The 288358-nt window shown below is 34.4% G+C and overlaps 1 pseudogene; it reads left to right on the plus strand.

Annotated features, from left to right (window-relative positions):
* The first annotated feature begins 41174 nt into the window (after positions 1-41174).
* On the plus strand, positions 41175-176618 carry LOC149571162 (putative inactive flavonol synthase 2; annotated as a pseudogene).
* Positions 176619-288358: the final 111740 nt, after the last annotated feature.

Here is a 288358-nt window from a genome sequence, read left to right on the forward strand (position 1 = left end):
GATTTCTATCTAAGGAAATAAATCCATAATTTACAAGTTGCATCATCAATAAATATAACATAATAATGAGAGGCACCAAGGGAAGATACCTGAGCTAGTCCCCATACATCTATGTGCACAAGCTCTAATCTGTCATGTTTCTTTCCCTTTCCACTCTTTACAAAACTCACTCTCTTTTGTTTTCCATACACACAACTTTCACAAAAATTTATATTAACATATTTCAGACCAAGTAAACATTTCTTCAAATGAAATTATTTCATACCTCTTGTTGGTGTTTTGAAATATCACAATTTTAAATTACCCCAATGAGAACAAGATACATCTAGGGGTAGCTACTTCCCATTATTGACATACCCTTTTAGACACCAGGACAACTATAAGGCTAGACCCTTCTTCTACTTCAGGCTCTACAAAACCTAGGTGGGTGTACCTATTAGATTCTTCATATGGTACCAGTTGTCAAAGCATAGACTGAATCCAAATAAAGCATATCAAAATCCTTAATCTTCTAAAACTTATGTAGAGATCTCAAACATGGAATAGCTAATAAAATGGCCAAAGAAATTACTAAGCTAAGTGAGGGCATCCTTTTCAATTCTTCAACATTTAAAGGAGAAATATTGAAATATTTGATTAATGATGTTGATTTTAGCAAAACCCCAAATATATAGCAGTAAGAGCCTATTGATCTTGTAGTTGATTAGTGCCTTATTTATTGACCAATTCCACAAATTAAATGCATACATCTCTAATACCAATGACATATTCCATGCATCACGATATCAGATCTATCCTATCCCCTTGTGAATTAGACATTGGTTTTCATAAAGACCTCATTCTCATGAAGTATCCTTGTTGGTGTAAATAATTATTCACTATTTACACTTACATAAGTTTACTTAGGTTAATATATTATTTTAATATTTATTTATTACTCACCTAGGAGTTTGTGCACTCTTATGAGTTGTCATGTTGAGAACATAGGAGTTCATACCTCTTTTATGCACATGGTGTCTACAACATATCCACTTTAGATACACCTTGTCATTCTTATTCTCTCATCTAGAATGATGGATAAGACATGTGCTTAGTTTCCATACTTATCTTATCTCTTGGTTCTTTCTAGAGACATTCTAGGTGCTTCTTGAGAGGCCTTTATATACAGGCACTCCTAGTGTATACATCTATCACATACAATATAGAGAAATGTATGAGGACATACTCTAATATATTGATCATACTCCTTTTTGGTCTATAGTTGTGATTGTGTTTGAGTTCTATGATCTTGGATGAATATTGCCCTAAGGAAAATTCTTACATGGTATCAAACCTACACCAAATTCTTACATGGTATCAAGGCTCTTGGAGAATCTCTCTTCATATAGCCATTCAAGACCATTTTTTGCTTCAACACCTCAGCTTTAATTTGAAGTATCACAAAAATTAGGAGTGTCTTGAGCCAGATTTGATCTCGTCATTGCATCTGAAATGCTGATTTGGTAAAAATCAGCTATAAAGTTGCCTACCCTAGGCCAAAGTCAATCATGAGGCAATTTTTTTTTGCAAACTGGCACCTGAAGGACTGATTTGTAAAATTGGTATGATCATTTCAGATCTATACATTTAATTTTCAGGTCTACATTTTTTTCATCTACATCTCTACTTTTTTTTAGACTTGCATTATTTTCCAAGATTTTTTTGACCATCAGGCCATAGAAGAATTTTTTTACAAGTGAAGATTGAAGCTTGCTGGTGCAAATCATATATTTGCATCACATTCAAAAGGTCAAAAAAACACCAAATTAAATTTTGTTTCATCCAAATCGGACATCTGAAACAAAATCTAGAGCCATTCAATTTTTGGAGGTACAACATGATGATTCAGGAAAAATAATTATAGCAACAATTTTCAAACAATGATATCTCCCTCATACAAACTCTTTTTTGCGAACTTTTTTTTTTGTTTTGTGGTAGAATTTCATGATCTACACATTGGTGTAGGCGGTTTGAGATCTCTATTCCTGAATTTTTCTACAATTAGTAAATCCCAATTTTTGCCACTTAAAATGCTTAGTACAGGCTCATCTAGACTCCAAATTAGGTTCCATTTTTTTTTAAAGTGGTTTTTTTTGTCTACTTTTTAGATCTGTGTAATCATATTATAGGTTGTATGGAGATAAATACTACTTTCAAAAATAGGCCCTAAATTTGCAAGTGGATACCAAGTGCCTATATCATACATTAGGGGAGGTTTTTTGATTTCTTTTACATCTTGGGAGGCTCATTGATTAATCTCATGGAGTCTTGTTAGATATGTCAGTTTGTTATTAGACCATAGTTGACCACAAGGAACTATCACAAATGGAGTACTTTGATACTTGATCATCTAAGAGACCATCAAGAATTGCTTCCTCATCTCTATTCATTGCCACCACATTTTAATTGGACACATCTAGTGCACCTTCATCACTTTTTGTATAATAGTATGAGTAAGGAATCTTTTGCTCCTCTTAGAATGGAAAGTTTTCCTCATGATATTTGGATGTCTATTTAGGAAGCATATGGAAATACATGTGTTCCTCAATCTCTAGAGGATATTCTACATCCAGTCACTCCAACTTTAGTTTCTTCAACTCTAGATGTGATCACACCTCCAGATGCTCATGTTGCTCCTAGTAATCCTATTTTAGCCATAGATGCTTCGAATTCAGTGCAGTAGGACACTTCATGTCTTCCTACTTTACCTTCATGTGATGAATTCCTTCTTTCCATTACAATCCTATTCATGAAGTCTCACATTGAAAATGTGGGAGACACTATTAATGATATTCATCTTCTCTTTGAGGTGAATTCTTCATCCATTACCTCAGTGATAGATTCATGTACTTCAACACAACAAGGTACACTTTGTGTCTTAGGTGATGACTTCTTGATAGACATTTTAGGTTTGTTTGTGGAGTCACACAACAGATTTGGAGGACTTCTTTGATGATCTATCACTTCTTTTTGTTGAGGATGATCCTTCTACAATTGTTGCAAGGGAACACTCTGATCCTCATGTCCATTCTGTACATGATCAATCTTTACAGGCTGATGTGATTGTGGATCATTATGTATAGCAATTATCAGAGGTCTCTTTGTCATTTGAGGAAATAGATTATTCTTTGAAACAAGTTCTATAGAAATCCTTGCTAGATTTGCATTTCTTCTCAACAGTTTTGGAAGGAGCCACCATCAGTATCAACATAGGGATAGTTGAGCAGGTTTCAAAGACACCTTTCATCATAGAGATTCTTTTTAAAAACAAGAGAATCATCTCATAGGTACCCTTGCCATTATTTCTTCCAAAGGGGAGGAACATCATTCAGTGGTTATGGATCAACTTCTAGATTGGAGCATTTCTCACTAATTGACACACTACCTTTAGGAGTGGGGTAGACTACCTTGTCTCTTCTTCTCCTTTTTAGGGGGGACTTTTTCCTCTTAAGGATTTTTTTCCTTCTCCCATTTCTCTCTTGTATATACTTGATGTATGTCGTAATGGAGGGGTCTTGATTACTCCATCCATCCATGCATCTTGTCTTTTCATCTCTTTTTTGTGAGAGGGATTTTCCTTCTTTCTTCACTTTATGAGAGATTGCATTTTCATTATGTACATGGGTACCTAACATGGCCTAGTAGCTGAGACCCATTATGCATTTCATCCCAGTTCTTGTAAACTTAAGTGCATTCCCCTAAGTTGCACTTAGGGGGGGGGTGTTGGTGTAAATAATCATTCACTATTTACACTTACTTAAGTTTACTTAGGTTAATGCATTATTCTAATATTTATTTATTAGTCACATAAGAGTATGTGCACTCTTGTGAGTTGTCATGTTAACAACATAGGAGTTAAAACACTAATTAAGCACATGGTGTCTACAACAACTCCATTTGAGATACACCTTGTCATTCTTATCCTCTCATCTAGAATAATGGATAAGACATGTGCTTAGTTGTCATGCTTATCTTATCTCTTAGTTCTTTCTAGAGACATTCTAGGTGCTTCTTGAGAGGCCTTTATATACAGGTACTCCTAGTGTGTACATTCATCACATACAATATAGAGCAATGTATGAGGACATACTCTGATATATTGATCATACTCCTTTTTGGTCTACAGTTGTGCTTGTGTTCAAATTCTATGATCTTGGGTGAATATTGCCCTAAGAAAAAATATTACATGGTATCAGAGCTATACCAAATTCTTACAATCCTTCTCAAAACAATCACCAACCCTATCAAACACATCAAGCATTTAGTTGGCCCTTTGTTCCAACAACAAAACATAAAACCTTAAGGGGATGCAAATGTGTCTCGATTATTTTTCCCTAAACCACATAAGATTGCAAATTATAGAGATAGGAGACAAGAATTAGAATGAAACTAAGAGATTCCTACTCAGTTGTATTCATTTTACTGAAACTATACATTTAGATGCATGAAAAATAATTCATCAAACCACTAAATAGATCAGAACTAGCTATATTATCTTAACTACTATTTTTCATACAAGAGAGAATATATTGATGAATGTGGTGGAATCATAGTCCTAGATCCAACAATGTGGTCTCACAGACAAAACTAGTACAAACAATGTGGTATCACACTAAAAATTTCCAACCCTTACTGTTGCTATAAATAAGTATTCACTATTTACACTTACTTAAGTTTACCTAGGTTATTGCATTATTTTATTATTTTGCATTATTTTATTATTTGTATTTGTGAGACACTTAGGATTTTGCACACCTTTGTGAGTTGTCATGTTGACAAAATAGGAGAAGATAACTCTATTTTAGCACATGGTGTCTACAACACTGATTTGTGTGTCACACCCTTGTAGGCTTATCCTCTCATCACTGCACTTACTTTCGTGTTTAATGGAGGATAACCCATATCTGGCAGACATGTGCCTAGTTGTTGACATATCATGTAGCTAATTATGAGGCATTCTAGATGTATCTCAAAGGCCTTTATATATAGGCACTCCTATTGTACTCTCATCAAGGCATATTGAATATATCATCATTCTAATCATACTCTCTCTCTTGGTCTATAGTTGTGCGTGTTTGAGTTCGTAGTCCTTGGGTGAATTTTTCCCTTAGGAAAATTCTTACATGGTATCAGAGCTTGGAGATTTTCTCATCACATAGTCATTTGAGACCACACTTGCTTCAACACATCAACCTAAATCTAGAGTACTATAGAAATTGGGAGCATTTAGAGCCAGATCTAACCTCACCATTGTGTCCAGAATACTGAACTACTAAAAATTGACTATAAACTCAGCTACCTTGGCCCAAAGTTGACCATGAGGCAATTTTTTTTGCAAATTGGACCCCAGAGGCCCCAATTTGTAGTTTGGGTATGGTCATTATTTTAAGATCTATAATTTAATTTTAATTTGGATCTATATTTTCTCTGTATTTTCATCATATTTTTGTGCAAATCTTTGAAATTTATTTCTCAATAGAATTTTTTTTTTTTGTAGAACTGGGCTATTAGATCCTAGCTCTATAGTGTGGAGGTATTTATTTTTTTGCAAGAGGTTTATTAAATTTGTGGCCAAACCAGCGGCCATACCATCAAATATCCACAGTGGGCTTCTCTCATTTTTTGGATAGTCTAACATTTTTGGTGAGCAAGCAAACCAAATAGGCCATTTTCCAGCGGCCGAGCCCACCTCAAACCTTGGTAGGCTTCCTTTATTTTTACCTCGATGTTTTTTTTCTTTTATTCACCTTGCAACCCATCCCATAGTGCATGTGGGACAAACTTTTGCAAATAGCAGCACCTATATTGCAAAATTTCAATGCATCTTTAACTTTCATTGTTTCCATTTTATGACATGCCTTAGTTTCTGTCTTCGGTGAGTATTAACATATTCTGGTGTTGGTGATTAAACTTGATAAGGGTATCCTCTTTTCAAATGCTTTTTTTGAAAAAATCCAATAAAGAACAGACCTTTTTTAGCACGATTACAAGTCGCAAGAAATGCTTTAAATTCCTCCAATCCTATGCGCAGTTCTAAACTCTGGCGAATCTGCATTGTTCCTGGCAACTACATTAAGATTTTCAGCCTTGTTCCCAAAAAAATATTCACATATTTTGGGCATTGTAATTTCAACTCCCACCCATGTAGAGACACATGGACATGTTCAGATCTGCCACATGGCATTTTCACTCCACTTTTAGATAGTCAGCAAGATAGATATGCACACAAGCCATGTGGACCCTTCTACATAGGACACATGTCAATAGCAGATGCTGCCTGAGCACCCATCCACCACATCCACTCATACATGTCAGCTATCATCATCCTCATGTAGGTAGTTTCATGACTAGTTATGTCTTCCATGTCATCATTATGTATAGTACAGATGGCCAAGTCAGCTTGACATGTTAGCAAGGGGGATTTTTTTGCTGACATCACATTTTCATTGGGTTAAAATTGACATCTATATGACCATCAAAACCAGGAATTTTATAATTGCTGCAATGGCCATTTCACCATCAATTTTAGACTTGCAATTTTTGCTCTAGATCTCTCGCTAGATTGCTTTTTAGTTTGGTAGCCTGACTTTGTGAGCCCATAATTCTGACATTTAGTCTCCAATTTAGGTATAATTTTTTTTTAAGTTGGGTAAAATTTTCTATTTTCCAGTGGTGGTGGTGTTTTCTAGTTTTGGTGCATAGATTTTGTAGAAATTTCAATTTTTAGCAGCTATACCTACATAATCCTATGTTTTGCAACTTCAAATGCTCCGTACAAGCACATCTGGTCACTTTTTTAGGTTCTATTTTTTTTGAAAGTGCATTTTTTTGTCTACTTTCTAGATTTAAAGTTAGATTCTAGGGTTGTGTGGACCAAAATCTCACTTTCAAAATTAGGCCTTTTTTGGCATTATAAAGCTTTGATTCCTTTTTGGAATTGTTGTAAATCTAAGCTATAGTGCTTAAGTGACAGATTTGAGCCTCATAAGGTAGTTGTAAAAAAAAAATTAGAAAGTCCACCTTGTTCATTTTGACAAGTGGCCCATTGTATATGCACTACTTATAAAGTGCCAAAAGCATCTTTTTTGGGGGGGTATTTTGATTGGGTGAAAAGGGGGGTGTACTATGTTTTTGTGTCTCTCTATTGTGCTCTTTTCAATTTTTACATCATCAGTTTTAAATGTCCTCCTCTAACTTCACACAACTATTCTACATGGAAAGATATTACATGGAGTAGAATAATGGATAAAGGATATAGTCTTTATGTTGATGGTACAATTACAAAACCTACTAATGCTAAAGAACTCATTGATTGGAAAATTTAAGATTGCCAGGCTATATGAGTTATCAAGAGTTGTGTACATGGTGATCTTCTCTTTCACTTTAAAAATTGTTCAGAATTGAAAGAATCTTGGGATAAACTTGAATAGTTGTATGGTAAGGTGGATGAAGGAAAGGGATTTCAGATTGAGGATGATCTACTTCTCTTGGATCCAAAGAATTTTAACACAATTTAGGATTACATCATCAAAGCCTATGAGTATAGGTCACTTCTAAAATATTGTAGAAATCCCATGAAGGATGATAGGTTGATTCATCACATCTTGATGAGGCTACCTTCTGAGTACGCTAACTTTGTTTCAAGTTTTAATACTCACAGGTTGACCATGGGATCTGCTTACTAGAATCCTTCATTTGATACATTTGCAAAGATGTTGATTTTTGAACAATCTCACTTGATGGATTTAGGACTTCTCAAGGCCTTGGTGGCTAGTGATGAGCACAAATTAAGTCAAGAAGGGAAAAGCAACAAGAAGAAGAAGTAGTGGAAGTAATGATAAGAAGGAAAAACTATTTTGTGCATACTCTAAAAAGCCAAATCATGATGAGCATCATTGCAAGACAAAAATAATCAATGAGTTAGAAAAGATACTCAGGAAGAACAAGATTCAAGTGCTAGGTACTTCCAAGGATTCAACTCCAACCTCTTCAAAGGGTAAAGGGCAAGCCCTTATGAAAAACACAAGTTCTTCTTTGGAATGGATACTTGACTCAGGTGCCTCCTATCACATGGGTTCTTTAAAGGAAGACTTTTCTTCATTGAAGCAGTCAAAGGTACCACACATCTTCATGGGAGATGATACTAAAATGGAAGTTGAAGGGAAAGGACATGTGAAAATGGAAAATGTGGAATTCAAATATGTTCTCTACATTCCAAACCTTAGCTCCAATCTCCTATCAATTTTCCAAATCACTCACCTTGGAGATGGTCACAAAGTTGAGTTCCTTCCAAATTTAGTGATGGTACAAAGTCTTAGAGATGATTCATTGGTTGCATTGGGGAAATTCAATGATGACAAGAGGCTTTATTCCTTCTCCCACTTTGTGCCTAAGTATCCTTCTCAAGCCATGTTGACTCACTTTACTTCACACATCAACTTATGGCATGAGTAGTTTGGTCACCTTGACTTCTACCCTCTTTAGCAACTTTTCTCTAAACATATGGTCAAAGGTCTACCTAATATCAACTTTTCTAAGGGAGAGTTTTCATCTTGTTCAATGGATATGAATCTCAAGGAGAAGTATGATAAAGGGAAGTCTTCTTGAGCCATAGTTTTTCTTTAGTTAGTTCACATGGTTTTAGCAGGACCCTTTGTAGTGACGTTATTCAGCTAAGGCCACTACATCCTCACATTTGTTGATGACTTTTCAAGATTCACTTGGGTCTACTTCCTTCATCACAAGAATGAAGTGGTTCATAAGCTTCAAGACTTATACAAGTCAAGGAAAGCCATCAAGGTAGTAAGGGTGGACAATGAGAACAGATATATAGATAAAAGACTAAGAACTTTTGTAGAATTAAGGGGATTGATCTTTAGAAATCACTAGCATTTAGTCCACACAAGACAAATGTTGCAACTATGAGGATTAGGACTCTCACGACCATGTCAAGTTGCATGATAAAGACCAAGTCTCTTGATCCAACATTTGAAGTTGAAGCTATTAGTAGTGCTACTCACATACTTAATAGGTCTCCTCATTATGCCTTAGATGGGAAGACTCCTTTCAAGGCATGGTGTGGTAGAAAACCATTTGTGAGTCACCGTAGAGTCTTTAGTTGTCTAGCATAGGAAAACCTATCTTCCAGGGGTTACAAGACACCAACACCTAGGGCTTGTACCTTTATTGGTTATGAAGACAATGCAAAGGCTTACAAAATCATGGATCCAGATACAAATGAGATCTTTGTGGAGAAGGATGTTCACTTTGAGGAAAGTTCTCTTGGCTTATCCTCTACTCCTCTTCACACATCATACATAATGGGAACTAATAGTTACACATGCAATAGTGCTTCAAAATGCTTAGACACATGGGGTTCTATCGACAGTTGTAGTGAGAGGTCATATCAGTTTAGTCCACATGCTTGCATTGCCATAGTGAAAGGTTCATCATAGCATGGTACATCTCATCTTCCAACTCTAGCTTCAGTTGACTTGGGAGATAGACTTGAGGATTCACATCTTCTCATTGATGAAGGTGATCCTTCTATAGTTGTTGTGAGGGCTCACTTTGACCCTCATGTCCATTCTCTACATGATCAATCTTCATAGGTTGGCATGATGGTGGATCCTTATGAACATCAATTAGTGGAGGTCTCTTTGTCAGTAGAGGAGATAGATGGTTCAGTGGAACAAGTTCAACAAACATCCTTGATAGATCTACATTCATTATTTTAAGCATAGTTGGAAAGGTCAATCACAAGCATCAGTATAAGGATACTTTAGTAGGTTTTAGGGCCACCATACATCTTTAAGGGTGTACCTTTTCCATTTTTTCTTCCTAAGGGGAGGAACGCCATTCAGCATTCCTGGACCAACTTCTTCATCAGAGTAGCTTTCACTTGTCAGCATTCTTCTTTGGGGGGTGGGGGGGGCTATTCTATCTCTCTTCCTTCTCTCTTCATTCTCTTATGTATATACTAGATGCATGTCATAATGGGGGGGGGTGTCTTGATTACTCCATCCATCCGTGCATCCTTATTTTTCTCTCTTTTTGGGGGAGGGTTTTTCCCATGAGGTTTTCCCTCTTTCTTCGCTTTATGAGAGATTGCATCTTCATTATGCACATGGGTACCTAACATAGCCGAGTAGTCGGGACTCATTATGCATCTTCATCCTAGTTTCTGTAAGCTTAAGGGTATTCCCCTAAGTTGCACTTAAGGGGGGGTGTTGGTGTAAATAAGTATTCACTATTTACACTTACTTAAGTTTACTTAGGTTAATGCATTATTTTATTATTTTACATTATTTTATTAATTGTATTTATGAAAAACTTAGGAGTTTGCACACCTTTGTGAGTTGTCATGTTGACATCATAGGAGTATGCAAATCTATTTTAGCCCATGGTGTCTACAACACTGATTTGCATGTCACACCCTTGTAGGCTTATCCTCTCATCACCACACTTACTTCCATACTTAATGGAGGATAACCCATATCTGGTGGACATGTGCCTAGTTGTTGACATATCATGTATTTGATTACGAGGCATTCTAGATGTATCTTAGAGGCCTTTATATACAAGCAGTCCTAGTGTACTCTCATCATGGCATATTGAATATATCATCATTCTGATCATATTCTCTCTCTCTCTTGGTCTACAGTTGTGCTTGTGTTTGAGTTCTTAATTCTTGGGTGAATTTTTCCCTTAGGAAAATTCTTACACTTACAATAGATGAGAAAGAGAAAAATATAGAGGAAAAATAGAATCCTAGATTTGATCTAAAAATTACATGTGTCCACTTGAATCTCCATTCTTGTAGTTTTAAAACATCTCTCATCTTTCAACCCATGAGATTTGATTTGGTTTTCATCATTGTTTTTTAACAAATCTAAAATATCTCTTCCTCAATGATGAAAACCCTTATATTAACAAATATCTAAAATGTATCATGAAATGTATCATGAAATGTTGATGATACCTTGATTCAACTAATTTGGATGTGACAAAACTTGCCCATGACTATAGTCATGTTACCTTTTACATTCAGTCAATTCACCATTTCACTAGAAATCAAATATGGATAGCCCCAACTAAATGAAACTAAATACTAGGCACCTGAGATAAATCCTCGTATAACTTGAACCACTAACCTTTTGTGCAAAAATAAACTTGAGAAATGGAAAGTTTGTTCTCTCACAATTCTGACGATATATAATAGTAACATATGGACTTACCAAAAGTTCCTAAAATCTTAGTTTGAAAAACATATCTTTATTATGGCCTAAAGTTGCACTTCATTTTAAATTTTGAATACAAAATTTTAAAATTTCCCAAAGTTTGGACTATAGGTTTAAAATCAAATTTATTTAAACCTCTACTGGATGTGATTTTCTAGAGGATATAATAAAATAATGATTTTTGAATTTTGAAAAAGTTCACTAGAAATTTCATCTAGGTCAAATATGTTTGACTGGCCTTGACAAATGTAACACTCTGATTGGCTAAAAATTGCTTCATCATGTGACAATCACCACTTGGGTGCCACATATCATCATCTCATTGGTCTTCTACTCTGCCACATCACTACCTTGTCATTGGTCACTATCTCACTATCCTAGTCAACATTTTTCCACATCATCATGACATATTGGCCTTGTGACATGTGTTACTTTAGTCCATGTTAGAATCTTAGTAAGTGTTCCATGTATGAAGCCTCTACCATGTGTCAATTTTTGACTCATCCAACTTAGTCCATCTAGCACCAAATCACTACCATGTGTCATCCTTTGATTGGTCTAGGGGTGCCTCATCACTATTGATGTCATTGATCACCATGTTGCATGGTTATCCTCCTTGCATCTTTCCTAGGAAACATGGTGACAATTGTCCAATTTTCCATGTGTCACCATCCAATGCCTCTAATCTTAGACTATAACATCGTTGCTTGATTCATCATTATGTTGCCATGTTGTCACTAATGTCATCATTTTCACTATGATTTGTGCTTGCATTTTATTTCAAAATTTATTTTCTCTTCACACCTAGCTAGCCATCATCTATGGTGGGGCCTTCCACACAAAGCTATGGCTTCAAAAGTTGTGTGTCTCTCAAGACACCTACAAAGTGTGTCTTGTGGTATTTAAACAACAAAATACTATTTCAGCACATGAATGTGAAATTACAACTTTTCTTTATTTTTTAAATTTATCACTTTGCACAACTTGTGCCTTCTACCCTGTGACTTCAAAAGATTCAAAATCTTCCTATGTGGGTTTCAAGAAATCCCTTTACTTTATGTGTTTTCATGATCCATTTACTAGGCTACATATATGTTGAAAGAATAAACATGTTGGGACCATCAAATGTGAAGAAAATGCAATATTTGGTTCATAACTAGTTGAGAATGGACACAACAAGGCTCACAATGTGTGTTTTCATGGGTTTTCTTCTACCCAGGATGGCAATGGTGAGAAGGCTAAGGATATGGGCCAATGCAGTGGCTTTATTTTCGACTCTATCCTTCCTCATCACCACAAAAATCTACACATTGTACAATTTTAGTAATGAAGGAACTTGGTTGGTGATAGTGCAAATAGGAAAGGACCTTTGGATGTAATTATCTATTGATACTTCAATTTAGCACACTCTTCTTAATGAAGGGAGATCATGAGCATGGAAGGCATAGAAAATCCTAGTCAAAGCTGACCCTAAATGGCTTCTATCACAACATGGTTTCCACCCTGCCTCTGTTGTAATACATGATGGTGTCTCCTTTTTAGACCTATTTTTCTGAGCTTTGTGAAAAGCATAATCACCTTTCTAAAACAATCATGCTCTTCACTTGACTAGTTCTCCCTCCTTGCTACTATGGTTACAAACTTTTTCTTGTGCTATGCTCTTTTCCCTACAATTTTCTCTTTCCATAGGGCTCATTCTCCTTTCTATCATGCATGACCTACATCTTAACTTTAATTAGGAGACTTCTTTATTTTCTAGACATTTCCCCTTCCATATATAACTTCTTTGAAAAATCAATTTGCAAAGATAAGAACTTAATTTTAATTTAAGAATTGGAAAACTCACACCCCAAAACAGAATAGCCAAAACGGAGAAAGGAGAAAAGAGCTTAAATGAAAAGAAAAACTGAATTTTTTGTGTGAGAATACCTATTTCACAAAAGATGGCACACTCAAGTTTGTTTGACCAGCTCTGACCTCTCTAATATATTTGAAATGATCCTCCTATTGGTATCTCTTATAAGCAAACAATTTCATCTGTGTATGGTAATCCCTTTCCAAACTTGAAATAATATACTTATTTATTTGTGTGTTAGCAGGTAGACTATAAGAGAGGAGTACAAATGGGTTTCCTCTACAATCATTTGGTTCATATTCTATTTTTTTTGTGAAAACATGCAAGTGATCAAGTCTTTCATGCATATGTGTAACATTCACATAGCAAGAACCCTAGGGATGACAGAAAAATATGATTGCCAAGACATTTATGGAATTGAATTGAGGAAAATGTTTCAAATAATAAATCCTCCTTTATCATTTTGGCAATCCTACCCTCATCAATTTTCTTATACCCACACCCACTAAAGAAAACAATATATCATTCTTGGATTTAAAACATATTGTCCTCACATTTCTATTCTATCAGTCTAGTGTAATCAGTCAGGCCGCAAAGTGGGCCTAGCTAAAAAAATTTCATTTTCAAACAATTGATATATCAAATTGATCCACTAAACCTCTGACTCTTGATTGAAAACCATTCGATTAATATTGACTTAACTTTTAAAACTCAATTTACCTCTTTCTCCAACTTGTCAACTTTGTGCCAGGAGGTGCTTTAACTACCTTTAAAAAATGACAAATATACTTGACTAGACTTTGAAAATAGACACATTGATTCTCTGTTTTGCATCCTTGTACCCTGTCAAATCTAGCCTCATGATAAATTCTCAATCAAAAGATATTGACCGTCGAATTTGCTCATTTAGAATTGCCTATAAGAAAAAAAGTTTAAAAACCATAAAATGCATTATGTTTTGGCTTTGAAAACTGGGTAATGGATACTTGGGGGCATGAAAATTGGGACATTATTTCACTATCATGAGGAAAATATAAATTTGTGATTAAGGCTCATGAAGAATAATTGAACACATTTGGAAAGTGGTCAAAGTAGGCTACTCAGATTTGCAAGGTTAGAAACATTGGCAGAAAAGTGATTTTTGCAAACAGAATGGACCTGGGAAAGTGTGCAAATTGATTTGTCAAGATTTAAAAACTAACATACTTAAAGAATTTTTAGAGTAGAATGAAAATGATTTAATCCATTCAATCTCACCTATCATGGATTCAAAGTTATGACATCCCAAATAGGGGTATTGACAATTGCATTTTATGACACTAGTAAAAACTTTACAAATTGCTTTTGGAATCACATTCAAAAACTAATCAAATGGATATTTCATAAGCTCAAAATTGAAACATAGTATTTCTCTAGCCTCTATAATGCAACACAAAATAAATTTTCTCATTTTTATCAACTGGATCAAAGTTACAACAAGTCAAATAGGGCCTCCTATAATTTTGAACAATTTGCATCAGCATGACAACAATAAACAACTGAATTTGAGGGAGTCAAAGCATAGTCAAAACATATGAAAACAACTTGAAATAAGAAACATAGGTTCTTTGATATGGATATCAAAAATTTCCAAAGTGGAGAGTCATGAAAAATTATTGGGTGTGAGATATTCAAATGCAAACAATGCCTACTCTTGTCATTTGACACTTGGTAAAAATGCAGATTTGGACATTGGTCAAAACAGAACTTCACAGAATGACTCGCAATGATAATTTATCTTCATGGGACAAGTGGATATACTGAATGCAAGGTGTTATAAACATTAAACACCTCTTAGGCCTCAAATAGATAGCTAGGTACACATGTATCAAAAAGCACTTATAGGGCTTGATTTTTGGATGGTACTCAAAATTAGGGCTTCAATTTTGAGTCTCAATAGTGGCTCTGTCTGGAGTTGCATGTTCCTTGTGGGAATGGCAAGGATTTAGATCTCTAGAAGAAGTAGAACACACACTTGGAAACAAAAACTTCTCTCAAATAACTTTATTGAAAGAAAAAATAATTACTCCTAAACAGTACAAACGATGGCCCTAGGCCACTGAACTTATCAAAACTTCTTAGCTCTTTCATATATCTGATTTTCATCTACACTTTCATGAAGTAAGCTAGAAAAATTTATTCTATTAGTTTCACTAATCTGATTAGCATCTTGAAAAAAATACTTGACAAAACTAAATTCACACCTTCATTCTCATAGTGCATGTACAAATCAACATTAACTTCATCATGTTCACTATGAAAGTACAGATCAGCATACTCATGTAAACTAGGATCCATCTTAAAACCATTATATACATATTACTACTTCATTCTATTAGCTAGAAACACAAATGATTCATATTCTATTGTGTTCAAGAAGTTGCATGTGTCAAAATTTTGCAACTCACCTTGTGTAATTGAATTTGAAGAGTGTGTGAAATCTGATCACTGCCCACTTGCAATCATGTTACTCATCAAATAAGATCTATCTTTTTCTAAAACCTCTCCACATTCAAACAATTGATTAGTCACCAAGTATGAAAACTCATCTTGAAAGTGTTCATCTAATCTATGCTGATCACAATCATTTTCTTCATCTAACAAAATTTTAGAATGAATTTTGAACTTATCTCTACATAACTTATCAACACATAAAGAAAATCCACATTCAGATTGACAACTTTCACTATTTTCCCCTTCATTACATGAAACATCAAAACATATTGTAGCAAAACCAACATAAGAAGAATCTAAAAAAAAAACAAACTTCCCTTCACTAACATCCCCCACATCCAACAAGTTGTCATGTGCAAAGACATTTGAGGTACTTTCATATACACCTCCAAAATCTGACAAAGATTGTTTGAATTCTATATCTCTTTCCACATAAAACATTGGGGAAGTAATTTGACTAAATGAAAAAACATTATGAGGAAAAATATGAGCATCCTTGAAAACACTTACACATTTTTCAAACTCACAAGCCAACAAAGCTGAAATTTCATTAGGGCTCGAGAAGACTGCCTCACAAATATTCTCCTACCTGTGATTATCATCTGAATGACATGAAGAACTTACAATAGAAAAACTATTAGTATAACAATCTAGAAAATCAACATTATTACAACATTCATTCTCATCATGGCAAGAACTACCTCCATTGCTATTATATAATTCCTCAACTTCATATTCATTGTAACAAAGTTTTTTTTCACTTTCATGTCCATCTTTCTCATACTGATTGCAATTACCTAATTCATTTGCATTTGAATAATTCTCTTCACATTTAGAAGACAAATTATATTTCTCTACAAATTTGTTACATTCATTACTACCTTGACTTTCAAATGCCTATTATTATCATTAGGATATATAAAATGAAATTTATAATTATCACTTTCCATCTCCTTAATGAATCTTTTAACTTGCAGAAAATCTTGTAGTCTTATAAGTATTGGCCAATCAACTAAATTAGGCATTAGAACATCAAGGAAAACTTTGGGCAGGGAAGATTCCTCAGGCCTAGAATGAAAAGGTATCTTGCTAATTAATGATTTAAGCTTTAGATAACATTGTTTGACATTTAGACCTTGAGTACTTTCTACTTCAATTCTTATGGTACTGACAATCTTATTGTAGATCAGTTTATTCAACAAAGCAATGTTGTAAATTATAGTATCCAAACTTTCACAACTCTACAAACAAATCTCAGATCTGAGATTTGACTCCATCACAAAATAAAATTTCTACCTCTTTCTTCTAGTGTTGAAAATCATTGAATAGAGGCAACCATTTTTAACTCTTGACTTCCATGAAAGAGGAACATGAAAATCAAAAACACCTCAAGTGCCAATGTAAGACTTTGATCTACTAGTTTCACATGGGTGCATACTAAAAATCCTTCACACCATTGATAAAAATTTGTAGAGTTGCCACCTCCTTGTAAGTTGATAAATAAATCACTACTATGATTTACTTTTTAACACTTCACTTTCTTATAACAACATCAAACAACACTCTAAAACTTATAAAGAACTTATACTTCCTTTTCAAGAAACTATCAAAAGCTTCAAATCTACCCATACAACTGAAAGTCCTTCAAAATATTGTAATGAAATCAATTGGGAAACAACTAGTGCAGAGATTTAGAGTCTATGCTCACACATGTGAGGAATAAAACATAATTTTTCACTTGACTAATCTAAACCAGACCTTCAGATGTAGGAGAAATTAAAATCATCAAACCACTTTTGTTCATTCTTGACTCTAATTTTATAATAACACTTTGAATAAAAAATCCGACTGAATTGATTGAAGGTGAATTCTCTTAACAATACAATTTACACTCAATCTAAAAGCTATTGCTCCAAATGGATAAAATATTACTAGGAGACATAAATCTTTAGCAAAGAGATGGAAAACACTTCATGAACTTGCTACTGTAGCAAACTTTGCACATGCCTTTCTTTCAATTGTATTGAATCTCTCTTTCAGATTAAATACATTCCCAATAGAGTCACCATTTTGTTCATGTTTTGAAACATCATGGTTTCAAATTACCTTGATGAGAAGATAAATCTACGTGTTAGGAATAAGGTATCTCAACCTTGGATAATTGATATTCTTATTATTTATTTTGTAAATGTAATTTTTGCAAATAATGTAATTAAGTGTGATTATACATGTCTAGTTGGCATGTTTGATGTGTCACTCAACTTGCATATGTTGGCATCTTGAATTGTGTGTAAGGAGATCATGAATGAGATGGTTATGATAGATTCCTATGATGCATAAGAGCTATCATTGGAAGATATGATGATGGGTGAAAATATGAAGAAATGTGGAAATTGATCATTGAGTATTATACACTCAAGTTTCCATCTAGTGTGTAGGGTTTAGGGCATTGGCCTAAAAAAAAAAATTTGGGTTCCTACTTTTCTAGAGAATGGTAAAACCCTACTATAGTTCTTCTTTGGAAGTTTCCCTAAAATGGAAAGCACATGCTATAAGTGACTTTAGGGGTTGTAGATAGGAGAGAGTGAAAGTGTATTGTTGGTAGTGTTTTGTTGCGAGTGAATTTGTCTTTCATGTCCTAAAAGAACTTGCATTGCAAGTGTGTTGTAACCTTTGTGTTGAAGATAATAAATTGTGTAGGTTTTGGAGGGGTGGAGTTGTTTTACCAAAAGGCTTTTACCCATTATCATATCTTTTTGTTTGTGTTTTCTTTCTCTATCTATTTTATATATTCATGGTTGACTGCAATATTGTTGTTTACATAATATCAAATCTAAAATTGTAAGGATTTAAATAGAATTTGCAAAATAATTTCCTTAAGGAATTAGTGTAGGAAGTTATTTTTGCACTTGAGTTTCCTTACAAGTGGTATCAAAGCTTGATCAAATTTTGATCCTAGTTGTTGGGTAGGGTTTTTTGAGCTAATCTCAAGTCGAGTGGGAGTTTTGTGTAGAGCATTCTGAATATTATTTGTAGATTGAGATGGCTAGTTCATTATATAGAAAAATGGAGGTGGAGAAATTTAATGGAAGTAATTTTGAGTTGTGGAAACTCAATATGGAATACTTGCTTTAAGGTCATAATCTATGGGAGGTGACTTCACTTGATGTGAGATCTGCAACAATATTTCAAGCAGATTTGGATCTCAAGAATTGGAAAGCTAAGGGTCTCATTAGACTCTGTCTAGCTGATTTAGTTCTCCTGAATGTTCTTGATGAGAAGATCAAAAATATTTTGTGGACAAAGCTTGGATCTATGTATTAGGCAAAATCTCTGTTGAACAAGTTGTTCCTAAAGAAGTTGTATTCTCTAATAATGGAGGAAAGAGGATCTATTATAGATCATCTAAATTCTTTTAATTTACTAATTGCATAGTTGACATCATCTGGTGTCAAGATAGAGGAGGATATCAAAGTATGATCCTATTATGTTCCTTGCTAAATTCATGGGACCATCTTGTCATGGCTCTTGGAAGTACTTTAGTCACTTTTAGAATGGATGATGTGGTGTCTTCACTGTTATCTAAGGAGACATAGAGAAAGTCTTTATATTCAGCTAAGGAAGCTCTTGTTGTTTGTGGTAGATCCAATGATAGAGGGGAGCAAAATGACAAAAAGTCTAGAAGGGGTAGATCCAAATCCTAGGGAATATCAAAAAATCCTAGAAAGTCTAAGTAAAAATGCTAGAACTATGATAAGATTGGTTATTTTCATAAAGACTATAAAGAGAGAAAAAAGAACAATAAGGCCTTAGATTTAGGTTTAGAAAAATCTAAAGAAGATGGCGATGCTTTCATTGTAGCCTTGGTAGCATATCCATCTAATGATGTATGGTTGATAGATTCGGGTGCTTCTTTCCACATGATCTCTTATTGAAGCTAGTTCTTAAAGTATGAAGTTTTTGATGGTGGAAAGGTGTACTTGGATGATTATTCTCACCTAAAGATAGTTGGAAAAGGATGGGTCACTATCAGATTCCCCGATGGACAAGTAAAGGGGATCAACGGAGTAATGTACATCCTTGATTTGGCATGAAGCCTATTACACTGAATGATGTAGGTGTGCAAGTTTTTTTTTCTAAAGATGGATGTAAGATGATGAGAGGAGCTATGATGCTTGCTAAGGGTACTAGGAGAGGTAATCTATTTCAGCTTGATGCATGCAATTCTTAGTGCAATAGTTCTTTTGTTTCAAAGAAGAGAGAAGCTATCACTTCATCCCCACCATTTGAATGAGCAATAAAGAAGATTGTGGTTATTGGTTCTGATGGAAGTGCAACATGTGTACCTAAGGGTGCAAACACATTGGAAGGAAAGCTTCCTACAAAAAAGAAAATGTTGTGGCATATGATATTTGGCCACATTGGTGAGAAGGGTCTTAGAACCCTAAAAAAAAAGAACCTCATTGATGGGTTAAATTATTGTAATCTTGAGTTTGACTTTTGTGAACATTGTGTCTATGGTAAGAAAAACTATGTTTAATTTTACTCTAGTTATTTTAAATCTTTTGATGTTTTAGATCTTATTCATTCTGATGTATTTGGTCCTATAAAAGTTCCTTCAATCTCCAAGTCTATTATTTTGTATCTTTTACAGATGATTATAGTAGAAGGACATGGATTTATTTCCTAAAAAGAAAGACACAAGTCTTTAGTTAGTTTAAGGAATTAAAATCCCTTGTAGAGAATCAAACTAGTAAGAAGATTAAGTGTGCAAGAACTGACAATGGTGGTAATTTTTTCTAAGTAGAGTTCAAATAGTTTTGTAAAGAAGAAGGTATTGAGAGGCATAAGATAAATAGAAAGAATGAATAGGACACTGATGGAGAAGGCTAGGAGTATGCTTAGTGGAGCTAGCCTTCAACAAAGGTTTTGGATTAAAGCTATGGCCACTACTTGCTATTTGGTTAACAGATCTCCTACATCAACCCTTTTTGGTAAGACACCCATGGAGGTGTGGTCTATTAAGAATCCTTCAATTAGACATCTTCATGTTTTTGGTTGTGAAGCTTATGCACATGTTCCAAAGGAGAAAAGATCTAAGTTGGAAAACAAAGTTTTCAAATGTATTTTCATTAGATACAACATTGGTATGAAAGGATACAAGCTTTGGGACCATGTGACTAGTAAAGTGTTGTATAGAAGAAATGTTATTTTTAAAGAGCTAACATTTCCTATTGTGCTAAAACTAGATGAAAAAGAAAAGAAAGAAGATATGGTTTAGTTTCCTCCTCCCCATAAGTAGATTGAATAGAAAGACCATGTTGGGTCAAATGATGAGGAGAGCTCTAGTAGCTTTGATAGTTTAGAAGAAGAGGAAGAACAACCTCAACCTCAACCATTGATTAGATCCACAAGAGTAAGAAAAAAACTAGAAAGGTTTGGTTATTCTATGTTAGATTCCATTTGCGCCTTCACTTTGATTACTAACATTGATGATCTTAGACCTATGAAAGAGGCTTTGGATATGGAAGATGTAGGTTCCTAGATTGAGGCCATAGATGATGAGATGGCTTCATTGATAAAAACAAAACTTGGGATCTTGTACCTTTGCCTAAAGGATAGAAACTTGTTGGTAGCAAATTGGTGTTCAAGAAGAAATTCTATGTAGATGGAAGTGTTGAGAGGTACAAAGCTAAGCTGGTTGTGAAGGGGTACTCACAAGTACAGGGAATAGATTATGGAGAAATATTCTCTCCTATTGCAAAGTTGACATTCATTAGATTTTTGTTATTTCTTGTTGCATCATATGATTTAGAGATAGAATAGATGGATGTGAAGATGATTTTCCTTCATGGTGATTTGGAGGAAGAGATTTATATATCACATCCTAAGCACTACATTGTTAAAGGTAAAGAATCTTTGATTTGAAGATTAAAGAAGTCTCTGTATGGTTAGAAACAATCTCCTAGGATGTGGTACCTTAAGTTTGATGCCTTTGTGTTTTCAATTAGATTTGTAAGATCAAAATTAGATCATTGTGTTTATTTCACCTTCTTATTGTTGCATTATATGTTGATGATATGTTGTTGTTTGGGAAGGGTAAGGGTATGATTTCTAATTTTAAATCTCAGTTGTCAGCATAGTTTGAGATGAAATATCTTGGAGCAAAAAGGTACATCTTGGGTATGGAAATTAGTAGAGATAGGTGAAATAGAAATTTTTTGTTGAGTTAGAGCAAGTATGTGAAGTCTATGCGGATAGGTTCATCATGGAAAATTATAGACCATTGAGTGTTCTTGTTTGTATGGGAACAAAGTTATCTATATATGATTGTCCAAGATCTTGTAGTGAGGTGGAGGACATGAGTAGAGTACCTTATGCTAGTTTAGTTGGTAGTCTTACGTATGCTATGGTCTATACTAGACCATACATTGCCTAAGTAGTGGGAGTTCTAAACCAATTTATGGCTAATCCTAGATGGGTACATTGGGATGTAGTTAAGCAAGTATTAGATATTTGAGGGGTACATTAGATTACTCCATTTTTTTTATCATGGTAACTCTTCTAGAGCTCTACATTTAGTTTGTATTCATGGATTTGTGGATTCAAATTGGGCATGTGATATTAACAATAGGAGATCCACCAGTTCTTATGTGTTCACTATGTTTGGTGGTGCCATCAATTTTATGAGTAAGAAACAACTTTTGGTTTCTTTGTCCACTACAGAAGTTGAGTACATGGCTACTACTCATGATTGCAAGGAAGCCATTTAGCTTAGGAGATTGTGTTATGATATTGTGTTGATGCAAAATAGATTACTATTTATTGTGGTAGTTAGAGTGATATTTTTCTTGCAAAGAATCTAACTTTCCATGCTAGAACAAAGCACATTGATGTTAAGTTTCACTTTGTGAGAGATATGGTGGAAGATGGAAAGGTAAATTTGGAGAAGGTAAATACTATAAAAAAATTTGCAGATGCATTGATCAAACCAATGGGCATAGAGAAGTTCATATGGTATTTGGAGTCTCTAGGCCTTTCGGCTTATAGTAGTTAATTCTTGTTATGTTCCTGTTGCTCCTACAAGGTGTTCAACAAGTAGGAGAATGTTAGGAATAAGGTGTCTCAACCTTGGATAATTCCTATTCTTTTTTTTTTTTTTTTGTAAATGTATTTTTTGCAAATAATGTAATTAAGTGTGAGTGTACATATCTAGTTGGCATTTTGATGTGTCACTCCACTTGCATGTGTCAGCATCTTGACTTGTGTGTAAGGAGATCATGACCAAAATGGTTATAACGGATTCCTATGACATGTAAGAGCTATCTTTAGAAGATATGATGATGGGTGAAGATGTGAACACATGTGGCAATTGATCATCAAGTACTGTGCACTCAAGTCTCCATCTAGCATGAAAGGTTTGGGGCATTGGCCCAAATAAATTTTTGGGTTCCTACTTTTTTAGAGAATAGTAAAACCCTAATTCAGTTCTTCTTTGGAAGTTTCCATAAAATGGACAACACATGATATAAGAAACTTTAAGGGTTGCAAATAGGAGAGAGTGAAAGTGTATTCTTATTAGTATTTTGTTGCGACTCAATTTTTCTTCCATATCCTGAAAGAATTTGCATTGCAAATATGTTGTAACCTTTGTGTTGAAGATAATATATTGTGCTGGTTTTGGAGGGGTAGATTTGTTTTATCGAAAGGTATTTTCCCACTGACATATCTTTGTGCTTGTGTTTTCTTTCTCTATCTATTTTCTATATTCATGGTTGACTACAATATTGTTGTTTACATAAAATCAAATCTAAAATTGTAAGGATTTAAATAGAATTTGCACAATACTTTCCTTAAGGGATCAGTGTAGGAAGTTGTTTTTGCATGTCAGTTTCCTTACACTAGGGATAGCTACTTCCCATTTTCAACATACCCTTTTAGACATTGAGCTAACTATAAGGCTAGACCCTTCTTCTACTTTAGGCTCTACAAAACCTAGGTGGGTGTACCTATTAGATTCTTCATATGGTACCAAAATTGTCAAAGCATAGATTAAATATAAATAAAGTAGATTAAAACCCTTAATCTTCTAACACTTATGTAGGGATCTCAGACATGGAATATCTAATAGCATGGCCAAAGAAATTGCTAAGCTGAGTGAGGGTATCCTTTTCAGTTCTTCAACATTCAAAGGAGAAATATTTGATAAATGATGTTGATTTAAAAAAAAACTCAAATATACAATAGTAAGAGCAAGTTGATCTTGTAGCTAATCAATGCCTTATCTATTGGGAAATTCTACAAATTAAATACATACACCTGTAATACTAATGACATATTCCATACATTACAATATAATATCTATCCTATCACCTTGTGAATCAAACATTGGTACTCATAAAGACCTCATTCTCATAAAGTATCCTTCTCAAAATAACTAACAACCCTATCAAACACATCAAGCATTTACTTGGCCCTTTGTTCTAGTGGAAAATATACCAAACATACAACCTTAAGGGGATGCAAATGGGTCTCATTTCTTTGACGCTAAACCACATTAGATAGCAAATTATAGAGATAGGATATGAGAATCATAATGAAACGACGAGATTGCTACTCATTTGTACTCATTTCTTTGAAACTATACATTCAGATGCATGTAAATTTTTTTTATCAAACCACTAAACAGATCAAAACTAGCTATATTATCTAAACTACTATTGTTCATACAAGAAAGAATATGCTGATGAATGTGGTGGAATCATAGTCTTGCATCCAATAAAGTGCTCTCATAGACAAAAATAGAACCAACAATGTGGTACCACACTAAAAGTTACCAACCCTTACAATGGATGAGAAAGAGAAAGATATGGAGGAAAAATGGAATCCCATATCTGATCTAGAAATGACATGTGTCCACTTGAATCTCCATTCTTATAGTTGTAAAACATCTCCAATGTTTCTACCCATTAGATTTCATTTGGTTCTCATCATTGTTTTGTAACAAATCTAAAATATCTCTTCCTCAATGATGAAAACCCTTATGTTAACAAATATCTAAAATGCATCATTAAATGCTGATGATACTTTGATTCAACTAATTTGAATGTGACAAAACTCAGCCATAAGGCCATTCATGTTGTCTTTTACATTCAATGAATTCATCATTTCACTAGAAATTAAATCTAGATTGCCCCAATAGAATGAAACTGAAAACTAGGCACCTAAGAAAAATCCTCGTATAACTTAAACTATTGACCTCTTGTGTGAAAAAAAACTCCGTAAATAGAAAAGTTCATTCTCTCTCAATTCTAGTGATAAATAATAGTGTTATATCGACTTAACAGAAGTGCCCAGAATCTTAGTTTGAAAAACATACCTCTGTTATGGCCTTAGCTTGCACTTCATTTTAATTTTTTAATACAAAAATTTAAAATTTCCCAAAGTTTGGACTATAGGTTTATAATAAAATTTATTTAAACCTCTGTTGCACATGATTTTCTAAAGGATATAATCAAATAATGAATTTTTAATTTTGAAAAAGTTCCTTAGAAATTCCATCTAGGTCAAACATGTTTGACTAACCCTAACACACTCTAGTTGGCTAAAAAGTTCTTCATCATTTCACACTCACCACCTGGGCACCACATGTCATCATCTATTAGTCCTCTTCTCTACCATGTCATCAAACCATGTCAACATGCCACATCACTAACACATCACCAATTGTTATGTCGCTATCCTAGTCAGCATTTTGCCATGTCATTGTGACATAGTGACCTTGCAAGATGTGTCACTTTAGTCCATGTCAACACCTTGAGAAGCATGCCATGGCTAAAGCCTCCACCATGTGTCAATTTTTGACTCATCCAAATCAGTCCATCTAGTGCCAAATCATTACCACATGTCATCCTCTAGTTGGTCCATAGGTGCCTCATCATTGCTGATGTCATTGGTTGCCATGTTGCATGGTTATTCTCCTTTTATCTTTCCTTGGCGACATGGTGACAACCATCCAATCTGCAATATGTTTCCATGTGTTGGCTACTAATTGGTCGATTGATTTCATGTTGTCCTTGATGTCATCATTTTGGCTTTGATTTGTGCTTATATTTTATTTCAAAATTTATTTGGTCTCTATTCCTAGTTGGCCATCATCCATGGTGGGGCCTTCCACACAAAGTTGCAGCTTGAAAAGCCATGTGTCTCTTAAGACACCTACAAAGTGTGTCTTGTGGTATTTAAAGAATAAAATGTACTATTTCACCATATGAATGTGGGATTATAGCTTTTCTTCATTTTTTTAATTTAATACTTTACATAACCCGTGCCTTATGCCTTACACCTTCAAAAGATTCAAAATATTCCTATGTAGGTTTTGAGAAATCCCTTAACTTTAAGTGTTGCCATGATCCATTTATTGGGCTATGTATATGTCGAAAGAATAAATGTGTTGGGACCATTGAGTGTGAAGAACATGCAATAGTTGGTTCATAACTAGTTGAGAATGGATGCAACGAGGCTCATAATGTGTATTTTCATGGGTTGTCTTCTACCTAGGATGACAATGATGAACAAGCTAAGGATATGGTCCAACATGGTAGCTTTATTTCTCACTCTAGCCTTCCACATCGCCACAAAAATCTACACATTGTAGAATGTTAGTAATAAAGGAACCTAATGTGGTGATAGGGCAAGTAAGAGAGGACCCTCAAATGTAATTATCTATTGATGCTTCAATGTAGCTCACTCTTCTTGATGAAGGGAGATCATGACCATGAAAGATGTAGCAAATCCCAAATAAATCTGACCCTCAATGACTTCTATCATAGTATGGGTGTCGTCCTACCTCTATCATAACACATGATGGCATCTCCTTTTTAGACCTATTTTCTTGAGATTTGTGAAAAGCATCACCACCTTTGCAAAACAATCATGCTCCTCACTTGACTGGTGCTCCCTCCTTGCAACTATTGTTTCAAATTTTTTCCTATGCCATGCTCTCTTCCCTATGGTTTTCTCTTTCCATGGGGCTCATTCTCCTTATTTTCATGGATGACCTGCATCTTAAATTTAATTTGGAGACTTCTTCATTTTCCATACATTTCCCCTTCCATGTATAACTTCTTTGAAAACTTAATTTCTACATATAAGAACTTGATTTTAATTTAAGACTTGGAAATCTCACACCCCAAATCAGAACAACCTCAAGGGAGAAAGGAGAATAGAGTCTAAGTGAAAAGAAAAATTAGCAACTTCTGTGTGAGGATGCCTATTTCACAAAAGATGAAACACTCAAGTTTGTTTTACTAGCTTTGACCATGCTGATATATTCAAAATGAATCTCTTGTTGGTATCTCTTATAAGAAAATGGTTTCATCCACGTATGGCAATCCCTTTTCAAACTTGAAATAATATACTTATTTATTTGTGTGTTTGTGGGCATAGGTTCCCTCTACAATCATTAGGTTCATATTCTATTTTTTTGTGTGAAAATGTGTGAGTGATCAAGCCTTTCATGCACATGTGTAATATTCACATAGCAAGAACCTTGTGGATGATAGAAAAATATGAATACCAAGACATTTTGTGGAATTGAATTGAGGATAATATTTTAAATCATAAATTGTCCTTTATCATTTTGACAATCCTACCCTCATCAATTTTCTTCTACCCACACCCACTAAAGAAAACAATATATCATTCTTGGCTTTAAAATATATTGTCCTCACATTTCTATTCTATCAGTCTAGTGTAATTAATTGGGCCCCAAAGAGTGTCCGACTAAAAAAAAAATCATTTTCAAACAATTGATACATCAAATTGATCCATAGAAAACCTAAATCTTGACTGAAAACCATTCAATCACTATTGAATCAGCTTTTAAAACTCAATTCACCTCTTTCTGCAACTTGCCAAATTTGTGCCAGGAGGTCCTTTAACTAGCATTAAAATATGACAAAAACACATGATTGAGCTCTAAAAATAGACACATTGATTATTTGTTCCACATGTTTGCACCCTGTCAAATCTTCTGTCATGAAAAATTCTCAGTCAAATGATATTGAGCATTGAAGTTGCTCATTTAGAACTGCCTACAAGAAAACAAGTCATAAAACCATAAAATGCATTCTATTTTGACTTTGAAAATAGGGTAAACGGATACTTGGGGGCATAAAAATTAGGGAATTGGTTCATTTTCATGAGGAAAATATAAATCTATGATTAGGGCTCATGATAAATAACTAGACACATTTGGCAAGTGGTCAAAGTAGGCTACTCAGATTTGCAGGATTAGAAACACTAGCAGAAAAGTGATTTTTGCAAATAGAATCACTAGTAGAATTTTGGCAAATAAATGACTACGTGACTAATAAATTTAGTCACAGGACTAAAACTTTTAATCATGTGACTATAAGTGATCAACTTTTAATCATGTGACTATAAGTGATCAAATTCTAGAAATATATTGTAATTTATATGTATGAGTGACTAAATAAATGACTAATTTGGTCATTGGGTAAAATCACAAGGTTAAACTAAGATAAGTGAGTAAATAAATGACTAAGCAATTGGTCACTAATAATTAATCACCCAAACAAATGACTAAATGAATGAGCGATGATTTATTATATCATATTAATACATTCTTTAACTTTTTAATAAGTGAGTTAGGAGAAGGTTTTTGGTGACCTTAATTAATAAGGTCTTGGTGTGTTTCAAAGAACCATGTGAAATAGGATTTTATGGTGTTTTCATTTTTAGGAAAATTAGAAATCTAGACCTTGACTTGTCATCAATGATTGTTTAGATCCTTTAGAGGGCTTATCATTGAGGGGAAAATATTGCAAGAATGATTCAAGCGGGAACAACTAGAAAAACCTTTATGCCAAATCTAGAAAGAGGAAAGTTGAATTGGATTTTTTGTAATGACTTAAGAAACTTTCAATATAATGCAATGGAAAGGCATAAAAGCATATTCTACAACCTATGCAACATTCTCCTTGCCTATGCCACAATGGGAGCTTAGGAGGAGGGTATGGTTATTTACAAAATCTTATAGGATTCATAAATATTGTTAGACATAGTTGTAATTGCATTGACATACATATTTTAAAAATGTAGAAGCATAGACAATATGTGTGAATTTTTTGTCACAATGCCTTAAAGAAATATGTTATCATACTTTAAAATAAAGGTATAAATACTTAATAATAAACCCTTGCATCAAATTTCTTTCCACATAACACATAAATGATGCAATGTAATTAGAATAATAAATATAATGAGTGTAGATTTTAGAGTTCCAAATTTCTATACATAAAAAGAAAATGTAAATAAAAATATTAATATTTTAAAATAATAACCTATATTTTTAATAAATAATAAATTAATAATTTGATTAAAAGTAAAAGAATAATACTATACTATTAAATAATCATATATTTTAAATCTTACTGAAATATATATTTATGTGAAAGCATTATTATGCAAAATGTGAATGAGTTTATATATCGATCAATGATTTAGAGTATCTAAGAGAGACAAAAGACCATTAAAAACATCTTGATTGCTTGCTGATTCTGAAAAAGTCAAAAGCATTTTCCATGAAGTTTTTGATTTATGGAGGCGACCATAGAGGGTTCCATGTATTTGTAGATTGATAATGGTTTTTTTGCCTCCCTACAACCCAAAAGCTTTAGCAGGTTTGATAGGCCTCTCATCTCATTCAATACTTGTTCATTTTTTTATCCCCATATGTATTCTTCATTAAAACTACCTTTGTGAATTACTTGTTTGATAGAAAACCCAAAAGAAGTTTACTATTTTGGACTGTAATTATTTTAGGATAGACATAAAATTTGGTTGAAAAAATTTAGAAACATTAAAAAATAAGCAATTGACAAGCGTAATGTAGGACAAAAACTTTTGGCAATATCCTCCTCATTTCAAAATGGGAGATTTTGAATAGGGAACAAGAATTCATCAATGCATAAATAATATTGGAATTCATGTTGGTAGGTATGTATATGAAATGTAGAAGCATTGAGAAGGAACTTGAATTGTTTGACAAAATTCTTCAAAGATATCTTATCTAATGGAATCTAATGATTGTAGAATATGTACAAAAATTATTTGTTGACAGTTTTTAAAACCTTTAAAGAAAATGAATTGGTAGGCTCAAGGCCAAATTTTACAACCTATATTGGGATCTCTGTGCCTGTGCCAAAATGGGAGCTGCAAAGCTACTGGGTTACTACTTTTTTATTTCGAGAAGGGATTGTGCTTGTTAAGTAAGCATCATGGTAGTGTTACTAAATATATATTTCACATTGCAAGAAGGATATGATGTCAAGTTGGCATTCATTGGAATTCTGCTCATGCGAGATAGGGTCATCATGCCCTAGCTCTATGCATCCTCTTTGCTGCTGAGTGACATTTTTCCACGTTGTGGGGGGATTTAATCATTTTGACATTGGGGGATAGGTGCTTGATTGTGTTTCTATTTTCTTGGGGTATGATAGTGGTCAAGATCCATGGGGTTACATCCAATTATTTTGGCTTGATCATATCTCATGTCTTCTCACTTCTTTAATTCCAGAATGAGTTCAAAGTCAATATGGGGAATTGTTATACTATTTTCTCTATCTTTTAGGTAAGTCTAGTTGAAGATAGTTCAAGATAAACCTATTAGTAATATTTTTTATTACAACTAAGATGCTGTAAAATAAGAGATTTTCTCTGCGACTGTAGATTGAGATAGCAAATTTTCAAAATTAAATAATTAGCATTTTTTCATTCTCTTCTTATACTGAAGATTGTTAGCTTCTATGCATAGTACTAAAAACTAAAGCCAATAAAAAACAAAACACATTCTAAACCTTTCTTGCATTATCATTACATATCCACAGTCTCATCTCTACCTTACTATTAACTCTGAATAGTCAAATCTATGCACAAATCTTTGTTACAAAACTTCCCCCAATTTCACATTGCAAATTCTTATGTATATAACCCCAATAAAAACTTTGTAGACTTACCTTCTTAGAGTCCTATGTTTTTATGATTTCATTCCATTTAGTTCTTATCTATGCATTTGATCAAACAGATCCTCATTGAGCTCTTACCACATCATCATTGGTGTCATCCAATAAAAACCTTTGAATTCCAAATTGGATTAAATAACCATAACCAACTCATTTATCCTACACTTTGTCTCATTCTAACAAAATATTGTCAGCACAACGCTTACTTTTTAGTTCCTGCCATAGCAGAAATCTCTTGGCAAGGCATGAACATAAATCTTGATTAATCTTCTCTGCTACTACCAATAAAATTGTTTATTTTTCTCATATCATGTATATTTCAAAACTTTCACAATAAAAAGATGAACAATGTTATAGGTTTCTTACTCAATTCAAATGCTGTCACATTTGTTTTGGCTACATTGATAGCTTTTGCAAGTTTCTAGACAAGAGAAGGCGTGAAAATAAAAGTATCATTCTTAGATTTACCATTTTTTGTAGAATACTTTACCAAACTTTACCAACTGTTCTATTTTGGCATAAGGCGAGTGAAATAAGCTTTGGGGCTACTATTTTAGCAAAAGGATTTGAGGGCATTAGGATAGTTCGCATGTGTTTTTTCATGCAGGGGAGCAATGTGCTATGCCATCTGGCTTCCATTTTTTTTTTTTGAACACATTTTGCATACATATCTACAAGTACCTAACTCAAATATCTCCTTTTTTATTTCCTTGTCGATATCAATTCCCTCTTCTAAACCTACCAGTTTGCTGAGTTTGCTGCATGTAGAAAGAAAAGTGGCAAAGGTTTTCCAATCTAGCTTCACTCCTACAATTTGGATTTTCTCATAAATCTTTAGGGCCTTTACTCCCTACCTTCTATGTGCATATGTTACAATCTTTGAATTCCATGACATATCATTTGGTTTGGCAATCTTGTGAAAGAGTTCAAGGGCTTCGTCAAGATACCCATTCTATGCATATACTATGAACATGGAGTTCCATGATACCATGTCAGGTTGAGGCATTTTTGAAAGAGCTCACAAGTCTTATCAATATCCCCACTATTCACATATTCTACAACCATATTTTTCCTTGATGCGATGTCTCTTTGATTCATTTTGTCAAACACTTCCAGTGCCACCTCCTCAACTTGGGAAATCTTTCCATACCCACTAATCACACTATTCCACAACACTGGGTTTTTCTAAGGCATTCTATTGAATAAATCCATTTCCTTATGGACCAACCCATTCTGTGCATATCTTGTAATCATTCCATTCCACAACTTAATAGCCCTCTTTCCCATTTTTTGAAAAAAAATCAGAGCCTCTTCTAGATACCCATTCCTCACATATCCCACCACCATTGTAATCCAAGTTACAAAAATTGGTTTAGGTATTTTGTTGAACACTTTGTGTGCATTCTCTAAATCTCTAAATTTCCCATAGATGTTAACTAGAGAAATATCCATGAACACATTAGGTTAAAGCCCATTGATAACAATCTACTCATGAATTTCTTTAATAATGGCTAAATTAGGATAAGCTCTTATTACTCTTACAAAGGTAAATTGATTTGGTTTCATAGATTTCTTTTGCATTTTGTCAAAAAAACCTAGAGCTTCCTCAAAAACACTATTTTTGGCATAATCTGCTATCATCCCAGTCCATGTTGTTTCACCTATTATGTAGTAGTAGCTTGCAATTGTAGAAAAGGTGAACACTGCCTGAGATGGGAGGAGTACATCAAACTTGTAGAAAAAGTGAACACTACCAATGATGGGAGGACTACACCATCAAATATGAAAGTTTTGATATCAAGTTGATGTGATTTGTTAATTAGCTTATTGGATTTTTCAATGCTTGTTTTCTAGTAATGTTTATTCAACTTTAAGGTTTTTTATGTTTCTAGTTTTAGAGTTGAGAATAGGGGTGGACATATTTAGTAGGACAAGTGCTTTGCCTCTTTAGAGGGACTTGCTGATTGTTCTACTATTTAGTAAGATAATTTTTTTCTCACCACTTCTTACACTCTTAATATGTACTATCAAATGAAAGAATACTTTCCTTTTAATACATAGCATAGAACATGTAATTGTCATCTCTTTTAGACTATGAGATATCATTATAGTTCTTTTGTTTCATTCTTTTCAATGTGTATACTATCATATATGCACCAAAGAGTCATTGTATACATAGTCACACTCTTATCTGAATGACAATAATATGAGGATATGTAGGGTTTTTATTTATGCAAAATAATGAAAAGTATCTGAAATAAACTCCAGCTTCATCACTGCCTGTAAACTTGCATTATTAAAGTCTAGTTCTTAAATTATCATTTTCTTTGATCAATTTAGGGTGGTAAAGTTGGTGGGTAGCATCTCTTTGATTGGATTCACTTTACTTCTTCAATATGGCTGCCAATTCAAGTTCCTCTTTGTCTTTGTTGCAGGTTACCAGTTTTTTCAATTACTATATTAAGGGTAAGCTTTGAATATGTGATTTTTCAATTATATCATTTGTATTTACTATTAGTATGACAAATATAGACAGGCCATAAACTGTGTGCTTTGTTTCAATCTCTGACTGTTTATATTGGATTTCAAATTTTCCTTTGAATTTCTATGTTTTCAAATTTATCAAAGCCAACACTAGCATTACTTAAAATACTATTAATACCAATGTTGCACAGTTTAGCTTGATGCAGTTTCATTAAATGCAATAAAACCATTCATTTTAGTATTTATTTTGGAAAGGATAGGAGTTTCACAATTAAGCTTGTTAAGAAGATATTCTTGGTATCATTTCAATGGTTAGTTGTCAATGACTAATGCATTTCTTTATTACAATAAATTATACTAAGAAGGAAAAACTTTCAACCCTACATGTAAAATTCTCATGAAACTAATGCTTGTATGTGGAATCCTCTTTGTGCAGGGCAGTGAGAAGGATTAGTCATGGAAGGAAAATAAATGAGTTCTATGATTTCCTACTACATATATTTTGAGACATTCTCCATGATAATTACTTTTAAGAAGGATCTCAAAGGAAACCAAAAGAAATCCAACCTAAAATATTATATTGTGCTATTCATGTACACTATATTATGTTTGACTCTATATTTTTTTGGAAAAAATGGGCATGATTATTATTAGTCTTAATTTGTAATTAGGTTCTCTTATATATTTTTTTTGGGTAAAAAAAATTATAATTTCTTATATTCTACATCATTTTCTATCATTTATCAATAATTATAATAAAGAGCTAAAGAGACCTCAAAAAAGTTGTTGATTGCAAATCAATAAACTAAAAAGAAAGATGAGGGGACATGAGGTAAGGTTATAGGGAAAGGCCTTTTAATTCACTATCAATTTTAGAATGGTCATTTGTCTATCAAAGTAATGTGCATTGGACATTTGTTTGGTCCAGAATTACTAAAAATATCATCTATGATTGAGACAAGATTGCCACAATCATTTCTAGCATGCATAATATCTACACTTTGACTTAAGTCTAGATGCCATTATACGAATGTCTCCACCTCCCTCCTTCCTTTTCCTAGGTTAATGCTCCATGGAAAATTTGGTATCTTTTCCTTTATTAAAGAATCATTTTTAGATTCTTGCACTAATTATAATTATCTTTTATCCTTTATTTTAGAGAGTAGATGCAACCAAACTCTCAATACCCATTTGGCCTCAGAGTAAGAAATATTGATTATTCATACCATCAAAACCCATTCAAACACTCTTAAGTGTTAAGTTGGACATTTGGCTATGTTTGCAGATTTGGCCTCAATGGGTAATGGAACTTGTATTTTGAGATTATTTCTAGTTTCTAATATTTCTTTGAACACTAATTTAAGTGTTAAGTTGGACATTTGGCTAAGTTTGAAGCATTTCTAAATTAGAAAATCAGCAATATGTTTGAATTTTTTGAAATTGTCAGCTATGAATTTAACCTAAAAGGGGAAGCTTTATTTTTCTTTTGCTGATTTCATGCCAAAGCTTGAGCTTCCACATGTTTTCTTTAACCACGTGACTAGTTTTCCAAAGCTTGTTTCTAAAATTTTTGCACAGTTTTAGCCACATTTACTGCAAGTTTATGGTTTTCTTTTCAATGTGCATTAACAGCTTCCTATTTGGAAAAATCCTTTCACTTGCCTCTTGAGAGCATGACATGTATTTCTGCTATCTTTTCAAACTATATCTCCTTTCAAATGGTATTATTGTTGAGTTAACCTAGGGTTGTGTGGTTTATGTTAGTTCATGTTCCTAATCACCTTCTTCATCTTAAAAACTATTTCATCTCTAGTAGCACGAATGTTATCATCACTGGCTCATGATGGAAAACTCAACTTATCTTTGTCACGGTGAAGCCACAACTATATAATCACATTGTTTTCTATTGCAAGAAACACTCTTTGTTTTACACAATTCTCTATTGATAGATTAAAACAATAGAACAGAGGAAAGGATATCAGAGTTTGAAAGACTGATAAAGCATATAATTTTGACAAGGGAGTTGTGTGAAGCCTTGTAGTGAGAGAGAAAGATGGAGGCTATAGGAATTATAGATAGCTTTTGTAGCATAATAACATTTTTGTAAGCATGTTGTATTAAGCTGTAAGAAAATAATAGATTATTTGTGCTTATGGATGCATGGATAAGAGTTGTTGCAAGGTTTCATAGCCCTCATGTGGATTCCCAACCCTTCCTCACACCAATATTATAGATCATCTTGGAAGTTGTAAATTGAAGTCTCAAGCCTCATGCTACTCTAAGCACTTATAACAAAATTGTAAATTCTGACTGAGCAATAAGACCATCATTCCATTTGATTACTATCTCATTTTTCTTCTACTATTAATGTTTTTTGTATTGACTTCACCATAAAGATTAACAATATATTCATTCATCACCTTGATAAAATAAATGACCCACTAACCTAAAAGATTGCAAAGTACATCACTTAAAACCTTTCTTTAAATCCAAAGATGGCTAAGCTCCAAAGCATCAACTGGTGAAGCAATCATCTACTCTAAGTCTCATTCTGAAATTGATTTGATATAGTTGGTTATGTTGGTTAGATTACCATCAACATGGAAATCAAAGATTAGAATGTGTAGACCTAAAATTTTCTTTCTTAACTAAAATTGATTATGATCCTTTGGCATTTGCTAATGGCTATTATCATAGCCTAAGATTCTTGCACAATTGATTAGGCTGATTTTTCATTTTCTAATGGCTATTATCATAGCTTAATATTGACTATTATCATAACCTAAGATTCTTGAGCAGCAACTAAGCTGCCCTATATAAGCCCTTGTTAATTTTGTATAGACCCAAACATAATCATTTGTAACTCCTATTTTAGACAAGATATCCTCAATTTCTTTAGTCACATCTTATAAAATTAGGTTTCCAACAACATATCCAAAAAGAGGCCAAATACAACAATGGAATGTGGAGATGTGACCCTTATAGCAGAGACTATGTTAACTATCAAAATTCTTTATCACATGCCTTGCACCCAATAGAAAATCAGAATCAAGAACATTAAGTAAGGAAATTCAACTAGTTTCCCAAACTTAATTAAGGGAAGAAATAATCATATTCCCAAAGAATCTATTCAAGAAAAATAAGATATCATGAAAACATTAAAACTCAACTACATAATTGATTCATGCTTGGTGGTTTCTCAACTCCATGCCATCGATAAATACACAAAGTTAGATCTAGCATTGGGTCTTTAGAAGACTAATTCAATCACAAGGACACAATGATTAAAAATAGATTGAAAACAAGTATGAAAATATAAATAAATTTGTTTAATCTAGACACTCTTAGCCAAGAAAATTTGATACCCAAATGAAGGAAACTAATATTTGAAGCAAATTCTCAACAAATTTTCAATGGATTAATTTCAGAATTAACTAATTTAAAGAAAAAAGAAATAGACTTTCCTAATAGCAATATCAATACTCATGAAATTTTTGCATCAATTTTTTCATGCAAGCAATGGAAATTAAGACCAAACAATAAAAACTAGAAATTTGTCTTTTATAATCTTGACAAAATTGCCAACAAAGCTAGGTCACTTTAGACTGATAATAGGCTGAATAAAATAAAAATTAGTTTTTATGAATTTAAAGTTGCTTTCCTTCATAACCTAATGGAATCAGTGTCAGATGCAATACTCTACTTAGAGACCAAACACATTCTCATAAATTAATCCAAACAAGAACTAGTTATTGTTTACAAACCAAATTGGATTTACAAATCATGAAGGTAATGATTTTATAAAGCTCAATTAGACACATAAAATTATATGATTACAGCAGTTCACAAATCAAAAAAAATTCAAACTAGAGTTGCTCTTAAATATATTTAAAATGGAGTTGTACATATTATTATTAAATATTATCTCTTAATATTGAAATGGGGGGATGACAAAAAATTAAAAATATTTTGAAGAAGTATTTTAATTGATATTAGGCTATTTTGTCAAGCTATCTATTCTTGGAGGTAGCTTGGTGCAAATTTTACTGTCAACTAGGAATTTTACATTAGTATAGATTAAATAGAGTACAAAACAAATAGAATAGATGGAAAGTAGAAATCCAAAGATTGTACTTCCTATATTGTTCATGCACAAATTTTACAAGATGAAGTACCTAGATTTGCACATTTTATTGAAAATGATACCTCTCCTCAAAGGAAAATTGCTATGGCACTCTAAGCTCAAGTATCATGTCTTAAGTATTTGGCATCTCTAGAGTTCCTATTTGCAAAAAATATATTTCAAAAAAGCTATTGATTATAAGTATTAATTATTGTTGTTGTATCTGTTGAGTATTTTTCTCTAAAATTTTACAAATATTGCATTACAATTTTTTTTCTTTGGGTATAATTAGAAGGAAAAGACAGAGATTGTGTGATTGAGGAATGGCGCCTATGTGAAGCAGAGAGGTGCAAGCTTCTATGCTTGAAGAAATTAAATGTATCTACAAATAGGCTTTCATGAAAGGTTTTTTATCCCTATTTTAAAGGTCTATTTGTTTTGTATTGTGACACATTTGATTGAAAATGATTTACTATTATTTCACACACTGACACTCTTTTCTAGATAATATAGAAGCATCTAGCAATAGTTCAACATGCCCTCCCCATCCAGGATTTATGTGGGGAGTTTGCATCCAATGTCGTGTGATGAAACCAAATTTATATTTGGATGATCAAACTAGAGTTGCTCTTAAAATATATATTCATAAGGTATCCATTTTATGAAAGAAAATTGCATGATTTAATTATTTGTTTGATTTCCTTGAATTGTGACTCAATTATTAAAAAAAACCTTTTCTTAAATGTTTTTACAAATTGATTTTCTGTGACTCTATTTTTGTAATGCACACAAGCTAGTCTCAATTATTGCAAAGACTATGAAAAGAAAAAATAGCTGGTGGAGACCTACAATGTCTTGCATACTATTCACATAGTAATTTTGACAATAGTTATTTTCCCTCAATTGCAAGTCAATTGTATGTTTCTCTAAGCCTGTAATTTTTCTTCTATAACTACTCTTAAAGATCTTATAGCAAATGATTAAATGATGTAAAAAGTGCCTTTAGATAATCACATTTTCTTCAAAGTTTTCTAAAATTTCAAGACATGATTCTTCTTTTTAATTAAATTTATTTTTTATTTGGATAGTGCAATTTTTGATGATGAACCAAATTAGGGGTTTGAATCTCTTTATAAAAAAAAATTCATAGTGTATTATTATTTATTTGATAGTTAAAATGATTATTATGATTATGATTATATTTAATTAAATTTTTTGTTTAATTTTGTATTTAGGCTCTATTATCATTCAAATCTAGCTCTAAAAAGGGGACATTACATTATGGTCAAGGATATGAAGTTTATGGTTATGATCAACCATCTTAGGATCCATCAATGTATGGTTCTAGGGCTTATCCTATAATTGGGGTTATCAACAAGTGAATCATAGCCATTGCCTACCAGACTTTACTAGTCCATTATTTTCTTTTGTTATAGTTTTTTTAAAGCAATTTATCATAAACATATTATTTAGTTCTTTATTACATTTATGAATTGGCATCACTTTCCCTATTACTAGGAATAACTTTATTATATAGTTCATTGATAAAAACTTTCTTTTCATTTGCCTTATTTTTATCGAATCCCCATTTTTATATTTTTTGTAGACTAAGGTTCAATAAATGCCAACATTAGGTGTAATGAACACTTTTAGCACCCACCTGAGCATAAGGAAGAGGAAATATTTGATCCTTTGGCACCTCCATATGTTAAAGCAATTATTTCAATTAATTGTGTTTCATAGTTTTTAATAGATGTGATTTTTAATGGGGTTTTATGCTTTTATTTAATGCAAATGCCTATTTTCTTGACATAAATTGCATAATCATTTGTATCTTTTTCTGAGAATTTAGCATAAGAAACAATACTTGTGTGTCGCCAAAGTGCTCCAAATTATATTTTATAATCTAGTATATTACTACAATAATTTAGAGAAGTATAATTGACATGAAATATAATATTAAAATTCATGAACAAAGAATTTAAAATTGTTCAATTGTTATTGCTAAAGATTTAGATTATTATTTTTCATAATAACTAAAAATTTTGTTTTTTGAGAAGAGTATATCATGTTATAGTGACCATGATCATGGTAGATCCAATGTTGGGAAGACAAATTTGTCAATTTGTTTGCATTATTCTTTAAAGGGTACTAGCTCAATGGAAGAGCACCTGCTTTATAAGTAGGAGGATGGTGGTTCAATTCCATCGTGCCCTAATATGACTAAAGTAATGATTAAATAAACTACCAAATAATTTACCAAATATATTACCAAATATACTACCATATATACCACCAAATATAATACCAAATATACTACCATATATACTACCATATATACTACCCAAAAAATACCAAATATACTACCAAATCAACTACCAAATATAATACCAAATCAACTACTAAAAAAATACCAAATAACCTACCAAATAAACTACCAAATTACCAAATAAACTACCATATAAACTACCAAATAACAATAATAAATGACTAAATCAATGACCAAATCAATGATTAAAATAGTTTAGTCATAAATTTGGTTGGGAGATAAATGTTTGGCAATAAACTACCATTGGTCACGTGATCAAAATTAGTCACATATCTACAATTTTTAGTAGTTTATTTAGTAATATATTGTTATTTTTGTACTAGTGGAATGAACCTGGGAATGTGTGTAGATGGATTCATCAAGATTTGCAAACTGACATACTTAAATAATTTTTAGAGTAGAATGCAATAATAAAATTCATTTGATCTCATCTATCATGGATTCAAAATTATGATATCCCAAATAGGGGTACTGACAACTACATTTTATGACACCAATAAAAATTTTACAAATTTCTTTTGGGATCGTGTTTGAAAATTGATCAAACATATTTGTCATAAGCTAAAAATTGAAACATAGAAAGTCTTTGAATCTTGAATGCAATATAAAAGAAATTCTCTAATTTTGGTCAACTAGGTCAAAGTTACAAGAAGTCAAATAGGGCCCCCCAAAATTTTGAAAAATTTGCATCAACATGGCAACAATAAATGATTGACTTTAAGGGATTCAAGATATATCAAAACAACTCAAAATATGAAACATAGGTTCTCTAATATGGATATTAAACACTCCCAAAGTGGTGAGTCATGAAACATTACTATGTGCAAGATATTCAAATGCAAACAATGTCTCCTCTCACTATTTGACATAGGCACAAATGTAGATTTGGACATTGCTCAAAATGAAACTTCATAGAATGACTCAGAATGGAAATTTATCTTCATGGGATAAGTGGTTATACTAAATGCAAGGTGTTAGAAACATTAAACACCTCTTAGGCTGGGTACACATGCATCAAAAAGTGCTTATAGGGCTTGATTTTTGGATGACACTCAAAATCAGGGCTTCAATTTTGAGTCCCAACATCTCTTTCACTCATGTGCCCAAGTCTATGGTGCCATAGTGCTGTATCAAAATCAAAATCATTTATTTTTGCTCCTTGCTCAACTGTAACAATTATTCCTAAATATTCATTTTCTCTGAAATAATTAAAGTAGAAGGAACAATATGAAATGTGCAAGGATATAAAGTCACTAGTACATTTGACCCCATTTTTAGACCAAAATTTTTGACCATCTATTAAAATGTTTTAGATTGGTCAGAATATGCAAGGAAAATATGTTTTTTTCAAATCCATGCTCGCATTGGTCAAAATTTTGACCAACATGAGTTTAACATGTTAAAATTAAAAAGGGTTTCAATGTGCGTGCGGGAGCTGTAATTGTCGTCGAGAGAGTCAAGGGTTTTCCCAGTGGTAAGCAGTTGTGAGTTAAAGAAAGGCTTCATTGATTACTAAAGAATTTCTTTTGTGAAGTTGATTTTGGGCTAGAGGTTTTTCTAAGTGATGGAAGCTCTTCTAAAGCAATATGAGAGGCTACAAAGGCTAATAGACCTAGTCCAAACTTTCCATGACCATTAAATCAAAGAAATTCCTACTTGATATATTCTTCTGTCTGTTCAAAGGTCATCTCTTGCTTTTCAAGCTTCTCAATCTATTCATGTCATTGATTTAGTAGGTGAACACTCTGAGATAGTAACACAATTGACCCAAGTAGCCCAAGACTAGGGATTCTTCCAAGTTTGTACCCTAACACCATTAAAACATACATACCCAAATTAGGTATTTTAAAAATTTTCTATCTAGGTCAATGATTATAGGGGTTTGGCTTTTTCTTTTGAAGATAATAAATCATAGGATAGATCTTTCATTGTTAGAGAGGGTTAAAGGCATGTCAAAAGATTCTTTTGATCTTCCTTTGGAACAAAAAAGAAGACAATGCCTAGTAAGACCCGATACTCATGTGCTTGAAGGCTACGGTTGCTTCTTTGACATATTTGATGACATAGTCTTGGATTGGGTTGTTGCTCTTGTTCATTTTATCTCCCCACCCTCTGTAAAGGAAATTGAACATTGGCCAAAAACACCTCTCTCATATAGGTAAGTAAATTTAACTACAACATGCATAAGAAATTTGTAATCTGGAGTATAAATTGATGTTGATTAATTGGTGGACGACAATGAAGGGAAACCTATGAAAAATATGGAGAAGAGGTACTCAATCTTACAAATAAGTTTATTTGTATGATTTATGAGGGTTTGGGGTTGGATACTGATTATGTTCAAACCCTTATCAAGGAACCACTACTTCAACTCAAAATCAATTATTATCCTCCTTTCCCTCATCCAAATTTGGTGAATGGATTGAGATCCCATTCAGATGGGAGTGTGATCATTGCCCTGCTAGATGTTTAGGTTGAGGGTCTTCAAGTTAAGAAATATGGAGAATGGTTTAATGTATCCCCTATTCCTAGATCACTCATTGTCAACATTGGTGATCTCTTGCAGGTAAGTAAAATTTAGTGAATTTTATCATGTCTTAATCATCTTGTTTATATGCAATTGGAGTTTTATGTTAAGACAATCTTCATAAACCATTGTTTAATTCTCATGAGCTTAAATGGTACACACTTAAACACTTATTCCATTTAGTAGATTACCAATTTTTTTACCAATTCTATACTGCTCTAGAGTAGGTTGTGCATACTGATCATCATGTTAGTTCAAGTTCCTAGAAAAACAAGGCCTATCATGGTTGAATTAATTTCAAAAATAATAACTACAAATTTGACTCCTTTTCCATTTCTAGCCCCTAGCTCATTGGCTACCCTCACACTACATTCACAAGCATAAAAATTTATATAACAATCAATACACACCAAAATATAAGACATAATGCATAGAATATTAACTCATTTGTAGTAGAATTTGTGACTACTTAACATATGAATTGGATCATAAAGAGGACAAAGATGATAGTTACTTTATGATTCCATGGAGTAGAGGCAGCTAGAATCATATAATAAATTTTAAGTTTTAAAATGTTTAGATGGTTCATTTAAAAATACAGTAGTTTTTCAATAATATCCATCTATTAGCATGATTTCAGATCATCTTAATAAATTAGAGCTTGAATATGTTGTTTAAGCCAAACCAAACTGGAAGAAGTATATTCTAAGATTGAATGTAGTTATAACAAGAAGTCACCATTGGAAAAGTGGGCAATTTTAGAGTTTGGATATAATAAGAAGAAGGTGGAGAGGGTTTTTTGGTTATTGTTTTAGATAATCATCATATTTCATTTCCTTTTGTGGAACCAAAACTACCAAAGAAAACAAAAAACTAAGATAGGCATGCAAGTGATTCAAAGAGTCCAGCATAACAAGAAAGAGGGTAATGAAATGGTTGACTTGTTCATAATAATGTTGAAATGAGAATTTTATGAAAATCAATGTAGTTTCAAAATCATGGGAGACTTTGAATGATGATGAGATTTTATTATCTAAAAATGCATGGGATGAGAATAGGATGACGCTTTATGTCCTTGGAGCAACATGAGCATGCCTTCAAAATAGTAAAGTAGTTGTATTCAAATTCTGAAATATGTAGTAGAATTCAAGAATATGACATAAACTAGTTGTGTTAACATTTTTTTTGCATGCATAAACTACCATACCTAGAAATTTTGTTCTAGGGAAGTTGTCAATGATTGAATTGTGCTAACATTTATTTTGTGTCCATAAACATCTATACTTAGAAATATTGGTCTAGGTAAATTTTTGAAGTATGATGTTTTCTTGATTGGTCTAAATATCCCAAATTTTAGTGATTCCTTAAATCTATTTAGGTTTTTTGGTCCATATTTTTTTTTTAATGTGGGGGGAGTGCTGAGTTTTACATAGGTTCTTGTGTTTTTTTGATAAACTTATATGGATGGTTGATTTAACATCTGCATTCACCTTGCTTCTTGTTCATTAGTATTAGTTAGTGCTTTTGGTCTACATGTCCTAAATTAAATTTGGTTCTTAGAAATTTTCTTATTGTTAATATTAAGTAAATAGCCTTTTAATAAAATTAGCAATTTAAATCCTCAGATCACATAATCAGTTCAAGTTTTTTTCGCTTGCTGCTATCAGGGAAACAAGGAAGGCTACTAAATGTCTTGCATTGTGTGCTTGCATGTATCCATATAAGTAAAAACACTTGAAATATTTTTGTGGTTAAAATACTAGAGGAATTAGTTTACTAACCTTCTTTTAATGTTATTTGTTCTATTGCTATGATATCACTTTAAGGGCTTGTCCTATGAATATATCTACAATGTATTAACAAAACTAAAATATCTCCAGTTGTAGGTAAACAACTTGAATCCTAAAATTATAGGTTATTCTGGTAGAAAAACTAATATGTTGCACATCTGATTGCCCACTCAAACTAAAAAATCCACCTTATATTTTGGGTTTTAGTAGAATTCAACCAAGACCTTCAATCTTTCTTCAGATTTATACATTAACACTTATACCCATTGTACAAAAAAATTTGATTTTGCATTAATAATGAACATGCAGTTTAGGAACTAGGTCCAAAAGATTGCTAAATCATAGAGATTTTCTATATTATAAAATTATGAAAGTACTTCAACAAAATGTTGTAACAAAAATAGATGCAATGTTATCAATTGTTAATGAGGTTACATTGAACTTGCAATGCCAAACATGGTAAGGTTGGGTTCACAAAATGAATAAAACATTGGAATCATTTATTAAAAGAAGGGGGTCTATGTACAAATTAGATTACATTACTTCAATAGCTATTACAAATTGAAAGTCGAATGCTTACAATCATGGCTATTGTGATAGTACATTAATGCAAAATTGATACACATAAGATCTATGACCCCAAAGTTCAAACAAAAATTACAAATGAGATTTTCTTTTGGCCAAAGGGATTTTCTCTTCTATTTTACATGATTGAGGAGGGTTTTTACTCTATGATTCTTAATAGACAATTGCTCAAAACTGGGTTTTCTATATAGAAGATAGCATAATAATCCTTCTATTTTAATTTTGAATTTTTGATACTTCAAGAAGAAATTTCAAGTATTACATTAAATCTCGAAGCTAATAGTAAAGCTACAATATTCCAAGTGTTGAAGCATGAATGGCCAGGCAAATGGCAAAGTTTTATACCTGATCTTGTTTCTACTACAAAAAGTAGTGAAATAATATGTGAAAATTGTATCTCTATTTTGAAGGTAAGGAAATTCATTAGGTATTTTAGATTTCATATATCTCTATATCTGGTAAAGATGTTACTAACAATATTATATTTTTTTATCCTCAGTTGCTTAATGAAGAATTTTTTGACTTCTCTCAAGGTGAGATGATGATGGGGACACAACCCAAGAACAGAATGCACACAACAGAAAAGGGGAATTGTATTAACTAAAAAATAAGCTATTACATTTAGTACAGAGAAAATAAACTTCAAAACATTCCCTAAGGGCTTACAATAGCATAAATGTGGAGATAATTTCTCCTTTTAGTACCTCCTCTCAAACTCCACTCCGAACTGCCTTTTACAATGCCAGAAATCTCCTTAAATAGACCCCGAAAGGTTAAGGACTAGGAGTACATTCTAGAAAGTGCTAGTAGGTATCCACTAACCAAATAGAAGGTTCCAAAATCTGCATTAGAAGTCGACACAAATCTAGAAGAATCTAGAAATGGTAACCAAACTTCCAAGAGGAATAACTTTTGAACCGTAGCTCCGATTGATGAACCGTTTACATTTTTGAAAAGATCTCGAAGCGCTCTATAGCCCTATGGACCAGCTTCACTCATCCCCCATTTTTTGACCCTTTTTGAGGTCATTTAATGCCCCTAACCTAACTTTGAAGCATTCTTAGGAGGTCTCCACAACTCAAAAAACTGCAATAACCTTCAAACTGTGGGGTCTTTTGACCTGATTCTTTTTTTGGAATGCTCTAAATTACAATTACATTCATCTAGCCAATTTACACCTCCTAGTTCACCAAAATGATGGCTCAATTACATACTCCTATTCTTTTGGGATTTACACAAAAATTGATAGTGGAATTGTGAGAGTTGGAACCTTTATTTGACCCAAATGGGTATCCAAAAATGAAAACACATGAAATAAAAACTAAGTCTAAGTATATTTTTTTTTGGGTGACACAGGATTGCCCTTATACCTCTGGATGGTCCTGCATCAGATGACATAGTAGAAGATTAAGGAACTAAAGTAGTCATTGAACAAGTAGAGCAATATGTCAGTTTAAGCATTACATAGAAAGTGTCTTTTCAGTTTCAAAAGATTGAATTTTGACAAGATGGGAATTTTGTTTATAAAATATTGATGGATAATTCTATTTATAAAATTTGAATGGGTATATTGAATAATTTTTTTTCAATGCAATCTGAGTCAACTCTTTGATAATTATAGTAAACTCTAGCTTATACATGAACTATGTCTCTGTGTATTATCGACATCACAACGTCTTGAACTTAAAAGGGAAACTCTAGCCACTCTTCATGCATTTTTAACATGGATTCCTCTTGGTTATATATTTGAATCTCCCCTAGTTTGTTTCTCATCTAGCATATATCATCTCATCTAAATGCCTTTTTCTCGTTAATTATGTTATTATCACATTTTTTTTTAAATAAGAATGTTGAATACTTTAAATTACTAAAACATAGTGATGTCTATCTTTATGTGTGTCAAGAGTCCTCCTAGTTTGTAATGTTGCTAACCATTTGTTTTTCTTTAATACTTATAGCTCAATACTTTGCTAAATATTTTTCCTATGCCCACTTACAAAAATTTGGCTTTGCAAATGAGGTATCCATCCTTGCACTTATATAGTATATTCTCTCTACTCATTTGTTTAATTGTATTGTGAGTAACTTTACTATAGCAGTAAGGTTCTTTTTTATTTTTTCTCCTTGCATGCCTAATTAATAGTCTCTATTCAAGTTGTAGCCCTCAATTTTGGGGACTTCTACGATGTACAATTTGTGAAGCTTTATACAATCTTCATGGTGCAATTGTAGGTAGTGTGAATGAAATTTCTATAGTTTGTGATTTTTGGTGGGTTTTATTTATCTTCTTGTAAATACAATAAAATTACAACACATTTATGTCTAAAAGGAGTGATTAAAATCATAGTTGTGTCAGTTAAATAGTCTCAATAAAAATGAGCTCAAAAATAATCACGAGCTTGATTTGTACTCTTTATTAGATTCTAGGTCAACAACGCTTTGCTTCCATTGAGGCTATAAATACCATTGATGTTCGATTTCTAGGCACACCCAGAATTATATGTATCATTCTTAAAGGTAGGACCAAGAGCCACATGTTAGGTGGAAACAATTCACCAAGATTACATGCTTACCAATTGAGGGTGAAGCATAAGACAATGAAGTTACCTAATGATTTCAAATGACCCAACAATAGGGGCATATGTAGCAATGCTATATAGGCATACTATAACTATAGTTTCTTTATGCACCAAATTTCTATAGATATCTTCCTATTCTATAGGTTCTTTATGCACCTAAAATGTAAAGTTGAATCACTAGAATGGTGATTGAGCACTAAACACCCAAAATGTAAAATTAAAAGACTAGAATTTTGAGTGCACTCAATAGGAAGTAGTTTATTTGCTTCAACTTTTCTTTTCAAATATTTGTGTCTAGATGAGTTGTCTAGGCTACTTTTACATTAACTAAGCAATATTAGTATTGTGGAAACACTACAACATCTAAAGATTGTGCTATCTTCAATCGATTTATGAATTTCAGTACTTCCCAACTTAAGTTTATGCAACAAATCTCTCTTTAGTCATCATAAGAAAAAAAATAAAATAAAAATTTAGAGTAGCATCATCAAAATCATAAATAGAAAACAAATTAGAAATTAGAGTAGCATCATTAAAAAATTGAAGAAAAATAAAAGTTAGAGGAACATCGTTAGATACTTTTTTTAAAAAGTGCCACAGTATAACAAATTTGAGCTAGGATATCCACACATTGGGGTTGAAAATCTAGTTATCAGAAAAACTTGTCCTCTACTTGTAGACACCTAAATTTGATTACACCGCTTTGGTAATCCTATTTAGTTAACTCTAAAGGCATCATTAATTAAATTCCTATTTAATTAATCCTTTGTCATCCCCTAGCTAATTAATTTAATTAATCATCTATAGTCCTAATTGATAAATCAAATAACTTATCATTTATCAATTAAATCCTTTTCTCCTATCTAATTCCAAAATTCCCCATTTATTAAATAAATCTATTTGATAAATAAAATCCTCAAATCTAAAAACCCCTAATCCTCCATTTAGCCTAATCCACCCCATCCACCCATACTAACCAAGCTTAGCCACTAACTCACCCGCCCTCATTAATGCCATCCACTTGTACATCTCTAACATCCCTAATCTAATCCTAAACCCAAGCCTAATCCACTCCTTAATGTTGTCACATTCCCTAAACAAGTTTAAGACTTTCCTAAACCAAACCAAAGTCTCCCCTCAAAAATCCCAACCACCAAGTCATGAGTGCTCTTACAAACCATAAAAGACTCTTACAAGCCCACTCATGACTCTTACATCCATCTTCCACAGTCTTCCCTCTTCCACACTCATTCCTCTTACATCTCTCTTACATACTCAACCCCACTCATCATGCCTTTAACCAACCCTTTACCCTACCCTCTCACAATCATCCTCCTTGTGACAAGTGTCACCTTCCCATTAGTGCTAAACAAGCACAATCCATGTGCTCTCCTTTGAGTGCATCCTAGCCCTCCTTAAGCCTTCATCTCTCCTTGCATCTTAGTCCTCCATCCCTCAAGCCCTTAGCCTATAAATTGAATCCCCTCCCAAGCCATTCTAATCACAATCCTTGAGTAAAGTTATCATGCCCTTTTGAGAGCCAAAATCCATATTCATACCCTTATAATGCCAAATTGAGAGCTCACAAAGCTACCAATTTGCCATTTCCCATCTCCACCATTGAAGAAACTTTGAGCATCTTGAGCATACATCCACATCAAAGGATACATCTACAAAATCAAGAAAGCAATGAAGTGCTTCATCTTTTGAGGTTTGCATCTCTTGTTTGTTTTCTTTGTCTAAGCATATATGTAAACTTAGTTTTGGTTTGTGAATGCTTTCTTTAATGTTAATGTTCTTTGCATACTAAGATCTGGTTCCACACTACTTATTATTACTCATAACAAAGGAACACACAACTGTCATGTCTAGCTTTTCCTTATGAAATCTAACCTCACATTCAAGAAACAAAGAGACATGACCTTTACTTTTCTTATCCTTTGTATTCAAATGAATTCTTTGAAATCCTTAAAAGAAATCTTACAATCATTATGAACTTTGAACAATGTGGGCTCGCTTCATATCCCATATTAGAAACTTATTTAAATTATTTTTGGAATCCATTTAGATTAAAAAAATGATAGAAGTTGCTATACTATCTTATTAAAGAGCCCGGAGCACTTTATTGGGTATATGTGACCAAAAATATGTGCAAAAGTCTTTAACAATTTTATGAACAAATATACATAATCATAAGTATCACATAATTACTTCCTTTTTAAGCTTGTGGAAAATGATATGAAACATAATAAAGATTATTTACATAATTCCTTCCTTTTTCCTTCAACCCACTTGGAGGATATTTTCCATAGTCAATCCCGTCTTCGTGTGCATATCCTTTACAAACTAAATTTCCTTATTCCTTGTGACTTCACCATAAATATGGTGACTAAGGAACATGACCCTAGAAGGGACATGTCCTTTCCTAGGTCGGCCAAGACTGTCTCTTACAAATCATCACCTATTTAGGACTTACACAAGGTAACACTTAACTAATCTTTGTTAGTGTTTAGACAAACAAGAATTAACCTAAGATAGATGTCAGTTATCTAGAGGATAGTATAACATAGTTATAGGTCTTCAAAGCCATTATTTCTATAATCAAATTTGTATGACCTATTTTATCAGAATAGTAAGATTATGAAGTTAAAGAATTAAAATTAATTAAGTTTATTGTGTGTATTTATGTAAATGTATTATTTTCTACATTATTGTTGAGTGCCAAGTCCCTGTCAAATTTTTGTGCTACAAGTTTTAGCTAAGTTCAAGTTTTCATACTAAACTTGGTAGATTTGTTTTCCATTGAGTTATTCTTTTGTATATTTATACAGATGAAAATTTGTATTATCACATTTTATTTCATAGAATTGTCTCCCTCATTACATTGTACCTAGGCATTGTTGCAAGCAACATGATTATTTATTTGTAGACATGCTGAAACTGATTGTAACAGGTGCTTATGAAAGTCTAGACATAAATAGTAACATGAGCTCTGCGTTGGTTGAGATTGTTAGACAAATTTAGATTCGACCATGCTATCTTCTTGCCAAGGTAAAAGATCAATTTTTTTAGCCCAACATTGATTCACATAAGGTAATTGTTTTGGTTGAGCATTTATGAATGTGCAATATTGGCCTAATATTCTTTTTTATGTGTTCCATTATTTTTTTGGAATAATAATAAGAATCTTTATTTTTGGAAATCTATGACAGACATATCCTATGACACTAATTAGATGAAGATAACCTTATCTATTTGCAAAAGAAGAAAGATGATAAATAGAACTAGGTAGAATAGAAAATCAAAAGAAATGATGGGAGGTATGAAGTAGAGGAGAATCTATGTTGTGAAAGACAATGCATTTAAGATGTGTAGTTTTGTTTTGTTGTTAATTATTAATCTAACATAGGCAAAGGGATGAATAACTAGGTCCAAAGGCTCACCCAGCTATCCAAACCACCCTACAAGAGTTAACACAATGAGAGAAAACAAAAGGAACAACAACCAAAGGAGGAAGAGGAATTAAATACTTGTATTGATTCTTTAAATATTCAACATACATGCCCAGTTGTAAGGCCTTCTAGGCCAATTAAAAATACATTCACATTCAAAGGTCCAACTATAAATTTGTACTTTTAGTTCTGCTCTCCAATCTACTCCCCAAAAATTTTTCTAACTCTAAGCCTAAACACTTTGTTTATACTTGCCAAAATGGTTTACAGATTATTCTAGAACATTACATAAGAGGAAAGTTGACCCGACAATGGTCTAGACACATCCCAAGAAAATATCTTAACATAAATGTCATGCTCAAAATAAATTTTGCAAGTCAGCTCACAGAAATCACATCCAAATACTAACAATCGACATACCCTGGATAACTTAGCACATTAAGAGTCACTCACCATACACTGGGTAACTTGACACATGAAGGAATTTCTACAATAACTTGACACATGAAGTAATTTCTACGATAACTCAGCACATGAAGTAACTACTAGGCACATGAAGGAACTAAACTACTAGGCACATGAAGGAACCAAACTACTAGGCACATGAAGGAATTGCTAGGCACATGAAGGAACTAAATTGCTAGGCACATGAAGGAACTGCTAGGCACATGAAAGACTGCTAGGCACATGAAGGAACTTCTAGGCACATGAAGGACTGTTAGGCACATGAAGTACTGCTAGGTACATGAAGGAACTACTAGGAACATGAAGGATTGCTAGGCACATGAAGGAATTGCTAGGCACATGAAGGAACTACTGGGCATGTTGAAGGACTTGCTAAGCACCAACTTGAAAAATGAACAAAAATGAGCAAGATAACAAGGCAACCTAGGATGCTCCTACATTAGACAACTGGGGTTGAAAGAAATGATTCTCTTGAATCATTGAGATGTCACAACCTAAGCTAAATCATACTCAAATTGAGAAATCCATGAAGCATCTTCAATAAGCTTGTTCTTCCACTTCACCAAATATTCATAGTAATCTTTTCCTCTTGTGCTCTTGCCAACTCTCTGATCCAATATCTGTTCAACTTCTTCAATTTTCTTCTTAGGATAATCTTCTAATACAATAACTTCATCCTCTAACTCATGATAGTTATACAAATCAGAAATATTAAATATAGGAGATATATCCATCTCCTTAGGTAACTCAATTTCATAAGCATTACCACTATCAAACTTCTTCAAGATCTTACAAGGTCCAAATTTCTTCATTTTTAGCTTACTATATGTTCCAGCTGGGAACCTTCCTTTTTTCAAATGAACCGTCACCTCATCACCAAATTGAAAATCATGGTGTCTTCTAGACTGACCAGAATTCTTCTTATACTTCTGATTACTTTGTTCCAACCTCAACTTTACTTTCTTATGCAAAGACTCCATAAAATTAGAAAATTCTTCTCCTACAATGCTTTTCTTTTCTTCACCAAAAACATCTCTCAAATCTAATAGACCTCTAGGATGCATTCCAGTAACAATCTCAAAAGGTGTCTTCCCTATACTCCTATTCACAAAATTAATATATGCAATTTAGCTTGTGCCAATACCATCTCCTAGTTACTTGGCTTATTGCCAACTAAACATCTTAGAAAATTACCTAAGCTTCTATTCACAACCTTAGTCTATACATTTTTTTGAGGATGGAATGTGGAACTAAACTTCAATTTAGTACACATCTTCTTCCACAAAGCCTTCCAAAAGCAACCAACAAACTTACTATCTCTATCAGAAATAATACTACTTGGTAATCCATGCAATCTCACAATCTCTTTAAAGAAAAGTTCAACAACATGCTCAGCATTTGATGTCTTCTTACATGGTATGAAATGAGCCATCTTAGAAAATATATTCACTACAACAAATATGGAATCATACCCTTTCATTATCTTAGGTAATCGAAGAAAAAAATCCATACTAATGTCAGTCCAAGGTTTCTTGGGAACAGTAATAGGTGTATACAAACCAGTATTTTGACTCACCCCTTTTGAAACTTGACAAACTCCACAACTCTTTACAAATTTTTGAATATCCTTATACATTTTTGGCCAATAATACTTTTCTTTTAGAAAACTCAGTGTCTTATCAATTCCAAAATGTCCAACTAATCCACCACTATGCTTTTCCTTAATCAGATTCAACCTCATAGAACTTCTAAGAATAAAAAACTGAATACCTTTGAATAACATACCTTCTTGAATGAAGTACTCATCATACTTATTTCTATGATCTATTAGATTTGGTGCTCTACACTCTCTCCATGCATCAAAAAAATTAGGATCAACATCAGACAACTCTTCCATTTCATCAAAACCAAGAACTTCAACCTTCATTTCTGTCAGCAAGGAACATCTCCTACTCAATGCATTAGCAACTCTATTAGTAACTCCACTCTTATGCTAAATGAAAAATTTAAAACTCTACAAATACTCAACCCACTTCATATGTCTCTGATTCAATTTATGTTGACTTCCCAAGTATTGTAAAGCTTTATGATTAGTATACAAGACAAAATCCTTAGGAATCAACTAATGTCTCCACTTCTTCAATTCTTGAACAATGGCATAAAATTTTTGATCATACACAAAATACTTCCTTTTAGCATCATTCAACTTTTCACTAAAGAAGGCAACATGCTTACCTTCTTGGTTTAATACATCTCCTATTGCATTACCAATTGCATCACATTCAACTTGAAATACTTTGTTAAAATTAGGTAAAGATAATACATGTAATTTAGCTATTGGAGTTGATGCAATCCAACTCTAAAGATGCTCAAGATCACCTGCATGTGAAAACCTGTCAAAGAGAAGCCAAGGAAGGAAGAGTGTGGAGAAAGGAAAAAACCCTAAATGGACATGAGAGAGAAGAAGATATTGCAACACAAGAAAATATGTATTTATAATATGCTAGAAGTGATTATTGTGATACAAAGAGGGAGCCCAAATATAAAGAGCTCTAGGAGTCTTCCAGAACAAGCTAGAAGATGCTAGGAGATAAGTGTGACAACTAAGCATACATCCACATAAGGTGGAAAGTCCTCAAACAATGTGAGAGGATAAGTATGACTCAGGAGAGAAGAAACTTCCGTATTGTCAACACCTTATAACTAACTCCTAGACTACAACTTATTAATGAATGCATTTATCTAAGTAAGCTTAAGTAAATAGAATAAATAATTAGTAAATTAATTATTTACTCTAACACCCCTCCTTAAGTGCAACTTAGGGAAATATCTTAAGCTCACAAAACTAAGATGAAATGAAAAATGGGTCCTAGCAATGAGGCCATGTTAGGTACCCATGTATAATGCAAAAGAAGAAACCTCTAAAAATGAGAAAAGAGAGAAAACCACATGGGAAAAACCCTCCCCCAAAAAGAGGTAACATAGTGAAGAACTGAAGAAACCTCCAACTAGGGAATTGTCCCCTAAAATAGGAACAAGGAGTGATCATGAACAGCATCACTGAACCAAGAAAAAGATGCAAATCTACCATCAAGAAAAAAATTTCTGATTTGAAGAACCTCCATGGAAGAAGAAGGCACAAATTGAGCATGTCTATATGGTAGATGATCCATCTCACCGAAATGCATAGGTAGCCAGCCACTAAAATCATTGTATATAGGATCAACTACTGAATACATAGCTCACACTAATGAACCATCAAACCAAAAATGCATTAGAACAACATCATAACCCCCCCTTAATGCAAACAGGGTGTGATGATAGGCAACTAAGAAGGTGGGAAAAAGTCTCCTACAGACGAACCAAGAACGACGAGAGAGGAAGAGGTACAAACTCCTATGAAGACACGATCAAACTGACACTGCATGGGGCTAATGTCATGAAAGGGACACTCACTTGACAAAGGGAGAATGCATAAAATAGCAAACAACTATCCCCCCCATGGCGCTTTATGAAAATAGTGCAAGTACAACTAACTCAAAACAACATTCATGACCCTTAGAATGCAAGAGTGACATTTTATCTTAGTGTGATACATAACAGTGCTTCAAAATGATAGCTAGAATGATCAAAACCAAAAATAAGCTACAACAAAGCAAAGTACAACCTAAAACAAAGGAAACCATGCTAGGAATATGATCTTTGAGCCTAAAACACTCAAGATATCCACCATATACCAAAAATGCCAAAAATATGATAGAAAGTGTATATGAGCAATGTTAGTATGCTAATAGAAACCAAATTTAAATAAAGCTTCTACAAACTAAACAAAATTCATAAACTTCAAGATAGACTAAGATGAGCTCTCAATTGAGAATATGAGCCATTAATGGACTCTCTCAATAAGAAGCTCTCTTGTTGAGTAGCTTTGTCTAAATAGATAGGATGTATGCTCAAGCTTATGCTTCAAAAAGGGCTTCAAATGGAGTTGGAATTTGGGTGTGAGTGTATGGTTTTGATGTAAAATGGCTTCTCAAAATGGCATTATGACTTTACTTCATGGATTGTGTTATTTTGCAAAGGGAAAGGATCCAATTTATAGGCAAGAGGCTTGAGGAATTGAGGGCTAAGATGCAAGGATGGGGAAAAATTCATGGAGGGCTTAGATTGCATGAGAGGAGAGCACATGGATTGTGCTTCCTTACAGCCAATCAAGGAGTGACACATTTCACATGGTGAGAGGATGGAGGAAAGGGGAAGGATGAGTCAACAAAGGAGGATCAAGGGATAAAATCTTCATAAAGACCCTCATAATGACTTGTAAGAGCAATAAAAGGGCTTGTAAGAGTCATTTATGACCTAGTGGACTTCATAAAGTTTTATGGTTGAGATATTTTGAGGGTGATGAGAGAAATTTTGACTTGGACTTGATTAGGAAGGTTTTAAGCTTGTTTAGGCTTGTACAAATGATTAGAGGATGTATTAGGATGGTTTAGGATTAGCTTAGGGATAGGCAAGTGGATGGCATTTAATGAGGGTGGGTGAAGGAGGAGATATTTGTTAACTTTGGCTTTGGTTAGTAAGTCTTAACCCATGTTTAGGAAATGTGACAAGGTTAGGAGGGGATTAGGATTAGGTTTAAATACATCTTCTAGAAGAGTCTAGACTTTGGATGAGGATAAAGACTTTCTAGAATAGTCTAGAATTTCCTAGGATGAGGATGAAGACTTTCTAGAAGAGTCTAGAACTTCTTAGGATGAGGATAAATTAGATTTTTAGGAAATAAATAAAGTTTTATTTATTTCAAGGGTTTGGTTTGAGGAGATATTTATTAAAACTTTTTTAATAAACATGAGGATTAATATTTAATCTTAATTAAATATTTTGAGTTGGGATTAGGGGTAGGAAATGATGGCATTAGCCCTTAATCAAAATTAAAAAAGGATTAGAAGATTATGGAAGAGGTTAGTGGTCTTAAGGAAATTGGCCAAGTTTTGGGCAAAAAATAAATTTTTTATTTATTTTGAGTTTTTTGGTCAATTTATTAATTAAATAATTAATAAATAAGGAAATAATGTTTAAATAAGATTTAAACATTTTTGGGAGGGATTCCTTAATTAAATATTTTTAATTAAGATAAAGGGATTTAATGGCATAAAAATAAATTAATTAATTAAATAGTTAATTAATTAATAAATGATGATGTCATCAGGAATTTTTTCAAAAAATAAAAATACTTTATTTTCTAAAGGATTTTTAGGTGTCTACAGAAAGAGCATGGGCCAAAAAATGAGAAAAATGACCACATTTCTAAAAAGATGATAGAACCAACTTTCAAAAATATAACATTTTCAAAATACGGGCATGGGACGCAAAAGATATGCATGCCGAAGTCAAAAATAGAACTTTAGACTTTAACTAAAAATAGGATAATAAAAATGTATCAAAACCTAAAAAAAACTACACCAATGTGTCCGTTTTGGAACCAACTTTCTGATGCTTCTTTTGGATCAAAAAAATACCTTCGTATGCTCAAGTTATGGCCAAAAAATGAGGATTAGGTCAAAAAGGACCCTAGAGAGGTGCAAGAAGAAGGCCAATGTAGTTTTGATGTCATGCTGATGTCAGCATTTCACATGAATAAAATTGATGACTTTCTAGCTATCAATGCAAATAGGCCATGTGGTAGTGCCACATGGATGCCATGTGGCAGGGGCCACGTGGTAGACCTACCACGTGTTTGCCATAGACTGGACCCTGGTGTTGACATTGCTGCAACTATTAAGCTGTCAAAAGCTAATAGGGCAAGTAGAGAAGGAGTGGTGGGTGGTGCAAAAGACCAGGCCAAGTGGAGAATCTGGGAGCACTGCCTAGCCATGGTGGCAGGTAGGTGGCTGCTAGGTGGCACATTGGTGGAGCACCCACAAATGTTTTTTTTAAATTTATTTTGACAAAATCATCCATACAGTTTGTACGGAAGGCCTGAAACAAATTTTTTTTGCCTCCCAGAGCCCTGTCTCCAAAATTAAAAAGCTTTATATGAATCCTAATTGCAAATGTCCTTCTGGATCCAATGGCAGTGTCCATTTGGGCTGAAAGTGATCCAAAAATTTGTTGTTCCCCCAATTTGAGAAAAAAAATGCACAAACAAACTAGGGTTTGTGACTCCAAATTACAACTTCAAAAATTCTTCAACAAAGCAGCAGTAGGGAGGCTCTGATACCATGTTAGAGTTGATGAAATCCAACTTTGAAGATTCTCAAGATCACAAGCATGCAAAAACCTATCAAAGAGAAGCTAAGGAAGGAAGAGTGTGGAGGAAGGGAAAAACCGTAAATGGACAGAAGAGAGAAGATATTACAACACAAGAAATATGTATTTACAATATGCTAGAAGTGATTATTGTGATACAAAGAGGGAGCTCGAATATAAAGAGCTCCAGAAATCTTCTAGAACAAGCTAGAAGATGCTAGGAGATAAGTATGACAACTAAGCTTACATCCACATAAGGTGGAAATTCTTCGAACAATGTGAGAGGATAAGTATGACTTAGGAGAAAACAAACTCCTGTATTGTGAACAACTTATAACTAACTCCTAGACTACAACTAATTAATGAATGCATTTACCTAAGTAAGCTTAATTAAATAGAATAAATAATTAGTAAATTAATTATTTACTCTAATAAAACTTTTTTTTCAAAGTCTTATAACTCTTATCAACTCTGTGTGTCTACTTGAATTCTTTTTTATCTCCCCTCATTTTCTCAGTCATAGCATTACAAACAACACTGAAATTCTATATAAACTTTGTATAAAAACTAACCAAACCATGAAATGATCTTACCTCACCCACATTCTTAGGTGTAGGTCATTTCAAAATCGCAAATCTCAAATACATAATCTCCTCTTGCATAAAAGAACACTTTTTCAAATTAATCAACAACTTTTCCTCTTTCAACCTCTACAATACTTGTCTAATATGCTCAAGATTTTCTTCCTTATTCTTACTAAATATCAAAATATCATCCAAATAAACAATCAAAAACTTACTCAAAAATCTTTTTAGAACTTCATTCATCAACCTCATGAAAGTACTAGGTGCATTAGTCAAACCAAAAGGCATAACCAACCATTCATACAAATTATCTTTTGTGTTGAAAGCAGTATTCCATTCATCACCTTCTCTAATTTTGAGTTTATGATAGCCACTCTTCAAATCAATCATGGTAAAATACTTTGCTCCACTCAAACAATCCATTATGTCATCCATCCTTGGCATAGGAAACCTATATTTCACTATTATCTTGTTAATAGTTGTGGAATTAGTACACATTCTCCATTCTCCATTATTTTTAGGTGCTAATACATTGGGTATAGCACATGGACTCAAGCTTTCTCTGATCAAACCTTTCTGTAACAACTCATGCACTTATCTGTTAAGTTCTTTATTCTCAATAGGTGTCAATCTATATGGTACTTTATTTGGCAAAGTAGCTCCAGGAATCAGATCCATACAATGACTTATACTTCTTACTAGAGGTAAAGTGTCAAGAATATCATTAGCAATAATGTCTTTATACTCATTCAATAATTATATAATTTCTACCAGTACTTAGCTATTACTATATGTTGTCACTTGGTCATTATTAGCTTCTACTACTTGGTCATTACCACCAACACCCAATCCTCTAGGAACTATGGAAAAATAGACTTGATTCTTTTTCATTTCCTTTTCAAATTGTTTCCCATTAACCATGCAAATTTTTACAGCAGTATGATTAACCTCATTTGGAATTTCAACTAAAAGTGGCAATATTTTTTTCTTTCCATTTATACAAAGAGTATATTGATTCAATCTTCCATCATGTACAACAAATCTATCATATTGCCAAGGTCTACCCAACAAAATATGACAACAATCCATGGGCATAATATCACACAAAACTTCATCAAAGTAATGTCCAATTTTGAAATTCACAAGGCATTGCTCACTTACCAATATCTTCTGCATGAAATGTGATAAGATTTGGGATGCTTTAGCCTCTGAAACTTCAACTTGGTAACCAACTCTTCTGATGCCAAATTTTTAGAACTTTAACTATCAATGATCACTTTGCAACATTTTTTAGCCATCTTACATCTTGTCTTGAAAAGACTTCTCCTTAAAATAGGTTCCTCATCACTTCCCCTATTACATAAGGTTCTTCTCACCATCAAATTTTCTCCGACCTCAATTCCACTTGGTGAATGCTCATCATCTTCTTGAATCACAAAATTTATATTACCTTTGCAAATTTCAAAGGATCTACATTCAAAAGATCTATGTCCCTCTTTACCACATCTAAAACAATTACCATGAAATCCACCTCTAGAATAGGAATTACCTCTTCCTTGGTAAGAATTAGTGCCTCCTCGGTAAGAATTACCACTTTTCCATTTGGTCTTGCCTTTGTCATCATTCTTCCATTCAAATTTTCTTTTTATCCTACATAGAGCTGTCAGATCTGCCACTTTCTCCATAAGATCTACCTTTGCCTCTATGGAATCTACCACCTCTACCTCTTTGTCTTTGTTCATGCTTCTTTGTCAAGTTCTCCTTATCTTTCAAGGCATATTGATATGATTCTTCTACACTTTCCAACTTCACAAAACTTATTTCATCTTGAATTCCAGATCTCAATCCATTAATGTACCTTGGAATTTTCTCAACATCAGCATCCACATGTCCAAATCTGATGTCCAATCTATAGAATTCTTCAATATATTCTTTCACATTCATGTCCTTTTATTTCAAAATTTGCATCTTTCTCAATAGGCTAACTTGGTAATCAGTAGGGAGAAATTTTTTCTTTACCTTGTTCACCATCTTTGGCCAAATTTAGATCTTCTCTTTTCCTCTCCTTTGTCTATCAATTTGTAAGTGCTCCAACCATAATTATGCATGACCTTTCAACCTAGTGAAAACAATCTTCACCTTTCTATTATTAGGCATTTTTTCATACTCAAATAACTTCTCCATATCAGAGATCCAATCCAACACAATATTGATATCCAATTTTCCATCATAAGGAACAACTTCTACAGTAGGCTTTGAATTTTCCCTCAACAACACTCACAACAATATTTCCTTATCTTGATCTTTTTTAGGTTTTGGATTATGGTTTGGTACTGTTGCTTCATCATCACTTACATCATCAAGATGTGATCCTCTCCTCTGGGCTGTCTCCACAACATCTAATCTAGTTGCAATTTATCTCAACTGATTCAATATAGAATCATCAACATTTCTTCTACCACAAACCATCTTTACAAATTAGATTCTTGTAAGATCATAACCCTTTGCAAATTATAGGTGAAATCCAAAAATTTGCAACCCTACAACCAAATTTGAATCAATGTTTGACACGATCCAATCTCCACAAGGATGAACCTCAAGCTCTGATAGCAACTAGCATAGGAAAAGGGATGAATAACTAGGGCCAAAGGCTCACCTAGCTATCCAAACCACCCTACAATAGTAACACAATGGGAGCAAACACAAGGAATAACAACCAAAGGAGAAAGAAGAACGAAATGATTTTATTGATTCTTAAAATATTCAACATGCATGCATAGCTATAAGGCCTTCTGGGTTACAACCAATTACAAATACATTCACATTCAAAGATCTAACTACAAATTTTCACTTTCAATTCTGCTCTCCAATCTATTCCCCAAAAACTTGCATAACTCTAAGCCTAAACACTCTATATATACTTGCCAAAATGGATTATGGATTATTCTAGAACATTACATAAGAGGAGGGCTGATCAATAATGGCCTGGACACATCCCAAGAAAAGATCTTAACATAAATTTTGTGCTTGAAATAAATCTCGCCAGTTAGCTAGCAGAAATCACATCCAAATACTTACACTCGACATACACTAGATAAATCAGCACATGAAGAGTTTCTTGGCATACACTGGATAACTTGGCACATGAAGAGTCACTTGGCATACACTAGATAACTCAGCACATGAAGAGTCACTTGACATACACTAGGTAACTCGATACATGAAGGAATTGCTAAAGTAACTTGACACATGAAGGAACTGAATTGCTAGGCACATGAAGGAACTAAACTGCTAGGCACATGAAGGACTAAACTACTAGGCACATGAAGGACTCAACACATGAAGGAATTGCTAAAGTAACTTGACACATGAAGGAACTAAACTACTAGGCACATGAAGGAATTGAACTGCTAGACACATGAAGAACTGAATTGCTAGGCACATGAAGGACTGGTAGGCACATGAAGTACTACTAGGCACATGAAGGACTACTAGGAACATGAAGGATTTCTAGGCACATGAAGGACTACCGAGCACATGAAGGAACTGCTAGGCACATGAAGGACTTGCTAGGCACCAACTGGCAGAATGAACAAAAATGAGCAGGATAACAAGGCAACCCAGAATGCTCCTGCATCATAATCTCATGTCCATCTCATGTTCTCTTTAGTCCTCCACATTTCACAATTGACTAGTTTAAATAATTTTACTTATGATATAGAAAAATGATATTTTATATGTTAGACAAAACTTTTGAATACAAAATAGCAAAGAATTCTTGATAAGGAGTAAGCCATTTTAAATTATACTACCAATGCTACTAGCTTTTCTATTTTGTAATTATTAGTAAGCATTTTACTTTATCTTGTTTCTGAATAGTTGTTCTTAGATCTATGACTATTCTACATTCATATTTGATCCAAGATTTTCTTTTATATTCCATCTTTCAGAATAGCCTGTGTATTTGGTTTGTTTAAGCTAAAGTTGATGCATTCCCTTAGTAGGTTTAGCATATTTTTTCCCTTTTCCTTCAACATGGAATGAAGAGCGAACTTATAAAATCTTACTGGTTACTTAGTAAAAAGAATTAGGTCCCCTATTCACTAAAGCTTCCCATAGGTAGTTAACCAAAAATTATTTTTAGGTATTGGCATGAGTTTTTAGTAATAATATCCATGAAAACCTCTTCCTTTGGATTATTATACATAACCTCTATTGAAAAGTTCAAATTCTTTTATTTATTATGAATGCATGATAAAAAAAATCCAGTATTTCCCACATCAAGAAAATTTTCTCAATAGGTAAAATTAGTCGTGATAAAAATGAAGCCAAAATAATACATATTGGAGGTTGTTTGGGTGCATTTTTCTCTTAGTAATATGAAATATTATAAAAATCATTTTTGTATGGATTTTGATTGACTTCTATTTAGGGAGGTATCACATCATTAGATCTATCCACTAAACTAATGGGAGCACATCATGCAGAGGTGGTTGGACAAGCCTTGGCTGGGGTTCTCCTGTAGCAGCTAGGACATGAAAGTAGTCACCCTCATGTTCCTTACATTGTATTTCTAGGTATTTCAAAATATGCAAATAACATCCCCCAATCTATAAGTCTACTCCCATACAAGTACTGATAAGTTTTCCTATAGGTAATTTTTGGGGTAATGATGCATTGGCTTAGGTTGTTAAGAATTGGGTTGTTCCAGCAAGATCTTCAATGAAAGATCTTCTTTTGGTAAGAGTTGGTAATCACTGCATGGATTTCTTGTAAAAATTAAGACTATATTTGTTGGAAAATGCTAATTTATTTCTTCAAGAAGCTAAAAGACATCAATACATTGTTGGAGCATTCAATGTATACAATCTTGAGGTAGTTGCAGCTATTATAGTAGTTGAGTCTGAAAAAAACCTAGTTATTTTGCAGGTTAGGTTATTTATGATTCTATTTTTAAAATTTTATAGGATGGTTTAGCCAAAAAATTCCAAAAGACAATTAGAAGAGAATTTAACAAAAATAGTGATTGGGATTAAGGTTATCAGTATCCAGTGACCCCTATTACTCCTTTAGTACCAAGTAAATCTATAAAAATGCTTAGACTTCCATCTCTTCTATGACTACACTTCCATCGAACTCCTCACTACATGACTTGTTTTCTTCTTGAGCTTTTATATCATTCAATCCACAATAAAAGGACACCAAAGGTGATATCTATTTGTTAGTATAATAATCAAAACTAATGACAATTTTACTTTCTTAGTAACATAATTGTACTAGGTAGCCTTTCTGGAATGACGTGTTTCTTTTGGTCTTTTCTGATTTGATTTATTCTTCTTGTATTCACAAATCCATCCAAGTTCCCTAAAGCATGGGGGAGCACCTTTGGTTGCATGTTGTATCTCTACTACAGAGCATGCTAATGTATGTATCTAGAGAGCTTATCATGTTGTGTACATCAAAATATCATTGTAAAAATAATTAAGCTATTTTTGCATGTTGGAATTAATTATTTTATGGAGCAAATAGGTTCTTATGAATATTATAAGTGATCTTAGAAATGAAAATCATGCATGGAACAAAAGGCAGTGTCCTTGTAGAGTCACAAAAAATAAAATGGTAGTGTAATGTATGTATGTATAGGACTTACAATGAGAAACAAATTTTATCAAAATATTTTAAAGTGCAACAACAGAAATTTGTGTGGTAGGATGTAATCTTTTCTAGGTATTTCTTTGACCATATCACTAATATTAAATCATGACACATTAAACCTTATCTATTTTCAAGTTTGAATTTATTCTGTCATAGGGTCAGAGCACCCATGAGTATTCTAAATATTATGTAAAGGTAAATGGAAAACAATCCTGTAATGCATATCCACAAGGGGCTTCTTATATAGTATTTCAATATCAAGTACGGTAATGACTTAAAATACTACCACTACTTTCTTTTCTATTTCTACTCAATGATCTACTACTACTTTTTGAGCTAGCAAGTGTTGGTTCTTTGGAGCATGTGATTTGCATAAGTAGTTATGAAGATGCTTTACAATTTATTTAGCACTTAAGCTTGAAGTTCAAGAAAAATGAATGATATCATGTAGGATGGTATCCATAAACTAAAGTTGATTGTTCTCTATCCTATTTAAATGTGAAGTGAAGTCTTTTCAATAGAATTACATACTTAATTATCCCAATTTTATTCTTATAGTTAAATTTGGCTCATTTTTGAATAGTGCTTAACATAAAAGATTCTTTGATAGGTGCCTATCACAGTGCATATTGATCATGGAACTAAAAAGCATGACTTGATTGAGACTTTGGAGATGGTACATTATATGCAGTGGTATCACAAAACTTTTTTAGATTTAAAACATCTCTTAGTATTTGAATAAATGATTCGGTGGAACCTTATAGAAAGAAATGAATCATATAGTAGCATGCTTGTGCTATCACCTATTCCATGGTGAGATCATTATAGTTTTTGCATTTTTTTCTTACAATGTAATTATGTCCATCATAACTTATGAAGGATTTTGGAGGTATCAGAAATAAATCCTCATAGTACATTGAATGATTATCTCTGTATGTGCAAAAACATTCATAGACATGTTGTTGTGTATGTGATTGTTTATTAGGGTGTTGACTATGTAATGGTGGACAGTTCACATCTATCTTTCATTTCAATATTGGTTAGCTTCTTTTAGGCATTCTATAAAATAGTTCACATGCCTTGTGTATGATTTGACATTTTGCATGCATCCTGCACTCTCTCTCATCCAGCTAATGATGGATTATAGAGAGTGATATGAAACAATGATTCTTAAAAACACACACAATCAAATCCAAAATGAACTTGCACTACAAATGGATTGTGGAAATCAAATATTGTTAATTTTGCATGCATTTCTACCAAGACAATCACAACTTAAACATATATAAATCTTTGCATGCATTTCTACTAGGACAATCACAACTTAAACATAGATAAATTGAGATTTATATATGTTTAAGTTGTGATTGTCCTAGTAGAAATGCATGAAAAATTAACAATATCAGATTTCCGCAATCCATTTGTAGTGCAAGTTCATTTTGGATTTGATTGTGTGTGTTTTTTAGCATCATCATTTTAGATCACTCTTTGTAATCCATCATCAGTTGGATGAGAGAGTGCAAGATGCATGAAAAATGTTAAATCATATGCAAGGCATGTGAATTGTTTTATAGAATGTCTAAAAAAAATTACACCCAGGCATTGGTCAAAATTTTGACCAATGCCTGATAGTTTTCTACTAGCATTGGTTGAAATTTTTACCAATGCCAGAAAGTTTTCTACCAGCATTGGTCAAAATTTTGACCAATGCCAAAAAGTTTTCTACCTTACATTGGTCAAAATTTTGACCAACCCCTAACAAAAACAATATCCAAAGTTTTGTAAGTTTTGACCTATGTATTGGTTGAAATTTTGACCAATTCTTGGTAGAAACAGTAGCCAATATTCGAAAAGTTTTCAACCAACATATTGGTCAAAATTTTAACCAACCAGCAAGTTGGTGAAAATTTTGACAAGAAAAACTTCGACCAACTAGTTGGTCAAAATTTAGACTAACCTGGGTCAAAATTTTGACCAATATTGGTTAAAAATGGGGTCAAATGTACTAGTGAGTGCCTTCTTTCACACTTTTTTCTACTATAATTGAACCTTTTGAAACCTTCCAATTTTTATCATTAGAATTAACTACACAATCCTTATCATCAAGTTTCCCTATTGATGTTAAATTACCACTCAACCTTGGAACATGTCCTACATCATGTAGTAGCTAATGATTCTGATTTTGCAACTTAATCTTAACTTCTTCCTTTCCAACAATCTGATTGGGTTCATTATCCCCCAAATAAACAAGCTCAAAATCCCCATGGACATCATCAATAAAATAACCTCTATGAGGTGTAGCATGAAATGAAGCATCAAAATCTAAAACCCATGAATCATCAACACTTTCTAAATAAAGAAGCAAAGCATCCTCTTCCGATTTGTTACTTACCACATTTGCCTCATTGCTCCCTTCTAGTTTATCTCCTTCATTGTTCTTTTGAGTCTAGAAATATTTCTTCTTATGCTTCAGTTCACCATAATACTAGGAATCTCTTGGTCCTCTAGATTAAGACCTCCTTCCCTTTGACTTTCCTCTCGATTTCCCATGATTTCATGAATTGTTTCCTCTCTCAGTCATTCTGCCTTTTCTTTTTTCATTTAAAAAATTTCTAATGTAGATCCACCTAAGGTTTTTCTATGAGTTTCCTAACTCACAATAACACCAATGACATCATTATATTTTAGGGTATTATATCTAGAAACAAAATTACTCACAACCATTACCAAGCCATGGATTACAACTTGATTACAATCGGTCATCCCTTACAACTCAATATCGCCGCAAGAAAAAATTATTGCATCACACATTATGAAAATCCCTAATCCTAAGCACTTTTATAAAATTATTTTTTCCACTTTATGGTTATAATTAATTACAACACATCGGCCCAAAATTTCTAATAGAATAGGGCCCAAAAATATGTACAGTACTTCCACGATTACTCACCATAAACTAACACATAGTGTAACTACTATATGGATTTGTTTTCTCCAAAATGTTTTACGTACATCATTCTCAAAAAAAAATCTATTTTTATTCCCTACTACTAATCTATTTCTTCTTTATATAATCCTATTCTATTTAGGTGTCCTAGGTGAAGATAATTGTCTCTTGATTCAATTCTCTTCATAGAACATATTAAACTCTCTAAAGGTGAAGTCTCCTCCTTTATTTGATCTCAAAAATGTTATCTTAACACTAGATTCATTCTCAATTATATTCTTAAATATCCTAAACTTCTCTTTAAGAAATGCTACCCACATCATTCTAGTGAAATTATCAACAAAATTCATGAAATTCCTTTCACCAAAGAATCCTCTTGTTCTAGAGGAACAACTTAGATCTCTATGAACAATCTCTAATTTCTTTGTGGTTTTGAACTTCTTGTTGGGAAATGATACCTTCTTCTGCTTAACCAAAATATATTATTTTCAAACAACATTAGTGGGCTTTATTATCTTAGGCAAATCTCTGACTAGAAACATGCTTCTAACCTTTACAATATTATCAAAAAATTTATGATAAAATCTCCTATGCCATAACCAATTGTTATCCACTTTAGCATACCAAACATGTTAGTTTAGTGGGATTCAACTGAAATATATTACCTCTAGACCAAGTTCTAGTTGCAATCATGTTACCATCTGTATCATTGATAGTACAAGTCTTTTTTGTGAATTGCAATTGATACCCTTTGTCCACCAACTGTCCAACACTCAAAAAATTATGTTTTACTCCATCAACAAAATAAACATCATCAAATTTCGTTTTTACATCTAAAGTAATGGATCCAACCCTATAATATGGAATTCTACATTGTTTCAAACTCTAATAGTACCTCCATCATAGTTTCTAAATTAAAAAAATGTATTCATATCACCAATCATGTGATGTGAACTACCACTATCTATTATTCAATCAGATTTGTTTTCAACTTGGGAAAATATAGCCTTTTCTTCTCTAATTTCTTTATTAATATCATCTTCCTCAATAGCTACAAATCTTAGATCATCATCACTTTTACTTTGACCTTTTTCATTAGATTCCTCTTCTTCATTAGCATACAAGCAATTCCTAGGTCTCTAGGATTAAAATTCCCCTTATACTTTTTCTCTCTTTTAGGAAATTGAGATGCATAATGACCAAACTCACTACAAGTCCAAAATTTAAGGATATTCTTACCATATTTTTCCCTTCACACAAGAAGTGTTATACCTTCTTCAATCTTCTTGTTTACATTAGATCTAGTTCTGCTTCTACTAGAAAAATCTCTATGTGTACTCACACATCTAGATAGACTTGGTCAAATATTTAAGGCTCTAAAAGTTTTCTTCACTCTTGTTAGTTCTCTTGAGTATATTAGAACTAATTTTTCTAATTCCAATCTTCCAAGAAACATTTCCCTAAACTCCTTAGTATAGGGTATAAGTAGTTGAATCATTTGAGCTACTTGCCTATATGGTGGTGTCAAACTCTTCAAAGTCTACCACACCACTTCATCTTCTTCCCTGGTTCCACCATATGACTTAATTCTTGCAAAAATATATGATATCCTACCCATATAGATACTTATAGATTCATCTTCCATCATGTTAGCATTGTGAAATGCACATATCCAATTCTGCAATTTTACTCTTTTTGTGCATGTATCACCTTCAACAATAGATTCTAGTATTTTATAAATCTTTTGAGATGTTTCTACTGATTTTACCTAACTATATTCATTCTATAGAAGGACTAATAGTAGAGCTTCTCTAGCTCTCATGTTGTACATGAACATATTTCTCTCTTCTTTACTGAATTCTTCAAGTTTCCCTTCTTTGACAATTATCTTTTCACTCATTGTCAAGAGCCAATAACCTAGAACCATACATAGGAGATGATTTTTCATCTTCTCCTTCCAACTATCATAGTTGGCCCCATAAAATGTAGGAATATCCTTTTTTTGAAAATATTCATCATCGATCTCCTATAGATGCTAATCTTATCCTTCAAGGATCTAAGGTTCTGATACCAATTGTTAGAATATATAGTCCACCAATATAACTGAGAGCGGGTGGGGGGGTAAATTAGTTATACAATTAATATCACAATTATCAAACTTTTTAAACTTTAACCATATGATCAATATTAAAAACAAAAAAACCAAGATACTCATACACAATAACACTAGATATATTAACTAGGGAAACCCTTGATTAGAGGGAAAACCCCACTAGGGATGGTTCCCATAAGATGATGTACTAATATAAATATTCCTTGTTAGAGGATGGACCTATTAGGAGTAAATAATAACATTTAGTATATATCAATCCTAGTTAGGAGAATTTGAATCCCTATTAGGATATTCCAACCTATTAGGAGTTGTGCCAACCTTGTTATGAGTTGTAGAAGATAGCTGGACCCACTACCTAAACAACTTCAAGGGAAAGATCAATGAACCCACTATCCAAATGATCTTTGTATTATTCCTTGTAGAATAATAGAAATGAATTCTACTTCATTTTTCTTTCTCTATCATAACAACTAGACTTTTTCTCCTTTTGATCTTGTAACTAGATCAAAAATCTCACATCTAATAATCCCTTAGTCACTTACTCACATTTAGTAAACACTTTACTTCTTTTCCCACTTCATATAGAAAATACACACTCGATTCACTTTTACAAACAAGGAACACATCATTCCTTTATACTGTATCTTCAAAATAATTCCTTGAGTCAGCCTTAAGGCTTTCCCAATAAATTATAATAATACAATTAATTAATTCATAATTACAATAGTACTGTCAGCTCATTGTATGTAAAAAATTTACACTTATTAATTTAGGACCTACACACTTTCTATCATCACAATCTAACTATCCTCTATCATTGGCTAACCACATATCATGAGATTATATATCTACTAGAAGGTATAATATGATCATCAAAAGTTGCTTCTTAGGTACTCTATCACTCTACTACTCTCTTTAAATCAATTATGACTTCCATATGTCTTCAACTTAGACTCTGCGCATGCAACCTTGTCATCACAATAGTGTAGAGAATATGTCCATGAATGCGCATAACCAAAAAATCAAAAAATTGTCAATACAACTAATATCTCTATCTATTACTTTGCCAATCTTTATAGACTTACTATTATATTGACATTAATGGAAAACATAGTCATGAATGCAACATGCTAATACTCTCCAATGTTTAGAATACTCCCCCAATGTAGTATCATTAGCATTCATGCTAACATAGACCTCCCATAAGTAGCTAAGAAACCTAATGTCTATTTCAACTTATTCACCCCCTTCCCCCCCACTCTTTGTTATTCTAAAGTATTCCAACGTCTTTTGCATCTTCATATCTCTCATTCAAGTTGTCTCTTTCTATAGTGAGAATATCAATCTTGTGAAGAGCTTCTTCTAGGTTTATCTATAACTATTCCATATCCATATGGATCTTACTCAAGTTTTTAAGCATCTTCTAAATAAATAATCTATGATACCAATTGTTATAAATAGGGAATACTAAGAGAGTGGTGTGGGGGTGTCAATCAACATTCTAAAAACTTTAGCCCAAAACAAGATATTATTAATTTCCTTATAACTTGTATATAAAATAAAACTAATTATATTAAATGGTAAACATAACCACACAATAAAATAACTCATATAAACTATTATTTTAAAACTAGGGTAACCCTGGCAAGGGAAAACCCAAGTGGGGATGGTATGTATAAAATGATCCACTAACCAAAAGTATCTAGTTCGAGATATTGACCCTCTTAGGAGTCTATTACATGCATATAGTGTGTCGGTCCTTGTTAGAAGCCTCAACCTTGCTAGGAGTTTCTTCAAGCCTATTAGGAGTTCGTAAATACACATAAAGAATGTTGTACAAGTTGAGCCCATTGCCCAAACATATAACTTACAATGAACTTCTTCAATATAAGGGATAATTACAAAAACCTCTTTACAATACTACTATGTTCACTATCTGATATTTTCCTTTTCTTCTCATCACATAAATTGCAATCCTTTGATGATACATTATTATTTTCATCACATAAAGTTTTCATAGTCTTCCTTAGAAACACACTTATTTTCACATATTGTAATCTTCTATTATACTTGTATAAGTTACAAAACATTGTCCTGTTGGCCTTCAAGCTTTCACATGCTTGGACAAGTAGAAAATTAACACTTTCCTTCTTAGGGTTAACATCTAAGATGTCATTCATAATTAATCAAGTAATTATTTTGTAAATAAAATAATTCTTTAACTCATAATAACCATTTTGTATTATGCTCTATTCATTTCTGTATACTGTTGCAAGTAGTAAAACTGTCATATCTTCTTCTATATTAATTGTACTAACTTGCACACTTGAACATATCATTATAAAAAAATTTATTTTCCATACGTAATTGTGCATGTTCCCATAATGCCTTATTCAAGTATACATATATCTCCTCTTCCAAATAGCTTAGCTGATACTCAGACAATTTTTTAAGTCTAACTGGTGAATCTTTATCTTCAAGACCTACCTTCTTAATACTAGATATATATTTCCATAAATGAAAACTCCAACTTATCAACATAGAAAATTTTCTAAAACAAGCATGGGGCAAGTTTTTGAGAAATGAGTCAGGACCTGTAGGTAGATCTTTCTTGATGTATTCTTCAACGTGTTAGACCTGTGGGAATAATTTGAATATACAAATGATGGTATCATTTATAGGGCTATTATTTAAAAACTTCACATATGCTTGTATTAAAAATGTTGATTTGTCCTTTTTTCAATTGTTTGGAGATGTGTGTTTGTGACATCTACTTGTTTTCAAACATTACATTTTAGTACTACAAACTAGAAAACACTTTGTCTAACTATTTGTAGATGCTCAAAAATGGTTCGTGTCTATGGTTTCATCACTTCTTCATACTAACTCATCCCATTTTCTAATTTTAATAATTCTAATATTTTGGCCAACTTGATCATCATTTGATTATATCTCAATAATATTCTTCACCATTTGTATCCTCTTTCACATCATATCAAATCAACTCAGAATCATATCAAATCACCCCCAAATCTACCTAGAATCAGTCTTAATCAACCCAGAATGTGTCAAACATCTCAAATATATCATCATTTATCCAACCCTAAGCATTGTAATGGCTCTTAGTGCCTTGTAAATATCTCAATCCATCAAATCTATCAATTTGACCTTAGTACTATCATGGCTCTTAGTTCTAGGTCAAACTATCACTCACATCATCTTATCTTTGACATTGTCTAGTCTCTCAGTGTTATATCATGACATCATAAAGCTATTTTAGTAAAATTGATAGCATCTATCAATGTTATTATGATCAACCATATCAATCAATCTCGATCCTATAGCATTTATGATATCAATTAAATGTTATGTGTCCTTGGCATGCTATCAATTGTAATCAATCAATCAATTTGAACATGGATTTGGTCTACCCATCATCATACTAGTCAATTTACATGGTCATTATATTTTCATCAAAGGATATTGTTGCATTTATCTAATCAAATTAGCCAATCATCTACTAATTTTCTGTATAGAATTAAATGACCCATAATTTAATCCTATGTCATCCCAATCATTTTAATCTTGAATTGCTAATTATTCTTCCTAATTAACATCCTCAATTAATTAATTGATTCATCATTCACAAAATATGGAAACTCACAATTTCCCAAGTCATATTTTCCACCATTAATTCTATTTTTACTAATTTCTATTTGTGTGAAATAATGGATTTTTAATTCAAATATTCCAGATGATATTGACATCATCACAAAATTTATGGGCATGATACATCATGGATTCTCCATTTACACTTGGCTAAGATATGCCATTAACCATATATTGTTATTCCCTTACACATGTCTATATTTGGCTTCTATCGTGATAGATTCTTGGCTTTAAGTGGGTTTGAGGTGTCACATGACACGTCATAGATCCTCTTCTATTTATAGCCATGTTTGAATTCCAAGCATCATACAATTCTATCCAAATGTGTCATATGTATCATGGATTTTCCAAGGAAGCTCTTACCAAGTCACATATGCAAGTTGACAATTCCATTACTCTCATCTTGCATGTTGATTATAAATTGAGCATTCTTCCTCTCATTTTCAGTCCTTCAAGTCCCTTGGTCTCTTAAGCTTAAATCACTTATTCTAGTACTCTCGTACCATTATTAGATACTTTTTCTTATTAATTTTGTGCATTATAGGAAATTGGAGCTACATCATATGGAGAAGAAAGAAGGACATGGGAGCTACAAATGGAAGAAGGGGTCTTTTAACTTTATGTTGCTTCCTTTGTTTATTTGGCTTTTATGGTATACTAGAGAGTATCAATGTAGGTTTATTGAGGTTGTGATTTTCTCATAGTATGTTAGATATTATCCTATTTTATAGTCCTACAATTGGTTAACCTAACATGAACATGCCTAACTAACTTGGGTTTCTTGTTATTGTTCTTGTAGGTGTGAGGAAGGAGCTCACTTGGAAAGGTATAATGGCTATCTGCACTTCCTTATCACATCTAGATTAATTATGGGACCCAATAACATAATTATATGCTCTTATTCATGCATTCTATTAGCTTTTTTTCCTAAGGTGTACTCTACTCTATCAGAGCACACTTAGGACCGTTAGGAAGAAGTTTTAGGGGCCTAGAAGCCACCATAACCCCCATCTATTGTTCACATCTTACCAACTATGCTTAGAAACAACCATATACACCCTTCTAGGCCCCAAGTGCACCATGGGTGTCCTTTACATTTTCTAGGTGCACTTGATTGAGTAGTTTTCAAATTTTCAATTTTTGGGTATTGTTAAGGCCTCATTTCCCCATAGTCTACACTTGATCTCTCAACTGCTCACCAAACCTACCAACTATGCTCAAACTAGCCCAAAGTGCACCATGGGCATAGTTAGAACTATCTGAGTGCACTTGGAGACATCTTGGGTCATTCTAGTGTTCTAGAGTGCAGTCTACCCTATCAGAGCACAGTTGGTTCACAAAAAGGACATATTTCACTCAAAATCTACATCTAGGGTTTTTATTTCCTTCTAGGACCTAGATTAGATTTTTGTGTGTTATTGATGATCTATTTTTAGCATGTGGTGATTTTTCGATGAATATATGATCATTACAAACTACTAATGCTTGTTTGTACGACACTATCAAAGACCATATGTGCTTGTCTAAACTATGTGTGTGGATTTCCTAGATTAGATAACACTTCATTTGGTTCACTAAAATGAACTTTCTATTCTACTTGGTGTCCATGCATTTTTATAACCCTAGGAGTTATATGGATGTATCCTCTCCCCTCACCATTTGTGGATCTTGGGTGTAAGAGAAATCCATGTGACTTCTATAGAGAAGCCTAACTTAGACCAAGATACCTAATATATGGGATGCTAGGGGATGTCTTCAAAGTGGTAATGAGCCAAAGCCAGAACAATGTTCTCGTTAGTATATAAAATGCAATATAGTTAATGTGATCTTGGTGATATTGTTGTGTGATAGCTCTCCTCCAGTACCCTTGTGGTGTGTCAAACCCTAAATCTTAGGGCTAGGAGACCTTCTAAGGAATTTTATCATTCACTTGAAAAATAGAATGCACATACTAAATACCTTTTTTTAGAGGCCAAAATCCTTTCTATCCACTAGCTTAGGGGTTTACCCATGCCGATGAAGACATCCCACATTCTCATGGTCCTTAGTAGAGACAATAGTCACTTGGGAAGCAGATCTTAGTAGCCTTGAGAAGTGAGTGCACTATAAGGGGGGAGCCTATAGTGCCAAGATTCTAAGTTTTCCACTCTAGATAAGGATGTTTGAACTTCAATTCAAGTGAGAATTTAGTGGATACAATCCTAAAGCCTAGTTTGTGGTGTGTCTTTTCACTTTAACAACAACTATTTTTGTCTTATTATGTCTTGTGTGTGTAAAACATTAATCAAGATAAAATCCAACTTGCAAATTTACACCTTGGATACTATTCAAACCTTGTCAAAAAATTACACATTGTCAAAACATCACACCTCTTGTCAAAAATTTGCAAACTTTCATCCAAAACATTCAAGACTTGGAAAACATGACAACTTGTAACCTTAGATGTGCTTGACATAACTTAGATTTCATCTTTGTATTACATCCACTTGCATTCACCATATTTTGAGCTTCATACTTGTATCCTCTGGGTCTCATTTTTCATCTCATTAGTCCTCATTTTGCATCTCTCATCATTCATAATACATTCCTTAGACTTCACTTTGCATCCCTTAGTCTTTGCATTTCAACCTCAAAATCTGCATCTTGCATCTCTCATTTGCATTTTTACATTAGCCAACCTTCACCTTGTACACTTTAACCATCATTTAAGGTGTCCTAATAATAATTCTACACTTTCATTTTGGTCTTACCACTGTCCTCTACTATTTTTCTCATGGTCACATCAATCTGGAAACCTTAGCACACAAAATCATCTTAGCTTTAACCTAGTTTACTAACTATTCTCCAGACCTACCAACTTCACTCTAACTAGCCCCAATAGAACCATAGGTCTAGTTGGTACTATCTAAGAACACTTGGTAGTCTAAGAACCTATTTTGGACTTCCAAATAAAATTTTGAGACTTTAGAAGTGTCCTTAGGTACCTAGATAGGCCTCCCTATCTTAGCATGTCTTGATTAGCATTTTGCATGTCCTAGCCATCATTTTCTTCACTTAGGGCTTTATTCCTTAGGTTTTAACCTTTATTTTGCATCTCCTATCCAATCATAATATTACCCCATCATCCTAGCTCTCTAGTATAGCAACTTATCCATCACCCATCTCAAAATTAGCAAACATTCAACGCAGTCTCCCAACTTCACCATGAAACTACCAAATGTGCTCAAATTAACCCCAAGTGCACCATAGGCTTAGTTGGTACTTTTGAAGCACACTTGGTACTAACAAAGCACACATGGGTACCTGCATGACCATTTTGGGTCTCCCAACTACATTTTGGAACACTAAAGCTGCATCTGGAAGCCTCTATAGGTCCTCATTCTACATATGACCCAAAAATTTATTTTACATCTTAATACCTTTTCATATTGTATATCTGATTACCATAATCATCATTTTTATTATTGATGGGGACACAACAGAAAAGGGAAAATTATATTAACTGAAAATTAAGCTAGTACATTCAGTACAGAGAAAATAAACTTCAAAACATGCCCAAAGGCTTACAATAGCATAAATCTGGAGATAATTTCTCCTTTCAACACCTTCTCTCAAACTCCACTCCGAACTGCCTTTTACAATGCTAGAAATCTCCTTAAATAGACCCTAAAGGATTAAGCACTAGGAGTACATTCTAGAAAGTACTAGTAGGCATCCACCGACCAAATAGAAGGTTCCGAAAGCTGCGATAGAAGTCAATGAAAATCTAGAAGAATCCAAAAATGATAACTGAACTTTCGGGAGGCATAACTTTTGAACCATAGCTTCGATTGACGAACCGTTTACATTTTTGGAAAGCTCTCAAAGTGCTCTATAGCCCTATGGACAAGCTTCACTCATCCCCCATTTTTGGCCCTTTTTGAGGTCATTTAATGCCCCTAACCTAATTTTGAAGCATTCTTAGGAGATCTCCAAAACCCAAAAAACTACAATAACTTTCAAACCATGGGGCCTTTTGACCTGATTCTTTTTCTGGAATGCTCTAAATCACAATTACATTCATCTGGCCAATTCACACCCTCTAGTTCACCAAAATGATGGCTCAATTACATACTCCTATTTTTTTGGGATTTACACAAACACTGATAGTGGAACTGTAAGAGTTGGAACCTTTATTTGACCCAAATGGGTATCCAAAAATGAAAACACATGAAACAAAAACTAAGTCTAAGTACATTTTTCTTTTGGGTGACACACGATTGCCCTTATACCTCTGGATGCTCCTACATCAGACACCTAGGGTAGAATGAAAAGTGACCCTGTCACTTTATGAATGGTAGAGGAAATCCCAAATGGGAAACCTCAGCTGTTAAAATCCAAGTTGAGTCCTCGATCAACCTTCCTTTCCACTTCACCAAATACTCTTCATACTGCCTGTTTCTAGTACTCCTATTCATACGATGATCCAGAATGTCTTCTATTTCCTCCTTCTTAGAAGTAGGAATTGGACATGGCTTTAACACCAGCTCCTCATCTGCACCATCATCATGATACTCTATTAAATCTACAATTTTGAAAATGGGAGAAATGTGAATACCATCTGGCAGCTCCACCTCATATGCATTTCCTGAGTCATGTTTCTTCAAAACTTTGTAGGGGCCAAATTTCTTCATTTTCAGCTTGTTGTAAGTACCGGCTGGAAATCTTTCTTTTTGTAAGTGCACCATGACTAAATCTCCTACTTGGAATTCCTTATGTCTTCTCCTTTGGTCAGCCCTAGCTTTATACTCTTGATTCATCTTGGTAATGTGTGCTTGAACCTCCTCATGTAGATGCTTGATATGTTTAGCAAATTCCTCAGCTTTAGCACTTGTCCTCTCCCCTTATTCTATCTTCCTCAGCTCTGGTGCAGTCCTTAGGCTATTCCCATATACAATTTGGAATGGTGATTTTCCAGTACTCCTATTTATAGATTTATTGTAAGCAAACTCTACTTGTGGTAGAATCAAATCCCATCCCTTGGGCTTATCCCCAACTAAACATCTCAGCAAATTGCCTAGACTTCTATTTGGCTGTCAGTTTGTGGGTGATGCATGGAACTGAATTTCAATTCTATTCTCAACTTTTTCCACAATGTCCTCTAGAAATACCCCACAAATTTAGTATCTCTGTTAGAAACTATACTCCTTGGAAGACCATGTAGTCTTACCACCTCTTTGAAAAACAAGTCTACAATATGGACAACATCATGAGTTTTGTGGCATGGAATGAAATGTGCCATTTTGGAGAACCTATCAACCACCACGAATACTGAGTCATTACCCCTTTGTGTCCTTGGCAATCCAAGAACAAAATCCATACTTATGTCCTCCCATGGCCTTGATGGAACAGGCAATGGCTGATGTAGGCCAGTATTGTGACTAAACCCCTTGGCAACTTGACAAACCTGGCAACTTTGTACAAACTTCTTTACATCCTATGAAATTTGAAGCCAAAAATAATGTTCTCTAAGAATGGCAATGGTCTTATCTCGACCAAAATGTCCTGCCATCCCTCCACTGTGTTTCTCCTTAATCAAATTTTCCCTCATGGAACTCCTTGGAATGCACAATTGACTACCTTTGAACAACATGCCATCCTAAATCAAATAGTCTAACCACTTGGTTCTATCTACAGTAATAGGTTCTTTACAAGCTTTCCATGCTTCAGCAAAATCAGGATCCTCGGGATACAAATTCTTGAGTTCATCAAACCCAACTACTTCAACCTGCATTACTGTAAGCAACAACTGTCTCCTACTTAGTGCATCTGCAACCCTATTATATTTTCCACTTCTATGCTTCAACACAAATGTATAACTCTGCAAGAATTCTACCCACTTCATATGCCTCTGATTCAATTTACCTTGGCTATTTAGGTACTGTAATTCCTGATAATCAGTATACAAAACAAATTCTTTTGGCAATAAATAATGCCTCCATTTCTTTAAGGCCTAAACTATTGCATAGAACTCTTGATCATAAACAAAATACTTCTTTTTTGCATGATTCAATTTTTCGCTAAAATATGCAATAGGCTTACCTTCTTGGCTTAATACAGCCCCAATAGTGCTACCACTGGCATCACAATCCACCTGGAAAACCTTTTTTAAAATCTGGAAGTGCCAATATAGGTTGTTCTGTTACCTTCTTCTTCAAATATCCAAAACTTCTCATAGCTACTACAGTCCATTTGAACTCTTTTCTATCCCCTCTTATTGTATCAGTTAGGGGTGCACATATGCCACTGAAATTCTTAATAAACTTCCTGTAAAAACTAACTAGACCATGAAATAATCTTACCTCAGTAGCAGACCTTGGAGTAGGCCATTCCAAGATGGCTTTTACCTTCTCTGGATCCATTTTGAGACCTTCGGGTGATATAACAAACCCGAAATAGACTAACTCCCTTTTTGCAAAGATACACTTCCTCAGATTAATTAACAGTTTCTCTTCCCTTAGCCTTTCAAGGACACTATGAATATGCAATAAATGTTCTTCCAAAGTCTTGCTGAAAATTAAAATATCATCCAAATAGACAATAACAAATTTTCCCAAGAACTTCTTAAGTACCTCATTCATGAGCCGCATGAAGGTGCTTGGGGCGTTCATCAATCCAAAGGGCATGACTAACCACTCATAAAGACCCTCCTTGGTCTTGAAGGCTATTTTCCACTCATCTCCTTCTCAAATCCATATCTGATGATAGCCACTCTTCAGATCTATCTTTGTGAAGTACTCAGCTCTAGTCAAGCAGTCCATAAGATCATCCATCCTTGGCAAAGGAAACCGGTGCTTGATGGTTATCCTATTTATAGCTTGAGAATCTGTACACATCCTCCACTCTCCATCCTTCTTTGGTGTGAGTACTGCAGGTACTACACATGGACTTAGGCTCTCTCGAATCAAGCACTTCCTCAACAGCTCCTGAACCTGTCTATTTAGCTCCTCTATTTCAGTAGGAGTCGTCCTGTGAGCAGTCTTGTTAGGCAAACTAGCTCCTAGAATCAGATCTATCTAATGACTAATTTGCCTTACTAGTGGCAATCCATCTGGAACATTATCAAAGATAATATCTCCAAACTCCCTTAGTAAATTTGAAACTTCAAGTGGTATTTCACTACTACCTTCTTTATCTTTCCTAGGAATCAAAGCATAGCACATATGCTGATGTTTCATGCCATCTAAAAACCTCCTTTCATTAACAAGACAAATCCTAGCACTGCTACATACCTTTTCACCTTCCTTTTTCATGGGCTTGAATTTGTGGCGAACCCCATCCTTTGTCAGAGAGTATGTATTTTCATGTCCATCATGTACTACATGTCTATCAAACTGCCATGGTCTACCCAACAATAGATGGCAAACATCCATCGAAATAACATCACAAAGAACTTCATCATGGTAACTCCCAATTTTGAATTTCACTAAACATTGTTCACTTTCCAAGACCTTATGATCATCTTTTACCCAAGCAATTCGATAGGGCTGGGGATGTTTCTCCCTCTTGAGCTTTAGCTTAGAGACCATCTCTTCTAATACCAAGTTATCAGTGCTACCACCATCAATGATCACGTCACAAAATTTATCCTCACACTTGCATCTGGTACGGAACAAAATCCTCCATTGTCCTAGTTCAATCTCACCACTTAGTAGGACTCTTTTAGTTACCAAGGTCTCTCCTCTTTCTACATCCTCTGAATGTGATGATTGTACATCTTCATCCACATGAGCAACCCTAGCTTGGCCCTCAGCTCTCCTATCTATCCTTCCTTGTTTTTGAGGGCATTCAAAGGCATGATTACCTTCTTCATTGCAATGGAAATAGGTACCATGAAAGCTTCCTCTTCCTTGTCCATGTCCTCTACCTCTTCCTCTCTGATTTCCAAAGTCTTGATCATGGGAGCGGTTGAAACCCTCATTCCTCTGGTTCCTGCTAGTACCCACATCTTTATTTCTCTTTTGGGTTTCATTGTGGCCTCCAGATGATCTACTACTTCTCCTTCCTCCTTGATTGCCCCCTCTTTGTCTTCCTTCAAACCTTTTATTCAGCTTCTCTTCAACTCGTAGGGCAAACTAGTATGCCTCTTCAATGCTGGTCATTCCTACTAGACTTAATTCCTCCTAGATGCTAGGTCGCAACCCACTGATATAATGAGCAACCTTCTCCTTATTTGCTTTTGCATGCCCTGCTCTAATCAAGAGTTGGTAAAACTCCTCTGTATATTCCTGGACTGATCTTCCTGCTTTCTTTAACCCATGCATCTTCTTAAACAAATCAAGCTCGTAGTCCATAGGAATGAACTGCTTCTTCAATTTGTCCACCATGCAATCCCACCTTGTGATCTTCTCCTTTCCTCTTCTGTTTCTTTCCAATTGGACCTCTTGCCACCAGATTTTGGCATGGCCTTTTAGTTTGGTCTTTGCAAACTTAACCCTATCTAGGTCCCTGATATCCTCATACTCAAAGTATTCTTCCAGTTCATTGATCCAATCGATCAACTCATCTAGTTTCAAATTTCCTAAAAATACACCCACTTCAATTGTGGGTCTTTTCCCAAACTTAGTAATGGCCCTAAAAAGCCTTTCCTCTTCATGATTTAGAACTTCCCCATCAAATTCCCCTTCTAATCCAATTTCTTCTTCTTCGTTGTCATCTTCACTTTCATCACCTGCGGTCACAATTGTTCCTCTACGGAGCTCCTCCTGCAATGCTTGTACTTTCCTTTTGAGGGCTCTAACCTCCTCAGGATTAATAGCTCTATCCCTTATGCCACGCTCTCTTCATGGAGGCATCTTCTTAACTCAAGCCCGCAACCACATAGTCCTGGTGCAAACTGCCTCACAGTCGGCGCTCTGTCTACACACTCAAGAAAACCTGCTCTAATACCACTTGATGGGGACACAACCCAAGAACATAATGGACACAATAGAAAAGGGAAAATTGGATTAACTAAAAAGTAAGCTAGTACATTTAGTATAGAGAAAATAAACTTCAAAACATGCCCTAAGGCTTACAATAGCATAAATCTGGAGATAATTTCTCCTTTCAGCACCTCCTCTCAAACTCCACTCCAAACTGCCTTTTACAATGCCAAAAATCTCCTTAAATAGACCCCAGAGGATTAAGCACTAGGAGTACATTCTATAAAGTACTAGTAGGCATCCACCAACCAAATAGAAGGTTCTGAAAGCTGTGGTAGAAGTCAGCGCAAATCTAGAAGAATCCAAAAACGGTAACCGAACTTTCAGGAGGCATAACTTTTGAACCGTAGCTCCAATTGACAAATCGTTTACATTTTTGGAAAGCTCTCAAAGTGCTCTATAGCCCTATGGACAAGCTTCACTCGTCCCCAATTTTTTGGCCCTTTTTGAGGTCATTTAATGCCCCTAACTTGACTTTGAAGCATTCTTAGGAGGTCTCCAAAACTTGAAAAATTGCAATAACTTTCAAATCGTGGGCCTTTTGACCTGATTCTTTTTTTGGAATGCTCTAAATCACAATTACATTCATCTAGCCAATTCACACCTTCTAGTTCACCAAAATGATGGCTCAATTACATACTCCTATTTTTTGAGATTTACATGAACACTAATAGTGGAACTGTGAGAGTTGGAACCTTTATTTGACCCAAATGGGTATCCAAAAATGAAAACACATGAAACAGAAACTAAGTCTAAGTACTTTTTTTTTTGGGTGACACAGGATTGCCCTTATACCTCTGGATGCTCCTACATCAATTACCCTAAACCTCATTTTGAATCTAAACCCTTTGAAATTTAGTCAAAAATCTAAACAAAAGTATGGACCCTAGAGTATTTCATTGTGTCAATGAATAATGGATCTTGACCATGGTTTTTTATCATTTTCTTTTGTCAAACTCTATCTATGTCAAGATGGATTTGACTTTGTCATTTTGATCTTTTCACTTTTATCTCTTTTTGGCCAAGATCCAAAGTCTATTGTCATAATGTTAAACTCTTAGGTTAATAACTTTCAAATACCCTTATCATAGAATTTCCATATTCCTATGCTCCCTAAACATCATTCTAATTATCCCTAATTGCATAATCACTCCATTTTGCATAGCCTAGGACCCTAAGAATTCATCTCCAAACATCAAATCCCATCATCAAATTCAACAATCATCTTGTCCAAATCTTGTGTCAAACACTTCAATCATATCCTAAATGTCACTATCAACCTTAGTACACCATCCCTTTCATATTCCATGTTTCATACATCAACCTCTAGTATTAGTACCAATTCCAAGGTCCAACCCTAATCATTATTTTCATACCATAGAGTCATCTTCATCTCCTTTAGTCAAAATCCAAAATGTCACTTTACATTTGCATTTGCATAATTTTCCTAAGACATTTTTACCTTTCATACCAAAACCCTAGTTTATTTGGCACTTCCTCACATTTCATAATAACCCTAAACACTTAAAATTTGAAAAAATACTTATATCTTGCATACCCACGTCCAGATTTCCAATTTTGTTTCCCTATTTTGCCAACTACACACTTTAGGTGCATAGTTGGTAGTTTCAGTCTGCATTTGGTAATTACAAATTTCATAGTAGGTTCCAAAACCCTAATATACACTTCCATAGCTTATATTGCATCCTTAAACTCTAGAAAACACTCAAAATCACTCAAATCATTCACATTCTGCATTTTAGTCACCTTAACACCTCTTCTTGCCAATTGCATACCTTTTTCTTACCAACTACATACCTTTAGGGGCCCAAGTGCACCAAGGGTGCACTTGGTATTTTTTGAGCATAGTTGGTAGCTTAGGTGCACACATGGGAGGGAAAGAGTCCATTTAGGTTTCCTCCATTGCATCTGCATCCTTAAGTATCATGCCAACACTTACAAGGACACAATCAGCTTAGAGACTTGAAGAACTTTATCAAACCTTCATTTATGAGGTGCAAACACAACTAAAACCTCATCCAACACCAAAGAAGAGAAAGAAAACCCAACAAAAATTTGATGAAGGCCAAATCAAAGCCTTAACTTTGAACCCATATTCATACTAATACTACCTAGAGGGGGAAGTATGCCAACCATACCCGAGGATGAACAAACACACTGCTTGAAATTCAACAAACCCAACATAAGTACCTTTGACACCTCAAACATACAAGGTACTTTACACCTAAGAAATGATTTTGACATAGATTATGGCATAAATGATGAAGAAATGGCATTGGGAGTCTAGAAGAAACAAGAGTTGTCACAACAATTCAAATAACTCTCCAAACAAGTTAAGGCATTCAGAGTCTAGAAGAAACAAGATCTATATATAGAAAGAGACCTATGTTCTAATCTATGTGATAAAATTTTGTATATGCCTCCACTCCCAAAACACTTTGAGGCTCCAAGATTCAAAAAATATTGAGGGAAAGGAAACCACATTAATCACATTAGGGAATTCTATGCCTCTTGTACTTATCTTGGTGATGATCCCACTTACCTCATGAGACTATTCCCTCATTCTCTGGGTGGGCTTGCACTTGAATGGTGCTCAAAACTTCCTAGTACCATAAAATATTGGTTAGAACTAGTAGACAAGTTCATCTCCCACTTTTCCTTCAACATTACAAATGATATGACACTTTTTGATTTGTGCTCAACTAAACAGAAGATAGGAGAACTATTTATCACATTCTTATTATGTTGGAGGAGATTGGTTAGTTAATGCTCACTAAACATTCTTAAAGAATAAAAAGATAACCTATGCATTGAGAACCTAGTCCCCAACCTAATGTACAAACTTAAGTCCAAGCACCATTTCCAAGCTAATGAAAAAAGGGGCTAGCATTGAAGATGCTCTTATCCTTAAAGGAATCCTCAAGATGAACAAGGAAAACAAAAAAACCAACTCATCTAATGGCAAGGCAAAAAATTTCTCCAAAAATAAGAATGTGACCAATGATGGTATTGTTGATGCATGAACAATTAGCACAACACAACCTCAATTGACTTTGAAAGGTGAAAACCCTACAAATTCACAAACTCCCAATCAAACATCACCTCAACAAAAGAAAACTGATACATCCACACATGATAGACCTCAGAGACATCCTCAAACCAAAGATAAGAAATTCATACCCTTGGGGATACCTCTTGAGACTACACTACAAAAATTACTCAATAATAACTTCCTATAGTTACTCTTGAGCAAAGATGAACCATTAACTAAAGCGGATTGGTGGGATGATAAAAAATTCTATGATTACCACTACACCAAAGAACATAAGACCTCATCATGTTTCTAGCTAAAACATGCAATACAAGACCTTATTGATGATGGTGTGATCATAGTTGATCCATCACTACTAGCATCCAATTCTGATCACACTATGTTCAAAAACCTTTTGAGTAATCATGACAAAGGAAAAACCTCTAATTCAAAATCTTACTCCCAACATAATTACACATGCACTAGATATGACTACACCATCAACTACTTCAATGGGTCTCACTCACATATCTACATTCACCTTGAAGGTTGAAGACCCTTATTGTACTATCACTACATGTTGTACCAAGATCACCCTACCTAGAGCTCCTTCTAGACCTACTACCTCTACTAGACCTACACCTCCTAGTAGACCTAATGCTCCTACTTCATCTAATTATAGCCTTGTTGAAAAAATTAGCAAGACCCCTATGCAACTATCCATCTTGGACCTATTGCATGCATCCCCCAAACATCAGAAGATCTTGGATCAAGCCCTTAAAGAGTTAGTAGTCCTAGATAACATTGATGTTGCCCAGTTCTAGTCCATGTTTGGGAACCTATCCACATTATAGTATATCACCTTTCCCCCCCCAAGATATTCCTAAAGAAAAACCCAACCACAATGATCCCCTTCATCTCAAAGTTGTATCTATAATGTCAAGGTCAGGCATGTCTTAATAGATGGAGGAGTAGGACTGAACATCTATACCCTTAAAGTTGTCAAGGGTCTAGGTTACTTTGAAGAAGATGTAGATCCCTCTCAAAAAATCACAATAAATTCTAATGATTATGGAGAAATCTTCTCTAAGGGCATCATCATATTACCCATAAGAGTTGGTCCAGCTACTAAAGGCACATTATTCCAAGTCCTATATATCAAAATGAATTACAATATGATACTAGGACACCCTCAAATTCATGGTATGAAACAAATGCCCTCTACATATCATCAATGTTTTATGTTTTGCTATAACAATGTCTAGGTTACCATCCCTAGTGATCTAGATGTTTGTGCTAATGTGAGAGATGCTACTGCATACCAAGTCCCAATAAATGATGAAGTGCAACCCATAGATTCCTCTAAATATGTAGATGTAGATATACTCCTTAGTAAGTCCAAGGAAAAGATGAATATTGAAGAGAATGGGTGTGGAGAGTACTCTATGTCTCAAGTATTCTACATTAGGTAGTCACCACTTTCTCCCCATTCTTATGGTCAATCACAACTATCACAAGCACAACATTCTAAGATTAGTACATAAACTTATACTTCTATCAACATGTCTATGAGAATACATCTATTTGTATTGAGAAAGGAAAAGTAGAATAAGAACCCAATTTGATATCTCCTAGCAAGTATAGACCTGGGTTTATCATCATGCAAAAATAAGGCTATGATGAATGTAGTGGTCTTGGATGTTATAAACAAGGATTAATTGAACCTATCACTACAAAAGGACAACCTCCTAGTTTGGGGCTTAGATTCAAACCATTATGAGTAGGTCCTCTAAGTAGTATGATACTTATGTGTAAGACTATGGATGTTTTGAACGATAAAAAGCTGTCTAAAGATACCCAACCTAAAACTAATAGTCATTTAGCTTCTGAGCATGACCAAAATTATACCACTAAATTAGATATCAATATATATACCTACAACCAAAGCCCATTCACCACTAATGATGATAGATCCCCTCAAGTTATCCTAAATTATTGGATTGAAACCAGCATGGACCATTGATTTTTGATCAAATTGACAATAATAATGCTCTCACAACAAACTTTGAAATCTATGAAGGAATTATGATTGACAATCATAAAGAAGCAATTTATCCTAAAGTGAACATAGTGGCATTTTTTGGGGATCCAAATCCACATTCTAGTTGCAAAGAAAAAAGAGAAAAAAATGACAAAAGTAGGTCTCTTGGTGAAAATTGAAAGGCAGCATTAAACCATGAAAAATCAAAATCTAAGAAGCTCCCAAGGATATGAGATGAAAAAGATAATGCCATGAATATTAGTATTCCAAAGTTCAAGATGCCATGAAGTCTTTTTGAGTGCTCTTGATCAACCTTCATGTGGGAAGATGTGTTGACATATCAGTCAAGTTTTTTATTAGTGACAACACTTGTTCAGATTTTGTATGGCTACCAAGCTCATTAAATAGTCTACAATATTTTCCATGCAATTCAATAGCCACCGAGCTCTATAGTTTCTATCGAGTCTTCTAGACTAATTCTATTGGCCACCAAGCACTCCAGTGGTTACCAAGGGAATTTAGTTAGTGTGAAGTACAATAGGTCAAACTGAGTAGAATCAAGTAGTGTGAAGTCTAGAAATTCAACCCAAGCACTCTAGTGGTTACCAAGCTTTGTAGTTTCTACCAAGCTAGTGTTAACTGAGCCATATGCATAGTAGTGTTTACCAAGTGAAGTCATGGTAAACTAGTGATTCAATTTATGTCAAGTGACACAGTATCTACCGAGTCACTAGTGCAGACCAAATTTGAGACTACTCTAAGGTGATTAGTATGGACCGAGCTTCTACTTCTACTGAGTACATGATGATGCTGAGTAATGACAATGGGTGTTGAGTGTCTAAACTTCACCAAGTCAGTCTTTAGAACCCGAGTGTCTTCATATGGGCTAACTTTGTAATATTGGTGTCAACTTATATAATGGCCAACTTTGTAATTTTGTAAATTGGATTGGTATATATGTAATGTATTATATCATATCCAGTGTGTGTGAGTATGTAATTCGTGAACATAAGTGTGTAAGAATGAGAATGAGATCAAGAAGTAGATAAAGTATATATTGAAGGCCATATCAAAAAAGGAGTAGCATAGACATATCCATCATAAAAGATGATCAGTAATTCAAGGAATCTCTATTAGCAATTCAATTGTAAGTTAGAGATCTACTGTTTCATTCTAACAAGTGAATCAGTCTAAATCCTTTCACAAGGTAGATTTAATAGTCTTTCTTAAATCTCTTAATAGAGTGCATACTTTATTGTGTGTTTGTAAAAACTTCTAACAAGGTGGACCTAGTAGTCCTATTTGCTCCTAATAGGGAAGATCATCAAAAGTGATCGTTGTAAGCCTTAATAGGCCAACTTTATGCTATAGTATTAAAGTTTTGTGGGTATCATCCCCACCCCAATTTTACTTTCTATTTGGAAGGTTTATGGGTCACCAAATTATTATGTTCAAGAGTTATGAATGTTTTATGTTTTCAGTTTCTCATGCATGCAATTAGATCAATAAATGATAACTGGTATATTGCTATAAACTACTAAATTTGATAAAGTTTTAGAGGTTACTAATTCATACCTCCCCTCTCAATAACCTAGCATAGTCTTGAATATTTCTAACAATTGGTATCAGATCTTTTTGGTTTTTAGGATAAAGTTTAATAGCATGAGAAAAGATCAAGAATATGGAGATATTCAAACTTGATAAAGTAATTGACAATGAAAAGTTGGATTTGGAAATGGCCATTGTACAACTCAATAAAATAAAAAGAGCAACTTTTCCAATCCATGAAAAGAAAGAAGGAACTTGCAAATCAAATGAATGATCATCAATACATTGAAGAAAGAATTGAAGACTTTTTCCCTTCAAGTAGTTTAGATGAAGAAAATGATGCAATCAAAGAACTCCTAGAGAAGAATGGTTCCTTGCAAGGAGAAGAAAGAAAGCTGAGAAGAGAACAATAAATTTAGTTAGTAAGGCTATGTGAAATCTTGGAATAGAGGAACAAGATGAAAGAAGAAATGGATGGAAGAAATAATGAAATCCATAACCAATCCCTTCAACATGTAGATTTTATGGATCAAATCTCCAATGCAAATGAGGAAATGATGAGCCAAAGATAGATCAATGAAAGATTAAGAAATGATCTAAATTTGGAAAGACAAATCAGTGAAAGAATGAGAAATGAGTTGAGGTCTGAAAAGAAAATTAGTGAAAGATTAAAAAATGACCTAAACATTAAAAAGAAAATCAATGAAAGAATGATGAAATCCGAAGTAGACATGAATCAATTAAATCAACTGAATGAGCAGAGTCTTTATAGAAAAAAGCAACAATTGGATACAAAGAAGAAGGTGAATCCTCCAAACAAGGTGCTCAAAGGAATCAAAGACCTACTTGCAATCACTATGGTAAGTTAGGTCATACATCAAAAAAATATTGGAGTAATGGTAAAGAAATATTTAATGGAAAATGCTACAATTGCACTCAGCATGTTCATAGGGCTAATGAATGCAAATAGAAACCAAAATTTGAGGGCAAGTGTCACAAATGCAAGAAACAAGGTCACAAGGCATCAAATTGTAGAACTAAGTCATTCAATATAGTAGAGAAAATTGTGAAAGCAATATTCGAATGGGAATACAACACTTGGTGTAGATGTCATTGCTATAGAGAATATGGACACATTGGCATGAATTGTGTTAAACATCACACAAGGAAGAGAGATACCACCATAAGATGTTTTACTTGTACCGAACTTGATCATCTAGCCACGAATTGCATGAATATAGGTAGAGTTGAAGATGAAAAGAAAGCCAAAGTAGATAAAATTTGAAATTAGATGAGGTAGCAATGGATTCCTAAATCTACCAAGGAAGCTAGTTCAAGTAATGATGGTCATGTCACTCAAGAAGTGGATGACTCCACCATTTTCAACTAGGTTTCCAAAGGAGAGCTGGAACTACATTATCAAGATCACATTCAAATAGTTCCAATTAAAAAGTGACCAAGATCCAAATCAATATTGAAGATATAAAAGGATCACTAAGAAAGAGCAATATCAGTTATCACCAAGTTACCTTCTCTATCGAGTAAGGTCGAGTCATAGACTTTATCGAGCAAGGTCAGGAGTAACAAGACACACATGGTTACCGAGTCACAAAACCTTCATCGAGTAATCAATTGAATAGTGGATGATAGCCTATCAAGCATACTACCTAGCTACCTTCATACCAAGCATTAATGGAAAAGTTTTAACAAAAAGCATGAAATCAAATTCATTTTTCACTGTGAAATCTAAGTGCTATTGCAAAGAAGTGAATTTTAGTGCGATCAAGCAACTTCAAGAAAATATACAGCAAGGTTTTCAAGGTTTTGATAATTTATTGAGTAATCATGGCATCTAGCAGTAGTAGTAGCAAAGCAAAGAAAGGGTCTGAGATGTTGGTTTGAGGAATCAAGTGGAAAACACTAGACTTCAAACTTGTGCCCACAATCACAGAAACCCTCAACCCAAGTGGAGCTCAATAAAAAATCCCACCTAAGGTACTCCTTACTAACAATATTTGTACTCATTTCAAGTGTTCTATTCAAGAAATTGGAACCCTAGAAATGGATGATGGCCTAGGTGAATTATGTGTTAATGGAGTTCTCAAACTAGAGCATAAACATTTGGAAGATAAAGGTTTGATCCACTTTCCTCACATGCCCCAAGGTTTTCAAATCAAATGGATTAGATACATTCTAATTTGGGTGCATAATGGTTAGCTATGGCTTGAGAAACCTTTTTTGATTACAAAGAAAATGATTCATTGCATCATCGGCCTTCCCATGCTCACTAAAGCCAAAATTACCAAAACCCTAGGTCTGGCTAAGATAGAAAAGAAAACCCTAGCCAAGTGGGATGATAGAGGCATGAAAATCAGTAGTGTAATAGATGCAAAACTAAAATTCAAGATACATGTGATTGTAGAACCAGAATCAGTATGCAAAGAACATTAACAAATAAAGTAAACATTCACAAACCAAAAACTAAATTCACATATATGCTTAGACTAAGAAAGAAAATAAGAAGTGCAAACCTCATGAGAGAAAACACTCCATGCTTTCTTGATTCTATAGATGTGTCCTTTTACTGTGGATGTATGCTCAAGATGCTCAAAAGTTGCTTCAATGGAGATGGGTAATGGAAAATTGGTAGCTTTGTGAGCTCTCAATTTGGCATTATAAGGGTATGGTTGATGGCTTTGGTTCTCAAAATAGCATGGTAACTTTAGCTCAAAGATTGTTGATGAAATGGCTTGGGATGGGATTCAATTTATAGGCTAAGGGGTAGAGGGATGGAGGGCTTAGATGCAAGGATGGATGAAGGCTTAAGGAGGGCTAATATGCACTCAAAGGGGAGCACATGGATTGTGCTTGTTTAGCACCAATGGGAAGGTGACACTTGTCACAAGGAGGATGAGTGTGAGAGGGTAGGGTTAAGGGTTGGTTAAGGGCATGATGAGTGGGGTTGAGTATGTAAGAGGGATGTAAGAGGAATGAGTTTGGAAGAGGGAAGAGTGTGGAAGATGGGTGTAAGAGTCATGAGTGGGCTTGTAAGAGTCTTTATGTTTTGTAAGAGCACTCATGACTTAGTGGTTGGGTTTTTTTTGAGGGGAGACTTTGGTTTGGATTAGGAAAGTCTTAAACTTGTTTAAGGAATGTGAAAACATTAGGGGGTGGATTAGGCTTGGGTTTAGGATTAGATTAGGGATGTTAGAGATGTGCAAGTGGATGGCATTAATGAGGGTGGGTGAGTTAGTGGCTAAGCTTGGTTAGTATGGGTGGATGGGGTGGATTAGGCTAAATGGAGGATTAGAGATAGGTTAGGGTTTTTTTTGAATTTGAGGATTTCATTTATCAAATAGATTTATTTAATAAATGGGGATTTTTGGAATTAGATAGGAGAAAAGGATTTAATTGATAAATAATAGATTATTTGATTTATCAATTAGGACTATAGATGATTAATTAAATTAATCAACTAGGGGATGACAAAGGATTAATTAAATAAGAATTTAATTAATGATGCCTTTAGAGATGGCTAAATTAGATTACCAAAGTAGTGTAATCAAATTTAGGTGTCTACAGTAATAGCTCATAAGATATATATTTCGAGCCACCTCAATAGTGTAACATGTGAAGTTGTGGATTTAGCTTATAAAGTTGTGAAGAACAATTTGTCTTATGACTTGGCAGATCTATTGTTGAAGCAATTCAACAAGAACATGGAAAGTATTTAGACTTCCAAGAAGCCCTACAAATTTGGCTCTCTATTGACTTGTTTTCTTTTCTATGTTCAAAAGTTCTTCCCTTCCAAAGGCATGGTAGTATGGAGGAAAGATGTGCCTATATTATACTAGATTAATGAATACAATGTAGAAATGGGAGAAATTTTTTTTAGCATTATGGACAATTACTTTGAATTTTTCAAAGATAAAATGAATAACACATTTAGAATACCTAATAAACTAGTAGAAGACTACAAATATGATGCTTGTTTCATGGTAGATAGTGATAGAATCTACATTTAGGCAGTAAAGCCCAAAATTATATTGGTAAAACCTCTTCCCTATGAGGTAAAAATTGATGAAACAAAGGACATTATTGAAACTTTGATTAATGAATCTATTGATCCAAAGGCATCATACTTTGGAACATATGATGAGGAAAAGGCAAGGATAGAGCTGGAGATAAAGCTCCCACAAGTGGTTAACAAAGGTAAGAGGAGGATAACAAAACTAAAATCAAGCACAAATCTTATGTTAATCAAGGGAAAAGGAGAAGATATAGATGAAGAAGAAAAAGATGTTGAGGAATTAGAAAAGGAAGAAAAAGCCTTGAAGAAGAAAGGCAAGGTGATTATCACCAAGCCACCTAAGCCATCCACTATAGTCTTCACAAGGAGTTCTATGAAGAAAGGTAGTGATATTGTCTTTAGAAAAACTCCTCCCACCTTCCAAGAAAAATTGAAACAAATGGAAGAAGGTGCAAGCATAAGCAAATTCAAATTCTTGAAGTATGAAACTAGGTCAGAGGTAGAGAAGAAACAAGTGGAATAATTGATGTTAGCCAAAATGGGTAAATGGACATATTCACCAAATCAAATAGCCTCCCAAATCTCTAATGAATTATTAGAGAAAATAAAGACAAGATGGGACTTTTCAATGCAAAAAACAAAAGATATTTATTCACAAACCCTAAGGCAATTACTACTTGGCATGATAGATGATAAGGTAAAAAAGTCCTTGAAGAAAAATGAAGACAAAATGACTCTTAGATTTAATACTTGTTTAATTTTGATCAAGGATATAGAGCATGTGATTAAGAATTCCACAAACATGTGGAAAAATGTTTATTATTTTCATAAACTAGGTGACTTCCTTGTATATGTTAAGGATAATGATGATGACAGTGATGATGATGATGAAAAAACTTATACAAAGCCCACACATTTTGATAATGAGGAAGTTGGAGAAGATAAAGAGAAGGAAGCTACCAAGGAAGAAAAAGAAGATGATGAGGAGACTAACCCTATGAAGATAGTAGCTACAGTCATTGCCTCACTTCTTCACTCTCCAAGAAAACTATTAGTCATATCAAGCTTGGAGACAACTTCAACAAGTTTGATTGTGACAACTATAGGTACTTCAAACATCCAATCACTCTTTGCCCCCACATAGCTCAACATATCATTGATAGAAGTGAATACCACTTCATCTACTGAGTGTAGCCTCCCTCTTCTTCAACTCCTGAGTTGTAGTCATCAACAATGGATATAGTGGCTTCTACAATTTTGAGCTCTTCAATAGTAAGTACTTCAGTTTTGAATTCTACTATTTTGTCTACTTTAGTAATGGATATTTTAGTTATGAATTCTTCAATTTTGGATTCAACAAGCACTCCAATTAGTATTCCATCAATTAGTACTATATCTATTTTCATAGCAAGTCCTAGTATATCTACAATTATTTCCATCTCGGATACAAAGGCATTAAGTAAAAGGATAGTTGAACCAAAGGCTCAACCGAATACAAGATTTTTGAGTAGAGGTAAGGAGACAAAAGAGGATATAGACCTAAATGAGAAAATAGAAATTCCCAAATGAGACTTTGATAATCTCACTATGGACCAAATGCATATAGGTGGTGAACTCCTCCAAAAGAAGGAAAAGCAGTAGAAATTGAGAGAAGAAAGAGATAGAGAATATAAAAGTATAGATGATGCCAAGAACATTTTGTCTCAGGCAATAGGTATTGAGGTAGATTCTTCTCAACGTATTTTATTACAATTAGCAAAGGCAGCCCAAAATTTTAATGAGGACACTAGTGGTCAAGATAAGTTAATTGAGAAAGTAGAAAATAAATTTGATAATAAAGTGCTTGAGCACATTGCTCAGAAAATTGCTATTCAACAAGTTGAGCTTTTGTCAATTTTGACCAATCTTGAATCATCTTGCACTACTATGACATCACTTTTTGTGAAGTTATGTGATGTTAATAAGTTTACAGAGGAGATAAAGAGAAAACTAACAAAGATTGATGAGGATCTGAAAGCCAATGCACAACAATTGCAACTTGACTCTAGTTCAAGCTCTGCACATCATATGAAAATCAAATTTATGTCAGGCATGCAGGTAGAGTTGTTGAGAGAAGCAAGGATCTAGTCTACATTGATAGATATTCATAATATGATCCTTCCTATCATGGATACAATGCAAAAACATATTGTTTACTCACAAATCTTGATCCATGACAATAACTTCTCTATTGTAGATCACATGATAGAAATCTCTATAGAAGTGTAAATTTCTCTTCAAACATGCAAGATTTTACAAGAGAATTGGGATAAAACTCTAGCACTTATTCTTAAGGTACATTTTGATTTTTTATCTCATCTTTGTGTCTCCATGTAAATAATTTTTGAGTAAATGTTTGCCATTATTATCAAAAGGGGGAGAGACTATGTATAGTGAGACACTATGCATATTGAATGGGGGAGAATCATGCAATGAAAAATGTATATAGCATATGAGAATTTTGTAGATATGTTATATAGTATACTGTATATACTTACAAAGACAGATTTTGAAAAATATCAAAATAGTATATCCTACCAAGCTAGTATCTGTGAAGAACCTCCTTATAGCAATATCGTGAGAATGCTCGAAATAACAGAATATCAAGTGATAGCAGAACTCAGAATGAATCTACTGATCGCAGGCCACTTCGAGGGGGTAACCTCCTTTGAGCAAGCTCAATACAATAAATTCGTCCGTACCCATCAAGGGCCTCAACCTATTCTTATATACTGGGTACGATCTAGAAAAGTAATACTACCTATGCATGTGGGATAATAAAATATACTCACGGGACGACTTACAAAGCATATGCGTCCAACAACACTACTCTAACAAAATAAACAGAAGGAACACACAGGTTCCTAACATCCCCTCTCCCTTAGAAAAAAGCTTTGTCCTCAAAGCTTAAGGTGTGGAAATTGTTGTTGAATCTGAAGAAGGGGTTCCCAGGTAGCATCCTCTGGTTGCATGCCATGCCACTGAATCAAGACCTCAGAGATGGAGTGAGAGCGAAGCTGGCGAGTGCGCTGGTCAATGATTGCCACCAGCTCCAGGATAATGGATCCTTCCGTATCCATTTCAGGGAGAGTAGTTTGTGCTCTGACAGTGGTACCCAGAACTTTCTTTAGACAAGAAACATGAAAGACTGGATGAATGCGGGAAGAAGGAGGAAGTTCCAATTTATAAGCAACTGAACCAATCTTCTGCAGAACCTTATAAGGCCCATAAAATTTTGGGGCCAGCTTATGACGCCCTTTCAGCTTTAGGGAGGATTGTTTGTATGGCTGTAGATGAAGAAAAACCATATCCCCAACTTGAAATGATCGCTCAGAACGGTGTTGATCTGCTTGCTATTTCATCCGATTACGGGCCATGTGAAGATTATCCTGTAAGGTACGAAGAATCTGATCCCTGCTGCGGAGAACTATGTCAACTGCCTGGACTGGTGAGCTGTTGGGAGTGTAGGGAAGGAGCACTGGAGGTGCCTGACCATAGACTGCTTCATATGGAGTCATTTTAGAGGCAGTGTGGTAAGAGGTATTGTACCACCATTCAGCTAAAGGGAGCCACTTGGCCCACTGATGTTGCTGCTCGGAAGTGAAGCAACGAAGATAAGTTTCCAAGCATTTATTGACAATTTTAGTTTGACCATCAGTTTGTGGGTGATAGCCCGAACTCATCTTCAGTTTGGTGCCAGTTTTCTGAAAAAGTTCAGTCCAAAAATGACTGGTAAAAGTTGCATCACGATCAGAGACAATGGAAGAAGGGAGTCCATGAAGACGAAATATCTGGTCCATGAAAATTTGTGCAACAGAGGAGGCAGTATAGGGGTGGCTGAGGGCACAAAAATGACTATATTTCGAGAGACGATCAACCACAACCAAGATCACTGTCTTGCCACCGGATTTAGGAAGCCCTTCAATGAAATCCATAGAAATATCAGTCCAAATCCGTGTAGGGATGGGCAATGGTTCGAGCAAGCCAGGAAGGAGGGTCGTTTCACCCTTGTGGCGTTGGCAAGTATCACATTCAGCCACCATCTGTTGAATCGTCTGTTTCATCCCTTTCCAAAAGAAGTTTCTCCTTGCTCGCTCATAAGTTTTGAGGAAGCCTGAGTGCCCTGCTGAAGGAGAAGCATGGAGTTCATAAAAAATAGCCTGATGTAGAGCTGGGTTCTGAGGAAGCACTAGCCGACCCTTGTATCGAAGAGAAGCACCATCCCAAGAGTAATGTGGTATAGCAGAAGGATTATTGGCTAGCTGGTGAATGATTTGAGATAAAGAAGAGTCACTGTCATAGCCCTGCTGAACAGACGCTAACCAATTGGGAATGGGCATAGAAATAGCGGAAAGGGAAGCTTGATTATCAAATGTGCGAGAAAGAGCATCTGCCACAATATTCTCCTTACCCTTCTTGTAGGTGATCTCATAATCATACCCCATGAGTTTGCTGACCCATTTCTGTTGTGTAGGAGAGGATACCCGTTGTTCCAGGAAGTATTTCAGACTTTGGTGATCGGTTCTGATGCAAAAATGACTCCCTAAGAGGTATGGCCGCCACTTTTGTACAGCATGCAAAATAGCCATCATTTCTTTTTCATAAGTAGAGAGGGCTAGATTCTTACCAGAGAGGGCTTTGCTAGTGAACGCAATAGGATGGTCATCTTGCAGGAGAAAAGCACCCAATCCATTGCCGCAAGCATCACTCTCAATAGTGAAGGGTTTGGAAAAATCTGGCATCGCGAGAACAGGTGTACTGCACATAGCCTGTTTCAGTTGTTCAAATGTAGTCTCAGTAACAGGGGTCCAGGAGAAGGCATCCTTTTTTAACAGAGCTGTCAATGGTGCTGCAATTTTCCCGTAATCTTTGACAAACTTGCGGTAGTAGCCAGTCAACCCCAAAAAACCTCGAAGGCTCTTGAGAGTTTTAGGATGCGGCCAAGTTTTCATGGCATCTATTTTTGTAGGATCCACCCGCACTCCATGGTGTGCAACAATATGTCCAAGATACTCCACTTCCTCCTGGCCAAACACACATTTAGATAGTTTTGCACAGAGTTGATGATCAGAGAGAAGTTGCAAGACAAGCTCCAGATGATGGAGATGCTCAGCCCAAGTTTTGCTATATATGAGGATATCATCAAAGAAGACTAGAATGAATTTCCGGAGGTATGGTCGAAATATGTTATTCATCACTGCCTGAAATGTTGAAGGAGCATTCGTGAGGCCGAAGGGCATGACTAAAAATTCATAGTGACCATCATGTGTGCGGAAGGCAGTTTTAGGTATATCCTCCTCATGAACCCGAATTTGATGATACCCAGAACGAAGATCTAACTTGGAGAAAAAATGAGCCCCATGAAGTTCATCAAGAAGTTCATCAACAACTGGAATGGGAAACTTGTCCTTTATAGTGAGATGATTAAGTGCTTGGAAATCAATGCAGAGTCGCCATGACCCATCTTTTTTGCGAACAAGCAGAACTGGAGAAGAAAAGGAACTAGTACTAGGGCGAATAATACCTTGCTTCAGTAAGTCACGGACAAGTATCTCGATTTCGGTCTTCTGATGAAATGGGTAGCGGTAGGGCCTGATGTTGGGCGGAACACTGCCAGGAAGGAGCTAAATATGGTGGTCCTCTGGACGAGAAGGAGGTAATCCCACAGGTTCAGCAAATATACCAGAATACTTGTCCAAAATGTGTTGGAGATCGGCAGGAGTGCTAGAGACTGCTGATGGCTGCATCTGAATGGAATGGAGCTGAGCGATGACACCATGTGAATTCTTCTTAAGAAGTTTTTCCATACGGTGTGAACTGATGATGCTGAGAGACCCTGGTTGTAAGCCTTTCAAAGTGTGTTGGTGCCCCTCGGCTGAAAACTGCATCCAAAGTTCAGCAAAATCCCAGAGAATGGGGCCAAGAGTGCGTAACCATTGGGCACCCAAAACCACATCACAACCACCTAAGGGTAAGGCAAACATGTCAGAGTGCATGTTATAATCTCCAATAGAGAGACGCACATTGCGACATTTCCCTTTACAAGGTAAAGTGCCCCCATTGGCAATCATGACTTCAAAGCTAGAGCAGGGATGGATAAAGCAATCAGCCTGTTTGGCTATTCGTGGATCAATGAAGTTATGAGTGCTACCAGAATCAATGAGTATAGTAAGAGGGATCTTCTTGAAGAAACCCTGGACCCGCATGGTTTGTGGAGTAGTGACTCCTGCCAAAGCATGGACAGATATCTCTGGTGGAGCTTCTGGTGAAGGAGGTTTAGGCTGGTGAGGCTCAACCTCATCATCCACTGTTTCCTGAGCATCTACATATTCTTCCAGTTCCGGTGGAGAATCCACATCCAAGAGATAGAGCTTTTGCTGAACACATCTATGGCCCCGAGACCATTTCTCATCACAATTATAACAAAGCCCTTTGTCTCGCCTGACTCGCATCTCTGTTTCAGACAAGTGCTTGATCGGAGTAGTTCTGGGAGCTGGTATGACTGGAGGGTTGTGAGAACCTGTATTTCTGAATGGAACAAAATTAGATCTGGAGCGTTGTAGAGCACTAATCTTGTCTTCCGCTAACTTAGCCAACCCAAGGGCTTCCATCATTGTAGTAGGTCGAAACATTTTGACTTCTGAGCGAAGTGCATCCTTCAAACCACTGACAAAACAACTACGGAAGAATTCATCAGACAAGCCCTCTGTGTGATTAGCTAATTTTTCAAACTCTGTCTGGTATTCTCTTACAGTGCCTGTTTGACGCAGTTTAGTGAGTGCTCCTGTGAAATCATCAAAGGAACTAGGGCCAAAGCGCTCCAAAATGAGGGTGCACAATTCGCTCCACGTTGGGCCTACATTAGCCTTGATGTACCAACGGAACCATTGAAGAGCTTCATGTTCCAAATGAAAAGATGCAAGGGGGACTTTGTGGTTATCCAAAGTATTATGCAAGCTGAAATACTGCTCTGCCCTATAGATCCATCCAGTCGGATCAGAACCATCGAAGCGTGGAAAATCAAGCTTTGGTCCACGGAAATTGCCAGAAGAGGACCCAGTATCTCCTGAATGGTTTCGGCTCATGGCTGACTGCTGAAAGTTAAGACCCAGAATTTTGTCATCCAGATCTTGAAGTTTGGTTTTGAGGGATGCAATTTCCTCTTCCATGATTTTTGCTCCTGTACGCGTAACAACCATAAAACAAGGTTTTTTTTTTTTTTTTTTTTTTTTTTTTTTTTTGAACAGTCGACTTAGAAAAATTCACTCACAGACAGAACAACTGAAAAGAGTTATGGCAATAACAAGAGATATTAGAAGTGAGAGGAACCTGAAGGCCACGACAGAAAAAAAAATTTGATGTAATTTCCACCCAGCGAGCCCAAGAGAGTGCTCTGATACCAGATGTGAAGAACCTCCTTATAGCAATATCGTGAGAATGCTCGAAATAACAGAATACCAAGTGATAGCAGAACTCAGAATGAATCTACTGATCGCAGGCCACTTCGAGGGGGTAACCTCCTTTGAGCAAGCTCAATACAATAAATTCGTCCGTACCCATCAAGGGCCTCAACCTATTCTTATATACTGGGTACGATCTAGAAAAGTAATACTACCTATGCATGTGGGATAATAAAATATACTCACAGGACGACCTACAAAGCATATGCGTCCAACAACACTACTCTAACAAAATAAACAGAAGGAACACACAGGTTCCTAACAGTATCACATGGTGATGTATATAAGTTTTGGATGATAAGTGTTTTTGTTAGTAATGCCAAAGGGGGAGATTGTTGACATATCAGTCAAGTTTGTTATTAGTGACAACACATTTTCATTTTTTTATGGCTATTGAGCTCATTGAATAGTCTACAATATTTGTAATGTAATTCAATAGCCACCAAGCTCTATAGTTTTTATTGAGTCTTCTAGACTAATTCCAATGGCCACTGAGCACTCCAATGGTTACCAAGGGAATTCAGTTAGTGTGAAGTACAATAGTTCAAACCAAGTAGAATCAGGCAGTGTGAAGTCTAGTAGTTCAACCCAAGCACTCCAGTGGTTACCAAGATTTGTAGTTTCCACTGAGCTAGTAGTTCATGGAATGCGAAGCTAGTGTTAACTGAGCCATATGTGAAGATAGTCTTTACCAAGTGAAGTCATGGTAAACTAGTGATTTAGTTTATGTCAAGTGACATAGTATCTACTGAGTCACTAGTGTAGATTGAGTTCAAGAGTACTCTAAGGTGATTAGTATGAATCAAGCTTCTACTTCTACCGAGTGCATGATGATGTTGAGTAATGACAATGGGTGCCAAGTATCAAAACTTCACCAAGTCAGTCTTCAGAACTCGAGTGTCTTCATATGGGCTAAATTTGAAATATTGGTGTTAACTTATACAATGGTCGACTTTGTAATTTTGTAAATTGGATTGGTATATATGTATTGTATTGTATCATATCTAGTGTGTGTGAGTATGTAATTAATGAACATAAGTGTGTAAGAATGCGAATGAGATCAAGTAGCAAATAAAGTATATATTGAAGGCCATATTAAAAATAGAGCAGCTAAGACATATCCATCATAGAAAATGATCAGTAATTCAAGGAATCGCTAACAACAACTCTGTTGTAAGTCAAAGATCTACTGTTTCATTCTAACAAGTGAATCAGTCTAAATCCTTTCACAAGATAGACTTAATAGTCTTTCCTAAATCTCTTAATAGAGTGCATACTTTATTGTGTGTTTGTAAAAACCTCTAACAAGGTGGACCTAGCAGTCTTATTTTCTTCTAATAGGGAAAATCATCATAAGTGATCATTGTAAGCCTTAACAAGTCAACTTTATGTTGCGATATTAAAGTTTTGTGGGTATCATCCCTACCATAGTTTTAATTTCTATTTGGAAGGTTTCTAGGTCACCAAATTATTGTGTTCAAGAGTTATGAATGTTTTATGTTTTAAATTTCTCATGCATGTAATTAGATTAATAAATGATTATTGGTATATTGCTATAAAGTGTTGAATTTGATAAAGTTTTAGAGGTTACCGATTCACCACTCTCCTCTCAATACTAGCTTAATCTAGCATAGTCTTGAATATTTCCAACAAGATGTTGGTTTCAATTCTCCCAATCCTCCCTTATACCCAGTTGTTTATTCCCAAACCCAACAACCTAATTTTACCAATACCATTGATTAAATCTTTATCCAACAACCTTTTGAATACATCATCATCAATGAAATCCCATACAAAATATCCTTCAAGCCAATTATCCTTAGATGCCCTAATTTGCAAGAAGTAGACATTGTCTTACATATGGTACACAATGGTATATGTCAAGCTCTTTCCATTTGTTTGATTTTAGCTATAGATTCAAAAAAAATCTTGCATAGTTATAGTCACTTATTTGTTTAGAGGTTATCAACTAGTAGCACCAACAACATATTTCTTCTTAGCATTCAATCACAACATTCATGATTCTATCTAATAGTCCTTAAAAAATATCAAAAAAATAGCAAAAAGTCATGAAAAGAAAATGACAAAATGTCATGAAAAAAAGGAAAGAAAAAAGTGAAAAAAAAGTCATGAAAAATGGATGCCTTGATGAAAACCTAGCAAATAGGCATCTTGGCATGAAAATTTGAGTCAAGAGAAAAATTCTATCGAAAAGTGAAAACTTGGAAAATAGGTGCTTTGGGCAAGTACCATGGTGAAACCCTTGCAAATAGGTGCCATGTGTAATCAGTTATTTCTCGTTCATTTATCAAGATCCCATCTAGTTTTTCTCCTTTTTTTCATATCCTACATACTGTAGGACATCCTTGGTCCTTGATCATGGCCCACAACCTGGTTAATGTCCACTATTATCTTATATAGACATCACTATTCTGTACATACTCTATCTTTCACCTTGTACATAGTATGCATCTTGTCTGGGGGCATATTACCTACGCAATGCATGAATTTGAACTTGAACTAGGGGCATATCCCTAAGCACCTTTTATCCATTGGACTTATTGCATTACAGATTGGAGCTAACAGTTGTATATGCTATTACAATCCTTAAAAAAATCTTCAAAATTTGAATATAATTCCCAAAAAAATAATAAAATTTCAAATAATGACCTAAACAAAATCCTAAATATGGTAAAATGTCCTAAAATAAATCTTAAAATTACAAAAATATCTTGAAGAAACTAATCACACAAAAACATCAAATATCCTCAAAACCCTAAAAATCACAAAACCTATCAAAAAGTTGTAATAAACCTTGTAAATAGTCACTGTAGATTACCACTCCTTTTGCATAAACATGTGCACTTTCATAGACTAAAACTTAAAGCATTGCACTCCAATGACAATCACACCTGTCTAAGCAATGTAAACCAAGAATTAATCCACCAGATTACTGTGAACCTACCAAATGAATCCAAAAATAGAACTATCACATGATCTACTTTTCAAACACTATCTAAAGATCTGAAACACTAAAAGGAAAGTAATAATGGACAAGAATAGCCATTGGCTCATGTTGTTTAGTGAGTGATTTATTTTTTCTTTCTTTTTTCTTTGATCATGTTCCTATTGTTGGATATAATTGATTAATTTTGTATTGTATTTGATGTTACACAAATTTCATATTATAATTAGTCAGTATATGCTGAGCTCACTTAGGTAGTGAAGACATTTTTTTGTGTCTACTGAGCATTCTTGTGATTGCCTAGTTCATAAGGTAGTGTCTACCAAGTTCACTCAGGCATTGAAGGAAAGTATGTAGAAGATGAGTGTTAACTGAGCTCACTCAATTACCAAATTATTTTCACAAGTTTGTAGTGTTAACTAAGCTTTAGTTTGTTAACATGAGAAATTTTTTTAGAGTTAGTTTCTACCAAGTTGGGTCAACTAATGAAGGATTTTCTTATTTTGGCATATTAAGCTTAATTGATTTATCTATTGATTCTAGCTAACTAAGGTGATGAATATAAATAATTCTAAGTTGTATTTGAGCCAACTTGACAATGTGAGAGATATAAGTATAAGGTCAAGTTGTGGTTTCAAAGTGTGCAAGAATGAAGATATTATTGAAGATTTAATGTTGAAGAGAGGAAGAAAATTTGAAAGATAAGAAGAATATCATTGTGTAGAAGAAAAGCTATATTTGATGAGGAAGGATAAAATAGAGATCTATAATTAGAAATTCAATTGTATTCAAATTAGGTCATCTCATTGTTACTCTCTAACCATTGTAGAAATGATCTAAATCTTTTAATAGAGTTGGCTTAACAACTATTTACAAATCCTCTAACAAGGTCACAATTCTATTGAATTGTATCAATACCTCTAACAAGGCCACTCTTAATAGATTCACAGCTAACAATGTGTTTTATAACCTTTAACAGGCTTGGCTCCTAACAGGGCTCACTTCAAAAGAGTGAAAATAGTAACTAGTTGCAATTGGTGGTTTTTCCAAATTGAGTTTCCACGTTAAATCCTAGTGTCAAATGTGTTCATTTTATTTTATGTGTTTTCAACTAAATTAAAGTAATGGTAATTACAAATAACATCTAAATTTTGTATGTTAAGAATTTACCTAGGTCATTTAGTTATTACCAAGTTATAGTATTTTAGTCGTGTTTACTGAGCATCAATAGTTTATAGTTTCTAGTTTGCATGTTTGTACTAACATCTAAGGGATTTGGGATTTATTTTAGTAGTAACTAATTCACCACTCCCCTCTTAGTTACTCCTCTTATATTTCCAACAATTGATATCAGAGCCTTTGGTGCTAGACAAGATTTCAAAGAATTAAGCTAAAGATCAAGATGTCTTATAGAAGAGAGATTCCCAAGCTAAATAGAGATAATTTTGTAGCATGGCAAGGACTTATTAGGTTACACTTGGCTACCATCAGTGACTTAGGATGAAAATATCTTGATACTCAATACAAGACTCCCACTGGAACATTATCTATTGAAGATATTGTTGAAAAGAAGAATCATAACATCATGATGATTGACATTGCATCTACTCTTAGTTATGTTGAATTTGATGAAGTCAAAGACTACAAGATAGCTCATGTGATGTGGATCAAACTAAAAGATATATATAAAGGAGATGACAATGTAAGAAGAGCTACAGTTGAAAGTCTTAGAGCTCATTTTGATCAAATGAAAATGAGAGAAGATTAAAACATTGCAAAATATGTAGAAAGGGTCAAAGCAAGTGTAAGTGCAATCAAAGTATCTGAAGGAGACATTGAAGAGAAAATAGTTGTAAGCAAGGTACTTAGAACTCTTCTTTCTATTAATGCAATTAGATTATCTTCCATTCAAGAGATGAGATGTGATCCAAATAATAAAATATCTTTGGATGCTCTAGTTGAAAGATTGACAACTTTTGAGTTAGATAACTTTGATAACTATGTTCCTAGTTCAAAGGTTATTAAATATGCTATTAAAGCTAAACTATCACTCAAAGAAAAGGATAAGAAATTAAAATCTAGTCAATTAGGAAGTGAAGAAGAAGGAACATCAGAAGAAAGTTTAGACAATGATCTTGAAGTTGTTGAAGCCCTACTTGCAAGAAAGTATTCCAAAGGTAGAGGAAAGTACAAAGGTAAAGTTTCGTCAATCTTCTTTTCTTGTGAAGAAATTGGTCACATTTCCATAAGGTGTCCAAATAAGGAAATGAAATATGAAAAGAAAGGTAATAAGCACAAATTCAAGAAGGATTCCAAGTACTACAAGAATTACAAGGAAAAAAGTAAGAAATCTTGTTTTATAGCTAAAGATTCTAATAATAGTAAAAATGAAATGGTATACATTGCTATAAAGGATGAATCTGATAATGAAGGATATAAGATGGCACTTATCTCTCATATTAACAAGAATGATATATGGATTATTGATAGTGGCTGCTCACATCATATGACTAGAGACAAAACAAAATTTGACCTCATGGAATATTATGATGGAGGTAGTGTGAGAGTTGGAAACAATGAACCTTGTAACATAAAAGGAAAAGGATGCATTTCATTAACTAAAGAACTTGTATGTGACAATGCTTATTGGGTTGAAGGACTAAAGAATAATCTACTGAGTGTGGCATAGTTGAATAACATTGGATTCAAGGTATAATTCATGAATGGACAAGCCAAACTATTGGATGGAAAAGGAAATCTGGTTAAGATAAGAAAACATAAAAGAGTAAGAGGTATTCCTAGTTTGAAAAAGCTTGATATGGGTCTATGCAAGAATTGCCAAATTGGTAAGATGGGAAAGACTAGTTTCAAAAGAAAAAACTATCAATCAGAAGAAGTCTTAGAAATTGTTCATACAAACTTATGTGGATCTATTGGAATAGAGAGTTACAATGGAGAAAAGTTTTTCATTATCTTTTTTTATGATTGTAATGTATCTAAAAGAAAAATTAGAAGCCTTTCAAAAATTCAAGTGGTATCTAGCAAGAGTAGAAAAATAAACTAGAAACAGGTTGAAATGTTTAAGATCATATAGAAGTGGTGAATTCATCTCCAATGAATTGAATAATTTTTTCATTAATAGAGGAATTAAAAGACAAGAATCAACTCCTGGTACACCACAACATAATGGTATAACTGAAAGAAGAAATTGATCTTTCACGGGTTGTGCAAGAACTCTGATGATTGAAAAGAATGTTGCTCTCAAATACTAGAAGGAAGCTATCAATACTGCAATACATATCTTGAATAGAGTACAATTGAAGAAAGACTCAAACAAAACTCCTTATCAGCTATGGTATGACTACAAACCTTATGTAAGTTACTTGAAAGTATCTAGCAGAAAATGTTATATCTTGAAAGAATCTAGAAAGGAAATTTTGATGTAAAGGGAAATAAAGGCATATTTCTAAGATACTCTTGTAGAAGCAAAGCACACAAATTTTTGAACTTGTCTACTCATAAAATAACAAAAAGTGCACATGTTAGAATTGATGAGTTTGAAGAAAAGAGTGAAGAAGAAAGCAATAAGGAGCTAGAGGATTACAGAAGATTTGTTTACTATGAACCTGATACCCTACCAAATCTATCTAAAAGAAAGGAAGTTTCATCTCTTGAGTCCTCAAAATCTCCAATAGTTATCGAGTTGTAGATAGTGCAACTTGAGTTACAATATAAAGGACTTAAGTCACAATCATAGACTACTAAGCTATTTCAAACCCAATTTGATGGACCTAAGTCATAGATAGAAGGACCCAAGCTTGAAAGTAAAGTTCATAATGAATACAGTGGAACTCATTCAAATCCCAAAGAACCTATGTTAACAAGATATGTCAAAAGATCATGCACCTGATTAGATCATTGAAGACAAATTTGATGGAACAATGACAAGAAGAAAATTAAAAGGAACATGTTTACTTGCTAAATTTGAGCCTAAAAATGTTAAAGATGCTTTGGAAAATGAAATTTGGATTGAAGCAATGAATGAAGAGATAGAATAGATAAAAAAGAACAAAACTTGGACTCTTGTTCCTAGACCCAAGGATAAGAATGTAATTAGTACAAAGTGGGTATTCAAAAATAAGTTGAATGAAGATGGAGAAGTTTTAAGAAACAAAGAAAGATTGTTGTGCAAAAGTTATTCTCAAGAAGAAGGTATTGATTATGGTGAGACTTTTTCTCCTGTAGCATGACTAGAATGTGTTATAACTTTACTAGCATATGCAACACAGAGAGGATTTAAAGTGTATCAAATGGATGTTAAATCTACATTCTTGAATGGAATTCTTGATGAAGAAGACTACATTGAAAAACCAAAAGGTTTTTTAGATCTTAGAAAAAGAGACATGGTTTTCAAGCTACACAAATCATTATATGGTCTCAAGAAAGCTCTTAGAGCTTGGTATGAAAGACCCCATAATTACTTCATATAGATTGGTTTTCAAAGAACGAATGATAACAATAGTATGTATATCAAGGAAGAACTAGACAAGAAGATCGTGTTGGCAAAAATATTTATTCATAAAACTCTATTTATAGGAAATGATGACTTGTGCAAAGCATTTTTAAAAGAAATGAGTAAATAATTTGAGATGTCCATGTTTGGTGAGATAAAATTCTTTGATAGGTTACAAATATAGAAGAATAAAAATGGTATCTACATCACTTGATCTGAGTATATCAAGGAGATACTAAAGAAGTTTGGAATGGAAGATTCAATACTAGTTGGAACTCCTATGTCTAATGGACATAAGCTCTCCAAAAATGATGATTCCAAAGAAGTCAATCAAACCACATATAGATCAATGATTGAAAAATTGTAGTATGTAGTACATACAATTTCTAATATTGCTCCAGTAGTTGGAATAGTGGCAAGATTCTTAGAAAATCCTAAGAAAAATCACATGATGGAAATCAAGAGAATCATGAGATATCTGAAAGGTACTGAAGACTATGGCTTATGGTAAAAACTTGGAGGAAACTTGGACTTGAAGGTATTTACTAATCCTGATTGGGCAGGAAGTATTGATGATAGAAAAAGCACTAGTGGTGGAGCATTCTTTCTTGGTAAAAGACTAGTGTCTTGGACAAGCAAGAAGCAAAATTGTACATCTCAATCCACAACAAAGGTAGAATATGTGGTAGTAGCAGTTAATTGTTCTAACATTGTTTGGTTCAAAAAATTGTTAGAAGGAATGAAGATAGAGATCAAGGATCCAATAGTCATATACTGTGATAACACTAGTGCAATCAACATATCAAAAAATCCAATGATGCATACCAAATCAAAGCACATTGCTATAAAATATCACTTCTTAAGAGAGTTGGTGTAGGATAAAGAAGTTAGATTGGAATATGTTAATACAAAAGAATAGATTGCAAATATATTCACCAAGCCATTACCTAAGGATGCATTCTTGTATCTAAGAGGTAAGCTAGGGGTCATTCCCCTATCTAAAGCTCACTAAATAAAATTTAGTGATGTATCAACAAGATCTAAGTTTAAGATAAATTAGTTGGTGGAAAATTGATAAAGGCATATTGCAAATGAATCAATACGTAAGGTGCATTGGTATTAATAGAATTGTTGTCTTTGGCATGTGTTATCAAAGAGATAGAAGTTTATTATCATATCTCTAAGAAATTTTTGGAATAATAATAAAGTAAAGAACTAAAAGAGGGAGAAGTTTATTGTCATTCAAAGAAGGAGAATTTTTTTTAAGAGAGAGAAAGTTCTATGAATGAACTTGGCATTAGTTGTTGTAGTCAAAGGAAGAATCTAGTGAAAGGAAGAGCTCATACTAGTAGAGGGAGTTCTAAAAAATAAATCTAAAATTTCATTGTGTTATGACATGTTGTGTTGCCATCAATGCCAAAGAGGGAGATTGTTGGATACAATTGATTAATTATGTATTGTCTTTGATGTTACCCAAATTTCATATCATTATCAGTCAGTATATGTTGAGCTCACTTAGGCAGTGAAGATAGTTTTATGTGTCTACCAAGTGTTCCTATGATTGCCTAGTTTAGAAGCTAGTGTCTACTGAGTTCACTGAGGTGTTGAAGGAAAGTGTGTAGAAGATGAGTGTTAATTGAGCTCACTCAATTAATGAAGGAAAGTTGGATGGAACCAGTGCTAACTAAGCTCACTTGGTTGCTAAAGGATTTTTGCAAGTTTGCAGTGTTAACTAAGCTTTTGTTGGTTAACATGGGAAATCACTTTAGATTTAATTTCTACTAAGCTAGGTTGGATATTGAAAGATTTTCTTATTTTTGCATATTAAGTTTAGTTGATTTATCTATTGATTCTATTTGACTAAGGTGATGAATATTAATTATTCTAAGTTGTATTTGAGCTGATTTGATGATGTGAAAGATATAAGTATAAGGTCAAATTGTGGTTTCAAAGTTTGCAAGAATGAAGATGTTATTAAGGATTTAATGATGAAGAGAGGAAGTGAATTTTAAGGATAAGTAGAATATCCTTGTGGAGCAGAAAAGCTATATTTGATTAGGAAGGATCAAGTAGAAGCCAAATAGACATATGTAATTAGCAATTCAGTTGCATTCAAATTAGATCATCTTATTGTTACTCTCTAACCATTTTATTAGTGATCTAAATCTCTTAATAGAGTTGTCTTAACTATTTGCAAATATTTTAACAAGGTGGTAGTTCTATTGAATTGTCTCAAGACCTCTAAAAAGGCCACTCCTAATAGGGTGATTAAATCCTTTAATAGGGTCACACCTAACAGTCTATTTTGTAACCTTTAATAGGGTTGGCTCCTAATAGGGCTCACTTCAAAAGAGTGAAAATAGTAACTAGTTGCAATTGGTGGTTTTCCCAAATTGGTTTTCCACGTTAAATCATGGTGTCAAATGTATTCATTTTCTTTTATGTGTTTGCAACTAAGTTAAAGTAATGGTAATAACAAATAAAATCTAAAGTTTATATGGTAAGCATTTACCAAGCTCATTCAATTATTACTAAGTTACAACATTTTATGTGTTTACTAAGCATTAGTAGTTTTTAATTTTCAGTTTCCATGTTTGTACTGACATCTAAGGGATTTGAGATTTATTTTAGTAGTAACTGATTCATCCTTCCCCTCTTAATTACTCCTATTATATTTTCAACACCTATGTCACTCGATGATATAAACTAATCTATCAGAGTGGCTAGGATGATTCATGGTCATATCTTATTTTCTATCTATAAAAATGTACCTTTGAGAATCTAGGACATGTATATATGCTTCAGGAAGCAAAAGGTTTTTTTTTCTACATTGTGCTTGTTTATGGAAAAGGCTTGCATTTGTGCTCTGGCCCTTTATGCCATGATGCATTGCATTCCATTTACCATATCAAAATAAATCTCTAATAACATATAGTGAACTTTACAAAAGTAAAAGTCTTCACCTCATACTAACTATTCCTCATCTCATCTCCTCTATCTTTTGTGTCTCCTTCATTTTCCACCATGATCATGTATTTTGATACACCAAATAATCTTCCTACATCTTCATACACTATCTATTAACCTTCTATGGCTCTCCACCAAGTCTAGTCTCAATTTGATCCAAGTTTGATCGTAATTCTCCAATTCTAACTGATTTTGTCCATTTTCTAACTATTTACATCATTTTGGGCTTGCACACAAAGTTTTAGGTCATTCTAAGTCTAGTTGGGCTAATTTTGGCCCTTAGAACCTTCTGGGTGTTGTCTACACTTTTAGAGTGCAATTGGGCTTCCCATGTGCACCTAGGGCACACTTGGTATTTTTGGTGCACTTGTGGTAGTTAGATGCCCAGAATTGCTCCTGGAGCCCCTATGTTACACTCTAGAGCCCATAACTTTTGTGTTTCAAATCTGATTTGCAATCCGTCAATTGTGTTGGATTTGTATCTTATTTGTAAAAAAATTGAGCTATCATTTTAATTATTTTTTCATGATTTTGAGTGGTAACCCCTTAGACTACTCTTGGGCCCCTGATTGACCCCCACTTTGCACTCTAGATTCCATAACTTTCACATTTGGATTTTGATTTGTGATTCACCAGTTGTTATAGATTTGTCATCTCATTATTGAAAATTTGACCTATCATATTCATATATCAGTCAATTTTTCAAGGGGGCACCAATGTATACCACCATTACTAGGGCATGTTGTTGTGGCTTTCTCATCAGTGTTCTTTGACACAATGCTCTATATTACATTGTATCAAAGAGCGGTAAAATGTAGACACTAAAAAAATGGTTCATGTCTATGTGTAGACACTTATAATTGTCCTAAACACTATATTAATTCATTTAATATTTCCTTTGACATTATAGTTAATTATTTATTAATTATATTTTTCATATTCTTCTACTTATTTAATTAATTTTTTTTAATTAAATAGATTCACTTTCCTAATGTATTTAAATTTAATTTAAATACTTCCCTCCCTAATGTATTAAATTTATGTAAAGCATGGTGCTCCATAAATCCCCTTTTAAATAAATCTTATTTATTTAATTCCCTCCATTTCATTAAATTCTCTAAACCTATGATTAAATTAAATCCTACTTAATCTAGTCTTAAACCTACCCTAAAACCTAGTCTACACCCATTACTCTCATTCTTCTAAGCCTACCCACTTCTTAATCCCACTTATTTATTCTAAACACCTTGCTAAACCCCTTTCAGTTCCTAAGTGTGTGCTCACACATGTGTGAGGAACCCTTCACACTTCTCACACCTCTCACACCTTCCACACCTCTTACACCTTTGTCCCCCACTCCTTCCTTTAAGTTTTCTCACACATGTGTTAGCAAACTTTGAATGTTGACCTTTGCATGACTTGTCTCCTTAGCCCATGTGTCTCCCTTGTGGCACCTATGTGGATGCCACATAGATGTCACCTCCCCAAGGCCTCTCTAAAACCTATAAATAGAGCCATTGTCTCAAGCATTTCTCATCTCCCTCATTTGCATTTTTATCATGCTAGTGTGATTCTAGAGATTTTTAGATATTTTCATGCTTCAAACTAACCCTTGGTAGTTGTTTGCACTACTTAGATTTCTAGCTTGCACTTAGCTTTCATGGTAGTATGATGTTATAGGTTTTCGTCTTGCATTGAATTTCCATCTCACATCCTAGAATCCTTTGAGGATTGGCTCACTCATAGCCATTTATTGAAGGAATTCTCCACTCATTTAGTCTTAAATTCATTCATCTCATATTGCATTTTTATCAAGGGATTCAATAGTTGTGTTTTGGGAGTGCACACCCACATCCATCACACTTGAGCACACCAACAAGGCCTCTTATAGGTGCCCTTGTTAAGCTGCTTTGAGGTTATGTGAAGACTTTATTTTTTGGTTGCATAGTTGTCTTAAAACTCAAGTAGACTTAGTGGTTTCATCAATCTTATTCAAATCTTGAATGCATATACTACTAACATTTGCTTGTTTACACGTGCTCCCAATAGGTTAGGTTTTCCCATATACACTATGATTTCATCACTTATTCATAATAACTCATCCCATTTTCTAATTTTACTAATTTTGATATTTTGGCCAACTTGATCATCATTTGATTATATCTCAACAATATTCTTCCTCATGTGTATCCTGTTTTAGATTATATCAAATCAACTCAGAATCATATCAAATCAACCTAGAATTGCCCCAAATCTACCAAAATAACCCATAATTAATCTTAATAAACCCAAAATGTGTAAAACATCCCAAATCTATCATCATTTGTCCAACCCTAGGCATTTTCATGGCTCTCAGTGCCTTGGAAATCTATCAATCCATCAAATCTATCAATTCAACCTTAGTACTATCATACCTCTCAGTGCTAGGTCAAACTATCACTAACATCATCTGATCTTTGACATTTTTTAGTCTCTTAGTGTCATATCATGACATCATCAAACCACTTTAGTAACATTAACACTATTTTTTGATGTTATTATGATCAACCATATCAATCAATCTTGATCCCTGTAGCATTTATGATATCTATTACATTTTATGTGTCCTTAATCCATGTCATGTGTCCTTGGCATCCTATAAATTGTAATCAATAAATAAATTTGACCATGGCTTTGGTCTACTTGTTATCATACTAGTCAATCTACATAGTTGTCACATTTTTATCAAAGGATATTGTCACATTTATCTAATCAAATTGGTCATCGTCTACTAATTTTCTCTATAGGATTAAATGACCCATAATTTAATCCTATGTCATCCCAATAATTTTCATCTCACATTTCTAATTATTATTCCTAATTAACATCCTCAATTAATTAATTTTATTAATTGATTGATTCGTCATTCACAAACTATGGAAATTCTCAATTTTCGAAGTCATATTTTCCACCATTAATTTCATTTTTACTAATTTTTATTTTTGTGAAATAATGGATTTTTTAATTCAAATATTCCACGCAATATTGACATCATCATGAAGAATGGGCATGACACATCATGGGTTCTCCATTTACACTTGGCTAAGATATGCCATAGTCCATATATTCTTATCCCCTTAGACGTGTGTGTGTGTGTGTGTGTGTACATATATATGTTTAGATATATATATATATATATATATGTATATATATATATGTATATATGTATATATATATATATATATGTATATATGTATATATATATATGTATATATGTATATATATATATATATATGTATATATGTATATATATATATATGTATATATGTATATATATATATATATACATCTATACATGTATATATACATCTATACATGTATATATATACATCTATACATGTATATATATACATCTATACATGTATACCTATATATATATACACACATGTGTACATGTATATATACATATATATACATGTAGACATGTATAGATATATATATACATATATATACATATATATACACATATATATATATATATATGTATATATATATACATATATATATGTATATATATATATGTATATATATTTATATATATATATGGCTTCCATCATTATAGATTATTGGCTTTAGATGGGTTTGAGGTGTCACATGATGCATCACACAATCCAACATTTGGCATCTTGTGTCATATGTGTCATGGATTCTCAAAGGAATCTCTTTCCAAGTCACATATCCAAGGTGACAATTCCAATGCTCTAATCTTGTGTGTTAATTATAAATTGAGCATTCTTCCTCTAATTTTGAGTCTTTCAAGTCCCTTGGTCTTTGGTATCCTAAGCTTAAATCACTTCTTCTAGTACTCTCATACGATTATCATAGACTTTTCCTTCCTAATTATGTATATCATAGGCAATTGGAGCTACATCATATGGAGAAGAAAGAAGGACATGAGAGCTACAAATGAAAGAGGAGATTTATTAACTTTATGTTGCTTCCTTTATTTATTTGGTTTTCATGGTAGACTAGAGGGTATCAATGTATGTTTATTGAGTTTGTGATTTTCTCATAGTATGTTAGATATTAGCCCATATTCTGGTCCTACACTATCATCTTGTCCAAGCACCTAAAAAATTGAGTCAAAACATAGACATTTTAAGAACAAAGTCACTAATTATCATTTATGTTAAACTTGTATCACACTACTATTATCAGAAATATCATACCATACTTCACAATTGCAAGAAGTATCATAGTGCCTTATAGAATCTATCACACTGTTATACTATGTATCATCACACTATCTTTCAAAAACCATCATACTATTAGAAACTATCATCTAGATATTATAGAAACTATCATACGGTTCTTTTTGCTACATTTCTATTGTCTAGATTTCGACAAACTAATGTCTGGTATTATTTCTTGCACAATTTGGTTTTTAATTGCATTCTTTCTGATTAGGGGTGTCCCTACTTGATTCTCATATGTACCTAGTCTATAATCTGCATGTTTATCTATGTCTTAGGCTGAAAATATGAGCTTATTTTTTTGAGTGCTAACTTAATGTCTTAGGTCATTCACTTGTAAAACTCAATTAGCTTACTCCTTTTTGCTATTTAATTCTATTGTAATTCTCACCCCATTCTTGGCTTGAGTCACTAGGGCCATAAATTTCTTTGGCACTTTTGACAAGCTACTCTCTTTATTACATTTATTTGACAAGTGAACACATCATCTATACAAGTTTAATCCTCAAAAGGCTTTTTGTAATATTATCATGCTAAAAGGCTTACTCTTACATCTTAGTTGTGACTATGCAATGAGTTGGCTAAGGAAACCATCCCTCATTTAGTTTTGAAAAATTACCTTCTCCCACTAGACATCTATGTAAGTAAGATTTTGAGGGAGGGCATATCTTTGACAAGGAAGAGGAACAAATCCCCTAGACACTCCTAGAGCTATGAATAATGTGTCACTCACCATGAACCAAGAAGAAGAAAACTACCATTTAGAGGACTTCTTTGCATTTAAGAAATAACAATCATGATTAAAAAAGGGAATACTTGAGGAAGCTAGATGTGTGGCCATTAGGGAGTCATCTCACCTACATGCAAAGACTAATACTCACAAAAATCAAGGATTTGGAGATGCTCATGCGCCTAACTTTGAGAAGAAAAATACTAATGCTACTTATAGCAACCCTTTTGACAATCATCCTCTTTTTGGAAATAATGGAAAACAATACACCTCTGAGAACTCCTAAATCACACATTGAAGGGTATGTGTCACCACCAAGGTACGAATAAAATTATCATCATGGAAGTGAATTAGACAATGAAGTTAATAGTGAGGACCTTAGAAAATTCCAACAAGATGAATATCTCCAAAAACTTATGCTCAAATCTTTAGAGAAAAATGGATATCAATACTTCACACATATGACAAGTAGAGGTTGGATAATACCACATAATGTTTATATAAAATGCATTATAAAAAAGAAAGAGCCAACAAAAACTGAGCCTATCAATAAAGAGGTTCAAGAATTGTGAAACCAACTCACACTTATGCAAATGGGAAAGGAGATGCCTAAAACTTTAATTGTTGAAACTATATGTGCTATTCCTTTGTATAAGAATCTTTACATGATGGCATTTCCTAGGGATATAAAGGTTCCCAAGTATGACACATACAATAAATAGTGATCTACATAATCATGTGAGATACTTCTATGCTCTTAACATGGATTTCATGCATGAGGACACATATCTTATGTGGTTTCTCCCTAGGAGTTTGAATGGGAAATCCATGGAATGGTTTAAAAAGATATCACCTCCTCTTAAGACCTTTGATGAGCTTGCATGAAGATTCATCCAACACTAATCCTACAACATACAACACCCAGTTACCATGTTGGATCTATGCAATATCAAACAAAAACAAGAACATTTTTCCACATACTTACAAAGATGGAGAGGATTCCATTCTAGATACCCTTGTCAAATCTTGAAAAGTGAAAATATTAACATATTTTTCAATACTCTTGTACCATAATTATACTATAATCTTAGAAACCAATTATTTACCTCATTCAATAATATGGTTGAAAGCACTTATCATATCGAGGATGTTGTTGTCAAGAAGGGCGATATTGTCCTTAGAAAAGATATGAATGTTAATGATAACAATAAAGAAAAAAATAAATCATGGAATAAAAAAAAGTATGTTGTCAATGATGGGGTTTTGGACTTCCCCAAGATGAAGGAACCCACCTTTCATTTTACCAACACTATCTATGTTGCAAAACAAAAAGAGACAAGAATGTCCAATGCTTCCAACAAATTACAATCTTTTGACAAGTCTAAAAAGACTTCTAGACCTAGGCATGAATATACTCTAATGGTTGATTTATATGATGTGGTTTTGAAGACCTTTCTTTTCAAAAATCTCATTATTCTACCTAACATATCATGACCCTATGATCTACCTATTAAGCCTAATTGTTGGAAAGATGACCAATTTTGTAATTATCATAGAAACAAGGGTCACAATACTGATAATTCCTCCAGACTCAAGGATGTCATACAAGACCTTATTGATGAGGGAAGGGTTGTTACTAATGGATTAGTTAATAATTTTGATCACAAGGATTTTAAGAAACCATTACTTTAGTATAAAAATGGAGAGACCTCCAAGGATAACAAAAAGGGAAGTGATGGGAAGATTAGCTATGCAGACTCCAACATAGACAATGTTATTAACATGTTCAAACCTATTGAGAATTTCTACATGATGGGTCCCAAATTTGATGATGAACATAATTATGAAACTAGCCATGAAAAGCCTAAGGTTTTTTTGAGAGCATACAACCCCCCTCAATACTTCTGTGGCACTAGACCTAGGACTTCCCTAAGGATGACATATTCTTCTTCACCCTATGGTGAGACCTTAAATCTTATCACTAGGGGACAATCTAAGGTTTTTCTTAAAGTGGCTATTGATCCCAAATAAGTATTCTCTTCCAAGAAATTGGCTACTTTTTTTGTCTCTACCTACAATCTAGTGAGTCAGTTGCATCAGACCCCTACCTAGATATCAATTTTTTGAGTTGTTAGAGTTATTTCCTTTACATAAGGAGATCCTAGAAAAATCCTTGAATGTAGCCAATATTACTAAAGAAATTTAAACAGATAGATTCCAAGCTATGGTAAAATAACATGTCCTTTCCACATTATCTTATGCTTTCAAAAGAAGATGATAAACCATTGAGCCATCCCCATAAATTTTCTCTCCATATTGAAGTCCTAATTTATCATACCCAAGCTAGACAAGTATTGGTAGACAATGGTGCAAGACTAAACTATGTTTTCTTTAACATGGTCCAAAAACTAGGATAATATAGGTTTTCCATTGATCCCAAATGCAAAATTCCTATTAAGACTTATGGTAAGGTCAAGAGAGCTTCTAAGGTTCTTATTGTGCTACCTATTTGGGTTGCTCCTATAGAGAAGGACATTGTGTTCCAAGTATTAGATATTCCACTAGCCTATAACTTCTTTTTGGGAAGACCATGGATCCATGAGATGCAAGATTTATCATCAACCTACCACTAATGCATAAAATTCCCCTTTAATGGTATGGAGATTATAATTCCAGGGGATAACTCTATGTCGATCAATATGTAAAATCCTACTAAATCATTAGTACCACATAATAGACCTTTCAATGACATTAAGTCCTCACTTGTTGAATGTGAGAAGAAGATAAAAATGATGAGAATTGATATGGGAGAACACACCTTAGAATCTCTTATGGTACTACCTATTTCTCCACATTCCTACTAAAAGTCATTTGAGAAAATTAAACCAACTTTGTTTACTATAATTATCTTTGTCACCTTTGTTCAATATTTGATTCCCTTAGAAGATGAAAAAGAGGATCAAGATATTAGAGATGGGATATATAGAGAAGAAAACACTAATGAAAAAGTCATACTCGCTACCCCTATTTCTCCCAATAAATATGGGAAAGGCTACCAGTTTCATAGAAAAATTAGTTATCATGGCCAGGGAACTTTAAACGATCACAAAAATTGCCTCATAGAACCCATGGTTTAGACCAAAGGGAAAAAAAAAAAGTAGATATACCTTAGGATTAAGGTATGGTGTTTATGACAGTTTTCCCTTTTTTTATTAGGAAGTCCCTATAGCTAGTGAGTCTAAAGATGAAGTCTCATCCATTGCTTTTTTCTTACCCCAAGAAGAGGACTTTAACCCTCTACTTCCCTTATTTAGGGGGAATATATATTGTTTAATGATTACACTACTGGAGCATCTACATCTAGGTAGCCTAAATTTTATGAATTAGATGTTAAAAACCCTAATAAAGAAAGAGTTAGAAGAAACATTGCTTGTCTTATGGTACATAATAAAAGTACTAAATCAAATGATTTTGAATTGGAGTCTCTTTCTGAAACATCTTGTAAAGTGGGGGTTGATGTGGTGTATGTCATATTAATCAAGCCAATTTCATTGATGAGTTTCTTGTATGATTTTATGAGTTTGGCTCACAAATTGCTTTAGTGGATCACATTGGTGCTCCTAGGCTTAATCCCATTTCAGATTCCTTAGAAGATTTTCTTATAGATTCCAACTTGCTCATCACTAGAGACAATTCTTTCCACATTGGAAACCTTGAAGTGTCTATTGACAATTGACTAAAGGAGATATGTAATTATTGTCATTTATGGAAACACATGATGCACATGCTTACAAGAACCTCAAAAATAAATATACTTAGTGTTTGGTAATGAAAAAATTGTCTAAGTATAGAATTTGGTATACAACAGTGTATTGTTTTGTTTATAACTTGTTGGTGATGTCATATTATGACTAGAGAAGTTAGATGGAGATAGTATACATTAGTGATGATGTGTATAACCTCAAAAGTCAATATGAACTATATGCAATAGAGATAATCATGTTTTAGTAAAACATGGCAGTAAAATTGAAGGAAAGGATTATTTTACTTAAAAAATAATTACTTGTCCGATTAGGGCTGAGATCCTAGATGTTTACTCTAATTTGGAAAAGTATATTATGGTATTAGTTGACCTAGAAGCAATATGTGTAAAGGCACGATATTTATGCAAAGGACATTTTGCAATAAGAAGTGTGCTATCATGTAATTGTGGTGTTGAGCAATTGTATGTGAACTTTTGTGAAAGTGATATATGTGATGTTTTGTGAAAGCTATTTTGTGATCCAAGATCGAACTAAAGATCAAGAGATTAGTCAAGGAAGAAGTTACAGTACCTATACTCTAGAAGTCTAATTACTTGTTTGGGCAATGAGCTCTTTTGTAATTATAAGTGCATGTTTGGGTAGTGAGCTCATCTTGCATCTACTATACTACAAGTTCTAATAGGGTTGGAATCTCCTAATAGGGATTCAAAGTCTCCTAATAGGGACTTCTTATACAAAATTTTCTCATTAACTCCTTAGAGGGTCCATCCTCTAACAAGGAACTTATATATCAGTATATTATCTAGTGGGTATCATCCCCACCAGGGTTTTCCCTTGGACGAGGTTTTCCTAGTTAAAAAAAAATGGTGTTGAGTTATCTCTATACATTGTTACTATTAGTATTAAACATTAATTTATTTCTTTTTTATGCATGATTTAAAGTAAGAAATAATATCTAGTTGGTGACTAGAGTTTGTAGATTACTAATTCAGCCTCTCTCCTCAGTAATTCCTATTTCTAACACTTGATATTAGAGCATAGTTGCTTTGAAGAGGCTTAATAGCTTGAGTAAGATCCCTATGGATATGGAATAGTCAATGAAGAACCTTGAAGGGGCTCTTGAACAAATTGATCTCCTTATTGAAGAAAGAGATAAGCTAAAGGATAGATATGAAGACTCCAAAGTATACATTGGTAAATTGAAGGAAAAGATTGAACATCTCTAATCCAAGCCTGAATCTACTAAATTTGAAACTAGTGATGATGACTAATCAAAGCTAAAAATAGAGTACAAAATCATGAAGCATGAATTAAAGATTAAAAATCTGATATTGACTTTGAGAAATGGTCCTAGCAAAGTTGAATCTAAATTAAAGACTAAAAATATAGATCTCAGAGAAAGTTTGGCAAAGAAAACATCTAAATTTGAAACATTGAAAGAAGATCATGAAGAACTTCATAAGTACAATACTATTGTAAAGGGTGAATTAACTCAGTGTAAGCACCAACTTGAGAAACTTTATTCTAGCAAAGAAAAGCTTGATAATTTAATGTCAATAAAAGACCTACTTATGATCAGACTAGTCTTGGTTATCTAATTAACATGATTGCAAAGAAACCTAAAATTAGATCTGATCTGAAAGTAAAAGATAAATATGATGATAAGATTGAATCCAATCAATATTCTGATAAACCTAAAGAAGTTGGACAAGACAAGAAGCTAAAATTTTGGAGGAACTAAAAAAAGTGGAATCTCCTAAGGAAACTAGGTATGAATTTATAGATAAGCGTTTTTCATGTAATGAAATAGGTCATATTAATAGAGATTGTACAAATAAGTCATTGAATCTTGTTAAGGACTTTTATTGTCATAAATGTCATGGTATGGGTCATAGAGTAATTGATTGTAGAAAATCTAAGTATGATAATGATAGAAGGAATAGTAGAATGTCTAGAAATACTAACCCTATAGATAGAAGAAGATCTAATGAAAGGATATTAAGAGAAAGAAGATCTTATGATGATAGAATACAAATCATGTGTTATAATTGTAACAACTTAGGACACATTGCTCAGAATTGGCATGCACCTGATGATCAAAAAAATCTTAGAAGTAGAGCACTAGTACATTAGTTATGCATTAACTTTAGACATACATAAAAGTACTACAAAATGGATAGAAACTATAGAGATAGAAGGAACAATGAAAGATACTTTGAAAATAGAAGGAATGATGGAAAGAATGTTAGAAATGAAAAAAGGAACTCTAGAACTAACAAAGACAATGAGGAACAAAGAAACATTATTAGTGAACTTTGAGAAGAACTTAATGAGGCATTTTAAAAAGGAGTAGATATCTCAAAGGAAAAGCTAGATGATGATGAGATAGGAAGATTGAAATTAGTTGTTGAGTTTGATTCAACTAAGTTTAATTAAGTTTGTTCATAGCATCAAAATCTGAAGACTTTATTATGAGATCAAACTAGAGGTAGTGAAGTTGAGAAAAGGTGTATCTAGTTAAGTTTAGAATGTACCTAAGCTCGCGCATAATTTGGAGCTTGGCTAAACAATTTATTGAGGAATTAAGAGTTACAAACATTACAAAAAAGGTTAATTCTATAGTAGAAGATGTAAATTATGTTTTTGAGAAGAATTTTGTGAAGTTAAGTCTTCAGGAGAATTTGCATGATGAAAGGAGGCTATAGTAAACCTTGGGTGCCATTTGAAGATTGGATAAATGATCATGATTAGTTATTTGATTACATAATCTAATTGGTAGCTTTTTTGTGTTTATAAAGTACATAATTAATGCAAGTTCAAGTTGATGGAATAAATGGAGTACAAAATTGATTTTCACTTCATTACAAATACATCCAAAGTGAAGAGCACTTAGAAGTGACTTGTCAAGGTGATTTTGAAGCAAAACCTATTTTCAAAAAGAGGTATTTTATCATTTTTCCACAAATTTGTTTGGTAAAAGTTCATATTTGATAGAATCATGGATATGTTAGTAGCACATAATGTTGAGAATGAGGACATGCCTAAGTTAAAGATTATTTCTATGAAACCTATTAAAGGAAATCCTAACTCAACATTATCTATTACTTTGAACAATGTAGTATATTTAGAAGATGTAGGAAGTTATCTGAATAGTAAATTTGAATCTATTAGGAGTGAATACATGAACAAGGATATGGAATTTTTTTTCAATCAAGACATGACTGTAAAGTCTAGATTTGAACATTTAAAGGAAATAGACCTATTCAAATATCATTTCTACCATGAATTGGACATAGATGAATGGACTCAAATCATATTAAGTAGGATACATGATGGAAAACTATGAATGTAAGATAATGTAATTGATATTTATGGAAACCTTATTCATGAGGTAACTAGTATTAGTGAACAAGGTAGTGTAACTATAGGTGAGAAAATGGTCAAAGAGGAAGTTGAGAGTTATACCAAAGTAGTATACAATGGAAAGGATATGGTGATCAGTATCATCAAGCAAGATGATGTAAGATTCTTGAGTAGAATCATTGCCTACTCTATATGTGCAATCTCAAAGATTGATGAATTATTAGTCAAAATTAAATATGTAGCATATAAGATATGTGTAGAGAAGGAACAAGTTAACCTTAGTGAAATTTTGAGAATGCAATTACTTGAGAACCTAGAAAAGATCAAGAGGACTAAGAATAGTGTGTTTAGATTTCAGTCACTAATCAATCACATATGCTTCCATGTACTTCAAATATTTCCATATTTATCAGTCATAGATATAATGAGTAGTAATAGATGCACAATGGATAAGATCATAGAAGTATGCAAAAAACATCTTGTAGATAAGGTATTGGATAGTGGGAACTTGATAATGAAAACATTTTAGAATGAAATGAGACAGAGACTTAGAATTGCACCTACAATTGTAGATGGATTTAAAGAAGACATTTTCATTATGGTTGATATAGATTATACTTATATTCAAGTAGTAGAACCTCAAGAAAAATTTATTGATCCCTTGGGCTATGAATTGAGTGATGATATTGCAGTTAGTTATATTGATTTATTATTAAAATTAGAGAAGGATAAAGTGGAATACAAAGATTACCCAGTCAGCTCATCAGGCAACCTTGGAGAAGGCATCACACAATAAGATAGAGTCAATCATGAAGAAATCCTTATCAAAGCCTATTGTGACTGAGAGTGAGTCTGAGGTAGTTAGGCAAACCACAAAACAAGGGATACTAAATGTGAAACCTTTGTTAGTATCTATTGCAGAGGCATCTTCATAATAGAGCATTCTATATGTAGCAATGTCAAACGTGCAACCTAGTGAGCCAAAGATAAAATTTGAGAGATTAGTAGAAGCAGTGACTACAAAGACATAAATTGTTGAATCTAGTGAAGAAGAAAAAGAACAAGAAGTCAAGAGAGAAAAGAAGGTGAGAACATCAAAGCAATCAACAAGAAAATCTTGGCAACCTTGGAAGCCAAAGATAGAAAAGATTAACTCAGTTATTTCTAATGAAGCTAACTTTGGTCAGATGAACAAATTTTATGATTTGTACAACAATTTTAAAAAGGATTAGATTGATGTCTCTATTATGAGATACATTATAGAAAACAATCTAAAATTGAAAGATATTGAGGGATTATTGTACCAGAAAGTCTATGATAGATTTATTGAGAAGAAGGCACCTGCAAGAGAAGAAGATTTAGAACTTCAGAAGTCTGTGCTTAGAACTATTTGCAAGACTGATAATGAAAAATAAATTAAGAGATTGTTGAATAATCTCACACCTTACTTAAGAAATAAAGTAAGACCATTTCTATTTATGGTGGGTGAAAAAGATAAATAAAGAAGTGATACAGTGGTAGCTATCAGTTAGATGTTGACAAAATCAAAGACATCTCCACTAGCACCAAGTACCTTAGAAGTGTTAGTGAGTGGTGACACTATGCATATAGATTAGACCAATGTTACCATTAACATTAATGATACTAATCCATTTGAAGGTTCTAAACTTAATGAACCTAATACCAAGGATATTGAAGACAAACTGAGACTAATGGAAGAAGACAAGAGCTTACTTGAAGAAGAAAAGAAGAAAGTAGAAGAGGCCAAGCAAAAATTGCTTGAGAATGAGAAAAAAAAAGAAAGGAAGAGGAGGAAAAGAAGAGAATAGAAAAAGAATAAATAAGAAAGAAAATAGAGGAAGAAAAGAGAGAAAATGAAAGAAAAGGAAAAGAAAAGAAAGAAGAAGAAGAGAGAAGAGTAAAAGAGGTAGCCAAGAAGCAAAGGGAGGATGACACTAAACCTTCTAGTTCATCTACTTTGCTTTCACTTGCCAGCTTAACATTTGATGATGATGATTAAACTGATTTGATCTCATCCTTATCAAAGCTTATTTAGAAGAATAGAATAGTAAAAAGCTTGCATAAGACCTTGATAGAGGTTACTAACAGATTACACAATACTTTGGTAGTACAACACACAAAAGCATATCCAAACTAGAGGGCATAGGTAGTGTTAAATTCATTTGATGAAGAATTTACTAAATTATTGAATGTTCTAGAAGCAAAGGCACATATTTCACATGATGCTAGCTTGTTTAGCACCATTTTTCAGAACATTAAGAATGATTTGGTTAGTCTTGATACTTGTATGAAGGAACTTCAGAAGTGTCAATAGGATGGTAAGACATTGTATATTAAGTGTACTTTGTCATATAAATTGACTAAAGATATTTACAATAAGATTGGAAGTAAGATGAGTGAGCTAGAGGCTTTATCCAACCAAATTGAACATTCATCTTGTAAAGTTGATGATTTTGAAGGATAGGTGGCCAGTATTCACAATGATATCAAGAAACTAAAACTTTGAAAGGAACAAATTTTGAAGAGGATATTGGATTTTAGAGAGTTTATTTCTCTAAAAGTGTCTTATTTTGAGAAACATTTGGAAGAATGTGTCAAGGCCAAGGACACCTATTCTAACTTTTTGTATTTAGATCTTAATGTAGTTGAGATTGCATCATATTCTTTATGTGCAATTCTCACCTTTGTTGAATCCACCAAGGAGACATGGACTAAAGATATGAATAGTCTTAAGGTAAATTTTGATTATTGCATGAAGATTCTATCAACTTAAGGCAGAAGGACAACATTTTTGATAGTTTTGGAAAGATTTTGACATTTTTACCTTTGTTGTTGATGTCAAAGGGGGAGAAGTACACATGAAAATTTTTAAGTTTGTTAAGAGAGGAAGTGCATTTAAGGGGAAAGATACAATAGGTAAAAATTATTGTAAAGTATATTGTAAGGGGGAGCTTATGTAAAGATGGACAAATTGTAATAGATGTAATATAGATTTTTTTTGTTGTTAAGTTTTGTAACTTAGCCAGTTTTCCATATTTTGTTTTCATCAATGCCAAAGGGGGAGATTTTTGACAATTGGATAAAGGAGATATGTAATTGTTGTCATTTATGGCAACACATGATAGACATGCTTAAAGGAAACCTCAAAAATAAAGATACTTAGTGTTTGGTAATCAAAAAATTGTCTAAGTATAAAATTTGGTATACAATAGTGTATTGTTTTGTTTATAACTTGTTGCTAACATCATATTATGACAAGAGAAGTTAGATGGAGATAGTACACATATTAGTGATGATATGTGTAACCTTGAAAGTCAGTACAAACTATACTTAACAGAGATAATCATGTCTTAGCAAAACAAGATAGTGGAATTAAAGGAAAGAATTACTTTGTTTGCAAATAATTACTTGTCCAATTAGGGTTGACATCTTAGATGTTTACTCTAAGTTGGAAAAGTATACTATGGTCTTAGCCAACCTAAAATAAATTTGTGTAAAGGCATGGTATTTATGCAAAGCACATTTTGTGTTAAGAAGCATGCTATCATGTAATTGTGATGTTGAGAAATTGTATGCAAAATTTTGTGAAAGTAATATATGCAGAGTTTCCTGAAAGCTATCTTGTGATCCAATATCAAGTTGAAGATCAAGAGATTAGTCAAGGAAGAAGTTATAGTACCTATACTCCAAAATTTTCACTACCGGTTTGGGTAGCCAGCTCTTCTTGTAATTACAAGTGCATGTTTGGGTAGTGAGCTCATCTTGCACCTACTATACTAGAAGTCCTAATAGGGTTGGAATCTCCCAATAGGGATATAAAGTCTCATAATAGGGACTCCTTATACTAAATTTTCTCATTGAATCCTAACATGGTCAATCCTCTAACAAAGAACTTATATATTAGTATATTATCTAGTGGGTATCATCACCACCAATTTTTTCCCTTGGCTAGGGTTTCCCTAGTTAACAAAATATGATATTATGAGTTATCTATGTACATTGTTACTATTACTATTAAATATTAATTTATTGATTTGTTATGCAAGGTTTAAAGTAAGAAATAATATCTAGTTGACAACTAAAGTTTTTAGCAATAATCCCTATTTCTAACAGTGTCCTCCTCATTGTTGCTTATACACCTCAATCTTGTCGATGGGTCTATACAAAATCAAAGACTTGAGTCCAATGATTAACCTAACTAAGTCCAACATCAAGTACCTTAGTCATAAGCTGAAGAGAAAAATGAAAAAGAAAAGCTTAGATGGTAAAAACCACTTTGTGGCAGTGTCCAAGCCAAAAATATTAAAAAGAAAGATGTAGCCAAGGATGAAAATCTCTCCAAGGCACCCAAGGATGAGGTAATTGGTAGTCTACCTAGTTATTTTTAGGATAGATCATCAGTTGTGATTGAACCTATATGACTAGTAAATCTTGGTACCATAAAATCTCCCAAAAACATGCATCTGGCTTAATCACTTTCAAGAGAAGAGAAAGGAAAATTCATTTGATTTTTCCAAGAGAAGAAGATCAAATTTGCTTGGACCTATGTTGATATGCCTGGGCTAGATATGGATCTTATTATGCACCATCTTTTTATACCTCCTAGCATCAAGCCTATTAAATATAAATTGAGAAAGATCCATCCACATGTGACCCTCCTTGTGAAAGATGAATTAGAAAAGCTCTTGAGTGAAAAATGCATTAGAGCTATTGACTATGTAGAATGTATCTCAAATATTATTATTTTTTCTAAACATGACAAATCTATTCGAGTATGTATTGATTTCTGAGACCTCAACAAATCTTTCCCAAAAGATGACTTTCCACTGCCAAATATTGATATGATAGTGGACATGACCATGGGATATGAAATGTACTCCCTTATGGATGCTTTCTCTAGGAATACACAAATAAAAATAGCTCTTGAGGATCAACAAAAAATAAATTTTACATATGCACGGGGAACCTTTGGTTGGAACATCATGCCTTTTGGTCTCAAAAACATGGGTGCTACTTATCAACATGCCATAGCTATAATTTTTCATGACGTGATGCATAATAACATAGAATACTATGTTGATGACACCCTTTTGAAATCTAAACAAAGAAGCACTCTCCTAGTTGACCTAAGTTTGATATTATACCACATGAAATAGTTTCAACTTAGGCTTAATCCCTATTGGCTCTTGATTTAACAGTTTTAAAAATAACCAAGAAACCAGACCAATACATCTAAGGTTATCAAATTCCTATTATGGAGGTGCTCAACTACAATCTTGGGCCAACTATAAGGCATAACTCCTTCTTTACTTTAAGTTTTGCAAAACCTAGGTGGGTTAACCTTGAGGTTCTAATATATAGTACTAGTGCAATTAAACATATAATCTAAATCTAATAATAGTAGATGAAACCCTTTTTTCTTTTGATACTTATGCAATAACATATGAATGAGATAGCTACAAATCATAACCTATGAATCCATAAGCTAAGTGAGGGTTAATTCCCTTTAGCCTACTACAAAGAAAATAGAATAGAATTGATTTTGATTAATAAATATTTGTTCAAATGACCTTCATATCAAATTGCATCTAATTTAGTGACCAATACCTTATCCATTGCAACACAGAGTCGCTATTAGCAGGATGACTAACTTGATTGCCTTACAATTAAGTTTATCAACTAAAATCCCCAAACTCCATTCTTCCTAGTATCCCCTCCATACACCTAGAAACCCTATCAAATCATTGAAGCACTCACTTAAATCCTTGAGTTAAAAGAAACAACAGATCTGATACAAAACTCGTCCAATCTGTCTTAGATTCAATGAACCTTATTCATTCAATCAAAAAATTAATATCATATGAGGAATTAGGAGACAAAATAAGAGAGCACAAATAATTCATTGTAAATCCCCTTTTATATTTATCCTTGGAAATACCAAATACATTAAACTAGTAATACTAAATGAAACTCAAGACATGTCACATGATCTATCATCAATTCCCATTTATCTTAGAGAAACAAGACATGAAATGAAACTAGAAATCTACACAAGAGTGGATGTGTGGCCTTCACTACTAGAGCTCTACTTAATTAGACAAGAAGTAAAAGCACGACAACCTTGGTATCACAACAGTGAGAAATTTCTTCAAAACTAGAACCCCTACAATGAGAAAGAGAGAGAGAAAGATATAGAGGAAGAATGGAATCCCAGATCCAAGAAAACATGTGTCCACTTGAATCTCCATTCCTTGCTATTGTAGAACATCTCTCATCCTTCTACCCATGACATCTGATTTGGTTATCATCATTATTTTGTAACAAACTTGAAATATCTCTTGTTCAATGATGAAAACCATGTTGTTTGCCAAAATATCTAAAAGCATCTAGAATGCTGATAATACTTTGATTCAACTAATTTGGAGATGAAATTTTTTTTCCCATAACTACCTTCATGTTGCCTTTTATGTTTATTCAATTCATTATTTTACTAGAAATCAGATCCGAACTACCCCAACTGAATGAAACTAGAAATTAGGTACTTGAGACAAAACCTTGCATAACTTGAACTTGTGACCACCTATGTAAAAAAGAACTCCAGAATCAAAAATTTCATCTCCTCTCAATTTCAACAGTATATTGGAGTCTATATTTTGGGAAAAATTTGTGTCTCTAGTAGCCATTTGAAAAACTAGCCCAGGATTATGAACTGGATAGTTTAAATGAATGAGATTGAAAAACTTAAAATATTTCTATAGTTTTAACTATAGAAAATTCACCATTTAAAAACCCGATTTTCAATTGGGAATTGAATGTTGGAGATAAATAAAAAGCATTATTTTAAAATAATTCTCCTTATACCTCCCTAGGCCACTCCAATAGTGCCACTTGTCAAAGCATGATTGGTCATCCTAATCATTGTCAGGCCCCTCCACAACCTTGTCAATTTTTACATTTTTCCAGAGGTTTCCATGTCACTTTTGGTGAAACCTCCCATTTTTTGGTGGTGACATGCAAACCACCAGAATCTAACAACCTTTTCTAACATCTCCTTTATTAACCACTCACATGATACCATGTGTCATTCCATCATTTGCGAACTCTTTGCCAGATTTTTTAAATTTTTGGGAGGTTGCCATGTTGCTACCAGCGAGATCCTCCTATTTTCTGGTGGTGACATGGTGACCACTAGAATTTGGCATTTGTTTTGCCAAAACACTTGTGATTCCACTGGCTGGCCAAATGGACCCCTCCACATGAGCCTTATCAAAGGCGTTGTCTTTTAAGAAAACTAACATATTGCATGCTAGTGTATTTAAAAATTAAAAGGAGCACCCACACTATGAATGTGGGATTAAGCCTTTACTCTTTCTTCCCTTTGCTCATGGTTAGCTCTAGGCTACTTGGCATTGTCTACTCTTTTATGGCATAGAAAGGTTTATTTCTGTTCATAGGCCCAACCCCATTCCTTGTCATTATTTCTAATCTTTCAATGGAGAAATACCAAGGTAGGAGATTGGCATGTATTTAAAAAAGTATCTGGCAAGTGGGGTAATGAGGATTACTCTACCTTCTTTTCAATGCCCTACTCCATCCATCATTGGAGCTTCTTTCCTTAGCCATGAATGCTCTTTTTGACATGCAATGCAATACATGCCATGAAAATAGACCAAATGAAATTTTAATGTGTTTGGCATTTCTTTCTTTTTCTTTAGACTTTCTCATTCTCATGGGGCTCCTCTTAGTAGTTTGAGATATCCTAACACATAATACATAAATGCATTGCTTTGCAACTATTCCAATAAAATAACACTTTCTTAAATAGGATATTCAATGTTGAGCCTCCATGAAGGGTGGACAAGTAGGGGCATTTATTTCAGAATAGTCATTGCAAACTCTTCCACCATGTCTGTTGGGGTTTGAAAAATATTGAACAACAAAATGTTCAATACCAGAATGATAACACTCATATAACCTAAGGATTAGCCAATTCCTATTATCAATTATATAAGTAAACCACTTGGACCCAACTTCAACAAAACCAAAGGATGGTTTCCTACTCTTTTGGCTCTTCTAAACCAAGGTGGGTATACCTAGGGATGATTCTAATGCAAACTGCTATGTAAAAATTCTTCTAGTTTCATTATGATTCTCATCTATTACCCATTAACACATGAGCAGTTTACTTCACTTCTTTTAATGTTTACAAACTTTCATGCATCCCTTATTAGTAGATTTGGTCGTCTTTCTCCTTGAATTTACAAATATTCCTAGAAATAGCAGCTACCTAAGACTTCGAGAATAGATATAAATGAGTATTGACCAGCATTTATAACTTTGAACAATATTGAATGAAAATTTATTTTGATTTTATAATTGTTTTGATATGCACCAACAGTATTTATCCTTGTTCACCTCTAACTTATATGACCAGTGCCTTATCCATTGGGCAAAAAATTGACTATTGGTGAGAGATCTAATTCAATTAACTTGTAAATGAATTAATCAATTATAATCACCCATTTCCATTCTTATGAGGTATCCTTTCTATAAACTCATAAACCCTACTAATTCATTGAAGCATTTCCATAATTCCTTGAATTAAAAGCAACAGTGATATTAGCATACAACCCATCCAGATTGCATTCAGCCAAATTAAACTTTATTTAAAATGACTTCAAAGTAAACAAACCCATAAAAAGGAGACAAAAATTGATGACACAAATATAGTGTAAATGCCCCTTTGTATTATCCTTTTAGATGACTAATACAATGACCAATAGAATTTAAAGAATAGTCCAGAACAACTTGTTGGTTCTATCATTTCAATATATCTTCAAAAAGTACAACTAGAAAATAAACTCAGAATAGCTACACACTATTGGACCGACTGTATTCTCTCAAAGACTTAAAATTGTACAAAATTTGGACCCTCACATTGCCTTGAAAACTCATTTATATAGGCATGAGTTGCAAAAAGCAAAGGGAAAATGTGACTGACAGGTGTCCTTCAAAAATATTTTTACATACATCTATAACAAAAGGACAAAATTGTGAATAACAAAAAAACTGATAATCGAACTCTCCTTTGTGGGTCCACTTCTGTTATTTCCTTTGGAAAGGAAAGAATACTTTGATCAAATTCCTTTATTGTTCTGGTTCCTTGGGATAGGTGACCATCAAATGTGACACTGATGAGTCATCTCCCACTATCTGAGGATCCTCTTTGTCTATATCATTAGTAGCAGAGGTGGCTTCTACTTTTGTACTCTCTTCTTTGTCATCATCTTCCACCTCATCATCTCCTTATGTATGTTCTATAGACATAAATTACTCCTTCCATTTATTGTAAATAGTGTCCTTTGGCCAATCAAAATTTAGAATTTCTCTTTATATAGTTACTAAAAAATTTGCATTTACCTCTAAATCAACAAAATCCTTTCTAACAATATTATAGAATAACTATACTTTTACCAACTCCTCATTTTTCATTTCCCACAACAGATGGCCCACTTCATTTATAACCTTATTTATTCTCTCACAAAAGGCTTCATCTAGCTCCCTCTTCCATTCTTCCTTTTCCTTTATTTTATAAATTGACTTTAGAGAACAAGGGAATAAATCAAATTTTTCCACAAAATACTTGGAAAAACAAATAGTTAATCTTCTATAGAAATAATCTTACTTATCATCAAAACCTTGCAACTTATTTAGTAAATCAAAAATTCCTTCTATCTAATGATATGTTAGATGAATAACAGATATACACATAGCAATGATATCTGAACTTCTCTCTATCCACTTCTGTACAATGGGTCTAAATATAGCTGCACTTTGCTTTAATTCATCCCTGATTGCTGAAATCCTTGATAATTGATCAAAAAATGTGGGCCATTATATCCTATCTATTAAATACATAATACCCTGCCTCAATTTTTCTTCATGCTGATTGTTAAGCTCTACATGCATTGCATACAACTTATTCTTCTCCTCTTCAAAATCATCTGCAGTATAGAACTAAGGCCTTTCTGGAGTATTAGTTATCTCAATAATTGGAGTGGACTTGAAAGGTTCAATTGGTGACCTAGGAGGGTATACAATCCTGGGTCTGCTAAATTCTCCTACTTTTTCCAAGGACCTTCTCCATTTGAGATACTTTGTTTTCGAATGACTGTATCTGCATACCCCTTTCCTCATATGCTTTCAAAACTTCTTCAAACCTAGAATTGAGTTGGGAAAAATTATCTTCCTCTTGGCTAGACACTATGCTACCAAATTTTAGCATCTATGATGCCATTCCAATTATTTGTTTACTACCTACCTCACCAGCCTTGAACACTATCAATGCACCAGTATGCTTTGTAGTGGGAATCTCATGCATTTTGGTATTTTCCCTTTTTTCCATGGACCATATAACAAGGGCTTGGTGGTCATCACTAAATTTGACTCCTCTATGAGCTTGTAGTATTTCTTCAGTAGTCCTCAGTTGAATATCCTTCTGTTTCCTTACTGAATCAAAAACAATGGCATTTGCTATATCCCATTCTGGTAGAAGGAGGACTCCTGACTATCTAACTATTTGCCTCCCAACATTAGGAGTAAACTGGGCAAAATCATTCAAAAATTTAGATTTTACCTCTTCCTTAATATCTAAATCAAGTTTGTCTAGTTGTTCTGCTTTCATCTTCTCATAGGTTTTCTCAAAATTGCTCATGTTTAACCTCCATAAAAACTGAGCAAAAGCCTTAGACTTTACAAAATTTTCATCATTAATAAACCTTTTAGAAGCTTGGGAAACTATTGGATCAATTTCCTTACCTTGGTAATCAGAAATGGTTAGGTCCAAGGAAGGTTTAGGAGGTTCTTGTGGCTTTCCAACATCCAAATCTATAGAAGTAATAATCACATCCCCTTCTCCACCCATTTGTCTAAGATGCTCCCTTAGAGATGCTTCATCATCTATCTAGACTGGGGACTAGCTTGGGGAGTATTGTTCCTTTTGAGAAGAAGAAGACCCCTACTCTAATTTTTGCCTTTTTGGAGAGCTAGCTATAGGTGGACTTCTTGACCTTGGCTTCTAATGAAGGGGTGCCCGTTGCACATTTTGAATCATGACAAAACCTGCCCTTCTTTGTAATGTATATTGGCCAGGAGCCACCACATTTCTACTACTTATTCTTCTTTGTACCTCTACAGCCTTATCTGGACGTGTCTCAACATATATGGCTTTCTTCTCATTCATACCTTTGAATTATTACAGTAAAATTATTCATTAATGCTTGCATTTTAGCTCACCGGTATTTCTTATCTTTTAATGGGTCATACTGGGGGTCAAAAGCATTAATGAATTCTAGGTACTTACTGAATACTATCCATTTTTCTTTCCTCAATTCTTGTTCTTGCAAAGTGAAAATATTTTTGATTATATGCTCTGGATAGTAGACTTGTTGTACCATGTAAGAAGCTTTCACCCTCTCTCTTAAGAGGTCATAGAATCCTTTAGGATCAATGAATCTAGCATGAGACTCTGCCATGTTATATCTATCCAAAAACAAATTAAGGTGCTTCCACCCCTTCTTGATAAAGACAAAATCATGCACTACAATAACAATTGGAAAGGTGTCCTTCTTAGACAATTCCCTCTCATCTACAGTTCCTATCTTCCATAAGAGCTTAGCGATCCCTATCTTCAAGGGTACATGAAAGGGTAACAAATGTGGCTTTCCCACAAAACCATATACTCTTATTACAGTTGAAACATTATAAGGGATTATATCCCCCCAATTATGACTAACTAATAGTCCTTGTGCATGGTCCTTAGGTCTAACCAATTCCAACAATACTTGTGGAATTCTTGGGCTATCACCTTTCAAGAGCAACCTAAGCTTTGAAGCAAAGTATCTATCAAATCTCACATGGCTAGAATCTATAGCTTCTAAAGTCATATCTACACTCCACAGATGCACTGGATTCCTTTCTCCATCCCTAGTTGTTTCCAGCTCCATACCCTTGGAGAAAAAGGTGAATACCTTGTACAAGAATACATGCATAAGCAATGAATACCAACAGAATAGTTTTCCCACTTTTCCCCTTGCTATCCCCACTAGGCCATTATGAATTTCTTTTGCAAGAAAAGTAGCAAAATCCAGAATAGTACTCATTCCAAATTGAAGAGTTTGAGCCATGATAAGGACAATAGAGCTTGGAATTTGATCAACTTCATCTACCCCAAAAATCTTGCAAAGAGAAAAATATAATGCTTGAGCTCGTAGGTTGAAATGTCTTCTCAACAATGGCTCTAGGGTACTGGCTGTAATTACGGCCAAAGTGCCAATTTGAGTAGCATGCTCTTGGAGTGGCCCTATTCTCAAGTAAATTCTTTGTCCATCATACCTTGCTTGAAGGTCATCTATGTGAATAGTTTCATGTATGGCATGGTTAGGATTGAGGTTGAAAACCTCACTAAATAATTTAGGACAAACCCTAGACAAATTCACTCCAGCATGGTTTTTTACCCACCTTGTAATTGGATCATAGTTCTTTGCTAGATCCATCAATAAATCACTATCAAAGAAAACTGTGGGGACTGTTAATTTACCAATATTGAACTCCCATACATTACTCATAGGAGTGTCCAATTTTTTTTTTGAAAACCATTTCTTAAACAATTCCAGACCCCCCATGGAAACCTGGGCATCTCTTACCCAATTAGCTTTGTCGTAAAAACCTTCTGCTACAACTACTCTTGGATGTTTTGGAATGAGTTCCCTCCCCTTAGTTATTTCATGTACCGATAAGGGGAATTGTTCAAGAAATTCATCATGCAAAAAACATTTCAAATAATCCATTTTCCCAGTGAACTCTTTTCAGGGAGGCATTTTGAATAAAACCCTAGAAAATTTACAACAGCAGACACTTGAATTTTTAAAAGATTTGTAGAGTATTTACCCACTAGAATTTGCACTTCTACACTGTGTGACTTCTTTTGCAATTTCACTAGATCACTAGCTAAGAATTTTTGTGCCCTAGCTCTAAAAATTTTGTATGCCCTGATGTTCTTTTTGTGCTTTGGTGATTCATTAATGGTGAGATTGTGGGTTCTTTTCATATATTGAAATTGCACGCATGAAATCTGAATCATATTTACTTTCAGTAACCATTACCTCCAAATTGCAACCAAATATGAATCCTATCCATAGATTTTTAGTAGATCAGATGGCTCTGATTTAAAAAGAAACAAGGTTTATGGCTTTTAAAAACAAGGCTACGTGTCACAATAGCACTTGCCTACATTATTTTAATTCCTCACACCTTAGAATTGTGAGGAAGTGCCATTTGTTGATTAAGACAATATCAACAATCAAGACAAGATCAACGATCAAGTCAATTCACATTCTAATAAAATCTAGTCAGCTATATTGACCAATGGGAAACCTCCATATGAGTTCGCACCTTCTGATAACATTCCACACCAGCAGATCCCATCTCTTCTTCTGAGTGAGTAAGTACTTGACATCATTCAGTCCATGTGTCATGCTGGCACATTCCCACTTTTCTTATCCAACAAGAATTTTCAAATTGTGGGCTTGTGTTAGTCATTTATCTTTAAAAGATCAATGATGACACTAATTATACCCTCCAGAGCTTTTGAGTTAAAATTTTAGACATCACCATGGACACGTGTCTACATGGTGCATTCTCACTTTATTTAAACTTCACTCGAATTCAAATTATAGGCAAGAATCCTTCATTGATCAAGATAAGATCAACAATAAGAAACAACTTTTCATTCTACACTCACATCATCCACTTGGGCCAATGAAATGACTGCTTTCAATCTGCATGTTCTGACTTATCTGACTATTGCATTAATTTTTGACACTTTTTGCACCCCCATCATAAGTAGTTCCAGCTAAGCACAAGTGGTAGACCACATGGCGTGACTCAACATTCTTCCATAATTTGGCCCCACTATGACACATTTTGCAAAGGCACATACCCACTTTTCTTATCTAACTTGCAGCTTCATAATGCAGGATTGCACTAATCATAGATCTTTGAAAAATCTACGATCGATAAGAATTCACTTCCACTTGGGAGTCAAACTTCTTCAGTGGCACATCTGGCAGTACACATCAGCAATCATTTTATAGTGGCACATTGTAGCATACAATTAAAATTAGTCGACCCCATCTTGCCACACATCAAAAAACCACTTGCCCGCATTATTTATCTCTCATGTAGCTTCAAATTTTAGGCATGTACTAGCCTTTGATCCTTGATAGATCAATGGTTATATAATCAGGTATTCTTATCACCATGTTGGCTAAAGTGACGAATAAAAATCTCCAACCATCCCAACTTGTCTGACACTTTCCATGGAAGACATCCATCCTTGAGAATGGTGGGCCCATCTTGCCAGACCTTGCCACTTGTCCAATTTTTGCTTCCCGACATTATTTTTTTGACAAGCATCTCCTTCTTGCAGGAAAGCACTAGCCCTTGATTCAAATGAAATCAATGGTTGATGCTTCTTGGTGATAAAGGCATGTCTCTATTGGTGACTCAACCAATGATATCGCGAGAAATCCAGAACATGCACAAAAGTACTGACAAACCTGCAAAAGTTTCTAACAACTTATGACTCATTTTACGGTTCACTAGAATTTAGAAAAGTAAAGGCTATGTGTCACCAAGTTGCATGCCCAAATTATTTAAAAACCTTGCATCTCAAAACTGTGGGCATGCGATACCCATTGATCTAAACAAGATCAATGATTATAAAAACTTTGTGTTATCAGACATATTCCCTAATAAAATGATTAAGCAATTGTCAAGCCAAGCATGGCCACGTAAGGTTTAAACAAAATTAAAATGAACTCATGCTTGCGCAAGCCCTTCCTTAGGTGAAAAGACATGCCATTAAAACATTTTTCTGAAAATACTTTGAGGGTTTTTCAAAACTAGGGCAATCTCAGGGTTTGAAAAATACAAGGAACAAAACCCTAATTTGCAATATTTAAAGACTCAAATGATTTTTCACTAATTTTTTCATAATTTTTGCAAATGTGAAAAATTAGACCAACAAATGTCCACATCGCCTTTTGCAATCTAGTCAAAACAGTGAAGAACAACAGGGGTCTTGGGCATATCAGCCTAGAATTGCTAGAGTAGAGAATGTTGACCTTGGACCAAAAGGAACATCCCCTTCACCATTTTGTGATCTATCATCGGATGATATGATGTTATGTTTTGATAATTTTCCATCGGATCAAACAATTTTTTTAAGTGCACAAGTGTGAGATCATGCTAAACATTTTTTCTCCTAAGCAAGTAACACCATAAGGTGCATGATACTAGCAGAAAGGAGCTACTACTAAAGTGCATTTTTATTATATTGATGAATGTTCATGGGAGGTTGTGGATGCTATAAATTTATTTTGTTTCTCCTGGCACTTTAGACTGCAACTTCCTCTAAAAGCCAACCTATTCCACATCAATATTTTTGGACACCCTACAAGCAAACACCCAAGGATCAAATGGTGCAGCTTCATTCAAAGGTGGAAAAATAGGAACTGAGTGCTTGAGGTGTTTTTTACTATACTATAGCAAGAAACCTAACTGGTCCTCCCTTTCTCACCTCTAAAACCAAGAGAGGTGAGATATCTGGTCCTGTGGGATATCCTCATCCAAATATCTGGTATCTTCATCATTTGTATCTACGACCTTAGTCATTGAACTCTCTGATGGATTTTATAAATCCTTTTGTGAACTTGATTTCTTCAATAAATTTTTCTTGAACATCAACTCATATGTCAGGATGGACTCAAAAAACTCTAGCCTAATCCTCAATTGCATGCTCTTCAATAGCTTTATTTACAATATCAAATGGAAGATCCCTTCAACATAAAGAAATTTCTAATTTTTTGACAAAGATGACTTGTATGAGCTTTCCACAAATCAAACCCATCAAAATATTCTCATAATAATTTTGTACTATCTTCACACAACAATTTCAAATACAACTAGCTCTAAACTTCACAATGATTTACTTGGCCTTGCTACTTGTAGGCAATATACATCTTTGGACTAACCACCACAAGACCTTGAGGATTCATATAAAGATTCTTCAAAGATATTTCATTTTGATCATATGTGAAATCTATAAATTTGGGTACATACTTACATAACTTTCCCTTGGTTAATCAGTGGTCTAGTGAAGTTTAGTTAGGCCTCAAGGTGGGTCCACCTAAAAAAACAATTTCAAACCAAAATGCCTAATCCTTTAAACTGATCCATTCACTATCTGGCCCTGATTTGAAACAAAATCAACCATTGAAAAAAAATTTGCAACTCACTTTATACCTGTCTACAAACTATCAATTTTGTGCCACGAGGCCCTTTGACTGGCTTTAAAAATTGTCAAAAATACCTAATCAGGCTCTAAAAATAGACACTCTGATTCTCTATTCCATATATCTTTACCTTGTCAAATCTCATATTATGAAAAATTCTCAATCAAAAGATATTTACTATTAAATATTCACTCTTATAATTACCAGTGAGAAAATATGTTAGAAAATAATACATCACGTTTTGTTTTGGCTTTGAAAATTGGGTAAACTGACACTTGGGAAAATGAAAAATGGGGTGTGGGTTTAATATCATGAGGAAAATATGAATTTTCAATTAGGGTTCATGAAAAATAATAGGAAACATTTGGAAAATGGTCAAAGTAGGCTATTCATATTTGCAAATTGGAAGAAATGTCAGAAAAGAGATTTTTGCAAACAGAATGGACTTGAGAAAGTGTACAGATGGATTTGTCAAGATTTGAAAATTGGCACACTTGAAGAATTTTTAGAGGATAAAATAGTGGTAAAATCCATTTAATCTCATCTCATGAATCTCAAGTTATGGCATCCCGAACAAGGGTACTGACAAATCTACATTTGTTGACACTAGTAAAACATCACATATTGCTTTAGAAATCACGTTCGAAAACTAATCAAATAGATTATTCATAAGCTCAAAATTAAATTATAGAAAGTATCTGACCTATAAAATGAAATGAAAATTGAATTTTCTCATTTTGGTCAACTAGGTCAAAGTTACAATAGGTCAAACAAGGCCTCTCAAAATTCTAAACAATTCACATCAGCATGGCAACAAATAAATGACCAACTTTGAGGATTCAAAACCTAGTCAAAAAAATTCAAAATGACTTGAAATCTGAAACATAGGCTCTATAGTATGGACACTAAGCATTCCCAAAGTGGTGAGTCATGAAACATTATCAGGTACAAGACATTCAATTGCAAACATGGCCTCATGTCGCTATTTGACACAGGCAAAAATGCAAATTTGGGCATTGCTCAAAATGGAACTTCATGGAATGGCTCAGAATGGCAATTTATCTTTATGAAACACATATACATATTTAAAGAAAGGTGTTAGAAACATTAGAGACCTCTTAGGCCTCGAATGGATAGTTGGGTACATGCATCAAAAGGGCACTTAAAAGAGCTCAAAAGCTTGGAATGGTGCTCAAATTGGGAAGGAAATTTTGAGTCTCAACAATCCCAAGAAGTGTGATTTTAGTGTCACCTCTGGAAATTTATTAGGGTATATTATATCAAAAAAGGGCATAGAAGTTGATCTAGAAAAGGTACAAACAATAATGGACATGTCACCTCCTTCAAATACTAGTCAACTAAGGAATCTACAAGGATGCTTGTAGTCCATTAGGAGGTTCATTTCTCAATTGGTTGATAGGTCCCAACCATTTAATAAAAAAATTCATAAGGGATCTACCTCTATATGGAATGAGGAATGTGATAAGAGCCTAACTTAGATCAAGAAATACCTAGCTAAGCCACCAATCCTCATGCCTCCTATTCCTAGAAAGCCCTTGATATTATATATTATATCTAGGAACACTTCTCTAAGGGCTCTAGTGGCACAACATGATCATAATGGTAAAGAAAAATCTATCTATTACATTAGCCAAAATCTAGTTACTTACAAGATCAATTATAACAATATTGAAAAGGCTTTCCTTGTTGTAGTATTTGCATCACAAAAGATTCAACATGCTTGCACATACTACACATTTAGTGGCTAAAATTGATCCTCTAAGGTATCTTTTGAGTAAGGCTTCACTCACTGGATGACTAGCTAAATGGATTCTATTATATAATTTGACATTTAGTATGTTGAACGTAAGACTATCAAAGGACAAGACATTGTAGATCAACTCCATTATTTCCTACTCCAAGACAACATCCCTATGTAGATAGACTTTTTGGATTCTTCCATCATGTATTTCATAGAAAGAACTTGGAAAATGTTCTTTGATGGATCTCACACACATAACGGGGCTTGTGTTATCATCTTGTTTATCGCACCTCATGGATACACCATTCCTAAGTCCTAGAAATTTTTATTTCCTTGAACCAATAATATTGTTGAATATGAGGCTCTTGCTAATGGTCTTAAGCTTGCTATTAAATGGAGGATTACTAAATTGCACATATATGAAGATTCTTAGCTTGTTATAAATTAAATCAATAATAATTACCAAACTAAAGATGACTAGCTAGTACCCTACAAGAAATTGGTTGATACCCTAAGGAGCCATTTCTCATTTATTACATTCTAAAAAATTCCTAGGGCTAAGAAAAAGATTACATATGCTATGGTTACCTTGGCATCTATCTTGTAATTTCAAGAATATGAATCTCTCTTTGAATTCTTGGTGTAAGAGCTGCTCTACCCCACTTATGATTCCCCAAAAATAGAGTCATTTGCACTATTGTTGGTCCTGATTCCTTGATACACCACCATCTATTCTTAACTTAGAGACCAAATTATCCCTGATAATCTTACCTATAATAAAAAATGATAGCTTGTCTCTAATGGCTCATACTATACCCTTGTCTTTGGTGACATGTATAGGAAGGGTGTAGATGGGACACTTATTAGGTGTCTCAAAATAGAGGAGTCCAAAAAAGCATTATCTAAAGTCCATGATGATATTTATGGGTCACACTCTAATAATATTGCACTTTCTTCGAAGTGACTTAGGGTTGGTTATTATCAACCTACCATACAAGAAAATTCTATATGCTATGGCAAGGATTTTAAGAAATGTCAACTACATGGCAATGTAATTCATGCTCATGGGCATGAGTTAATTTCATCCATCACACATTTTCCTTTTTAGTGGTGGACCTTTGATTTAGTTGGCAAGATCCACTAGTTCTTCTAGTGGACACAAGTTCATTATTACAACTATGAAGTATTTTACTAAATGGATTAAGGTTGTGCTCCTTACAGCTGCTATGAGTAAACATGTCACTCTATTCATTCTCAATCACATCATTTTTTTGGTATGAAATTTCCTCCCCCATTGTTACTAATAATGGGGGACAATTTAAAAACAAGGACCTTAGTCAACTCTATAATAAATTCAAGATTAAGCAGCATTGGTCCTCTATTTACTATCCCCAAGGTAATGGGCAAGTTGAAGTACCCAATAAGACTTTGCTAGACATTTTGCATAGAACTATGCATAAATTAGGGAGAGACTAGCAGCTCTAAATTAATCCTACATTATGGGCTTACCAAACTAGTATACACACTCCTACTAGAGCTACCCCTTTGCACTAGTTTATGGTTGTGAAGCTATTTTTGCACTAGAATTTGAGATTCCTTCTCTAAGATTCTTCTTAAAAGGGTTGATCATGGATGAAGACTATAGGGCCATGTGTATACATGAACTTGAAATGTTGGATGAACATCGTAAGATTGCTTTCAATCACATGAGAGCTTACTAGAAACATATGTCTAGAAGCTATTATAAAAAAGTTCATCCCAAATAATTTCTAGTTGGTGACCTTGCTCTTAGAGAGAAGCCAAAATATTAGAAAATTTGAGAACAAAAGAGTAGTTTGAACCTAATTGATTGGGTCTCTATATTGTTACTATTTCTTTTGGATTTAGTGCATATCAGCTATCTACACTAAAAGGCAAATAGCTCCCTGATTCTATCAAAATTCTTCATTTGAAAAACTCCTATGATTAAGGCTCCTATTAATCATCTATTTGTACATATGTTATGATCTTGAAAAAATCTTTAAAATTGTAAAATATCTTTAAAAAATCACCATTTTGGTGAAAACCTAGTAATAGGTGCTTTGATGTATCACCAAAAAAAAAATTCTCAAAAATGCAAAAAATAATATTAAAATTCCTAAAAAGAAAAATGTTGTCAAGCAGTGAAAAACTAGGCACTATTTGAGACCCTTGCACCTATATCTATTAGTTTTACTTTATACTCATGAACCTATTTTTTTCATTTCCACTTTTCCTACCTATCTTGGAATTGACTCTTGTTTAGGTCTAGGGGGCACACGCTTCTTAGCTTATTAGGGTCTCTTTATGTGTTGATGTTTTCTTTCACAACTTTCTCAACAATGTTTATCAACACTCCTATTGACATTGAGTGTTTCTCAACACTTACCAGTTACCTTAGCTATAGTCTAGGACAATATGATATCTCTCCTTGGAATATTTAAGTCCTAAAGGGATAGTCATGTGACTTATACACATGCACTTAAACACTTAAACTTTTTGAAACTCAATTGAAATTATTTTCTTTGTTGAGTGTTCCCTTCCTAATAGTCTTTCCAGGATGTCATGGACTAGAGGACTAGGGGCATCTTTTGATTGTTTCTTTCTTGTCAGTATACTTCATTAATCTAAAGTTCCATGAGCATTCATGCTTGTCATAATTGACATTTTGGTCCACAACATATAATGCTTGTATATTTTCTATAAGAAACTATCAAGGCTATCTTAGCACTCATGCCTCGGTACAAGTGTAATCTTTCTATAGTAAACTTAGGGAATCTAACTTCATTAGTCATCTTCACATTTATGTCTTTGATTCCTAGGTTGGGTTCCCACATACCTATCTGATATAGATCATATTCATATTCTCAAAGTTTATAATGGTGATGATTATATGATCTTTTGATGTTCCTAATAAAGCTTGATGATGAAAACTAGAGTTTACTTATTTGTCCCTTGCAATTGAATCTCTTTCATACTAGTTTGCATCTCAGGACTCATTCTAGTTTATTCTTTTTGTTCTACATGTTAAGAGAGATCTTTCTTCATCTTTCATGGAAACATTAGCTAACTACATTTACTTCCTTTTTCCTTCTCTTGATCATGTCTTTCACTCCTTGTTGGTCCTATCAACTCCATGCTTCCTTAATTCTTGTCATCACAAGGGGTTAATCTCATCATCATATCTAATTTATCCAAGTACGGGAGGAGGTTGTGGCAGTTGTGCCTATGTCCTGTATAGTAGCTATGTTTCTTCCTCTGATCTCCTAGTTCTCTTTGAGTAGTTAGGAAATCCCTATCCTAGTAATGCCTCTATAGGTCACATAGTCATAGAATACCCTCACTCTATCATGTTATAACTCTCATTTGGCCACATCTCACTCCCAGCTTAGCTCCCCACTCTATGCTTTCTCATCTATGAGCTATTGGTCCCACATGGAAATGATAGTCCATGCTTGTTGTAGTTGATTTGCCTCAAGCACTTTGATCCATGAGTCCCTTAGATCATCTCCCTCTCTAGATAGTATAGGTGGCACCTATCTCTACTCCTACCTAGGTTTTTGCCTCTCCACCTAAGGCCATCTAACTAGTTTCTCCTCCTTCTTCAGCTCCTCCTCTATCCTTTGTGCCTTATTCCTAGACCTAGTCTAACTATCGAATAGACTCCTAGAGCTACTAGGCCTATCTCCTCTCCCTCCTATACTAGACCCACTAGGCCTATCTCCTCTCCCCCCTCCTGCTCTATCTCCTCCATCCCCTCTATCTATTAGAGTGGGGTTACCATTGTACCAAAATACTGGTCTATTAATGCCCAATATAACCACTCAACTTATAGTACATAGGATTCAATTAAGCCATTCTCACAAATTTCAAGGGAGAGTTGAATAAAATTCTAATAATCTCCCCCTTAGCATTACCTAAGGTTCTAAGGATTCAAACTTGTGACCAATATCCGATAGCCACTTGTTAGTGGGGTTTCCCTTATACCAAAAGACCAATTTATCAATGCCTAATTCAACCACTCACTTATAGTACACAAGAGGGGGTTAAGCCCTTGTCACAAATCATAAGGGGAGAACTAAATAAATTTCTAACACTTTCATCACCTCCCTATTCATCATCATTTGAAAGCACATCTAGTACTGTGAACTTGCAAAATGGATGACTCTTCATCTCTTGCACATAGTCTGGTGACATCCCTACATCTTTTTGTGTAGGAAGATAGTTGCAGATCTTCCTTTATAATACATGTGTCTCATAGAGACATGCTACACAATAAAATATTCACAACCAACTCGATTCCTCATGCTCCTATACTTGGGCATAGATAGTGGTCTCAATTGACACACTTTGCCTCTACCCAAACTGTCTCCATACTGGAGTGATCACAAAATGCTCCACAATCCCTACACAATAGCCTACTAATTTTCAGCTCCTAAACATGTAAGTTGTATCATTGTGGACCTCTTTCCATCCCTCATATCATATTTATGGCCTCCACTTAAATGTTTCTAAATCATCAAAAATATGTCGATAGTATGTCATATCCACACTATGCAGTTATGACATAAACTTGCAATACCTTTAGATGTATACGTACATCCTCTCCTTCAATTGACTCATAACCATATCACTATAATGTGATCCTATGCCCATATTTTTGCCAAGATGGCTCTATACACCTAGGCCTTCCCCTCTTGATACACGATCTCATGTAGCTCGTGGTACACATTATCTAGTATAGCAGGACCCCATGTCATCTACTATAACGTCTCTACTAAGTCCATCATGAGTCTTTCCCATTAGTAGGGGAAGCCTCTCTCACTCATTTCGGTAACCAGTACTAACTATGCCACCAAGAAGCATACTATACACTCCACTAGATACTAATCCCTATAATATGTGATCAGGTGATCTCATCTAATGTGTCTATCCAAGATCATCACATCCTAGAATAATGCCTTCAAAGATACTTAATCATCCTTGAGGGTCTGGTCACAATACACCTATGACACATAAGCTCATATCAACACACATATCACAAGAGACTAAGTACAATACACTCACTAAACATGCTCAACATACTCAGCGCATTCCCATGGCATGGTACTTGTAGGATGTGATACACACCCTTAAGTGTAATGGTGGCCTCTCTAATCATCAAGTGAAAGTTTTTGTGCTCACTATGCCATAGCTCTACTAAGGCTATCATAAGACCATGGTTTTCTCATATATAAGGCATCTTCAATAACCACCCAAACCCGGTGATTTGTAATCTTACTCTATCAACATTATCCAGTCATTACACAAGTTTCAAATTGACCACCATGGGCACCCTAATATTAAGGGTTGGGATCACCATTTACATATAAAAATAATGATAAAATAATAAGTATATGTCATATAGAAATCAAAATGTGATTATATGCATCATAACTTAGCTACTTAAGCACACAAAAAGCATGGAAATTTGATGCAAAACATGAAATAGGCATAAAACTCAACAAGTTGTAAGGGCCCATATGATAGTTTGTATCAGGGTCATGTGATACTTTATGCATGTCAAAAGTATCACATGATAGTTTCTAAACTATTGTATGATACTTTATAAACTATCACACAAACTTTTGATGAAACCTTATTTTACCTAGAAAATGTGCTAAAATGCTCATAAAATCACTTAAAATGCTTAGAAAATCAAAAACTTATTACTGCTTTGTACTATGGAGGCTAGTATTGTAAAAAATTACACTCAAATCAGTGTCAATGAATCAAAATTCTCTATTGAGCCATCTTAATCTCTCTAGGTGCTCTAAGTTCTTAAAAATAAAATAAGATAAGTGAATTGAAAATGACCCCTTGGGCCCCTTTTATACCTTTTTTGCTCCATTTTGACCTAATTTTTGAACTCCTTTGATTTGCAAAAAAATTGAACCCCTAGCTAATTTTGATGTCCTAAATCTATCTTTGGGATCAAAATTGAAATATGGGTTCATCTTGATGGCCAACATTGCATTTTTAAATTTCTTCCTTCTTTATGTAGTTTGTTGACATTTTGAAGTATAATCTCCACATCTTGCTAGGGCATCATCATTTCCAGATTTCTTCATCATTGCTACTCTCTTCCACACTTGTTATTCATTCCACTTCATTTCATTTCACCTTTATTCTTGTTTTGACCTAACTTTAATGTTTTACCTTCTTTGGTCAAACTTAGTCAAATTAGGGCATCATATCACTTCTTGGTGGTCACTCTTTGGTTTCAACCACTCATTTATCATAATGGACCTTCCTTTATATCAATTTGCTAATATTTAACTCATTTCTACATCTCCTAGATACCTCATTTCAATTTTTTTAATAAGGGGGCAAGAATATTCTATCATCACTACAAATTTATTTTTTTCTATTTATCAGGAGCATATGCTTGACCTTTCCATTTGATCTTGATCTATCTAATTTATTTTCTCAACATATTAGTACCTCTCTCTCTCTCTCTCTCTCTCTCTCTCTCTCTCTCTCTCTCTCTCTCTCTCTCTCTCTCGCTCTCTCGTAGTTTTCAAAATTATGACTAAAAAAGTGTACATTTAGGATCTTCTATCTCTCTTTGTACTTCATTCTTCAAAGTTGGTTTTTGTTATTTGCTTAGCTTCTTCATTATTTGATTCAACCTATTCCCAAATCAATCACACATTAGTCAAAGAGGGGAAAATGTAATCACCCAAAAATTCTCACCTAGAACATTAGCCCCCTTTGTAGAATTTTGCTAAATTTATTAAATAACTTATTTTGATCAAATTCTCAAATAATAATTTATTCAATTTTATCCTATAGTTTGAATAGTATATCCTAAGTCATTATCTAATTAAAAGGAATTTGTCCCCCTTTAATTAAATAAAAGACCCCATTCCCTACTTATCCTAAGTTGTGCATACATAAAGTATTCTTCCCACTTTAAAAATAAGAGAAGATTTTTTTATCTCCCATGTGGCAGAAAAGTCAACTCTTTATTACAATTGACGAAAACACTTGTGTACATAGATCACTCCATTTTCACCCTCCACCCTTGATTATATCCCTCTTGCCTCATGATCTTCACTATTCATTATTGTTTAAAAAGGAGAGCTCTCTCATCATCTCACAACGACTCATTTCTATAATAATGTTATGCAATGAGAATTCTAGGTACTCTTGGGAGCTCTTGAAGATTTGTTGCATCATCTCATCCCTTGCATATCATAGTATCATAGTAGCATTACCATAGCTTCTTTTATCATGTGTTATAATATTACATCTAGATTAAAGAGGGGATTGTAACACTTATGCTTGCTAGTTTATCTTGCATGTCTCATTCTCTTAGTTTAGCTTCATTTTCATTACATAGGATTTTTGAATCTTGGACATTTTCACTCTTTCTCTTGTTCATGAATCTCCCATTTCATGGTGCAACTTGAAAGGTGGTACATTTATAAGTTCATTTGAGAGTGCAAATAGTTCATTTGTACCCTTTTTACGTCATGATTAGGGAGCTCTAGGTCAACATTCAAGCTTCTCAATCCATTAGGTCCCTTGGATAGAAGGACTTAGAGATGCAAAGTCTTTTGTGTGTACAAATATAACATAATAGATACCTAACATGGTTTAACCTAATGGCTTCAGACCACCCAAAAGGATGGAAGACCCATAAAACAGTGGTCCCCATTAGCCCAAGTGGCCAAAATGGGGCATGTGTTGTAAAAACCACACAAATAATGAATTCTATGTGTTTATCTTTGTTCGCACCCATAATCCCTATCCCTTATCTTACTTATTCTTTGCTTCCTCTATCATCTATCACACATACTATATGATCTCACTTATCCTTTCGATATCTTGACCCCTTGATCTTGATAAAAAAAAATAAGGATATTAAAATGTAAGAAAATGTTTTTAGAAGCATCTTTTCATGCCCATTCCTTTGGAACACATTCCCTTCATTCATTGCCTTATCCAAGTGCACCTTTCATTGCTTTATATTTACATATCCCAACCACTACCTTGGATAATCTTGATGAGATAGTCGTTGAGAATCACTTATGCTTCCTCTATCATCTACTTATTTGTTTCTTGTCCACCATTTTTGTAGCCCCCCCTTCATAATGCTTATGTCATGCTATAAAACAAGGACAACCAGATGCAATCTTTCTTGAGAATTATTGATCAAATAATTGTTAACAAATAATCAAAAATATAAAAAATTAGATGGAAAAACCATTAAAATAATAAGCATCATAAAATGTCTTGATTTTTTCTAATCATAAATTTTTTTGAAAATAATCCTAAAATATGATAAAAGTCCAAAAATATCAAATATTCTTTGGGAAAAAAACATAAATTTTCTTTAAAAGTTAAAGATATATATATAATTGAAAAGGTCTAGAAAAAATCAATAAATATCGTCACAATATTGCACTTGATAAAATGAAAATAAACTAACAACCTAGCTAGCTAGGTTATAAGCATGTACTTAATCTTCTATCTCACATAACAAGCATCACTTGTACATTAGGTAGTATGCTTCTTTTTCTATTGTCTTTGGTTATTTTAAATTTTTTTTTAATGACATTCCTTTTATCTTTTCTGTGATATCTCTGGCTAGATATTTAACCTCCTAAATTTTTTTTACTAGAAGGGAAAGGAAGGGGAATGTTCACTTGTTTTCTACTTGTAGATTATTCCTTAGTAGTTGTTAGCATGAATGTTGATAATATTCTTATGGGGGATTATTCTAGCATTATTGAGAGATAGTTAGTATGACAATGTGTTGCATTCATGACTATATTTGTCATTGATGTCAACATACAATAGAGATTGGTAGAATAGTAGTCTACAGATAATGAGATTGTACAGATCGAGTATTGATGATGAGGACAAGAGAAATTATGGATATTTTGTATAGAGTTTCTTTTTGTTATGGTTAAGAGTGTGTATATAAAGTTAAAGAATTCAATGACATGTGAAATTAATTTGTGTTCTATCGAAGACAGTGTGTAGATAAAGTACCTAAGAAGTGGATTCTAGTGTTCAGATTGTATCTCCTAGCAAGGATAGAATCTAGTGAGAAAAGTTAGATAGAGACAGTAGAAAACTTAATGATGACATTAGTGAGTGTGCAAGGTCTAAGGTTGCACATGTGAAAAGCTATAAAGACTATGAGCCAACAATATTTGTAATTGTAAAAATATGTAATGGATTGTATTATCTTAATGAGATCCTATTGTAATTAATTGGGAAAACCTCAAAGCAGACACAATGAATTATTTTGAGGAAATGTTATAAAGGAAAGTTATTTTCTTTGTGATGACATATATAATTATGAATTTTGGAAGTACTATGCAAAGATAGTGAATGTGAGTAAGCAATCAAAGGGATCATTGTGATGCAAAGTTAGAGATTTGGTAATGAGATCTAAGAAGTATTTGGTGGGGTATTGGAACAATAAGAGAATAGAGCAAGAATTTTAGTTGATGAGATCAATTTTATTTCTATTATTCTAAAATGAATAATATATAGGTTGGTTGGACAGTGAATTTAGTGGTCTTTCCCTTGAAGTTTGATGAGGAGCATCCAGTAGTGTAAGGGCAATCCTGTATCACCCAAAATATGTTAGAGATAGTTTCTATTTAATGTGTTTTTATTTTTGGATACCCATTTGGGCCAAATAAAGTTTCCAAATCTCACAATTCCACTATTAGTTTTCTAGGTTAGAGTTTTTAAGCATCTTGGGATATGTGTAAATGTAAAAAAGGGTTATTTTGTAATTAAGCCAAAATTATGATGAGTTAGAAGTGGAAGTTGGAGGGATTATTATACTTGTAATTTAAAGTTCTCTAGAAAAAGAATCAGGTCAAAAGGCTTTACGGTTAGAAATTTATTGCAATTTTAATTTTCCTATAGACCTCCTAAGAGAGCTTCAAAGTTAGATTTAGGGCACTAAAAAGCCTCATACAGGACCAAAAAATGGGGTATGATCAAAGCTGGTACATAGGGCTGTAGAGTGCTTTGAGAGCTTTCTAGAAATGTAAATGGTTTGCCAATCGGAGTCCCAGTTCAAAAGTTATGCCTCCCAAAAGTTGGACTACCGTTTCTGGATTCTTCTAATTTTACACTAACTTCTAACATGACTTCTAGAACTTTTTGTTTTGGTGGTGGATGCCAAATATCATATTCTAGAATATATTCCTAACCCTAAACCATTTGGGGCTTATTTAAGAACACTTATGGCATTGTAAAGGAAGTTCTCAATGGAGTTAGTGAGAAGGCACTGTGTGGAGGATATCTTTCTCTAGAATCATACTATTGTAAGCCCATAGGGAATTTTTCATTGATAATAATATTTCCCTTTTCTTGTGTGTTCATTCTAGTCTTTATTTATGTCTCCATCAAGTGGTACCAAAGTAGGTTTTCTTGAGTGTGTAGACATAGTGCTGACTATGAGACATTTTACACCAGGACTGTGTGGTTGTGGGTTTGAGACAAGAAGATGCCTCCATGAAGGGAATGGGGTGGAAGGGCTAGAGTTGTTACTCCTAAGGTTAGCACCCTCCAGAAACAAGTTCAAGCATTACAGGAGGAGATTTGCAGAGGAATGAATGTTGCCACAAGTGACGAAAGTGAGGAAGAAAATGAAGAAGAGGAAAATATTGGATAGGAAGGGGAAGGTGACAAAGAAGTACTAAATTAGGTAGAGGAAGGATTTTTAGGGCCATTTCTAAGCTTGGAAAAAGACCTAAAATTGATTTGGATATGTTTTCACCAAATCTAAACTCAAATGAGCTGATCAATTGGATCAATGAACTAGAGGAGTAATTTGAGTATGACGATATTAGGGACCTAGATAGGTTTAAGTTTATAAAGGCCAAAATGAAAGGCCATGCCAAAATCTAGTGGCAAGAGATTTAGCTAGAAAGAAATAGAAGAGGAAAGGAGAAAATCACAAGATGGGATCGCATGGTGGACAACTAAAGAAGTAGTTCAAACCTGTTGATTACGAGTTGGATTTGTTCAAGAAAATGCAAGGATTAAAGCAAGTAGGAAAATTTGTCTAGGAATATATAGAGGAATTTTATCGACTTCTTTTTAGGGCAGGGCATGCAGAAGCAAATAAGGAGAAGGTTTCTCATCACCTCAGTGGGTTATGAACTAGCATTTAGGAGGAGTTAAGTCTATTTAGAATGACTAGCATTGAAGAGGCATACCAATTTGCATTGCAAGTTAAAGAGAAACTAAAAATAAGGTTTGAAGGAAAGAAAAGAGGGCTTGGTCAAGGAGGAAGGTGCAGTGGTAAGCCATTTGGAGGCTGAAATGAGACCTAGAAGAAAAATGACGATGTAGGTACTAGCAAGAACCAGAGGAATGAGGGTTTCAACGGCTCCCATGAAAAGAACTTTGGAGATCAGAGAGGAAGAGGTAGAGGACATGGACAAGGTTTAGGACGAGGAGGCTTCTTTAGTGCCTATTTTCATTGTAATAAAGAAGGTCATCATTCCTTTGAATGCCCTCAACAACAAGGAAGGATAGATAGGAGAGTTAATGGTCAAGCAAGGGTTGCTCATGTGGATGAGGATGCACAGTCATCACATTTAGATGATGTAGAAATAGGAGAGGTTTTAGTAAATGAAAGGGTCTTACTAAGTGGTGAGATAAAACCTAGACAAAGGAGGAGTTTTTTTTGTACTAGGTGCAAGTGTGAGGATAAGTGTTGTGATGTGATTGTTGATGGTGGCAGCACTGACAACTTGGTGTCTGAGGAGATGGTCTCTAAGCTAAAGCTGAAGAGGGAGAAACACCCCCAACCCTACCAGATTGCTTGGGTGAATGATGATCATAAGTTCCTAGTCAATGAACAATGATTGGTGAAGTCCAAGATTGGGAGTTACCATGATGAAGTTCTCTATGACATTATTCCAATGGATGTCTGACATTTATTGTTGGGAAGACGGTGGAAATTTGATAGGCATGTTGTACATGATGGTCATGCAAATGCATACTCTTTGGTAAAGGATGGGATTCACCACAAGCTGAATCCCTTGATAAAGGAAGCTGAAAAGGTATGCAGTAGTGCTAGGATATGTCTTGTTGATGGAAGAATTTTTTTGGATGGTATGAGACATTAGCGTATGTGTTATACTTTGATTCCTAGAAGAGATAAGGAAGGTAGTAGTGAAATTCCACCTAAAATTTCAGGCCTATTAAGTGAGTATGGAGATGTCATCTCTGATAATGTTCCAAAAAGGTCACCACCAGTAAGGCAAATCAGTCATTAGATAGATTTAATCCCCAGAGCTAGTTTTCCTAACAAGGCTACTTATAGGATGACTTCTACTGAAACTGAGGAGCTAAATAGATAAGTTTAGGAGCTATTGAGGAAGGGATTGGTTTGAGAGAGCCTGAGTCCATGTGCAATACCTACAATACTAGAACCAAAGAAGGATGGAGAGTGGAGAATGTGCACAGACTCTCGAGCTATAAATAGAATAACCATCAAGTATCGATTTCCTTTGCTAAGAATGGACGATCTTATGGATTACTTAAGTGGAGCTCAGTACTTCACAAAGATAGATCTCAAGAATGGCTATCACCAGACATGAATATGAGAGGGAGATGAGTGGAAGACTACATTCAAGAATAAGGAGGGTCTATATGAGTGGTTAGTCATGCCCTTTGGACTGACCAACATGCCAAGCACCTTCATGTGGTTTATGAATGAGGTACTAAAGAAATTCTTGAGAAAATTTGTTATTGTCTATTTGGATGATATTTTAATTTTCAGCAAGACTTTGGATGAAAATTTATTACACATTTGTAGTGTCCTTGAAAGGTTGAGGGAAGAGAAAATGTTGATTAACTTGAAGAAATATAGCTTTGTAAAAAAAGATTTAGTCTACTTGAGGTTTTTTGTATCATCTGAAGGTCTCAAAATGGATCCAAAGAAGGTAAAGGCCATCTTGGAATGACCTACTCCAAGGTCTGATACTGAGGTGAGATCATTTCATGGTTTGGTTAGTTTTTATAGGAAGTTCATTAAGAATTTTAGTGGCATATGTGCACCCCTGACTGAAATAATAAGGGGGGATAGGAAAGAGTTCAAGTGGACTATAGTAGCTACAAGGAGTTTTGAACTATTGAAGAAGAAGGTGACAAAACAACCTATGTTGAAACTTCCTAATTTCAGTAAAGTGTTCTAGGTAGATTGTGATGATAGTGGTAGTGCTATTGGGGTTGTATTGAGCCAGAAGGTAAGCCTATTTCATATTTTAGCAAAAAATTGAATGATGCAAAGAAGAAGTATTCTATTTATGATCAAAAGTTCTATGCATCATTCAGGCCTTAAAGAAATCGAGGCATTATTTATTGCCAAAAGAATTTGTCTTGTATATTGATCATCAGGCATTGCAGTACCTAAATAGCCAAGGTAAATTGAACTAGAGACATTTCAAGTGGGTAGAGTTCATACAAAGCTATACATTTGTGTTGAAACATAGAAGTGGAAGGTCTAATAGGGTTGCAAATGCATTGAGTAGGAGACAATTGTTGCTAGCAGTAATGCAGGTTGAAGTGGTTGGGTTTAATGAACCCAAGAATATGTACCTTGAGGATCTTGATTTTGCTGAAGCGTGGAAGGCTTGTAAAGAACCTGTTACCATAGACAGAACCAGGTGGCTAGATTTCTTTGATTCAAGATGGTATGTTAAAGGGTAGTCAATTATGCATTCCAAGGAGTTCATGAGGGAAAATTTGATCAAGGAGAAACACAGTGGGGGGATGGCAGGACACTTTGGTCAAGATAAGACCATTGCCATTCTTAGAGAACATTATTTTTGGCCTCTAATGTCACAGGATGTGAAGAAGTTTGTGCAAAATTTTCAAGTATGGCAAGAAGCCAAAGGAATTAGTCTCAATACTGGACTCTATCAGCCATTGCCTATTCCATCAAAGCCATGGGAGGACATAATTATGGATTTTGTTCTTGGATTGTCGAGGACACAAAGGGGTAATGACTCAATATTTGTGGTGGTTGATAGGTTCTCCAAGATGGAAAATTTCATTCCATGCCACAAGACTCATGATGATGTACATATTGCAAATTTGATTTTTAGAAAGGTGGTGAGACTACATCGTCTCCCAAAGAGTATTTTTTCTGATAGAGATACTAAATTTGTGGGGTATTTTTGGAGAACTTTATGGAAGAAGTTGAGGAAAAAATTGAAGTTCAGTTCTCCACATCATCCATAGACTGATGGATAGATAGATGTGGTAAATAGAAGTCTGGGAAATTTTTTGAGGTGTTTAGTCGGAGATAAGCCCAAAGGATGTGATTTGATTCTACCACAAGCAAAATTTGCTTACAATAATTCTATAAACAAGAGTACTAATAGATCACCATTCCAAATTGTGTGTGGCAGTAGCCCAAGGATTGCACTAGAATTAAGGAAGATGGAGCAAGGGGAGAGGACAAGTGTTGAAGTAGAAGAATTTGCAAAACATGTCAAGAGCCTACATGAGGAGTTTCAAGTAGGGGACCTAGTTATGGTACACTTACGAAAGGAATGGTTTCTAGTGGGTACTTACAACAAATTAAAGATGAAGAAATTTGGCCCCTGCAAAATCTTGAAGAAACATGACTTGGGAAATGCATATGAGGTGGAGTTGCCAAATGGGATTCACATTTCTCCTATCTTCAACATTGCATACTTAACAAAATATCATGATGATGGTGTAGATGAGGGGTTGATGCTGGAGCCATGTCTAATTCCTACTTCTAAGAAGGAGGAGATAGAAGAGATTTTGGATAGTCATGTGGGCAGGAGTACTAGAAATAGGTAGTATGAAGAGTACTTGGTGAAGTGGAAAGGACAACCAATAGAGGACTCAACTTGGATATCAGCAATAGAGGTTGCCCATTTGGATTTTCCTCTACCATAAAGTGACAGGGTCACTTTTCAACCTACCCTGTGTGTCTGATGCAGGAGCATCTAGTGGCATAAGGGAAATCCCGTATCACCCAAAATATGCTTATAGATAGTTTTTGTTTAATGTGTTTTTATTTTTGGATACCATTTGGGTCAAATAAAGCTTCCAACTCTCATAGTTCCACTATTAGTTTTTTGGGTTAGAGTTTTTAAGCACCTTGGGATACATGTAAATGCAAAAAAAGGGTTATTTTGTAATTAATCCAAAATTATGATGAGTTAGAGGGTGTAAGTTGAAGGGATGATTTAAAGTGCTCCATAAAAAGAATTAGGTCAAAAGGCTTTATGGTTAGAAGGTTATTGCAATTTTAATTTTCCTAGAGACCTCCTAAGAGCACTTCAAAGTTAAATTTGGGCCACTAAATGGCCTCGTATAGGGCCAAAAAATGGAAGATGAGAAAAGGTGGTCCATAGGGCTATAGAGCGCTTTGAGAGCTTTCTAGAAATGTAAACAGTTCATCAATTAGAGTCCCAGTTCAAAAGTTGTCTCCCAGAAGTTGGACTATCATTTCTAGATTCTTCTAATTTTACACTGACTTCTAACGTAACTTCTAGAACTTTTTGTTTTGGTGGTGGATGCCAACTAGCATATTCTAGAATTTATTCCTAACCCTAAACCATTTGGGGCTTATTTAAGAACACTTATGGTATTGTAGAGGCAGTTCTCAGTGGAGTTAGTGAGAAGGCACTGTGTGGAGGATTTCTTTCTCCAAAATCATACTATTGTAAGCCCATAGGGAATTTTTCATTGATAATAATATTTCCCTTTTCATGTGTGTTTATTCTGGTCTTTGGTTGTGTCTCCATCAAAGTTGTTTTGATAATCAGTTCTTCTTTATACAACTCTTGATAGGTTTGGAACAACTCGTAATAGAATTGGAATATCCTAAAAAGGATTGAAAGTATCCTATCATGGATTGATATGTACTAAATGTATTTAGTTCTCATAATAGGGTCCATCCTCTTACAAGGAACTTATATATTAGTACATCATTTTTTGGGTACCAACCCAACTAGGCTTTTCCCTCTAATCAAAGGTTTCCCTATTTAACAACTCTTGTGTTATTGTATATGTGTATCTTCTTATGATTTTTGATTATATTGATCACATTTTTAAGGTTTAATAAGGTTGGTAAAAGTTATATTGATCTAATAATTGATTCACACCTCCTCCCCTCTTAGTTATCTTGGTGGAATTTACTTTCTAACAATTGGCATCAAAGCATTAGATTCATGAAGGAAAAGATTAACAACTTAACGAGATCTATGACAAGTAGTTTCAAAAAGGATAGTCTGAAGTTTGATGGACCAACTACGATAATTGGAAAGAGGGAGATGCGAAGCGTGATGAAGGTATGCAAATTTTTGTTTGTTGGAAATGTAAAGAATTTTTTCATTTTTCATCTGAGTGTCCAAAGAGAGTAAAGAAGACTAGAAAGCCTTATAGATAAATAATTCCTAAGGATTGTCTTTTTGATGGTGAAGATGATAAACTTGGATTGGTTGAGAAAGGGGAAGTGAAAAAAGATATAGATTTAGTAACTATTGTTGATGATTACACTTTCAATGAAGATATTAATCCAAGGACTAATTAGGAGAATGTTGAGTTATTTTATGAAAATAACAATGATTTTTTGAATGAGACCCAAGTTGTGGAATAGAGAGAGGAACCAAGATTTGAACCTAGAGAAGAAGTAGGAGTTGAGATAGTGACACCAAATAATAATTTGACAAAGAATCACCTCACTGATCAGATTATTGGAAGAAAAGACAAAGGATTTATGAAAAGAAACAAAGTACATGAAGAGTTAAGTTTGATTTCTCAAGTAGAGCCTAAAAGCACATATGAATCTAGAAAAGATGACTAGAATCCAAGCTATGAGACAGGAGTTAGATCAAATTGAGAAGAATGATACATAGGAATTAGTTCCTAGATCTAAGGACAAGAATATTATAGGAACTAAATGGCTTTTTAGAAAAATAAAATGAATGAACAACAAGGAGAGACTAGTGTGAAAAGGATATTCACAACGATATGGTATATATTATGAAGAGACATTTGAACCTATTGCATGAATTGAAGCAATAATAATATTTTTGGGTTATGTGGGTAACAATAAATTTAAAGTGTATCAGATGGATGTGAAGTCAACATTTATGAATGGAGAACTTGAGGAAGTTTATATTGAGCATCTTGAAGTTTTTTCCTTGACAAAATAAGGAGATATGATCTGCAAGTTGAAGAAAGGTATATCTAGTTTGAATCAAGCACCTAGAGCTTGGTATGCTTTATTGGATAAATATTTAGTGAAATTTGGATTTTCTAAAGATAGTATAGCTACTAACTTGTATTTGAAAGTAATTGAGAATGGTTTATTAATTATTGAAGTATTTGTAGAAGATATAATCTTTGGAGGAAACGATGAAGCAAGTGAATGTTGGATTTACAATAGGAAAGGTAAACTTCTAAGGGGGGTGGGGGGTGGGGGGGTGGGTGAATCAATAGTTTAAACTTCTATCCATAAAACTTTCACCACACATCCATATCACACTTTTACTAAGTAAACTGAAATATCATGTAAAGCATGTACATCTAAAAACATGAAAGCAAGGAAACATTCACACATGTATGACACACTAGATATGATTACCCAGAAACCCTCCAATGAGAAGGTAAAAATAGGGTGGAGATGATAGCCACAAATCTCCAGTACTCCAGTAATAAAGTGTATCTAATGAAGGTTACAATGTTTTGATCATGAGACATGATTTACCTTGTGAAAGGTCTGCCCTATTAAAAGCTTACAAAGATTGTTATGTCTCACCCTATTAAAGGATTTCAACATCCTATTAGAAGTGTTCCTTGTTAAAGGAATTCAACTCTCAATTAAGTAAGTACCCTACGAAAGGCTTCCAATATAGCCAATTAGGACTACTCTATTAAGATATTTAACTAATTCACCTGCTAGAATGATTTAGCAATGATCTTGCAGTTAGCACTTGATTACCTGATGAAAAAACACCTCTATACTAATGTACTCTTGATCCTTTTGATCGGATTTCTCTCTACTATATACTATTTCTTTCCTTTGTTCTCCTTTAACTCATTTTGCAATGTAATCTTAGATCATAACTCCTTAGCCACCATGAATTCTTTGTTCTCGCATGCAAACTTCTCTCTTTTCTCCCTTCACACTCCTTCTTTACAACATAGATAGTTTAGGGTGTGTCCTTCTTAAGAAGACTTTGGTGACTTAGGGTTAGGTATGAATCAATGGCTATGATTCATCCATTTTTCCACTTAATCCTTCCCTTTTTCTAATTGGCTACATGTAATGCATTGGGAATCCAAATTAGGATTTGTCCTTATCTCCAAATATCACAATTCAATCTTTAATAAGGCTAAAAAATGGTTTATATAGTTGTTTGTGCCATTACAAACAACTATAACAAAACTATCTTACTTGGCATCTAAAGTCTTTGATGCTCGACATATATTGTTCTCTATATTGTAACTCTACATCTATATTACTTGGCATGCACTGCTTACTCATCTCTTAAATTACTCGACATATACTATCTGCTTGACACTTAAGTGACTCAGCACATGAGTGGCTTAGGACTCATTATGGACTCGGCATGATCTATTATATACATGTTGTTCTAGACATATATTACTTATTTGGCATGAACTAAGTAAATGACTAAAGTGTGTAGACACTCACTTGTCAAAACTGATCTGAGATCAACAATCTCCCCCTTTGATATGAGTATCAAAAACACTTCTTCATGCATTAATATCCTTGAGCATAACATATCTCTTATTTGGATCTTATACAAAACTTCAAAATTTTAAAATTTTATAACACCTTGTACCTCAAAATTGGATAACTCCCCTTGAGTTGATAGGTCTATTTTGTATTCAAAATTTTGTACTCTTGCTAAGTAAATGTGCCTCAACTGATACTCTTTGACTTCATGTTGTTTGTTCTTGCTCCCCCATAGCTTATTCTATCTTTTTAACAACTTGTACCTTTTTCTTACTCTCCCTCTTTTCTCTCTAACTCTCTTTATATTTATTCCCCTTTCATTTATCCCCTTGTTTATTTCTCCCCCTTTTTGACACTTATGTCAAATAGGTTATACACTAATAGTGTGTTTTTCCAAAAAGGATTTATGGACATCTATGATAATTTTGAGAGTTGCATCCCAATTTTCACATGCTACATCCAAATATGTAATTTAGATAGCTAGCTTGGCAACAAGGTGGATTAGGCCATCTAATATTGAAAGATTTGGGTATTTCTTCATAAGCGTCTCAGCATAGCCTAATTCCTTGTGTAAAATCCCCATGTGGCATCAATATTGTTTGTACGCTAATCAATTTAGCCATTATATTGGGTTTATCTACTGACAATGTAACTAATTCACTTTGGGTTCGTAGCAAAGTTCTGAAGTGCTTCTCACTTTGAGTTGGTGTCATAGGTAGTTTTTCACCTGATGCATTAAACTGACTTTCCAAAATTAAAATGTGACTTCTTGTCTCTTGTGTGAAGATTTTTGTATTGCACAATTTAGTGTACAATGAGAAGATATTCTTAAGTACCTTCTTTACAACTTCTACCTTTGTTTATAATGCAGCTTGTGTGAGTGCTATGTCACCTAATATTTGCTTTGGAATTTCTTTTTGGGCCATTCTAATAGTTTAGGATTTGTATCTAGGTCTACATCACTTACCTTCTCCTCTATATTTGTTACTTGTTCAATGAGTGGCTTGGTTTCATCTAGATTCAATAGGGTAAATGCATTTTAAAAGATGTCTTTGATATCTTGCAATGCTTGCTTTTGCCTATGCTCATTTTTGAGTAGTTCTTGTCTTCTCTTTCTTACTAGGGCTTCTTGAAATATGCTCATCTTCTCAATTGTCATTGTGTCAAATTCATACTTTGGTAACACAATTTCTCCATCAAGGTTTACATCTCCATATTGTATCACTTCTTTAGCCTTTGATGAGCTTGGACTCGACACCGAGATTTGCAATGGTGTTGCATCTATGCTTGGCTTTTGAAGAGTGTGACTAGGAGTGTCAAATTCTAATGAAGTTACCAGGGCTTGAATTGCTACTTGTTCCTTCACCTTTTGTGTCAACTCAATCTCTTTAGGCTTGTTCTTTTCTTCCATAATGCCTTTTGATGCACCTTGTATTTGTGTTGGAGGTGCAGATAAGTCTATCTGACCTATTTCACTCTGTGTTTCTGTAGTGGCTTGAGTTTCCACTATGTCCTTTGCAATTGTATCAACATTTTAAAATGTAGCTTCAAGTGCTTTATCCAAAGGTTGTTCATTAGTGACTTGAGGGGTGGTAGTATGTGGTTCTTTTGTATTTACCTCTTCCCTTGTAGTTTTAGTCACTTATTTTTGTAATTCATCTACACTTACCAATATAGGATTATCACATAGTTTGGCCTATGGTGTAGACTGATCAAGTATCTTTGTCAAATCTTCCTTTGTAAAGGGATTGATGTTCTGAGCAATGTGATTAGATACATCCTTAACTATTACTATTTCAGTATTTGCACTTGTTACATGTTGAGGGCTAACTTTAGGTAGTTATGTATCTTGTACAGTCTATTGCTCTTGCTTCTCTACCTCAGTTATTTCTTTGTTATCTATTTTTATTTTTGTATCTCCCTTAGCAGTGTCTTCATCATTGCCATCTTCATTATCTTTCACGTCAATGAGTTCCTATTCTCCTACCTTTACTATTGCTAAACCATATGTCACTTTCCACATTTGTCTAGACTTCTTAACTACATCTTCAATATTATTTTACAATATGCTAAAACCTCTATATTTAGTTACAAACCTAACTACATATTTCTTCATAGCCTTAACAATTTTTGCCTTACTGAGTTCAGGCATGACTTGTGCAAGTGAAGACTCCCTTATTTGTCTTTCCAATTTCAAACAATAGTGTCATTTCTACTTAACTCCCTCATATAGGCTCTTAGGTATTGAGTTAGAAATTTCTAGTGGGGCTTTCTTAAAATTTTCCATCATGTCATATATAGCTTCCTCCACTTGATTTTTCTCAACTTTACCAAGATTATCAAAATCAACATGTGAAAACCCTAATAAATCTGCACTATTCTTAATATTTTCACATAGATTTTCTAAATTAGATAATGGGTTGTGACTCACAACTTTGAATTGTCTATTGTCATCTAATTCTATTTTCTCCTCATTAGATTCAATTTGTGCAATGTACTTTCTCCTTGGTCTTTTTTTCACCTCACCTCCCTATTTTGTAGGTTTTGTCTTTTCGTTTTCCTTTAGTATAGTGACACGAGCACTAGCCCTTGTAGTAGGTGTTGTAGATTTGGGCTGACTTAGCTTGGAAACCTTCTTGGCTTTTGTCACTAGTTGGGCCTTGGTCTTCCTCTTCTTTTGATATATGGGAGTAGGTGCTTCCTTGGCTTCTTCTCCCTCAACACCTTCAGCAACTTTTGTCTCTTCTTTTGGTTGATCTTCTCCCACTCCTTGTGTCAATGCAAGTGGTGCTTGTGCCTAGATTTCTTCTTCCTCTTCATACTCTTCTTCTTCTTCCTCCTCCTACTCAACACCTTCCCCAAATTTGGCTTTTAATTTCCTTACCAACTTCTCCTTTTTCTAAATAACAGAGGTAGTCTTTAGTTCCATAGTGATTTTGGATTTAGCCATTTCATAGTTTCCAAATGCTTTTATATATTTATCAATATCTTCTGCCAGTAAAATTGTTATAGCTACAAAGGCCTCATCTACATTGATTTCATATCCAAGTGGCCTCAACCATCTCACTCTTGGTGTTGCAGCTTGAACAAAAGTGTAATCAACATCCACTAGAAAGAAAACATCATTATAATGTTTCTCCAATAATGATACTAGTATTCTTAATCTTTTCTTCATTGATTGATTAAAGTCCTCAAAATAGTTGGTTATAAGTAACTCAAAGTTCTCATCCAATTGTTCAATGAATTCACCAATCTATATTGCCACTGACATATTGGTTTTCCATATAATTGTGCCAAATGTGAGAAAGTATTTTGAACATAAAAGAAAATGCATATCAGAATAGAACAAAATTTACATTCTACACTCTTTATCTTCCTTATTGCTCCTAGGTTCTCAACCATTTGTTGTACTTGTAACTCTGTAAGATCATATTTGTGATCTTTCTTGATAATTTTATAACCAACATCTACTAAAATACATAGCACACTATTCAATTTTCTAGATTGGTAAAACTTGTGTGAAATAACCCTTACTACAAAGTCTATGAAAGGATCTATAATGATATCAATTGTTAGTCCTCTCTTGTTTCATATAGCTCTAGTGTTTTTCTCAATAACCTCCTTTGAGTCACTCCTTAGGGTCTTAGGCCAATCTAGGTTTGGATACCCTATTACCCTATGGACTATCCTTTTGGTTATCTTGATGGGTCCATTATCTAACCAAAGTGAATTTTCATGAATTTTGCTTAACACAATCCTAATCCATTCAGTTTTGAACACATTCAAGAAATCTAGGGCATGAGTTAACCCTTTCTTTTCTACAATTTTGTATTCTTCCCTTAATAAACCATTCTCATAAAGTTTTTCATATGCTTTCCTAATCTCCATATCACCTATACTTCTAATTTTATAGTTGTAGCATTTCCTAACATCTTGCACCATTAAAACATTCAATGGTATCATGGATAATGCACTAGAGGGGTCTTGTTTATAAGAAATGTCTGGTATGGCTTTGAATATTGGTTGCTTGACCTCATTACTAACCATTTGAATATTTAAAACTTTCTTTCCCTCTATTTTCTTTGAACTAGGTGCAATTGTGCAAAACTAGGGTTTACGAGAATATAAACATTGTAACTCAGCACTTGATAAATACCTTGCAAGATTCAATGAAATGATGTATAATCACTACTAAAATCTTCTATAATCACTTTGGATGAGTCTTCTGATCACCTTCTAATCTCCTTTCTCTTTCTTGATTTTGAAATGATGGAAAATGAGTTGAAATTGATCAAATACCCTTTTGAAACCCTACAATAAATGTTGAGTGCTTACATAGTAAGCACAAGCTTGGCATAAACCAATTTTAGATTCATTTAGAATTCATTATCATTCCACTTGTCTGACAACCATTATAAGCTCAACATCAACTAGCCAATATATTAGGTTGGCATCTTCTAGCATTCCACTCATTAGTCATAGGAAACATTTCATGCTTGGCAGTAACATGAAAAACTTTAAGATTTTCTTGGATTCCTAATAGTATCTTACATGTTTATTCATGCTGATATAGTTTTTCCAATACTAAATCCTTTTGGAACTAATGTTGATATAACCTTTATATAGGCTCCACATACCTCTTGATTGCTTAGTTTGATAAGGTGTGATCACCTAACCCATTGGGTAAAGTGATCCCTTCTCCATTTGATGTGTTGCAACCATCCTTTTTCTTCCATGTCTTTTTTATCTCATCTTTGACATTTTCAACATCTACCTTGCCTTTGCCTTTATCAAATTCACAACTTGGTGCCTTTGACCTTGTTGGATAGTAGCGATTGATGTGACCAATCTTCAAATAGCTAAAACATGTGGTTTGACTCAACCACCTTCTTAAGTCACCTTCAAAGTGTGTCCTAATACAATTTTTAGGAACATGTCCATATTCTTGACAACAATGACAACTATACCTTGTATTATAATCCCAGTTGTAAGAGTTTACATTGTTCCTTACCTTTGTTTTCCTATTATGATGACCACATGGGTTTGGATCTACACTCAAAACCTCTATGTCCATACTTTTGATAATTATAACAATATCCTTCAAATCTTTCTATGTGCATGGTCTTGGTTCTACATTCATTTGTTTGATATCCTTGTTTGTTGCACTTATGGTAGTGAGCCATGCTCCTATGCTTAACATTTTGATTTATAGTCTTGCTCTCGCATGTATTAGTAGTATGTCCTTTCTTACCACAATTATGACAAGTTTAGAGTTCTTACCTTTGTTGTTTCTTTCTTTAGCACTTTTGGATGATTCTCCTTCTTTAGTACTTGTGTATCCCAGTCTAGATGTCTCATTATTGGATTCAGGGGATCTCAATAATTTCTCAAAGAATTTGATGGCTTCATTTGGTTTGTTGAAACTTTCAACAAATTCCTTTTCCCTTTTTAGGTTGCTCTTCAATTTCTCATTCTACAATTTCAATTATGTTATTTCAATGTCCTTGACATTCAATTCATAGTTGGCATTCATCATTTGACTTAGAATATCCAATTGCATGCTAGAAATTTTGGTTAGCTCTGATGACTTCTCTTCTATTCTGTTTGTCAAAACTCTTTTCTCATCTTCAATCATGGCTTTGTCTTCCATAGCTTTCTTTTTCTATTCAGTCACCTCACATAGTAGTATGGCTTGTGATTCTTTCTCTAACTTGAGATTTCTAATTTCCTCAACTTGGGCTCTGTTCTTTTTGATTAGATCTGTAATGGTTGCATAAAATTTATTGCAGTCTCCATTAGAAAATAGCTTAGTAGCATCTATCTCTCTATATTGTGTGTCATTCTCGTCAATGGAAATTTCCTTCCTTCTCTTCAAAGATTTCTTTGGTTGTTCTCTTGCTTCATCTAGTTGATGTAGAATGAGTTGTATTTCAATTCCTTGATTCTCAATGATCTTTCCAAACTTGTAGAATTTAATTTTTGTTGGAGTTGATGATAGCCAACTTCGAAGACGCCCAAGATCACCTGCATGTGAAAACCTATCAAAGAGAAGCCAAGGGGAGAAGAGAATGGAGCAAGGGAAAAACCCTAAATGGACATGAGAGACCACAAGCTATTAAAACACAATGAAAATATATTTACAATGAGAAGTGATTTTTGATGTTTTGAAAATACAAAGAGGGAGCCCAAATATAAAGAGCTCTAGGAATCTTCTAGAACAAGCTAGAAGATGCTAGGAGATACGTGTGACAACTAAGCATACATCCACTTGAGGTGGAAAGTCCTTGAACAATGTGAGAGGATAAGTATGACTTAGGAGAGAACAAACTCCTATATTGTCAACAACTTGTAACTAACTCCTAGACTAAAACTAAGAAATGAATGCATTTACCTAAGTAAGCTTAAGTAAATAGAATAAATAATAAATAATTATTTATTTACTCTAACACCCCCCTTAAGTGCAACTTAGGGAAATTCCTTAAGCTCACAAAACTAAGATGAATGCAGAATGGGTCCTGGCAATGAGGCCATGTTAGGTACCCATGTACAATGCAAAGAAAATGCAACCTCTGAAAATGGGGAAAGAGAGAAAACCACATGGGAAAAACCCTCCCCCAAAAAGAGGTAACCTAGTGAAGAACTAAAGAAGTCTCAACCTAAGGAAATGTTCCCTAAAATAGGAATAAGGAGTGATCATGAAGAGCATCACTTGAAGCAAGAAGAGCTACAAATCTGCCAAACAGTTGATTTGAAGAACCTCCATGGAAGAAGAAGGCATGAACCAAGCGTGTCTATATGGTAGATTATCCATCCCACCGAAATGCATAGGTAGCCAGCCACTACAATCGCCTTGTACATAGGATCAACCACTGAATACATAGTTCACACTATCAAACCATCGAACCATGGATGCATTAGAACAATAGCATAACCCCCCTTAATGTAGATAGGGTGTGATGGTAGGAAACTAAGAAGGTGAGCCAAAGTCTCCTGCAGACAAACCAAGAACGACGAGAGAGGGAAAGAGGTACAAAACACCCATAAAGACACGGTCAAACTGACCTTGCATGGGGCTAATGTCATGGAAGGGACACTCACTTGACAAAAGGAGAATGCCTAAAATAGCAAACAACTATCCCCCCATGGTGCTTTATGAAAATAGTGCATGTACAACTGACTCAAAACAACGTTCATGACCCCCAGAATGCAAAAGTGGCACTTTATCTCAGTGCGATACAAAAAAGTGCTTCAAAATGATAGCTATAATGATCAAAACTAAAAAAAAGCTGATATAAAAGAAAGTACAACTCAAAACAAACAAAACCATGCTAGAAAAATGATCCTTGGGCCTAAAACACTCAAAATATCCACCATATAGCAAAAATGCCAAAACTATGATAGAAAGAGCATGGGCCAAAAACTAGGAAAAAGGATCACAGTTTTGAAAAGGTGACAAAACCAACTTTCGAAAAATATAAATTTTTCAAAATAGAGGCATGAGACGCAAAAGATATGCATGCTGGAGTCAAAAATAGGACTTCGGACTTCAACTAAAAAAATGGGTAACAAAAAAGCATCAAAACCTAAAAATACCTACACCAATGTCTCTGTTTCGAAACCAACTTTTCGGCGTTTCTTTCAGATTGGAAAAATACATCTGTATGCTTAAGTTATGGCCAAAAAACCAAAGGTAGGTCCAAAATGACCCTGAAGGAGATGTGCAAGAAGGTCTGATGACATCATGCTGATGTCAACAAATTAATACAAAAAAGTTGACGGCCATGTGGCCGTCACCACAAAAAAAGAGGCCACGTGGCAGTGCCATGTGGATGCCACGTGGTGGGTGGCTAACATGGCAGTGGCCACGTGGCACGCCTGCCACGTGTCATGCGCTGACAGGCAGAAGGTGCTGACAGGGCGCAGACATGTCAATGGGCAGCTTGGGCACTAAATGTACAAAAAATGCTGAGTGGGCTGGCTAATGAGGAGGCAACGATGGAGCAGAGATTTTCAGAGGAGCACCAGCAGAGGAGCAGAAAACTAGAAGTAGATGCCAACGGCGGTGGCCAAAACAGGGGGTACTGTTAGGAACAGGTGGCGAGCAGGAGGTGGAGGATCCGCGGTGTTGAACTAGAGGAGCAGCTAGTTGAGGTAGGGTGCAGGCTATGCGCGGGCGGCGTTTGGGTGGTGCGGTGGTGGCTACTCGGCAGTGCACTTATATATATATATATATATATTTTAAAATAATTGCCGAAAAAATCTGTACAATCCATACGGCAGCCTGTAGGGCTAAAAAAATTTGCCTCCCAAAGCTCTGTCTCCAAAATCAAAAAGTTATATATGAATCCTGACTACAAACGGCCTTCTAGATCTAATGGTGATGTCCGTTTGGGCCCAAAGTACTCCAAAAAAAATTGGATCCCCTGATTTGAAGAAAAAATGCACAAACAAACTAGGGTTTATGACTTCAAATCACAGCTTCAAAAATCCTTTAATGAAGTAGCAGCAGGAAATCTCTGATACCATGTTGGAGTTGATGAAAGCCAACTTCGAAGATGCCCAAGATCACCTGCATGTGAAAACCTGTCAAAGAGAAGCCAAGGGGAGAAGAGCATGGAGCAAGAGAAAAACCCTAAACAAACATGAGATCCTGATTGCAAACGGCCTTCTAGATCTAATGGTGATGTCCGTTTGGGCCCAAAGTACTCCAAAAATTTGCTGATCCCCTGATTTGAAGAAAAAATGCACAAACAAACTAGGGTTTGTGACTTCAAATCACAGCTTCAAAAATCCTTTAACGAAGCAGCAACAGGAAATCTCTGATACCATGTTGGAGTTGATGAAAGCCAACTCCGAAGATGCCCAAGATCACCTGCATGTGAAAACCTGTCAAAGAGAAGCCAAGGGGAGAAGAGCATGGAGCAAGAGAAAAACCCTAAACAAACATGAGACACCAAAAGATATTGAAACACAATGAAAATTTATTTACAATGAGAAGTGATTTTTGATGTTCTAAAAATACAAAGAGGGAGCCCGAATATAAAGAGCTCTAGGAATCTTCTAGAACAAGCTAGAAGATGCTAGGAGATAAGTGTGACAACTAAGCATACATCTACTTGAGGTGGAAATTCCTTGAACAATGTGAGAGGATAAGTATGACTTAGGAGAGAACAAACTCTCATATTGTCAACAACTTATAACTAACTCCTAGACTACAACTAATAAATGAATGCATTTACCTAAGTAAGCTTAAGTAAATAGAATAAATAATTAATTATTTACTCTAACAATTTTCAAGATCTTTCCTCACAACTGCAAAGCTTCTCTTTTAAAGAACTAGGCTCCAATACCAATCGTTGGAATTACAATAGGAAAGATAAACTTCTGGGGGGGTGAGTCAATATTTTAAACTTCTATCCATAAAACTTTCACCACACATCCATCTCACACTTTTACTAAGTAAACTGAAATATCATGTAAGTCATGTATATCTAAAAACATGAAAGCAAGTAAACATTAACACATGTATGACACTAGATATGATTACCCAAAAACACTCTAATGAGAAGGTAAAACTAGGGTGGGGATGACACCCACAAATCTTCACTACTACAGTAATAAAGTGTATCTAATGAAGGTTACAATGTTTTGATCATGAGACATGATCTACCCTGTTAAAGGCTTACAATGTTTTGATCATGAGACTATTAGGTCTCACCCTGTTAAAGGATTTCAACACCCTATTAGAAATGTGCCTTGTTAAAGGACTTCAACTAACAATTAAGTACACTGCTAAAGGATTTCAATATAGCCTATTAGGACTACTCTGTTAAGAGATTTAACTGATTCACTTGCTAGAATGATTCAATAATGATCTTATGGTTAGCACTTGATTTCCTAATGATAGATCACCTCTATACTAATGTACGCTTGATCCTTTTGATCAGATATCTCGCCATTGTATACTATTTCTTTCCTCTATTCTCCTTTAACTGATTATATAATGTAATCTCATATCATAACTCCTTATCCACCATGAATGCTCTTTTTTTGCATGCAAACTTCTCTCTTTTCTCCCTTTACACTCCTTCACAACATAGATAGTTTAGGGTTTGTCCTCCTTAAGAAGGTTTTGGTGACTTAGAGTTAGGTATGAATCAATGGATGTGATTCATCCATTTTTTTTCTTAATCCTTCCCCTTTTCTAATTGGCTACATGTAATGTCTTGGGAATCTAAATTAGGATTCATCCTTATCTCTAAATATTGCAATTCAATCTTTAATTCAGCTCAAAAATAGTTTACATAGTTTTTTGTGCCATTACAAACAACTATAACAAAACTATCTTACTCGGCATCTAAAGTCTCTGATGCCTAGCATATACTATTCTGTATAGTCTAACTCAGCATCTTTATCACTTGGCATGCACTACTTACTTGGCTCTTGAATTACTCAACATTTATTGTTTTCTCGGTACTTGAGTGACTCGGTACATTAGTGGCTTTGCACTCATTATGGACTCCACATGCTCTATCATGTACATGTTATGTTGGCATGTACTACTTATTCGGTATGAACTAAGTATATGACTAAAGTGTGTAGACACTCACTTGTCAAAATCAATTTGAGATCAACAGTGAAGCATTTTCTAATGAAATAAAGAAGGAATTTGAGATGAGCATGATTAATGAGATGAAGTACTTTTTGGGTTTGCAGATTGTGGATAACATTGAAGGTATTTTCATTTCTCAGACTAAGTATTTGAAATACTTATTGAAGAGATTTAGTTTAGATGGTTGTAAGCCTTCTGGTACACCTATGGTAATTGGTCATAAGTTTTTTAGAAAATATAAGACACCTATTGTTGAGAAGAAGTAGTATAGCTCCTTGATTGGTGGTTTGCAATATTTGACTCATACAAGACTAGATATAGGAAATGAAGTTGCTATAGTAGAAAGATTTAAAGAAGACCTTAAGTAATCACATTTTGTAGTAATAAAAAGAATACTCAGGTATCTAAAGAGTACACCTGATTTTGGGTTGTGGAATGATAGATCAAATGGATTTGATCTACATGCATATACTAATGTGGATTGGGCAGGCAAGTATGGATGATAGAAAGAGTACAAGTGGTGAAGCATTTTTCCTTGGAGGAATATGTGATGTGGAGCCTAATTAGACTCAAAGGTTAATTTGGGTATGATTTACCCCTAGATTATTTCTATGGGAATTTGGGGGCAATGCTCCTTGTGAGGTCCTAGGGCAGTTCCCCATATGCACTCTTTATCATAGTACAGGGTGGGGTTAAGAGGAAAGCCTCCATGGGAGTTTTGGGGGGTAGCACCCCAAAGATAAAAAATGACTACTACTATTGTAAAAGGCATCAGATCCTATTTTCTATTGGATGAGCTATTCTAACCCTAATTTTGTAAGTGGAAAAAATTGTATAATATGGCTTAGGGTTAGGGATTTCATAATTTACAATAAAATTGTAGCTTCTTGTAGCAATATTGAGCTTTAAGGGATTGCATATTGTAATCATTGGATAATAATAATATTGGACTTGTTGTTGGTGGATGTAGCCCAAGGATTGGGTGAACCACGTTAAATCTTTATGTCTTGTATTCTCTTCTGTGTGATATATTATTTTATGATATTGGTTATATTTTCATTTAATTGTTATTTCTATCTATGGTTGATCCTAATAGAAGATTGGTTTCTTGGATAAGCAAGAAACAAGATTGTACTTCTCAGAGTACAATAGAAGTAGAGTATGTAGCAAGAAAACAATTGCAATCAGATCATGTGGATGAAATAGATGCTAAAGGATATCAGGATAGAGTTTTCAAAACTTGTTATCATAAATTATGATAACACAAATATTGTGAGTATGTCTAAGAATTATGTGTTGCATTCTAAAACTAAGCATATATCTATTAAGTATCATGTTCTGAGAGTGAAAGTTGCAAAGAAAGAGATAAGATTAGAGTATGTTAATACAAAGGAGAAAATTGTAGATAATTTTATCAATCCTTTTCCTAAGGATACATTTGAGAGTTTGTGAGGTATGCTTGGGGTTATGCCATTTGCTACTTTAGAGTAGATGATGTAGAGATTGTATCAGTCTAGTGGTACAAAGTGTTATTGTTTATTTGGATTGAATGTTGATGCTTCCTCTATGGGGGAGTATCTATGACTAAGCATAGTCTTGAAGGAATCTTGGTAGCTAGTATTGAATAGCGTATTTAGACACTTGAGCTAGTTGAAAACATTGAGTAGCTGATTGACATAATGTTACCTTTGACATTGATGTCAATGGAGGAGAGAGTGCATGAAAATATCTCCTAAATATTGAGGAAAGAGTGCATGGAAAGTTAAGTATATAGAATGAGGGAGAATTAAGAAGAAAAGATAAATTTGATGTCAATGGGGAGAAGATAATTTTATCAATGGAGAGAAATAGTCTTTCCTGAGAGTTTCAAATTTGATTAATGAAGAGGATTTGAAATGATGAGAGAAACAACAAAATGGAGTTAAATTTGGTATTCTTGGAACTTAGATATTTTTCATCTATGTTGAAATCAATGACAAAGGAGAAGATTGTTAGCATGAATGCTAATAATATTCCTATGGGGGAGTACTCTAGCATTTTTGAGAGAAATTTAGTATGATGGTGTGTTGCACTCATGACTATGTTTGTCATTAATGTCAACATATTGCGAAGACTAGCATAATAGTAGACAGAGAATGAGATTGTATAGATTGAGTATTAATGATGAGGTCAAGTGTAGTTATAGATAGTTTCTACAGAGTGTTCAAATTTAATGGTTAAGAGTAAGTTCATAAAGTTAAAGAAATGTGAAATTTATTTGTGTTCTACAAAAGATAGTGTGTAGACAAAGTATCTGAGAAGTAGATTCTTGCGTTAGGATTGTCTCTCCTAATAGGGATAGAATTTGGATGATTGAACTTAGACATAGACAATAGACAACTTGATGATGATGTTAGTGAGTGCACGAGGTCTGAGGTCACATGTGTGAAAAGTTGTGAAGACTATAAGCCGACAATATTTTGTAATTGTGAAAATATGTGATGAATTGTATTATCTTAATGAGGTCCTATTGTAATTAATTAGGAAAGCCTCAAGGTTGACTCAATGAATTATTTTGAGGATATGGTATAAAGGAAAGTTATTTTCCTTGTGGTGACATATATAAGTGTGAATTGTCAAAGTGATATGCGAAGATGGTAAATGTGAGTAAGCAATCAAAGGGATGATTTGGTATTGAGATCTAAGAATTTTTTTGTGTGGTATTGGCACAATAAGAGGACAGAGTAATATTTCGAGTTACTGAGATCAATTATAGTTCTATTATTCTAAAAGGAATAATACAAAGTCCAGTTGGATAATGAATTCGATGGTCTTTCCCTTGAAGTTATTTGGACAGTGGGTCCTTCATCCTTCTACAATTCCTAATAGGGTTGGCATGACTCCTAACAGCCCAGTTGGAATCTCCTAATAGGGATTCAAAGTCTCCTAATAGGGATTGATATGTACTAAATATATTTCATTGACTCTTAACTAGGTCCATGCTCTTACAAGGAACTTATATATTAGTACATTATTTTGTGGGTAGCATCCCCACTGAGGTTTTCCCTCTAATCAAGGGTTTCCCTAGTTAACATATCTAGTGTATTGTGTATGTGTATATTCTTAAGGTTGCTAATTATATTGGTTACATGTTTAAGGTTTAACAAGGTTGGTAAAGTTATATTGATCTGATAACTAATTCACTCCCCCCCCCTCCCAGTTATCTTGGTGGACTTTACTTTCTAACAATAATATGATGACTCATCTTAGGACATGATTTTCCAAGATCATTGAGGACTATGGCTCTCATGTGAACTAGGGAATCTCTTAACTATTTGATATGTTGCCATAAATGTAATTGGTACATTAATGCATTTGGGTTTAAAGAATATCCAAATGAAGTCATTATTTTTTCATAATAAGCTTGATGATGATATAAGCACTTTAAAAACACAAGAATTTGCATCGACTACATTTCCTCAAGTTCATCATTTGTATTTCCTTTGATATTATTTTTCATTAATCGTCGCTTTAATCATCGCCCCATCTTCATTATTTTCTTCTTCTTACTTGTTTCATTGTGATCATTCAATCACTTTATCCACCTTGATATATGTCTCTTGAATCAATTAGCTTGCTTCTAGAAATTTCATCACCCTATGATCAATCAATCAATCCTTGTCTCAACTTTTTTTTTACTCACATAAATCCCAATTAGCTTATCAACAAACATCAATACTATGGCATTGTCCTAAAATCATTGTCCATATTGGCTTATCATGCTACGATTAATATTTTTCCACCATCTCATGTACTTTCAATTAATCAATCCTACATTAGCTTACCACTCAACATCAATCTCATCTTATGTTATATCCCTCTTCCTAATCTTTTAAATATTTACCACTTTATTTCATAAACAATCGATGATTTTTTTCCTTTGTGTTTGTATTCATTTATATATTTCATTGTGAGAAGGGATGTGTCTATTCAAATTAGTTTTGTTATATTTATCATTTATTTATATTAATACTTTAATATTAAAATATTATTATATATGTGAATCATATCATATACAATTTATGTCTCAATTAAATATTATGACTATAATGTAATATCATATTATATGATAATGATTTGCATATTATTTATTTATATTTTTATATAAGTCTCTTTCATATTCAAATGTTGCATTTGACATTATGACATATTAAATTTATGATCTTATATAATATTTATATGTACAATTATCATTTATTATTATTAATAGATAATATATTATTATTATTACATTCAATATTACTATATTTATCTAAGTAATGTATTATTATTATGCCAAAATATATTAATTTATATTATAACTCTTTTATTTCATTATCATGATTTGGGGACATGACATCTTTTGTACCTATAGTCAATCAAATTATTGTAAATCAATTCTAATCTACAAAATCAACTACTAACTAGTTTGATCTATTTAATTGGCCTCCAACTAGTACAACTAGCTCAACCAACTATCAAATAGTCAAATCATCTCATTCCATATAGTTATCTTCATCATTTACACCAATTGCTTGTCACACTTATCAAGTGTCCAACTTATCATTTTCTAAGTGGAGTATCTTATCATTTCTTGTAGCTTAATCAAACATGCAACATCAAATCAAATCTTCCCTATTATCTATTGAGAGATTATCATTAGAACAACTCACACAATCTCTTGATGGGGCATACCTATCATCTGTGCCTAGTTAGATTGGGGCATAAATATATAATCACAATTTTTTTCATAGGCACAAATTTTCTCTGAAATAATGTAATATATTGTGTTGTTTAAAAGAGGGGAAAAAGGTAGACACAAAAAAATGTTGGACTAACAATCAACGTTTCCCTTTAAGATTTGTGACTTGGATTAACCTCCTCATGTTTTCTATAAGTCATGTGGTTGTATCATGAATTAACAGGTCAATCTTTTAACATAATAGAAAACATGACAGCTTTCAATTTTCTAATAATTGGTATTAGAGCTTGGTCACAGGTTTGAATCTCCTTGAGTAACACTAAGGGGGGGGATTGTTGGACTAACAATTGTCATTTCCCTTCGAGATTCATGAAGTGGATTACCCTCCTCATGTGTTCTATAAGTCATGTGGTTGTATCATGCATTAATAGGTCGATCTTTTGATGTAGCAACAAACCCAACAACTTTCAAGTTTCTAACAAAAATATCCTCTTATTAATCTCATTTTACATTAATTAGGTGGATCCATTATTTGATAATAATATTCTCATTATTCATTATACTAGATATAATACATAATTCTCCATCATAATATAGATATCCCTATTATCCATTAAATATTCTTTCATTCACTATATTTCTCCATTAAATCTATTTTTTTCCATTTCCTAAATTCCCACCAACATTCATTATATTCTCCATTTATAATATTTTGCCTCTAGCATTTACATTCACCTATAACATGTTAGATTAAGACTTACTTTTCCATTATTTGAATTTTGTAATAGGGTTTCAAGGACCCTTCAAAACCTCTTTTCCAATATTTAAAAAAAAATAAAAATTAACTTACACTTCCATAATTTGATCTTTTATCCCACATTCATCTTGATATGAGATCCCCGTAATGATATCTATGTAAGGAATGTCCCTTCTCATTTTAAATCATCCATTGCCATTTGCATTCAAGTTTGAGGATTCTTGTGGTTTTGATATTCTAGTTTATTTTAGCATTCTTATCTCCTTTCATTATAGCTTTTTTTGAATCCATGCTTGCGTTTTCATCTTTACAATATATTCATCTTTCAATCATCATTTAACCATTTTCTCCACTATATTTTCCATTCATGCCCTATTTTAATAATATTTGAGCAACGAGCTCTCTATCATGATAATAAATTGATGTGATCCAAAACATTGACACAAAAAACATACAAAATCAAATCAAATTGAATAACACACAAAATGATCTACATACTATTACTAATCTCCTTTTACTATCACTTCAATACTTGCTACACTTGTAGTTTACTTATGCTACTATTAACAATCTCCTACAATACATTCTCATACAATTTCTTGTATATTAATTAAATTCAACTTTTTCCATTATCTTAACCTATCATCACATAAAATAAAATAAAACACAAAAATATTATAGTCTATTTTTAAAAAAAATTAAAAAATTACAAAAATATCATTAAAAAAATTCTATTGGCTCATATTGAAAATATTTCTTTTATATTGGAAATAGTAAGTGAAAAATTCTTTTTTTTTTAAAAAATTACACATTTTAATTTATTAGCTAAAATGTCAAACTATATTAAAGTTTTGATTGACAAGTCCACTATTTGCATGTCATAGATTTGACATGTGCCATGGTAGACATGTCATATCCACTTTTCCTATATTCTATTAAAAATGTATTGATTGAGATCTCCAATCTTATAATAAAAAGATATATTATATTTATTTCATTCTATTCTAATGTCTTTCTTCATTTCTTAGTTGGTAATGAATATTTTTATAAATGAATAGAAAACGTTTTTATATAAGACACACACAAATACACATTGATATTTATATATTCTAGATTTCTTATTATAATTTAATTTTATTAATATATACATCTCAAATTTTAATTGCTATAGAGCCATCTACCTAACCGAATCAAATTGTGGGAGTATAGAGAAGAGACGTGAACTGGCTGACATAATGTATGAGGTGATTTCCTTCCATGAATGCAACGTTTGCTGGTTATGCAAGAAACGGATGAATAGGGAAAATAAGATATTATGAAGAAAAGGCCATATCATGAATATCAGAATCAAATATCTCAGAAAGCATCACATCATGGATTTGGAGGGACATGCGCAAAATGTTATCATTTGACAAGGTTTTAGAAACAATAGAGTCAAATCTTAGTTGATGCCAATGTCTTCCCTACTCGTGCTGCTAGAATGGGTTTTGTGAAATGGGCACGCAAACTGTTTGACATAATGCAAGCACTGGTTTACTTGCGCAAAATGTAGAGGTATAGAAGAAGAAAAAGGTGTAACACAAACTGTTTGACAAAATGCCTACTGATGCAAATATGCAAGATACGGACGAAATGGGTATTCGTCAAACATAAGGAATTCAGGCACTGGCATGGCGGCTGCAGATGTTGAAGCATAGAGAGAAAGGGGTAAGCAAACTGTTTGACAGAATGGCTAGTATTGCAAAGACGCTAAGATAGGCACAAAGTGTTATTCGTCAAACACAAGGAATGCAAACACTGGTATACTGCATGCAAAATGTTAAGACATAAAAGGGAAATGTATTTTAACTTTGAGTTTCTCAAAATGTTGTAGAAACAACTCATTTTTAGTTTTTTTATTGATAAATGGTCAAAGTAGGTTGGAACATGAGATCTCCAACATAAAACGCTCACAAGTTATCATTGTGTTGTAGGCTCTTGCCTATCTCACCTCGAAGTCAATTGTTTGTAGGTAAAGTTTGAGGATCTTATCAAATATGATGCTACATCAGCATAATTTTTCTAAAATAAATCATTAAAAAGGTGAAACCAATCACAAGAGATTCCATATTTGAACAGCTGATGTGGCATGACATGATTGGTTGCATTTTAGAATAAAACATACATTTCATTCAATTATAGATAGTCATGCAAAGATACAGCTATACTTGAACAGCTGATATGTCAGACATGATTGGTTGCTTTTTTATTCAGTTATAGGTAGCCATCATTAGTTATAACAATTCTAAAGTCACAAGTAAAACCTTGTAAAAATATTTGATAATAAACAAATAATTTTGAGTAGTAAATTAAGAAATATGAATATTAAATCAACAACAATTATTCCAACCATTAAAACTTGATCAAGTACAAGTACTCGATTCTTTCCTCCACTGATACAAATATACAAAGATATGTTTAAAATAAGAATTCTTCAAACATAAAAGATGCAAGCACTAATATACTTTAATCCCCTTATATAAATATACAAATATATCTTTGAAATAAGAATTCTTCAAACATAAAGGATGCGAGCACTAATATACTTTTGAGTGTCAAAAAGCATAAAAGAAGACCAGGTACAAAAACTGTTCGACATAATACCTAATAATGCAAATAGATAAACAAGATACACATGAACATCCATTTGATACAGTAGCGAGCAAATTTTGAAGCAGAGAAGGGAGAGGGGTTGCGCAAACTGTTTGACAGAATGCGTAGTGAACCAGTGATGCAAACATGCAGATATGCACAAAATGGATTTGAAAAAAGACTTCAGAAACTCAAAAGAAAATGGAACTGACTGTTACAAAACCAAATTCCCTGTTGTTGCAAGCATCCTCTGTCAGATGTTATAGTGACAGATGCACTTATCGACATGTATCCAAAATTTTGACAGAATACAGAAAATGTAATGCAATGATTCCATGGTATGCAGGAAATATAATTGCTGGATTAAATGCAATGATTTCATGATATGCACAATTGGAGACATGACAATTCTTACTCTTAGATTGATAGCCAAAACATAAATGGTTTCTACCAGAAACGTTGATCCATAGATCACATCATATACATCCAATATTGATTCTTACATTTAAAAAAGACACGGTGGTGAATCGATGTCTCCAAAAATTTCTTGTCTGTTTATATATTAAACATAATGGATTTTTGTTAACAGGCTTAAAGACTTCACTTAAATGATTCAAGAGGATAGGTCAAAATTTTTTATTTAAGGTGCTACTTTCTCTTTTCTTGGATTAAATTGTGTGAGCTTTTTTTCAATCTCACACAATTGAACAAAACAAATAAGTTAAGATTTAATGTTTTTGATTATATAACAGTTTAAAAGAATGTATGAATTATTTCTGGATTTGATTGTGTATGTTTTTAGCATGAATGTTTGGGATCACAGTTCCTGATCCATTATTAGGACAAGAGAATGTAAGAATACAAAAATTATGTATTCTTACATTCTTACATATAATTTTTGTATTCTTACATTCTCTCCTCTTGATAATGAATTACGAAGTGTGATCTGAAAAATAGATGCTAAAAAACATACCCATCAAATCCAGAAATAATTCATGCATTTCAATTAATTGTAAAAACCTGATAATATTGAACTTAAAGAAAACATACAAAACAGACATCTCAACTCTTTTGAAGTAATGAAGTATTCCAAAGGCATATGTCAGGCGTTTGCGCTACCCTACATGATAAACAAGTTATTAATAAGAACATTATATTAAATTATTCCCAAATTATAACCATCTTTTGACAGATTTGTAACATGGGTTTGGAAACCATTTGGCGCTCCCTACCTTTTTCACTGGCCTATAAGCTGGTACTTAATGAATTGGTTTCATTTAACAGTTTACATGTACAAAAGCGTTGTTGGAATGCTGCCGAAGTTACTCCAAATTTATTAATGAATATTTTGAAATTGCATAAAAATAAGTTACTATTACTTTTGCATATTTTGATTATTTATAACAGAGAAAAATATTTTTTAAAACATTCTAATTTAGAAAACTAAAAGAAACCCATTACATTAGAATTTGTAGATAGACTACCATCTTTATAATTGAGAAAGTTGTTTCCAAATAACTATCCAAGAATATAAAGAGATTCTATCAAGGTGGTTTCTCTAGGAGAATCTGACTCACAATTTGACAATTTCTTCTATCATATCACTATATATTGGTTGTTCTTGTACAGTAGTAGACATCAAAGATAGATATGACACAAATTTTTAAGTTGCATTTTGTTGATTCAATTGATGTCACAAATAAAATTCTTATGGAATGTTGGATTTGGAGCACTATAGATTGTACCCACCACACTTCAAATGAATATGCTAAATTCTGAGAGCAATTTAGTTCACATTTTATCGTGTCGCTTCTAATGCCTATAAGAAATTGTGATTCTAAATTATAGTTCAACTACTATGAGTTAATTAATAGACAACAGCAATCTTTTGACTTTATCCAAGAATAATGATATGCTGATATTCTCATTACTATATAGTATGATCATGTAGCATGATCCAAAATATATAATAGTTAAAAAGTGACACGCAATTCTATCAGCATGATCCAAAATGTATAATAGTAAAGAAGTGACACACAATTTTATTAAGAAGTTTGTTACACATCTTAATGGAATATGAAAACTACCTAACTATAATCTTTTAAGTTTCAAAGTTATATTCATCTGCACTTATTTTCTAAATTGAAAATTGTAATACATTCTCAGAAATCTAAAGTTTAGTCAACTTTTATAATTAATTAATTATTTATACATTATTTTAAAAGACAAACATTTAAAGAAAAACTATCTAATAGACTTCCCTTTTCTTCTGTGAAGAGTTAAATGCTACCTCAATGATTCAATATAATTAGAATATGTTGTACAAACCTCTTTTGTCAAAGCCATCGCTATAACTTACTAGATTTACATTAAGATAACTTGGCTTATAGATATTGCTGTTCCCATACAATGATACTATTGGTACAACTTAGAATCCTAGGTTTCTCATTAACAAGTTAATGTCACTACCTAATCCCAGGTATAATTTGTGCACATACATTTTGGACAGAAGTGACAAAACAATCTTGTCTAATCTAGCATATGGGTACCTACATGCATAGACATGAAAAGAAAGTGCAAAGATAAAAAAAATGCTGAAAACCCCATTTATTTAATAAAACAATGTTCCCTTGCCTAGTCTCTACATATGTGACACTTCAACACACTGCTCTCAATGGTCCCCTCTCCCATTAAAAGGCTTTGAATTTGTTGAATTTGGTGATGGGTGTTTTTGTCTTTGTTCTTGTGTTGGGTATTCCGTGATCATCTTTCTCATCTTCTCCTGTTTTACAACTGTTCATCAACATGATGAACATGCCATGGAAAACACTGTACTTGATGATTGGACAACACCCACAATCTCTCATTGTTTTTTTCTTATCAACATTCATTAAATAACAAATCTTGTCAATACCCATGCCCATATGTTTGCTATCTAATTCAACGTCTGCAATGGATGTGATTGAAAACATACAAAACGCTATCATAACTTCAACCATTGCACTGTGCCTTTACAGTACTCAATCTGATCCTTCTCTCTCTCACAAAACGGTTATGAAATGTGATAATTAAGAGGAAAAAGGTGAAAAAGAATGGATTAATATTACTGATGTATAACAGTCGATTGTTGATGAGAAATTCTACTGTGTGAGTACAACACGAGGAAGGATTGTAAACATGTTGGGCTTCATGATTTGTGCTGGACTTATCCACACTGCCTACTTGGGCTTTGTTTGGTGAGCTTTTCAATGAAAATTGAAGATTTCATAAATGAACATAACTGAGTGTGTGTATTAATGTAGGTATTGAATGTGGGGTAGGAATGGAGTGGAATATAATGACTTTGTTTTTTTTTTATCAATTATCTCTTAAATAAATTTAAAGGTTTGAAAATATTAGCATAGATGCTTTGATAATGATATTTTTCCAATATATAAATGAAATTTAAAAAAATAATGAAAATTTATCTCTATGTTTTTATATCTACTTATTTTCTCTATATCAATTGTACACAATAGTTTATCTATATATCCATAATCTTATTGTTTTAGTAACATTTGATGTCATGTTTTATCTTCTTTATATTTTTAATCATGTATATATTTATATATATTATGGGTATATTTATTAAGGTACATATCTATGCATGACTAGATATATGTACCTATGCATGTATCCACATGTATTTGTTTACTTGTTTTTGAAATTAAAAGCAACCAAAACAAGGGGGTCGGCCCATACAAGCAAAGAGCTGATAACTAGCACACTACCAACAGAAACCACCAGTAGACAAAAGAATAACTAAACATCAACATAGTTCCAAATGTCTGCAAAAACCAACAGAGTTTAAGAGCAACTAAGCTAAAACCAAGCCGATAAAACTAGTAAACTACGAAATTCAACCTAACCAAAATTGGCATAACAAGCTAACCTGAGTCATAATTGTTAGGAATAAGGTGTCTCAACCTTGTATAATTCCTATTCTTATTATTTGTTTTGTAAAATGTATTTTTTGCAAATAATGTTGATGTGTCAACATCTTGAATTGTGTGTAAGGAGATCATGACTAAAACGGTTATGACGAACTCTTATGACACGTAAGAGCTATGTTAGGAAGATTCAATGATAGGTGAAGACATGTGGCAACTAAGATATTTGAGTACTGTACACTCTACCCCAATAGTGGGGTTTGGGGTTCCTATTTTCTCGGAGAATGGTAAAACTTTAATACGGTTTACCTTTGGGAGTAGCCCTAAAGTGAAGCGCATGTTATAAGCATTTTTAGGGTTGCGAAGAGATGTGATGCGAAAAAGGTGTATTGTTGGTACTGCAAGTGTATTGTAACCTTTTGTTGAAGATAATACATTGTGCAGGTTTTGGAGCGGTGGGGTTGTTTTATCGAAAGGTTTTTCCCCACCGAAAAATCTTTGTGTTATGTGTTCCTTTCTTTGTCTATTTTCTATATGCATGGTTGGCTGCAATATTGTTGTTTACATGATATTGAATTTGTAAGTGTAGAAGATTTTAATAGGATTTGCATCATACTTTCCTTATGAGATTAGTGTAGGAAGTTGTTTCCACACCTGAGTTTCCTTACAAGTGGTATCAGAGCTTGATCAACTTTTGATCCTAGTTGTTGGGTAGGGTTTTTTGAGCTAATCTCAAGTTGAGTGGGAGTCTTGTTCAAAGAATCCTGAATCTTATTTGCAGATTGAGATGACGAGTTCATCATATGGAAGAATGGAGGTGGAGAAATTTAATGGCACTAATTTCGAGTTGTGAAAACTCAAGATGGAAGACATGTTGGAAGATTGTGACCTATGCGAAGTGACTACAAGCACTACAAGACCAGCAACTATAGCTCAAGCAGATTGGGATATCAAAGATCGTAAAGCTAAGGGTCTCATAAGACTTTGTTTAACCGATGCAGTCCTTTTGAATGTTCTAGATGAGAAAATCGCATATAGTTTGTGGGAGAGACTTGGGGCCGTGTATCAGGCCAAATCTTTGGTGAACAATTTGTTCCTGAGGAAGAAGTTGTATTCTCTGCGAATGGAGGAAGGTGGATCCTTAACGGATCATTTAAATGCATTTAATCTGCTGGCTGCATAGTTGACATCAGTTGGTGTCAAGTTAGAGGAGGAGGATCGTTGCTACACACTTTTGTGTTCTTTACCGGATTCATGGGACCATCTTGTGATGGCTCTCCGAAGCACATTAGTCACCTTCAAAATGGATGATGTGGTGTCTTTGCTGCTATCAGAGGAGATGCGGGGAAAGGCTTCTGTTTCAGAAAAAGAAGCCCTTGTTGTTCGTGGGAGATCCATGGAAAGAGGGAAAAAATGACAATAAGTCTGACAATAGGGGTAGATCCAAATCTCGTGGGAAGTCAAAGACTTCCAATAAGTCCAAGGAAAAATGTTGGAACTATGATAAGACTGGGTACTTCCGTAAAGACTGTAAAGAGCCTAAGAAGAAGAAGAAAGCCTCACATTCTGGTTCTGAAAAATCTCAAGAAGATGGCGATGCATTCATCATAGCTTTGGCAGCCCATACATCTGATGATGTGTGGTTGGTTGACTCGGGTGCATCTTTTCACATGACCTCTCATCGAAACTGGTTCTCAAAATATGAAGAGTTCGATGGTGGAAAGGTGTACTTGGGTGATGATTCTCACCTAAAGATAGTTGGACGCAGAAGGGTCACTATCAAATTTCCTGATAGACGAGTAAACAGAATCAATGGAGTTATGCACATTCTAGGTTTGGCATGAAACCTATTATCTATAAGTATGCTGAATGATGTAGGTGTGCAAGTTTTTTTTTCTAAAGATGGATGTAAGATGATGAGAGGAGCTATGGTGCTTGCTAAGGGTACTAGGAGAGGTACTTTGTTTCAGCTTGATGCACACATTTCTCAGTGTAATAGTTCTTCTGTTTCAAAGAAGAGAGTAGCTATCACTTCATCCCCACCATCTGAATGAGCAGTAAAGAAGACTCTGGTTAGTGGTTCTGATGGTAGTGCAATAAGTGTACCTAAGGGTGCCTACACTTTGGAAGGAAAGCTTCCTGCAGAAAAGACAATGTTGTGGCATATGAGATTTGGCCACATTGGTGAGAAGGGTCTCAGAACCTTGAAAAATAAAAATCTCGTTGAGGGGTTAAATGATTGCAATCTTGAGTTTGACTTCTGTGAACACTGTGTATATGGTAAACAAAATCGTGTTTAGTTTTACTCTAGTTCTCACAAATCTTCTGATGTTTTGGATCTTATTCATTCTGATGTATTTGGTCCTGTAAAAGTTCCTTCAATCTCCAAGTTTTTATTTTTTGTATCTTTCATAGATGATTACAATAGAAGCACATGGATTTATTCCCTTAGAAGTAAGACACAAGTCTTTAGTCGATTCAAGAAATTTAAAGCCCTTGTAGAGAATCAGACTAGTAAGAAGATTAAGTGTGTGAGAACTGACAATGGTGGTGAGTTTTGCTCAGCAGAGTTTGAATAGTTCTGTAAAGAACAAGGTATCGAGAGACATAAGACAACTCCGTATAGCCCACAGAAAAATGGAGTTGCAGAGAGAATGAACAGGACACTGATGGAGAAGGCTAGGAGTATGCTTAGTGGAGCTGGTTTAGAGCAAAGGTTTTGGGCCGAAGTTGTGGCCACTGCTTGCTATCTGGTTAATAGATCTCCTACATCAACCCTTGTTGGTAAGACACCCATGGAGGTGTGGTCTGGTAAGAAGCCTTCAATTAGACATCTTCGTGTTTTTGGTTGTGAAGCTTATGCACATGTTCCAATGGAGAAAAGATCTAAGTTGGAAAAAAAAGTTGTTAAATGTATTTTCATCAGGTACAATGCTAGTGTGAAAGGATACAAGCTTTGGGATCCTGTGACTAGTAAGGTGTTGTATAGTAGAAATGTTATTTTTAAAGAGCTAACATCTTCTCCTATTGTGCTACAACCAGATGAAAAAGAAAAGGAAAAAGATGTTGTTTAGTTGCCTGCTACCCTTGAGAAGACTGAACAGAGAGACCATGTTGGGTCTAATGATGAGGAGAGCTCTTGCAGCTCTGATAGTTCAGAAGAAGAGGAAGAACAACCTCAACCTCAGCCCTTAAGGAGATCCACGAGAGAAAGAAAGCAACCAGAAAGGTTTGGTTATTCTATGTTAGATTCTAGTTGTGCTTTTTCTTTGATTACTAACACTAATGAGCCTAGATCTGTGAAAGAGGCTTTGGGCATGGAAGATGCAGGTTCCTGGATTGAGGCTATGGATGATGAGATGGCTTCTTTAGAGAAAAACAAAACTTGGGGGGACCTTATACCTTTGCCTAAAGGGAGAAAATCTGTTGGCTGTAAATGGGTGTTCAAGAAGAAATTCTGTGTAGATGGCAGTGTTGAAAGGTACAAAGCTAGATTGGTTGCAAAGAGGTATTCACAAGTAGAGGGAATAGATTATGGTGAAATATTCTCTCCTGTTGCAAAGTTGACATCCATTAGATTTCTATTATCTCTTGCTGCATCATATGATTTAGAGATAGAATAGATGGATGTGAAGACAACTTTCCTTCATGGTGATTTGGAGGAAGAGATTTATATGTCACAGCCTGAGCACTACATTGTTAAAGGTAAAGAATCCTTAGTTTGCAAGTTAAAGAAATCTCTATATGGATTGAAGCAATCTCCTAGGATGTGGTACCTTAAGTTTGATGCCTTTGTGTTGTCAATTGGATTTTTAAGATCGAAATCAGATCATTGTGTTTATTTCAGAATTGAAAATGATCGCCTTCTTATTGTTGCATTATATGTTGATGATCTATGTTGCTGTTTGGGAAGGGTAAGGGTATGATTTCTGATTTTAAATCTCAGTTGTCAGCACAGTTTGAGATGAAAGATCTTGGGGCAGCTAGGTACGTCTTGGGTATGGAAATTAGTAGAGACAGGTCTAACAGAAAACTTCGGTTGAGTCAGAGTAAGTATGTGAAGTCTGTGTTGGACAGGTTCAGCATGGCAGATTGTAGACCACTATGTGTTTCTATTCCTGTGGGAACAAAATTATCTGTAGATGATTGCCCAAAATCTCCTAGTGAGATGGAGGACATGAGTAGAGTACCTTATGCTAGTGTAGTTGGCAGTCTTATGTATGCTATGGTTTGTACTAGACTAGACATTGCCCAAGCAATGGGAACTTGAGTCGGTTTATGGCTAATCCTGGACGGATACATTGGGATGCAATTAAGTGAGTATTCAGATATTTGAGGGGTACATCAGATTACTCCATATGTTATCATGATAACTCTTTTGGATTTTCGCATTCAATTTTTATTCATGGGTTTGTGGATTCAAATTGGGCAGGTGATATTGACTGTAGGAGATCCACCAATGCTTATGTGTTCACTATGTTTGGTGGTGCCTTCAGTTGGATGAGCAAGCGATAACCTGTGGTTGCTTTGTCCACTATAGAAGCTGAGTACATGGCTGCTACTCATGCTTGTAAGGAATCCATTTGGCTTAAGAGATTATGTTCTAATGTTGGTGTTGATGCATAACAGATTACTATTTGGTGTGACAGTCAGAGTGCTATTTGCCTTGCAAAGAATCCAACTTTCCATGCCAGAACGAAGCACATTGATGTGTAGTATCACTTTGTGAGAGATATGGTGGAAGATGGAAAGGTAAATTTGGAGAAGGTAGATACTATGAAGAATGTTGCAGATGCATTAACGAAACTAGTGGGCACTGAAAAGTTCAAATGGTGTTCAGAGTCTATGGGCCTTTCAGCCTATAGCAGTTAGTTCCTGTTATGTTCCTGTTGCTCTTACAAGGTGTTCAACAAGTGGGAGAATGTTAGGAATAAGGTGTCTCAACCTTGTATAATTCCTATTCTTATTATTTGTTTTGTAAAATGTATTTCTTGCAAATAATGTTGATATGTCAACATCTTGAATTGTGTGTAAGTAGATCATGACTAAAACGGTTATGACAGATTCTTATGACACATAAGAGCTATGTTAGGAAGATTCAATGATAGGGGAAGACATGTGGCAACTAAGATATTTGAGTACTCTACACTCTACCCCAATAGTGGGGTTCAGGGTTCCTATTTTCTCAGAGAATGGTAAAACCTTAATACGGTTTACCTTTGGGAGTAGCCCTAAAGTGAAGCGCATGTTATAAGCATTTTTAGGGTTGCGAAGAGATGTGATGCGAAAAAGGTGTATTGTTGGTACTGCAAGTAGCTACTGGAGTCTTCTATTATCGATGTTGAGCTTGCACTGTAAGTGTATTGTAACCTTTTGTTGAAGATAATACATTGTGCAGGTTCCGGAGGGGTGAGGTTGTTTTACTGAAAGGTTTTTCCCCACCGGAAAATCCTTGTGTTATGTGTTCCTTTCTCTGTCTATTTTATGTATGCATGGTTGGTTGCAATGTTGTTGTTTACATGATATTGAATCTGTAAGTGTAGAAGATTTTAATAGGATTTGCATCATACTTTCCTTATGAGATTAGTGTAGGAAGCTATTTCCGCACCTGAGTTTCCTTACAATAATTACAGCTGTAAACCAGCAAAACCTTAACCAATAGTAAAACATAAAAAAGTCTTGGATCCAAGGATCCCCATAAACTAAGAAACTTAATTTTTTTTTTTCCCCTTCCCCTTCGCATGTAGCAAGATCTGGGCCCAGTCATCAGCAAGGAACTTGAAGAGCAGCTTGTGGTCTTGCATATACATGCCCGTGTCCTCCTTTTCCTATGCCAGCAATTGAAGGGTGGTGACCACAACATGTGTGACTTTGAGGCCAAATTTGGAGAAGGTAAAAAGCCCCTCCTCCAAAGTTTTAACCCTCCTTTCCAATTTAGCATATCATTCCTCTAGCAACTCAGTCCCTTCCTTTGTCTCCGCTTCCACCTTTAAAGCTTCCTCCTTAGCTTTCAACACCTGGATTTCATCTTGCATAACCCTTGGGTTAGAGGAAACCTTAGAATTATCCTTAATCGGGGATGAAATAGTTATGGGAGAAGTGTCCATTTTGTTGTTCTCTTCACAAAAGGTAATGAGTAGTGAAAATATGGTAGGCACATGGGTGATCTCCGTATTCACAGCATTACTAGCAGACGCTTGGGTCTGGGCATTATCCAAAAAGTTATCCCTCGAGTTAAAAATTTTCTCCACCTCCTTGTTTCCATCATCCTTCTTGGAATTAGAATTATCTTCCTCCTCCCCTCCTTCATTATTGTTCTCTGAACTATATTCCTCAACCTCCTCAACCGAATATTTGAGGGATTTCTGTTTGAACCTAGCCTGAGATTGTGCAATCCTACCAGATCTCCTCCTAGCCTTATCCTTGGTCTCCTCCTCTGAATCCTCTCCATCAACCTCAACCAATTTTTCAATTTTTGTCTTCTTGTTTCCCCTTTGTTCTTCTATTGTATCAGGTTTTTTTTTTTTCTTGTTTTCCCTACTAGGGGAGGGTCAGGGGGTGTGAATTTTAGTGCTCATACTAAAGCTCAGGGGTGAATTCTAGCGGTGGCACTGGTTATCCACCACCACCACCCTAGGGGGGCATAGGGCTAGGTGAAACTGATAGAGGTAGAAGATTAAACCTTGATGAATTATGGTAAAATTTAAACCTTTACTCCTTTTTTCTCTAACAATAACAACCATATCCTCAAGGGAATGCAAAAGATACAAGGTGATAGAAATGAAATCTTTATTCCTAAAATGGTTTAGCAAAGGGAAATGATAATAATAATAGACATCGAACTTGCCATCTAGCATCAAATACCTCATAAGGACTAGGCACACATCATCCCATGGGGCTGACAGCTTGCCTCTTTTAAACCCTCCTCTGTAACGAATTAGCTCCTCACCTTCCATGAAGAAGCTATTCATACTAGCCTCATCAATAATTTTGGTAACCTTTCTCCATTTTTTCCCATTCATTGAGAGGCCAGTTGCCATGGCAATCACTTTCTCAGTGACTTGGAAGGTGATACCATTAATAGTGACCTTCCTCTCATTCCATCCATTAACAAATTGGAGCACATAGTTCTTGTCGTAAGCCTGTCGTCAACTGCATGTAGGGCAAAAAAACCCCTTCCTTCAAAAGAAACCAAGTGGCCATCCTATCTTTAAAATTCTCCATTTTCATGGGTTCCAACCTATTAAAGTCCCCACCCATCTCTATTTCACCAATTTCCTGCTCCCCTTCTTCAGTAATACGCATCCAAACTTTCTCAACAACAATCTCTCTACAACTACTCTCCACCTTAAACCCTTTAACAATGAGCAAATAAAATTTGTAGACTTGTGCTTGATAAGCTCCAAAATCCCATGCGAGATTATTATGGGATTCGTGAATGTATAAAATCATAATTTTCACACCCTGACATTTTCTGACATCGTGATTAATGATATCTTTCGTACTTCCAATTGGGAAGTAATTTGAAACTCACATTAGGTCACCATAATTATGAAGTGACATCTCTCTTAATTTGTAATTACTCTAATTATCGTTTGTATAGCCACGTCTTCCCATTATTCCCAAAAAGCTATTGCTAAATTTAGCGAACATTATCACCATGTTGCCAAATTTGGCCCTACTTTTAAAATTTAAAGTCATGATCATAAATTATTCCCACCTCTTTCCAAGATTATCAACGACTTAATATCTTCGTTGAGATCAACCCAATTCCTCCAGCACGTGATTTCCAATGCATTAAACCCCATGGCAGCTGTCGCATCTACCACCTTGTTTCTTTCCTTGTAGATGTGCTATAGGTGGACATTTTCCATTCCGTTCAAGACTTGCTTGATATCCATAATGGTGTTTCGAATATTCCAACCCAATTTGGCCACTCCCTTAACCAAGTCAATGATTAATTTGGAGTCCCCCTCGATTGTTAACTCCTTAATTTGCATTTCCCTAGTTTTCTGAAGGCCCCATAATAGCGCCATGGCTTTAGTCTAATTATTTCTTCCATTTCCCACCTTTCCTGCATACACCAACATCACATCACCATTTTTGTCCCATAGCACTCTGCCCGCTGCTCCTATTCCTCCATTTGTAGCTTCATCGAAGTTCAATTTATATTGTGTTAGGGTGGGGGGTCTCCATCTCGTCTTTTGTCTCATCATCATTTTTTAGTTATAAAAGAGGAAAAATTCCTCATGACAACCCCATCTTTTAGCAACTAGGCCTTCATGTCTAGCTAGTTCCTCCTTTGGCATTTTACATTTAGCCACTCTTAAATTTTCCTTCAACAATTTGTCCATTATTCCAAAAACCACATCCTCCAATTTACTCTCCTCCCTAAATAATCTGTTATTTCTTTCTTTCCATTTATGTGCCAGCAAACATATGGTGGACATTTTTTTCATAGAAAAACTAATCTAGGGTGATAAAAGAGACAACACCAATTCTCTACAAATTGTCCTAGATTATCATTCATAACCCAATCCAAGCCAAATCTTTCCCATACCTTAGCCCAAATCCCTAAAGCATACTGGCAATCTAAGAAAAGGTGGGAAATACTTTCTTCCTTTTCTTTACAAAGACAACAATGATTTGCTATATAAAAACCCCTTCTTTTCAAGTTGTCCAAAGTTAAGATTTTACCATGCTGAGCCATCCACCAAAAGAAATTAATTTTAGGAATGAGGTCAGTAATCCATACCTTGCACCACAATGTTGGGCAAGGGTCCTTACTAAACCTAAATGTGTATGTTTATTTGACAGTGAAGTTACCACTTGGACTTAAGTCCCAAGCCGTAGTGTCCTCTTGAGGTAATAGGGGGAGTCTCTGTTCCTTTATTAGCTTTTTCAATTCCTTAAGGAGAATAATATCCTCTTGGGAGTAATCTTCCTTATAAAGCTTCTTCCACCTCCTCTCCTGATCAATAGTCTCTAACTTTTCCCCCCATCTCATTTTTAAGTAATTCCATTAATCTACTAAATTTACTGAAGATCAATAGTTTCCCCTCCATCCACCTGTCTTCTCAAAATCTGATATTGAAACGATTCCCCACAATCCACCTCAAACCTTCTCTTAATAAACTTCTATTTCTAACAATATTTTGCTAGATTTTTTAACCTCCAGGAAGGTCATTGCTTAATAGATTCCACTTCAAGGAGATATTAGAAAAATATTTGGCTTTCATGATATTGCCCCAATTAGTATTTTCTTCAGCCATTCTCCAACCAATTTTCATAAGGAGAGCTTTGTTAATGTCCCAAAGCCTTCTTACACCCAACCCCCTCTTACTCTTTGGTTTACACACCTCCTCCCAATTAACTAAACTCAATTTATTTTTATCCTATGTCCCTGACCAAAGGAAATTCCTTTTTATTCTCTCAATTTTCTCTACCATTTTTTGATTAATTTTGAAAATGGATAAGAAGTAAATAGGGATTCCTTGAAGAGTAGTAGAGAGTAGTTGTAATTTTCCAGCATTGCTTAAAATCTTCCCTTTCCACCCTGCAAGCTTCCTCTAAATTCTCTCCACTATCATGTTTGAGAAGCCATTAGTCACTTCCTTAGTAGTAAGTGGTAATCCAAGATAAGTATCGAAGGTGCAAGCTGATTAGCATTCCAAAATGTTCCTTATCTTCCTTTGTAATGAGGCTTCAATATTAAAGAAATAAATTTTACTCTTGTGGTAATTCACTCCTTGCCTTGAACTTTCTTCATAATTATGTAGTATCATTTTCCAAGCTTCAACCTCCATTACTGAAGATTCTCCAAATAGGAAAGTGTCATCAACAAGCTATTGAATGCCTTAGTTTCAACAGTAGTAGTAGGTTTAACCCATTTGACACAGCCCATACTCACTAATTTATAGAATGAATTCCCTAAGACTTTAGCAACCATAATAAAGAGGTAGGGAGAAAGTGGATCACCCTGTCTTAAGCCTTTCTCTACAGCAAAGTCACCCCAAGGGGAACAATTAAGCAGGACAAAATATTGCATTGAGCCAACCATCGTCATGATCAAGTTTATAATCTTATTGTTAAATCCCACTTTTTCCAGTACATCCTAAAAGAAGTCCCAATTGACCTTATCATAAGCTTTGGAAATATCCAATTTGAATGCCATCCCCAATTTTCTATTTTTCTCCATAGAATGAATAACCTCATGTGTGGTTATAGCCACATCCAATATTTGTCTTCCTAGAACAAATCCTTTCTAAGGGCTACCAATTATTCTTTCCAAGAAAGGCTTAATTTTGTTCACCAAAACTTTGGCAAAGATCTTATAAATAGTATTACATAAGCTTATAGGTATAAAGTCAAGCATGCTCGAAGGAGTAGGGATTTTAGGAACTAAAGCAATAAAGGTCTTATTAATCCTCCTTGGTAGCTTACTAGTTCTGAAAAATCCCTAGTGGCTCAAATCACTTTCAATTTAACCACCTCCTAGAAATGTTGGAAAAATGTTGGAGGAAACCCATCTGGGCCCGAAGCCTTACAAGCTATCGTAGAAAACATTGCATTTTTCAACTCCTCCTTAGTGATATTACCAAGTATCTGGTTACTCTCCTCTACACCAAGTATCTATGGGACCGAATTAATCAAGCTTCTTTTGATTACCAGGTTCCCAACAAAATTGTCTTTAACAAATGCTCTACTATAGTGTTCCAAAACATGTCTTCCCATCTCCTCCTGCTCTTTTAAGACCCTTCCCCCTTCATCATTCAGCCTATTGATTGTGTTTCTTCTTTTATGGTTAGAGGCTGACCTATAAAAGAAAGTAGTGTTCTTATCCCCTTCCTTAAGCCATTGAATTCTTGATCTTTGTTTCCAAAAAAAATTCCTCCCTCAATAGGATATCCTTCCACCTTTTTCTATACTCCTCTTCTTGAGCTACACCTTCCAGGTTGGTCCCTCCTACAATTTCTCCTTGGAGTTTTTTGAGTTTTTCCTTCACTTCACCTTTAACTTTGAATAAGTCGCCAAATGAACTCTTAGCCCACACCTTGACATTCTTCCTAATATTATCCAATTTTTGGGTAAGTCTATACATCGTAGTACCATCTATCCTTATATTCCACCAATCCTAAACTCGCTCTTTGAATTTCGAGTGAGACTACCACATTATTTCATATCTAAAAATTTTCTGTCCACCTTTAAAACCATCCTCCCAATGGAATAATATAGGAGAGTGGTCTGATACTATTCTAGTGAGGTTCTCAAGGTGGGAGTTCCCCAGTCTATCCCAGTTCCTTGTCACCAATAATCTATCCAGCTTGACCTAAATAAGGTCCTTCCCTTTCCTGTTATTAGTCCAAGTATATGAGTTTCCTCTCAACTCCACATCCTTAAAGTCCAGCCTACTCATGAAGTCATTGAGGTCTTGCAAAATTTCTAGACATTCTCTATTACCACCCAGCTTCTCTAAATGGTAAAGCAAGGTGTTGAAATCCCCCATACACATCAATTGCTCATCCTTTATAGTTTCAACAATCTTAGCTAGTTTATCATACATTTCCTTCCTTCCAAGTCTGTTATTAGAGGCATAGATATTGATCAACCCCCAAAAATGGTTGCTAGACTAGAAGTTAGTAATGATATATATTTTTTCCTTCCAGACCTTAGTACCCTTCATAGAGTTTGGATTCCACATGATGGAAATGCCCCCCAAAGCTCCATTAGCATCCATATGTAAATACCCAACCCCTAGCCAAATATAACTAGCTATTTTATCAAAACTAGCACAAGACATTTTAGTCTCCTGTATTAAGACACAATCAACCTTTTCTTGAAAAATACATTATTTCAGAGCATATTGCTTCTAGGGATTATTTAACCCCCTCATATTCCAAGAAAGGAATTTCATTTCTTACCTCTAGTAATTGTCTCTAGTGTAAGTTTCTTACCACTGGCCACATCACTAGCTATTTGCTTTGTCCTAGTTACTCTGCTAGACGATCTTCCAGCTATCCCAGAGGTACCAACATCTAGTTTCCCCCCTTCTCCTCTTCTTCTTCTAGACTTCCCATTCCCTATTATCCTCCTCTTGTGGTGAGGTAGTGATAATCTCCTTTTCCACCTTCTCAATACTTTCCATTATTCTTGCAACAATCTCTACTGGGGAGGCTTTAACCATCCTCAGAGGGGTACACACTTTTACCATAGTGTTGCAGCCTATAGACAGAATTTCCTACTGGCTATCATCCTTCTGGGTTACTGGGGAACTTGGGAGAGGGTGGGTCATGTCTATTTCACCTTCCTCTCGTAATACACCAGCCATAGCCTCAACCTTAGGTGAACATAGTAGTTCCTCAAAATCCCTTCTAAAAGGGTATTCCTCTGAATTCATCTTGTCCTCCAAAACTACTCCCCCCCCCCCCGAGTCCAAGGTTTTTTACAGAGTGGGAAGCATAGTGGGAGTAGCCTTGGGAGGAGTCTTTGCCACCTTTTTAGAAATCTCTGAAGGTTCACCCAAGGACTCAATAACAATCCCTAGAGAGCCCTCTTTCTATTTGTCTTTCTGCATTTGGGCTTTACAATACACGATAAGGTATCCAAATTGACCACATCTTTGGAAAAATAGTCCCACATTCTCATATTCTATAGGCTGAATTTTCTCACCCCATTTAGTCCTCAACATGACTACAGTGGGGAGTGCTCTATTCAAGGCTACATTCACATAGAACCTTGCATAAACTAGTTGTGTTTTTTGCAAAGTCACTTTATCAACTGTGACAAAATGACCAAAAGAATTCCCCACCCACCTTACGATCTTTGCATCCCAAAACTCAAGGGGGAGACTAGGTTACCTAACCCAAACTGGGGCAAGTTTTTTCAACTCCACACTAGCAACAAAGCTTAGATGCCATTTTGTTAGGGCAAGACAATGCCATGGTAAATTTGAAACAAAAGAGACCACTAGGCATAACATAAACACTTATGCTTCCTTTAACCTTCCATTTGTGTATCATCTCAATAGTGGGACAGAATGCAACAAATCTGCCAACAACACAAAGTTTGAGGCCAGAGATCACATTTTCCACCACACTATCAGGGAAAGATATCACAGGACCCTCCTGACCACAAGTAATCTTGGGATTCTCCATAGGGAAACTGGCCTTCGAGGTGCCAACCAACACATTCTTCGACCCCAACAGTGATCCATCATCTGACTTCAGGCCACCATCGAGTGGACAACTAGTAGTTCTTCCACTACCCAAAGCAACAGTGTCAGCACAAGTCAACCCGTCAACCCCAAAGGACCCACAACCATCCTACAAGTCCTCCAAGTCCCTACACTCTACAAGCATGAGTTGCAGGTCTGAGTATGGTGGCAGATCTGGAGGCTTAGGGCCTGCCATCATTCAAAATTCAAAATAAAAAAGAGCGGCAAGATTATAGAGCAGCTTTTGTTTACTACTTGTTAAATTATTATAGACTTTTATAAATTAACCTTATTTTATTTCATTTATAATTTCTTGAATGAACATGAATACACCTTGATATATGCTTTCAATATACTTGTATATGTGTGTGTGTGTGTATGTACACACACACACACACATATATATGTATGTGTGTGTGTGTATGTACACACACACACATATATATATGTATGTGTGTGTGTGTGTGTGTGTGTATGTACACACACACATATATATGTATGTGTGTGTGTGTATATACACACATATATACACATATGTATATATATACATATGTGTATACACACACACACACACATATATATGTACATATACAGACATATTTGTATACACATATATATACATAATGTATATATGTACATACATATGTCTATATATGTATAAACATATGCATATATATGTATAAACATATGCATATATATGTATACACATGTATATACATACATGTGTGTGTGTGTGTGTGTGTGTGTGTGTGTGTGTATCTTTATTTTGAATTTGATTATTGAATTACATTCTTCATTTTCTATAAACTATATTAACTTGGGTAATGTCTCATTCCTTGCACATGTATTCTCATTTATAGAATATATCTTGTATATCATGGTTATATTTCTACTTACATACACAGTTGTAAAGATACATAGTACATAGTCTATTATAACAAGTTTACTAAGTTCCTCACTAATGTGGTAGGTTCACTAGAAATATAAAATTGTGTAAAAAATGAAATAATAAATTATGTAGATTTATAATATATTTTCTAAAAGGAAAAGTTGAGTTTTATTTTTAAAAGATGCTACAAAATAATCATTTAGTAAAGAAGATTTAAAATTTAAATTTATTAAAAACAAAGTTTGTGTGAAAGACATAATACATTAATTATATAGTAAGTGGTCACATATTTAAAATTAAAAAAAAATTATTTATATTTTTTTATCAAGAAAGCTAAACTAAATATTAAAATTTATAATCATTTCCTCTAACAAAGTCTACATAAAGGTTTTATAGTAAACATGAAGTTTTAAGTTTTTTTTTTTTAATAAATAATTTTTTTAATCCATTATTCATAGATATATAATTGACTATTAGTTATCTCATTGATTGATCATAATTTGAATTTCTAAATAATTGAAAACTGCTAAATTTAATAGAATATTACATCCATATTTAAAAATTAACTTTCTAAATATTAATTAGATTATAACTAGTATAGATATCTTAAATAAATCTATCTAAAGAAATGTCCATAGAGATCCACTACAAAATAATTATAATTTAATTTACTACATCTAAAATAATTTATATTTCCTTTATCTCCATTTATTTAGTTTTTACCAATTTAAGCTTTTTATTTCAATTTCTTTAAAAATGGATGATTTATATCTACAAATATTATAATTTAAACGAATATTTTATGTTCTATTTATTAAATTATTTTTAAAATTATATTCTATTTATAATAAGATTTAAAATTTTGACATGTAGATGATTGTCAAATTTAACCTACAAGAATAAAATTTAACATTAACACGCTCACACCATCTCACTCCCCCATTCTACCATTGTAGAATGCCTATCGACATTAATTATCACTGTAGACTCCACACCTTTAAATAAAATTTCTTTTTATTTATTTAATTTTAAAAAAAATTTATATGCACTTAATAACCACCCAAACTAATTGATGCAAATACTTAAAGACTAATTTATTTTATACTAAAAAATTAATAGAGTTTATGTTAGTGAGCATCTTTCACTTAATTAAAAATTTATCTACTTTTTACTTTTAATATACCTCCTTTCCTAATCCTCATAATTGAATTATGTTGAGATATGATAGTGTTCCTTGATTATGGCAATGTGCATGCATTTATCTTGCTACTAATATCACAAGAGATTATCCTTCTAATTATCTAAGACTATTATATCAAATTGAGTATGCAAATATGTATATTTGGATTATACCTCTCTTGGAGATCGTGCAATACTTCCTTGCAAAATATCGATCATGTATTGGATCGAGTTTTGATCCATGATCCTATGTAAATTGAAGATCACAACTAGACTTGTTTATTTAGTAAACATGCCTGATTAGGAACAAGTCTATTGGAGTGTTAATTATGTGACTTCATGCCTTTTCACCAAGAGACACATAATGAACAATCAAGACTATTCATTATGTAGCTCTTAGTATGAATACTTATATGGATTGAATCCAAGAGATAAAGCATTGAAATCAATAAATGCTCTACTCTTGTAAATCAAATATCATAAAGAAAAATTCAGACTTTGTGATGAATATTTCTAAATTGTAATTTGGAGTCACTTTTATATTTATCAAGTTCAATGCTCTTATTATAATCTACAAGAAACTTGATTCACAAGTAACATGGTATTAGAGTTAGGTTGTTTACTAAGAATAACTAGATATGTGCAGGTTGGGTTTCATGGATTGTTTTTAGCTTAGATGTTAAATTAAAATCTTACAAATGAATTTTAGTTGAATTTTTATAAATCCTTGGTACTATAAATGACATGACTTCAAGAGTCCCTCTTTAAAACTAAAAGATGAGATGCTCCCCTCCTTTGGGTTGAGTGGTGTTTCACAACTAGAAATTTTTGAATGTATGAACATATTTCCCAAGACATGGATTCTTTCATTATTGACTTTGGTCATTGCCTAAGATACAAAATGTAATGCTATGGATAATAATGTCCCATAAACACTCACATTGTAGTAATTATGGATGACAATCATAGATTTCCATAGAAATAACACATTGCAAAGAAAATCTATAAACCTAAGTCTCAATGGTTTAAATCTAAGAAGAATAGAGGACCTAAATAAGGCCATAATGATGAAGACATGTTGGAGGCTAGCCCAGGACTTGGCTAGCCAGTGCAAAATTATGTGATCCAAATACTTAGGAGGAAGGTTGTATAATCAAGCCCTTTACAATAACAACTTCCCTATTGGTTCAAGGATTTAGACAAACATTATTAAAACTAGAAAATATCTAAGAGAAGGAATGAGGTAGAATATTGGTGATGGAAATCTGGTTCAATTTTGGGATGACAAATTGATTGGAGATGCCCCTTTGAGACTCACAAAGTTTGAACGCCTATGTGAACATAGAGGTAACATTTTGGTACTAAGGTTTCCGACTATATTGACAATAAGGAATGAAAGGCCTTCAACATAAATAATTTTGACCTGATTGGAAAAACTAAGTATGTGGAAGTTGTCTCCCTCCTGGTGGAATCCCATATCTCATCCTTCCCAGAAAAGGATAAATGGTATAGGAAATGAACCCAAGAAGAGCATTCAGTGTTAGATCAACATACAATATCATAATTGGGGAAGTTGAAGACCTAGAGTGGAGAATTGTTTGGTAGTCTCACCTCCTCCCAAAAAATAAATTTCTTTTGGTGGATTGTTATGCATAATAGCATTCTCACTATTGACAACTTGAAAAAGTGTAACTTCTAGATGGGGAACATGTGTATTTTATGTGGAAGGGATGAGGAGACTATCCCCCATCTTTTAATACATTGTTCATTTTCTAACCAGAAATGGGAAGATTTATTTTTACAATTGGGGATTTTCTGGGTTATGAATAAGGATGCTCACTAGTTTATAGTAGGTTGAAAAAGTTCCTCCCACCACCCTCTCATTTAGTTAATCTAGAAATTTGTTCCCCCTATGTTTTCATAATACATGGAAGGAAAGGAACAAGCACATATTTAAAGAGAAATTCCACCCCCACCCCCCCCAAGGTGGTTTTGCAAAAACTGATGGATCTTATAAGGGAGGGTGCCTAGATATGGAATTGGAAACCACCTTCTCACCCCCTAGACATCTAGATAGGCGTTGGGAACACATATGGGACATATCACATGTTGTAGAGAAAGTGGATAGTTCAAAGATTTAAAAAAGATAGGGAACCAAATGGAAGATACCCCGCCAAATTTGTGGAAACTAAATTTTGATGGCTTAAAAAGAAGTGAGAGTGCAACTTTTGGAGGGATTCTTAGGGATAAAAAAGGTATATGTATAAGGGAATATTGTGGGAAGTGTGGGAAAGTCTCCAACAATGAAGTACAACAATTTCTTTCCTATGGGGTCTGGGAATTCCCTTTAGTAGCACAATTCTAAACTTGATAATATTTTGATTATAGCTACAATAAATTTGATTTACAAATAACATGATATTAGAGCCAAGAGATGAGTTGTTTCCTAAGAATAACCAAGTATGTGTAGGTTAGTTTTCACGGATTGCTTTGACCCTAAATGTTATTAAAATCTTGCAGGTTAGTTTTCACGGATTGCTTTGACCCTAAATGTTATTAAAATCTTACAAATGAATTTTACTTGAGTTTTTAGAAAGCCTCAATACTATAAATAACATGACTCCAAGTGTCCCTCTTTAAATCTAAGAGATGGGGTGCTCCCCTCCTTTGGGTTGAGTGGTGTTTCAAAACTTGAAATTTGTGAATGTATGAATAGATTTCTCCAGACATGGATGCCTTTGTTATTGGATTTGGCTATTGAGTGGGATACATAAAGTAATGCTATGGATAATAATGTCCCATAAACACTCACATTGCAATAATTATGGATGGCAATCATAGATTCACATAAAAATAACACATTTTGAAGAAAACTTCAAGCAAACCATATGGATAATACATATGGTGAAGTATATAGAAGAATCTTTGTTTTAATAACTTTTGTATTGATATTGTTGGTGTAAATAAGTATTTACTTATTACACTTTACTTAAGTTTACTTAGGTCAATGCATTATTTTATTATTTATTAGTTTGACACTTAGGAGTTTGTGTACTCATATGAGTTGTCATGTTGACAACACTAAAGTAAGAAACTCTAATTAAGCACATAGTGTCTACAACATTAGAGTTTGCATAATTAAAAGAGTTGTCATGTTGACAACACAATTATTTGCACTCTTATTTTAGCACATGGTGTCTACAACATAATTTTATGTAACACACCTTTGTAGGTTTATCCTCTCATCATCACACTAACTCCTATGCTTAATGGAGGATAATCCACACTTGGTGGACATGTGCTTAGTTGTGAGGCTTATCATATTTCAAACTCCTAGACATTCTAGAAGCATTCCAAAGGTCATTATAGTTAGGCACTCCTAGTGTGTTTGTACATCAATTAAATATCATATTGTTATTTTGATCATACTTTATTGGTCCATTCTATGCTTGTGCTGAGTTCCTTGATCTTGGGTAATTTTTACCTAAGGAAAATTCTTACATGGTATCTGAGCCATAGGAGTTTCATTGCATAGCCATTGGAGAGAATTTTTTTGTAGGTCAATATTGGAGCTTACTGGTGCAAATCAGATGTTGGCATCATATTTAGAAGGTCAAAAAACCCTAAGTCAACTTTTATTTCATCAAAATCAGACATCTAAGGTGAAATCTAGAGTCATTTGATTTTTGGAGGTGTGACAATGATGATTGAGGAAAAATAATTAGAGAGGTGATTTTCAAACAGTCATATTTCCCTCATACAGACTCCTTTTTCTGAGCAATTCTTTTTGTTTTGGGGTAGAATTTTGTGATCTACACATTGATGTAGGATGTTTGAGATCTTTGTTCTTGAATTTTTTTACAAATCACAAATCTTGATTTTTGCAACTGCAAAGCTTAGTTTGGGCTCATTTGGACACATATTTAGGTGCTATTTTTTTTTGAGAGTGCATAATTTTTTGTCTACTTTCCAAATCTAGTATTAGTTTGGAATAATTATGAGTAGACATAGTACTTTCAAATTCTGGTCTCATTTTGACCTATTGGCACTTGTAATTAATTAGATCCTTGAGAGGTCTTGTGTCTTATCTTGTTGAGTTTGATATAGCTTCATATTTGTTGTTGTAACCACCAAAATTAGAAATCCACTTATGCCCTAAATTAGCAAGTGGCCATTGTAATCACACTAAATATAAAGTTCCAAATCATGCATTAGGAGGGGTTTCTTTGGTTTTTTTTTGCATTTTGGGGTTGCATACATTATTTGATCTCATGGAATCATGTCAAAAGTGTCACTTTGGTTTAAGATTCAAATTGACAAAAAGGAACTATAAAAAATGGAGTACTTTGATGATAGATCATCTAAGAGAACATAAGGAGGTGTTTCCTTATCTATATTCAAAGATATTTCCACCTAATACTAATTGGGGACATCTTTCTCTTCTCTTTGCTTTATGTATAAGAGTATGAGTAAGAAATATTTTTCTCCTCTTAGTAAGGCAAGTAGTCATCATGACATTTGGATGTGTCTTTGGGAAGCATGTGGAGATCCACGAGTCCCTCCATTACTAGAGGATATTCTACCTCCAATCACTCTAGTTGTGTTACCTACACCTCCATTTGAGATCATACCTCTCGATGCTCTTGTTGCTTCTACTAATAAAGTTCCAGCCATAGATGCTCTTAATTCAACACAATAGGAAACACCATGTCTTCCTATTTTAGCTTCATGGGATGAATTCCTTCTAGACATTGTGGTGTTGTTTGTGGATTCTTACATTGAAGATGTGGGAGACATTATTGATGATATACATCTTCTCTTTGATGAAGAAGATCCTTCTTTAGTTGTTGCAAGGGCTCACTCTGACCCTCCTATCCATTCTCTACATGATCAGTCTTTCTAGGTTGAAATGATTATGGATCATCATGTTACATCAGTTGCAAGAGGTCTCTTTATCATTTGAGGAGACACATGGTTCTTTGGAATATGTTCTACATCTATCCTTGCTAGATTTACACTTGTTCTTTTTAGTAGTATTGGAAGGGGCAACAATCAGTATTGACACAAGGATAGTTAAGCAGGTTTCAAAGACATCATTCATCTATGGGATTCTTTCTAAACATAGGGGAAGCATCTCATATGTACCTATGAAATTGTTTCTTCCAAAGGGGAGGAACATTATTGAGAAGTCATGGATAAACTTCTACATTGGAGCAACTATCATTGAATGCCAATCTTCATTATTGTCTTAAGAAAATTCTTACATGGTATTAGAGCTATACCAAATTCTTATAGATATTGGTTGAGATGGTGTCATGATCATGTGAGAGATGCTTGAGCTAAAATTCATAATATCAAGTAGCTTGGATGAGATTTGGCATTTGTTAACATATAAAATACATTAGTTCATCATGCCAATGAATTTGTGAAGGTTTTGACTCCTTAGAGCTTGGCATCAACAATCATTCACCTACAAGTAGAAGATGAATGTTCTCAATGTTAAAAGAAAATAAATCTAATGATTGTTAGAATTTTCTAGCAGGAGTGTTCATGAAAATTTTTAGAGCTAGGGCATAATAGAGTTCTTACTAGTCAATGGAAGACCTCTTAAGAGTATAGAAACTAGTTGAAACAATTAAAAATATTATTATAACTAGAGAAATCAAAGAAATAGTGGATAATGTATTGTGGTTGGAAGACTATACATACATTGCTATGCTCTACACCTTGCACTTGCATCACTGGTGGAACCTTCCCTTGAACACAAATTCCTTCCTAATCTAAAGGTCTATCTAGAACTCTATCTTGTCATTTGTAATGGGGCCCCTTAGGATACTGGTGTCACCTTTGGAGATAGGCAGTTAACTTTGGAAGAGGATTTAGGGTTGCCAGATGATCTGGCTTTTCTATAGGGTTTTGACCCCAATGTGTGCTTGGAGGAACCTGATGTTTTGAAGATCCTGAAACAAAGTTGGAAGGGAGTGTTGGTAGGTCAATCTTCTTAGGACCGGTCTAGGGAACTCCCAACTATCACTCATGGGGATGTAGATCTAAAGATTCTTCTTCTAGATTCTATGCTAGATAGTGTTACCTAGGGCCTTTTCAAAGCCTGGTGGGTAGGTTCTTATCTTATAGGCCTGCCATTAACATGGTTAGGAAATGGGTATCCACTTGGTGGAAACTCAAAGGATCTATTGAGGTTTCTTGCACAGAGGGTGCTCTCTTCCTATTTACATTTTCTATTAAGGATGACCAAAATTAGATCTTGGCAGGAACATGGATATTTGGCAATCATCTCCTAAGGTTGGCTAAATGGAAATTGAGATTTGACCCTAGTACTGATATGCAATAAATGGCCCTGATGTGGGTTAGGCTTCTAGGAATACCTCAAGAATTTTGGGATGAAATGATCTTTAAGGGGATTAAAGACTCCTTTGGACATTTTATAAAGGCTGATATGGTCACTCCACACATGTATCATCTAGAGTTTGCTAGATTCTATGTGAATGTGGTAGTTAATAAAACTCTACCAAGTTGTATATCCCTAAAGTCAAAATGGGGAACATGGAAATAACTGATCAACTATGAGAATGTTGATCTATACTACCAAAAGTGCAGGAAGTATGGCCATATTATAATTAATTGTAGAATGGATAGGAAAAGTGAAGAGATCATTAGAGGAAAAGAGTCAATGTTTGAAAGTGGGCCAAATAATGAGTCAATATGTTCCTTGGATATGGACCAAATCCCTCCTCTATCCTCTTCAAAGGAAGAGGAAAAGACGCATGAACTAGATGAAGAAAATGCAACCACCAAAAATAGGGAGGATTACCCTATGACTTTGCTTGAGGAATGAGAGATACTAACTAATAGGGGAGAGCAAGTGGACACACTTAGAGATAGTCTAAAGGGATGAGAGAAATTGGGAAGCATGGTGGAGTAGGTGGGTTGGACCTAATTTTTTGTGGAAGGTGAAGGGAATAGGGAGGCTACTTTCCCCCCTAGACTAGATGAAACAAAGGTGGATAGAGGGCCTCATTCACCCTCACATGTGACTATGAAGAATATAGAAAGAGGTTCAACTAAGTGGGTGGACTACCCTTCTTTGAAGGGAACTCTCATGGTCACCCTACAATGTGATGAGGACATTATTTTTTATCATGGTATGGTGATACTTTGTATTGAAGATGAGGGTTCATAGGAACCAAAGAAGAGAACTCAGAGACAACTACAGGTGAATGTAGGCTCTAAAATAATATCCAAAAGGCTAACATCAAGGGTGGCAAGAACTAAGGTGACTTCCTAAGACATTTCTCAGAGGAGGTAGTAGACCTTAGATGACATCTAGAGAGGTAAGAAATGAAGTTTCTCACTTGGAATATCATGGGTTTAATAACTTGGGGAAGCAATTCTCTTTGAAGAATATGGGTTATGAACATAAGGTTGATATTGTCCTCATCAAAGAGATCAAAGTGAACAAACACAATTTGACAAAGTTGTGAGTTACATATGGAAAGGAGCCAAATATGCTTATAGTGAAGCCTTTTCTATCTCAAGAGGAATTGCAACTATGTGGGACCCTAATAAGATTAATGGAGTTCAACTCCATTTCCACCCTCATGTTGAGATAATGGGTGTTGTACACATTGCGTAATATTATTATATTGTATTATATAATGTGTTAGAAATGCCTTAGAATAACTGAGAGGGGAGGGGGGGGGGGGTGAGTTAGTTATTCAAGGTCCAAATGTCCTATTCAACAGTTTTTCACTAAGTATATTGAGCCCATTCAACTATTCATTCATCCAGGTTTTAACTTTACTAATCAGCAAGTTACTATAAATCAACATGCAAGCATAACACATAAGGAATCAACACATAACATAGTGATTTACGTGGAAACCCAATTTGGGAAAAACCACTAGTAACATGCTACTCCATTCTCACTCTTTTGAAGTGATTCCCTATGAAAGGCTTACAACACACTATTAAATGTGACCTTGTTAGAGGATTTAACCACCCTATTAGAAGTGGGCCTGGTTAAAGGACTTTAGAACATTTACTTGGAATGTCACCTTGTTAATGGATTTACAAATGGCTGTTAGGCCAACCTAAGTCTATAGGATTTTCATATCTAATAAAATTGCTAGAGAGTATTAGAAGATCTTTGACCTGACTACAACATACAACTTATCTTGTAGATCTCAGATCACTTCTCAGCTCATACCCTTGCTTGGCCTTTAATCTTTGCAACTCTGACATTTTGCTCTCCTTTCAACCTTAGTCTCTTTGAGTCTCCATACTCAATGTACTAGTGCAATCATCTCTTCATGACCACTCATAGAAGTAGAGGCTCTATGCCCTTCCTACTCCTAGATGTCTCTTCCTTGATACCCTTCTAACTACTCCGCACATTTGGATCTTCAGCAACAATAGTATCAACATCACTTTGCTTCTTGGTCTATGACTCTTTAAATAGAAGTCTTGGAGTTCCTTTTCCCACTCAATTCTTCCTTTCTTTAATTTTAATTCGCATGGATTACGTAGGAATCATTGCATTTAACCCATATTATATTTCCTCTAGAAAGTTCTTGAATAATCTTTTAGAATTTTCTCAAAAATAGTTTACATAGGATTCTGTGTCACCAGCTCAGCATCCTTATCCTCCAACTCATTCACAAAATTCAATGTAACCACTATGTTGGCTCAAATTTGGTGAATCTTCATCATTTGAAATAATGTAGCAGCTCAACACTATTGAAATCTTGGTGCTCAGTGCATATTGTGTTACTCGACACCCACTATATTTTTCTTGATGCTCGACACCTAAAGATCACTTGACACCAACTACGAATTTTTGATGCTCAACACCTAATCTTCACTCAGTACCTGAAGATCAATCGACACACACTAGAATTTTGTGTTACTCAGCTCCAACTAAGAATTTTCTCGGCTTCAACTAACTTGCTTGGCATCCACTAATGATCTTAGTTTAAGCTTTGCATACCACCTTGTTACAACTTCTTCCTCCAATGTTTCTAAGTGTGACCAACCTTTGTATCCTTGAGTATATTATCAATACATCATTTAACCATTGTCTTAACTGATCCTTGCACTTCATTACAACATCATCACTCAACCTTTCCCTTAGGTTCTCTTGTTACATCTTGTTGATCAAATCCTCTTCATCAATCAACTAAGTGGTAGTACTTGGATCTTATAAGCAAATATCATCCCTACAAATAAAAAGTTTGAAATCAATGACAAAACAATGATTGAAAACATTATTTTACAAAAATCTTCCTTCTTTGCAATAATTTCCCTCTTTGATCTTCAACAATGAGCTTTTCAATAAGATTTCCAAAAATCTCCCTCTTTGGCATTAATGAAAAACTAAACTATTCAACCACAAGCTTACTAGGTTAGAACAATAAGTCAAAATACCAAAAAAGTAAACAATATCTTCATATCTCTCCTTCTACTATTCTAATTGCATCATTTTTGCTTCTCCCTCTTTGCTGATGTAGCCTTGTTCTTTATCTTTCTCCCTTTGTATTTCTCATCTTCTACTATTCTAATCAACATCTCCTTCTGTCTTATTTTGATCAATATTACCACAACTTCTCTTGTTGATCAATTTTCTGACTATTTCTCCTTCTTTGAAAAAAATGCCAAAGATATATTAGCATCTTAATATACAAGTGTAGCTTTTACAGGTTCATTCAATATCTCCCTCTGTCACCTTGCTTGTGACTGATTTAGAATTTCAGAACTTCTACTACTTTAGGCATGAATCCTAAAGTAAACATCCTCTGCATCAATGCGTGAAATCTTCATTAATCAACTTATTTGATGCAGGGCATACTTGCTTGTGCTTCAAGTAACCTTAGCTAGGGGTATCACCCCTAACTTACCTCTGAGGTATTCAAAAACATCTTTAGGTAGTGCTTTTGTGAAGATGTTAGCAATCTATTCCTTTGAGCTAACATATTCCATCTTCACTTGTCTTTCTTCCACCAACTCTCTTACATAGTGATACTTGATTGCAATATGCTTGGTTTTAGCATGCATTATAGGGTTCTTTGATATGTTGATAGCACTTGTATTATCACAATAAAGTATCACATACTTAGTTACCTCTTCCTTCATACCTTGTAGAAAATGTTTGATCCATACAATATTGGTGCAATTTATAGCACCTACTACATATTCAGCTTTAGTAGTAGATTGTGAGGTGTAGCTTTGCTTTTTGTTGGTTCATGTAATCAACCTTTTTCCCAAGAAAAGTGCTCCTCCATTGGTTCTTTTTCTATCATCAATGCTACCTTCCCAATCTCCATCAGTGTAGGCTCTTAGTTCAAACTTCTCACTCCTTTTGTAGTACAAACCAAAGTCATTAGTTCCTTTTAGGTATCTCAATATTCTCTTGCTGCCATTAAGTGATTTTCTCTTGGATTTGCAAAAAATCTTGCCACTATTCTAACAACCAATGCAATGTCTAGTCTACTATGTACAAAATATTGTAACTTTCCAATTATTGACCTATACAATGTCTAATTCACTTCAGTAGACTCATCATTCTTGGATAGCTTATGTCTAGTTGCCATTGGTTTGCTAATTGGTTTTGACTCTTCTAACCCAAATATTTTGAGTATCTCCTTGATGTATTTGGATTAGGTCACAAATATGCCATGCTTTAATTGATATACTTTTAATTCAACAAAGAATTTGATTTCTCCAAACATTGACATCTCAAATTCATGCTTCATTTGATCAGCAAAATATTTGAACAAAACATCTTTTCCTCCAAATATTATATCATTAACAAAGATTTTTGATATCAAAATATCTTTACCTTTTTCAACTTTGATATACAAGTTGCTATTGTCATCTATTCTTTCAAATCCTATCTTCACAAGATATTTATGCAATCTCTCATACCATGCTCTTGGTGCTTGCTTCAATCCATAAAGTGCTTTGTGCAGTTTGCAGACCATGTCCTTGTTCTTCTCATCAACAAATCCCTTAGGTTGTTCTATGTAGACTTCCTCTTCTAGTATACCATTTAGAAAAGCATACTTTACATCCATTTGATACACTTTGAAACTTTTATATTCAACATATGCAAGTAATGTTCTTACTCCTTCCATTCTTGCAACAGGGGAAAATGTCTCTCCATAATCAAGTTCTTCTTCTTGTGCATAGCCTTTGCAAACTAGTCTGGCTTTGTTTCTTGTTATCTCACCATTCTCATCAAGTTTGTTTCTAAACACCCATTTGGTACCAATCATGTTCTTATTAGCTGGTCTAAGAACTATAGACCATGTTTTGTTCTTCTCAATTTAATCTATCATCTAAGAACTATAGACCATGTTTTGTTCTTCTCAATTTAATCTATCTCTTCTTCCATGGCTTTATACCAGTCATCATCTTTTAGTGCATCTTTCAAAAATCCTCAGTTTATTCCTTGTCATTGGTCTGGCATCCTTGTCACCAATGATTTGATCTACAGGGTGATGCATTCTCACATACTTGGCTAATATTGGTTCTATCCTTCTTTTTATGTTTGATCCTTTAGTTTCATAGTCATTTTGTTCTTCTTTATCTAGCATTTCATCATTTCTTTCATGTGTACTATTTTCAAAATTAAAATCTATATTTTCTACATTCTGAAACTTAGCTTCTTAATACAGCTTGACATTCACAGGCTGAGACTCGATAGATACTAAAATTTGCTACTAATTCCCAACTTGATTTGCAGTATTATCTTCAACAATAATTCCTTCATAGAAATATACAAAGGATCTATAATCCTTAGATTGCTTGGACTCATCAACTTGAACTTCTGCATGTTCAACAAAACTTACATTTGCACTCTCCACAATCTTGTTAGTGTTAGTATTCAAACACTTATATGCTTTACTTCTAGTGGAGTATCCAAGGAATATGCCTTCATCACTTTTTGCATCAAACTTTCCATTTCTAGTCTCTTTAAGAATATAGCATTTACAACCAAATACTTTGAAATTTTTAACATTAGGTGAATGACCATACCACAATTCAAAAGGTGTTGTATTTGTACCTTTCTTGACTTGAACTCTATTCAGTGTGTAGACTGTAGTACTTATAGCTTCTCTCTAGTACTTTAGTGCAACATTTTTCTCCATCATCAAGGTTCTAGCATAGTCAATCACTAACCTATTCCTTCTTTTAGCAATACCATTATGTGGTGGAGTTCTTGGTGTTGATGTTTTCCTTTTGATACCTTTGTCATTGCAAAATATTTCAAATTCTTTTGATGTGAACTCACATCCTCTATTTGACCTTAGGCACTTCAGATTCTTTCCTATTTCCTTCTCAACTTTGGCTAAATACCACTCAAAATTTTAAATGCATTAGATTTTTACTTTAAGAACATAGTAGTCATCATAATAGAATAATCATTAACAAATAACATTATGTATCTATCTCCTAGGTAGCTTTGCACTTCTGTTGGACCACATAAGTCTGTATGAACTAACTCTAGTACTTCTTTGGAAGTGTATGTTTTGCTTTTGAAACTAGATTTAGTCATCTTCCCTAGCTAAAATTTTTTACACATTGTGTTTTCAGGTTTCTTCAACTTGGGTAACCCTCTGACTTTCTTCTTTTTGCTGATGCTAATCAGATTATCAAAGTTAACATGACACAACCTTATATGCCATAACCATACATCATCAAGTTTAACAATAAGACATGTTGCATCTTCCATATCTAGGTAAAATAGATGACTCCTAGTTCGTTCACCTTTCCTATTAGATTTCCATCAGTGTCATAGATCTTGGCAGTTTTGTTTCCAAATTCAACTTTGCAACCTACATTGCCTAATTGTGATACACTCAAAAAGTTGTAGTTCAATCCTTCAACATAGTATGCATTATCACATAAAATTTTCTCTATGAGCTTAATAGAACATTTTCTTTTGATTTGACATGGGGCATCATTACCAAATCTAACACTATTTCCATCATATTGAGTAAAGGTAATGAACTTACTTTTATCTCCTATTATGTGATGTGAGCATCCACTGTCTATGATCCACTTGCCATTCTTGTTCACATAGGTAACCAATGCTATTGTTTCATCTTCTTATTTATCTAACTCATCCTTCATGGCCACATAAACTACTTCATCATCATTCTCATCAAAATCTTCTTCAACAATGTAGCATCTCTTGCCTTACTTCTTGTAGTCTTTGCTATCATCTTCTCTCTTGTTCGAATACTTGTTTCCTTATTTTTAGTTCTTCTTCTATGTACATCTTGTAGCAATATGACTTACTTTAGTGCAATTGAAACATATGATAGGGAGCTTACCTTTGAATTTATCTTTGTCTCTATCGAATCTCCTAGCCAGTAGTGCTTCTAACTATTTTACATCTTTTCTCATCTTTTCTATCACTAGATGCATGTTTTTCTTTTCTCCTCTTCTTGATTGATGTTTCCTCCTCAGTGTCTTTTATTGTCATCTTGGCCTTGAAACTAGGTTCAAGGTTCTCAAGTCTATAGTTGTCAAAGTTGGACAGCTCAAATGTAGTAAGTCTTCCTAATATTCTTTCAAAAGTTAGTGTGTTCCTTTGTACACACCTCAGTTCTTGAATGGCTAAAACTCTAATAGCATAGATAGGGAGTAGAGTTCTTAAGTATTTACTGATGGCAGTTTCTTCTTCTAATTGACCACCTAGACTTCTTATTGAACTTACCACTTCTTTCATTCTTGCAACATACTAAGCAACATTTTCACCTTCCTCCATTTTCATGTTATCAAAATTTCCTCTCAGACTTTCTCTCTTTTCTCTTTGGACATTTTGATCTCTTCCATAGATTTTTGATAAGGTTTTCCACATCTTGAATGTAGTATCACAATCTTTGATATGATCATATTTTGCATAATTAAGTGCAAAGGCAATCTCTAGCATTGCTTTATTATGCTCCTTCTTTTTGTTCAAATCATCTGCAGTAAGAGGTCCTAGTGGATTTACATGTTTTCTTCTAATTGAGGTTTGTACATAGTCAACTATTTATCCAAGGTGCAATTTCATCAGACTCTACCATGCAGCAAAGTTGTCTTTGTTGAGCTTGGGAACTTCTTTCTTGAACATCTTGATATTCCTGCTTCTATTACCTTAAAACTAAATCAGCAGATGGCTCTAATACCAATTGTTAGAAATTCTTTAGAATAACAGAGGGGGAGGGGGGGGGGAGGGGGTTGAATTAGTTATTCAAGGTCCAAATGTCCTATTCAACTTTTCACTAAGTATATTGAGCCCATTCAACTATTCATTCATCCAAGCTTTAACTTTACTAATTAGTAAGTTACTATAAATCAACATGCAAGCATAACACATAAGAAATCAACACATAAAATAGTGATTTATGTGGAAACCCAATTTGGGAAAAACCACTAGTAACATGCTACTCCATTATCACTCTTTTGAAGTGATGCCCTATGAAAGGCCTGCCCTATTAAAGGGTTGCAACACACTGTTGAATGTTACTTTGTTAGAGGATTTAACCACCCTGTTAGAAGTGGGCCTGGTTAAAGGACTTTAGAACATTCACTTGGAATGCCACCCAGTTAAAGGATTTACAAATGGCTATTAGGCCAACCTAAGTCCATAGGATTTTCATATCTAATACAATTTCTAGAGAGTATTAGAAAATCTTTGACTGGACTACAATATACAACTTATCTTCTAGATCTCAGATCATCACTTCTCAGCTCATACCCTTGCTTGGCCTTCAATCTCTACAACTCTGACTAATTGCCCTCCTTTCAAGCTTAGTCTCCTTCAGTCTCCATACTCAATGTACCAGTGCAATCATCTCTTCATGACCACTCATAGAAGCATAGCCTCTATGCTCTTCCTACTCCTAGATGTCTTCTCCTTGACACCCTTCCAACTACTTTGCACATTTGGCTCTTCAACAGTACTTTGCTTCTTGGTCTATGACTCCTTAAATAGAAGTCTTGGAGTTCCTTTTCCCACTCAATTCTTTCTTTCTTTAATTTTAATTCACATGGATTAGGTAGGATTCATTGCATCTAACCCATATTATGTTTTCTCTAGAAACTTCTTGAATAATCTTTTAGAATTTTTTCAAAAATAGTTTACACACGATTTTGTACCACTAGCTCATCATCCTTATCCTCCAACTCATTCAAAAAATTCAATGTAACCACTATGTCGGCTCAGATTTGGCAAATCTTTATCATTTGAAATACTGCAATAGCTCGGCACTATTGAAATACTGGTGCTCAGCACATACTATGTTACTCGACACCCACTATATTTTTCCTGATGCTCGACACCTGAAGATCACTTGATAGAAACTAAGAATTTTTTGATGCTCAACACTTGATCTTCACTTAGCACTTGAAGATCACTCAGCACACACTAGATTTTTCTATTACTTGGCTCCAACTAAAAATTTTCTCGGCATCCACTAATGATCTTAGTTTAAGCTTTTCATACCACCTTGTTACAACTTCTTCCTCAAATGTTTCTAAGTGTGACCAACCTCTGTATCCTTGAGTATTTTATCAATACATCATTTAACCATTATCTTAACTGATCCTTGCACTTCATTATAACATCATAACTCAAACTTTCCCTTAGGTGCTCTTGTTACATCTTGTTGATCAAATCCTCTTCATCAATCAACTAATTGATAGTACTTGGATCTTATAAGAAAATATCATCCCTACAAATAGTAGGTTTGACATCAATGAAAAACCAATGATTGAAAACATTCTTTTACAACAATCTTTCTTCTTTGCAACAATCTCCCTTTTTGATCTTCAATAATGAGCTTTTCAATTAGATTTCCAACATAATGTTGTATCTAGAAGCACCTAGATGGAGGTGCAACATATAAAGATTCCCATGGGATATACTTGATGATTTTTACTGTAAAATTTTGATAATATTTCATGTAATTATTTAATATTAGGAAAAGAATTAAATTTCTAATATAGAATATGGGGTCAATGGATTATGTAGCACATGATTTTAGCACATGATTTATGTAATACCACTTGGTGGTTTTGTGGGACTTGCTACTATATAAGAAGCCACAAGGGTAGTTGTTTTATTTAGAGAAGACAAAAGGTAAAAAACAAGAGTCAAGCAGGACAAGGCTTGATAGGTTAGCCAAGGGAGCATTTGTGAAGGTTGGAAGCATGGCATGGGATGTGTCAATTCATGCTTGTTCACATGAATTGTTTGGTTGTGGCTATGGATTTGAAGGCTTCCATGGTTGTATAGCAATGATTTTTTTGTTGAATAATACATGGTGATGAATGTTTTTGGAGTCTGGGTTTTTCCCTCAATGAGGGTTTTCTAGGGTATATCTTGTGTCACAATTTTTGTGGGTATTCAAAACTATGGTTTTATTATTGTAACCCTAGATAAATAGGAATGCATGAGAGGATAAAAGAAAGGGCAAGATATATGAATTATTTATTACAAATCTAAGGATGTTTTGGGTTTTCTGTTATGATGGGATATTGGTAGATTTTGGGCACATGAAATTTATTGGACAAAAGGGTTTTTTTAGATGTTTCATTTAAATGAGGGTTTTAGGGGAAGTTTGCATAAATGACCTCTTGAGTAAAAATAAACCTCACTCTTAGATTCGGGTCAATGTTTCCATAAATTTTGATATATAATATGCCCTAGTTTGGCCATGTTCAGAGTAAATGAAAGAGTTTTTTTAGTTTCAGCACATGATGGCCATTAAATTTAATCCCATCAGAATTTTTATCACAAAAAAAAAATCGTAGTGAAAATGGTAAAATGACTGTCTTAGTAAAATGACCATAACTTTCTCTCAAGATATCAGATTTTAGACTTCTTATTGTGTTAGAAAGCTAATTCAAAGCACTACAACTTGGTATAGGTTTGGTTCTATGATTTTGATATTTTGTTAGAGTTTAAGAGCCCAAAATTTATATGCTATTTATTTTGAGCACAAATTAGGGCATAAATTGGGCATACAAAGTTGAATTTTGGACTTCAAGTAGTCAATGGAAAGCTCTTGGAAAACTCTACACATTGGTTCTAATTTGCTGCAAGTTTGACATGGTTTATTTGGTGATATATTAATCTAAATAGTTTATGGTATATATTGACTATGGTAGCATTGTAAGTTTATGACATTGTATATTTGGAAATTTAAGATTTGATGTCATTGTATACTCATTTCAAATTTTAGATTGGTCATATGATGATATGGTTATCAGTGTTTGGTTTGGATATGTATGATGACTTGTTGGGTCTATAAGTTATGTAGTGTTGTAAGCCGTCTATACTTATAGATTGAATTTATGGCTTGGTTATGGTTTATCTTTGCCCATTGATCTTTCACTAATGGTGCATATTCAAATTGGTGGCTTGGATTTGGGTTGTCTATGCCCTAAGTCACATGATTTGCTCATTTTTTTTCATGAAGAAGGGATGAGATGTTGTTACTTGGTACAATCATGGTGGAGGATTATGGTTGACTATTTTATGTTGACAGGTTAGACATATTGAGAGTCAGATGCTTAGTTCATGGATGTGATCATGGTGTTATATATTTTGGCATGACATGGTTGGATATACAAGTAAATCCTTGATGTTTTTCAATTTGGACTCCTAATTTGGTTATGGTGGTATATCTTTTTGGTTGAGAATCATGGTTATTTTGTTTTCTTTTGAGGAGCTCATGATGTGCACTTTGAGTTCTTTGATAGTTTGATGCCTTGGTTGATTCTCATGGTTAGAGGATGGATTTTTCATCATGAGATCATAGATAGCTTGGATACATGATTTAGTGAAAGCTTGTGATAGTGATGGGGTGACAGTACTGGATTAGTTCCTAGTTTGGTTTGTATCTTCTTGTTTTGGAGATCGTGGTGTTCACCTGGTAGTGACACTTTGGTTGTGTAAGTGTAGATCTAAAGGATTTTTATGTAAGATATGGATCAATTTTATGATGCCATAGGTGACTTGGTACCATGGTTAAGTGGGCATTGTTGGCACTAATATATTTATTAAGTGTTTGCAGATGTTGGAAGTTTGTCTTAGATTTTGTTGCTGCAGAAGCACCTTTGACATTTTCATGGTGCACTTGTTATCTTCATGGTGTGTGAAGATGGTTAAATCTTGAGGACTCATGGGGTTCTTGGTTATCTTCATGGTGTGAGAATATGGTTCTTCATGGTATGTGGAGATGGTTTTCTTCATGGTGTGTGGAGATGGTTGCATCTTAAGGGCTAATGGGGTTCTTGGTAAAGGTGTGGTTTATGCTTTCATTGACATATTATCCTTGGTGTGAGGATAGTTTTATTATTATGTCATGGTATACTCTTGATACACATTTAGAGTCTTGACATGTTATAGTATGTTCATATGGAGCATGTTATCTCTTTGTTTGAGATGGTTAGATCATGTTGTCATGTTTATGTTCCTAAGGCTATGGTTGAAACTTTGAGAATAATCTTGGTTTAGTTTTTTGGTATTGAGTACATTGATCATAAGCTAGATACTTCATAATATTTCTATGTTGCATTTAGATTTGGCATTCATTGATTGGTTACATGTGCTCATGGATACTTAGAGACATTGGTGATACTAATTTCTCTTAGATTAGAAAGATATTTGTTGGAATAGTTGTTTGGTTTCAGCAAGCAGTCTGAGGGGCATTCACCTGATATGGACTTGAGAGGAGATTTTTCTTAGATGAGTCTTGGTTGGAGACTTGGATATTTTGATGAGCATTCTCATTCCACACTCTTGGTTTACTCAACAAGTTTGCTACTTGAGAGGTATAGCCTATTGTTTCTCTGAGGTGTATTATGTTTACGCTTTTCTTTCATGGATATGGATCTTGAACTATGGTACATGCATTAGTTCTGGAGGGTTCATTTGAGAGATGGTTTAGCATTAGTTATCTCCATTTTCATATGTTGTTATGTTGTTTGAGTTTGGGAGATGGTTTTATATTGGGCATATTCCTTGGATTAAGAATGATTTATGAATTTGATCTTCTTGTGAGAGGCTTACATCCATGATTACTTATATGATGGTTTGGGTTTTGTTGAGGCTTCTTGCTGTGGTTTTATGGAGGAAATCATACTTACATAGTTTACATCTAGAGGTGTGTGTAGAAGAACATGATATAGGTTATGATTTGTATGATTACTCTTTGATCTTGGTTATCTTCCTAGATGTTTAGTTTTCACTTACATTGGATTTGAGATTGGTTGGAGATTGTGATCACTAGTTTGTGATCATGTATGTCATGTGAGTGGTGACATGGTTGTTCCTTTATATCTTTCCTCCATTGGTTGTGGAGAAATTGGAAGAGCATTGGAGATTTTTTATGAGATTTGTTCTTGCAAGTTATTGGTTTATGTATTGTGGATGCCCTTGAGACTACATGGATTCACTTATTTGAGATATTATGAGTAGATTGGTTATAGATTTGACATTATCTTTTGTAGCGGGAGCTTCTTGTTATATATGTGGTAGGTATTGCCCTTGAGGCTTGTGATTGTAGGTTATAGATTGGACATGTTGATGATGTTAGACTCACTTGGTATATCTTTGGAGGTATGGATAGTTGGATGGATTGACACTTGTTGTGGGTTTTATTATAGCTATGGATATTTTGAAAACTAAAGATACATGTGATTACCTTCATATCAGATTTTTTTGCTTGGAAATTTAGTTGGTATAGGATGCTATAATCTTCTATTGTGACAGGTTGGGTGGCTTTCTCTTTGGATGACTTTTATGTATGTCTAGTTGCAGTGGCATAATAGGAGGTGAGATTATTCATGTTTGAGATGCTAGATACTTTGATTTTGCTACAGGTACCAAGATGGAGCACATGGTGTACTTTGATCCATGAAGGTGGATGTGCTGGGAGGGGATTTTCCCTTGTTCATTTATGTGGCTACAAATTGATCCTACACAATGTATACAACAAGTGGTAGATTGTTGAGATAATGGGTGTTGTACACATTGCGTAATATTGTTATATTGTATTATTTTATTTTATTATGTAATTTTGTATCTAGAAGCACCTAGAAGGTGCAACATGTAAAGATTCCCATGGGATATACTTGATGAGTTGTATTGTAACATTGTGATAATATTTCATGTAATTATTTAATGTTGGGGAAAAGAATTAAATTTCCAATATTAAATGTGGGGTGAATGGGTTAGGTAGCACATGGTTTATCTAATACCACTTGGTGGTTTTGTGGGACTTGCTACTATATAAGCAGCCATAAGGGTAGTTGTTGTATGTAGAGAAGAAAAAAGGAAAAAAAGCAAGAGTCAAGGGGGACAAGGTTTGATATGTTAGCCAAGGGATCATTTGTGAAGGTTGGAAGCATGGAATGGGATGTGTGGATTCATGCTTGTTCACATGGATTGCTTGGTTGTGGCTATGGATTTGAAAGCTACCATGGTTTTATTGGAATGATGTTTTTCTTGAATAATACATGGTGATGGATGCTTTTGGAGGCTGGGTTTTTCCCTTAATGAGGGTTTCCTAGGGTATCTCTTGTGTCACAATTTTTTTGAGTATGTTGTCTATTCTCTTACATGTGGATTTCAATTCCATATGTATTTTAGATCTATTATGGGTTATGTAGAAAGAGTTATGTTCTTTGTTGCAAGTTTTCTTATACCTCACTTCTTGGTTATGAGGTTCACTAATGATGGTATTGATTGGGTTCTTTTAAACTTCTATGCTCCTACTACTAGGGGAGGAGATTGGAGGTGTGGGAGAAGGCCTCAACTTGCATTGCTAATCTTACAACTAAGCTCATATGTGCAAGGTATTTTAACACTCTACTATTACCCCTCAAAAAAGCTTGGAGGACTTGAGGATGTTTTCAAAGGCATGCATGACCTAGATGGGTTTCTGAGGAGGAAAAATCTAAAAGATATGGAAATCAAAGGTGTGCAATTTACATGGTCCAACAATAGGTTGGGACAAAACCTCATTCAGTGTAAGCTGGGTAGAGTACTCCTTTTAGTCGACTAGAATATACTACCTTACACCTTCCTATAGGGATACCCAAGGAATGTCTCTAATCACTCAATTCTTATCTTTAGTTGGATAAAAAAGAACCATAGAAAAATAAAACCTTTTAGATATGAGATGCTATGGCATTCTCACCTGCAATCTTGTGATTGTATTGAAAGGTGGTGGAATGTGAGAATCTAGGGTAGGGCTATGTTTCATATAGTTGAGAAGTTGGAAAATATCAAGAGAGAAGCTATGGCCTAGAACAAAACATCATTTAAAGACATATTCAAATAGAAGAAAGAAATAAAATGAAATCAAAGCATCTATTAGGAAATAATAATAGACGATGATCTATCGAAGGCCACACATGAGGAGGAGAAGAGTTGCAGAAGGAAATGAAAATAGGCAGTTGAAAGAGAGGAAGTGTTTTGGAAATAAAGATATAGAATCTAATGGCTCATCAAAGGGGATAGTAACATGAATTTATTCCATAGGTCATCTTTTAAACACAAGAGAAGGAACACTATCACAAAACTTGTTGATAATAATGGATGACAACTAGAGGAGGAGGAAGTGATAGGAAAATGGACTGGTCACCACTTATTTTTAGGAAATGTACAACCCACCACATCTACAGGTTGAACCGAGGGTAGAGAATGACCTACTAGAAATCATAAATCTGGTTGTGGATGGAAGTATGAACCAAGATCTAATAATTAAGGTTACTAAAGAAGAGGTTAGGAAAGAAACCTTTTCTATGGGTGCATTCAAGACCTCGGGACCGAATGGGTTCCCCCCATCTTTCTTCTAGGAGATTTTGGAAATCATCAAATATGTTATTGTTCATCTGACTAAAGAATTTGTTAGAATTGACCATATTATTAAAGAGCTAAACCATATGTTTATTGTTCTAGTCCCCAAGGTGGCTGATCCCACTTGCCTATAATAGTACAGACAAATAAGCCCATGTAATACCATATACAAGATTTTATCCAAGGTGGTGGTCAACCACATGAAGCCTATTTTGAACTTAACTATTAGCCCTACTCAAAATGGACTTGTCCTAGGGAGGCAAATTTTGGATGTAGTGATAACCTCCCATGAGGTTCTTTACTCTATGGAAAAAAGTGAAAACCTAGGTATGACACTAAAACTGGAAATTTCAAAGGCTTGTGATAAGGTTAGGAGAGAATTTATCCACAAAATCCTAAGGAAGTTTGGTTTCAGAGAAAAGTTCAATTAGGGGGACAATAGACAATGTCTATTTTCTACTATTGGTGAATAGAAATCCAAGATAATTCTATCATGTGAGGAGGGGGCTAAGATAGGGAGACCCACTTTTTCATATCTTTTCATCATGGTGGTTGGGATTCTAGGAAGAAACATCCTAACTGGTTTGTCTCACAATAGGTGTATAATAATCATGCTCAAGGCCATGCTTATGAATAGTGTATTCAATCTAAAGATTATTTTTTCCACTATGAGATGCATTTAATCTTATTAACTTGGTTGGCATAGTATGTGCACTAGGTCTCTTAATGAGTCATTATGCTTATGTTGCAGGAAATTAAAATGCAAGGAAAAACATACACTAGTGCTGCAAGAAACTAACACACTTAACTCTTTACTAAAATGAATAATGGAAATGAAATAAAATGCTAACATATATTCCAACTCAGTTCATCTACTACAACTATTCTCACAAATGCTATAGGAACATTTACAAAGTATGATGCTATAGGAAGGAACTTATAACTTCTACCTGCAATACTAGAAATGCTTGAAAATAAATCTATACTACTCTAATATATTCCACCTTTCAAGTGGCCCCCCTTGGTTGGCTTTTTTCCTGATCTACTAACATAGGATATAAGCCAAAAACTATTTCATTATGTCTTAGAAATTCATTACGTTGGAACAATACATAGAACTGTAAAAATAATTCATTGCAAGAGTTAACAGTTTGTTTTCATAAAATTTCTTCTTCTTCTAACCCCTAACACAATTGGTCTGATCCCTATAAATAGAAGATTTATGCTTATTCCAAATGAAAAAAGAAAACAAACTAGCTATAAATCTGCAGGAGAAAAAGAAGGAAAGCTAATAGCTCAAGGTGGGAAGAAAAGATAATGGCTCAAGGTAGGAATAATAAAGTCTAGACAACCACTTTGACATAATAATAAATGCAATGAGTGTAGTAAGTCTTCATAGCTCCTCCATACTCATAGCCATGTCTTTTGGTACTGTTATAAATTTTCCACCTTGGCCAAACCTCAACATCTTTTCTCCTTGAATGCCATTGGCTGTCTTCAATGTTCATATTTGAATTCTTCCAATCATCTTCAGTTTCATTGCTAACAGGTTAGTTATAATGCATAGATATTTTCAAATAAGCATTATCAAATTAAATTCAAATATAAGAACACACATTCTGATGATTATATGAAATACTGCACAATATATAATATTGGTAAAAGATGACATACTATCTACCCATAGGTTAATCATTGGTTTACTAAACATAAGTTCACAAATGTCTTGATGAAAATAAAATATAGGGTTCAACAAAGTCTTTAAAACTATCATAAAATAGAGGCAATAATTAGCCTCATCATTTTTCCCCTGGTAAATTGATGCTTGTCCTCAAGCATTGCATTTCCTAGTCAGTGACCTAAATTTGTCAACCTCAGTCCTTCCTTTCTTGCTACTCTTGAAGGTATAGTAGAATCCTCATGTTCTTTCCCAAACTTCCCTTCTATTTTCCTCCTCTAGCTTGTTGAGTCTATTAGCATTAATATCATACATGGGTCACATGAGAATTGGAGGTTGCATAGTGAGTGGGCACCATAGTTTTGGTCTAGCTTGTTTCCGTAACTCTATATACTTTAGAGCTTGGTGAAGGGTAGCCTCCAAATTGATGGGACTATGTGGCTCTAACCTTTTAAGTGTCTCAGATAATCTAGCCCATCTACTTCTAACACTAGCCATGGCTCTTTGGAAGAAAAAGTAGGGTAAGTTCTCATAATTTGCATACGCCTTGGTTCTAGCAATGAATATTCTATCCCTTACTCCCTTGTTCTTATCCCCATAAGTTAATCTAAACCAGTCCCTAAGAACTTCTTCTAGTTTACTACTCTTAGCTCTTAATAGTAAGGACTCTTTTCTTTTCTCATCTCTGTAATTATTCAGTTGCCTATCATAGTTTGCTTCATTATACATCTAGGACATCAAAGCCATCAGATGTATATCCCGTATATAGAGTAAAGGATTCCATTGGGTTTCTGATGGGATAATAAAATTGTGCACATATAATTCATAGAGAAAAATATGCTACTAGGATAGGAGAGTTTGGTATAAACCATAGAATTCTTGGGCTGATTTGAGTTTTGCATTTATATTCTTAAGGGTTAGCATAAGTTAGAATAAAAGAAATTGTTCCTTTAAACATAGAGCATAAATCCATGGTGGTGGTTTGCAAGCAAGTGCTTGATCAACCAATCTGAGGGCATGATCCATCCTTTGTTTTTGATTTTCTAATTGCTCTTTCAAATATATAATTTTTGCACCTAGAGACACTATGTCTTTCTTCATTCTCTTCCTCTCTTCTTCCCATAAGACTACAACAAACATATGTTGTTTAAACAACTAGAAAAGGAGTTTTTGTAGGGTAATGGAACCACTATCCTCTTCATATTTTCTTTTCCTCTTTCTCTATTCTCTCCATAACTATTCTAAAAAATCAATAAGTCATGTTGATTTATGGGGAACTAGGCTAATATTTGGATAAACTTGCTCAGGAACTATTTTATCTTTATAGCTTCAAGTACTTGGTTGACCTATTGAGGTATCATTTTGATTTTCATTGACTTAAACCCTAAAATTCCTCATTAAGGTTTTCAGGAATGTTTGAAATTTTAGGGTGAGGAGGAGAGTTATCAGGAATAATTTGTACTATGGATTATTTAGTAGATGGCTTGGATGAAGTGGATTCTTTAGAAATTTTTCCTCTCATTCTAGGACTTCTTATTATAGGGGTTTCTTCTAGTATCACAACCTTCTTCCTACTTCTTCCTTTTGGTGTCTCTACTACAGGATCCATCTTAGTTCTCTTTCATCTCATGACTATAAGGTTTGGCTTTTCTTTTATCGGAGTAGAGATCTCTTCTTGCAATTTTTGTTTTCTCTTTGCTTGACTAGAGTTAGGTTTCTGAGTTTCTTGAATAGGTAAAGGCATAGTTTATTGTACATTCTCTTGTACATTTTCTTGTACATTATCAGCTTCCGCATCTTGAGTTCTTTTCTCAGTAGGTTCATTAGTGGGAACTACATTCTCCTCACTGGGCTATTCATTAAGGGTAGCCTGGGGTTTTAGGGTTTTAGCTTGGATAAATTTTTCCCATGACATGGGAGAAACATCCCTAAGTGATCTTTCTATGAGTAATTTAATTAGGGCTTGATGGGTGATGGAATTTTCCTTTCCCTTTTGGTTTTCTTCAACACTAATACATAGCATATTGTACAAGAAATTGGGAACATATACTCGATGATTATGCCTTATACAATTGATAAATTTAAAATGATGTGCATGTAAATATGAAAATCTTCCTTCACATGTGAGGTACCTAATAGTTTGCATGGCTAACTCATTGTATGGCAGCAAAAGAGATATTCTTTTGCAACCTTACTTGGTAATATCTAATTGAGGATTAGTTGGCATGACAAACCGAGCTCTGGATGACCTTGCATCATGCGTATTAGGATAATGTTCTCCTATTTCTAGTAACCTAGTTACTTCTACTATTTTCTCCTATGTAGCAACCATTATTAAACCCTATACATAAGCTTATCCTTCATCAAACATCCTTGTGAATTTTGTGGTTGCTTCTTCATCAAATGCAGTTAAACTTACAAAACACCCTAACCGGCCACACACATTAAATCTCCTCACTACCTCTACATATAAGAGAAAAATGGTATGCTCCACTAGCTTTTGTCACTGCAATTGTCCTTCCATTTCTGCTTAACACTTTCACTATTTTCATTGCTTTTACTATTTCCCCCTTGTGAATTTAGGCTTCTTTTGTTGTTGTTTTATAGACCCATTTCAAATTTCATTTGAAAGGTAATTAATGTCATAACAATTTTTTATGAGCAATAATATGGCTTTAATGAGAGTAAATCATGGATGTGTGTGAAAATATCCAAAAATGGGATTTAGATCACTTAAAATTTAAATATAGGTCACATCACAACCTAACAATAAGGAATCATTCAAGAATAAGGGTTATGAAACTTAGACACGTGTGTACTTATGACAATTGAATTCCATCAATAAAGGAAATATGAAGATTTGAAAAAAAAATCTTTACGAATAAATAGGAATGTCATTGGGTTTTAGTAACCTTCCCTACCCCTTACGAAATATTTACAAGTGTCCATACTTGTCAAACTTAGTACAGGGTATGGAACTGGCATAATGCTGCCATAATATAAAAAAATGTAGTATTAGATATCAAAAATAGAATCTACATACTATAAATGAAAAATTATTTGAAAATCCTATATTTGCTAATTGATCATCACACATAACAAAAGGTGGTGGAAGATACATTAGCAGTGACAACATCCATCAAAAAACTTGTAGTGTTTATTGAAAGCATTAGAAAATGATGACGTGGAAGGTGGGTGGATGGAAGGTAAAGAAATGAGATGAGGTGGATAAAGAAGAAATAAGAAAGTGAACGAAGAAATTTGGAACTTTATGTGGGCATAATGTTTTTATTATGGGCATGCATAAAGAAATTATTGTTGAAGAACTGCAAGTAGAAGGTTAAGAAATTAGGTTCTTTTGTTGCAAGAAGAGTTACCTGGTTTATATTTTAATTTGGCCATTGAAACTGCTACAACAAGTCCTCTTTTGTTTGGGCCATTTATATAACTTGAGTCTGTGACCATTGACTAATAATTTAAAAGGCACTAGATCAATGGTAGTTAATTGGACAACTCCATTTTCAAAGATATGATTAATTTCATATGGACCTAGCCATCTTGTCTATAGCTTGCCTAACATATCTTTAAATTTGGAATCATACAATAGTGCCTAGTCACCAACTTGAAATTATTTATTGCTAATGTGGGAATCATGCCATTTTTTGCATTGCTTCTATATAATTTTAGTGCATTCCAAAGTAGCTTTGTGCATTTTATCCAAAGACTTAAGATGTAGAAGATGTTCTCTCTATGCTAGAGGAAGTTCAATGTCCAACTCCAATGCAGTCCTTAAATTTTTATGTTCAAATTCAATGGGGAGCATTGCTACTTTCCCATATAGGAGCTCAAATGGTGTGAACCCTGTAGTAGTCTTCCATGTTGTTTTGTAAGCCCAAACAGCTTCTGGTAATATACTATTCCAATCCCTATGGTGCAAATGAATTGTTTTTGTTAGGATGTTCTCTATCTCCCAATTTGTGATGACTTCTACTTGCCCATTAGCTTGAGGGTGATAAGAACTTGATTTTTGGTGCCTGATGTTATATTGTTTCATTAGTTCTTAGATTATATTAGAACTAAATTGTGCACCTTGGTCAGTGACTAGTTCTTTTAGTACACCATAGTGAGTAAAAAAAATTTCATACAAAAATTCTACAACTTTGTGATCATGAGCATGCTTCATGGCTTTGACTTCAAACCATTTTGTTTGGTAATCAGTGCACACACAGATATATGATTTTCCATTGGATGGAGGACCAATTGGACCAATGAATTCCATGCACCATTTGTCGAATGGTGTTAACGCCATCTATGGGTTAAGAGGCTTTTCATCTATTCTTGCTGGTTGGCCCTGTTAGAATTGCTTTAGAATAACTGAGAGTGGGGGGGTGGGGTGGGGGGTGAATTAGTTATTCAAGGTCCAAATGTCCCTTTCCAACTTTTTCACTAAGTGTAGTGAATCCATTAAACCACTCATTCACCCAAACTTTAACTTATCTACTTAGCAAGTTACTATAAATCAACATGCAAGCATATCACATAAGAAATCAACACATGACACAATGATTTACATGGAAACCCAATTTGGGAAAAACCATGAGTAGCATGCTACTCAATTTTCATCCTTTTGAAGTGATTCCCTATGAAAGGCCTACCCTATTAAAGGCTTACAAAACACTATTAAATGTGACCTTGTTAGAGGATTTAACCACCCTATTGGAAGTGGGCTTGGTTAAAGGACTTTGGAACATTCACTTGGAATGCCATCTTGTTAAAGGATTTACAAATGGCTATTAGGCCAACCTAAGTCCATAGGATTTTTAGATCTCATACAATTGCTAGAGAGTATTAGAAAATCTTGACCTGACTACAACATACAACTTATCTTGTAGATCTTAGATCACTTATCAGCTCATACCCTTGCATGGCCTTCTATCTCTCCAACTCTTAACAACTTGCCTTATCTTTCAAGCTTTGTCTCCTTAAGTCTCTATACTCAATGTACTAGTGCAATCATCTCTTCATGAAAACTTGTAGAAGTAGAACCTCTATGCTCTTCCTTCTCCTAGATGTCTCCTTCTTGACACCCTTTCAACCACTTCATAGATTTGGCACTTCAGCAACAATAGTATCTGTAGCTCTCTACTTCTTGGTCTATGAATCCTTAAATAGAAGTCTAGGAGTTTTTTTTCCCACTTGATTCTTCCATTTTTCAATTTCAATTCACATGGATTAGCTAGGATTCATTGCATCTAACCCATATTCTATTTCCTCTAGAAACTTCTTGAATAATCCTTTAGAATTCACCCAAAAATGATTTACATAGGATTCTGTGCTACCAACTCATCATCCTTATCCTCCAAATTGTTTACAAAATTTAATGCAACTACTAAGTCAGCTTAAATTTGGTGAATCTTCATCATTTGAAAGAATGTAGTAGCTTGGTACTATTGAAATATTTGTGCTTGACATATACTATGTTACTGAACATCGACTATGTTTTTCCCGATGCTCGGCACCTGAAGGTCACTCAGCACCTACTAAAAATTTTCTAATGCTTGGCACTTGATCTTCACTAGACACTTGAAGATCACTCAACACACACTAGAAATTTCCATTACTCAGCTTCTACTAATAATTTTCTTGGCTTCAACTAAATTTCTCAACATCTACTGATGATCTTAGTTAAGGATTTGTAGTCAACCTTGTTACAACTCCTTCTTCCAATGTATTTAAGTGTGACCAACCTTTGTATCTTTGAGTATGTCATCAATTCATTTCTTAACCATTGTCTTAACCGATCCTTGCACTTCATTACAACATCATAACTCAACCTTTCCCTTAGGTGCTCTTGTTACATCTTGTTGATCAAATCCTCTTCATCAATCAACTAAGTGATAGTTCTTGGATCTTATAAGTAGATATCATCCCTACAAATAGCAAGTTTTACATCAATGTCAAAAAAATGATTGAAAAAATTCTTTTACAACAATCTCCCTCTTTGATCTTCAACAACAATGAGCTTTTCAATCAAATTTCCAACAATCTCCCTCTTTGGCATTGATGGAAAACCAAATTGATCAACCATCAGACTAAACAATTCAACCACAAACTAACTAGGTTATAATAGTAAGTCAAATGCCAAAAATTAAATAGATCTCCTACTACTATTCTAATTGATTCATTTCACATCTCTCTTTTTTCTGTTGTATCCTTTATCTTTATCTTTCTCCCTCTGTGTTATTCATCTTTTGCTATTCTGATCAACCTTTAAAATCTCCCTCTACTTCTTTGATCTTTTATCTTCAATAGATGTTGATTAGTTGTTCACTTCTCCCTCTTTGACAACAATGCCAAAGACATATTAACATCTTAATATGTAGGTGTAGCGCTTATAGGTTCATTTAATATCTCCCTTTGTCACCTTGTTAGTCACTAATTTGAAGTTTCAACACTTCTACTACTTTAGGCATGGATCCCAAAGTAAACATCCTCTGCATCAATGTGTTAAATCTTCAACATTTAGCTCATTTGATGTAGGAAATTCTTGCTTTTTTTTAAAGTAGCCTTAGCTAGGGGTATTACCTCTAACTTACCTCTAAGATACTCAAAAGCATCTTTAGGTAGTGCATTTGTGAAGATATTAGCAATCTGTTCCTTTGATCTAACATATTCCATCTTTACTTGTTTGTCTTCTACTCACTCTCTTACATAGTGATATTTGATTGTAATATGCTTAGTTTTAGCATGCATTATGGGGTTTTTTGATATGTTAATAGAACTTGTATTATCATAATAGAGTATCACCGGCTCAATTATCTCTTCCTCCATACCTTGTAGCAAATTTTTGATCCATACAATATTAGTGCATTTTATAGTAGCTACCACATATTTAGCTTCAGCAGTAGACTGTGAGGTGCAACTTTTTTTTTTTTTTTTTCTCCATGTAATCAACCTTTTTCCTAAGAAAAGTGCTCCTCCACTAGTACTTTTTCTATCATCAATGTTACCTCCCCAATCTACATCAGTGAAAGCTTTCAGTTTGAACTTCTCATTCCTCTTGTAGTATAAGAAAAACTCATCAGTTCCTTTTAGATATCTTAGTATTCTTTTCACTGTCATTAGGTGATTTTCTCTTGGGTTTGTAGAAAATCTAGCCACTATTCCAACAACCAATGCAATGTCTGGTCTACTATGTACAACATATTGTAGCTTTCCAATCATTGAACTATACAATATTTGATTTACTTTAGTAGATTCATCATTCTTGGATAGCTTATGTCCAGTTGCCATTGGTGTGCTAACTAGTTTTGAGTCTTCTAGCCCAAATGTTTTGAGTACTTCCTTGATGTATTTGGATTGAGTCACAAATATGCCATGCTTCAATTGATTTACTTGTAATCCAACAAAGAATTTGATTTCTCCAAACATTGACATCTCAAATTCATGCTTCATTTGATTGGAAAGATATTTGCATAAAAAATATTTTCCTCCAAATATTATGTCATCAACAAAGATTTTGGAAATTAAAATGTCTTTACCTTCTTCAGCTTTGATGTACAAATTGTTTTTGTCATTTGTTCTATCAAATCCTATCTCCACAAGATATTTATGCAACCTCTCATACCATGCTCTTGGCACTTGCGTCAGTCCATAAAGTGCTTTGTGTAGCTTGCAAACCATGTTCAACAAATCCCTCTAGTTGTTCTATGCGGACTTCCTCTTCCATTATATCATTCAAAAAAACAAGCTTCACATCCATCTGGTAGAATTTGAAACCTTTGTATGTAGCATATGAAAGTAATATTCTTACTCCTTCCATTCTTGCAACAATGGAAAATGTCTCTCCATAATCAAGTCCTTCTTCTTGTGCACAACTTTTGCAAACTAATTTGGCTTTGTCTCTTGTTATTTCACCATTTTCATCAAGTTTGTTTCTAAACACCCATTTGATTCCAATCACATTCTTATCAGCTGTTCTGGGAACTAGAGACCAAGTTTTGTTCTTCTCAATCTAATCTATCTCTTCTTTCATTGCCTTATACCAGTCATCATCTTGTAGAGCATCTTTGATTGATTTGGGTTCAACCTTACTTAGTAGACATGATTCATTCCTCAATCTATTCCTTGTCATGGGTTTGGCATCCTTGTCACCAATGATTTGATCGACAAGGTGATGTCTTCTCACATACTTGGCTAATCTGGGTTTATTCCTTCTTTCCATGTTTGATCCTTTAGCTTCAGATTCATTTTATTGTTCTTCATCTGCCATTTCATTATTTCTTTCTTGCATACTATTCTAAAAACTAGAATGTGCATTTTCTACATTCTACAACTCAACTTCTGAATGTAACTCAACTTTCATTGGTTGAGACTCAACAGATACTAAAGTTTGTTGCTGATTTTCAACTTGATTTTCAGCATTGTCTTCAGCTATCATTCCTCCATAGAAGTATACAAAGGATCTATAATCCTTTGTTTTCTTTGACTCGTCAACTTGAACTTCTGCATGCTCATTAAAATTTACATTTTCACTCTCCACAATTTTGTTAGTGTTTGTATTCAAACACTTATATGCCTTACTTCTAGTGGAATATCCAAGAAATATTCCTTCATCACTTTTTGCATCAAACTTGGCATTTCTAATGTCTTTTAGAATATAGCATTTGCAACCAAATACTTTGAAATGCTTAACATTAGGTGAATGACCATACCAAAATTTAAAGGGTGTTGCATTTGTACCTTTCTTGACTTGAACTCTATTCAGTGTGTAGATTGCAGTACTTACAACTTTTCTCTAGTATTTTAGTGCAACCTTTTTCTCCATCATTAAGGTTCTAGCACAGTCAATCACTGACCTATTCCTCCTTTCAGAAATACCATTTTGTGGTGGATTCCTTGGTGCTGATGTTTACCTTTTGATACCTTTGTCATTGCAAAACACTTCAAATTCTCTTGATGTGAACACACCTCCTCTGTTTTACCTTAGGCATTTCAGGTTCTTTCCTATTTCCTTCTCAACTCTAGCCAAATACCACTTGAACATTTGAAATGCATCATATTTTTTCTTTAAGAACATAACAGTCATCATCCTAGAATAATCATCACCAAATAGCATTATGTATCTGTCTCTTACGTAGCTTTGCACTTCTATTGGGCTACATAAGTTTGCATGAACTAACTCTAGTACATCTTTGGAAGTGTATGTTTTTCTTTTGAAACTAGACATAGTCATCTTCCCTAGTTGACATTGTTTACACATTGTGTTTTCAAGTTTCTTCAACTTGGGCAATCCTTTGACTTTCTTTTTCTTGCTAATGCTGATTAGATCATCAAAGTTAACATGACACAACCTTTTATGCCACAACCACACATCATTAAGTCTAACAATAAGACATGTTGCATCTTCCATATAAAGATAAAATAGATTACTTCTATTTTTTTCACCTTTTCCTATCAAGTTTCCATCAGTATCATAGATCTTGGCAATTTTGTTTCCAAATTCAACTTTGCAATCTACATTGCCTAACTGAGATACACTCAACAAGTTGTAGCTCAATCCTTCAACATAGTATGCATTATCACATGAAATTTTCTCTATAAGTTTGATAGAGCCTTTTCCTTTGATTTGATATGGGGCATCATTACCAAATCTAACACTATTTCCATCATATTGAGTAAAGGTAATGAACTTACTTTTATCTCCTGTCATGTGGTGTGAGTATCCACTATCTATGATCCACTTATCATTCCTATTCACATAGGTAACTAATGTTGTTGCTTCATCTTCATCTTTGTCTGATTCATCTTTCATGGCTACATAGACTACTTCATCATCATTTTTGTTAAAATCCTCTTCAACAATGTAGCATCTTTTTCCTTTTTCTTTGTAATCTTTTCTGTCATCTTCTATTTTGTTCCTGAACTTGTTTCCTTCTTTATAGTTTTTCTTCTATGGTCATGTTGTGACTATATGACCTACTTCATTGCAATTGAAACATATGATAGGGAGTTTACCTTTGAATTTTCCTTTACCTCTATGGAATCTGCTGGCCAGTAGTGCTTCTAATTGTTCCACATCTTCCTCATCTATGTTGCTATCACTAGATGCATGTTTTCCTTTTCTTCTCATTTTTCTTGATGTGTCCTCCACAATGTCTTTCATTGTCATCTTGGCCTTGAAAGTAGATTCAAGGTTCTCATGTCTATAGTTGTCAAAATTGGATAGCTCAAATGTAGTCAGTCTTCCAACTATTCCTTCAAAGGTTAGTGTGTTCCCTTGTACACACCTTAGCTCTTGGATAGCTAAAATTCTTATAGCATAGATAGAAAGCAGAGTTCTTAAGTATTTTTTGATAGATGTTTCTTCTTCTAGTTTTCCACCTAGATTTCTTATTGCACTCACCACTTCTTTTATTCTTGCAACATACTAAACAACATTTTCACCTTCCTCCATCTTCATGTCATCAAACTTCCCTCTTAGGCTTTCTCTCTTTTCTCTTTGGACATTTTGATCACTTCCATAAATTTTTGATAAGGTTTTCCACATTTTGAATGCAGTATCATAGTCTTGACATAATCATATTTAGTATAGCTAAGTGTAGATGCAATTTCTAACATTTCTTGGTTATGCTCCTTCTTTTTGTTTAAGTCATCTGCAGTGAGGGGTCCTATTGGAGTTAAATGCTCTATTTCAATTGAGGTTTGTGCATAGTAACCTATTGATCCAAGGTACAATTTCATCAAACTTTTCCATGTAGTAAAGTTGTCTTTGTTGAGCTTGGGAACTTCTCTCTTGGACATCTTGATCTTCCTGCCTCTAGTACCTTGAAACTAAATCAGCAGATGGCTCTGATACCAATTTTTGGAATTTCTTTAGAATAACAAAGAGGGGGGGGGGGGGTGTGAATCAGTTATTCAAGGTCCAAATGTCCCTTTCGATCTTTTTCACTAAGTATAGTGAATCCATTCAACCATTCATTCACCCAAACTTTAACTTATCTAATTAGCAAGTTACTATAAATCAACATGCAAGCATAACACATAAGAAATAAACACATGACATAGTGATTTACGTGGAAGCCCAATTTGGGAAAAACCACTAGTAACATGCTACTCAATTTTCACCCTTATGAAGTAATGCCCTATGAAAGGCCTGCCCTATTAAATTCTTACAACACACTATTAAATGTGACCTTGTTAGAGGATTTAACCACCCTATTAGAAGTGGGCCTGGTTAAAGGACTTTAGAACATTCACTTGGAATGCCACCCTATTAAAGGATTTACAAATGGATGTTAGGCTAACCTAAGTCCATAAGATTTTTATATCTAATACAATTGCTGGAGAGTATTAGAAAATCTTCACTTGACTACAACATACAACTTATCTTGTAGATCTCAGATCACTTCTCTGCTCATACCCTTGCATGTCCTTCTATCTTTGCAACTCTTAACAGCTTGCCTTATCTTTCAAGCTTTGTCTCCTTGAGTCTCTATACTCAATGTACTAGTGCAATCATCTCTTCATGGCCACTTGTAGAAGTAGAGCCTCTGTGCTCTTACTTCTCCTAGATGTCTCCTTCTTGACACCCTTTCAACGACTTTACAGATTTGGCACTTCAGTAGCAACAATATCAGCAGCTCTCTACTTCTTGGTCTATGACTCCTTAAATAAAAGTCTTGGAGTTCTTTTTCCTTCTCAATTGTACCATTTTTCAATTTCAATTCACATGGATTAGGTAGGATTCATTACATCTAACCCATATTCTATTTTCTCTAGAAAATTCTTGAATAATCCTTTAGAATTCACCCAAAAAAATGATTTACATAGGATTCTATGCCACCAACTCATCATCCTTATCCCCCAACTCATTTACAAAATTCAATGCAACCCCTAAGTCAGCTTAGATTTGGCAAATATTCATTTTTTAAAATAATGCAGCAACTCAAAACTATTGAAATACTAGTGGTTGACACATACTGTGTTACTTAGCATCAACTATGTTTTTCCTGATGCTCGACACTTGAATATCACTTAGTACCTACTAAATTTTTTTTGATGCTTGGTGCTTGATCTTCACTTGACACTTGAAGATCACTCAGAATAGACTAGAAATGTCCATTACTCAGCTTCTACTAAGAATTTGCTCAACTTCAACTAACTTGCTTGACATCTATTGATGATCTTAGTTAAGGCTTTACAGTCAACCTTGTTACAACTCCTTCTTCCAATATATCTAAGTGTGACTAACCTCTGTATCTTTGAGTATGTAATCAATGCATTTCTTAACCATTATCTTAACTAATCCTTGCACTTCATTAGAACATCATAACTCAACCTTTTCCTTAGGTTCTCTTGTTACATCTTGTTGATCAAATCCTCTTCATCAATCAACTAAGTGATAGTGCTTGGATCTTATAAGAAAATATCATCCCTACAAATAGCAGGGTTGATATCAATGGAAAAACAATCATTGAAAACATTCTTTTACAACAATCTCCCTCTTTGATCTTCAACAACAATGAGCTTTTCAATCACATTTCCAATAGGCCCATCCTTTGACACTTATCACACTTCTGTGTATAGTTGGTTGCATCTTTGTGAAGTGTAGGCCAATAGTAACCAATTGTCAAGATTTTCAAGGCTATTATTTTTTTGCAAAGTTCCCTCCACATGGTTCATTATGACATACATGTAGAATGTCATATGTCTCATCCTCTCTTACACATCTTCTCATAACTTGATCAGGTGAAATGTTAAACAAAAGATTATCTATCCAAGAGAAATGGGAACTTTTCTCTACAAGTAGCTTCTTTTCCTTGTAAGAAAAATGTTCTAGCATTTTATTAGCTACAATATAGTTAATAATATCTACATACCATGGAGTTTGAACAATAATATGAAATAAATGCTCATCTAGAAATGCATCATCTACCAAAGTAATGCCATTCTCATCATGATAGATTCTTGATAAATAATTAGCTACCACATTAGCTCTTCTAGGCTTATCAATGATAGTTATATCAAATTATTACAACAATAGTAACCATCTTGCTAACCTGCCTATTATAGTAGGTTTTTTCATGAGATATTTAATTGCTAGATGATCAGTATGAACAAAAATGGGATAGCTAGTTATGTAATGCCAAAATTTTTTCAAGGCATAAACTACTGCTAATAGTTCATTTTTAGTCACTATGTAGTTTAATTCTAGTTGATGAATGCTCTTGCTAATATAATATATTACATTTTCAAGATTTTGAGATTGTTGTCCTAAAATTGCACCTATGGCATAGTCAGAAGCATATATATATATATATATATATATATATATATATATATATATGTATGTATGTATGTATGTATGTATGTATGTATGTATGTAAAAGGAAATTCCAATCAAGGCCTTGTAAAAATGGGGCTATATATATATATATATATATATATATATATATATATATATATATATATATATATATATATATATATATAGCCCCATTTTTACAAGGCCTTGATTGGAATTTCCTTTTTCACACACACACACACACACACACACACACACACACACACACACACACACACACACACACACACACATATGAAAAAGGAAATTCCAATCAAGGCCTTGTAAAAATGGGGCTGTAGTGAGAAGTTTATTAAGCTATGGGAAGGTTCATTAAATGTAGATGTCCAATTGAATTTAACTTCCTTTGTGAGTAATTTATACAAGGGATTAGCTATTTTTCTGAAATCTCTTATGAAACATCTATAATATCTAGCATGACCTAGAAAAGATCTTACATCTTTCAATTTTGTAGGTATGGGAAATGTTTGAATTACCTCTATCGTAGTTGGATCCACTTGAATTCCAATAGTTGATATGAAATGACCAAGTACCACACCTTCTTGCATGAGCATGAAACATTTTTCACTATCAAGTGCCAAACTATGTTCTTGACACCTTACCAAAATTTTTTCAAGATTCATCATTGCTTCCTCAAAGGTGACTCCAAATGTTGTGAAATCATCCATATATATTTCCATACAATCATGTGATATATCAACAAAGATGCTAATAATAGCTCTTTGGAATATTGCAGGAGCATTACATAGACCAAATGGCAAAATAGAGTATGCAAAAGTACCCCATGGGCATGTGAATGTGGTTTTGTCTTGGTCTTTAGGAGCAATAATGATTTGATTATAACCATTATAACCATCTAGAAAAGATAAATACTTCTTTCCAGCTCAAGTGTCTAGAACTTGATCTATAAATGATAAAGGAAAGTGATCCTTTTTGGTGGTCTTGTTCAATTCTCTATAATCTACACAAACTCTCCATTTTCCTCACTTTTTGGGATCTATGACCAGAGGTGGCACCCATCTACTATTAGATATAAAATAAATAAAACCAACATCAAGAAATTTTTGTAATTCAATTTTAACTATTTCTCTAAGGCTTGGATTTATCCTTCTTTGGGGTTGACAGAGTGGTAGACACCCTTCATTAATGTATATCTTATGGGTACACAATGTAGGACTCAACTCTTTCATATCACCATAGTTTAATGAAAAAGTCTTTTTGTACTTTTGAAGCAACTTTGTTAGCTATTCCATTTGTGTGGATGTTAATTTGGGGTTGACATGGAGATTATGACCTATGGACAACGCAATAGTAGTGGTAGACTCTATCATAGCAACTTCAAATATTGGACTTGCTTCTAAGTCACACAGTAAGAGTGGATGAAGAATGTTAGGTTCTTTGAGGAGAGTACAATTCTCATTACATATATGTGATTAATTCCAACACAAAACTTTTAGATACATCTTTTTCTACCACACAACTATTAGTAAGAATACACCGAAGCAATGAATCTTCCTCCTATAGCTTTAGAAAGGATTGTCTATGTAACATCATGAACTATGCTATAGAATTCAACTCTTCTTCATCCCCTAAATCTGGCCAAACAGATGTGCTCAAATCTAGTAATGGTTGTGCTGGAGGATATAAATCAAACTTCTTTGTCGCTTGGCCATTAGATATGGTGATATTCCCTGACCTACAACTTATATTTTCATTAGGTGTAGCTAACCATGGTCGACCTAGGATGACAAGGTAACTAGATAGATTAACTTTGGGAGACAAAATCATGAAGTTTGTAGGACACTGTAGAGAGTCTAAGGTTATAGCTATGTTTTCTATCATCCCATCAAGGGTGACAATAAAACTATTTGCAAGTTCAAGAATTGTTGCAGTAGCCCTTAATATTTCTATTTTCAACATCTTCATAGTGTCCTTGGTCATGATATTTATAGTAGCACCAAGACCTATTAAAGCATTTTTAACAAACTAACCATTTATACTCACATCCACAACTAGACTACCTGGATCAAAATATTTTGGGGTGATTAATTTTCCTAACATAATGTAAGCCAATTGTCCCACAACATGGACTATGGTGAGGTCCTTTTTCTTCCTTCCAAGCTTCTTCAGGAAGGCACCTCTAATGGCTTTTCCATAGATTGGAACATTTTTAATAGCTTGGAACAGGGGTATTTGGACATGCATGTTCTTTAGTTGATCAATAATATCAAAAGGTTGTTCCTTTGTTTGTACAAGTTTATTTCATATAAGCTTTTCTAGAAAAGTAGGTTTCATTATTGGTTGAACTTGGGTTGAGATAGTGACATTGGTAGGGTCAATCTCTTTAGAGACTGGAGGTTCTAATATTGTAGGAGTATCTACTATTTCAGTTATAAGAGGTATTTTAGGCATTGGTAAAGTTGTACCAAATCTCAAATGTATATCCACAACACTTAGAGCATAAGCAAGATATTGTTGAGCATCAACAATATACATGGGTAGTTGTGGTTGTTGGCTATTTGGATTTGGCCAAGGTTGTGTAGGTAACTATGTTTTCTTTTGAGGTCCAAGATTTGCAAGTGGTGGCATTAGAGCAGGTTGTTGAACTGGGGGTGGTAATTGTGGAGTACAGGTATTTTGGTTAGGCCACTATTGAGGTCCCCTCCATTGGTTTGTACATTTCCAATTCCCTTGGGGTGGTTGCCATTGGTTGTACTAGTTTTTCTAGTAGTTCTATTGGTTCTACCATTGGTTATTCTATTGGTTGGGCTAGGATGGTTGGGAATTCTGAGGCCATTAGGGCTGTTGTGGATTATTTTTCCTAGCATTATTCTAATTAGGTTGATAATATTGTGGAGGACCTTGGGGATTATGGGTTTTCCATTGATTACCATATAAATTTGAATTTTGCAAAGGGTCTTGAGGTATACCTTGATGTTGGGCCCATGGCCGACATTGAGTGACAAAAAATACTTGCTCATCATCTCCATCTATCTTGAGGTACTCAGTTGGAAGATGTTGGTTCTCCATACTTGAAACCAATTTGCATTGGCAATCCTTCTTTCGCTTCTGACAATGAAAATAATATTCAGCTAGTTGTAATTCATCTTCTACATACTTCTTCTTTGCAGTCATTATGTTGAGATGTGTAGTGACATCATTTATGATGTCTTTCTTGAAATCTGACAATAGGTTAGATATCTTGAGCTTTGAAATACATTGGCTAATTCCTTTAATGACTATGGAATGAGGTCCTTGACCTTTCTTCATAGTTGACCTTGAATAGCTTTTATTGATCTTCTTGAGGTCATCCCAAGAAGCTTGATATACATCACCACTAGCCACTAGGTTGAGTGCTTCTAGATAGTTATCATTCACACCTCTCAGAAAGACTAGCTTTTGTGAATCCTCAGACAATAGATGCTAAGGATTCTTCTATAGTGTATGCAAGAAACATGAAACATAGTCTTCCAATGTTTCTTCCTCCTTTTGCGATATCTTGAAGACATCATCTCCCCTTGAACCAAATGCTTTGCAATAGTCTTTATATTTATCTAGAAATAGAGTTTGCATTTCATCCCAAGTTCTTGTTGCATTAGCTCCTAAGCCCATGAACCATTGTAGAGCTATCTCTTTCAATGTTGCTAGAAATAATTTGAGCTTATGGGCATCAGTGTTGTAGTCAAAACTATGATAGAGTATTCCAAATTCAAACAAGAAAGTATCAAGGTCTTCGATTGCAAGGCCATAGAACTTTGGAAGAGCAGCTATAGGTATATTCTTGAGATTATCAGTATTTATGAGGCTTGGGAAAGGAAATGGAAAAGTAGGTTGTGCCATTACTGGAGGTATTATATTATGAGGATGCTATTGAAAAGGAACATTGGGTATTGGATTATTAACAACTAATGGATTTAAAGCAATATTATCAAGGAAATTGACCAAAATTTTAGTAAAAGGTTAAAGACCACTTGATGTATAGGTTCTACTCTTGAGGATGATTCTATAGGAAAAACAAGACTTGCATCTTCAAAAGGAAACTCAACTTCTTCTTCAATTTCTTCATTCAAATTAACAGACTCCCATGGAATAATTCTACCATATTCATCTCAGTGTCTTCCTCTTCAATGCATGCAATTGACTTCTTCACATTGGTGAAGAAAGCTTTAAAAATAGAAATTTCTAAAAACTTTATCAAAGAACTATGACTCAAGAATGTTCCTAGCTTGACACCATCCCCAAAAATGACACCAAAAATGGTCCACCTCACAATAGGTGTATAATAATCATGCTCAAGGCCATGCTTAGGAATAGTGTATTCAATCTAAGGATTGTTTTTCTCACTATCAAATGCATTTAATCTTGTCAACCAAGAGATGTATACTTGAAATGGTCGGCCTAGTATGTGCACTAGGTCTCTTAATGAGTCATTATGCTTATGCTAGAAGAAAGTAAAATGAAAGGAAAAGAACCCACACTAGTGCTATAGGAAACTAACACACTTAACTCTTTACTAAAATGAATACTAGAAATGCTAACATATATTCCAACTCAGTTCATCTACTATAATTGTTCTTATAGATGCCACAAGAACATTTACAAAGTATGATGCTACAAGAAGGAACTTATAACTTCTACCTACAATACTAGAAATGCTTGAAAATAAATTTATACTACTCTAATCTAATCCACCTCCCAAGTGGGCCCCCTTGGTTGGCTTTTGCTAATCTACTAACATAGGATAAAAGCCAAAAACTATTTCATTACATCACAAAAATTCATTACATGGGAACAATACATATAACTGTAAAAATAATTCACTACAAGAGTTAACAGTTTGTTTTCATTAATTTTATTCTTCTTCTAACCCCTAACATAATTGGTCCAAACTCTATAAATAGAAGATCGACACTTATTTTGAAATAGAAAAGAAAACAAACTAGCTATAAATCTAAAGGAGAAAAAGAAGGAAAGATAACAGCTCAAGGTGGGAATAATAAAGTCTAGACAACCACTTTGACATAATAATAAATGCAGAGAATGTAGTAAGTCTTAATAGATCCTCCATATTTGTAGCGATGTCCTTTGGTACTGTTATAATTTTTCCACCATGGCTAAACCTCAATGTCTTTTCTCCTTGAATGCTATTGGTTGTCTTCAATATTCATCTTTGAATTCTTCCAATCATCTTCAACTTCATTGCTAATAGGTTATTTATAATTCAAAGATATTTTCAAATAAGCATTATCAAATTAAACTCAAATATAAGAACACACATTCTAATGGTTATATGAAATACAACATCATATATATAATATTGGCAAAAGATGACATACTATCTACCCATAGGCTAATCATTAGTTTAGGTAAACATAAGTTCAAAAATGTCTTGATGAAAATAAAATAGAGTGTTCAACAAAGTGTTTAAAACTATCATAAAATAGAGGCAGTAATTAGCCTCATCACTGACTATGGTGGCTAGAAGGGAAATTATGGGGGTCAAATCAGCTACAACTCTCCCACTAGAGGTGTTACAATAGCTCATTGATGACACCTTCCTCTATGCTTTGTCCTCCATTAGGGAACCTAAGGCCTAGAATAAAATTCTAAACAAGTATGCCAGTGTCTCAGGAAAACATATAAATTACCAAAAAAGTAAAATTTACTTCTTCAACATGGGCTTGGTGTTGCAACAAAAAATTATCAAGGAGATAAATTGTAGGGTGGAGAGCCTCCCTGACACCTACCTAGTTCTACCTCTCACTATGAAGGAGGTTACCCTCCAATTTTGGAATATTGTGGTGGAAAGAATGTAGAAGAAGCTTGCAAGATGGAAAGGTAAGGTGCTCAATCATGCAACACAACAACTTAATGTGGCCACATTATAGGAAATCCTTGTCTATACTCTATCTTTATTTAAAATATCTAGTAGTGTAAGAGACATCCTAGAAAAAATACAAAGGAAAGTTTTATGGATAATGTTGGGACTCAAAATTGAAGCCCTAATTTTGAGTACCATCCTAAAAATCAAGCCTTATAAGTGCTTTTTGATGTGTGTGTACCCAGATGAACTTTGAGGCCTAATAGGTGTTTAATGCTTCTAACACTTTTCATTTAGTATGTCTATGTGTTCCATAGAGATAAATTTCCATTCCGAGTCATTCTGTGAAGTTTCATTTTGAGCAGTTTCCAATTCTGCATTTTTTGCGTAATTACCAAACAACAACAGGAGGCCATGTTTGCAATTGAATATCTTGCACCCAGTAATGTTTCATTACTTGCCACTTTGAGACCTTTTTTTTCCATACCATAAAATCTAAATTTTAGATTTTGAGTCCTTTTTAATCTGTTTGACTAGGTTTTGAATCCCTCAAAGTTGGTCTTTTATTGATGTCATGCTGATGTGAATTGTTCTAAATTATGAGAAGCCTTGTTTGACTTATTATAACTTTGACCTAGTTGACTAAAATGCTAAAATTCCTTTTTAATTGCATTCTAGAGGTTAGAGACTTGATATGTTTCAATTTTGAGCTTATGATGAATCCATTTGGTCAATTTTCAAGCATGATTCCAAATGCAATTTATAAAGTTTTATTGCTGTCATAAAATGCAAATTAGTTGGTACCCCTGTTCATGATGTTATAGCTCAAAATCTATGATAGGTGAGATCAAATGGATTGTACCATTATGTTTTAATATAAAAATAGTTTAAGTGTGCCAATTTTCAAGTCTTGATGAATCCAGTTGCACACTTTCCCAAGTCCATTCCATTCGAGAAAAAAACACTTTTCTGCCATTGTTCCCAGCTTTGCAAATCTGAATAGCTCACTTTAACCATTTGTAAAATGTGTCTTGTTATTCTTCATGAGCCCAAATCCCATATTTATGTTTTCCTTATGACATGAAAAAATTCCCCAATTTTCATGTCCCCAAGTGTCCATTTACCCAATTTTCAAAGCCAAAACACAATGCAATTTATTCTTTTGACATGTTTTATTGCAAGTAGTTTTCAAAGGGCAAGTTTGACATTCAATATATTTTGATTGAGAATTTTTCATGAGATGAGATTTAACAGGGTAGAAGAATGTGGAACAAAAATTCAACATGTCTAATCTCAAAGCCTAGTCAGGTGTTTTTGTCAATTTTTAAAGCCAGTCAAAAGACACCTTGGCATTAAATTGGCATTTGGCAAGAAAGGGTAAAGTGAGTTTCAAAATTTGAAGCAATGACATAGATTGATTCCTATCAGAATCAAATGTTCAATAGATCAATTTGATAGATTAGTGGTTTGAAAATGAAATTTTTTTAGCAGGACCCACTTTGGGGTCCAATCTGATCATGTAATTTTGTGGAATCCTAAGAGTGCCTTGAATTTTAAAATGGTTTTCTCATGGTGGTAAAGTGCAAATGATGATGTTTCTATGATTACTAAATGAACATGGACAAATTTCTATGAAACAAACTTATTGCAGTATAAGAATCGTGAACATTTAAGTATGTCCATGAATACATTGGCTAACAAATGGAAATAAGTTAGGAGGGATGACAAATTTATGTTTTAAATTTCAATTGTAGATCAATGAAGCCCTGTTTTAAAGAAATCTCACATGGTCAAATTTGAGGCTTAATGTCTATCTACTACCCCGATCTTGCTTATAGGGGTCATGAATCATAATTCTACCTGACCAATGAACATGAGGTCTATGGATCTAGTCATACCCATGTGAGGAAAAGTCCATTCATAAGTGATTAAATGTTGCAAATAAGAATGGTCAAATAGACCCCATTTCTTTCTCATGTGCAGCTATCAGTTGAATATGTGAGAAGCAGTGGTGAAAGTGTATTTCTTTTTTTTTTTTTAAAGGGGGAAGACACACTAAAAGTTGTGATTTGGTAAAAGCAATTTGGAGTTGCAATGTTGTTTGTTGAAGAAGTGGATACATGTGTGTTGGAGTTCCATACAAAATAAAAGATCATGCCATAAAGGGGCTGAATTAATATTGGTAGTATTTATAGGGAGGCAAAGAAAATAGGGAAACTTTAGCACCAATGTTGAAAAGTGTGGAGAAGGTGCACTAGATGGTTGGAGAATTATCTATTGTTGCTTTCTTGCTAGACCAAATTGATCAAATCTCTAAAAACTAGAGTGAATGGATAGAGCTCATAAGATAAATGGCTAAGATCATTGAGCATATAAGAAAGTTGAAGGACGACAAATACAAGTTGGGAATTTGGTGTTAAATGTGTTTCAAAGGGAAGTTTAAGTTAAAGGAAGATTCATGTTGTTTTGAAGTAGAGGAGTTGATTCAGAAAAGAGGATGCCCCCCTAGCCCCTATAATTTTATGGTTTTATGGTATGGCTAGCTAGAATAGAGCTGGTAGATGCCCTCCATAAAATAATATAGGAAAGTAGATTCAATTCAAGATCAAACAATAGTTGGGCTAGGTAGGGAAGGAAGGAATGTTGTGAGGTAATGGAATTTGAGGGGGAAGCAATCTTCTTTCGAACATTAGTGGGGAGTCAGAATGAGTTTGTGCCACAATGATCTATACAGAAGGGTAGTTTTGTCTATGCTTTCTTGTTGAAGATGAGGAGATGGCTTGGCTAGCCTAGAGAAAGCATATTTCAATTGCTTATAACTAGTCAAAAGGTTGGTGGGGCAATTGGTCACAAATAAGAGTTTGTGAAGAAAATATGTGAGGAGACCAAGTCTCGCATCAAAATTCTAGATGAAGTGCCAAGCATCCCACCTCATGTTGTTATGATCTCAAAAAAGGATGAACTTGATGTACTTGTCTCCATAGCTATGGATGGTGTGCTTAAGGTTCATAAGTGCATAATTGAGGACATAGATACAATGATAGATTTTTGTTGAGGGAAATAAGGTGTTGGAGGGTCAATTTCAACTCAAATGCTGCTACTTGGGACATAGTCTAGAAGTTAAATAGGGAAGCAAGGATCAACAATAAAGTCAATTCAAAAAGGTTCTAGTGCCAGTGTTCAAGAACTTGGTCTTGAGGACGTTCCACTTTGTCCATTACCAAAGGACAAAGTGGTTGAGGCATAGAGAGAGATAGATATGTGTTTATAGCTTTATAGGAGGCTTTTGTATTTATCCCATATTGCTCCTATATTGTGCATTACATGTTTTTAAATGTCCCACCACTCCATAGCCTTAATATCTATAAGACACAAGATTTTGAAAGCCACCAAGCATGAAGAGGGGTCCACTTGGTAGGCCAGTGGATGTCAAGTTGTTTAGGCTAGAAAAGTTCCAAATTCTAGTGGACACCATGTCGTTGTTGGCATTATGATACATTTTTGTCATTAGTTACAACACTTATTGGATTCTGAATTCTTACCAAGCTCTCACCGGACATTCCTTTGTAAGCCAAGCTTTACCTAGTTATCAGAGTTTACCGAGTGATCAAGGTGAACAAAGAAGTCAGTGTTTACCAAGTGATCAAGGTGAACAAAGAAGTCAGTGTTTACCAAGTGATCGAGGTGAACAAAGCAGCCAGTTTTTACTGAGTGTTCGAGGTAAAGAAAGGAATCAGTTTTTACCGAGTGAAGATGTACTTAGTATTGATCAAGAACTTTGTGATAATCGAGCTCCTGAGGTTATCAAGGAAATTAATTTTACCAAGCTCAGACGGTTATCAAGGAAACTAACTATCACCGAGTCACAAGGTTCTATCAAGTGTTTCCTTTGATCACCAAGCTACAATTCAGATAGAAGTGTTCACCAAGTGACATCTCTTCTACCGAGTCTCCAGTGGTTACCGAGTTCAGAACTACTCGAAGTGTTTAGTATAGACCATGCCTTCACTTCTACCGAGTGCATGACGATGCCGAGTAACGCAGTGGACACCGAGTATCAGAAGGACACCGAGTCAGTTCAGTGAACTTGATTTTTTACCTTGGGCCGACTTTGTATAGAGATTTGCACTTGTTGTTTTTGCCGACCTTGCATGTATTGTTTATTTGGATGGTATATATATACAATGTATTGTATCATTCAAAGTAAGAAATAAGAAGAAGAAAAGTAATTGTAATGGAAATAGTAATGGTAATGAATATGCGAAAGTGTGAAAGAAATACATGCGTGCGAAAGTATGTGTACTGAGTTGTGAAGGAATTCAGCAAGGTTGAGTTTTGGAGCAGAAAAGTTTTATCTATCACATCAAGGTGAATTAGAGCATAGTGGATCTTATCAGCAATCAGTTGTAATCAGATCCACTATTTCATTCTAACAGGTGAATCAGTTTTTGTAAATCCTTTAACAAGGTAGACTTAACAGTCTTTTGTAAATCTCCTAACAGAGTGCATACTTTATTGTATGTTTGTAAATCCTCTAACAAGGTGGATCTAGCAATCCTTTGTGCTCCTAACAGGGCAGATCACCAGAAGTGGTCATTGTAAGCCTTAACCGACCAACTTCATACTGCAGTAACAAAGCTTTGTGGGTTTCATCCCCACCCCAATTTTACTTTCTATTTGGAAGGTTTCTGGGTCACCAAATCTGTGTGTTCAAGTGTTGCAAATGATTTTGTTTCATGATTACAGTAGGTTACTTGGATGAATGGTGAATATATCAGTTTGCAGTTTTATTGTTTGAAATTTTAAGAGTTACTGATTCACCCCTCCCATCTCAGTAACTTGTCACATCTTGAATATTTCCAACAATTGGTATCAGAGCAATAAGGTTCTCAAGATAAAAGTTTCACAGCTTGAGCAAAGATCAAGGACAATGGAGATATTCAGACTTAACAAAACTATTGAGAATGAAAAGCTAGATCTGAAAATGGCCATGGCTCAACTCAATGAAGAAAAAGAGCATCTCTCACAATCCTTGAAAAGAAGAAAAGAACTTGCAAGGAAAATGAATGACCATCAGTATGTTGAAGAAAAGATTGAAGATCTCTCACCATCAAGTAGTTCAGATGAAGTTGACAAAGGAATCAAAGAACTTTTAGAAAAGAATGGATCTCTGCAGGAAGAATTAAGAAAGCTCAAAAGAGAACAAGAAATCCAGTCCATCAGGCTATGCGAAATCTTGGAGCAAAGGAACAAGGCAGCTGAAGACTTAGAGGTAAGGAATAATCAATCCTCTCAGCTTGAAAATCTTGTAACTCAATTATCTAATGCAAATGAAGAAATTATGAATCTAAGATCTGAGAATGAGAATTTGAGAAATGACTTAATTACTGAAAGGCAAATCAATGCAAGCTTACAAAGTGATCTAATCTCTGAAAAACAAGTCAATGAGAGAATGGTAAAATCTCAAAAGGACATGGATCAATTGAATCTGCAAAATGAAGAAAACTTTCATAAACAAAATGGTAAAGCAGGCCTTGGATACAAGGAAGAAGGTGAATCCTCCAAATAGGGTACTCAAAAGAATCAAAGACCTACTTGCAGCCACTGTGGTAAGTTAGGTCATACATCTAACAGATGTTGGAGCAATGGAAAAGGAAAATTTAATGGAAAGTGCTACAATTGCAATCAACATGGACACAAAGCCAATGAATGCAAAGAGAAACCAAAATTTGAAGGTAAATGTCACAAATGCCAAAACCAAGGTCATAAGGCATCACAATGCAAATCCAAATCATTTAATCCAGCTGAACAACTTGTCAAAGCAATATTTGGTTGGGACTACAACACTTGGTGCAGATGTCATTATTGTGGAGAATATGGTCATACTGGCATAAACTGTGCAAGGCATCACCTAAGAAAAAGGGATACCACTGTAAGATGTTATACATGTACAGAACTTGGTCATATATCTAAAAACTGCATGAACATAAAGAAAGTCGAGGATGAGAAGAAAATCAAAGTAGACAATATTCAGAAGCAAATGAAGTAGCAATGGATTCCAAAGTCTACCGAGCCAGATAATTCAAGTAATGGAATGGTCACTCAAGAAGTGAGTGACTCTACCATTTCCAATTAAGACTCATCAGGATAATACCAGGACTGTATCTACAAAGCAATATCCTAAGCAGTCCTAGAATGAAAATATGATCAAATCAATACTTCAGATACATCAGGATCATGGTCGGTACATGACCTCACCGAGCTCATTCGGGTGCAATAAGGCTTCTTTCACCAAGTTGCACTTACCGAGCATGGTTGGTTCTTCTCTTACCAAGTTAAGGTCGGTTTAACCTATTTTCTTTTGGTCACCAAGTTGCAAAGTTTAAGCCGAGCTAGTGGATGACAGTCTGTCAATCGCAGCTACCTCCGTACTGAACATTAATGGTGAATTTTTCATCAAAAGGGCAGATTTCAACCTCATTTTTCACCGCGAATTTGAGATTTACACAGAAAAAAGGCTTTCAAGCGAGTTCAAGCGATTTGAAGAGATTTTCTAGCAAAGTATTCTTACAAAACCTTTTCACTCACCGAGCAGCAATGGCATCCACAAGCACTAGTAGCAGCAAGGCGAAGAAGGGTTTCGAAATGCTTGTGAAGGGAACGGAATGGAAGGCACCTACATTCAAGCTCGTTCCTGCCATCGCTGAATCGCTCGATCCCAATGGAGATCAATCACAGATTCCACCCAAGGCAATGGATTTTTGGTACTTATGATGAAGCAAAGGCCAGAATTGAACTGGAAATCAAAATTCCATAGGCCATCAGCAAAGGTAAGAGGAAAGTGGCCAAACTGAAAACTGCAATAGGTCCTCTTATGCTCACCGAGGGACAAGGTGAAGATAAAGAAAGTGAAGGAGAAGAAGAAGGAGAAAAAGAATCAAAAGAAGAGCAACCGACAAAGAAGAAAGGCAAGGTAATCATTACCAAGCCCAAGAAGCAGCCTACTATAGTATTTACTTGGAGGACAAGAAAAGGTATTCAGGAACCTATATTGGTCAAGCCTGCACCTACATTCAAGCAAAGGCTCAAATCATTGGAAGAAGGAACTAGCATCGCAAATTTCTAGGCATTGAAATTTGAGACAAGGACTGATGCAGAGAAAATGCAGATTGAGGAATTGGTACTTAACAAAATGGGAAAATGGAAATACTCCTTGGACCAGATTGCTCCTCATATCTCTAAAGAATTACTGGAGAGAGTATAGTCAAGATGGGAGTTAGCCACCAAGGCGGTAAAAGATATATATGAGCAATCCCTGAAGAATCTTCGGCCTAGTCTCACTGGAGCAGAGGTAAAATTTGAATTGAAAACCCATGAAGGTAAAATGATGATCAGATTTCACACTTGTTTGATTTTGATCAAAGATATAGAGCATGTTGTAAATGATGCTACAAACATGTGGAAAAACATCTATCATCTACATAAGCCCAGTGTAGACCCAGTAGAAATAAAGGATGATGATAGTAGCAGCAGCAGTGATGAATCAGATAGCGCTCCATCCATCACAGTTACACCAGGAGAGTTGCATGCAATGATGGAAGAGAAAGAGGAAGAAGACAAAGAGGAAGAAGCTGAAGAGGAAGATAAGGAGGATGATACGGTAAAAATTACAGCAACAGTTATTGCATCCCTTCCTCACTCCCCAGCTAAACCTGTGACATCATCAAGGTTGGAGTCAGCTTCAGTAGGTTTATCTACACCAGATTTACCATCTACACATGCCATATCTCAGCTCCAGGTATCATCAGTAGAAGTGACTACCACTTCATCTACCGAGCTGCATCCCTCTTCGTCTACCGAGCTGCACCCCTCTTCATCTACCGAGTTGGCCTCCTCGACTCCATCATCATCAGTTGGTATTGCTGTGAGTTCTCCAATTTTGACTACTCCAATTTGTTCTACAATTTTGTCGCCATCTACTTTAGGCACAGTGAGCTTAGATACTATATTACCGAGTGTATCACCATTTTTGGCCAGTACTCAAATTTTTGACCCTGTACATACTCCTATTGGCACTCAAACCTCAAGCATCCCAGTTTTTACTGCTAGTCCTTCTGTCTCTACTATTGTGTCTATTCCAAAGGTCAAACCAGTCATCTCAGAAGTCAAACAAAAGCAACCATTAAGACTTATGATCACTGGAAAGGAAATTCCTGAAGACATTGACTTGGACACAGAGATAGTAATTCCAAAGATTGACTTTGATAATGCTACCATTGAAGAAATGAGGTATGCTAGTCAACTTATTGAGAAAAAGGCTACTCAGATGCAATTAAGATTGGAAAGGGATAAGGAATACAGGATAATTGAGGATGCCCGGAACATAATTACTGAGGCTATAGGTGTTGATGTTGATACTTCTCAACACATTTTGATTCAATTGGAAGAGGCAGTTAATAAATTCAAAGAAGATGCCTCCGGACAAGAAAAGCTGATTGAGTGTGCAACAAAGAAATTTGATAATAAGGTGTTGGGGCACATTGCCCAAAACATTGCAATAAATCAGGTTGCATTAACCTCAATTTTGGCAGATATGAAAAATTCTTTTAATAATGTAACATCTCTTTTTGCTAAGCTTTGTGATGTTACCGAGTACACTAAGGGAATAAGAGAGAAACTAAATAAAATTGATGAGGATCTGAAGGTGAGCACACAGAACTTGAAGCTTGACCCCAATTCAAGCTCATCTCATCACCTCAGGATCAAATTTTTGTTAGAGAAGCAGGCAGAGCTATTGAGAGAAGAGGCAAGGATCCGATCTACATTGATAGATATCCAAAACATGATCCTTCCCATCATGGATTCAATGTAGAAGCATATTGCACATTCAAAGACATTAATCCATGATAATAACTTCTCCATTGTAGACCATGTGATTGAACTTTCGGCTGAAGTTCAAGTAGCTCTTTCCACCTGCAAAATTTTGCAAGAGAATTGGGATAAGACTCTCCAGCTTATTCTCCAGGTACATTCAGAGTTCATCTCTCATTTTTGTGTTTCTATATAAGTATATATATTCCTTTATTCTTTGGCATTATTGTCAAAAAGGGGGAGATTATTGTTGGATATGTATACTATTGGTGAATAAGTGTTTTCGGAGAAAATGTACAAAGGAAGAGATAGACAGCTCATGTAAATACTATATGTACATTCTATGGGGGAGTTGTATATAACAAAGTTATGTATATTCAGAATCAATCATCAGCATGTCAGATAAATTTTGTCTCATAAGTGTTTTTGTCACTAATTCCAAAGGGGGAGATTGTTCGCATTATGATACATTTTTGTCATTAGTTACAACACTTATTGGATTCTGAATGCTTACTGAGCTCTCACCAGACATTCCTTTGTAAGCCAAGCTTTACCTAGTTATCAGAGTTTACCGAGTGATCAAGGTGAACAAAGAAGTTAGTGTTTACCGAGTGATCAAGGTGAACAAAGAAGTCAGTGTTTACCGAGTGATCGAGGTGAACAAAGAAGCCAGTGTTTATCGAGTGTTCGATGTAAAGAAAGGAATTAGTTTTTACCGAGTGAAGATGTACTTAGTATTGACCGAGAACTTCGTGATAACCGAGCTCCTGAGGTTATCAAGGAAATTAATTTTACCAAGCTCAGATGGTTATCAAGGAAACTAACTATCACCGAGTCACAAGGTTCTATCAAGTGTTTCCTTTGATCACCGAGCTACAGTTTAGATAGAAGTGTTCACCAAGTGACATCTCTTCTATCGAGTCTCCAGTGGTTACCGAGTTCAGAACTACTCGAAGTGTTTAGTATAGACCGTGCCTTCACTTCTACTGAGTGCATGATGATGCCGAGTAATGCAGTGGACGCCAAGTATCAGAAGGACACCGAGTCAGTTCAGTGAACTTGAGTTTTTACCTTGGGCTGACTTTGTATAGAGATTTGCACTTGTTGTTTTGGCCGACCTTGCATGTATTGTTTATTTGGATGGTATATATATACAATGTATTGTATCATTCAAAGTAATAAATAAGAAGAAGAAAAGTAATTGTAATGGAAATAGTAATGGTAATGAATATGCGAAAGTGTGAAAGAAATACATGCGTGCGGAAGTATGTGTACTGAGTTGTGAAGGAATTCAGCAAGGTCAAGTTTTGGAGTAGAAAAGTTTTATCTATCACATCAAGGTGAATCAGAGCATAGCGGATCTTATCAGCAATCAGTTGTAATCAGATCCACTGTTTCATTATAATAGGTGAATCAGTTTTTGTAAATCCTTTAACAAGGTAGACTTAATAGTCTTTTGTAAATCTCCTAATAGAGTGCATACTTTATTGTATGTTTGTAAATCCTCTAACAAGGTGGATCTAGCAATCCTTTGTGCTCCTAATAGGGCAGATCACCAGAAGTGGTCATTGTAAGCCTTAACTGGCCAACTTCATACTGTAGTAATGAAGCTTTGTGGGTTTCATCCCCACCCCAGTTTTACTTTCTATTTGGAAGGTTTCTGGGTCACCAAATTTGTGTGTTCAAGTGTTGCAAATGATTTTGTTTCATGCTTACAGTAGGTTACTTGGATGAATGGTGAATATATCAGTATGCAGTTTTATTGTTTGAAATTTTAAGAGTTACTGATTTACCCCTCCCCTCTCAGTAACTTGTCACATCTTGAATATTTCCAACAGTCGCCACCTAAAAGTAAGAGGGTTTTCCAGTGGAGACATGGAGACCTCCCAAAAAAGTAGAAATCTAGTAGGATGGTGTTGGGCTCGCCTAAGAGAGTTGACAAATGATGGAATGACAAATGGCAACTAGTGACTAGAGGAGAGGATTAAAATGAATAAAGATTAAAATAATATATCTGCTACAAGTTTGATCATGTATTTTAATAATTAAAAATATTTGAGTTAAAATGATATATTATATAGTTTTTATTTTTTCAAATTTTAATGATAGTTCATGGTCTGGGGTCTAGAATTTCAAATGGACCTTAGAGGCACAATTTTACTAGAAATATTGACTTCAATATATTGTTGGAACTAGGAGGAGATGATTTTTCCAAATATGGGGTTAGAATTTGCACATATGTTCAGCAGTTCAATCTATAAGCATATTTTTAATTTTCAGGGCATTCTCAACATAATGGGCATAATTCATCATTGGGCATCAAAATTGGTTGGAGGGTAGATATGAAAGTTTTTTGGAGCCTGAATGTGGAGAAAAGTGATTCTGAAGAGTTTATCTTGCCTCTAAAGGTCATTTAACTATTTTTTTTTCATTACTTTGATCTCAAATTTGGCATCAAAATTAGTTACTCATTTCAACCATTCTATAGATATTTTCAAGGCATTCTCAAGTAGCAATAAAAATATCTAATGTGCAATTATAGAGAGAGAGTAGAAAGATGTTGCATCTACAGATGGAGGTTTTCCAAGTGGACACATGTTAGACATAGAACAGATCCAAGAATTCATCCTCTTCTATATCATTCTCTTTCTTCCTCATTTGTGACTGGTTGGCCATTTTCAGTATGAGACTACATTGTTGGTTCCAAAACTATGATTCCACCATATTCTTTAGTATATGTCTTGTGCATGAACAATAGTAGTGAAGATATATTGGCTAGTTCTGATCCATTTAGTTGTTTTATGAGTTATTTTACATGCATTTGAATTTATAGTTTAAAGGAAATAAATACAAATAAGCAAGAATCTCTTTAGTTTCATTCTAATTCTTATCTCCTATCTCTATAATCTACAATCTTATGTGGTTTAAGGGCAAAGAACTGATGCCCATTTGCATCCCCTTAAGGTTGTATGTCTGATATATTTTTCTTTTGGAAAAAAGGACCAAGTAAATGTTTGATGTGTTTGACAGGGTTGCTAGTTATTTGTGAAAGATACTTCATAAAAATGAGGTCTTTATGAACACTGATGTTTGATTCACAAAGTGATAAGATAGATCTAATATTTGTGTGTATGAAATATGCCACTGATATCATAAATGTATGTGTTTAATTTGTGGAATTTCCCAATGTATAAGGCACTGATTAGCTATAGGATCAACTTGTTCTTATTGCTGCATATTTGGGGTTTTACTAAAATCAACATCATTTATCAAATATTTTTCCATTTAAATGTTGAAGAATCAAAATGTAATACCCTCACTTAGTTTATCAAGTTCTTTGGTCATGTTACTAGCTATTCCATGTTTGATATCCTTGCATAGGTGTTAGAAGATTTAGGATCTTTATCTACTTTGTCAAGATTGAAGTGTATGTTTTAGCACTAGTACCATATAAGTGAGTCTAAGGTACACCCACCTAGGTTTTGTAGAGCCTAAAGTAGAAGAAGGGTCTAGCCTTATAGTTGGCCTGGTGTCTAAAAGGGTATGTTAAAGATGGGAAGTAGTTTCCCCTAGATGTATCTTGTTTTCATGGAGGTAATTTGAAATTGTAGTGTTTCAAAACACCAACAAAATGGTGACTCTATTGGGGAAGTATTGAATCTGAAAGAGAGATTCAATATGATTGAAAGAAAGGCATGTGCAAAGTTTTTTATAGTAGCAAGGACATGAAGTGTTTTCCATCTCTTTTCTGAATATTCATGCACCCCAATGAAGTTTTATCCATTTGCAGCAACAACTTTGAGGTTGAGTGTAAATTGTATTGCTAAGAGTGTTCATCTTCAATCAATTCAGCCATATTTTGTTTTCAAAGTGCTATTGTAAAATCAAAGTAAAAAATGAACATAAGTTTGTGTTCCCTTTTCCAAGTTTGTAAATCTACAAGAGTGGTTTGATGATTTGGATTTCTCCTATATCTAAAGGTCTTCTTTAGATTTGTCAAGTAACAAATTGTGTTTTATTTCTCACAAAGTGTGAGTGGTGACTCTCAATATCTATACTAGTTTGTTCCTAGTTCATTTCATTGTAATATTTTGAAGGACTTTCAGTTGTATGGGTAGATCTGAAGCTTTTGATAGTTTCTTGAAAAGGAAGTTTAAGTTCTTGATCAATTTTAGAGTGTTGTTTGCATTTGCTATTATAAAAAAGTGAAGTGTAAAAGGTAAATCAAAGTAATGAAAGTTTTCATAAGTGGTGTGAAGGAATATCAATCTTGCACCTATGCCAAAATAGAAGATCAAAGTCTTGCATTAGCACTTGAGGTGTTTTGATTTTCATGTTTCTTTTCATGAAAGTCAAGTGCTAAAATGGTTGCCTCTATTCAGTGAGAAACACTAGAAGAAATAGGTAGAAATTTTATTTCAAGATAGAATTGGATCTCAGATCTAAAATTAGTTTACCAAGTCATGAAGATGTGCTTGAATATATTTAAAGATAAGAATAAAACTTCAAAATTAGGTTGTTAGTTTCATAAAAAATATAGCAAGAAGTGTTAAAGGTTTAGGATATTATAAGATTTATTTAAAGTTCAAATCAACACTCATGTAGTTGCATTGTGATTTAAGACCTAAAAAATCTTCCTGGCCTATTGTTTTCTTAGATGTCTCTTTGCCTAATTTAGTTAACTGGCTAGCACATTTGGGATTATGAAAACTTATGCAAGTTGAAGAATATGTCAAATAAGATGGAAAATGTTCTATATAACAATGAAATTCATGTTAAGTCTTCCAATGATAATGGTGAATGTGCCAAGAATCAAAATGAATGTGATGAATCTGTAGAGAAAGACAATTTATCCTTTGAGTATGAAGAGATGGATTCAAATATCAGTGAATCAAGTGATTGTAGTCAGCATGAGGAAAGCAAATACGTAACTAAAAATGACTCATGTGATGACACATTTGAACATGAAGAAAATTCTAGTAGTAGTAATAATGGTTCTTCTTGCAATGAAAATTATTATAATGACACACTTAGTGGTGAGGTAATTCGTAATGAAGAGGAAACAAGTTTTGATAGGGATTCTAATTTGTCAGACTATTCCACTAATGTTACTACTATTGTAAGTATTATGGATCAGCTAGCTTATGATTAGAGCCTAAGAGAATAGACTTGTGATGAAGTCTTGTTAAATGTTGATGAAATTTTAGAACTACTAGCTCATGATTGTGAAAGGTATGAATATGTTTATATCAATCTTCTTGTTTTCTCTTATTATGTTTCTTCTTAAGACAAAGTCCTTTCCCCAAAATTTGATGATGAAAATAATACAAATTTAGAATGTTGTGTGTCAAATCTTGGAGGTTTATGTGACCATAGCTTAGATGTCAATACACATGACAACTTGTTTGATGTAAAGAGTATTGATAAGGGAAGATTTAATGCTGATCTAAGTTTTCTTCATGTTGATCATGCTACAATAAGTTTTGATGTTTCATGTGATGAAAAGGAGAATGATAGAAGTTGCAATTCTGATTTTGACTTTCCACATTTTGTTGACAAGTCCAGTAATGATGTGTTTTAAGATTTGAAATTTTTTCTAATGAGTTTTTGGAAAGAAATAGGGACAACAATCAACAAGTTTTGTATGAGGATTTTAATGATATATTTTTAGATGTGGCAACTAAACCATTTTTTGGAGAATGTGAAGAGGTTTCAGTGAAAGATAAATCTAATTTGATGATTAACATGACTACAAGTAGGCAGTGATCAGATTTCACATATTCTTCATATCTAGTTACACAAGGCGAGTTGCAAAATTTTGACATATGTAACTTGTTAAACATAGTAGAATATGAAGCATTCATCTTTTTGGTTGATAGCATGCATTAGTCATATATGGATGATGGTTTTCAAAATAATTCTAGTTCACATGAGCATGCTGATTTGTTTTCTCATAGTGAGCATGATATAGAAGTTAATACTAATTTGTACATGCACTTTGAGAATGAAGGTGTAGATTTAGTTTGACCAAGTGAGGTGATTCAGAATGTTAATTTGATTGGTAAAACTGATAGAAATGATATTTCTAGCTTACTCATGAAATTTCAAATGAAAATCAGATATATGACAGAGGTAAGAAGTCTTGTTGAAGTTTGGTGGCCTAGGGCCAGCATTTGTATAGTGTAGGAGTAGATTTCCTTGATTTCAATAAAGTTGTTAGAGAGAATTTTTTTTTGTCAAGTGTGTGGTCTACTTCTTCCATAGATCTGAATCCTTGCTATGCCTGCAAGGGACATGCGTCCCCAGATAGAGCCACTAATGGGTCTCAAAATTGAAGCCTTGATTTTGAGTACTATCCTAAAAATCAAGCCCTATAGTGGCTCAATTTGAGGCCTAATAGGTATTTAATGATTCTAACACTTTGCATTCAGTATTTCTATGTGTTCCATAGAGATAAATTATCATTCTGAGTCATTCTGTGAAGTTCCATTTTGAGCAATTTCTAATTTTGCATTTTTTCCTAAGTATCAAATAGTGACAAGAAGTCGTGTTTGCAATTGAATATCTTGCACCCAGTAATGTTTCATGACTCATTGCTTTGGGAGTGTTTAGTGACCATACAAAAAAACCTAGGTTGCATATTTCAATTTTTTTTGAATCTGTTTGACTAGGTTATGAATCCCTCAAAGTTGGTCTTTTATTTATGTCATGCTGATGTGAATTGTTTTGAATTCTAGGAAGCCTTGTTTGACTTGTTATAACTTTGAACTAGTTGACCAAAATTCTAAAATTCCTTTTGCATTGCATTCTAGAGGCCAAAAACTTACTATGCTTTAGTTTTGAGCTTATGAAAAATCCATTTGATCAATTTTTGAATGCAATTTATAAAGTTTTACTGGTGTCATAAAATGCAGATTAGTCAATATTCTTGTGCATGATGTTATAACTCAAAATCCATGATAGGCAAGATCAAATAGATTTTACCATTGCATTACATTTTTAAAATACTTTAAGTGTGCCAATTTGCAAGTCTTGATGAATCTGGCTACACACTTTCCCAAGTCCATTCCATTTGAAAAAAATATTTTTTTCCATTATTCTCAGCTCTACAAATCCAAGTAGCTCACTTTGATCATTCAAAAAATGTGTCCTTTTATTCTTCATGACCCAAAAGCCTAGATTTAATTTTTACTCATGATAATGAAAAAATTCCCCAATTTCCATGTCCCCAAGTGTCTGTTTACCTATTTTTTGAAGCCAAAACAGAATGTGATTTATTTTTTCCTAACATGTTTTATTGTAGGCAGTTTTGAAAGGGCAATTTTTACAGCCAATATCTTTTGACAAAGAATTCATCATGAGACAAGATTTAACAGGGTAGAAGAATGTGGAATAGAAAATTAGCATGTTTGATCTTAGAGCCTGGTCAAGTGCTTTTGTTAGTTTTTAAAGCTAGTCAAAATACACCTCGACACTAAATTGATAGTTGGCAAGAAAGGGTAAAGTGAGTTTCAAAATTTGAAGCAATGACGCAGATTAATTTGATAGATCAATGGTTTGAAAATGATTTTTTTAAAACTAGACCCACTTCGGGGTCTGATTGATTACTGTTGGAATGTTCAAATGGGAAGAGTACTTCTGAGAGAGGGGGGGGGGGTGAATAAGAAGTAACTAGTTTTTTTTTTTTAAACCCTCATTAACACATAACTAAAAGTAAAGTACATGCATGTAAACATATAAGAAAACATGAAATGAAAGCATTCATCAACACATGACACAATAGATTTGGTAACCCAGAAACCCTCCAAGAATAAAAAGGTAAAACTGGGGTGGGGATGACACCCACAAAAAATTACTGCAACAATATGTTTAACCACTTCTAATGGTCTGCCCTGTTAAAAGTCTCCCTTGTTAAAGGCTTTATACTGTGTCAATAGTGACTTGGTTAGACGATTTACAAACACTTTACGAGAAGTGTCACCCTATTAAAGGATTTACAATAGGTTATTAAACCCACCTAATTCAATAGGATTTTCATCACCTTCTCCAAAGGTTTTCCCACCAACCTATTAAGCTAACCTACCAACATAGGATTTTCATCATCTAATACAATAGTAAGAAAAAATTAGAAAATTTTGTTGGTGTTGATGAAATCCAAATCCAAACGAAGAGTATGGAGCTAGGGAAAAACCCTAAATAGACATGAGAGACAACAAGATATGCAAAAACAAGAAAATATGTATTTACAATATGCTGAATGTGATGTGTTATGAAATACAATGAGGGAGAGACCACTTATAAAGGCCTCAAGGAATCTCCTAGAACAAGATAGAAGATGCTAGGAGATAAGTTTGACAACTAAGCATACATCCACATGAGGTGGAAATTCCTCAAACAAGCTAAGAGGATAAGTATGACTTAGGAGAGAACAAACTCCTGTATTGTCAACAACTTATAACAAACTCCTAGACTAAAATTAATTAATGAAATACATTTACCTAAGTAAGCTTAAGTAAATAGAACAAATAATTAGTAAATTGATTATTTACTCTAACACCCCCCCTTAAGTGCAATTTAGGGAAATGCCTTAAGCTCACAAAACTAAGATGAATGCATAATGGGTCCTGGCAACGAGGCCATGTTAGCTACCCATGAACAATGCAATCTTTGTAACTAGAGAAAAGGAGAAAACCCAATGGGAAAAACCCCTCTCCAAAAAGAGATAACTAATAATCTAGTGAAGAACTGAAGATGCCTCCAACTAGGGAAATGTCCCCTAAAATAGGAACAAGGAGTGATCATGAAGAGCATCACTAAAGCATGAAGAAGCTGCAAATCTACCATAAAAAAGAAAACTACTAATTTGAAGAACCTCCATGGAAGAAGATGGCATGAATTGAATGTGTCTATATGGTAGATGATCCATCTCACCAAAATTCATAGGTAGCCAGCCACTGCAATTGCCTTGTATATAGAATCAACCATTGAATACATAGTTCGCACTAATGAACCATCAAACCATGGATGCATTAGAACAATAGAATAACCCCCCCTTAATGCAGATGGGGTGAGATGACAGGCAACTAAAAAGGTGGGCCAAAGTCTCCTGCAAATGAACCAAGAACAACGAGAGAGGGAAAGAGGTACAAACACCCATAAAGACACGATCAAAATGACTCTGCATGGAGCTAATGTCATGGAAGGGACAATCACTTGACAAAGGAAGATGACACAAACATGGAAACTACTATCCCCCTATCGTGCTTTATGAAAATAGTGCATGTACAACTGACTCAAAACAACATTCATGACCCCCGGAATGCAAGAGTGACACTTTATCTCAATGCGATACATAAAAGTGCTTAGAAATGATGTCTATAATGATTAGAACAAAAAAAAAGCTGACACAAAAGAAAGGACAACACAAAACAAAACAAATCATGCCAAGAAAATGATCCTCAGACCTAAAACACCCAAGATATCTACCATAGAGAAAAAATGCCAAAAATATGATAAAAAGAGCATGGGGCAAAATCTAAGGAAAAGGACTACATTTCTGAAAAGGTGACAAAACCAGCTTTCCAAAAATATAAATTTTTCAAAAAACTAACATGGGACGCAAAAGATAATCTTGCCAGAGTAAAAAATAAGACTTTAGACTTTGACTAAAAAAGGGCAATAAAACTACATCAAAACCTCAAAATACCTACACTAATGTCTCTATCTAGGAACTATCTTTTAAGCACTTCTTTTAGATTGAAAAAATACCTTCGTATGCTCAAGTTATGGCCAAAAAACTTCAAGTAGGTCCAAAACTAACCCTGGAGATGTGCAAGCAAGGTCTACTGATGCAGTGCTAACATCAAAATTTCATAGGATTAAATTTGATAGCCCAGCAACTATCATAGCAAAAAGGAAGGCAATGTGGCAGCCACATGGTAGTGCCACATGAATGCCATGTGGTAGGTGGATGATGTGGTAGGTGATGTGGCACGGTCCATGTGGCAAAGTGCCATCTGGTACCCATGCCATGTGTCACCCCCACAGCTTCTAGTTGCATTTTTAGACTCGCTAACTAGGCACAAACTGTGCCAACTATACATGCTAACTAGGGAAAGCCATGGATAGGTAGAGAACCTCTGGCTAAGTGGAAAAAAATCGACGGAGTAGAGTGAAGGGTGGCACCAAGGTGGCTTTCCAATGGAGGTCAGGCCGTGGGGCTGCCACAGTGGCGCAGCTGGCTATGGCCACTATAGGAGGTGCCATGGTGACCCTATGATGGCGTGGTGGTGGCCACTTGATGATGCTATGAATTATTTTTTTTAAAAAAAAATTTCTCTAAAATTTCGTACAGTCATACGGCAGCAACTAGGAGGCCAAATTTTTTTTCCCGAATTCCCTATCACCAAAAATGAAATTTTTTATATGAATCCTAACTAAAAATGGCCTTTTGGATCCAATGGTAGTGTCCGTTTGACCCCAAAGTGCTCCAAAAATTTGTTGTTCCCCCAATTTGAAAAAAAATGCACAAACAAACTAGGGTTTGTGTCTCCAAATCACGGCTTCAAAAAACCTTCAATGAAGCATCAAGAGGGAGACTCTGATACCATTTTGGAGTTGAGAATCCAACTCTAAAAATGTTCCAAGATCACCTACAATGAAAATAGCTTGCTAAAGAGAAACCTAGGGAGCAAAGAGCTTGAAGCAAATACTGCACAAGAGAATATTTCACAATAGGAAATCAAAATTGCTATGTGAATGGAATGAATTTACAATGAATGAGAGACCAGATAAAAAGGCCTTATGGAAGCTTGTAGAACAAGCTAGAATGAGGTAGGAGATAAGGTTGAGAACTAAGCAAACATCCACAAGAGGTGGAAAAGATAAGTATGCTAAAGGGAAAAAAACTCCTGTGTTGTCAACAACTAAGCTCAACTAAAACTATGCATTTACCTAAGTAAGCTTAAGTACATAGAATAAATAATTAGCAATTAATTAATTATTTACTCTAACACATTTGGCCTGATAGAGTGCAATCTTCAATTGCTAGGTTCAGGTACTAGATCTGCTCTTCATGTTCTGATCCTTGCTTGATCTGATCTATGTATGTGTCCCCTATTCTATTCTGATCAACTAGATATGTAATTTCTGCTCTATTCCTCTAAGTCTTTCCTTCTTCAAACTGAAATTTTTCTATAATCTCCCCATACACTATTCTCATCCACACACCTAATGGAGTTTTTGAACTCCTTTTAAAGATTGTGAAGACATAGCATTAGGTATGGATCTATGATCCATATTGAATCTCAAATTCTCACTCATACCTTGCATTTTTCTCATTGATTGCATGCCTTCTCTCCATTTTTCTAATTGGCTGCATGTTGATATCATATGTAAATTTAAAGGCTTGATCTTATCTTCTTATCCCTTCATGAGTCATGCAAAAATGGTTTTACATCTTAGTTTGTGAACACATATTATAGTACTGGTGCTTAACACATGAATGTTTCTATATTGCTCGACACATGTTACATTTTTGGATTGATTGGCATCTATTACATTTATAGATTGCTTGGCACCTATTACACTCTATGTTTCTTAGCATATGAATATTCCTAAATCACTCGAAACATACTGCGCTCTGTCTTGCTCGGCATGAATTGTGACTCGACATCTATTAATTTTTTTGACTTGACAACTACTATAACTCACTTGACATACATACTGTAATTGACATATATGGTGGAATTGGTTAAGTGTGTTGATATTTGAATGTTAAGACCATTCTAAGACCAACAATTACTTCAGATTGATGGAATATTTTGGAATCCTAAGAGTGCCTTGAATTTTAAAATGTTTTGTTCATGGTGGTCAAGTGCAAATGATGAAATTTTTGTGATTACTAAATGAACACAGAAAAATTTCTATGAAACAAACTTGTTGCAGTATAAGAATGGTGAACATTTAAGTATGTTCCTGGATACACTAGCTAACAAATGCAAATAAGTAAGGAGGGATGACAAATTTATGTTTTAAATTTCAATTCTGAATCAATGAAGTCTCTTTTTTAAGAAATAGCACTTGGGAAAATTCAAGGCTTAATGTCTACCTACTGCTTGGATCTTGCTCATAAGGGTCATGAATCATGTTTGCATGACCAATGAAAATGAGGTTCATGGATCTTGTCATACCCATGTGAGGAGAAGTCCAATCATATGTGATTAAAGGTTGTAAATAAGAATGGTTAAATAGAACCCATTTCTTTCTCATTTGGAGCTTCTAGTTGAATACATGAGAAATAGTGGACGAAGTGTATTTCCTTTTTTTTCAATAAAGGGGGAAGACACACTAAAAGCTACAATTTGGTAAAAGTAATTTGGAGTTGCAATGTTTTTTGCTAAAGAAGTGGATACACATGTGTTGGACTTCCATAAAAAAATAGAAGATCATGCCATAAAGGGGCTAAATTAATACTGGCAGTATTTATAGGGAGGTGAAGGAAATAGAGAAACTTTAGCACAAATGTTGAAAAGTGTGGAGAAGTAACACTAGATGGTTGGAGAATTATCTATTGTTTCTTTCTTGCTAGACTAGATTGATCAAATCTCTAAAAACTAGAGTGAATGTGTAGAGCTCATAAGACAAATAGCTATGCTTGTTGGGCATATAAGAAAGTTGAAGGATGGAAAATACAAGTTGGGAATTTAGTGTTAAATGTGTTTCAAATGGAAGTTTAAGTCAAAGGAAGATGCCTTCTATTTTGAAGCAAAAGATTCAATTTAGAAAAGAGGATGCCCCCTAGCCTCTATAATTTTATGGTTTTATGGTATGGCCACCTAGAGCGGAGCTGATAGATTCCCTCCCTAAAATTATATAGGTGAGAAAATTCAATTTGAGATTGAACAAATATTGCATTAGGCAGGGAAGGAAGGAATGCTACAAGGTAATGAAATTGGAGGAGGGAGTAGCTTTCTTTCGAACAATAGTGGGAAATCGAAATGAGTTTGTGCCATGACGATCTATACGGAAGTAAAGTTTTGTCTATGCTTTCTTGTTGAAGATGAGGAGATGACCTAGCTAGCCTAGAGAGAACATATTTTGATTGCTTATAACTAGTCAGCAGGTTAGTGGGATAATTGGTAGCAAAGAAGAGTTTGCAAAGAAAATGTGTGAGGAGACCAAGTCTCACATCAAAATTCTACATAGAGTGCCAAGAATCCTTGATCATGTTGTTATGATCTTAGCAAAGGTTGACCATGATGTAATTGTCTACCTAGTTATGGATGGAATGCTTAAGGTTCTTAAGCACATAATTGAAGACATAGATGCAATGACATATTCTAGTAAAGGGAAATAAGGTGTTGAGGGTTCAATTTTAACTCAGATGCTACTATCTAGGATATAGTCTAGAAGTTTAATAGGAAAGAAATGATGAAGAATAAAGTCAATTCAAAAAGGTTTTGGTGCTATTTTTTGAGTGCTTGGTCCTTAGGATGTTCCACTTTGTGCATTACCAGAGGATAAAGTGGTTGAGATATAGAGAAAGCTAGATCCGTCTTTACAATTTTACAGGAGGTTTTTGTATTCATCCCATATTGCTCCTGTATTTTGAATTACATCTTTTTAAATGTCCAACATTTCCATAACCTTAATGTTTATAAGACAAAATATTTTCTAAGCCATGAAACATGAGGATAGGCCCACTAGGCCGACTGGTGGATGACAAGTTATTTTGGCCAGAAAAGTTCTGGATTTTGGTAGTCGCCATGTCACCATTAAAAAATAGGAGGTTTCACTAGTGGAGACATGGAAACCTCCTAAAAAATTAGAAATCTAGAAGGATGTTGTGGGGCCCACTTGGGAGAGTTGACAAATGATGGAATGACAAGTGGTAACTAGTGACTGGAGGAGAGGGTTAAAATGAATAAAGATTAAAATCATCTATCTAATTCAAGTCTGATCATGTATTTTGATAATTCAAAAGATTTGTGTTGAAATGATACATTATATAGTTTTAACTATATAGTTTTTATTTTTCAAAATTTAATGACAGTTTATTAATTGGGGCCTGGAATTTCAAATGGACTTTAGAGGTAGAATTTTTATCAAAAATATGGACTTCAATATACCACTGGAATTGGGAGGAGATGGATTTTCTAAATATGGGGTCAAAATTTGCACAGATGTTCAGTGGTTCAATCTATAAGAATATTTTTATTTTCTAGGGAATTCTTAACAGAATGGACATAATTCATCATTGAGCATCAAAATTGGTTGGAGGGTAGATATGAAAGTTTTTTGAAGCCTGAATGTAGAAAAAAATGATTTTGAAGAGTTTATCTTGCCTCTAGAGGTCATTTAATTTATTTTTTTGCCTTTGCCTTGATCTTAGATCTAGCATCAAAATTAGTTACTCATTTTAATCATTTTGGAGATATTTTCAAGTTATTCTCAAGAAGCAATGAAAATATCTAATGTGTAGTTATAGAGAGAGAGTAGAAAAATGTTTTGCATTTGCATATTGAGGTTTTCCAAGTGGACACATGTTAGACACAACAAATTTAGGAATTCATCCACTTCTACATCATTCTATTTCTTTCTCATTTGTGAGGGGTTGACAATTTTTAGTATGAGACCACACTATTGGTTCTAGAACTATGATTCCACCATATTCTTTAATATATTTCTCATGTATGAATAGTAGTAGTGAAGATATATTAGCTAGTTTTGATCCATTTAGTGGTTTTATGAGTTATTTTACATGCATCTAAGTGTATAGTTTCAAGGAAATGAATACAAATGAGCAATAATCTCTTTAGTTTCATTCTGATTCTTGTCTCCTATCTATGTAATCTACAATTTTATGTGGTTTAAGGGCAAAGAACTGAGACCCATTTGCATCCCCTTAAGGTTGTATGTTTGATATATTTTTCTTTTGGAACAAAGGACCAAATAAATGATTGATGTGTTTGACCAATTGCTGGTTATTTCTGAAGGATACTTCATAAGAATGAGGTCTTAATGAACATTGATGTCCAATTCACAAAATGATAAGATAGATCTAATATCTGGGTGTATGAAATATGTCATTGATATCATAGTTGTATGTGTTTAATTTGTGGAATTTCCCAATGTATAAGGCACTAATCAACTACAAGATCAACTTGTTATACTACTATATATTTAGGGTTTTGCTGAAATGAACATCATTAATCAAATGTTTTTCCATTTAAATGTTGAAGAACTGAAATGTGATACCCTCACTTAGCTTATCAAGTTCTTTGGTCATGTTATTTGCTATTCCATGTCTGATATCCTTGCATAAGTGTTAGAATATTTAGGGTTTTTATCTACTTTTTCAAGATTCAAGTGTATATTTTAGCACTGGTACCATAAAAGTGAATGTAAGGTACACCAGCCTAGGCTTTGTAGAGCCTGAAGTAGAAGAAGGCTCTAGCCTTATAGTTGGCCTAGTATCTGAAAGGGTATGTTAAAGATGAGAAGTAGCTACCCCTAGATGTATCTTGTTCTCATCGGGGTAATTTGAAACTATAGTGTTTCAAAACACCAATAGTTATGAATGAAGGAGAAATGGAAATTGACAACACTTGTTAGCTAGGGAAAGTTTGTAGACCTATGTGTAGGGGGGTAATTAAATATAAGAAGAATATAGGACCTAAATAAGGCCCTAATGATGAAAATAGGTTGGAGGCTGGCCTAAGACTCGACTAGCTAATGCAAAATTATGTGTGCCAAATAATTAGGAGCAAGGTTGTATAATCAAGCCCTTTACAATGAAAACTTCCCTATTGGTTCAAGGATTTGGACCAACATTATTAAAATTGGAAAAAAACTAAGAGAGGGAATGACGTGGAATATTAGTGAGAGAATCTAGTTCAATTTTGGGATGAAAAATTGATTGGAGATGCTCCTTTGAGACTTACAAAGTTTGAATTCCTAGGGGAACATGGAGCTAACTTTTTTGGTACTAAAGTTTCCAACTATATTAACAACAAGGAGTGGAAGGCCTTCAACACAAACAATTTTAACCTAAGTAGAAAAACTATGTATACATAACATGTCTCCCTCTTGGTGGAAGCCCATATACCATCCTTCTCGGACATAGATAAATTCATATGGGAAATGAACCCAAGAGGGGAATTTAGTGTTAGATCAATATAAAATAGCATAATTGGGGAAGTTGGAGACCTAGAGTGGAGAATTGTTTGGCAGTCTAAATTTCTTTTGGTGGACTGTTATGCATAATAGCATTCTCACTATTGAAAATCTGGTGTAGGACAACCCTTAGCAAATGAAGTGTCTTGACACACTTCAAGGACTTCTTCAAGGTCCTAGGAACCTTTAGGATATGATTAGGAATAGTGGCTATGTATTTGGACCCACTTGTAAGGCCTAGTTCCAAGTTTGGCACAAATATAAGCCCTTGGTCAACTATGGTCAAAGGTATCTAATAGCCTAAAATATTAGATTGTTATTTTCATGTTTTAACATTTTTTGGTCTTTGTTGGATCATTTTGATAGGTTTATAACCAAGTTTGGTTGATAGTTGCAAAGTTGCATAAAAAGTTGCATCATTGCTAAAAAGTTGTCAAGCAACTTTTAAAAAACATTTTGCAAATATTGTAAAATCATTTCCAAATGGAAAAATTAGTTCAAAAAGTTGTTGTGAACATTTAAAATTCCTACATAGCCATCATAGCTAGGTGGTAGGATGAATAATATGTAATTTTTCTTTTTCGAATCAATAAAATACAATGGTTTCTCTAAAAAAAATGATGTTCAAAAAATGCGTATGGATAGGTATGGATAGATTGGTCTAAGAGGGTGACAAATTTGGATTCTCTAATAAATAAAATTTCTTATGCATTTTTTTTGAGGTTTTGAATTTACCTACAACTCAAGATATTTGATTTTCTCTAACTATTACTCCAGATTCTGCTATAACCTAGGGTTTTCACACATTTTTGGCTCTAACTTTATATTTCACCATGGAAAACTAATGCACATTGGTGAAATACTAGTTCCATCTATCTACATTAGGATTCCTTTTGTCTTAGATCAATATATGTGGGGAGTAGGGAGAAAACTAATGCCCTAGGTGTGTAAGACCCATGTGGACACCTCCCTTAGAATGAATCAACTTCCATAACTTGAGCCAAAGAAAGTACCTATGTATTAAATCTTGCACTTAAGTCTCTAATGGTTGCCGCTTCAAGTTCCAATGGTTGCCTCTTCAAGTTCCAAAATTTAGATTAGGGTCTTGGTTCAAGGAAAGTACACTTCCTTTGTCTACATCCAAATCTAGATTCTTGAGTATGTTTTGTAAACCACAAAAGGGTATCTAAATCTATGGTTAGATTTTAAGGTTATTTTTATTTTGCTTAAGTTATGTCTATTTATCATAATTAAGGGCTACAAGCCTAAAAGTATGGATTGTGAAGCAACTCTTTGAATAAAATTGCATAGTATGAATCTATCCACTCTCCCACTCTAAATGGGACCTAAATAGATTGGATTTATATCCTTGAGTCACCCCTAGTCCTAGTTTGTGTTTTAGGGGTCTTGTGTCAAAATTTTTCATTTTTGCCTTGTAAGCAACTAGTGATTAGTTGTCCTAGAGAACTTGGAACATCCTAGTGATTAGGATTGTCTTGTTGGGTTGGGTTGTGATAACCTTAAACCATTCTTTCCCAAAACTTTTGATAAGTGTTTTAAGGCACCTTGGCATGTGAAATACACCTTTTCTTCAACACTTCAGTGAAGGGAATCTTGAGGGATACTTTTTTCTTGGTTGAATTATATGTTTGGCTCCATTACATTAAGTGGTATTAGAGCAATGCTTCTTGTTGGTCTGACTTTTTGTGTAACAGAAGTCTTTTGTTCAATTGTAGAAAGTCAAACTTTTTATTTCTAAGTGAAACATAGGGTTTCTGGATAATCCATCCATTGAAAAAACTCATGAAAACCCTATGTTCTCTCTATTCATAAATTGTCGGGTGCAAAATTTTTGAATTTTCAAATGAGACAAATATTCTGTAACTTTTTATCTTCTGTTCCCTCGAGACACCTTTTTTCTCATTTTTTCCAGCCGTCAGATCCAAGTAGATCTACTGCTATCATTACCTCGCTATGCAAAATTGCATGCTTTTTAAGTATGGCGAGGTAGCGAATGCTGAGTATTTTATGAGGTAGGACTGCAAAGTGAAGATAGGGTGGTCGGAGCTTTATTTTTTGAATGATTTATTGTGCAGGTACACGTTGCAACTACCATCCAAACAGGAAAGGGGACCCAGTAAAATATTTGAAATAAGAGCCAGAATGATGATTTTTTTGACACTTCGCCACATCGCTATCGAAAAAATTAGACACTTCACCATTAGAAAAGTAGTGAGGCCCCGTGAAATCAAGAGGTAGTGACATTGCATTTTGCCGATACCATGACTACACCAGGTGGCGTGACAAGTAATAAATCTTGTTGTCAGAAGCAGTTTAAATAACAAAAATAATTATCTGCTGCCCCTTGCATTTTACAGTCTAAAATTCATTAACGTGTCAGAGCTTGCTACCTCACTATTGAAAAAATTAGATACTTCACCGTTAGCGAAGTAGCGAGGCCCTGTGAAATTTGAAGGTCGACAGGAGCTTTGGTGACGTGGAATGATAATTAGGACTACAGTAAATTTTTGACAGGCGCCAACTATGCAAAGATCCATTTTTCATTAATGCCCTTCTAATCGAATGTACAAAGAGATCCTAAATGTCAGATTGGAACAGAATCAATAGTCCTCGCTACCTCGCTTAAAAAAATTGCATGCTTTTTAAGCCATGCAACATAGCGAATATGAATCAGAATACCTCGTGCAGTTTCCTCACCCTTGATTGAGTATATGATCAATGGTTGTCATCTTCTCACTATGAAGAGTTGCGAGGGAGATAATTATAGCGACATAGCGAATAGGGCCCACCGGCTTCTTTCTAAGAAAACCCAGTAACATATCATTTGACCAATTTCGGATCAGATTGACGATTGTCGCTGCTTTGCTATGGCAAGGAGCTCGTTCTTTATGCATAACAAAGTAGTGACATGCTGACACGTGTCCTTAGTTGTCAATGGGTCCAGATACAAGTGCCATCAGGGAAAGAATTATATACGTGGTAAGTTCTCATTGGGTAAATTGACTGACATGTCAAATAAAACTCCTAGTTGTTCTCTCCATATCACATGATCGTAGGATCTTTGAAAATCGACGACACAATTTTAAACATAGAATGTAGTGCCACTCCCTATATTAATTAGACATGAAAGCATCGTCCATGAGAGAAAATAGAGTATAATACAGAGAGATTTCATCAGTTTCATCTTACGCAAGCAAAGATTTGAAGCCATTCTTGTGCAGAAGCAATTACTGAAGGAAAGTGTGCCAAAGCCTCGTAGAAATTGTGAAGTTGTCTGTTCATGGAAAGTTTGTGGAAATACAGAGGAAAACAAAGAAAAAATTCAAGTAGTACTACCATAATCCTCATAGGCTTTTCAGTTCTGTAAAAAATAAGTCCAAGATGCCTCCAAAGAAGGGATTTTTCAGGAGCAATAAATTATTTGGATAGGAATGTGCATGATGATTTTCTTGAGTTGCTTCTTGAGTCTACTGTCGAGACAGTACAAGTTAAAAGGTTAACCTCATTGAACCCTAGGCTAAGGATAGCTGATGGATTGTATGATAAGGGTAATTGGGTTCAGGATGCTCAGACTTCTCAAACTGGTTTGAGTTTGTTCCAAAAATGGTTCGCAGAAAGGAAATTATATGCCTCTCATGCCAATATATGGAATTTTGATCTTGGAAAGCTTGTTGTTCCCAGTGTGTTTATGGATTATGACCTGCTTGAAACTATAGAAAAAAGTTATGATCAAGCCACTAAGGTAGTGAGAAGAATGGATGGTGAGGTTTTAATTACCATCAGTCCAGAAGAAATTAGGAAGGTTTTTAGTCTGGGACTTCTCACCATGTATCATGTGCCCATTAATTTGATAGAGTTAGAAAAAGAATATATGTCCAAAAGGGATGTAGTTAGACAAGGTGCATTGAAAGCCCACATAGGCAGAATTGGAAACCTACCAGCAATAACATCATCTTCTAAAGAACCTTTCAAGAAATCATGCTTTAATGCCAGGGTAGTAGAAATATACAGGACCCTGTGCAAAGTCTCCAGAGAGGGTGAAGAAGACTTTATTCTAGTGAGCTTCATGTATATGATCACCCAAATCTCTTCTTTTAGTGTAGAAATATTTTTTGATTTTTCATCTTACCTGGCTAATGAGATTCGCAATGGATTGGTGGGGATTGCAAAGGACAAGGCGGAAAAGGTTTGGGGTCAGTACTCCCTATTGATGCATATGTTTCTTTTTAAAGGGGTTACATATTTTGGTAAAGAAATGGTTTTAAATAGGGAACAAGAAGGGGAGGCACTACCAGTTCAATTATGGAGTGCAGACATGACTTGAGAAACAAAAAATGCTAGTTTTGTTAGATTTGATAGGCACTTTGCTTCTAAACTAAGATGCCTCATATTGAGTGAAAATCCCAAAATTCCTAAGGCACTAATGCATCTTGTTAGGCCTATGGATAGACCCCATAGTTTAAAAGTTTCACATAATTGGGGAGATATCATCCCATATCCAGTCTCAACTTTCATTAGGGTCTATGGGTTCAAAGGGACACCCCATGTACTACCTTATCAGGTACCTTTAAAGGTAGGGGTAGCTGAATTTTTATGGCAGTTGGGAGGAGTGGAGGAGACCTTTTTGCGGAAAAGGGGAACATGATCAATTTTTCCTACTTGCACTATAGCTCACCAGTTTGTAATAACTAAAGAAGGGTGGATCTTCCTCTACAAATTTTTGGATCAGTATAAGATGGCAGTATCTCATGCTCACTTTTGTGACATGGAAGATTTCTTTAATTCTACTCTTAGACATAGGATCAAGCTTTGTCCAAGTCAGCATGAATTCTACTTCCCTGAAGATATAATAAGGAATGAATATTCTCTCCAGGAGCAAGAAACAAAGAAAGAAAAATGGAGAGTCTATTCAAAAGTTTTGGAGTTTCTTAATTGTTTTGACAAAGATTACAATCCTCTTAGTAATGCTGCAACTAATGTAGATAGGATAAATAAGCTCATGAGTACATTCTCAGAAATAATGGAGGTAATGAATGAAAAGAAACAACATTTTATTGATTCTTTTCTAGATAAAGCTAGAGAAGTTATGAAGAAATTGGGTTTCACCCCTAACATAGGGGTAGGTCCACTGGTTGTGCGAAAGAGGACAGGATATAATGTTACTCAGGATCAGATGCCCATTGTAAACAAAGAAAAATAGGTAATTGAATCTACTAATACTGTCCTTGAAGAAAGACCCCCTGAACCTTCTCCCAAAAGAAGAAAAATAATAAGGGAAGAAGAATCCCATGATGAAGGTTACTCACCTTCCCAAACTCCAATGATAATTGAGGAAGAGCAGCTCACCAATGAGCAAATTGAACAAATGGGGTCGCAAGGAGGAGTTTTTGTTACTCAAGTAGAAATTGATGAAGGGAACCCCCAGGAGCCTCCTGTGCCAAGTTTTGAATTAACTGTAGCAGATTTCAGAGGAAGGGAATTAGACCCTATTTTGGAACAAGCCAGTCAACAATTTTTGTCCGATAACAGTTTTGTAAAATCTAGGGCTTTCCATCAGTTTGCATGGAGGGAAAACATGCACATTTTTGAACAAAGGTGTAGGAATATGAAAGTAGAGCATCTAGAAATGGATGAAGCCTCCATTCAAAATAAAATAAAGGAACAAATGATACTAGAATTCTAGAACATAACCCATGATGAGGGTAGACAGATGGTGAAAAATGAAAATATATTATTATTGCCCAATTGGGATATAGCTGATGCCTTAATTTTTAATTCTGTGTCAAATAATTTAGGATTACAAGATCCAGATAAAAAGGAATTCTTGGGAAAAACATTTAGTAATGATCAAGCTACCCTTGTTATGTGGTCACTAAGAAGAGGATCCAAGACTACTCCATTACAGCCTGATGATTCAAGACTAACAGGGAGTATCATTGTGAGGAGGGTCGCTGATACTTGAAATGTACAAGCAGTCTACATGAATGTGGACTATTCTAAATTTTCCTTGGCCACTGTAGAAAGAGAAGAAAAGGAAATGACTGATTTGCAGAGTAAGTATGAAATAGTGGTGGATGCCTACAATCAAGAAGTAAAAAAGAGAATTGAGCTGGAAAACAGGGTATCTCAATTGGAGAAGATACTTGGGAAAAGAAAGGTGGGAGAATCCAGTACACTTAGAATTATGTACCCTTCACAGTCATTTGTTGGATCAACCCCTATCATTGAAATACCTAACACCCCTGAAAGGCCACAATTCTATACTGCAGAGGAATTTGAAGAAGAAAAAATAAAATTGCATGAGTTGCAGATAAAATTGAGAAATCAATATGAAGAAAAGTTAGAGCAGGGTGCAATATATTTGAGGGATAAAATACAATGGTCAACTTTTTATGATCAGTTGACAAGAATTATAACCCTTATGGATGAGTTGAATAAAGAAAAGGATAGACTGGCTTCTCTTGCGCAGAAATGGAGGGAGAGAAATAATGATATTATGATCATATGTATATCTACAGTCCATATGCCTTATCATCAAGTTGAGAAGATTTTTGATTTGTTAAATAAGCTAGAGAATTTTGGTGATGAAAGAGATTCTTTACAGAGAAGATTAACACTCTATTTTTCCAAATATATTGCTGAAAAATTCACCCTATTTTCTTGTGCTTTAGAATCTATTGATATAGTAAAGGAAAAGGAAAAATGGAAAAGGGAGATGGATGAGTTATTCAATGAAAGAATAATAAACATCATGAGTGAGACTGGCCACTAGTTCTGGGCAAAGACAAATGAAGAGCTAGTAAAAATACAGTTGTTTTATACTACTATGAGAAAAGAATTTGATGATTTAGAAGAAAGTGAAAATTCTTTAATAAAGATACAAAGAGAAGCTCTAAGTTTTGATTGGCTAGATGATGATGTTTTTAATAAATGGAAAAATTAGTTTATGGAACAAATGTCAGGAGACAATGAGGAGGAAGATGCGAAAGTAACAGTTACCCTTGTAATTGGTAATGAAGACATGGAAGATCCCCAGATTAAAGTGAGTTTGTAGGTAACTGAAGATGATACATCACTTTCAGACCTCATGACTATGTACTCTGAAGATGAAGAATGATTGTAAGATCAGATCATATTTTCTTGTCTCAACAAATGAGAAGCATAACAGAAAGGAACCCACCAAGAAATGTTTTTTGTAATTAGCCTTTCTGTTATTTTGTTCTTGTCTTTAGAGGGACACCTGTCAATTGTTTTTAGCTTGAATCTTGTTGCATCTCACACTATTTAAGTGAGATCCCAAGGCTAAAGAGGGGGTCCGAATTCTTTTTCTTCTAAGTATTGTGCTTAGTCTAGTTTTTGGTCCAAATTTTGAAGGCAAGTTTGTAATGTATTTTTTCTATCAAATTTTCTGAAAATACATGAAGATAGAATCAATTGTGTTTCTTTTGGAAGGCTATTCTGAGTTTATTGTAAAATATGTACCATTTTCAAAGGAAATGAATACAAACTATGAACTGTCCCCATATCAGTTCTTTCTGAATTTTGTCTCCTTCTCAATACTTAGCTACCTTGATGTTGTATAGTAAAAGCCTGTACAATTGAATGCAATCTAGTGAGGTTGTATATCCATCTATCATTTGTTAATTCAATGGATTAAATAAAAGCTTTGATGAATGTGATAAGATTCCTTAAGTATTGAAAAGGATTTTGAATGATAAATTCTGATAAGAATTGCTGATAAAATTTGTTGTAAGGCAACAAATTAGATCTTAGATTTTGCTATAGACTCTGAACCCCCAATGGATTAGGCACTGATCAAGTTATTTCAGCTGAAGGAGAAATATATTACAAATGGTTTTTCAAATGCATCATCAAATCAAATTTTACTTTTATTTCCTGTAGATCTTCAAAGTTGGCCAGCACTTGTCTGCATGGAATTTTTTTTTAGCTTCAATTAGCCATTGTTGTTGAAAACGTCTGTAGATCTATAGAAGACTTCTTGGCCACATCTATTTATGGGATGTGTTTAGCAAGTTAGTAAGAATTATGTATATATTTGAGGATCTTGAAATGAGAATCAGAATGAAACTAAGAATAATCCACATACAGTCATTTCAGTTTTGAACCATCCTTGGGTATACCCACCCTGGTTGTGTAGAGCCAAAAGAGTAGAAAACCATTTGTGGTTTTGTTGAAGTCGGGTCCAAATACCTTACATATGCAATTGTTGATAAGAATAGGCTAGTCTTTAGATTGTGTATGTACTATCATTCTGGTATTAAGCATTTTGTTGCTTAGTAGTTTTAGTACCATTTAAAACACCAACACTTCTTATTGAAGATGAAGAAATATGTAAAGGGTAACAAGTGCCAAACTTGCAAAGATCATGAGAGAAAAAAGGGCAAAAAATTACATTAGCAAATAGGTTAAAATAACTTGAAAGCAAGGTGGACAAAAAAAGAGAGGCACATTTTGAAGATGACATGGATGAAAAGAAAAAAAGACATTGATTAGGATGGTGAAGTGCCTACAAAATAGAGACCTCTCAATTCTCTCAATTCCATGGAAAAGAGAACCATAGAAGGGAAATTGGAACTACCAAATTTTAATGGAAAAATGAATGCAAATGTGGCCTTGGATTGGATTGAGGCTTTGAAAAGTTTCTTTCAATGTGAAGATATTCCAAAGAAGCAAAGAATAAAAATTGAAAAGTCCAAGTTGAAGGGGTCAGCCTTAACTTGGTGGAAGTTCATCTGAAATGAAAGGGTGAAGAAAGGAAGAAGTATGATCTCATCTTGGGATGGAATGGTGGCACTAGTTAGAGAAACCTATGTACCTAAAGATTATGGTGTACAAATCCATAGAAGGAAGAAAGCTATTAAACAAAAAGGCCTAGATATAAGATCCTATATAGAAGATTTCCCAAAGTTTTGCATGAAAACAAATATTGTGGAAGATGAGGAAGAAAAACTTGCTAGATACATGAATGGTCTCAAGAGGAACTATGCCTACATACCCATTCTTTCTGTGAACAAATGCTACTAGTTAGCAATCAAAGTAGAGAAGAAATGGAAGATAAAACAAGACCAAGGAAAAGGCAAGGGAAATGAAAACAACAAGAACTTCAAGGGAAATAATAACTTTTGGAGCAAGGGGTAGAATAATGGCAACATTACTACTAATCAAAACCAAAGAGATAAGGATCAAGGAGAGTCAATTTTCAAAGGGAACCATAGAGGAAGGGAATTATTCAATAGAGGTAGAGGAAGAGGCAATGACCCCATAAATGCTACAACTATAACCAATTGGGTCACCATGCACGAAGGTGTCCTAAAAAAAGGAATAATAACTAAGGGGAGAGGAGAGCACAACTCATTGAAAAAGACAATCATAATGATAATATGTGTTGGTGTTTTGAAATAAGGATAGTTTCAAATTACCCTGATGAGAACAAGATACATCTAGGGGCAGCTAACTCCCATCTTCAACATATGATTTTAGACACTGGGCCAACTATAAGGCTAGACCCTTCTTCTACTTTAGGTTCTACAAAACCTAGCTAGGTGGATGTTAGATTCAATTTATATGGTACTAGTGCTAAACATATTCTTGAATCTATTAACAACAAATGAAACCCTTATATCTCCTAATACTTATGCAATGACAAAGATATGTAGTAGACAATTACAACTCTATGAAATCTACAAGCTGAGTGAGGGCAACAATTTTTTGCTCTTTAACATGAAAGGGAAAAACATTTGATTAATGATGTTGAATTTAGCAAAAATAAAAAATATGCAATAGTAAGAACAAATGATTTTGTAGCTAATTAGTGCCTTATTCATTGGGCAATTCCACAAATTAAACACATACATCTATGATATCAATGATGTATTCCATACACTCAGATATTAGATCTGTCCTATCACTTTGTGAATCAGAGATTGGTTTTCATAAAGACCTCATTCTTATGAAGTATCCTTCTCAAAATAACTATTGTGGTATTCACAAAACACACCCCATTCCTCACTAGGAATGGGGACCCCCTACTTTTTTTCGACTCCCAAACTCACAGTTGAAGAGTCGAAAGAAGAAAATTTGGTTAAAGTTGTGTTTGAAATCCAAGAAAATCACAAAAAAAATCAAAAAAGGTTGAAAAAATCACAAAAAAAGTAAATAGTCAAAAAACACAAAAACATTTTAAAAAGCCAAAAAAGTCAAAAAAAAATTCCCTCCCTTACCCACACGTGCACATAGATCGAGGCATAGCGCTTATGTTTGTGCATGAGGGGGGAGAGGGCTATAAAACCCTCCCCCCTCTCTTGTTTATTTTTCATTTTGCAAGGGAGGTTGAAGAGGAGGGAGAGGTGATTTTTTACTACACCCTTCCTCCCCCATTTTTTTTCATCTAGCCTGCACTGGGTGCTAGGCACTGTCGCACATGTGGGTTCTGTAGCCCACTCCTTGGCACTAGCATGTGGGTGCTATAGCCCATGCCTTGGTATTGGGCACCACCTACATTGTGCACGTGGGTGTTATAGCCTGCGTTGGGTGTTGGGTGTCACCACACGCGCTGTGCGCATGGGCGCTGTAGCCCATGCCTTGGCCTGTATTGCATGCCACTTGTACATGTGGGGTTTTCTCTCATGTACATGCCTTGATGTGTGTGCCCACACTGGCCACACTTTCATTGTTGTTGCACTTTTTTTTAAAGAAGTTAAAACACAATTTTTTTTTATAAAATTAAATTAAAAAATTTAAAAAAAATTTAAAAAAATTCTAATAAAATGAATAGGTCCCCAAGGGGGATGTTTTTATTTCTCACTTGGATTTTTCTCACTATCCAATTAATGATCATATTTTCTTTCTTGTGATGCGTAGGTAACACAATCAAATGGCATCCACATCTGGATCAGCAATGAAACCAGTTGTTTACAAGTTTCAAGGTGTGACCCCAAAATCATGGTTACATGATGAGTATGCTGAAATCAAAGACATGGACCTCACACACAAAAACTTAGGAGAATTCCCGAGAGTTTTCAATAGTTCAATAGAAAGCTCAACTTTGAGGTCCACATTAATCTGATCTAGATTAGTGAATGCAACATCACATCTTGTGTCGGTACAGTCGGTTGAGTTGATCATGACCCTATCTCAATATTTTGTTCCTAATGAAAGGGTAGTTAAGAGCATCACCAAAGAAGTGGTTTTTGATCTATGACCTGGCAACATCGAGAGAGTTTTTCATCTACCTAGAGCTGATCAGTTCATCTGACTCTCCTATAAAGAAACTAAAAGATAGTATAAGGATCATCACCATGAGGCCATCAACATCATACATTCCTTGTACTTCATTGAGAAGCCACCTCAGGGAAAGATAATCAACAAAGTGGATATGACTCAAGGATACATGAAGGATGACATCGAATACTCCATCATTCTTTTGAATAGAGTCATGAGCTTACCTGCAGCAGGTCATCTCACTACATTCATGGTCAAGTTCATTGAGACTATTAAGCATGCAAAGATACCACTAGATTGGGCCACCATGCTAAGCAAAAAATTGTGTGATTAGTTGAGGACAATAAAGGATAATAAGAAGTTCCATATGACTTCTTATGTGGTGTACTTACTTATAATGAGGGTGATAAGCTATCCTAGGTTATACAAGAAAGGTAGTATGTAGGACCCTAATGCATGGCCATATACAGTCTATCCTTAGTTGGTGAAGAAGAAGCTCTCACCATAGAGAAAAGAGTACATGATTGTAAATGATGCCTTCATCTTTTCCATCATTTGATTCATAGAGGGGGTTTATGGGAAGAGGTTATCCGAGGAAGCCAAGGCATAGATCACAGCTCTTGAAGCATATTTCATCCAATTCAAGACATTTACATACATTTAGGTAGGTGGTGCATCTATCAATCCAAAGAAACTCCCAAGCTACCCAAGTGACAAGATGGTCCTAATGGAAATATCTTGGTAGATTGAGTTAGCTTATGAGAGGATCAAAAGACAATGGAGACCTTGTTGGGATTAGCCTTTTGTAGAAGGAGCATATTAGGTGAAGAGAAAGTAGGATATCCCAAATTTCAAGTGGGAATGGGAGAACTACCCTCTTGAAGAGTATAACTCTCCTTGGCCATTCTTCGATAATGTTGGTAAAGTGGAAAACCTAGTAGGAAATGAGTTCTATCATGAGGATGCCACTGAAGATCATTGGATGAATGCCACAAATGAATATGATATCCACATCAGAGACTATTGTAGGATGACATTGTATCTAGTAAAAAAGGCTCTCCATTTGACCGTCCCTGATGAGATAAAGCTATAGGACTCCAAGGAACTAATGGCCCCTCTATTCAATATAGATAAAGTTGGTGAGAGACCCATTCTAAATGCAAAACTTGATAGAGAGGAAGGAGATGATATTAATCAGCAAGTGAGACATGTCATTTGAAAGAAAAAGAGTTGGATTAAGAAACCCTTTCCACTTGATCCAATTATGGATATGGTGATCTTCCATGCACATGCTCACCCAAAAAGGGGTAAGGGAAGGAAAGTTACAGTTCCTATCTTTGCACTCTAGTCTCCTATTAGGCCTGAAATAGTCTACTAGCTCAATTTTCCAGTGGGATACTACCACCCTTTGGAGAGGAAGGGAAAGAGGAAGAGAGCCTCTCCTCAGAGGATTCAGACAGAGCATGTTGAAGAATAGGTCCCTTCCTAGCAATAGGAATCAAGTTCGCAAGAGCCCCAGGATGGTGGAGCTTCTCTTATCTAGGTTGAATTTCCATTACCTTTTGTTTTGCCAAGTCAATGAGAAGAGGGAGAAATTATAGATACCTCCATTCCTTTGGTGCATGAAGAGCTAACTTCTCCTATGGTTCTACAAAAACAAAAGAGGATCAAGGTTAGAATGAAGAAGAGGCAAAGAGTCCATAAAAGATTAGTGCCTAATCCATCTATTCCTGAGACCATTCTAGAGGAAGAATCAGATGAGGAAGAAATAGGATCAGATGATGAGGAAGAACAAGTACTTGTACAAAGGAGAACTCAGTTGGTAAAAGCCACAAAATTTGAGAAAAGGAAACTTGTCATGAGTACCCCTCCACCCACCCAAGAAGAACCTATAGAACTCTATTCTTTGAAAGATGAAGTGTAGTCATGGGTGAATGAGAAAAGGGAGTAAGGTGAAGATGTTCTCTCCATCTCAAATTTTGATTTCATGCCTATGGGTACAGAGTTAGTTGGACATAAGATCAGAGACACCCCTATAGGTGAACTTCAACAACAAGACTGGATGCAAATTCCACAAGAAACACAAGGTCCTCATTTCACTCCTCCATCTCCAACATAGGTCACAATGGTAGATAAGGGTTAATTCACTCATCCACCTCCAAGTTTAGAAAAGGAACATGTTCAAAAGGATCCATCAATACAAGAGCAACTAGAGCCAAGGGTTACTAATGAGCCATCAAAAGAGGTATAGATAGTAGAATGTGTACAACAACCTTCTCAGGAATTTGAGGATCAAACTATAAGATCTACATAAATTGAGACTATAGAAGAAGAGTCCTCATAGTAGGAGACTCTGAGCAAGAGCGATAAAGGTAAGGAGGTAGTTGAACACATTCCTTCATCATCTAGAGCCAAGGCTATAGAGAGACATATCCCAAGATGGTTTCAAAAAGAAATAATGAGAAGTGTCAAGCATTAGTTCCATGCTTCAGAGGATGACATTTGTGATATTGTAGAGATTTTGAACAAGCTTGAGTCTCCATTACATGATGCAATGCCATTTGCATTTGTCACTACTACATGGAACTAGGACTTATTTGCACAAGTGGCTCACCCTCCTAAAGGAACAAATGCAAAACCTATTAGTTTTGAGGACTATGAAGTGAAAGATATTATGTTGGGAAAGCCTACATAGGATACATCCTAATAGATGATGACTATGTGAGAGAAAGAAGTTCTTAGGAACATGGAACGGGATGAGATTGAAATCAGAACACTTCTTAGGCAAGTTGAGATCCTAAAAGGATATCTAGTCAAAGTTATTGGTCCTCTTGATCCTGAACGCCCTAAGGAGACTTTGAATACCATCCTTAGATAATAGGAAGGTGTACAACTCAATCCATTTTTGAAAGCTTGTCAGGAATGGCGGGATACCATTGAAGATAAATGTGTCACTATAATCACAGGAAGTCTAAAGTTTTTGCATGCTACACAAGAAAATGTTGATAAGATCATGTCAATTTTGAGGCAGGACTTCAGTATCATGGATGAGGTACATGCATCGAGCAAAGATTTGCAAACTCTACAAGCCATAAAAGGGAAAAGGTACTGCATTCTTATTGATGTATATACTAGAGAAGAGTTAGACATGATAGATGATTGGATAGAGAATATTGCCAATGGAAATAAAATGATGGAAACATTGCATGATGAGATACATAGGCTTAAGGACCAAGGTCAAGAGTGAATTTTGGAAGTAGAAAAGTTGTACAGTGATGCATGCTTGGAAATCTTTGAGGATGAAGAATGAGAGAAGCTATTGCCAATTGAGGTAGTTGTCAAAAATTTTAGGAAGACTTTAGAGGAAGCACCCAGTGATGAAGACATCAGACAAGCCTTTAGGACAGAAGAAGTATTCTTAGAGTTGGACACCAAACTCAGAGATTTTGCAGAGACTTGAATTGAGGTGGACAACTATAGGCAGAAGGTTAAGGATAAGTATGAGGCTTTGGATCTTATAGATGCCTCTAAGATTACTAAGATGATAGAGAAATTCAATGGAAAACATCCAAACATAGCTTTAGGATGAAGATGAACAAAACCCAGATGCTACAATTTCAATTTTGACACCTAGTAAAATTTTGAGATTTTGACCTAGTACAGCTCTGCAAGTCCATAGGTCCACAGCTCTGCATTTTCATGTAGCTTCATAGGTCCACAACACCATAGCTTCATAGGTTAGTAGCTCCACAATTCAGAGGTGCACCGATAGTTAACTGCCAGTTCCAAAAATAACACTTTCCATGCATCAAGAGTGCATTTTGATGGCAAGTTAACTCCAACACACATCATGTGAAGGGCCAATTTCCATTTTTGACACCTCCATGACCTTCCACTTTAGCTGATGGCTTCCTCCTACTTTATCTATCATTATTTCATTGTTTTTGACATGTAAAGGGCTCATGCATCCAATTAATGAATAAAATATGGATGAAGTCCCTCTAAGCACTAGTTAGATTGTTAGTTTGTATAAATTTAGTTTGTTTTAATGTTTTAAAAGTATTTTATTGCACCAAGATATCTCTCACTCTCAACACAAATTGAGGATATGATTTCTTATAAATACCCCATTGTAAAATGTAACAATAGCCACCATTATTATGCAATAAAATTATTCTTTTGGTGCTAGCATTTGGAGTGTAGTTATTCTTGCCTGAATGTGTCATATTTTTGTGAATTTTATTCATGAGATTGTGATTGAGCCAAAGGTTTATTGTGTTGTTTCTGGTTGTGCTATCTTTTAGTTTTGGTGTTTGCTATAGGTATACGAATTTTGCTGACGTAATGAGCTTGAGAAGAGATCACCCGATTGTGTCTATATAGCTTTTTGTCTTGCATGAGTGCACTTTTCATGGCCTTGTGATTTAATGAAGAGTGAAACATCATTTGATTTGTTAAATATTCTCCCCAATGATTGCATCAGTGGATTCCAGGAAGCCTTGCTCTTATTTTAATTGGTTTCCTACCAATTTCTTTGAAGGTTTAACTCGCAGCGTGTTGTGTTCTATAGCTTATGTCCATTTAGGGATTTCAATTTCAAGTCATTTGATTTCATGTTATTTTCTTTCAGTTTCATTATTATCTTTCCTAACCCCTTGTTAGAATAGGAATGCATTCTAGTTGCATTGGTAGTTGCATGCATTGAAAAACAAAAAATACAAAAATATTATTCTTTTGGTGTGATATTTTGAGATAGTGAACATATTTACTTCAATCATGAGATAAAAGAGTTTTTAGAACTAGAAAAGGCCTCCTTGTGAACACTCACATTTATCTTCTACTAAGCATATTTTGGTATGCCACAAGACAAATACTAAACCTTGTAGTGGATCCTTAAAAAGATTTTCATTTCAAGAGAGGAATTACACAATGGATTCCTGCCATTGACCCTGTGCAAAAAAAACACCCACCAATAACTAGCAATCTTGTCAAACACATCAAGCATTTACTTGGCCCTTTGTTCCAACAATAAAACATATCAAACATACAACCTTAAAGGGATGCAAATGGGTCTTAGTTCTTTGTCCCTAAACCACATAAGATTGTAGATTATAGAGATAGGAGATGAGAATCAGAATGAAACTAAGAAATTTCTATTCAATTGTATTCATTTCTTTAAAACTATACATTTAGATGCATGAAACTAAAACATAGAAATTCCTAACATATCAGAAATAGCTATATTATCTTCATCACTACTATTCATACAAGAGAAAATATGCTAAATAATTTGGTGTCACAGTGATGAGAACACATCAAAACTGGAACCCTAGTTTCACAAATCTAAGAACACTCAAGATTGGAACACACATGGTATCACCGTAGTGAGTATTTAAATTTTTTTTTGGAACCAACCACTATAATGGATGAGAGAAAGAAAGATATAGAAGAGGATGAATTCCTAGATCTAATCTAAAGATGACATATGTCCACTTGAAATTCCATCCTTGGTAGTTGTAAAACCTCTTTCATCTTTCTACCCATTTGATCTAATTTAGTTTTCATCATTATTCTATAATAGACTTGAAATATCTCCTGTTCAATGATGAAAACCATACTATTTGCCAAAATATCTAGAAGCATCTAGAATGCTAATAAAACTTGGATTTAACTATCTTGGAGGTAACCAAACTTGACCCTAACTTCAATTTTACAACCTTTTGCATACATTTAGCTCATTACCTTGCTAAAAATCACAATTGAACTTTGATACCTAAATGTAGTTTCAAGTTGAGAATATGGAAGAAAATCTTGAATAACCTAATTAGATAGCTTCTCGTGCAAAAAAAATTCCAAAATTGGAAAGCTTGTCTTCTCCCAATTTCGGCAATTTATAATATGCCTATACTAGCCTACCGAAAACTCCTAGAATATCGTTTTGAAAATCATGCTTCTACTATAAATCTTAGGTTTGCAACTTATTTTTTCAAAACTTTAAAAAATTCTAAACTTGAAACTTTAGAATATAACCTTTTTAGATTTAATTTTTTTTTGAATGGGACCTTTATGAGAAAATAGCATTTAAAACCAATTTTTTAAATCATTTTTAAAATTTGGCCCTACCCATTGATTTTGGGTCAATGATGTCTTACTAGGCTGGCAATTGATAGCCCCTAATTGGTTGGCCTTTGCACAGTCACCATCCACTTGGGTGCCACATGGCACCCTTTGATTGGCTAACACATCATCACCACATGTCAGCTCCTTATTCACTCTCCAACTACCACTGGATTGCTACATCACCACTCTGTTAGAGCCTGTTACACCATTGCCACATGGTACATCACTATTGATCTAAGAGACACTCCTACTACATCACCATGAACTAGGGCTCACTTCCACATTACAGCTTGGTGCTTCCCTGCTTCACTTATCTTTTGAGCATCTCTACGAAGTAGGGAAGTGCCAACCATTGGATGATACCACATGTCGACATCTGATGCATCTGGAATTTGATCACCACATTATAGCCTGATTCAAAATCTAGGCTATGCATTGACTAGTGGTTAGTTCATTCATTAGCCATATCATCATCTTGGTCTGCATGTTTAGGTTAAAAATTTTGGTGTTCACCTAGATTTTTAGGTCCTTTGGCCGACCACAGGCCCCACCAAACAACATGCGGCTTCCAAAAGCCCATGTCTTTCAAGACACTTAGGAAGTGTGTGCTGATGTATTTAAATACATAAAGATAGCCTATCATAGGCAATGTGGGAAAATGAGTTTTGAATTTCTAAGATTGAGATATTTATTTATAAGGCTCCACCGTCTCCCTTGAATCTACAACTCTTTCTTCCCCATGTTGTGCCTTGAAGTTACTCTTATTTCAATGCAATTTGTATTCTTTTCATAAACACCATCTAGTTGGGAGAGTGATAGGGTTGCTTCCCTAAAATGTCCAAAAGTCAAAACACTGGGAGGCAAGGATAAACCATTGGTTTATCAAACATAAACCAAATGAAAGTCACTTTAATGTAGCAGGTAGGTCAGTGACACTCTCAAAAACAAAAAGGTGCTTTTCATAGCCCCCCCCAAGCCTTCATGCCATGAATTCTCCTCTTCCATTGATCACATTTCATCGCTGGACTAAAACCATAGTATATAAAAAAGTTTTCACTCATAACCATTCTAGTTGAAAATACTGTGGTTTGTGTTCATGAATGAGAAGAACAAGAAGACACTGAGGTCTTCAGCAAGTGTAGGGATCTGACTAGGTACAATAGTGAACCAAGGTATTTTCAACCAATTACTCTCTTCCTCCATGATGTTGCCTTAATCATGGCTTCCTTCTAGCTAAAGATCTATTAGAAGATGAAATTGCCAAAGCATTAAGGGATTTGGAAAAGAAAAAACATTATTGGGTTGCCATACTCAAAAGTTCAAATCATCTGTAATAACTTTTAATGATCCACTTTTAAAGTAATGAGTCACCTCCTTGAAATGGACTACAACTTTAACTTCAGCGTTGGCTTCTCCATTAACCATCTTACCTTTGCCATGGCCACAAGAAAATTTTATTTAACTGAAACTACATGGAGGAGAAAAGGGTCTTTGGTTGCATTCATCATCGATCCGTGGCTTCTCCAATGGATTATGTTTATTAGAGCAAATTTGAAAAGCTACAATGATGCTGATTAAAGAGCTATTAATCACAAATAGATTGTGTAATGGTTTTGAAGACTTATTTGTGAGGACAAAACCTTATATACATTCCTTGTAAAGATATGAGCCTATTAGCAATCTTATTAGAAAATAATTCAATCACCAATTTTATACCTATAGAGATTTGATGATATTCCACCCCATTCTGCTAGATTGTAATTCCAATTTCCTCTAATTGTATTCAATGGTTGTTATCTTATTGAACACATACTTGAGCTTACACAAGGATCAACACTTATGTTCAACTCCAAGTTATATAAAAACCTTGGAATCCCTTTCAGTATGTTCAAAAATTTCTTTTATGATCATTGCAAATTAGAAAACCATACAATTCACTTTGATTTGAAAAATTTCACATTCTTACTGAGTTGATATAATAATCAGGACTATCATATTATTACTCAAACATCCTCCATTTCCAATCCATATCTCAACATTTTGATGAGATTAGTCAGGTTCCATAGGTGGGTTTGGCTAAAAAAAAAATTCATTTCTAAGCAACTAACATCTCACACTAGCCCATTCACCATCTAGCACTGATTTGAAACACATACAAGCATTGAAAGAAATTTTATAGCTCTCTTTATACCTTTCTATAAATTGGTCAACTTTGTGCTAGGAAGTCTTTTGACTGGCCTTAAAAATTGACCCACATATCTAAGCAGGCTCTAAAATCAAGCATACTGATTCTCTGTTTTGCATACTTACACCCTATTAAATATTCTCTCATGATTAATTCTCAATCAAAATATATTGACTATCAGAGTTGCTCTCTCAAAACTGCTTGCAAGCAAATGTGTTAGAAAACAATAAATTGTATTATGTTTTGGCTTCGAAAACAAGGCAAACTAACACTTGGGGAAACAAGAATGGGGCATTGGTTCACTATCATGAGGAGAATATTAATTTTGGATTAGGGCTCATGACAAATAAAAGGGAAAAATTTTCAAGTGGTCAAAGTAGGCTACTTAAATTTGTAGACTGGAAACATTAGCAAAAAGGTGGTTTTTTTTTGTTTTGTTTTTTTTTTTTTTTTTTTACAAATGAAATTGACTTGAAAAAGTGTGCAAAAGGATTCATCAAGATTTGAAAATTGGCACACTTAAAGTATTTTTAGATTACAACATAGTGCTGCCAATAGTGGCATGTTGTGATGGTTAAGTTGTTGCATTGTTATCCTTGCCATCAAGGTTCAAATCTCATGGGGATGAGGTCTCCCGTTTGTGGCCTCATTGGTTCATAGCTCTAGGTCAAAGTGTTTACCCCTCTTTAAAGTAAAAAGATTACAACATAGTGGTATAATCTATTCAATCTCACCTATCATACATATCGAGATATTACATCATGAATAGGGGTATAGATAACTCTGCACTTGCTGACACCAGTAAAACATCATATATTGCATTTGGAATTTTGTTTGAAAACTGATCAAACAGATTTGTCATAAGCTCAAAATTGAAACATAGTAATTCTTTGACCTCTAGAATGAAATGCAATAGGAATTTTTTATTTTGGTCAACTGGGTAAAAGTTGTGACAAGTCAAACAAGGCCTTCCAAAATTCTAAGCAATTTGCACCAACACGACAATAGTAAATGACCAACTTTGAGGGATTCAAGACCTAGTCAAATAGATTTGAAATAACTAAAAATATAAAATATAGGCTCTCTATTATGGATACTAAAAACTCCCAAAGTAGAGAGTCATAAAACATTACTGGGTGTGAGATATTCAATTGCAAACATAGCCTCCTATCATTGTTTGACATAGGCAAAAATACAGATTTGGAATTGCTCAAAACGAGAGTTCACAAAATGGCTCAAAATAGAAATTTATCATCATGGGATGCATAGATGTACTGAATGCAAGGCTTTAGAAATATTAAACACCTATTAGGCCTCACAAATATAGCTAGGTACACATGCATTGAAAAGCTCTTATAGGGCTTGCTTTTTTCAATGGTACTCAAAATCGGGGCTTTAATTTTGAGTCTCAACAATATGGATCTAGAACCTAAAGAAGGAGCATGCTTGATGGTGAGGAAGGCTTTCTTGAGAATCCTTTAGACCCAAGAACTACCCCAAGGGAAGAATCTATTTAGAACAAAGATAAAATGCCAAGGCAAGGTATGTAATCTTTTAATTGATTTTGGTTCAACTGAAAATTTAGTATCCTCTAAAATGGTTGAAAAAATTAAATTTCCTAAGAAACCCCATCCCTTCCCCTATCACCTCTCTTGGCTTACAATAGGTCAACAAACCCTAGTAACTGAAAAAGCATGGGTAGAGTTTTCTATAGCAGATTTTAAGGATATAGTTCTTTGTGATGTGGTTGAGATGGATGCCTCCCATATTCTCCTTGGTAGACCCTAGAAATTTGATGTGGATGCCACATCTAATTATAGGAAGAATACCCACTCTATAAAAAAAAAGGGGAAACTTTCACAATAAAGAAATTTTCTAATGCTAAGGTAGAATCTACTATGGTCACCATAGGAGAGAATGAAATGTTGAAGGCTTTGAAGGAATCTAACTTCCAAGAGTTTGTACTTGTTTCTAAAAATAAGGATAACATCAGTTATAATGATAAAAAACCAATACCTACTGAAATCAAAGCCTTGTTGAACAAATATAATGAGGTAATTTCCAGTGACTTACCCACAAACCTTCCTCTTGTAAGAGATATTAATCATCAAATTGATTTGATCCCTAGCTCTTCCTTTCCCAACAAAGAACCTTATAAAATAACCCTAACCTAGCATGCAAAGATTATAAAACAAGTGAATGACTTGCTTGAAAAAGGTTTAATACAAAGGAGTCTCAATCCATGTGCATTATCATCAATACTTGCCCCTAAAAAGGATGAAAAACAAAGACTATGTATTGATAGTAGAGCCATTAACATGATCACCATTAGCTACAAGTCCCCTATGCCAAAGATTAATGACTTTCTTGACCAATTAGGAGGTGCTTGCTCCTTCAAAAAAATTGGTCTAAAATTAGGCTATCACCAAATTAGGATAAAGCTAGGAGATGAATGGAAGACAAATTTCAAAATGATTGAAGGCCATTTTGAATGGTTGGTCATGCCATTTGGGTTAAGTAATACACCTAGTACATTCATGAGACTCATGAATGAAATATTTGTTGATTTCATTGGAATTTTTTTGTTGTATACCTTGATATTATACCAATATTTTGTCATAGAAGAGAAGAACACCTTGACCATGTGGAACAGGTTTTGATGAGACTTCATTAGCACAAGTTGGTGATCAACTTGGAAAAGTGCATATTCATGAAGAAGGAACTTGTGTTTCTAGGGTTTGTCATCTCACGAGACACCCTCAAAATTGACCTTGAGAAGGTTGAAGCAATTATCAATTGGCCTCCACCAAAGAACCAAAATGATGTTATTACTTGGTAGATTTAGGACTTGGGTTTTTCTAAAGCTCTTGGTCTAACAAAATCCCAAGCTTCTAGTGAGTTAGCAGAGTGGGATCTTAGAGAAGAAATTTATTGGAAATAGAAGGCTTGAGTTGACTAGCTTTAGGAATGGGACAAGAACACTAAATTTTTAAATAAATATGTGCAAGCTTGACATAATAGGAGTTACATCTCTTATCTTGGTACTTCTAGATGAATTTGACCTCTTCTCAAGTTGAGTCCTGGGAAGCTATTCAGTTTTAATCTGCTCTTTTTTCATATGACTTGCCTCCAATAGAGATTGAGGAGAATACCATCTTGTCCTGTATCCCCTTTGTTGTGACCAAGGAGATGAATGAATCTCTTATGCAACTGATTTGTATGTCTGACTTGGAGGAGGTAGTCTTCAGCTTACATAAGGGAAAATATTTGGAGCTTGATGGCTTCCTTGTTGAATTCTTCACAAAATTTTGGGATATTATCAACCATGACCTTTTGGATGTGGTTTAGGAGTCCTGTTTCAACAAAGATATGCTCCAAGCTTTGAATGTTACTTTCCTAATCCTTATTCATAAGAAGGAAGTGGCTAATTAGCTAGACCTCTTTAGGTCCATTGCTCTTTGTAATATGGTCTATAAAATCATTACTAAGCTCCTAGAAGAGAGGCTTAAAGTTTGGCTTCCCATGATTATCTCTAAGGAAAAAGGGAGTTTTTTGGTTGGAAAATAAATTTTGAATGTAGTGGTTATTTCTTTTGAAGCTATTCACTCTGTGTACTTCTAAAGAATGCACCATGTTCATCAAGCTTGATATGGCTAAGGCTTATGACAGAGTTAATTGGAGTTTCTTGTGGAAATTTCTTCTAGCTTTTGGTTTAAGTTAGGAATGGAATAGCTAGGTTTTGAGCTATGTTACTACTCCCTCCTTCTTTGTTCTTATTAATGGTGAACTATCAAAGCTTTTTGGGGTCTCTAGGGGTCTTCACCAAGAAGATCCTCATTCTCCTTATTTGTTTATCATTATGGCTGAGGGACTTGGTAGATTTATCAAGTCTCATGTTTCCCAAAATCTGATTTAGGGCTGGCAATAGGAAAATGGTCTACCTACTCTTTCCCACCTCTAGTTTTTTAATGATATGGCCCTTGTAGGGAGATCTTAGATTTGGGAAGCTGAAGCCTTTCAGCTCACGTTGGATACTTACTTAGCTGAATATGGTCAGAAAATTAATGACCACAAGTCCTCTATTTTTTTTCTTCAACACTCCTAACCCTATCTAGTGGATGATTGCTAATATCTCAAGATTTCAAATTGAGTCTCTCCCTTTGACTTACTTGGGGGTCCCTATTATGGTGGGAAGACAACCTAGGATTTTTTGGCAAAGCTTGGTCGACAAGCTTTG

Source organism: Cupressus sempervirens, chromosome 2, assembly GCF_028749045.1.
Source record: "Cupressus sempervirens isolate cs-2001-9-10 chromosome 2, ASM2874904v1, whole genome shotgun sequence".
Taxonomy (NCBI): domain Eukaryota; kingdom Viridiplantae; phylum Streptophyta; class Pinopsida; order Cupressales; family Cupressaceae; genus Cupressus; species Cupressus sempervirens.